The following is a 264,632-nucleotide window of genomic DNA, read 5'->3' on the forward strand; positions in this document are numbered from 1 at the left end:
AGATGACATTTTGATCTTCTCGGATGATTGGGAGTCTCATGTGAAGCAGGTCAGAATGGTGTTTCAGGTCCTGCGTGCTAATTCTTTGTTTGTGAAGGGATCAAAGTGTCTCTTTGGTGTTCAGAAGGTTTCATTTTTGGGGTTCATCTTTTCCCCTTCTACTATCGAGATGGACCCTGTTAAGGTCCAAGCCATCCATAATTGGACTCAGCCGACATCTCTGAAAAGTCTGCAAAAGTTCCTGGGCTTTGCTAATTTTTATCGTCGCTTCATCTGCAATTTTTCTAGTATTGCTAAACCATTGACCGATTTGACCAAGAAAGGTGCTGATTTGGTCAATTGGTCTTCTGCTGCGGTGGAAGCTTTTCAAGAGTTGAAGAGTCGTTTTTCTTCTGCCCCTGTGTTGTGTCAACCAGATGTTTCGCTTCCGTTCCAGGTCGAGGTTGATGCTTCTGAGATTGGAGCAGGGGCTGTTTTTTCGCAGAGAAGTTCTGATTGCTCGGTGATGAAACCATGCGCCTTCTTTTCCAGGAAGTTTTCGCCTGCTGAGCGAAATTATGATGTGGGCAATCGAGAGTTGCTGGCCATGAAGTGGGCATTCGAGGAGTGGCGTCATTGGCTTGAAGGAGCTAAGCATCGCGTGGTGGTCTTGACTGATCATAAGAACTTGACTTATCTCGAGTCCGCCAAGCGGTTGAATCCTAGACAAGCTCGTTGGTCGTTGTTTTTTGCCCGTTTTGACTTTGTGATTTCATACCTTCCGGGCTCTAAAAATGTGAAGGCGGATGCTCTGTCTAGGAGTTTTGTGCCCGACTCTCCGGGTGTATCTGAGCCGGCGGGTATCCTCAAAGAGGGAGTAATTGTGTCTGCCATCTCCACTGATTTGCGGCGGGTGCTGCAAAAATTTCAGGCTAATAAACCTGAACGTTGCCCAGCGGAGAAACTGTTTGTCCCTGATAGGTGGACGAATAAAGTTATCTCTGAGGTTCATTGTTCGGTGTTGGCTGGTCATCCTGGAATCTTTGGTACCAGAGAGTTAGTGGCTAGATCCTTTTGGTGGCCATCTATGTCGCGGGATGGGCGTACTTTTGTGCAGTTCTGTGGGATTTGTGCTCGGGCTAAGCCCTGCTGTTCACGTGCCAGTGGGTTGCTTTTGCCCTTGCCGGTCCCGAAGAGGCCTTGGACACATATCTCTATGGATTTTATTTCAGATCTTCCCGTCTCTCAAAAGATGTCAGTCATTTTGGTGGTCTGTGATCGCTTCTCTAAGATGGTCCATTTGGTACCCTTGTCTAAATTGCCTTCCTTCTCTGATTTGGTGCCATTGTTTTTCCAGCATGTGGTTCGTTTACATGGCATTCCAGAGAATATCGTTTCTGACAGAGGTTCCCAGTTTGTTTCGAGGTTTTGGCGAGCCTTTTGTGGTAGGATGGGCATTGACTTGTCTTTTTCCTCGGCTTTCCATCCTCAGACTAATGGCCAGACCGAACGAACCAATCAGACCTTGGAACATATCTGAGATGCTTTGTTTCTGCTGATCAGGATGACTGGGTGTCCTTTTTGCCTTTGGCTGAGTTCGCCCTTAATAATCGGGCCAGCTCGGCTACCTTGGTTTCACCGTTTTTCTGCAACTCTGGGTTCCATCCTCGTTTCTCTTCAGGGCAGGTTGAGTCTTCGGACTGTCCTGGTGTGGATACTGTGGTGGACAGGTTGCAGCAGATTTGGACTCATGTAGTGGACAATTTGACTTTGTCCCAGGAGAAGGCTCAACGTTTTGCTAATCGCAGACGCTGTGTGGGTCCCCGACTTCGGGTTGGGGACTTGGTTTGGTTATCTTCTCGTCATATTCCTATGAAGGTTTCCTCTCCTAAGTTTAAACCTCGTTTTATTGGTCCGTATAGGATTTCTGAGGTTCTTAATCCTGTGTCTTTTCGTCTGACCCTTCCAGATTCTTTTTCCATACATAACGTATTCCATAGGTCATTGTTGCGGAGATACGTGGCACCTATGGTTCCATCTGTTGATCCTCCTGCCCCGGTTTTGGTGGAGGGGGAGTTGGAGTATATTGTGGAGAAGATTTTGGATTCTTGTGTTTCAAGGCGGAAACTCCAGTATCTGGTTAAGTGGAAGGGTTATGCTCAGGAAGATAATTCCTGGGTCTTTGCCTCTGATGTCCATGCTCCCGATCTTGTTCGTGCCTTTCATATGGCTCATCCTGGTCGTCCTGGGAGCTCTGGTGAGGGTTCGGTGACCCCTCCTCAAGGGGGGGGTACTGTTGTGAATTCTGTGGCAGAGCTCCCTCCTGTGGTCGCAAGTGGTACTTCGGCTGGTTCTCTCTGTGAGCTTCCGTTGGTGGAGGAAAGTGGTACTGCGGCTTCTGAGTTTACTTCCTCAGGTGATGTGGTGAAGTCGTTAGGTGCTGCTCTATTTAACTCCACCTAGTGCTTTGATCCTGGCCTCCAGTCTATGTTCTAGTATTGGACCTGTTTCCTCCTGGATCGTTCCCGTGGCCTGCTGCTCTGCATAGCTAAGTTCCTCTTTGCGATTTGTTTGCTGTTTTTTTCTGTCCAGCTTGTCAATTTGTTTTTTACTGCTTGCTGGAAGCTCTGGGACGCAGAGGGTGTACCTCCGTGCCGTTAGTTCGGTACGGAGGGTCTTTTTGCCCCCTTTGCGTGGTTTTTGTAGGGTTTTGTGTTGACCGCAAAGTTACCTTTCCTATCCTCGCTCTGTTCAGAAAGTTGGGCCTCACTTTGCTAAATCTATTTCATCTCTACATTTGTCTTTTCATCTTTACTCACAGTCATTATATGTGGGGGCTGCCTTTTCCTTTGGGGTATTTCTCTGAGGCAAGCTAGGCTTATTTTCTATCTTCAGGCTAGCTAGTTTCTCAGGCCGTGCCGAGTTGCATAGGGAGCGTTAGGCGCTATCCACGGCTGCCTTTAGTGTGGTTGGAGAGGATTAGGGATTGCGGTCAACAGAGTTCCCATGTCTCAGAGCTCGTTCTTGTTTTTTTGGATTATTGCCAGGTCACTGTATGTGCGCTGACCTCTATGTCCATTGTGGTACTGAATTACCTTTCTTAACAGGCAGCCCAGTACAAGAAGCTGAGCAAAGAAGCTCTGACCGACCTCTGTGAGCAGAGAGGAATAGAGACAGCCGACAGTTCCAGGGAGCTGCTGATACTCACCCTGATCGAGCAGGACATGGAGCAAAGTGCTGGAACATCTGGGCAAGGAGAGAGCCCACCTCAGAGAGACCCAGCAATGCCAGCTCTTGCACCGGAGATGCCTGATGGAAATGTCAGCAATGCCAGTGCTGAGGAGCCTATGGACTGTACTTTACAAATGGACTTACAACGGCTGGGAACAAGTGATCCCAATCTGCGCATGCAGCTTATTCTACAGCACCGACAGGCTGAGAGAGAGGCTGCAGAACGCCGGTACCGACAGGCTGAGAGAGCAGCTGCAGAACGCCGGGATCAGGCTGAGAGAGAGGTTGCAGAATGCCGGGACCGACAGGCTAAGAGAGAGGCTGCAGAACGCCGGGACCGACAGGCTGAGAGAGAGAGGCTGCAGAACACCAGGACGGGCTGAGAGAGAGGCTGCAGAACGCCGGGACCGACAGGCTGAGAAAGAGGCTGCAGAACACCAGGACCAACAGGCTGAGAGAGAGACTGCAGAACGCCGGGACTGACAGGCTGAGAGGCTGCAGAACGCCGGGAACGGGCTGAGAGAGAGGCTGCAGAACGCCAGGAGGGCAGAGCTTTCCAGCTTCAGATGGCTCAAATAGAGCGGAGTATCAGTCCTTAGCTAACCCTCTCCCAGGACATAAATCCGAGGAGACCACGTCTGGAAAACTTTCCTGTGATGGAGAAAGATACAGACTTAGATACTTTCCTTTGGGGGTTTGAAAAAACCTGCAGGCAATACAATCTACCACGTGAGCAGTGGGCGCAGTACCTAACCCCAGAGTTGAGAGGCAAAGCCCTGGAAGTTTTTGCTGGCCTCCCACCAGAACTCAATGGGAACTATGAGGCCATAAAAGAGACCCTGATCAGGAAATACAACCTAATACCAGAAGTATATCGTAGAAAGTTCCGGAACCTACAACGTGGATCAACTGACAGCTATGCGGATGTTGTTACCATCGAAACCTTCAAAAGAACCTGAAGACCCACCTCTTCCGACAAGCCTACAACCTGCACCTGCAGTAACCACCGATCGACCAAACCGCTGCATGACCAGCTCTATCCTCACCTACTCTATCCTCACCCATCCCTTGTAGATTGTGAGCCTTCGCGGGCAGGGTCCTCACTCCTCCTGTATTCTCACCCATCCCTTGTAGATTGTGAGCCCTCGCGGGCAGGATCCTCATTCCTCCTGTACCAGTTATGACTTGTATTGTTTAAGATTATTGTACTTGTTTTTATTATGTATACCCCTCCTCACATGTAAAGCGCCATGGAATAAATGGCGCTATAACAATAAATAATAATAATAATAATAATAATAATGTTGTGAGCACTTTGAGGCCCGCGTTCCATCAATGGATTAGGGGACTTTCTGTTAACAGTGTTGAAGACTTAACGGATCTTATGGTCAAGGATCAATTTCTTCACATGTGCCCCACGGATGTACAACAATTTGTGTGTGATCGGGAGCCACAAACTGCGGATCAGACTGCAAGGATTGCGGACTGCTATGTGGCTAACAGGATGCCTGAGGTGCGGAAGCCATCGGGATTCAGCTGGAGGGGAGGTAAGCCAAACGGGGACCCTTCTCCCTCTGCCGGCCGATCACCGGTGCTGTCCTGGGGACTAGACATTCTCTAGGCGATGGACGCCAGTGCTTCTCCTGCAACAAAGTGGGACATGTTAGCGCTGTCTGCCCTGATAGTTAGAAATGCAGAACCACAACCACAAAGCCGACTGTGCCCCCACCGTCTGTCCTCTTTGTGGCCGGCTCTGATGCGAGGGCAAATGAGAACTGTCAATCTGTCACTGTTGGCAATAAAGTCACCATTGTTCTCAGAGACACTGGGGCAGAGGTGACCCTGGTGCGTCCAGCCATGATAACCCCTGCCGATATCATACCAGGAAAAACTATGTCTATAACCAGGATTGGAGGGGTCAGCCCTGCCGTGCCCATGGCCCGTGTGTACCTGGACTAGGGAGCAGGGAAAGGATTGAGAGAAGTGGGAGTATCAGAGGCCATTCCCACCAATGTGTTGCTAGGTAACATAGTAACATAGTAACATAGTTAGTAAGGCCGAAAAAAGACATTTGTCCATCCAGTTCAGCCTATATTCCATCATAATAAATACCCAGATCTACGTCCTTCTACAGAACCTAATAATTGTATGATACAATATTGTTCTGCTCCAGGAAGACATCCAGGCCTCTCTTGAACCCCTCGACTGAGTTCGCCATCACCACCTCCTCAGGCAAGCAATTCCAGATTCTCACTGCCCTAACAGTAAAGAATCCTCTTCTATGTTGGTGGAAAAACCTTCTCTCCTCCAGACGCAAAGAATGCCCCCTTGTGCCCGTCACCTTCCTTGGTATAAACAGATCCTCAGCGAGATATTTGTATTGTCCCCTTATATACTTATACATGGTTATTAGATCGCCCCTCAGTCGTCTTTTTTCTAGACTAAATAATCCTAATTTCGCTAATCTATCTGGGTATTGTAGTTCTCCCATCCCCTTTATTAATTTTGTTGCCCTCCTTTGTACTCTCTCTAGTTCCATTATATCCTTCCTGAGCACCGGTGCCCAAAACTGGACACAGTACTCCATGTGCGGTCTAACTAGGGATTTGTACAGAGGCAGTATAATGCTCTCATCATGTGTATCCAGACCTCTTTTAATGCACCCCATGATCCTGTTTGCCTTGGCAGCTGCTGCCTGGCACTGGCTGCTCCAGGTAAATTTATCATTAACTAGGATCCCCAAGTCCTTCTCCCTGTCAGATTTACCCAGTGGTTTCCCGTTCAGTGTGTAATGGTGATATTGATTCCCTCTTCCCATGTGTATAACCTTACATTTATCATTGTTAAACCTCATCTGCCACCTTTCAGCCCAAGTTTCCAACTTATCCAGATCCATCTGTAGCAGAATACTATCTTCTCTTGTATTAACTGCTTTACATAGTTTTGTATCATCTGCAAATATCGATATTTTACTGTGTAAACCTTCTACCAGATCATTAATGAATATGTTGAAGAGAACAGGTCCCAATACTGACCCCTGCGGTACCCACTGGTCACAGCGACCCAGTTAGAGACTATACCATTTATAACCACCCTCTGCTTTCTATCACTAAGCCAGTTACTAACCCATTTACACACATTTTCCCCCAGACCAAGCATTCTCATTTTGTGTACCAACCTCTTGTGCGGCACGGTATCAAACGCTTTGGAAAAATCGAGATATACCACGTCCAATGACTCACCGTGGTCCAGTCTATAGCTTACCTCTTCATAAAAACTGATTAGATTGGTTTGACAGGAGCGATTTCTCATAAACCCATGCTGATATGGAGTTAAACAGTTATTCTCATTGAGATAATCCAGAATAACATCCCTCAGAAACCCTTCAAATATTTTACCAACAATAGAGGTTAGACTTACTGGCCTATAATTTCCAGGTTCACTTTTAGAGCCCTTTTTGAATATTGGCACCACATTTGCTATGCGCCAGTCCTGCGGAACAGACCCTGTCGCTATAGAGTCACTAAAAATAAGAAATAATGGTTTATCTATTACATTACTTAGTTCTCTTAGTACTCGTGGGTGTATGCCATCCGGACCTGGAGATTTATCTATTTTAATCTTATTTAGCCGGTTTCGCACCTCTTCTTGGGTTAGATTGGTGACCCTTAATATAGGGTTTTCATTGTTTCTTGGGATTTCACCTAGCATTTCATTTTCCACCGTGAATACCGTGGAGAAGAAGGTGTTTAATATGTTAGCTTTTTCCTCGTCATCTACAACCATTCTTTCCTCACTATTTTTTAAGGGGCCTACATTTTCAGTTTTTATTCTTTTACTATTGATATAGTTGAAGAACAGTTTGGGATTAGTTTTACTCTCCTTAGCAATGTGCTTCTCTGTTTCCTTTTTGGCAGCTTTAATTAGTTTTTTAGATAAAGTATTTTTCTCCCTATAGTTTTTTAGAGCTTCAATGGTGCCATCCTGCTTTAGTAGTGCAAATGCTTTCTTTTTACTGTTAATTGCCTGTCTTACTTCTTTGTTTAGCCACATTGGGTTTTTCCTATTTCTAGTCCTTTTATTCCCACAAGGTATAAACCGCTTGCACTGCCTATTTAGGATGTTCTTAAACATTTCCCATTTATTATCTGTATTCTCATTACTGAGGATATTGTCCCAGTCTACCAGATTAAGGGCATCTCTAAGCTGTTCAAACTTTGCCTTCCTAAAGTTCAGTGTTTTTGTGACTCCCTGACAAGTCCCCCTAGTGAAAGACAGGTGAAACTGCACAATATTGTGGTCGCTATTTCCTAAATGCCCAACCACCTGCAGATTTGTTATTCTGTCAGGTCTATTAGATAGTATTAGGTCTAAAAGTGCTGCTCCTCTGGTTGGATTCTGCACCAATTGTGAAAGATAATTTTTCTTGGTTATTAGCAGAAACCTGTTGCCTTTATGGGTTTCACAGGTTTCTGTTTCCCAGTTAATATCCGGGTAGTTAAAGTCCCCCATAACCAGGACCTCATTATGGGTTGCAGCTTCATCTATCTGCTTTAGAAGTAGACTTTCCATGCTTTCTGTTATATTTGGGGGTTTTGGACCTGGGGAGGATGGTGTCCCACTATGTTCCTCTTTTGCAAGTAAATGCTACAGAGAAAGTGGAAGCAAGTGACCCACCTGAGATCCTGTGTGTGGAGGGAAAATGTCCCAATGCACAGGACTGTAATTATGTGGCAGCTGTGACCCGGAGTCAGGCTGCGGCTCAGACTCAGGCCCAGAGATTAGAGGATGGGTCTCAGACAGAACTGCCAGGACAGGAGGCCCATACTGTGGTCCCGGAGCCTCCTCACATGGCCGACCCACCAAGGTTCCTGATAACAGACCCTGAAAACTCAGCTTTAGACCAGGGCCTGGCAGTCCCACTAGGCCAGGGCCTGCAGGCTGACCGTCAGAGCTTCCAGGAGGCCCTGCAGACAGATGTCAGTCTGGAGGAGCTCAGATGTCTTGCAGACCGACCCCCTGCTGCTTCTGACAAAGAGAGAGTATACTGGGACCAGGGCAGACTGTATACAGAGACTATCCCAAGGACACTACAGAATCTTGGGACTATGAATGGAGGCTGATCGTCCCTTATCCATTTAGGGAACAATTACTGAGAATTGCCCATGAAATTCCTCTGGCCGGACACCTTGGAATACAAAAGGCTAAAGGTCTCCTGACACATAACTTCTATTGGCCCAAGATGGGGACAGATATTGCCAATTACTGCCGATCATGTGTAGTTTGTCAGAGAGTTGGGAAGTCTGGGAATATACAGAAAGATAATAATAAATAATAATAATTTTTATTTATATAGCGCCAACATATTCCGCAGCGCTTTACAAATTATAGAGGAGACTTGTACAGACAATAGACATTACAGCATAACAGAAATACAGTTAAATAAATGGAAATGGAAATAAAGATCCATTGATACCACTGCCTGTGATCGATGAACCTTCCCAGCGAGTGGCTGTGGACATCATAGGGCCACTTGCAATCCCTAGCAGCTCTGGTAAAAAGTGCATCCTCACAGTGGTGGACTATGCTACACGATACCCGGATGCTGCGGCACTATCCTCCATCCGAGCAGACAAAGTGGCGGATGCTTTACTGACTGTGTTCTCTCGTGTGGGTTTCCCCAGGGAAATGTTGACCGATCAGGGAACCCAGTTCATGTCTGATCTGATGGCAAGCCTCTGTGAAAGAATACAAGTACAGCATCTTGTGGCCAGCGCCTATCATCCCCAAACCAACGGACTCTGCGAGCGCTTCAATGGAACATTAAAGCAAATGCTGAAAATGCTGGTGGAGACTGAAGGGAGCGACTGGGAGCGGTACCTCCCCCATCTGTTGTTTGCCTACAGAGAGGTACCCCAGGCGTCTACTGGATTCTCCCCCTTTGAACTGGTTTATGGGAGGAGGGTCAGGGGCCACTTGATTTGATTAAGGACTGTTGGGAGGACGACCCCAGCACTACTGGAGTCTCAGTGGTCGAATATGTACTGCGGCTCAGAGAAAGAATGCAAAAACTGAGCAACCTGGCCCATGAGAACGTGGCCCAGGCCCAAATCACCCAGAAGGTCTGGTACGACCGTAATGTCAGACTGCGGGCCTACGAGGAGGGACTGAAGGTTCGGGTGTTGGTCCCTATGTTACAGAATAAATTGCAGACCGCATGGGAGGGACCATATACTGTACATAAGCGGCTGAATGATGTTAATTATGTGGTGACACTAGATCAGCATGCAAAGCGTCAGAAAGTGTTTCATGTAAATATGCTGAAGGCTCATCATGACAGGGAGACCTGTGTCTTACCTGTCTGTAGCCGGCCTGAAGAGGGGGAGGCTGATCTGTTACTGGATGTGGGGGCCGGGACTCAGTACATGGAAGGTGGGCTTGGACAGCACTGGTGATCGGCCGGCAGAGGGAGAAGGGTCCCCGTTTGGCTTACCTCCCCTCCAGCTGAATCCTGATGGCTTCCGCACCTCAGGCATCCTGTTAGCCACATAGCAGTCCGCAATCCTTGCAGCCTGATCCGCAGTTTGTGGCTCCCGATCACACACAAATTGTTGTACATCCGTGGGGCACATGTAAAGAAATTGATCCTTGACCATAAGATCTGTTAAGTCCTCCAAACTGTTAACAGAATGTCACCTGATCCATTGGTGGAACATGGTCCTCAAGGTGCTCACAACATCCGCATAGCTGTCAGTTGATCCACGTTGTAGGTTCCGTATCTTTCTCCGATACACTTCTGGTGTTAGGTTGTATTTCCTGATCAGGGCCTCTTTTATGGCCTCATAGTTCCCATCTAGTTCTGGTGGGAGGCCAGCAAAAACTTCCAGGGCTTTGCCTCTCAACCCTGGGGTTAGGTACTGCGCCCACTGCTCACGGGGTAGATGGTATTGCCTGCAGGTTTATTCAAACCCCTGAAGGAAAGTATCTAAGTCCGTATCCTTCTCCATCACAGGGAAGTTTTCCAGACGTGGTCTCCTCAGATTTATGTCCTGGGAGGGTTAACTGAGGACTGATACTCCTCTCTATTTGAGCCATCTGAAGCTGGAAAGCTCTCTCCTCCCGGCATTCTGCAGCAGCAGCCTGTTGGTACTGTAGAATAAGCTGCATGCGCAGATTGGGATCACTTGTTCTCAGCCATTGTAAGTCTATTTGTAAAGTACAGTCCATAGGCTCCTCAAAACTGGCATTGCTGGCATTTCCATCAAGTATCTCCGGTGCAAGAGCTGGCATTGCTGGGTCTCTGTGAGGTTGGCTCTCTCCTTGCCCAGATGTTCCAGCACTTTGCTCTATGTCCTGCTCAACCAAGGCACGTATCAGCAGCTCCCTGGATCTGTCGGCTGTCTCTATTCGGGTACCGTCACACTAAAACGACACTGCAGCGATACGACAACGATGTCGATCGCTGCAGCGTCGCTGTTTGGTCGCTAGACAGCTGTCACACAGACAGCTCTCCAGCGACCAACGATCCTGAAGTCCCCTGGTAACCAGGGTAAACATCGGGTTACTAAGCGCAGGGCCGCGCTTAGTAACCCGATGTTTACCCTGGTTACCAGCATAAACGTAAAAAAAAAAAAAAAAACACTACATACTTACATTCCGTGTCTGTTCCCTGGCGCTGTGCTTCTCTGCACTGATAGTGAGCGCCGGACAGCCGGAAAGCACAACGGTGACGTCACCGCTGTACTTTACGGCTGGCCGGCGCTCACCAGTCAGTGCGGGAAGCTGAAGGCGAGGGACATGACCAGACACCGGGAATGTAAGTATGTAGCGTTTTTTTTTTTTACATTTACACTGGTAACCAGGGTAAATATCGGGTTATTAAGCGCGGCCCTGCGCTTAGTAACCCGATGTTTACCCTGGTTACCAGTGAAGACATCGCTGAATCGGCGTCACACATGCCGATTCAGCGATGTCAGCGGGAGATCCAGCGACGAAATAAAGTTTCAAACGATCTGCTACGACGTACGATTCTCAGCGGGGTCCCTGATCGCAGTAGCGTGTCAGATACAGCGAGATCGTAATTATATCGCTGGAACGTCACGGATCGTGCCGTCCTAGCGACCAAAGTGCCACTGTGTTACGGTACCCTTCCTCTCTGCTCACAGAGGTTGGTCAGAGCCTCTTTGCACTGTAGGGTCTTATCCTCAGATTAGGTGCAGTTTTTTTAACAGGGAGCTGCTCACCTGATGGTGTAAGGCAAAAGCATGTGCGTATCGGCTGCTGCAGATCCACAGGCCGCCCACGCGACCTTCTCAGAGATGTTATGCAGTATAGTTTGTGGATTAAGTCCGCGCTTCCACAATAATACAGATTCAAATGTAATGAAAAGCTCTGGTGGTTTATTCAACGCGTTTCAAGGTCTATCTGACCTCTTCATCAGGAAAATACTACAAAGACATGTCACATGTATTTGTGTTATTTTCCTGATGAAGAGGTCAGATAGACCTTGAAACGCGTTGAATAATCCACCAGAGCTTTTCATTACATTTGAATCTGAATTATTGTGGCAGCGCGGACTTAATCCACAAACTATCCTGCACAATGTCTCTTGTACTGGGCTGCCATATCGATGAACATCCTTTGCTAAATAAATGATAGAAAATAAGAACAGGGAAGGGAAACGGTTTGCAAGTATGTCTAAGTAAGCACTGAGTTGAACGTTGTAGAACTGGTTCACTCCTCGCAAGGAAACCAATTCTTTAGAAATATTTCTATCCCACCGCTGCCACCAATTGTCACGAATCCCTCTCCGTGCTGTCACTAATTTGTCACGTATCCGCTCTCAGCACGTGACTTGGGGTTGTGCCTTCAAGGGTTAATCTATCTCCCCACTCTCTGTCCAGCATTCAACCTCTGTCCTATGCTGTAATGGGAGCATAAATCAAACACTGACCCAGGCCACACACCCACTCATACGCGATGCCACCACTCACCAAATACACGGGCGATGAGTCCCGGAAATATTACTACTACTGTCTACCACTCATAAGGCTCACACACCTTAGGCTATGGATTCTTTAGAACATACAAGGTTCAACTGTTAAAGTTTTATGCTTTAATACAAAAAGTACAGTGCTTACAGTAAAAAAAATATACAAAATATGGTAATAAAAAGATATACAGGTGTGCAAAACAGTATAAAATAAACAGGAGAAAACTTACAGAAATAACTAACTTGTAGTCTGCTTCTGCTCCCTGAGGGTAGGATGAATATAGACTGGATCACATCAGCTTCCCAGGCTGCCCCCGCATGTGAACACGATTCTATGTATGCAGGCCTAATTTATAGATTTACTCTGGTGGTCAGACTTCCAGACCAGCCCCTCAGGCCAACACCATACAGCTTGTTTTTCATTGGACCGCTGCCGCTCCCCCAATGAATACACCATTTTCTCTGAGACTCCCTGTGTAAAAGTTCCCACAGATAGTGTCAGGCTGCAATTGACATCTCTCTTCCAAAGAGCTAGGAGATGTCAAATGTTCCCTTTCTTCTTGGTTCCCAGCACGACCCCCTGGTGAGATTGGAGACAGAAGTCTGCTGTCTCAGGAAAATATATATTAACACCTAGATGAGACCTGCAGCCTTCAGGACAGATGTTACATTATTACTAGTCACACAATAAACCTATACATAGTTCACTGCACACACACATATAAATATACATACATATTTCACCACACCTCCTCTCAGACACATCTCAGAAAATGAAATCAGTGGCCACAAGGGAACCTGCTCTTCCTTTTCATGACCTGTCGGTGGGTACTGATAGGCATATTGATGATGTAACCCTTGGGTAATTCTATGGTGGCTCAGGGGTTATGTCAATTACTTCTATGGGAAGGGGGACTTTTTAGCCCGCAGCCTGCTAACAAGAGAAACTACTTATATGATATTTAATACCATATCGTGACACCTCCCCCTTTTGGTGTGCGCTAGGGAGGTAGAACCCCACGGTATGCCTCCATGCGCACCTCAGTGTGTTCACCCTGGCGGGATAGTCCATCTGCATTCCATGCTCTTTGCCAGTTTTGTGTTCAATGGTGAAGTCAAACTGCTGAAGGGCAAGGCTCCAGCGTAGCAACCTGCCGTTTGTTCCACCCATGGTGTTTAGCCAGCGCAGAGGGTCGTGGTCGGTCACTACAGTGAAGGGGTGACTGTACAAGTAGGGCTGCAAGCGCTGCAGGGCCCAGACTATGGCCAGGCACTCCTTCTCGATGGTGGAGTAGGCCACTTCCCTCGGCAAAAGTTTCCTGCTTAGGTATAACACGGGGTGCTCTTGGTCCTCTGAGTCAACCTGGCTGAGCACAGCACCAAGGCCAAACTCGCTGGCGTCGGTCTGCACCAAGTACGGTCGACTGCTGTCGACTGCTTTCAACACAGGGGCGTTGCACAGTGCGGTTTTCAACGCCTGGAAGGCCCCCTCACAGCCATCTGTCCAGTTGACAATGTGGGGTAGCTTCTTCCTGGTGAGGTCCGTCAAAGGTTTTGCCAGGCTACTATAGTGCTGTACGAAGCGCCTATAGTACCCTGCAGTGCCCAGGAAGGACATCACCTGTTTCTTGGTAACGGGAGTGGGCCAGTTCACGATCGTGCCCACTTTCTCCGGCTCTGGCTTCAGGGTGTTCCCGCCTACCCGGTGCTCCAGGTAGTGAACCTCCCTCATGCCCATCTGGCACTTTCCCGGCTTGATAGTCAGTCCTGCTTGGTGAATTCGCCTGAGCACCTCCTCGAGATGCTGCAGGTGTTCCTCCCAGGAGGAACTGAAGATGGCAATGTCATCCAAGTACGCCATGGCATACTTCTCCAGTCCCTGAATCAGGAGGTTGACCATCCGCTGGAAAGTGGCAGGGGCATTCTTCATGCCGAAGGGCATGACCGTGGACTCGTACAGTCCGAAGGGCGTGATAAAGGCGGACTTCTGCGCCTCGGGGCTCAGGGGAATCTGCCAGTATCCTCTACTCAGATCCATTATTGTTAGGTAATCTGCGCCAGCTAACCTATCCAGCAGCTCCTCGATGCGCGGCATTGGGTGCGCGTCAGAGGCTGTGATGGCGTTGAGCCCCCTGTAGTCCACGCAGAACCGGGTGGTCCGGTCTTTCTTTGGCACGAGAACTACGGGTGAGGCCCACGCGCTCTTTGACCGTCGAATCACCCCCAGCTGTAACATCTCATCGATCTCTTGGCGCATAATCTGCTGCACCTGGTCAGAGATTCGATAGGGTGTTCGCCGTAGTGGGGCGCGATTCCCGGTGTCCACCTCGTGGACTGCTAACTCAGTCCTCCCAGGTAGGTTGGAGAACATGACCCGGAAGGGTTCCAGTGTGGTTTGCAACTTCAACCGCTGGGGTTCAGTTAACGAGGAGCTTACCTCCACGTCCTCGATGGACCCATTGGCCTTGGCTTGGGCCAGCATGTCCAGGAGGGTGTCTTCTTCCCCGTCTTCGGGCAAGCTGCAGACCGGTAGGACGAAAGGTTCACGTTCGTGATGAGCTTTCATCATGTTGACGTGAAAGGCCTTTCGCCTACCCCGAGCGTGGTCAAGTGTGACCACGTAAGTGACCGGGTTGAGCTGTTGGTGAATGACGTACGGGCCCTCCCAGGCTGCCTGAAGCTTATCCTTTGGTACGGGGACCAGCACCCACACCTTTTGACCCACGTGGTAGGTCCGGTCTCGGGCGTTCTGGTCGTACCAGTGCTTCTGATCAGCCTGAGCCTGCGTCATGTTGTCATGCACTAACTGCGTCAAGGTCTGCATCTTGTCACGGAAGCGCATGACATACTCCACTATGGACACTTCAGGAGAGGTTCGGCTCCTCTTCCCAGGATTCTCTTACCAACCCAAGGGGTCCCCGGACTCGCCTGCCGTACAGGAGCTTGAAGGGGGAGAACCCCGTCGAGGCCTGCGGAACCTCTCGGTAAGCGAACAGCAGGTGTGGGAGGTACCGCTCCCAGTCGCGCCCTTGGGTCTCAACCAGCATGCGTAGCATCTGTTTGAGGGTACCATTGAAGCGTTCACACAAGCCATTGGTCTGTGGGTGATACGCACTCGATACCAGGTGCTTCACCTGCATTCTCTTACAGAGAGCCTCCATTAGGCGAGACATAAATTTGGTCCCTTGATCAGTAAGCATTTCCCTGGGAAATCCTACACGTGAAAAGATGGCAAACAGGGCATCCGCCACCTTATCTGCCCTAGTTGACGACAGAGCTACTGCCTCTGGGTACCGGGTAGCGTAGTCTGCCACAGTAAGGATGTATTGCTTTCCAGAGCTGCTGGAGACGGCCAGCGGGCCCACAATGTCCACCGCGATTCTCTGGAAAGGCTCCTCTATCACTGGTAAAGGGATCAGGGGAGCCTTAAGAGCAGGCCCCGCCTTCCCCACTCTTTGACAAGTGATACAGGAGCGGCAGTAGTTTGACACATCTGTCCCCATCTTAGGCCAATAGAAGTGTTGAGACAGCCGGGCCTTAGTTTTGCTGATCCCCAAGTGTCCAGCTAGCGGGATCTCATGGGCAATCCGTAACAACTCACCCCGGAATTGCTGCGGGACGACCAGCTGTCTTTCCCTCAACCACTCCTTTTGCGATTCTCCGGGTACTGTCTCCCGATATAACCTTCCTCGTTCCCAGAACACCCTCTCCTTATCAGTCTCGGAGGTGTGCGTCTCGGCGAGTTTTCCCAAACTCTCTAGGCTCGCATCTGTGCGCAGAGCGGCCTGAAACTCCTGGCTAGGGGAAGCCAGAAGCGATGTCAGGGTCCCTTCCCCATGGGAACCCTCTTGGACCTGATCTGGGTCCACCTCTGGTTCAGTCACACTGATGACTGAGGAGGGTCCGCAAGGCCGGCAGTTATCTGCGTTCTGGGCACTCTGACTGCGGGTGACAGCAGCTATGTAGGCTGTCTTCCCGGGGGTTTCTACAGACCCATCAGCCGGCGCTGCTATGGGCTCTACCTCCCCATCCACCCCCAACACTCCAGGGGCAGTGCTACTTATGGGCCAGTTACCTTCCTCTGTGGCACTGGTCACTTTCATGGCATCACCTTCCTCACGGTTCCCATGCATCTCCCCATTTCCTGTAGCACCGACACTTGCCCCTGTTAGGGGTTCCTCAGCCGTCTCACTCCGCAGAGCGACGTGGCTGGGCACGCCTGTACCTATGGACACATTAACCTTCACAGAAAAATCATTATCAGGTTCAGTTGGCACAGGTACAACATTTTCACCATCAATCCTAGGGAAAAAATGGTTATTAGATGCATCATTACAAGATAAAGCATGGTCAGGTAACACATGCGATTTCCCATCATCATCATCATCATCATCATCAGGGTTAACTTTACCGTCATTAGTAGATTGGGGAGGGGTGTCAGGGACGTAGTATGCAACCATCCTCCCCAAATCAGTCCCCAACAAAACATCAGTGGGCAAATTATCAGACAGCCCCACTTCCTTCACCCCGCTCCCGGCACCCCAATCAATATAAACCCGGGCCATCGGTAAGGGACAGCTGATGCCCCCAATCCCAGTGACAGTTAGGGTTTTCCCCGGAATGATTTCTTCAGGGGCCGCCAGTTCGGGTCGGATGAGGGTTCGTTCAGCCCCGGTGTCCTTGAGGCCCGTAGCAACATGGCCTCCCACCGTGACGTGCTGTACGTTGTCACACACCCTCCCAACCACACCACCCACCAAAAGAACTGATGCATTAGGCCCTGGGGCCTTGGCTGGGAGGTTCTTCTGCTTGTCTGGACAGAAGGTACTGATATGACCCGGCCGCTTGCAGTAGTAACACTGGCGAGGTTCGGTGGTAGGTCTGGTGTGTTGGCCACGGGGTCAGGACCTCTAGTGTGTTGGTTGGCAGGGGTACTGGCGTTGGATGCAGGCTTACCCCCTCTCCAGCTGGTGGTGACTGGCTTCCGCACTTCCGATCTACGGTTGGCCTCATAGGCATCGGCAATCTGCGCTGCTTTCGTCACGTCTTTGGGTTCTCTGTCCATCACGAACTGTCACACCTCAGCTGGGCAAAGATGAAAGAACTGGTCTTTGATCATCAGGTCTCACAGCTGTGCAAAGGTGGTCACTGACAGTCCTTGGGTCCACTGGTCAAAGTGGGTCCCCAGTCCATGCACCACATCACTGTAACTGTCGTGTGGGCCACGTTGGAGGGTCCGGAACTTTCTACGGTACACCTCGGGTGTAAGCTGGTACTTGGCTATCAGGGCCTGCTTGATGGCCTCATAGTCTCCATCTTGTTCTTGAGGGAGGGCAGCAAATGCCTCCAGAGCTTTACCTCTCAGCCCTGGTGTCAGGTATCGTGCCCATTCATCTGTAGGCAGCCGGTACTGTCTGCAGGCTTTCTCAAAGGCCCGCAGAAACGTGTCCAAGTCCCCGTCCTTCTCCATAACAGGAAAGCGATCGGGCCGGGGCTTAGGTATCTGAGCGCTGCTGGGCTCACAGCTGGACTGGACCGACCCCTGCATTTGCAGTCGGGCTAACTTCAGCTGGTACTCCCTCTCCTGGTATTGCTGGATCAGCTGCAGATGTCTCTCTAGGTCATCTGCGGAGCCTTGCTGCAGAGCCAGCTGCAGGAGGAGGTCTGCGCCCCCCTGGTTGCCAGTAGGGCCCGTATTCAGGGGTTGGACCTCTGCTGCAGCACCATGTTCGCTTGTGCTGGCTTCTGCGGCCTCTGGGCTCTGTGGCCTGGCTTGGTCTGCTTCAAATTGCACCAGGTCAGCGACCATTTGAGTCTTGGTCTTGCCCTGAGAGTTCAGGCCATGGTACGTGCATATCCCAGCAAGAGCGTCCTTCTTCTGCTGGGCGTACCAGGCCTCTCCTTTCGCAGCCATGGTTGCCAAATAAAAGATAGGATAGAAAAACGTAGAGAAAGGAAGGGGATAATTACCAGTACACAATTGTCTCAAGACTAATAAACACTGAGTTCATTCTCCAAACTTATTTGCGCAGAGTCCTCGCAAGAACTTTCTGCAAGTTTTTAGTGAGAGGAATGATTGCTCAAACCAAATCACTAATGCTCTAATATATCCCACCGCCTTGCCACCAATTGTCAGGAATCCCCTGACCGCTGCCACCAATTTGTCACGATTCACACCGTGACCGTCACCCCTACGTCACTGATCGGGGTGACTTTAGGCCAACAGACGGCTACCACATGTGCAGGGGGGCTTATCTTAGTTATCCCTCCACTCCACAATGTGATGAAAAAAAACAAAACACAAGGCTATTGACCTCTTAGTTTACAGCAGGGGCTTATTCTAGGTATCCCACTGCTCTTCAATATACCACGAACTGCAGGGATTTATGTATATCCCGCTTACAGTTCCACTTAAAACTTGCAGCTCTCTGGCGCCCCCCTTACTCTCAGGTCAGATTACGTACTGCACCTGGGGTAATTAGTCACCAGAAAGGCTGCCTGCTATGTACTGGCTATTGGGCACGCTGCAGCGACGCGATGAACTACTCCCGCTCAGGCAGGAACAATAATTATCAACGCCGCAGTCACTGCAACAACAGCCGAAAGCCTGCAGACGGTACGCTGCCACCAGCTTCGATTAAACGGGTCCGAAGCTAACCCATAACAACAGTAGCGTAATTCCCTTCAGGAGACTTAGGCTATGTGCACACGTTCAGGAATTCATGCAGAAAATTCCTGAGAATTCCGGACATTTTCTGCATGAAATCCGCAAGAAAATCGCATGCGTTTTTGCCGCGGTTTTGACGCGTTTTTGCAGCGTTTTTTTCCGCGTTTTTTTCCGGACACTTCCCAATGCATTTTGGAGTGGGAAATCCGCAGAAAAACCGCAAAAAGATAGAGCATGTCCGGATTTTGTGCTGTATGCGTTTTTTTTGCGGAAAAAAACGCATCATGTGCACAAAACATCCGGAATTCATTCTAAATGATGGGATGCTTATTGTATGCGGTTTTTTTTTGCGGTTTTATAGCGTTTTTATCGGGAAAAACCGCGAAAAAACCGCAACGTGTGAACACAGCCTCAGGGTACGTTTTTAGAGCATGGAGACAGAACTAGTATTCAATAATATACCCCACAAAATTTAGGCAGTGCTTTATCAAAATATTTTACAAAGATGTTACAAATGAGACAATTGCAAATATGTACAAAGTAATTATAACATAAAGGGATTACAGGAGAAAAGATAACACTCACATGTTCTCAGAGCATTGCAGGCACCCAGTCTAGTGGAGTTTCCATACGACCCAGTTCATGGGACGTGCTCAGGGCTCTCCAGGAAAAAGACAAGAAGACCCTGCTGGGATCTGGGCAGACAGTTATAGCTGCAGCCTGCAACATCCCAGAAAGGGGTTGGATCACCTCGTCCCCCCGACCTCTTCAGTTAACTAATTTTACCCTAACCTATATCTAATTTCTATAACTCTGCTACAAAAGATGTCATAGTCATAACAAACCCAGCATTCATCTCGGATTAACGTGGGCATTCTAATGAGATCAAATATGTCCTATCTGGGATACATATTTACAGAGAAATCCCTACTTCTTTACCAGATGGAGTTAGAAGCCCGTGTTTAGAGTGATGGGTAGATCCACCGAGGGAGATTAAGAATATATATTTTTGTGTTCTTAACGTAAATGGTTTGCGTAATATCTTACAAAAACAAAACAAAAAATTCCATGGATTCTAGAGACTTAGAATCCAGTTCTAGCCGGTCACTTTCCACTGCAGAGGTGCCGGTCGTAAATACCTTTGCTCTCCGAGCTAGAGGTAATAAACTTCTTCCCCCATCCCTTGGAAAGGAAATCTCTTGGCTGAGTGCAAGGGAAGGGGGGCTTTTTAGCCCGCAGCCTAACAAGAGAAACTACTTATATGATATTTCATACCATATCGTGACACAAAGCCTTGGTTCTTAGTTCAATTCTGACTGAGGTTGGAGTGGTTCTACCTCTCAGTTGTACTTTTGAAATTGCAAATGGACCTGCTCTAGTTTTTCATGACCTGTCGGTGGGCACTGATAGACATATTGATTGCCTAGCCATCAGGTAGTTTCAGGTAGCATGGTGGCTCAGTGTAAAGCACTGGTGCCTTACAGCATGCAAGTCCAGAGTTCAAATCCTACCATGAAAAGTTGCAAATGGACCTCCTCTAATTTTTCCTGATCTTCCCATAGGTGCTGGTAGTAATATCAATGACTTCGGCAAAGGTTATCTTCAGAGCAGCACGGTGGCCCAGTGGAAAGGACTGGTGCTTTGCAACATGGGAGTCCAGGGTTCTAATCCCATCATGGGAAAAGTCAAATGGACCTGCTCTAGTTTTTCCTGATCTTCCTGGTGCTGGTAGTAATATCTATGACTTCCGAAAAGGTTTCTTTGTGAGCAGCACGGTAGCCCAGTGGAAAGGACTGGTGCTCTGCAGCATGGGAGTCCAGGGTTCTAATCCCACCATGGACGACATCTGCAAGGAGTTTGTATGTTCTCCCCGTGCTCACGTGGGCGGCTCTAAAAACATACAGGTGTGGACAAGTGCTGTGGCTAATGATGTGTCACCTGAACAGCATCCAGGAGGGCTACTTGCCTGTCCCCCCTTTGGGCAAGTATCCTGATCAGCTGTTATATATGCAGCTCAGCCTAGCTGAGCTGCACAAAGTCCTTTTGGACTTAGCCAAAATTTTCACCATTTCTTCCCTCTCATTTCTCTAAATCCTGATATTCCTTCCATCTTCAGAAACACAGGACAGTTACTTCACACAAATAACACTTTCATCACTGTATGTCTTTAGATCATGGGTGGCCACCACCTAAGCACAGGGAGAGCATACAAACTCCTTGCAGATGTCATCCATGGTGGGATTAGAACCCTGGACTCCCATGCTGCAGAGCACCAGTCCTTTCCACTGGGCTACCGTGCTGCTCTGAAAATAACCTTTTCGGAAGTCATAGATATTACTACCAGCACCAGGAAGATCAGGAAAAACTAGAGTAGATCCATTTCATATTTCCCATGGTGGGATTAGAACCCTGGACTCCCATGCTGCAGAGCACCAGTCCTTTCCACTGGGCCACCGTGCTGCATGGAAGATAACATTAGCCAATGAGAAGATCAGGAAAAACGAAAAAAAAACATTTGCAACTTCACATTTGGGGGTTTGAACCCTGGACTCTCAGGTTGTAAAGCACCAGTCCTTTCCACTGGGCCACCGTGCTGTTCAGAAAATAATTGTTGGCAAAGTCAGTGATATTACTACCAGCACCTATGGGAGGATTAGGAAAAAGCAAGATCAGCTCCATTTGCAATTACCTAAGGCGAGATTTGAACCGATGACTCACATGCTCCAAAGCCCCAGTACTTTCCACTGGGCCACCAACAGGTCATGAAAAGGAGGAGCAGGTTTAATTTGAGGTCTCTGACTGAGGTCGATGAGATTCCTCCTCTCAGACACTTCTTAGAAAATGAAATCAGATTCCACAAATAAAACCTGCTCTTCCTTTTCATGACCTGTTGGTGGGCACTTATGGAAATATTGATGACCTAGCCATCAGGTAATCCTCAGGTAGCACGGTGGCTCAGTGGTTAGCTCACTTACCTTTTAACGCTGGGTCCTTAGTTCACTTCTGAATGAGGTCAGAGTAATTCTACCTCTCAGTTGTGCTTTAGAAATTGCAATTGGACCTGCTCTAGTTTTTCCTGATCTTCCCATTGGTGCTGGAAGTAATAAGTATGACTTTGCCAAATATTATGTTCTAAGCAGCACGATGGCCCAGTGGAAAGGACTGGTGCTTTGCAACATGGGAGACCAGGGTTCTAATCCCACCATGGGAAATTGCAAATGGACCTGATCTAGTTTTTTCCTAATCTTCCCATAGGTGCTGGTAGTAATATCACTGACTTTGCCAAAGATTTTTTTCTGAACAGCACGGTGGCCCAGTGGAAAGGACTGGTGCTTTACAACCTGAGAGTCCAGGGTTCAAACCCCCAAATGTGAAGTTGCAAATGTCTTTTTTTTTCGTTTTTCCTGATCTTCTCATTGGTGCTGGTAGTAATATCAATGACTTTGGCTAATGTTATCTTCCATGCAGCACGGTGGCCCAGTGGAAAGGACTGGTGCTCTGCAGCATGGGAGTCCAGGGTTCTAATCCCACCATGGGTAATATGAAATGGATCTACTCTAGTTTTTCCTGATCTTCCTGGTGCTGGTAGTAATATCTATGACTTCCGAAAAGGTTATTTTCAGAGCAGCACGGTAGCCCAGTGGAAAGGACTGGTGCTCTGCAGCATGGGAGTCCAGGGTTCTAATCCCACCATGGATGACATCTGCAAGGAGTTTGTATGCTCTCCCTGTGCTCAGGTGGTGGCTACCCATGATCTAAAGACATACAGTGATGGAAGTGTTACTTGTGTGAAGTAACTGTCCTGTGTTTCTGAAGATGGAAGGAATATCAGGATTTAGAGAAATGAGAAGGAAGAAATGGGGAAAATTTTGGGTAAGTCCAAAAGGACTTTGTGCAGCTCAGCTAGGCTGAGCTGCATATATAACAGCTGATCAGGATACTTGCCCAAAGGGGGGACAGGCAAGCAGCCCTCCTGGATGCTGTTCAGGTGACACATCATTAGCCACAGCACTTGTCCACACCTGTATGTTTTTAGAGCCGCCCACCTGAGCACGGGGAGAACATACAAACTCCTTGCAGATGTTGTCCATGGTGGGATTAGAACCCTGGACTCCCATGCCGCAAAGCGCCAGTCCTTTCCACTGGGCTACCGTGCTGCTCTGAAAATAACCTTTTCGGAAGTCATAGATATTACTACCAGCACCAGGAAGATCAGGAAAAACTAGAGCAGATCCATTTGGTATATGCCATGGTGGGAATAGAACCCTGGACTCCCATGCTGCAGAGCACCAGTCCTTTCCACTGGGCCACCGTGCTGCTCAGAAAATAATCTTTGGCAAATTCAGTGATATTACTACCAGCACCTATGGGAGGATTAGGAAAAAACTAGATCAGCTCCATTTCCCATGGTGGGATTTGAACCGTGGACTCCCATGGTGCAGAGCACCAGTCCTTTCCACTGGGCCACCGTGCTGCTTGGAAGATAATCTTTGCCGAAGTCATTGATATTACTTCCAGCACCTATGGGAAGATCAGGAAAAACTAGAGCAGGTCCATTTGCAATTTCTAAATCAAAGCTGTGAGGAAGAATTAGGGCTCCTTCTCACTTGCGACAAATACGTCCGAGTCTCACATGTTAAAACCAAGCTCCTGCGCCTGCACTTCGGAGCAGAGCGTGCGGCCGCATAGCAAAACACGGAGCTGCACGCTCCGCTCTGGAGTGCTGGCGCCAGAGCAGGGTTTTGACCTGCGAGACTCGGACGTATTTCTCACAAGTGAGGAGCCCTTACTCCGACTTCAGTCAGGGTAGAACTAAGGACCCAAGAATTGAAAGGTAATCAATCTAACCACTGAGCCACCGTTCTGCCTAAGGGTATGTGCACACGTTGCGGATTTCCTGCGGAACCGCAGCGTTTTTTGCGGTGCAGAAACGCTGCAGATCTACAAGTGATTTACAGTACAATGTTAATCGATGGTAAAAAACCCCGCTGTGCTAATGGTGGAGAAAATTCCATGCGGAAACGCTGTGGATTAGAAGAAGTAGCATGTCACTTCTTTTTTGCGGCTCTACAGCATTTTTGTACCCATTCCATTATAGAAATCAGCAGGGGTAAAAAACGCACTAAATCCGCAGCAAAAACGCACAAAATCTGCACCTGCGTTTTCTGCCAAGAGATGCGGAATCTGCACCAGAAATTCCTAAGCCAAATCCACAACGTGTGCACATAGCTTAAGCATTACCTGACAACTAGGTCATCAATATCAGTGCCCACCGACAGGTCATGAAAAGGAAGAGCAGGTTTCATTTGAGGTCTCTGTTTTCTTTTTCTAATGTGTCTGAGAGGAGGAATCTCATTGACAGAGTAGAACTAAGGACCCAAGTGTATGATGGCAATGGAGGTAACCACTGAGCCACTGTGCTGCCTGAGAGCTTATTTCTGGCCAGATCATCAATAGGACTCGCAGCATTTATGGGAAAGTGAGAAAAAACTAGAGCAGGTCCCATTACAATCACTGACTACAATTTCTACAATACACCTGAGAGGAGGAATCTCATCGTCCTCAGTCAGAGCTGAACCCAGGACGCCAGCAGTGCTAATCACTGCACCACCATGCTGCCCGAGTGCTAACCTCTGGGTAAGTCATCTATATGACTCCCGGCACCTATGGGAAGGTCGGGAAAAATAGACATAGCTGTCCAACACATCTAACCAATCTGTTCATTGATTTCAATTTCTAAAGTGAGGTGGAAAACAGGGCCAGACTGTCCATCTGACAATTCTGGCAAATGCCCGAAGGGCCAGTCTGGACGTGGGTCGCCTTGTCTGCTACTTTGTTCTCAAGACACCCATACTGTTAAGAGTTGTGACGGAGTACAAAGTAACCTACTCCGTCACTTACCCCAGCAGCCACAGGTATCATTAGAAATATTGGTCTTGTAGTAAACCTTCCTTTCCTCCATCCAGGGTAATATTAGTAATATATCCCATCTGGTTCATGGGGACGGGGATAACATGGGCCTGTGTGATTACAAATGCCAGGACTGAATTTCAGCCCTAGTCCGTACCTGGTGGCTGTCCCCCATATTAACCCCTCTGTGACCTTAGACGTACTATCCCGTCGAGGTGCCCTGGGCTTATCTGACCCTGGACGGGATAGTACGTCATAGCCGATCGGCCGCGCTCACGGGGGGAGCGCGGCCGATCGCGGCCGGGTGTCAGCTGCTTATCGCAGCTGACATCCGGCACTATGTGCCAGGAGCGGTCACGGACCGCCCCCGGCACATTAACCCCTGGCACACCGCGATCAAAGATGATCGCGATGTGCCGGCGGTGCAGGGAAGCACCGCGCAGGGAGGGGGCTCCCTGCGGGCTTCCCTGAGCCCCCCGCAGCAACGCGATGTGATCGCGTTGCTGCGAGGGTCTCCTCACCTCCCTCCCTGCTCGAGCCCCGGATCCAAGATGGCCGCGGATCCGGGTCCTGCAGGGAGGGAGGTGGCTTCACAGAGCCTGCTCAGAGCAGGCACTGTGAAGCAGCCTGCACTCATATCAGATCAGTGATCTGACAGAGTGCTGTGCAAACTGTCAGATCACTGATCTGTGATGTCCCCCCCTGGGACAAAGTAAAGAAGTAAAAAAAAAATTTTCCAAATGTGTAAAAAAAAAAAAAAAAAAATATTTCAAAATAATGAAAAAAAAAAAAAATATTATTCCCATAAATACATTTCTTCATCTAAATAAAAAAAAAAAACCAATAAAAGTACACATATTTAGTATCGCCGCGTCCGTAACGACCCGACCTATAAAACTGTCCCACTAGTTAACCCCTTCAGTAAACACCGTAAGAAAAAAAAAAAAAAAACGAGGCAAAAAACAACGCTTTATTATCATACCGCCGAACAAAAAGTGGAATAACACGCGATCAAAAGGACAGATATAAATAACCATGGTACCGCTGAAAGCGTCATATTGTCCCGCAAAAAAAGAGCCGCCATACAGCATCATCAGCAAAAAAATAAAAAAGTTATAGTCCTGAGAATAAAGCGATGCAAAAATAATTATTTTTTCTGTAAAATAGTTTTTATCGTATAAAAGCACCAAACCATAAAAAAATGATATAAATGAGGTATCGCTGTAATCGTACTGACCCGAAGAATAAAACTGATTTATCAATTTTACCAAACGCGGAACGGTATAAACGCCTCCCCCAATAGAAATTCATGAATAGCTGGCTTTTGGTCATTCTTCCTCACAAAAATCGGAATAAAAAGCGATAAAAAAAAGTCACGTGCCCAAAAATGTTTTCAATAAAAACGTCAACTCGTCCCGCAAAAAACAAGACCTCACATGACTCTGTGGACCAAAATATGGAAAAATTATAGCTCTCAAAATGTGGTATTGCAAAAAATATTTTTTGCAATAAAAAGGGTCTTTCAGTGTGTGACGGCTGCCAATCATAAAAATCCGCTAAAAAACTCGCTATAAAAGTAAATCAAACCCCCCCTTCATCACCCCCTTAGTTAGGGAAAAATAAAAAAAAATGTATTTATTTCCATTTTCCCATTAGGGCTAGGGTTAGGGCTAGGGTTAGGGCTAGGGTTAGGGCTAGGGTTAGGGTTAGGGCTAGGGTTAGGGCTAGGGTTAGGGTTAGGGCTAGGGTTAGGGCTAGGGTTAGGGTTAGGGCTAGGGTTAGGGCTAGGGTTAGGGCTAGGGTTAGGGCTAGGGTTAGGGCTAGGGTTAGGGCTAGGGCTAGGGTTAGGGTTAGGGCTAGGGTTAGGGTTGGGGCTACAGTTAGGGTTGGGGCTAAAGTTAGGGTTAGGGTTTAGATTACATTTACAGTTGGGAATAGGGTTGGGATTAGGGTTAGGGGTGTGTCAGGGTTAGAGGTGTGGTTAGGGTTACCGTTGGAATTAGGGTTAGGGGTGTGTTTAGATTAGGGTTTCAGTTATAATTGGGGGGTTTCCACTGTTTCGGCACATCAGGGGCTCTCCAAACACGACATGGCGTCCGATCTCAATTCCAGCCAATTCTGCGTTGAAAAAGTAAAACAGTGCTCCTTCCCTTCCGAGCTCTCCTGTGTGCCCAAACAGGGGTTTACCCCAACATATGGGGTATCAGCGTACTCAGGACAAATTGGACAACAACTTTTGTGGACCAATTTCTCCTGTTACCCTTGGGAAAATACAAAACTGGGGGCTAAAAAATAATTTTTGTGGGAAAACAAAAAGATTTTTTATTTTCACGGCTCTGCGTTATAAACTGTAGTGAAACACTTGGGGGTTCAAAGTTCTCACAACACATCTAGATAAGTTCATTGAGGGGTCTAGTTTCCAATATGGGGTCACTTGTGGGGGGTTTCTACTGTTTAGGTACATTAGGGGCTCTGCAAACGCAATGTGACGCCTGCAGACCAATCCATCTAAGTCTGCATTCCAAATGATGCTCCTTCCCTTCCGAGCCCTCCCATGCGCCCAAACGGTGGTTCCCCCCCACATATCGGGTATCAGCGTACTCACGACAAATTGGACAACAACATTTAGGGTCCAATTTCTCCTGCTAACCTTGGAAAAATACAAAACTGGGGGCTAAAATATAATTTTTGTGGAAAAAAAAATATTTTTTATTTGCATGGCTCTGCGTTATAAACTGTAGTGAAATACTTGGGGGTTCAAAGCTCTCACAACACATCAAGATGAGTTCCTTAGGGGGTCTACTTTCCAAAATGGTGTCACTTGTGGGGGGTTTCTACTGTTTAGGTACATTAGGGGCTCTGCAAACGCAATGTGACGCCTGCAGACCATTCCATCTAAGTCTGCATTCCAAATGGCGCTCCTTCCCTTCCGAACCCTCCCATGCGCCCAAACGGTGGTTCCCCCCCACATATGGGGTATCAGCGTACTCAGGACAAATTGGACAACAACTTTTGTGGTCCAATTTCTCCTGTTACCCTAGGGAAAATACAAAACTGGGGGCTAAAAAATAATTTTTGTGGGAAAAAAATTTTGTTTTATTTTTATGGCTCTGCATTATAAACTTCTGTGAAGCTCTTGGTGGGTCAAAGTGCTCACCACACATCCAGATAAGTTCCTTAGGGGGTCTACTTTCCAAAATGGTGTCACTTGTGGGGGGTTTCAATGTTTAGGCACATCAGTGGCTCTCCAAACGCAACATGGCGTCCCATCTCAATTCCTGTCAATTTTGCATTGAAAAGTCAAACGGCGCTCCTTCCCTTCCGAGCTCTCCCATGCGCCCAAACAGTGGTTTACTGCCACATATGGGGTATCAGCGTACTCGGGACAAATTGGACAACAACTTTTGAGGTCCAATTTCTTCTCTTACCCTTGGAAAAATAAAAAATTGGGGGCAAAAATATAATTTTTGTGAAAAAATATGATTTTTTATTTTTACGGTTCTGCATTATAAACTTCTGTGAAGCACTTGGTGGGTCAAAGTGCTCACCACACCTCTAGATAAGTTCCTTAGGGGGTCTACTTTCCAAAATGGTGTCACTTGTGGGGGGTTTCAATGTTTAGGCACATCAGTGGCTCTCCAAACGCAACATGGCGTCCCATCTCAATTTCTGTCAATTTTGCATTGAAAAGTCAAACTGCGCTCCTTCCCTTCCGAGCTCTCCCATGCGCCCAAACAGTGGTTTACTGCCACATATGGGGTATCAGCGTACTCGGGACAAATTGGACAACAACTTTTGAGGTCCAATTTCTTCTCTTACCCTTGGAAAAATAAAAAATTGGGGGCAAAAATATAATTTTTGTGAAAAAATATGATTTTTTATTTTTACGGTTCTGCATTATAAACTTCTGTGAAGCACTTGGTGGGTCAAAGTGCTCACCACACATCCAGATAAGTTCCTTAGGGGGTCTACTTTCCAAAATGGTGTCACTTGTGGGGGGTTTCAATGTTTAGGCACATCAGTGGCTCTCCAAACGCAACATGGCGTCCCATCTCAATTCCTGTCAATTTTGCATTGAAAAGTCAAATAGCGCTCCTTCCCTTCCGAGCTCTCCCATGCGCCCAAACAGTGGTTTACTGCCACATATGGGGTATCGGCGTACTCAGGACAAATTGTACAACAACTTTTTGGGTCCAATTTCTCCTGTTACCCTTGGTAAAATAAAACAAATTGGAGCTGAAGTAAATTTTTTGTGTAAAAAAGTTAAATGTTCATTTTTATTTAAACATTCCAAAAATTCCTATTAAACACCTGAAGGGTTAATAAACTTCTTGAATGTGGTTTTGAGCACCTTGAGGGGTGCAGTTTTTAGAATGGTGTCACACTTGGGCATTTTCTATCATATAGACCCCTCAAAATGACTTCAAATGAGACGTGGTCCCTAAAAAAAATGGTGTTGTAAAAATGAGAAATTGCTGGTCAACTTTTAACCCTTATAACTCCCTAACAAAAAAAAAAATTGGTTCCAAAATTATGCTGATGTAAAGGAGACATGTGGGAAATGTTACTTATTAAGTATTTTGTGTGACATATCTCTGTGATTTAATTGCATAAAAATTCAAAGTTTGAAAATTGCGAAATTTTCAAAATTTTCGCCAAATTTCCGTTTTTTTCACAAATAAACGCAGGTACTATCAAAGAAATTTTACCACTATCATGAAGTACAATATGTCACGAGAAAACAATGTCAGAATCACCAGGATCCGTTGAAGCGTTTCGGAGTTATAACCTCATAAAGGGACAGTGGTCAGAATTGTAAAAATTGGCCTGGTCATTAACGTGCAAACCACCCTTGGGGGTAAAGGGGTTAAGTCTATAACCGCCCCCCCTATATATAGTGGCAGCCCCCCCATATAAAGTCATTGACTGATCTCTCCCCTTATATAGAGTGGACGCCCCTTCCCCATATATAGTCAATGGCCGACCATGTACCATCAATGACTACTTATATACAGTAGAGCCCCTATATACTGTCAAGTAACTGACCCCCCTTATATACAGTAAGGAGCCCTCCATATACCGTCAGTGACTGACCCCCCTTATAAGGAGCCCCCCATATACCGTCAGTGACTGACCCCCTTATATACAGTAAGGAGCCCCCTATATACCGTCAGTGACTGATCCCCTTATATACAGTAAGGAGCCCCCCATATACCGTCAGTGACTGATCCCCTTATATACAGTAAGGAGCCCCCCATATACCGTCAGTGACTGATCCCCTTATATACAGTAAGGAGCCCCCCATATACCGTCAGTGACTGATCCCCTTATATACAGTAAGGAGCCCCCCATATACCGTCAGTGACTGACCCCCCTTATATACAGTAAGGAGCCCCCCATATACCGTCAGTGACTGACCCCCCTTATAAGGAGCCCCCCATATACCGTCAGTGACTGACCCCCTTATATACAGTAAGGAGCCCCTATATACCGTCAGTGACTGACCCACTTATATACAGCAAGGAGCCCCCTATATACCATCAGTAACTGACCCCCTTATATACAGTAAGGAGCCCCCTATATACCATCAGTAACTGACCCCCTTATATACAGTAAGGAGCCCCCCATATACCGTCAGTGACTGACCCCCTTATATACAGTAATGAGCCCCCTATATACCGTCAGTGACTGACCCACTTATATACAGTAAGGAGCCCCCTATATACCGTCAGTGACTGACCCCCCTTATATATAGTAAGGAGCCCCCTATATACCGTCAGTGACTGACCCCCTTATATACAGTAAGGAGCCCCCCATATACCGTCAGTGACTGACCCCCTTATATACAGTAAGGAGCCCCCTATATACCATCAGTAACTGACCCCCTTATATACAGTAAGGAGCCCCCTATATACCATCAGTAACTGACCCCCTTATATACAGTAAGGCGCCCCCTATATACCGTCAGTGACTGACCCCCTAATATACAGTAAGTAGGAGCCCCCTATATACCGTCAGTGACTGACCCCCTAATATACAGTAAGTAGGATCCCCCCATACAGTCAGTGACTGACCCCCTTATACAGTGAGTGGCAGCCCCCTCGTATACCTTCAGTAACTGACTCCCCTTGTATACAGTGAGTGGCAGCGCCCCAACCTGTTATACAGGGGGCTACCACTCCCTGTATATATCGTCCTTGACTGACCCCCTTATACACAGTGAGTAGGATCCCCCATATACTGTCAGTGACAGACCCCCTTAGTATATGGGGGATCCTACTCACTGTATATAAGGGAGTCTGTCACTGACAGTATATGGGGGATCCTACTCACTGTATATGTCAGTGACAGACCCCCTTATACAGTGACTGGCAGCTCCCTATATATTGTTAGCGACTGACCCTCCATTATATAAAGCAAGTGGCAGCCCCCATACAGTGACTGACTCCCCCTTATATAGTGGCAGTCCTCTCGTATATCTTCAGTAACTAGCTCTCCTTGTATACAGTGAGTGGCAGCCCCCATATACTCAGTGACTGACCACCCCTTATATAGTTACAGTCCCCCATATAAAGTGACTGACGACTTACATACAGTGAATGGCAGCCCCCCAGTTCGTACACAGGCGCAGCCTTTTGGGACTTTATGTGACCTTTTTCCCGTTAGTAAATGACGGGTCTGTCACCCGCATACAGTGGATTAGAAAAGTATTCACCCCCTTGGACATTTTTGGGGTTGTGCAGAACGTGCCGGACAACTGTGAACATTTGGTTTTCTTTTTATTGTGAAGCAAACAAATAGGACAACATAACTGAAAACTTCAGTGTGCAGAACTATTCTCCCCCCTAAAGTCAGTACTTTGCAGAGCCTCCTTTTGTGACAATTACAGCTGCATGTCACGTTGGATAAGTCTCTATGAGCTTTCCACATCTGGACACTGGGATTTTTGCCTGTTCCTCAAGACAAAACTGCTCCAGCTCCTTAGAGGGAACCGGTCACCCCCAAAATCAGAGGTGAGCTAAGCCCACCGGCATCAGGGGCTTATCTACAGCATTCTGGAATGCTGTAGCTAAGCCCCCGAAGTATCCTGAAAGATGAGAAAAAGAGGTTAGATTATACTCACCCAGGGGCGGTCCTGCGCCTCCCATCTTCTTACGATGACGTCCTCTTGTCTTCAGGCTCCGGTGTACTGTGTCTGCCCTGTTGAGGGCACAGCAATGTACTGCAGTGCGCAGGCACTGGGCCTCTCTGACCTTTCCCGGCACCTGCGCACTGCAGTACTTTGCTCTGCCCTGAACAGAGCAGACACAATACACCTGCACCAGAGCCTGAAGACAAGAAGAGGACGTCATCGTAAGATGGGAGGCCCCGGACCGCACAGCAGTGGGACCGCCCCTGGGTGAGTATAATCTAACCTCTTTCTCATCTTTCAGGGTACATCGGGGGCTTATCTACAGCATTACAGAATGCTAGAGATAAGCCCCTGATGCCGGTGGGCTTAGCTCACCTCCGATTTGGGGGGTGACAGGTTCCCTCTAAAGTTCGATGGTTTCCTCTGATGAACGGCCATCTTCACGTCTGGGCTGTAACTCGGCCACTCCAGAACATTTACCCTCAAACTACTTGCGTTTTGCTTTAGCAGTATGTTTTGGGTCATGGTCTTGTTGGAAAGTAAACAGGTTTTGCTGAATATCACTGGATTTCGCACTATCCATCTTCTGCTCGACTAGGACCATTTCCCTGTCCCTGCTGCCGGAAAACATCCCAACATCATTATGCTGCCACAAACCTTTTTTTTTATCTTTTGGGATGATGAGCTGTATTAATTTGATGCCAGACATGACGTTTACCTTGGTAGCCAAAAAGTTCAATTTTTGTCTCCTCTGACCACTGCACCTTCCTCCATACATTTGGAGAGTCTCCCACATAGCTATTTGTGTGTAAGTAAAGGCATTTTTCTGAGATGCCACCTCTATTGTGGTCATATGGACAGATACTCCAGTGTCTGCTTGGGAGCTCTGCAGTTCCTTCAGGGTTCCCTTTGGTCTCTGTGCTCCCTCTCTCATTATTGCCCTCCTTGGACACGCAGAATTTTGGTGGGCGACCCTCTTGGCAGGTTTCTTGTGGTACAATGTTCTTTCCATTTGATGGTGCTCTGAGGGACCATCAGAGATTGGGATACTTTTTTATAACCCAACCCCGACTTGTACTTCTCAGAAACGCTGTCCCTGACTTGTTTGTTTGGAAAGGTTCCTGGTCTTCATGGCGGCGTTCGGAGATCTCCTCGGTCTTCATGGCGGCGTTCGGAGATCTCCTCGGTCTTCATGGTGACGTTCGGAGATCTCCTCGGTCTTCATGGCGGCGTTCGGAGATCTCCTCGGTCTTCATGGCGGCGTTCGGAGATCTCCTCGGTCTTCATGGCGGCGTTCGGAGATCTCCTCGGTCTTCATGGCGACGTTCGGAGATCTCCTCGGTCTTCATGGCGGCGTTCGGAGATCTCCTCGGTCTTCATGGCGGCGTTCGGAGATCTCCTCGGTCTTCATGGTGGCGTTCGGAGATCTCCTCGGTCTTCATGGTGGCGTTCGGAGATCTCCTCGGTCTTCATGGCGGCGTTCGGAGATCTCCTCGGTCTTCATGGTGGCGTTCGGAGATCTCCTCGGTCTTCATGGTGGCGTTCGGAGATCTCCTCGGTCTTCATGGCGGCGTTCGGAGATCTCCTCGGTCTTCATGGCGGCGTTCGGAGATCTCCTCGGTCTTCATGGTAGCGTTCGGAGATTTCCTCGGTCTTCATGGTGGTGTTTGGTTCATGGTGCCTCAGCCTCTATGACCTTTCAGAAAAGGTAAAGTGTATATACTGACAGACAAGTGATGCTTGCACTGCACATAGAGGACGTCCTGTCACTAAATAAGGGACTTATGGAGGGAATTGCTTGCACCAGGGGGCCAAGAAGCAAATGGGGTGAATACATATGCACAACAATTTTTTTTGTTATTTGATCCCATAAATTCAATTTCTGCCTTTATTTTTCTCACTTCTCTTCACCAACTTAGACTAGTCGTGCTTATGCATCACACACAAATATTATTACTAAAATATTTACACACAGGCTGTAATGTAACAAAATAGGTAAAAAGCCAAAGGAGTGAATACTTTTGAAAGCCACTATGTGCTACTGTTAAAAGTTGCCCCCAAACTTCACATATCGGGTGGCAGCTAATTAGGTGGTCCGCAGCAGCAGATGAGGGGTTAATTGCAGCTGTGCGGTTACATAAATACAGGCGCACAATGACAGTGTCCCAGCACAAAGCCGGGAGCCGTGAGAACCCTGAGAACCCGTCTCTGAGCTGTGGGAACCAGCTCCCCCTCCCCATCCTGACCCCGCTGTCCTCCCAGGCCCCACCGCCATCCTCCCAGGCCCCACCGCCTACCATCTACGAAGGAACCAAACCCTGGAGGATGCTCCGGCCGCCTGTCCCTGCACCTCGGATACGCACAATAACAACCTGTAATCCGGCACTGGACGCTCGCGTTCTGGATCAGTGGCTAGGGCACAATGTAACGCAATCACTGCTGCGCCTGCCAGAGGCGGATCATCAGATGCCGGATTATAGGAACCTAGATCCTGCTTCAATAAGTTGTGTTAGAATGGGAGGTGAGGGGTCCGAGAGGAAGACACAGAAGACACTGCTCAGACTTTAATCATAGAAAACGCAAGTGGAGAGCGCCTGCCATGGAGATGGCGCCTGAGATCATCTGATGCCATCCAGCCGATCACAGTTACGCCTCTGTGTCGGGGGGACTCATGCTATGTGCCGCCATCTCACAGAGGGAGAAACCTCCGGCAGCCCCAGACCCCTCTGTCCTGCCCCCAGCATCTGCTCCGGAGCCTTGTGCTTCTACAGGATTGCACGTCCCCCGAACCCTACACACAGCGCGAGCCTCAGCAGGTCCTGGGTGGCTGCTAAAGGTTAGGGTCCGGCCTGTGAGGGAGCAGGGATGACCCACAAACGCGTGGGAGACATCAGCGCCCCATGGAGGGCATCACTGCCCCAAACGACGGTCCACAATGTCCCCGGCGCGCTGGTGTCTCACTTCCAGGTGCTTGTTCTGAACTTTCTCAAAGTGCTGCAGCAGCTCCATGTAGTCTATGCCCTCCGTGTCTGCTGGCGGGGAGCTGAGGGGTGCGGACTCACTGTGCCTGTGGAGAGAACAGAGCCCACAAGTGTTAATGCGCTCTGGCCCATGAGGGCGGACGCGTGTCCTACTGACACTTACCCTGACCTCATCAGCTGTGGGTTGGGGACGCACTGCAGCCGGTGTGAAAGCAGCTGGAAGGCACTGCTCTGGGGCAGCAGCATGAGGAGGCCGTAGAGCGCGCGGATCAGGTACGGGTGATTCTCCACATCCAGGAGCTGCAGCCGCAGATCTACAGGAAAGAGACAGGTCAGCGCCTGCACCGCATCTACCATCACCCCAAACATCCCCACCCTCCATGTGCGCAGCGCTATCCTGACTTGCACTCCTCAGAATCCCCCCACCCCGAGTCTCATCACTTCTGCTCTATTTCCCGCCGAGCACTGGGGGTGCCGTATACGCGGCTGACGCTGGACGCACTCACATGTGAAGATCGGGCATTCTATCAGCTGCACCAACTTGTCCACTTCAGTCAGGAAATCCACCGTAACCTCCAGGTCCCCACTGCAGGTGGAGAGTCAAGGAATAGGAGCACGAGATCAAAGCGCCTCCCGCCTGCACCCCACCAGCGAAGAAGCGGGGCCATACGTCTCTACTCCCCTCCCAGAGCAAAAAGGATACAACTTCTGGATGAGGTGATAAGCGTGCCGGTAATTCTGGGTGAGGAAGCAGAGAGACACGGTAGCCACCGGACTATGACACCAGGAGCGGTACAGGCAGCAGAACAAGTCACAGCTCTCCTGGAAGGAAGCAAGATTCAGTGCACCGTGGAGAGTGGGCACATACCAGGCGGGGGGCACATACCAGGCGGGGGGCAAACGCTGGGGCTAGGGAGGGCTGGCACTTACTGGGGTCTGCAGATCTTTGAGCTGACTCCTCAACTGGAAGAGTTCAGAAGAGGTCAGTAAGATACTGTTCAGGTTTTGGACCATTGTGGAGGCAAATTTCAGATCCTCCTCCCGCAGCAGGATGTCAGCCATGGAGTGGAAGATGTTCTCAGCATTCAGGAGAAGACACAGCTGTCTGAGGATAAGGGTTAGGAGGAGGACCTGATACTCCCGACAGACCCCCAAAGAAATTCCCCAAGTTCATCCAAAGCAACCAGTGAGGGGAAGCTGTGTGGGGGACTATACACTGAGTCATAGCTAAACTATAGGGCAGCGGTGTGTGGGTGGCAGAGACCCCGACTGATCACCAGTCTATGGGGCAGCGGAGTGTGTGTGGGGCACAGACCCCGACTGATCACCAGACTACAGGGCAGCGGGGTGTGTGGGGGGCAGAGACCCCGACTGATCACCAGACTACAGGGCTGCGGTGTGTGTGGGGGGCAGAGACCCCGACTGATCACCAGAATACGGGGCAGCGGTGTGTGTGGGGGGCAGAGACCCCGACTGATCACCAGAATACGGGGCAGCGGGGTGTGTGGGGGGCAGAGATCCCGACTGATCACCAGAATACGGGGCAGCGGTGTGTGTGGGGGGCACAGACCCCGACTGATCACCAGAATACGGGGCAGCGGTGTGTGTGGAGGGCAGAGACCCCGACTGATCACCAGAATACGGGGCAGCGGTGTGTGTGTGGGGCACAGACCCCGACTGATCACCAGACTACAGGGCAGCGGGGTGTGTGGGGGGCAGAGACCCCGACTGATCACCAGACTACAGGGCCGCGGTGTGTGTGGGGGGCAGAGACCCCGACTGATCACCAGAATACGGGGCAGCGGTGTGTGTGGGGGGCAGAGACCCCGACTGATCACCAGAATACGGGGCAGCGGGGTGTGTGGGGGGCAGAGACCCCGACTGATCACCAGAATACGGGGCAGCGGTGTGTGTGGAGGGCAGAGACCCCGACTGATCACCAGAATACGGGGCAGCGGTGTGTGTGGAGGGCAGAGACCCCGACTGATCACCAGAATACGGGGCAGCGGTGTGTGTGGGGGGCAGAGACCCCGACTGATCACCAGAATACGGGGCAGCGGTGTGTGTGGGGGGCAGAGACCCCGACTGATCACCAGAATACGGGGCAGCGGTGTGTGTGGGGGGCAGAGACCCCGACTGATCACCAGAATACGGGGCCGCGGTGTGTGTGTGGAGGGCAGAGACCCCGACTGATCACCAGAATACGGGGCAGCGGTGTGTGTGGGGGGCAGAGACCCCGACTGATCACCAGAATACGGGGCAGCGGTGTGTGTGGGGGGCAGAGACCCCGACTGATCACCAGAATACGGGGTAGCGGTGTGTGTGTGGAGGGCAGAGACCCCGACTGATCACCAGAATACCGGGCAGCGGTGTGTGTGGGGGGCAGAAACCCCGACTGATCACCAGAATACGGGGCAGCGGTGTGTGTGGGGGGCAGAGACCCCGACTGATCACCAGAATACGGGGCAGCGGTGTGTGTGGGGGGCAGAGACCCCGACTGATCACCAGAATATGGGGCCGCGGTGTGTGTGTGGAGGGCAGAGACCCCGACTGATCACCAGAATACGGGGCAGCGGTGTGTGTGGGGGGCAGAGACCCCGACTGATCACCAGAATACGGGGCAGCGGTGTGTGTGGGGGGCAGAGACCCCGACTGATCACCAGAATACGGGGTAGCGGTGTGTGTGTGGAGGGCAGAGACCCCGACTGATCACCAGAATACCGGGCAGCGGTGTGTGTGGAGGGCAGAGACCCCGACTGATCACCAGAATACGGGGCAGCGGTGTGTGTGGAGGGCAGAGACCCCGACTGATCACCAGAATACGGGGCAGCGGTGTGTGTGGAGGGCAGAGACCCCGACTGATCACCAGAATACGGGGCAGCGGTGTGTGTGGAGGGCAGAGACCCCGACTGATCACCAGAATACGGGGCAGCGGTGTGTGTGGGGGGCAGAGACCCCGACTGATCACCAGAATACGGGGCAGCGGTGTGTGTGTGGAGGGCAGAGACCCCGACTGATCACCAGAATACCGGGCAGCGGTGTGTGTGGGGGGCAGAAACCCCGACTGATCACCAGAATACGGGGCAGCGGTGTGTGTGGGGGGCAGAGACCCCGACTGATCACCAGAATACGGGGCAGCGGTGTTTGTGGGGGGCAGAGACCCCGACTGATCACCAGAATATGGGGCCGCGGTGTGTGTGTGGAGGGCAGAGACCCCGACTGATCACCAGAATACGGGGCAGCGGTGTGTGTGGGGGGCAGAGACCCCGACTGATCACCAGAATACGGGGTAGCGGTGTGTGTGGAGCTGGCAACACAATTCAGTTCCAGATTAGAGGGGACCGGAGCCGTTGTTACCTGATGATGAATGCCCCCCTCGTCTCCAGGAGTTTGCGCTCGCTGCTGAACCTCTTCAGTAGATTCACCATAAAACGGTGGAAATAGGAGTTCATGGTGGGTGTAGAGGGCGAGATCTCCAGTCCCCGAGCACCTGGCAGGACATCATGAAGTTACACATGGCGCCACCATAGTCTGACTGGGCACACATGCAGAGATATAGGGCAGATAATCCCAGCGGCCAATCAGGTCCATTGTTTCAGTTTCACACTGCATTCTGATTGGCTGCTCATGTTCACACACTGCAGGAATGCAGAGAATGACCGCCAATGTAAGAATGCAGTGCCTGCGAACAACTGGAGGCCACGCAATCCCCTCCCCCGGGGTCCCCGGAGACCCAAATAACACAGACGGGACTAACGAACCCCACCAGCTGCGCAGACTTGAGGAGGCCGGGTGTCTGCACCCAGCGGATCGTCAGACACAGAGATTCCCTCCTAATCAGAGGAAAACCAGCAACGTGCTTGAGATTTCGGCCCGATTTACGTCTTGTCTCAATGAATTCTCCACGGCGGATTGGCGCCTGCGCCCCGCCACATAAGTCAGAGACTGGAGTAACAGTCCCGTCGTGAGGAACGCCGCAGCCACTATTGGTGAACTTAATGCCCGGAAGTGGACGTCTCCCCATCCTGCCCAGCATGGCTGCCCATCCCCCCCCCCCCCTCATCCTGCCCAGCATGGCCGCACTCCCATCCTGCCCGGTATGGCCAACCCCCCCATCCTGCCCAGCATGGCCGCACTCCCATCCTGCCCGGTATGGCCGCACTCCCATCCTGCCCGGTATGGCCAACCCCCCCATCCTGCCCGGCATGGCCGCACTCCCATCCTGCCCGGTATGGCCAACCCCCCCATCCTGCCCAGCATGGCCGCACTCCCATCCTGCCCAGCCGCCCCCCATACTGCCCAGCATGGCCGCCCCCCCCATCCTGCCCAGCATGGCCGCCCCCCCACCATCCTGCCCAACATGGCCGCCCCCCCCATCCTGCCCAACATGGCCGCCGCCCCCCCATCCTGCCCAACATGGCCGCCGCCCCCCCCATCCTGCCCAACATGGCCGCACTCCCATCCTGCCCAACCGCCCCCCATCCTGCCCAGCATGGCCGACCCCCATCCTGCCCGGTATGGCCGCACTCCCATCCTGCCCGGTATGGCCAACCCCCCCATCCTGCCCGGCATGGCCGCACTCCCATCCTGCCCGGTATGGCCAACCCCCCCATCCTGCCCAGCATGGCCGCACTCCCATCCTGCCCAGCCGCCCCCCATACTGCCCAGCATGGCCGCCCCCCCCCCATCCTGCCCAGCATGGCCGCCCCCCCACCATCCTGCCCAACATGGCCGCCCCCCCCATCCTGCCCAACATGGCCGCCGCCCCCCCATCCTGCCCAACATGGCCGCCGCCCCCCCCATCCTGCCCAACATGGCCGCACTCCCATCCTGCCCAACCGCCCCCCATCCTGCCCAGCATGGCCGACCCCCATCCTGCCCAGCATGGCAGCCCCCCTCCCCCCATCCTGCCCGGCATGGCCGCCCCCCCATCCTGCCCGGCATGGCCGCCACCCCCATCCTGCCCGGCATGGCCGCCCCCCCTTCCTGCCCGGCATGGCCGCCCCCCCCATCCTGCCCTGCATGGCCGCCCCCCCATCCTGCCCTGCATGGCCGCCCCCCATCCTGCCCTGCATGGCCGCCCCCATCATCCTGCCCGGCATGGCCGCCCCCCCCCCATCCTGCCCGGCATGGCCGCCCCCCCCCCCCCCATCCTGCCCGGCATGGCCGCCCCCCCCCCCATCCTGCCCTGCATGGCCCCCCCCCCCCATCCTGCCCTGCATGGCCCCCCCCCCATCCTGCCCTGCATGGCCGCCCCCCCCCCCCATCCTGCCCTGCATGGCCGCCCCCCCCCCCATCCTGCCCTGCATGCCCCCCCCCCATCCTGCCCTGCATGGCCCCCCCCCCCCCATCCTGCCCTGCATGGCCCCCCCCCCATCCTGCCCTGCATGGCCGCCCCCCCCCCCCCCCACCATCCTGCCCTGCATGGCCGCCCCCCCCCCCCCACCATCCTGCCCTGCATGGCCGCCCCCCCCCCATCCTGCCCTGCATGGCCGCCGCCCCCATCCTGCCCTGCATGGCCGCCCCCCCCCCCCCATCCTGCCCTGCATGGCCGCCGCCCCCATCCTGCCCTGCATGGCCGCCCCCCCATCCTGCCCTGCATGGCCGCCCCCCCCCCCCATCCTGCCCTGCATGGCCGCCGCCCCCATCCTGCCCTGCATGGCCGCCCCCCCATCCTGCCCTGCATGGCCGCCCCCCCCCCCCATCCTGCCCTGCATGGCCGCCCCCCCATCCTGCCCGGCTCCTCCCAGCTCTGACCATTTAGGCGGAGCTTCTAAAAACTGGCGACAAACCAGAAAAAGTCGCAATGTTCTTGTTCAGCTTTTGTGCAAAAACGTTGCAATCTTTTAAAGTGTCTCCACGTGCTTAGTGAACAGAAGTGAATACCTGCTACTGACCACACAGCTGAGGGTTCGCTACAATGTATCAGTGCAGCCAATCCTGATACATTGTGATAAAGCTCAGCTGCGACTCTAGATATAATCACTGACAGCAGAGACGATGAAACAAAGGAGACAGAATAAGCAGCAAAAGAAACGGAGCGTCTGCTGCTGACAGGGGTTTTTTTGGGGTCACGCCGGTCAGTATCTGTTGTGCATTTTGCCTCAGATAGGAGTTGGGGTCTGTGTAGCCCCTCATGATGCCACCGCTCACCCTCACCACAGCTGCCGGGCAGCGCTCCTCTAGCCGGGGATGGCACCTGCAGCTTGGTGTGGACGGCCGCCGGCTCCTCAACGACTGCATCACTCTGTCCGGCGGGGGAGGAGGCGATCTCTGCTAACACCTCCAGATCCTTCAGGATGACCTAGACACAGGAGTCATCATCAGAGCAGGGAGAGGGGGTCCGCACTCAGGGACAGGGGTCCACCACCCATCAGAGCAGGGAGAGGGGTCTGCACTCAGGGATAGGGGTCCCCCACCCATCAGAGCGGGGACAGGGGGTCTGCACTCAGGGACCTGGGACCCCCACCCATCAGAGCGGGGACCTGGGACCCCCACCCATCAGAGCAGGGAGAGGGGGTCCGCACTCAGGGACAGGGGTCCACCACCCATCAGAGCAGGGAGAGGGGGTCCGCACTCAGGGACAGGGGTCCACCACCCATCACAGCAGGGAGAGGGGTCTGCACTCAGGGATAGGGGTCCCCCACCCATCAGAGCGGGGACAGGGGGTCTGCACTCAGGGACCTGGGACCCCCACCCATCAGAGCGGGGACCTGGGACCCCCACCCATCAGAGCAGGGAGAGGGGGTCCGCACTCAGGGACAGGGGTCCACCACCCATCAGAGCAGGGAGAGGGGGTCCGCACTCAGGGACAGGGGTCCACCACCCATCACAGCAGGGAGAGGGGTCTGCACTCAGGGATAGGGGTCCCCCACCCATCAGAGCGGGGACAGGGGGTCTGCACTCAGGGACCTGGGACCCCCACCCATCAGAGCGGGGACCTGGGACCCCCACCCATCAGAGCAGGGAGAGGGGGTCCGCACTCAGGGACAGGGGTCCACCACCCATCACAGCAGGGAGAGGGGTCCACCACCCATCAGAGCATGGAGAGGGGGTCCGCACTCAGGGACAGGGGTCCACCACCCATCAGAGCAGGGAGAGGGGTCCACCACTCATCAGAGCAGGGAGAGGGGGTCCGCAATCAGGGACAGGGGTCCACCACCCATCAGAGCAGGGACCTGGGACCCCCACCCATCAGAGCAGGGACCTGGGACCCCCACCCATCAGAGCAGGGAGAGGGGGTCTGCACACAGGGATCCCCACCCATCAGAGCAGGGAGAGGGGGTCCCAGGTCCCTAAACGCAGACCCCCTTTGAGTGTTGGTCCGCAGCCCCCCATCACGCGGGTTACATGTCACAGCCGCCATTCTGCTGAACTCGGGAACAGATCCGTAATGGTGAGACCTGCGAGCGCCCAACAATGTACATCTCCCCACAGGACAGGACCCCCGAACATCAGCTCCAGAGCCCCCCGCTGCACAAAGGGTTACATGGTGACAAGTAGTGGGGCGGCCATTAACATTCAGGAGCCGCATCCAGCCTGGTGAGATGCTCTGCAGCACAACCCGGCCTCCTGTCACCATGGAAACAAGCAGGCTGCCCGCAGCTCTGCTACAGGAGGGAGGAGCGGGCTCCAGCGCCATTAACTCCTTCCCGCCTGGACATCGCACTCCAACATACAGGGGAAGAGCACCAGCGGGGGGCGCCGAGGAGACCTCAGAAACCGAGCTCTGCCCACTGCGCTAACAGCACCATGGTCACGTTACCGCCCAGTCGTCCAGCACAGAATTATTACAAGCGCCATAAACCTAAAGGGTATGTTCACACGTTCAGGATTTCCATCCTTTTTTTTTCAGGACAGTTTTTTAAAAAAACTGCAGCTCTTGGCAGAAAACGCAGGTCCTTTTTTTGTCCTTTTTTGATGCGTTTTTGATGCGTTTTTTGATGCGTTTTTTTATCCTTTTTTTACTGTGTGTTTCCTAGGAAGCTTTTTAGGGCTAAAATGGCTGAAAATACCCTAACCCTACCCCTAACCCTACCCCTACCCCTACCCCTAACCCTACCCCTACCCCTATTCTAACCTTAGTGAAAAAAAAAAAAAAAAAATTCTTAATTTTTTTATTGTCCCTACCAATGGGGGTGACAAAGTGGGGGGGGTGTCATTTACTTTTTTTATTTTGATCACTGAGATAGGTTATATCTCAGTGATCAAAATGCACTTTGGAGCGAATCTGCCGGCCGGCAGATTCGGCGGGCGCACTGCGCATGCGCCCGCCATTTTGCAAGATGGCGGCGCCCAGGGAGAAGACGGCCGGACGGACACCGGGACGCCGGGTAAGTATAAGGGGGGGAGATTAGGGCACGGGGGGGGCATCGGAGCACTGGGGGGGGGCATCGGAGCACGGGGGGGGGGGGGGCATCGGAGCACGGGGGGGCGGCATCGGAGCACGGGGGGGCAGCCACACTCCGCCCACGCACTTCCGCCCGCTCCCCCGCACTTCCTGCTGCAGCGGTTCTGCACATCAAATCGCAGTAAAACCCGCAGATATATTTTTGATCTGCGGGTTTTACTGCGATTTTGACCTCACAATGGAGGTCTATGGGTGCAGAACCGCTGCGGTTCAGGAAGAAGAATTGACATGCTCCTTCTTTTTTCCGGGAGCTATTCAGCGCGGCTTTTTTTTTACAATTTCCGGACCATGTGCACAGTGTGTCCTGTTTTCCATAGGGTACAGTGTACTGTACCCTGCATGGAAAACAGCTGCGGAACCGCAGCGGCAAAACCGCCGCGGTTCCGCGGTAAAAAACGCACTGTGTGAACATGGCCAAACGTCACCGAGACCAAGCACATCAAGGAATGAGACCTCGACCCGGCTCGTAGCGGCACTGCCAGATACCGGCACAGCCAGCAGGGGGCGGTGCCAGATACCGGCACAGCCAGCAGGGGGCGGTGCCAGATACCGGCACAGCCAGCAGGGGGCGGTGCCAGATACCGGCACAGCCAGCAGGGGGCGGTGCCAGATACCGGCACAGCCAGCAGGGGGCGGTGCCAGATACCGGCACAGCCAGCAGGGGGCGCTGCCCGATACCGGCACATACAACGGGGGGCGCTGCCAGATAGCGGCACAGCCAGCAGGGGGCGCTGCCAGATAGCGGCACAGCCAGCAGGGGGCGCTGCCAGATAGCGGCACAGACAGCAGGGGGCGCTGCCAGATACCGACACAGCCAGCGGGGGGCGATACCGGCACAGCCAGCAGGGGGCGCTGCCAGATAGCGGCACAGCCAGCGGGGGGTGCTGCAAGATACCAGCACAGCCAGCAGGGGGTGCTGCCAGATAGCGGCACAGCCAGCGGGGGGCGCTGCCAGATAGCGGCACAGCCAGCAGGGGGCGCTGCAGGATGCAGATGAAAGTAATGCTGCCCCCAAAGGGTATCACAACTCCAGAGCGGAATACTCACCTCATCAGACTCATCAGACAATGTCTTCAGCAAGATGGGGAACAGGAGATCAGTGTGACGAAACATCTGCAGCAAGACAGAAAAGGGTGAGAATGACTGGAGCCCCCTATAGCGTCAGTGCCCCCTGTACACTAAGCATGCATAGTGTCTTTATCCTGCCGCCCAGCACATAAGGGGAGGGGTATACAGCTGTATATGGGTGCCTAAATATTGGGGTACGCACCTTGCGGGGGGTCTTGATGTACAGGTGATAGAGCCACTTCAGCACACAGATCCGGGTCATCATGCCTGTGCTGGGCTCATGGAGGTAGCGGTCTAGGACTTGCACGATTCCGTCCAGGTTAAGGGTCACGGCTGCGGCAGTGGAACTGCGGACCACCAAGTAGCAAAGAGTGAGGAAGCAGTACAGGGGCCGGCGGCTGCGTCTCCTGGGGAGTCCTGTGTATGGGGCGCGGAGCCGCTCACATCACTCACTGGCAGAGCCTCGCGGGCCCCCCGCACCCCCATTCTGGCGGAGTAGGACGCCACGCTCTGTAGCAGAAGGCTGGAGAACATGCATATGGGTAATATCTCTGCTTGCTGCCAGCAGATGGAAACCGTCTTTCATTCAGAGGCTGAATACAGGCCTAATGTGTGTCAGAGCTGGGGGTTTGTTACACGCCCTCTGGAGCAGAACCTCTGATCCCCCTGGGTGGGGGTCCTCTGTGTGTGCTGGGTCTTCGGGTGGTCCTGATCTTTTCCGGGGCATGGCACAAGTCACAGGCCGCCCTGGGGCTCAGACAATGACCTTCCTCCTCCTTCCTGCTACTTGCACATTCCAGTCATTTTCTCTCACAGCTGAAGGTTTGTTACTATTGTATTCAATCCAGACAATCACTAAATAATGTGAGCGGATACTGATAACTTGTAACAAACCCTCAGCTGTGTGAGCAGGACAGGTTTCCAGCCCCTGAATGTGTCAATGTTCCTATTCACTGACAGCAAGCAGATATATACAGACGTCTATTAGGAAGCTGCAGAACGTTTCATTATTCCGTGCTTTCCTCAGCCGAGGACGGGATCAGTGACGGTGATGGGAGCTGTACAGACCGCCTCTGCCCCCCCCCTGCAGCCATGGAGGGAAGGACGAGCCCAGATATTCTGCGCCTGAATCGTGCACCCATATGGACACGGCGCAGATTTCGGTATGTAAGGAGGAGGATGATGGACGGGGCAAGTGACTGCTCCGCGGCCTCATCCATGGTAACAATGGTGAAGAGCGACACCAAACCATGAGGAATCCAGACCCCACCACAGGCAGAAAACTAAGGCTCTCACTGCCACCTCCTGGCCAGCAGACAGTACTGAAGGGGCATCAACCCAGCCAAGTGCTGGATGCTTGTGTCATTAACCGCTCACCTTCTGGGTGCAAACACGCTGATGCTGTCCAGAGTGGAGTCGTTGTCTGTATCAGGAGTTCCTGGAAAGAAGCAAAACAATCAATCGCCGCATGAAAAGCCAGACCATTCCCTGGACAATTGCTACACCGTGGATCAAAGATGCATCCAATTCATCCAAACAGCTGATTGGCCACATCGCCAGGAGGTGCCAGCAAGCAGATTGGCCACATCGCCAGAGGTGCCAGCAAGCAGATTGGCCACATCGCCAGAGGTGCCAGCAAGCAGATTGGCCACATCGCCAGAGGTGCCACCCAGCCAATTGGCCAAATCACCAGAGGTGCCACCCAGCCGATTGGCCACATCACCAGAGGTGCCACCCAGCCGATTGGCCACATCACCAGAGGTGCCACCCAGCCGATTGGCCACATCACCAGAGGTGCCACCCAGCCGATTGGCCACATCACCAGAGGTGCCAGCAAGCCGATTGGCCACATCGCCAGAGGTGCCACCCAGCCAATTGGCCACATCGCCAGAGGTGACATGCAACAAACCTATCCAGTCAGCAACCCAACACAATACAAAAAGAAAAGCTATGAGAAGATTGGAGCAGCGTCAGTAAAACTTGATTTTGGTTTTCTGTTGTCAGTGAATGAAGTAACCCCTGTGGTGCTGGATTATGGGGGAACGTCTGACCCCTGTGAGGACGGAAGCACCGCCGCAGCCCCGGTGAGAGAGTGGAAGATTTAGCACCATGGGCAAAGTATAAGATGAACTCATCAGTGTATAGAAATTGTACTTCGGTCATGAATAAGCCAAACACATAGAAAACCCTTAAAACTCACTATTTAATTTTAATCTTAGACTTGATGCTGTACCGTACGGTGCGACCACCACATCCTGTGGGAAAGATGAAAAATAAGACAAAAAAGTGTACAGCATCAAGTGTAAGATGGATTCTCCGAGGACTCGGCTGTTACTCCCCTCCCCCGTCCTTTCTTCTGCCGTATCTATCTAGTAAGGAGACAACACTCCATATATTGAATGTTTCCTACTTGTAGGGTTATGGCAGGGACCTCCAGGCTACGCAGGGACAGCCGCTGTGGAGCGGGGCGCCATTTCTCCTCTACATTAGGGTGCCAACCTCCGCTGACCGGCACACCTAAGGATGGGGAACTTAGATTTTTATAATGGTTTAGTTTTATTTTGTGTCCCGTTTGTTGTTCTATTTTAGAATACATCAAATAAAATATTGAGATTTAAGGGATGTCTATGTTTTTGGCTTCAAAGAAAAAGATAAGCACAATTATCATCAGAGTGGACATCTCCGTAGCGGTGCGGAGCTCCACCGGGGCACCGGCTAACGCTCACATCCATAGGGGCTCACCATGGTCAGTAGCCTCTTGATAAGGCGGCAGCTCTTCCTGACTTGGTAACTGACTCGTGTCATCACTCTCATCATCTTCTGGGGTCACCAGCTTCATCAGGCTCAGGTTGCACACATTGGCCACCTCCTTAATACCTGGAGTGACAAGATGTAAGGAAGACGCAGGCGGAGAAGGCATCGTGCATGAACAGCAGGGTGCGGCACGCCACAAAGGATACTCTTCTTCCGATCGTCGTACGACAGACATGGCAGGACGGCGGTCAGGATGCCGGAGGAATATGGAAGCATCACTCTGCCGGCCAACTGCAGGAACTCCCGCATCCAGGACATGGCCGTCAGCTGGATCAGGTCATCTGTCAACAGGGACATTGTGGGAGACAGTCGTCACTGCCGCCCACATCCAGAGCCAGGACAGGGCGAGATGGCACTCACCTGACGACTGGCAGTGGATCACCAGAATATTGGCCATTTCTGCAAACTTAACACTTTCTGGCATCTTCTTAATCTCCTTCAGGAACTCGCCCAGAGACACTTCACACCTGCAGGAGCAACAGCCACAGCTCAAGGAGCGCTTAGGCTACGTTCACATTAGCGTTATGCTAGTTTGCGTCGGGCGACGCAGCGGCGACGCATGCGTCATGCGCCCCTATATTTAACATGGGGGACGCATGCGTTTTTGTGTGTTGCGTTGTGCGATGCATGCGTCTTTTTTGCCGCAAGCGTCGGGCCAAGAAAACGCAACAAGTTGCATTTTTCTTGCGTCCAAATTTCGGCAAAAAACGACGCATGCGTCGCAAAACGCAGCGTTTTTGCATGCGTTTTGCTGCGTTTTTATTTGCGTTGTGCGTTGCGTCGCCGACGCAGCGGCGCACAACGCAAATGTGAACGTAGCCTTAGGGGCCCAAGCACCACTACACCCATCATCCTCCTGAGAACAAGCCTCATATGACATGGCCTAACTCAGTGGAGCCTGCAATGCTACCGGAGGACAGGGGTCACATGGAAGAGCAGTGATAGAAAAGCTGAAAGGGAATGTCTGCAAAAATAAAAAACTCCTAAGGTCTCAAGAACGAAGGGGGTGACGTCATCTCTACAGGACAAGTATGGCCGACAGGAGCCACGAGGTATGATTAGACAAGTGAGGCAATAGAATTGATAATAACGGCCTATTCCAATGAGGGGACATCGACACTGAGTCATGGAAAATTCCTTTAACACTAAAGGTACCGTCACACTGAACGATATCGCTAGCGATCCGTGACGTTGCAGCGTCCTGGCTAGCGATATCGTTCAGTTTGACAGGCAGCAGCGATCAGGCCCCTGCTGTGCCATCGTTGGTCGCTGCAGAAAGTCCAGAACTTTATTTCGTCGCTGGACCTCCCTGCAGACATTGCTGAATCGGCGTGTGTGACACCGATTCAGTGATGTCTTCACTGGTAACCAGGGTAAACATCGGGTTACTAAGCGCAGGGCCGCGCTTAGTAACCCGATGTTTACCCTGGTTACCAGCGTAAAAGTTAAAAAAAACAAACACTACATATTTACCTTCCGCTGTCTGTCCTCGGCGCTGTGCTTCTCTGCACTCACAGTGAGCGCCGGCCAGCCGGAAAGCAGAGCACAGCGGTGACGTCACCGCTGTGCTTTCCGGCCGCTGTGCTTACACAGTGCAGAGGAAAGCAGAGCGCCGGGGACAGACAGCGGAAGGTAAGTATGTATTGTTTTTTTTTTTTTTTTTACTTTTACGCTGGTAACCAGGGTAAACATTGGGTTACTAATCGCGGACCTGCGCTTAGTAACCCGATGTTTACCCTGGTTACCAGGGAACCGGCATCGTTGGTCGCTGGAGAGCTGTCTGTGTGACAGCTCCCCAGATACCAAACAGCGACGCTGCAGCGATCGACATCGTTGTCGGTATCGCTGCAGTAAGATCCTGTCTGCAGCCACCACTAGGGGGAGCTCCCTGTATACAGAGATACATGATAAGATCCTGTCTGCAGCCACGACTAGGGGGAGCTCCCTGTATACAGAGATACATGATAAGATCCTGTCTGCAGCCACCACTAGGGGGAGCTCCCTGTATACAGAGATACATGATAAGATCCTGTCTGCAGCCACCACTAGGGGGAGCTCCCTGTATACAGAGATGCATGATAAGATCCTGTCTGCAGCCACCACTAGGGGGAGCTCCCTGTACACAGATACATAAGATCCTGTCTGCAGTCACCACTAGGGGGAGCTCCCTGTATACAGAGATGCATAATAAGATCATGTCTGCAGCCACCACTAGGGGGAGCTCCCTGTATACAGAGATGCATAATAAGATCATGTCTGCAGCCACCACTAGGGGGAGCTCCCTGTATACAAAGATACATGATAAAAGCCTGTCTGCAGCCACCACTAGGGGGAGCTCCCTGTATAAAGAGATACATGATAAGATCCTGTCTGCAGTCACCACTAGGGGGAGCTCCCTGTACACAGAGATACATAGGATCCTGTCTGCAGTCACCACTAGGGGGAGCTCCCTGTATACAGAGATACATGATAAGATCCTGTCTGCAGCCACGACTAGGGGGAGCTCCCTGTATACAGAGATACATGATAAGATCCTGTCTGCAGCCACCACTAGGGGGAGCTCCCTGTATACAGAGATACAGGATAAGATCCTGTCTGCAGCCACCACTAGGGGGAGCTCCCTGTATACAGAGATGCATGATAAGATCCTGTCTGCAGCCACCACTAGGGGGAGCTCCCTGTACACAGAGATGCATAATAAGATCATGTCTGCAGCCACCACTAGGGGGAGCTCCCTGTATACAAAGATACATGATAAAAGCCTGTCTGCAGTCACCACTAGGGGGAGCTCACTGTACACAGAGATACGTAGGATCCTGTCTGCAGTCACCACTAGGGGGAGCTCCCTGTATACAGAGATACATGATAAGATCCTGTCTGCAGCCACCACTAGGGGGAGCTCCCTGTATACAGAGATGCATGATAAGATCCTGTCTGCAGCCACCACTAGGGGGAGCTCCCTGTACACAGATACATAAGATCCTGTCTGCAGTCACCACTAGGGGGAGCTCCCTGTATACAGAGATGCATAATAAGATCATGTCTGCAGCCACCACTAGGGGGAGCTCCCTGTATACAAAGATACATGATAAAAGCCTGTCTGCAGCCACCACTAGGGGGAGCTCCCTGTATAAAGAGATACATGATAAGATCCTGTCTGCAGTCACCACTAGGGGGAGCTCCCTGTACACAGAGATACATAGGATCCTGTCTGCAGTCACCACTAGGGGGAGCTCCCTGTATACAGAGATACATGATAAGATCCTGTCTGCAGCCACGACTAGGGGGAGCTCCCTGTATACAGAGATACATGATAAGATCCTGTCTGCAGCCACCACTAGGGGGAGCTCCCTGTATACAGAGATACATGATAAGATCCTGTCTGCAGCCACCACTATGGGGAGCTTCCTGTATACAGAGATGCATGATAAGATCCTGTCTGCAGCCACCACTAGGGGGAGCTCCCTGTACACAGAGATGCATAATAAGATCCTGTCTGCAGTCACCACTAGGGGGAGCTCCCTGTATACAGAGATACATGATAAGATCCTGTCTGCAGCCACCACTAGGGGGAGCTCCCTGTATACAAAGATACATGATAAAAGCCTGTCTGCAGTCACCACTAGGGGGAGCTCCCTGTACACAGAGATACATAGGATCCTGTCTGCAGTCACCACTAGGGGGAGCTCCCTGTATACAGAGATACATGATAAGATCCTGTCTGCAGCCACCACTAGGGGGAGCTCCCTGTATACAGAGATACATGATAAGATCCTGTCTGCAGCCACCACTAGGGGGAGCTCCCTGTATACAAAGATACATGATAAAAGCCTGTCTGCAGCCACCACTAGGGGGAGCTCCCTGTATAAAGAGATACATGATAAGATCCTGTCTGCAGTCACCACTAGGGGGAGCTCCCTGTACATGGAGATACATGATAAGATCCTGTCTGCAGCCACCACTAGGGGGAGCTCCCTGTATACAGAGATGCATAATAAGATCCTGTCTGCAGCCACCACTAGGGGGAGCTCCCTGTATACAAAGATACATGATAAGATCCTGTCTGCAGCCACCACTAGGGGGAGCTCCCTGTATACAGAGATACATGATAAGATCCTGTCTGCAGCCACCACTAGGGGGAGCTCCCTGTATACAGAGATACATGATAAGATCCTGTCTGCAGCCACCACTAGGGAGAGCTCCCTGTATACAGAGATACATGATAAGATCCTGTCTGCAGTCACCACTAGGGGGAGCTCCCTGTATACAGAGATACATGATAAGATCCTGTCTGCAGCCACCACTAGGGGGAGCTCCCTGTATACAGAGATACATGATAAGATCCTGTCTGCAGTCACCACTAGGGGGAGCTCCCTGTATACAGAGATACATGATAAGATCCTGTCTGCAGTCACCACTAGGGGGAGCTCCCTGTATACAGAGATACATGATAAGATCCTGTCTGCAGTCACCACTAGAGGGAGCTCCCTGTATACAGGGATACATGATAAGATCCTGTCTGCAGTCACCACTAGGGGGAGCTCCCTGTATACAGGGATACATGATAAGATCCTGTCTGCAGTCACCACTAGAGGGAGCTCCCTGTATACAGGGATACATGATAAGATCCTGTCTGCAGTCACCACTAGGGGGAGCTCCCTGTATACAGGGATACATGATAAGATCCTGCCTGCAGCCACCACTAGGGGGAGCTCCCTGTATACAGAGATACATGATAAGATCCTGTCTGCAGTCACCACTAGGGGGAGCTCCCTGTATACAGAGATACATGATAAGATCCTGTCTGCAGTCACCACTAGCCACTCCCATAAGTAATGTTGTCACGAATCCCTCTCCGTGCAGCTACCAATTTGTCATGTATCCACTCTTAGCACGTGACTTGGGGTTGTGGGGGCAAGGGTTAATCTATCTCCCCTCTCTCAGTCCAGCATTCAACCTCTGTCCTATGCTGTGATGGGAGCATAAGTCACACACCGACCCAGGCCACACACCCGCTCATACACGCTGCCACCACTCACCGGCCACACGGGCGATGAGTTCCGGAAATATTAAAACTAATACTGTCTACCACTCATAAGGCTCACACACCTTAGGCTATGGATTCTTTAGAACATACAAGGCTCAACTTGTTAACGTTTTAAGCTTTAATACAAAAAGTACAGTGCTTACAGTAAAGAAAAAGATACAAAAATATGGTAATAAAAAGACATACAGGTATGCAAAACAGTATAAAATAAACAGGAGAAAACTTACAGAAATAGCTAACTTGTAGTCTGCTTCTGCTCCCTAGGATGAATATAGACTGGATCTCATCAGCTTCCCAGGCTGCCCTCACGTGAACAATTGTGAATGCATACAAGCCAAATTTATAGTCACCCTGGAGGTCAGATTTCTAGACCAGCCCCTCAAGTTAATATTCTAACTGCTTGTTTTTGATTGGACCACGACCGCGCCACCAATGAATATATTGTTTTCTCTGAGATTCTTTGTGTAAAGCTTCCCACAGATAGATGGTGTCAGGCTGTAATTAACATCTGTCTTCCAAAGAGCCAAAGGTGTGAAGCGCTTCCTCTCCTGGTCCTAGCTAGACCCCCTGGCGAGATTAGAGACAGAAGTCTGCTGTCTCATGATAATACATATTAATACCTGGGTGAGACCTGCAGCCTTCATGACAGATGTTAAATTATTACTAGTCACACAATAATAATAAAAACATTCCCCAAGCCATTGTTAGCTACATGTACAGCGATGCACTCATTTGCATCTATATGTTAATTGCATACTGTGATATTAGCGACTCAAAATTACATACTGTATACAAAAAAGGACTGAGTCAATGCTAGTTTAACATATAAAGTGAATAAACATTTTATTTCAACCAGTAGATCACACAAAAGTTAATTCAATACAAAAAGTTAAAAAAGCAACGTATAGGGCAGTATTTGAAAAGGGTATATATACTGGGTCAATGATAAAAATCCAATATAATGAGTTCCGCTAACAATGCTAGGCACCGAGGGTGTGTAACAAATAAGGTTGCTGCTTATGAATATTGTATCATTGGTGGTTAATGGGTTGGTTCTGCTGGGAGGCCACTAGAGGCCATGATAAGAATCTCACAGGTGCTCCTGGCTACCAATCAATATCGCGAAAAAGACCTCTTAGCCACAGATATACTGACCACCATTTCCTAAGAGCCACGCATGAATGAGCAGCAAAAAGATCAATAAACACAGTCAAATGCTATTACCCCTCATGGTGCAGAGCAAGGAAGCCGGGACTCACTCCCCGCAGTCAGTGCCCGACGCCCGCATACTCCCCTCCAGTCACCGCTCACACAGGGTTAACCCTGTGTGTCCCCAACTTTTTACTATTGATGCTGTCTATGCGGCATCAATAGTAAAAAAAAAATGTAATGTTAAAAATAATTTAAAAAAACCCCCTGCTATTCTCACCCTCCGTTGTCCGAGGATCCGATCGCTCCTGCCGCCATCTTCCATTTCCGGCAATACATTGCAAAATTACCCAGAAGACATAGCGGTCTCGCGAGACTGCTAAGTCATCTGGGTAATTTCGCAATGCATCCTGGGAACAGAAGATGGCGGCAGCCGCGTGCATATCGCCGGAGCGTCGGTGGATCCCAGGGGGTGAGTATATAACTATTTTTTATTTTAATTATTTTTTTTTTAACAGGGATATGGTGCCCACACTGCTAAATACTGCGTGGGCTGTTATATACCGCGTGGCTGCTATATACTACATAGGCCAGTGTTATATACTATGTGGGCTGTGTTCTATACTGCATGGGCTGTGTGATATACTCCGTTGGCTGTGCTATATACTACGTGGCTCTGTGCTGTATACTACGTGGCTGGGCAATATACCACGTGGCTGGGCAATATACCACGTGGCTCTGTGCAATATACCACGTGGCTGGGCAATATACCACGTGGCAGGGCAATATACCACGTGGCAGGGCAATATACTACGCGGCTGGGCAATATACTACGTGGACATACATATTCTAGAATACCCGATGCGTTAGAATCGGGCCACCATCTAGTAATATTCATAAGCAGCAACCTTATTTGTTACACACCCTCGGTGCCTAGCATTGCTAGCGGTACTCATTATGTTGGATTTTTATCATTGACCCAGTATATATACTCTTTTCTAATACTGCTCTATACGTTGCTTTTTAACTTTTTGCATTGAATTAACTTTTGTGTGATCTACGGGTTGAAATAAAATGTTTATTCGCTTTCTATGTTAAACTAGCATTGACTCAGTCCTTTTCTGTATACAGTAGTCACACAATAAACCTATGCAGTGAACTATGTACACATATATAGTTATACATACAGGTCCTTCTCAAAAAATTAGCATATAGTGTTAAATTTCATTATTTACCATAATGTAATGATTACAATTAAACTTTCATATATTATAGATTCATTATCCACCAACTGAAATTTGTCAGGTCTTTTATTGTTTTAATACTGATGATTTTGGCATACAACTCCTGATAACCCAAAAAACCTGTCTCAATAAATTAGCATATTTCACCCATCCAATCAAATAAAAGTGTTTTTTAATAACAAACAAAAAAACCATCAAATAATAATGTTCAGTTATGCACTCAATACTTGGTCGGGAATCCTTTGGCAGAAATGACTGCTTCAATGTGGCGTGGCATGGAGGCAATCAGCCTGTGACACTGCTGAGATGTTATGGAGGCCCAGGATGCTTCAATAGCGGCCTTAAGCTCATCCAGAGTGTTGGGTCTTGCGTCTCTCAACTTTCTCTTCACAATATCCCACAGATTCTCTATGGGGTTCAGGTCAGGAGAGTTGGCAGGCCAATTGAGCACAGTAATACCATGGTCAGTAAACCATTTACCAGTGGTTTTGGCACTGTGAGCAGGTGCCAGGTCGTGCTGAAAAATGAAATCTTCATCTCCATAAAGCATTGACCCTGCCCTTGATGAAACACAGTGGACCAACACCAGCAGCTGACATGGCACCCCACACCATCACTGACTGTGGGTACTTGACACTGGACTTCAGGCATTTTGGCATTTCCTTCTCCCCAGTCTTCCTCCAGACTCTGGCACCTTGATTTCCGAATGACATGCAAAATTTGCTTTCATCAGAAAAAAGTACTTGGGACCACTTAGCAACAGTCCAGTGCTGCTTCTCTGTAGCCCAGGTCAGGCGCCTCTGCCGCTGTTTATGGTTCAAAAGTGGCTTTACCTGGGGAATGCGGCACCTGTAGCCCATTTCCTGCACACGCCTGTGCACGGTGGCTCTGGATGTTTCCACACCAGACTCAGTCCACTGCTTCCTCAGGTTCCCCAAGGTCTGGAATCGGTCCTTCTCCACAATCTTCCTCAGGGTCCGGTCTCCTCTTCTCGTTGTACAGCGTTTTCTGCCACATTGTTTCCTTCCAACAGACTTACCATTGAGGTGCCTTGATACAGCACTCTGGGAACAGCCTATTTGTTGAGAAATTTCTTTCTGGGTCTTACCCTCTTGCTTGAGGGTGTCAATGATGGCCTTCTTGACATCTGTCAGGTCGCTAGTCTTACCCATGATGGGGGTTTTGAGTAATGAACCAGGCAGGGAGTTTATAAAAGCCTCAGGTATCTTTTGCATGTGTTTAGAGTTAATTAGTTGATTCAGAAGATTAGGGTAATAGGTCGTTTAGAGAACCTTTTCTTGATATGCTAATTTATTGAGACAGGTTTTTTGGGTTATCAGGAGTTGTATGCCAAAATCATCAGTATTAAAACAATAAAAGACCTGACAAATTTCAGTTGGTGGATAATGAATCTATAATATATGAAAGTTTAATTGTAATCATTACATTATGGTAAATAATGAAATTTAACACTATATGCTAATTTTTTGAGAAGGACCTGTATTTCAGTACAAACGTGATTAAGGCCGAAAAGTCAGACACAATTACTCACATCTTCCGGATCTCTTTACTGTTATCTCCAAGTATTTGAAACAGACCATCCAGAATCTCAGGTAGATACTCCAGCAAGTTGATGTCAGGAACATTCTCCAGAACAAGAATCTGGGAAATAAATGTCAGATAAACCGCAACTAGTGAGAGAAATGAGTGATACGATCCTGTCTACAGCCACCACTAGGGGGAGCTCCCTGTATACAGAGATACATGATAAGATCCTGTCTGCAGCCACCACTAGGGGGAGCTCCCTGTATACAGTGATACATGATAAGATCCTGTCTGCAGCCACCACTAGGTGGAGCTCCCTGTATACAGAGATACATAAGATCCTGTCTGCAGCCACCACTAGGGGGAGCTCCCTGTATACAGAGATACATGGTAAGACCCTGTCTGCAGCCACCTCTAGGGGGAGCTCCCTGTATACAGAGATACATGGTAAGACCCTGTCTGCAGTCACCACTAGGGGGAGCTCCCTGTATACAGAGATACATGGTAAGACCCTGTCTGCAGCCACCACTAGGAGGAGCTCCCTGTATACAGGGATACATGATAAGATCCTGTCTACAGTCACCACTAGGGGGAGCTCCCTGTATACAGGGATACATGATAAGATCCTGGCTACAGCCACCACTAGGGGGAGCTCCCTGTATACAGAGACACATGGTAAGATCCTGTCTGCAGTCACCACTAGGGGGAGCTCCCTGTATACAGAGATATATGATAAGATCCTGTCTGCAGTCACCACTAGGGGGAGCTCCCTGTATACAGAGATACATGATAAGATTCTGTCTGCAGCCACCACTAGGGGGAGCTCCCTGAATACAGAGATACATGATAGGATCCTGTCTGCAGCCACCACTAGGGGGAGCTCCCTGTATACAGATATACATGATAAGATCCTGTCTGCAGCCACCACTAGGGGGAGCTCCCTGTATACAGAGATACATGGTAAGACCCTGTCTGCAGCCACCACTAGGGGGAGCTCCCTGTATACAGAGATACATGGTAAGACCCTGTCTGCAGTCACCACTAGGGGGAGCTCCCTGTATACAGAGATACATGATAAGATCCTGTCTGCAGCCACCACTAGGAGGAGCTCCCTGTATACAGAGATACATGGTAAGACCCTGTCTGCAGTCACCACTAGGGGGAGCTCCCTGTATACAGAGATACATGATAAGATCCTGTCTGCAGTCACCACTAGAGGGAGCTCCCTGTATACAGGGATACATGATAAGATCCTGTCTGCAGTCACCACTAGGGGGAGCTCCCTGTATACAGGGATACATGATAAGATCCTGTCTGCAGTCACCACTAGGGGGAGCTCCCTGTATACAGAGATATATGATAAGATCCTGTCTGCAGTCACCACTAGGGGGAGCTCCCTGTATACAGAGATACATGATAAGATTCTGTCTGCAGCCACCACTAGGGGGAGCTCCCTGAATACAGAGATACATGATAGGATCCTGTCTGCAGTCACCACTAGGGGGAGCTCCCTGTATACAGGGATACATGATAAGATCCTGCCTGCAGCCACCACTAGGGGGAGCTCCCTGTATACAGAGACACATGGTAAGATCCTGTCTGCAGTCACCACTAGGGGGAGCTCCCTGTATACAGAGATATATGATAAGATCCTGTCTGCAGTCACCACTAGGGGGAGCTCCCTTTATACAGAGATACATGATAAGATTCTGTCTGCAGCCACCACTAGGGGGAGCTCCCTGTATACAGATATACATGATAAGATCCTGTCTGCAGCCACCACTAGGGGGAGCTCCCTGTATACAGAGATACATGATAAGATTCTGTCTGCAGCCACCACTAGGGGGAGCTCCCTGTATACAGAGATACATGATAGGATCCTGTCTGCAGCCACCACTAGGGGGAGCTCTCGGGTCCTGCTGCTCACCCAGGAGATGATGAATTGTCGGGCGTACTGGTTGTTGGAGTAAATTCTTTCCCTCAGAAGTGGGACAAACCCAACCAAGTCAAACTTGTTGCTTTCTGTCACAATATCCTAAAAGGAGGAAGCAAGTGACATTATAGAAGTACAACCCTCATCATGCAGTCCGCAGTGTATGACTTCTCTGGCCAGTACGGCACAGGGGCTATGCTCATGCTCACACACAAACTGATGATGGGCACTAACCTTCAGCAGTCGGTCCAGGAGCTCGGAGCCGCTCTTCACATTGGGGTCCGGATCTGCAGCAAGCTGTCAAATAGAGAGGAAAGTCACATATACTGGAGAAGCCCCCAGATCCTCTGAATGGAGCCCCACTCCCTGAGCAGATGGAAGCAAATCACTGTTCGGCAATCCCTGCATATGTTGTGTGCAGCCGCGGGTACTCCGGCATGCTCGATAAATATGTTGAAGACAACAGGATTTTTGGCTACTCACCGTATTCTCCATCGCTTCATTTTGTGACACAGGAAACCATGGGTGTGTATGCTGCTGACACTATGCATAAAAAAAGTTATCTCTTCCTCCACAGTGTACACACCACCAACCGGCACTAGGATATTCCGTTAGGGAGAAAGCAGGAGAAGCAACAAATAAAAGAGAAAGGAAACACACAAACTCAAACTGATAGAATACAGTAAACAGAGCTGTTAACCTTGTGAGGGTGCGGTGTCTCCCAATAAAGGCTCAGAGAAACAGATTTTACGGTGAGTAGCCAAAAAATCCTGTTTTCTCTATCACTTCATTGGGGGACACAAGAAACCATGGGACATCCCAAAGCAGTACCCAAGGAGAGGGAACAGCTGAAAACTCCATTCAGGTCAGAGAACTCAACACTGCCGCCTGCAAGGTCTTTCTACCTAAGGCCTCTTTCACATTTAAGTCTTTTTGTTTCCATCAAAATCCGTCGTTTTGTGAAAAAAACGGATCCAGCAAATTTGCCCAAAGTGTAGGCATAGACCCTGAAAAATGTTGCAAACATGTGACTGGAGGACCGATTAGCGCTCTGCAGAGCTGCATGGCGGAGGTCCTATGAGTACAGCCAGGAGACGCACACTGCCCAGGTAGCGAGTGCCTTAAACCCAGGAGAAGGCGCTCTGTTCTGACCCAGTAAACCTCCAGTTGCCGTCCGGATCCAGCAAGCAATTGTTGTCCTTGAGGACCTCTATACGCACGAGTCCGTGCTCCAAATAGAAAGGTGGCGGCCTTAGCCGGATAGACGCAAGTCACTCTGACCAGGAAACCTGATGAAAGAATGCCATGGAGGATGGATCTGAGCCGGACAAAAAGGAAAGGACTCAAGAATGACGGGCAAAGCCATGATGAGAACGTCGGCGAGGTACGGGAAGAGCACTGTACCTGTGATCCGCAGAATGTGCAAAAACCAGTCACAGTCTCTGCGAAGTCTCTGGGAGTGGTCAAGAGCCCAAAAGGGAAGGCGACAAACTGAAAATGGAACCGCCCATTGCAAAATGCAGGAATCTCTGATGCCCTGAAGAAATAAGAACATGGATAAAGGGTTCCATTGAACAAAAGCACCTGCAATTCCCAGGAAGCAATTCCTGAAAGAAGAGACTCCATCTTGAGAAAACAAAGATGGACTTCTCAGTTCAGTAATCTAAGATCCACGTTGAGTCACGTGAAGGAAAATCTTCGAGGACGGGTCCTGTTGGATTTACCCCTTGAGTCACGGAAAAGCCAGGAGGATTTAAAGCAAACCTTATTTCTTACCTGGCGAGCCTGTGGTTTCTCTTGGTGGGAGAACTCCTCCGTAGAAGGGAAACATTGAAAGTACTGAAACTCATGTGACAAAGGAGAACAGAGAGGCTTGGCCCGACGAAGGAGAGAGCTCGTCCCTCCGGTGGCCTCCTTAATAATTTGGTCCCACTTGGAGTCAAACAGATGGGAGCCCTGGAAAGGCAAGTTGGTAAGGGACTTTGAGGATAAGTCTGCGCTGCCACGCTGTAAGCAAAACGGTCCTTTGGATCGCCACTATATTGCTGGATGCCCGAGTCCAGGGAGGCGGGTACCATGCACTTCCCTGCATGAGCAATTTGGTCCGCGAGGTCGGCCAATTCCTCCAGTCGGGCTCCAGAAAGAATGCCCTGATGGAGCTGATTAACCCATGCCGTTATCGACTTGGCCACCCAGGTGGAAGCAAAGGCAGTGCACAATGACTAGGCGGACGCTTCAAAGGCTGACCTTGCAAAGGACTCTATGAGCCTGTCGTTGGTGTCCTTGAGAGATGATCCATCCGGAAGAGGAAGGACTGTACTGGTGGACAGTCTGGAAACCGGAGGGTCCACAGTGAGAGAAGTGCTCCAGTTGGCGACTGCAGGGAGGAAGAGGAGGGCGCGTAGGAAGAAAGTGGGTGCAGAAGGAGTGTTACTTCAAAAGCCCGCTCGGTGAGGCTGAAAGTGGGTGGAGCTGTCTGGAAGAGGGAGGAGCTAAAGGAATTGAGCGGAGCTAGTGGCTGCAAAGACGAGGGAGAGAGACGGCGACACCCAGGAACCCTGCATGTCCGAGATCAAGGGGCAGAGCTAACTGACAGAAACAGTAGGAGAGGGCGTGCCATCAACGGGCGGGAGAAAAGCCCGCCCAAAGAGGCCGAGAAGGGGATGGAGCTAACTGCTGGAGCTAGGCCGCGCTGAAGCCGGGTCCTAAATTTATGTTTAAGCTGGTTTTTATTGAAAAGAAATTCAGAACAATCAAGTAACAAAGGATTCAGCAACATAATTACTGAGTACAAAAAGAAATCTCATTTACAACTGTATATCAAGAACTGGAGCCAACAAGTCCCAAAATAATAACGGAGGCCCTGGACACAGGAGAGGGCGTCGCGGAGGCCCAGACACTGCCTGTCAGGTAACCCAGAATGAAGGAGAAAAACAGGCTCCCTATAGACCAAAAACAGCCTATACCTAAAAGGAAGGCCCCTCTAACAAAAAACTAAAATAAAAACTAGTAGGATAGGGGGGCAGTAAACTCATCCATCTTGATCTTCCTCCGTCTTTTCATTATCTTCATCCTTCTGCTTTTCTTCTTGTTTATCTTCTCCTTTGTCCAGATCTTCTCCCCTGACATCTCTGGGCATCTGACAGAGAAAGAATAAAAGTCCCTCTCCATCCAGACCTTCACTGGCCATCCGAACCTCTTGGGAATGTGGGACGTCCATGTCTCCTGGAGACCGACAGGCTCTGGTGGGCCAGTGGGTGGGACACAGTGCCAGGACCAATGTTCGGACCACCTAAACACTCTCCTGTGTTAGGGTCCTGCCGACTAGACCTATGAGGATACGGGGTGGCAGTACACGCCGTACTCATAGTCTCTACGTGGGAGTACAGTGTGACTGTTCATACTGCATCCCTCCTGAGGTAAGGAGAAAATCTGTCTGAAAAAGAAGAGACACTACTGGAAAATGACGAAAACTGAGGTAGAAAGACCCACATCCACCTCCTACTGACACCAAGCTACCCTGATTATCCTAGTGCCAGTCGGTGCACACTGCGGGGGAGGAGAGAACTTTTTTGTGCACTGTGTCATCCTCCTAGTGGCAGCAGTATACACCCCCATGGTTCCGGTGTCCCCCAATGATAGAGAAACCGAGGTAGCACCAGACCGTGCTCGGATGACATCTTATAACACCTTATCCGAGTTCGCTCATCGCTAATCAGAACCCTTGAAAAACAGAACTCGGGCTTTTGTGCTGACGGGGCCATAGGCTGTAATGGTGCCGGCAGAGCGCATCACTTTCAGACACCCAGATGTAGCAGACTGTGCAATGTGAACGCATCCTAATAGATTGTGGTCTGACCTGCAGAGTAGGGGACAGACGGTGCACAGAGCCGGAGTGTCCGCCCCCACTGATCAATAAGGGTAAGGCCATCAATATCCACATCCTGCAGGATCCCCACAATAATCCCAGGAAAGAAAAAGGAGCAAAGAAAACATAGCGCCATCATGTGACCGTCATTCATACTGCATGCTGGCAGAGGACACAAGACAGGAAGTCTATTGTTGTTACCATGGTGAGCTCAGATCGAGCACAACACACGGAGGAGCCACAGGTCACCGCCCGTCTCTTTACCTTACTGAGTCCATCAAACAACACGTTGAAGTGTGGCAGGACGGCGCCACGGGCCACCTTCACAATGTTGTAGAGCGCCTCGCAGGCGTAGTACCGCAGCCGGCTGTCCGCATCGTTAAAGCAAGTCAGGACGGGTTCAATGAGCTCCCGCAGGTACTGGCCCGAGTCCTGCAGTGAGAGGAGAGGGTTAATGCAGGCCCGGCGCCCCAGCACCACCATCCTCGACAGCCCTCACCTTGCCCAGCGCGATGGAGCAGGCGGCCAGCCCGATCAGACCTCCTTTCCTGCTGTGCGGATGCTGCGAGAGCGCAAACTCCTGCGACAGGATCAGGATGACATGTTTAATCTGCGCCGCATTATTCTGCGCCACAAACTCGCGCACCAACCTGCCGAGACATTATCAAGACGTGGTCAACGGGAAGACCCCTGGGGGTCTCCATTTATCCCCCTATTCCCACCTACTAATTTCTAGTATCCAAACCCCACCAGGGTGACTCATGTCCCTCCATTCTGTGTCCCACGTGTCTATAGACTCCAACCTCTCTCTCGGGCGTATACCGTGTCCCCCAGTCCTCTCTCTTGGGTGTCTGCCGTGTCCCCCCCGCCCTCTATCAGGCGTCTGCCGTGTCCCCCCCGCCCTCTCTCTCAGGCGTCTGCCGTGTCCCCCCCGCCCTCTCTCAGGCGTCTGCCGTGTCCCCCCCCGCCCTCTCTCTCAGGCGTCTGCCGTGTCACCCCCACCCTCTCTCTCGGGCATCTACCGGGGCCCTCCACCCCCTCTGGCATCTGCTGTGTCCCCCCCGCCCTTTCTGTCGGGCGTCTACCGTGTCCCCCCGACCCTCTCTCTCTGGAGTCTCCTGTGCCCCCCCCATTCTATCTCGGGCGTCTGCCGTGTCTCCCCCGCTCTCTCAGGCGTCTGCCGTGTCACCCCCACCCTCTCTCTCTGGCATCTGCTGTGTCCCCCCCGCCCTTTCTGTCGGGCGTCTACCCTGTCCCCCCGACCCTCTCTCTCAGGAGTCTCCTGTGTCCCCCCATTCTCTATCGGGCATCTGCCGTGCCCCCCCCTGCCCTCTCTCTGGGGCGTCTCCCGTGTCCCCTCGCCCTCTTTCGTGCATATCTGGTGTCTCCCCCCCATCTTCTCTCGGGTGTCTGCCGTATACCCCCCGCTCTCTCAGGTGTCTTCCGTGTTCCCCCCCCCCCTCTCTCTGGGCGTCTCCCGTGTCCCTTCGCCCTCTTTCGTGCATATCTGGTGTCTCCCCCCCATCTTCTCTCTCGGGCGTCTGCCGTATACCCCACCCTCTCTCGGGAGTCTGCTGTGTTCCCCCCGCCCTCTCTCTGGCGTCTGCCGTTTCCCCCCCTGCCCTCTCTCGGGCGGCTCCCGTGTCCCCCTTGCCCTCTCTCGGATGTCTCCAGTGTCCCCCCCTCTCAGATGTCTCCAGTGTCCCCCTCTCTCTCGGGCGTCCCTCACTTCTCTATCTCCAGCGCTGCCACCTTCCTCTTCTCGTACATCTTGTCGTTCAGCGCCCGCACGATGTTCGGGGTCAGGGGGCTCAGGTCCCGCTCCGTGTTCATCTTCTCGGCTCTCACCACAACAACCGGGCACAGCCGCCGTCGTCACATGTCCCGGACACGAACCTCCGTCATGTGACTCGCGACGCATTATGGGAGATGTAGTTCTTAGAGGAAACCTGATTCTCACGTGACCATGATAGCGGCGAGCTCTTAATACAGAAACAATTGTGTAGACCTGAGGACCATCCCTCCCCTACTGACAACTGAGGACCATCCCTCCCCGGTTGACAACTGAGGACTCCCCCCTCCCCAACTGAGGACTCCTCCCTCCCCTAATGACAACTGAGGACTCCCCCCTCCCCTACTGACAACTGAGGACCATCCCTCCCCGGTTGACAACTGAGGACTCCCCCCTCCCCGACTGACAACTGAGGACTCCCCCTCCCCTACTGACAACTGAGGACTCCCCCCTCCCCTACTGACAACTGAGGACCATCCCTCCCCGACTGACAGCTGAGGACTCCCCCTCCCCGGCTGACAACTGAGGACCATCCCTCCCCAACTGACAACTGAGGACACCCCCCTCCCCAACTGAGGACAATCCCTCCCCGACTGACAGCTGAGGACTCCCCCTCCACTGACAACTGACCCCCCTCATCATCTGAGAACTGAGGACTCCCCCTCCCTGTCTCTCCCCTACTCGACTGACAACTGAATTCCCCCTTCTGACAACTGAGGATCATCTCTCCCGACTGACAACTGACTTTCCCCTCCTCGTCTGACAACTGATTCCCCCTCCCTGACAACTGAGGACTTCCCCTCCCCGACTGACAACCCTCCCTCCCTGACACTCCCCTCGACTGACGACACCCCCAACCAATCTGACAACTGAGGACCCCCCCTCCCTGTCTGACAACTGAGGACCCCCGCTCCCGGTTTATTGATCAGATTGCTGGTGATTTTCCTACGTGTGAACATGGAGCAATAGACGGATTCTCAGCCTTTATCTCCTGCGGAAGACGGACATTTGGCTTCACGTTCTGTATTCTCCCGGGCGTCAGCACCAGGCAGACTGAGGGAGATCTGAGGCAGCTCATGTGATATCTCTGCACCGCTGATGTGTATGTGCCCCCGACCGCGAGGAGCCCCCCACCTGCAGCACATTTACTTTCCTCATCTGCTTCTTGGTGTGCCACTGCGGGATGTGGGGGACTCCTAGCAGCAAGTGTGCGATGTCCCCACCATGGAGGAAGGCGGCTGTGGAGTGGGAGCGATCCATGTACCCCACTAGTAGCAGTGAAGATCTCGGCCCCACAAGATCCACTGGAATGTGTCAATCACCACATAACGCCACGTCCTCCTGTCCTGATGTTTATTAGGAAGCAACAACACAAAGGATGCGGAAGAGCAGAGGACGGGGGGGGGGGGGGATGGGGGGAGAAGGGCCACCACCGCAGAGGACGGAGGAGGAACCTCTACTGCAGAGGGCGGAGGAGGGATCAACAACGCAGAGGATGGGTGGAAGAAATCCACAGCAGAGGAGAGGCAGCGGAAGGGCCAGCACCGCAGAGGACGGAGGAGAAACCTTTACTGCAGAGGACGGAGGAGGGATCACCAACGCAGAGGATGGGGGGAAGAACTCCACCGCAGAGGACGGAGGAGGGGCAGCGGAAGGGCCACCACCGCAGAGGACGGAGGAGGAACCTCTACTGCAGAGGACGGATCACCGCAGCAGAGGATGGGAGGGAAAAACTCCACCGCAGAGGACGGAGGAGGAATCACCGCCGCAGAGGATGGAGGAGGGGCAGAAGGGCCACCACCGCAGAGGATGGAGGAGGAATCACCGCCACAGAGGATGGAGGAGGGGCGAGGAAAGGCCGCCACCTCAGAGGACGAAGTAAGAAAGGGCCATCACAGGTGCAGATAAAGCACAGGCACGTCTTGGTTCTGATGAGATTTTTGGCTGTGTCTCTGTGGTTTCCTCCGCTGTCTCCTCTGTGGTTTCCTCCACCGTCTCCTCTGTGGTTTCCTCCACCGTTTCCTCTGTGGTTTTCTCCACCGTCTCCTCTGTGGTTTCCTCCCCCGTCTCCTCTGTGGTTTCCTCCACCGTCTCCTCTGTGGTTTCCTCCGCCGTATCCTCTGTGGCTTCCTCTGTGTCTCCTCTGTTTTCTTCTGCCGTCGCCTCTGCCCTCACTTCTCAGATAGCACGCCCTTCAGGTAATACACCCAGTAGATTCCCTGGGCCACACCCGTGGCACGAGGGCAAGAAACAACCAATCTGCCGGTCACAGGGGCCCTGCTGCCACCCGGAGGGGCTTCATATGACACAGATATGTAGTGGGTTTTCTTGGGACGCACGGGCTCACAGGGCTTCACCACGAACGCAGCAGGATCAGTCTGAAAACTGAAGGTTGTTGGCTGCAAGAAAACATTCTTAAAGGGGATGGAGATGCTGGATCCGGCGCGAATCTGCAGCGGTCCTTGAGGTTTAGGGGCCATGGCAGAGCCGAATAGTGGGATGATGTATTCACCCCCCTGCGGAGACGAGATGTGCAGCACAGCGCGGGACTCTCCGAGCTGAACAGGTTCATATGTCACCTCCACGCTGACCTCCGAGCCGCCCTGGGAACCCGGAGCCGCCATGACCACCTTGTCTACATGGAAATCTGAATTATCGACCTAAAAATAGGAGAAAATGATGAGTAAGTCGGGGCTAGCGAGGCCGAAGACGACACTGGCTTCTCCAGAGCAGCGCTCACCTTACAGCTGTACTCAGTCTTCTGACGAGTGAAGTTCATGAATCTGGCACTCAGGACCTGACTGGAGCCCAGGGTCGTGCGCAGGTAAAGCGGCTTCTCAGACACGGCTGGCGTTGCCTTCAGGAGGAGGTCATACTGGAACAAGCCCAGGTCGTTGCTCTGCAGCATCAGCCTTCCTGTGGACTCGCCCGTTCTCAGAGGCTGGTACTCAAACATCAGCGTGCCCTGGAGAAGAGAAACAGATGGGCACGGTGGGCAGTGCGGCCGGCTGTGTCTGAGCACAGGGACAGTGATGGGATACCTCCGACTGGGCCGGCACGGTGATATGGGGGGGAAGGTTAATCTCTGGCACTCTGCAGTCCGTGGTGAAGGTGACCGGAGCAGCCAGTGGATTCTCCACACACAGCGTGGCTGCAGTGCTTTGCCGCACTGGTGTCACCAGTTCTATGGTGCTGACGATGCCCGGCGCGGTGGCTTTAAATGTAACGTAATAGAACATGTATTCCTGTGTTGTCTCATTGCGGAAAGTGACCTAGAGCCGAGGAAAAAGACAGAAGATGTCAGTAATCTCCCTGCCCTCCACTGCAAGAGCCCGAGTCACAGCAAAACCAGCACCTGCGACCACTACGACCTGCACCAAAACAAGCAGCTGCGACCACTACGACCTGCACCAAAACCAGCACCTGTGACCACTACGACCTGCACCAAAACCAGCACCTGCGACCACTACGACCTGCACCAAAACCAGCACCTGCGACCACTACGACCTGCACCAAAACCAGCACCTGCGACCACTACGACCTGCACCAAAACCAGCACCTGCGACCACTACGACGTGCACCAAAATAAGCAGCTGCGACCACTATGACTTGCACCAAAACCAGCAGCTGCGACCACGACCTGCACCAAAACCAGCACCTGCGACCACTACGACCTGCACCAAAACCAGCACCTGCGACCACTACACCTGCACCAAAACCAGCACCTGCGACCACTACGACGTGCACCAAAATAAGCAGCTGCGACCACTATGACCTGCACCAAAACCAGCACCTGCGACCACTACGACCTGCACCAAAACCAGCACCTGCGCCCACAACGACCTGCACCAAAACCAGCACCTGCGACCACAACGACCTACACCAAAACCAGCACCTGCGACCACAACGACCTGCACCAAAACTAGCACCTGCGACCACAACGACCTACACCAAAACCAGCACCTGCGACCACAACGACCTACACCAAAACCAGCACCTGCGACCACAACGAACTGCACCAAAACCAGCAGCTGCGACCATTACGTCCTGCACCAAAACCAGCAGCTGCGACCACTACGACCTGTACGAAAACCTGCACCTGCGACCAGTACGACCTGCACCAAAACTTGACCCTGCGACCATGGCCTACACCAAAACCAGCACCTGCGACCACTACGTCCTACACCAAAACCAGCACCGGCGACCACTATCACCTGCACTAAAACCAGCACCTGCGACCATTCCCCGAGCTGCACCACTGAGGAGAATGACAGGTCATCTGGAGATAGTGGAATGTTTGGATAATGGGTCCCTGTACAGACCACCTCATCTGCCGCAATGGTGGTTCTTTCATACCTTGGTAGAGAAGGTGCCCTCTTTGTGAGAGTGGAAATTCAGTTTGTAGTCTCTCCTGGCGCCTCCAGGCACCTCCATGTAATCCAGACCCTTGATGGTGGTGGCACTGTCCATACGTTCTGGCTTCAGGATATCAACAATGGCACGAAACCTGTAAGCAGAAGATTTTCATAGAGTCCAGCTGTAGGAATAATACCGTGAGCTCCGTCTGATGCCAGTATGTCTGTAGAGATAGGAAGGGAGGTGGTGCACGGAATTGGTACTGACCACCGTCCACGTCCACCCGGGGCCCTTCTCACCGTTGGGGTTTGCGCAGCCAGTTGCTGACGCTCAGTAGTTCAGTGTACGATGTCTTGCATGGGACCTCTCTGATCACAGATCCGGAAGATTTCGGAGGCTCAGCCAGACCCTGAAGGAGGTAGAGCAATCCGGTGCCATCGGGCAGCGGGAAGAAGAGCGAGCCCTAAAAACAGCAGACACTTCACCCTTAGAGAGGTCGTCAGGTGCCCAGGATGGACCCGATATAACATAAGTCCGTGACCCAGGATGGGGCCCGATATAAGGACGTGACCCAGGATGGGGATTGATATAACATAAGGACGTGACCCAATATAAGGACATGACCCCAGACAGGGCCTGATATAAGGAGATGATCCAGGAAGTTACCTGATGCTTCCTGCCCTCAGCGCTCATGAGCAGGGGGTAGTAGGTGACCACGTAGGGCTTGTTCTGCTGATGAGCCTCCACGGTGATGAAGTCTTCTCCGCTCCAATGTTCCCCGTCTATCACCGGCCGCAGATTCCACGTCTGGTTGGTTTTGTTGCTCAGGGCAATGGCTTGTGTCTGCTTACTCCGTACCTGACACTGAAAGTTGACCACCTGTAACAGTAGGAGGTGTAGACAGACCCTGACGTCATGGCGGCGATGTACCGGTCACTGACCGACAAGCCATGATGTCAGCCGCGATGGGGAAGGTGCAGATTCACCGCAGCTGCCATCAATTACAAGTGGCTGGGAAGCCATTACCTCCTTCATAGATGGGAGGCCGACACAGGATCCGGACAGCGTCAGCGCCAACGTTTTCCCTCCCTCAATGCAGCAGAGCAGGTTCTTATAATGAACGTCTGAGCGGATCTCAGCCGGGTGGAAGACAACATCAAATGTGACCTCACTGTCAGCCGTGATGTAACCGGACGCCGGTGAGATGGAGAAGTCCGGCTCCAATTGTGTTATGTCCCACTGGAACCTGCAGCAGAGAGAAAAGGTAATGGTGAAAGAGAGCGGAGCCGGCGAGCAAGTGGGGAGCGGCGAGGAAGAGAGGAGCCGGTGATGAAGAGAGGAGCTGGCGAGGAAGAGAGGAGCCGGCGAGCAAGAGGGAGGTGGCAAGGAAGAGACGAGACGGCGAGGAAGAGAGGAGCTGGAAAGAAAGAAAGAGGGGAGGCAGGGAGGAAGAGGGGAGACGCCGAGAAAGAGGGTAGCCGGCGAGGAAGAGAGATGTCAAGGAATAGGGAGGCGGGGAGGAAGAGGGGAGACGCCGAGAAAGAGAGGAGGTGCAGAGGAAGAGAGGAGACGCCGAGGAAGAGGAGGGCAGGGAGGAAGATGGGAGACGCTGACGAAGAGAGGAGACGTCGAGGAAAAGAGGAGACTTCGAGGAAGAGAGGAGCCGGTGATGAAGAGAGGAGCTGGCGAGCAAGAGGGAGGCGGCAAGGAAGAGACGAGATGGCGAGGAAGAGAGAAGCCGGAGAGGAAGAAAGAGGGGAGGTGGTAAGAAAGAGGGGAGGTAGAGGGGAGACGCCAAGAAAGATGTGAGCCGGCGAGGAAGAAAGGAGATGTCAAGGAAGAGGGAGGCGGGGAGGAAGAGGGGAGACGCCGAGAAAGAGGGGAGCCAGCGAGGAAGAGAGGAGATGTCAAGGAAGAGGAAGGTGGGGAGGAAGAGGGGAGACGCCGAGGAAGAGTGAGGCGGGGAGGTAGATGGGAGACACTGAGGAAGAGAGGAGATGTTGAGGAAAAGAGGAGATGTCGAGAAAGAGGGAGACAGGGAGGAAGAGGGGAGTCGATGAGGAAGAAAGAGGCGGGGAGGAAGAGGGGAGCCGTCGAGGAACAGAGGAGCCGTCGAGGAAGAGGAAGGCGGAGAGAAAGAGGGAGGCGGAGAGCAAGAAAGAGGGGAGGCGGGGAAGAAGGGGGGAGGCGGCAAGGAAGAGAGGAGCTGCCGAGGAAGAGGGAAGCTGGTGAGGCGGAGGGGAGTTGGCAAGAAAGGAGCTGCCGAGGAAGAGGGGAGCTGCAGAGGAAAAGGGGGAGCCGTCGAGGAGGAGACGACGCCCTGATGGGCCTGCTGATTGTACCTGGCTCCCAGCTCTCCCGTATTGCTCAGGACAATCCTACGTGTCGCCTGACTCTGCAGTACCACAGCCCCGAAGGACACATAGTCCTGGTCCAAGCTGAGTGCCAGGCCCTGGCTGCAGCCTCGCACCATGAAGAGGGAGCGCATCACTCCGCAGGACTCCAGCAGCACCTCCTCCGCAAATGGAGCAATTCTGCTGCGGGGGGTAAACTGCACCTCCAGCTGACACAGCCCACCACGGGCCGGCAGGGTCACCTTCCCACTGGGGGACAGACTGAGGACCTGCACAAGAGATAAAAAACATCAGTGGCATCCTCCAATGTGCAGAGAGCCAGCGCCGGCCGATCATGTGTAAACCCACCGTGAGACATCAGCTGACGACCCACCACAGGGTCCGCACTCACTACACAATCTGCACCCACCACAGCGTCCGCACTCACTACACGGTGTGCACCCACCACAGCGTCCGCACTCACTACACGGTGTGCACCCACCACAGTGTCCGCACTCACTACACGGTGTGCACCCACCACAGTGTCCGCACTCACTACACGGTGTGCACCCACCACAGTGTCCGCACTCACTACACGGTGTGCACCCACCACAGTGTCCACACTCACTACACGGTGTGCACCCACCACAGTGTCCGCACTCACTACACGGTCGGCACTTATTAGAGTAAGAACCAGCCTCTTACTGTACCCCGTCCCAGTAAGTCTGGGGCAGTGGGCCTCATACACGGGGTCCGGTACCTGGGGGTCCTGCAGTGCGGGCACGTTTGGGCTCAGGTGCAGGGTGCATGATACAGGGGCCAGGCTCCTATTCACAATGCTGATCGCCCTTTTCATGGTTTGTCCAATGTTCACGGCTCCAAAGTTAAGAACTTTGTATTTTGGATCCACAACTTCAACCTGTAAACAGCAGATGACATCATGGGTGACTGATGAGACGGCTGCCGGGATCGTCTCCGCGAGGCCGCACACGCAGCACCAGACGATCTGTCCAACAATGGATCATCTACATTTCTCCTGTACAAATTTCTGACCTTCATCTCGATCCCGTGACCCTGGAGTCGAATGAGCTGCTGGGAATGGCCGTTCATCTGAAAGACGACAGGTTCTTGGTACAAGATGGCTGCTCGTGGATAGAACGTGATTGGCACCTCCATTTTGTCTCCGGGGGAGAGGACATTGGCACAGAAGTCGATCTCCATGTGAGCCGTGTTAATGTACAGACAGTCGATGCTGCGGGGAAGCATCGGCACAATGACAGGGTGAAGCCACCCATCAGCCGGCGTCCCTGGGCCATTGGCGGGGTTACTAACCTGAGCGGCCAGTGGCGGGGTCACTCACCTGAGAGGCTGGCGGCGGGGTCACTCACCTGAAAGGCCGGCTGTCCTTATTGGTGATGACGAGGGTTTCTCGGACCGGCTGCATCCCAGCGTGGAAAACGAAGCAATGCCCAAAGTTGTGTTCTGTGAAAGAAAAGTGGATTCCTGGCTGCACCGCGCTGCCGCGCAGGGGACGGGTGATCTCCGGCCCGTTCTCTATCTGAGAGGACGACACAACATAAAATGGGCATTACAGGTGAGCACCTCGAGCCGCCAGTGCCGACGTCACCAGTGTCACTAACCTTCAGGGTCAGCAGAACGTCCCTTACTGTGCACGGCCTGGTGGGACAGAAGGTGAGCGAAGTCTGAGTCCGCTGTCCAGGGCCCACGAGGCCACTTCTGGGGGATACACTCAGGAAATCCTGCAGCCCCCGAGGGACAGTCAGAGCACAGGAGTAATTAAAGGAGAACTGTCCCTTATTTGTGATGTGGAACAGGAGTGTGGAGCGGTCACTGATGTCTACCTGCCGGGAAGAAAGCGGCCGAGTCACCTGACACTGCGCAGGACGGGAGAGCTCAATCTGCAGGACGGGGAAGGTCAATCTGCAGAACTGGAAAGCTCAATCTGCAGGACGCTGCGCAGGACAGGGAAGGTCAATCTGCAGGATGCTGAAGGTTAATCTGCAGGACGCTGCGCAGGAAGGGGAAGGTCAATCTGCAGGACGCTGCGCAGGACAGGGAAGGTCAATCTGCAGGATGCTGAAGGTTAATCTGCAGGACGCTGCGCAGGAAGGGGAAGGTCAATCTGCAGGACGCTGCGCAGGACAGGGAAGGTCAATCTGCAGGATGCTGAAGGTTAATCTGCAGGACGCTGCGCAGGAAGGGGAAGGTCAATCTGCAGGACGCTGCGCAGGAAGGGGAAGGTCAATCTGCAGGAAGCTGCGCAGGAAGGGGAAGGTCAATCTGCAGGACGCTGCGCAGGACGGAAGGTCAATCTGCAGGACGCTGAAGGTCAATCTGCAGGACGTTGCGCAGAAAGGGGAAGGTCAATCTGCAGGACGCTGCGCAGGAAGGGGAAGGTCAATTTGCAGGACGCTGCGCAGGAAGGGGAAGGTCAATCTGCGGGACGCTGCGCAGGATGCTGAAGGTCAATCTGCAGGACGCTGAAGGTCAATCTGCAGGACGTTGCGCAGGAAGGGGAAGGTCAATCTGCAGGATGCTGCGCAGGACAGGGAAGGTCAATCTGCAAGACGCTGAAGGTCAATCTGCAGGACGCTGCGCAGGAAGGGGAAGGTCAATCTGCATTATGCTGCGCAGGAAGGGGAAGGTCAATCTGCAGGATGCTGTGCAGTACATAGTTACATATAGTTACATAGTTATTAAGGTTGAAGGAAGACTATATGTCCATCTAGTTCAACCCATAGCCTAACCTAACATGCCCTAACATGTTGATCCAGAGGAAGGCAAAAAAAACCCATGTGGCAAAGAGTAAGCTCCACTTTGGGGAAAAAAATTCCTTCCCGACTCCACATACGGCAATCAGACTAGTTCCCTGGATCAACGCCCTATCAAGGAATCTAGTGTATATACCCTGTAACATTATACTTTTCCAGAAAGGTATCCAGTCCCCTCTTAAATTTAAGTAATGAATCACTCATTACATCATACGGCAGAGAGTTCCATAGTCTCACTGCTCTTACAGTAAAGAATCCGCGTCTGTTATTATGCCTAAACCTTCTTTCCTCCAGACGTAGAGGATGCCCCCTTGTCCCTGTCTCAGGTCTATGATTAAAAAGATCATCAGAAAGGTCTTTGTACTGTCCCCTCATATATTTATACATTAAAATAAGATCACCCCTTAGTCTTCGTTTTTCCAAACTAAATAGCCCCAAGTGTAATAACCTATCTTGGTATTGCAGACCCCCCAGTCCTCTAATAACCTTGGTCGCTCTTCTCTGCACCCGCTCCAGTTCAGCTATGTCTTTCTTATACACCGGAGACCAGAACTGTGCACAGTATTCTAAGTGTGGTCGAACTAGTGACTTGTATAGAGGTAAAATTATATTCTCCTCATGAGCATCTATGCCTCTTTTAATGCATCCCATTATTTTATTTGCCTTTGTAGCAGCTGCCCGACACTGGCCACTAAATATGAGTTTGTCATCCACCCATACACCCAGGTCTTTTTCATTGACGGTTTTGCCCAGAGTTTTAGAATTAAGCACATAATTATACATCTTATTACTTCTACCCAAGTGCATGACCTTACATTTATCCCCATTAAAGCTCATTTGCCATTTATCAGCCCAAGCTTCTAGTTTACATAAATCATCCTGTAATATAAAATTATCCTCCCCTGTATTGATTACCCTGCAGAGTTTAGTGTCATCTGCAAATATTGAAATTCTACTCTGAATGCCCCCTACAAGGTCATTAATAAATATGTTAAAAAGAAGAGGGCCCAATACTGACCCCTGTGGTACCCCACTGCTAACCGCTACCCAGTCCGAGTGTGCTCCATTAATAACCACCCTTTGTTTCCTATCCCTGAGCCAGCTCTCAACCCACTTGCACATATTTTCCCCTATCCCCATTATTCTCATTTTATGTATCAACCTTTTGTGTGGCACCGTATCAAAAGCTTTTGAAAAGTCCATATACACTACATCCACTGGGTTCCCTTGGTCCAGTCCGGAACTTACCTCTTCATAGAAACTGATCAAATTAGTCTGACATGAACGGTCCCTAGTAAACCCGTGCTGATACTGGGTCATGAGGTTATTCCTCTTCAGATACTCCAGTAGAGCATCCCTTAGAATGCCCTCCAGGATTTTACCCACAGTAGAGGTTAAGCTTACCGGCCTATGGGGGCGTGGCCTGAACGTCCATGTGAGCGGACGCGTGACAGAGCGCTCCCGCTGCCAAAGTTAATATTATCCTTATAAGCCGCAGCTGAGCGGCGATTCACAGCGCTTACCGGCTGCAGGAGAGTCCCGGGAGTGCGGCGGTGTATAGCGGCGGCCCCGAGGTCAATGAGTATGACCAGGAGGAGACAAAGAGACGCCGGAGCCGGCGAGGCAGGGACCGGCCAAGATGGCGCCGACGCCAGGGAGAAGGCGGAGAAGGACAACGCGGCATGCCAGAAGAGAATGTCGGCGGCGGCAAAGCTCCAGCAGTTTGCTAGAGTGGAAGCCGCAGGGAACACAGGAAAAGCAGAGGAGGACGCCGGAGTGGACACAGACACAGAAGGAGAGGAGGAAAGCCCAGCAGAGGAGCAGGAGGTACAACAGGGGAGCAGGGATGGTGACATGGCGGTGGTAGTAGGGGGACCTGAAGATAAGGAGTCAGGAGCAGAGCCAACCCTTAGAGATGTCTTTGCACTGGTATCATCCTGCAAACAATCCCTGACCCAGCAGATACAGGAGGTTAAAGGGGATACAGCCCAGATAAATGCAGCCCTGCAGAAGATTGACAAACGTGTGGGGGCTATGGAGGAAAGGGTGAGCACGGCAGAAGACCATATAGTGCAGCTGCAGAAAGCGGAGAGGAAGTTTGCTCAAACAATATCGGAGCTAGCTGCAAAAAATGAGGATCTGGAGAATAGGTCCAGAAGAAATAACATTCGCATAGTGGGTGTCCCTGAAAAAACTGAGGGGAGGAATCCCACGGAGTATATTGAAAGCTGGCTCCTTGAGACTTTTGGTGATGCAGCACTGACAAAAGTATTTGCGGTAGAAAGAGCCCACAGGGTCCCACCGAAACCACCTGTCCCTGGAGCAAGTCCCCGTACCATGCTTGCCAAAATCCTAAACTACAGAGACAGAGACATTATCCTGAGGAAGGCTAGAGACATGACGGATCTGACAATTGGAGGTCAAAGAATCGCTATTTACCCCGACTATTCTGCCCTGGTACAGAAACAACGGATGATGTTCACGGGTATCAAGAGACGGCTGAGAGAACTGGGAGTGCAATACTCCATGATGTTTCCGGCACGACTGAGAGTGGTAGCGATGGATAAGATTCACTTTTTCCAGACGCCGGAGGACGCTACCCAGTGGATAGATCTTAACGCTAAAAAACTTAAAGGGAAAGGAGATTGAAAATGTGGGGCGGGTTGGTCGGGAGGTATCTTAATTCTTTCAAAAAGGGGAAAAAAAGAGATTGACTGACAGTACACTGGTAATTGAAATGTGAAGGTTGGAGGGTGGAGCTGGGTATTACTCAGGGAACGCACTGGGAGAGCTGGTGTGGCGGTGAAATATGAGGGAGGAAGGGTGTGCAGCGTACTAAAAAGTTTATTTAGTTCTTGCAGTTGTAATATAATACAGGTTTAATTATACTGTTCTTCTAAGAATTGCGCCGAATTCTGTTATAAACGGTAGCGGGAGGCGGAAGGAGAAGGTTACGTTAACAAGAGTGTTTGCAACGGGTGATGGTGCCCCACTCTTGATAAGAGGCAGAATGTATAATATTGGGGGGTGTGGGGGAGGGGGGGGAGGGGTGAGGGTGGGGAGGGAAGTTAGACAGCTCAGAACCGGGAGTATTGACATAACTAAGGATGATGAGTCACATAATAGGGGACCGCTTTAAGATATTGAGCTGGAATGTGAGAGGCCTGGCGGATAAGTCTAGGAGAGCTGCGAGCTTGCAGTATGCGAAGGATCAACGGGCTTCTATGATATGCTTGCTAGAGACGCACTTGATACAGGAGAAAGTGGACGTACTAAATAGACGTTGGATACAGAAAGGGTATCACTCTACCTTCTCGACGTACTCAAGAGGTGTGTCAGTGTTGGTGCCGGTGGGAGTGCAGTATGAAGAGGTGAAAGTATGCGTGGATGCTGAGGGTCAGTATGTGGTGATACAATGTATATTGTATGGAGTGAGATTGTGTGTTGCGGCAATGTATATTCCACCTCCATATTCAAGTAAGAAGATCAGGGAGGTATTGGAGAGGGTGGAACGATGGGAACCACTGCCACTCTTAATTATTGGGGATTTGAACAATATATGCGATGACTTTTGGGATAAAAATAAGAACGCCCAGAATAGGTCGGAGGGGCACACTACAACATTTGGAACCTATGTGCGTGAATTAGGCATGATTGATCTATGGAGAGTCAGACATGTTGGGGAGAGAGGATACTCGTGCTATTCGCCGGCTCATGCTACGCTATCCAGAATTGATATGGCGCTGGGTAACCGCCTGTTGGACACAATGGTGGGGGAGGTGCGTTATCTGCCGAGGGCCCTTTCGGATCATAGTCCAATTGAGGTGGAGATTAGGTTGTTGGGGACACGGACTACAAGCGGGAGAGAATGGAAGATCCACCCTAACTGGTTACAGAGTATTGACTTGGACGGTATAGGGAAGGAGGTGACGGAATTCTTTGCGTTAAATGATGGGAGTACTGATGCTCTGACTGTTTGGGATGCAATGAAAGCGTATCTGAGAGGGCTACTTTTTAGAGACATTAGTAGGTGTAAGAGGAGGACAAGGGAAGCGGAGAGAGTGGCATTGGAAGAGTTGAAAGCCGCGGAGGACGAGATGGTAGTACTGGGGACCTCCGAGGCAGAGAAAAGGTTGAGAACAGCGCAAAATTGTATGGAAAAGATTCTGCTGGGAAAAGATGAAAAAAAGCGGGAGTTTCAGAGGGTGGCTTATTTTCAGGAGGGAGAAACAGTGGGACACATGCTATCGGTGGTAGCCGCGGCTCAGCGTAGTACCTCATATGTACACTCGTTGGTTTCGGATGGGGGGAGCAGGGTATCTGAAACACCTGATATTATAAAGGTCTTTGCGGACTTTTACGCGGACCTATATTCCTCCAGGGTCAATGAGTCAGCCGGAGATACGGAGACTTTCCTTGAGAGTCTGGGTCTTCCGAAATTGAGTGAGGAGGATAGAGTGAGCCTCGATGCCCCTATCACCGAGGAGGAACTGAGTCGGGCGCTGAAGTCTATGGCCAATGGGAAGGCACCTGGGGTTGATGGGTTACCAGCCGAAATCTATAAAAGTTTGGAGGAAGTGCTGATTCCCAGATTAAAGTTAGTACTGGAGGAGGCTGGATGTAAAGGGTATCTCCCAGCATCTATGAGGGAGGCTATTATAGTGGTTATTCCGAAGGAGGATAAGGATCTGGGGAAGCCTGAGTCATATCGGCCAATCTCTCTGTTAACCATCGATGTCAAGCTCTTGGCCAAGGTGTTAGCTACCCGTCTGTCTAGTGTCATTACTAACCTTGTGCATCCGGATCAGTCTGGTTTTATGCCTGACAGATCTACAGCGGTTAATCTGCGGAGGCTGCATATGAACCTGCAGCTGAAGTCTGACAATTGTGGCCGAAGGGTTATTGCATCCTTGGACGCCCATAAGGCGTTTGACAGTGTGGAGTGGGGATATCTCTGGCGGGTGTTGAAATGTATGGGTATTGGCCCGCAATTTGTGGCGTGGACTCAACTGTTATATTCACTACCAACAGCTAGAATTAGAGTGAATGGGGAACTTTCTCAGCCTATAAAGCTGGCCAGAGGTACGAGGCAGGGTTGCCCACTATCGCCCCTTCTGTTTGCCTTAGCTGTGGAGCCATTGGCCGCCAAGATCCGACAGTCGGATGAAGTCCCTGGGTTCAGTTATGGGAGTGTTGAGGAGAAGATTGCGTTATATGCAGACGACATACTACTGTTCCTAGCGGACCCGGATGCAGCCTTGAATGGGGCTATCGAGATCGTTGGGAAATTTGGAGACTTATCGGGATTGAGGATAAACTGGGATAAATCGGTCCTCTTTGAGGTGGATGGGGTGGAGGAGAGCAGAAGTGAGCCATTGGGAGAGGGGCGGCTTAGGGTGGTATCCCTTTTCAGATACCTGGGAATATGGATCTCGATGCCAGTTACAGAGTTTCTGTATAGGAATTTGACACCTCTCGTGGGCGCCCTTAAAGCAAAAGTGGATGCATGGAATAAATTGCACTTATCGGTGGTGGGGAGGGTTAATCTAATTAAAATGGTTCTGATGCCCAAATTACTCTACGTCCTACATAACGCGCCAGTTTGGATTCCACGTGGGAAATTCCGGCAGATTAATGCTCTATTTAGAAGTCTGATATGGGGGAGGCGGTACCCACGTATTCGCCTGGAGACGCTTCAGCGACCCAAGGAAGATGGAGGATTGGCTTTACCCAATCCTGAGTTATACTTTCTTGCAGCCCAGAGCCAGCATTTGAAGGGCTGGGCGCGGGAGGCGTCTGCCAGTGCGGTGCAGCACTTGATGGAGAGGGTGACAGACCGACGACCGGTAGCGCAGTGTCTGGAGGATGGTTCCTTGGGAGTATTGGGGAAATTATACCCAACTATGTTTTTGATATATAAATTATGGACCAGACTGCGACAGATTCGGGGGGTTACGGGGCTGACTAAATTTACACCGATATGGTTTAATAATAATTTGGTTGAGTTTGCGGCCCTTGGAGTGCTGACGGAGTGGAGGGCCAAAGGAATCCACTTGGTGGCTCAGATAGTTCAACAACGAGGATTAAAGTCCTTTTCGCAGCTGCAAGGGGAGTTTGGACTGAGACCGACTGGGGAGTATCAATATGCTCAGATGAAACATGCTTTTAAAGCTCAAAACAGGAGCGGTGGTGTTGAGATCCAAGAGGACATAGTTCTGGAATACGTGTGTGGGGAAGGGTCCACAAGGGGAGTCATTACCACCCTTTATAAGGACCTTCTACATGCATATTTGTTAGACTTCCCTTTAAAAGCGAGAGCGAAATGGGAAAGAGATTTAGGCCCAATGGAGGATGAAACCTGGGAATCGGTGTTGGAGTCGGTTCCACGAGTGTCGCTGAGCGAGCCGTATAGACTATCGCAGCTGTACATCTTGCACAGAGTCTATAAATCACCGGAAGTGTTGTGCAGAGCGGGGTTGCGTGCTGACTCTGAATGCCCGAGATGTAAGACTGAGAATGCAGGAATATACCACATGATGTGGACATGTCCAAGACTGGTTGCTTTCTGGTTGGTGGTAATGAGCCGTGTGGAAGGGGCGTATAAATGCAGAGTGCCGAGAGATCCGATAGTGTGTATACTAGGATATGTAGAGGAAATTAGAGTGGATAACATCTGGAAGATAGCAATAGCTAGGCTATTATATATGGCAAGGAAGGTAATAGCAAGGAACTGGATCAAGGAGGAACCGCCTACGAGGGGTGAATTCCTGAATTATGTTAAACATGGTCTCAATCTGGAAAAGGGGGTCTATAAAAGACGTGGGAAAATAGAAACGTTTGACAAAATGTGGTCTCCGTGGCTCGAGCTGGGATGAATAGTTATGGGAAATGGGAGAGTGAGAGCCTCTGAAAGGAAGAGAGTGCCAAAGGAACAAGCGAACATAAGTGAGTCAAATGGCTCAAGGAACCATCAATACTGGTAACAAAAGTATAACTGGGAAGGAGCTGTCAGGGGAGGGGGAGGTTTGGGTATGGTTGGGATTGTTGGGGGTTTGGAAAATGTTAAAATTTTTGTAAAATACTGGACAGTGCATAAATTGTATTGTGCATGTTTGCTTTCAATAAAAAAACTATTTAAACAAAAAAAAAAAGCTTACCGGCCTATAATTTCCGAGTTCAGTTTTTGTTCCCTTTTTGAATATTGGCACCACATTTGCTATACGCCAGTCCTGTGGTACAGATCCTGTTATTATGGAGTCTTTAAAGATTAAAAATAATGGTCTATCAATGACTGTACTTAATTCCTGCATTACTCGAGGGTGTATCCCATCCGGGCCCGGAGATTTGTCAATTTTAGTGATTTTTAGACGCCGCCGCACTTCCTGCTGGGTTAAGCAGGTGACATTTAATTGGGAATTTTTATCACTAGACATTTTGTCTGCCATGGGATTTTCTTGTGTAAATACTGATGAAAAAAAGTCATTTAGCATATTGGCTTTTTCCTCATCCTCATCCACCATCTCACCCAGACTATTTTTAAGGGGGCCAACACTATCATTTTTTAGTTTCTTACTATTTATGTAGTTAAAGAATATTTTAGGATTATTTTTACTCTCTCTGGCAATGAGTCTCTCTGTCTCAATCTTTGCTGCCTTGATTTGCTTTTTACAGAATTTATTTAATTTTTTGTATTTATTTAATGCCTCATCACTACCTACTTCCTTTAATTCTCTAAATGCTTTCTTTTTGTCACTTATTGCGCCCCTTACAGCTCTATTTAGCCATATTGGTTTCCTCCTATTTCTAGTATGTTTATTCCCATACGGTATATACTGTGCACAGGTCCTATCCAGGATGCTAATAAACGTCTCCCATTTTCTTTGTGTATTTTTGTGTCTCAGGATATCGTCCCAGTTAATTGCACCAAGATCCTCTCTCATCCGTTGGAAATTTGCCCTCCTGAAGTTTAGTGTCCGTGTAACCCCTCTCTTATACATCTTATTAAAGGATACATGAAAACTTATTATTTTGTGATCGCTATTTCCCAAGTGACCCCCAACCCTTATATTTGCTATGCGGTCTGGCCTGTTGGTTAATATTCGGTCTAGCAGTGCCCCCCTTCTTGTTGGGTCCTGAACCAGTTGTGAAAGGTAATTGTCTCTCATAGTTGTCAAAAACCGATTACCTTTGCTGGAACTGCAGGTTTCTGTTCCCCAATCTATTTCAGGGTAGTTGAAGTCCCCCATAATAATGACTTCTCCTTGAGTCGCAGCTTCATCTATTTGCTTTACGAGGATATTCTCCATTGCTTCCATTATTTTTGGAGATTTATAACAAACCCCTATCAGTAATTTATTATTTTTTCCCCCTCCCCTTATCTCCACCCACAGGGATTCTACATTTTCATTAAATTCACCTATATTATCACGCAGGATGGGTTTTAAGGACAATTTTACATATAGACACACCCCACCCCCTCGCTTATCTGTACGGTCATTTCTGAACAGGCTATAGCCCTGCAAGTTAACAGCCCAGTCATGGCTCTCATCCAGCCACGTTTCAGATATCCCCACCATGTCGTAATTATGCTCCAACAACATTAGTTCTAATTCGTCCATTTTGTTGGCGAGGCTTCTGGCATTAGTATACATGCACTTTATGTTCCTCTCTGTTCTTCTATTTCTTAAATTATTAACTGTTCTGACCCCAACCCCCATGCCACCACCACCCCCAACTTCCTTATTTGTGCCCAGGTCTCTGTCTGCACTATCTTCCCCTCCTATAAAATGAATACCCTCCCCCCCAATTCCTAGTTTAAACACTCCTCCAACCTTCTAGCCATTCTCTCCCCCAGCACAGCTGCACCCTCCCCATTGAGGTGCAGCCCGTCCCTAGCGTAGAGCCTGTAGCCAACTGAGAAGTCGGCCCAGTTCTGCAGGAACCCAAACCCCTCCTTCCTACACCAATTCTTGAGCCACTTATTAACCTCCCTAATCTCCCGTTGCCTCTCTGGCGTGGCACGTGGTACCGGCAGTATTTCGGAGAATACCACGTTGGAGGTCCTTGCTTTCAGATTGCAGCCTAATTCCCTGAAATCATCTTTAAGGACCTTCCACCTACCTCTAACTTTGTCATTAGTGCCAATGTGCACTGTGACCGCTGGGTCCTCACCAGTCCCTCCCAATAATCTGTCCACCCGATCAGCGATGTGTCGGACTCGAGCGCCAGGTAGGCAGCACACCGTTCGACGATCCCTGTCTTTGTGACAGATTGCCCTATCTGTTCCCCTAATAATTGAGTCGCCCACTACCAGCACCTGTCTGGCCTGCCCTGCTCTCCTATTTCCCTCCTTACTGGAGCAGTCACTCCTCCGGCTTTCAGAGGACATGCCTGGCTGCAGCAGTGCTACCCCTGTACTGGCACCCCCCTCATCTGCCAACTTAGCAAACTTATTAGGGTGTTCCAGATCAGGACTAGCCTCCCTGGCACTCTTCCCTCTACCCCGCTTCCTAACTGTCACCCAGCTTGCTACTTCATTGTCCTGCAGCTCCATCCCACCATCCCCCCCCTCATCTGTCCCATTGAGCGTCTGCTCCGTGAGCAGAAGACTCCTCTCCATATTGTCTATGGATCTCAGTGTTGCCAGCTGCACATTTAGATCCAGAATCTGGGTTTCCAAATGCACAATGTGCTCACATCTCGCACAGCAGTATGCACCCTCGATCGGCTGCTCAAGGATTGCATACATGTGGCAAGATGTGCACTGGATGGCATTAACAATCGTGGAGCACATTTCCTAATGGGGATTGCACCAGACAGAACAGTTCAATAAAAAAAATAAAAATAAATACAAAGTATTAATAAAAATCAGACCACAGTTCAGTAATTCCTCCCTTGGAAACTCCCTGACTCCAAAGTCACTGAATCACAAGTCACACTTACCGCCGTCCACACTTACACTCAGCTCGCTCACACTCGCTCTGCTGAAGATTTATAGATTTTTTTTTTTTCTCTAGTTCCCCTCAACAGCAATCAACCTTGCTGTTCAAATGCACTTCCAAAAAGGACTTGAGCCCCAAACAGCTGCCCCTTATAAACCCTTAACTATGAGCCCCCACCCTAAGTTAACCCTTATGAATATAGCTATCCCCAATTCAGCAACTCACACCAATTCACACAGGTATTTGTTAAAGGCTTTCCAAATACCTCTTCACTGAATCACAAGTCACACTTACCGCCGTCCACACTTACGCTCAGGCCACACTCAGCTCGCTCACACTCGCTCTGCTGAAGATTTATAGATTTTTTTTTTTCTCTAGTTCCCCTCAACAGCAATCAACCATGCTGTTCAAATGCACTTCCAAAAGTGCACGGGGAAGGTCAATCTGCAGGACGCTGAAGGTCAATCTGCTGGACGCTGCACAGGAAGGGGAAGGTCAATCTGCAGGACGCCGCGCAGGAAGAGGAAGGTCAATCTGCAGGATGCTGTGCAGGAAGGGGAAGGTCAATCTGCAGGACGCTGACGGTCACTCTGCAGGACGCTGCACAGGAAGGGGAAGGTCAAGCTGCAGGACGCTACGCAGGAAGGGGAAGGTCAATCTGCAGGATGCTGTGCAGTACGGGGAAGGTCAATCTGCAGGACGCTGAAGGTCACTCTGCAGGACGCTGCACAGGAAGGGGAAGGTCAATCTGCAGGACGCTGCGCAGGAAGGGGAAGGTCAATCTGCAGGACGCTGCGCAGAAGAGGGAAGGTCAATCTGCATTACGCTGCGCAGGACAGGGAAGGTCAATCGGCAGGATGCTGAAGGTCAATCTGCAGGACGTTGCACAGGAAGGGGAAGGTCAATCTGCAGGATGCTGCGCAGGACAGGGAAGTCAATCTGCAGGACGCTGCGCAGGAAGGGGAAGGTCAATCTGCAGGACGCTGCGCAGGACAGGGAAGGTCAATCTGCAGGAGGCTGCGCAGGACAGGGAAGGTCAATCTGCAGGATGCTGTGCAGGAAGGGGAAGGTCAATCTGCAGGACGCTGCACAGGACGGGGAAGGTCAATCTGCGGGACGCTGAAGGTCAATCTGCAGGACGCTGCGCAGGAAGGGGAAGGTCAATCTGCAGGACGCTGCACAGGACGGGGAAGGTCAATCTGCAGGACGCTGAAGGTCAATCTGCAGGACGCTGGGCAGGAAGGGGAAGGTCAATCTGCAGGACGTTGCGCAGGACAGGGAAGGTCAATCTGCAGGACGTTGCGCAGGACGGGGAAGGTCAATCTGCAGGACGTTGCGCAGGAAGGGGAAGGTCAATCTGCAGGACGTTGCGCAGGACAGGGAAGGTCAATCTGCAGGACGTTGCGCAGGACGGGGAAGGTCAATCTGCAGGACGTTGCGCAGGACGGGGAAGGTCAATCTGCAGGATGCTGCGCAGGATGGGGAAGGTCCATCTGTGGGACACGGCAGCACTGTGCTGCCACAAATTCCCCACCTGCCCCAAGTCCAGCTCTCTGGGTTCCTGCGCAGACAGGAGGGTGATGGCGCCTGTGCTATCCTGGCACTGCACTGACACCTGGGTAGAGTGTCCTTCCGCCTTCACGTTCAGACAGAGGGGCTCAGTCTTGGTATTCACATCACAAATTAAGTTGAAATTAACTTCACCGACCGTGGATGGCAGAAAATGAAGAGAGATTGGGACCCTGACAGGAGAGAAGGTAGAGAGATGAGGTCGGCATACGTCAGGGCAAGGGGCAGCAATGGGGGGCACACGGCGTACCTGCTCAGGGGAGCGATCACTCCTTCCATGGGTCTCACAGTCAAGGAGTGAATGCAGCCCTCTGAAAAGCGAGAACTGTCTCGGAAAGCAAAGCTGAAGGGTTTCTTCTCACTGTTGATGAGACAGATGGACTTCTGCACCTCCTGCCCTGTACATGACAAGAGCGGACATGTCTGCAGCAATGACCAGGGGCCATAGCCCATGGGGGCCACCGCCCTCGAGGGCCGCACAGCAGACATACTACTCAGGGCACATACCTAGCAGAAGCGAGCCGAAGTTCAGATGTGACCTGTCCAGAGAGACCGAGGGCTCCGTGGCTTTACCAACGAGCAGGAACGGGACGGAGATGTTCTGCTCCACGATGGAGAATTTCCAGAAAGATTCGGTGATGTCCAATACTTGAGGGAGGAACTGAAACGTGATCTGTGAGGAGCAGAGGGTCCATCATTTCACAGCAGTCACCACACCATGAGGACCGTGACACTGACCGGCACACAATGGGGGCCCAGCACTTGTGATTCTTACCTCCCCCCACTCCACCGCTGCGATGTTCAGGTCAGAGGGCACGATGATGTCAGTAGTGTGGGCCCTCTGCCTGAGCAGTCACAGTGCTGAGGAGTCCAGAGCAGAGCAACGGCCGCGATGAGAGGGCAGGATTTCATTTTTTATTTATGTTTGGAGCATTATATATGGGGCCCATCATACACTGCAGCATTATATATTGGCCCATTATAAACTGCAGCATTATATATGGGCCCACCATACACTGGAGAATTATATATGGGTCCATTATACACTGCGGCATCATATATGGGCCCATTATACACTGGAGCATCATATGGGGACCATTATATATAGAGCATTATATGGGGCTCGTAATACTGTATGGAGGACTATGTGGTGCCCATAGTACTGTATGGAGGACTATGCGGTGCCCATAATACTGTATGGAGGACTAGGCCGTGCCCATCATACTGTATGGAGGACTATGCGGTTCCCATAATACTGTATGGTGGACTATGTAGTGCCCATAACACTGTATGGAGGACAATGTGGTGCACATAATACTGTATGGAGAACTATGTGGTGCCAATAACACTTTATGGAGGACTATGTGGTGCCAATAATACTGTATGGAGGACTATGTGGTGCCCATAACACTGTATGGAGGACTATGTGGTGCCCATAACACTGTATGGAGGACTATGTGGTGCACATAACACTGTATGGAGGACTATGTGGTGCACATAATACTGTATGGAGGACTATGTGGTGCACATAATACTGTATGGAGGACTATGTGGTGCACATAATACTGTATGGAGGACTATGTGGTGCACATACTGTAATACTGTATGGAGGACTATGTGGTGCCCATAACACTGTATGGAGGACTATGTGGTGCCCATAATACTGTATGGAGGACTATGTGGTGCACATAACACTGTATGGAGGACTATGTGGTGCCCATAACACTGTATGGAGGACTATGTGGTGCCCATAATACTGTATAGAGGACTATGTGGTGCCCATCATACTGTATGGAGGACTATGTGGTGCCCATAACACTGTATGGAGGACTATGTGGTGCCCATAACACTGTATGGAGGACTATGTGGCGCACATAACACTGTATGGAGGACTATGTGGTGCCCATAACACTGTATGGAGGACTATGTGGTGCCCATAATACTGTATAGAGGACTATGTGGTGCCCATCATACTGTATGGAGGACTATGTGGTGCCCATAATACTGTATGGAGGACTATGTGGTGCACATACTGTAACACTATATGGAGGACTATGTGGTGCCCATAACACTGTATGGAGGACTATGTGGTGCACATAACACTGTATGGAGGACTATGTGGTACACATACTGTAATACTGTATGGAGGACTATGTGGTGCCCATAATACTGTATGGAGGACTATGTGGTGCCCATAATACAGTATGGAGGACTATGTGGTGCACATACTGTAACACTGTATGGAGGACTATGTGGTGCACATAACACTGTATGGAGGACTATGTGGTGCCCATAACACTGTATGGAGAACTACTGTCCGGTTTCTGAGCTATTACAGAATTTACAATAGATATCACTCATGTAATGTAAGAAGTGAAATCTTTGGCATTGTACTATATCTGTATTTCTCTGCCGTGTCTGTATATCATGAATTGTGGTATGTGTTAAAGAAGCCCTGACACTCTTTCGCCGGAGGCCCACAAAAACCTGAAGCTGGCAATGCTCGGGGGGCACTTACTTATTGGCCCACAGTTGGGCACTTTACCCATAAACATGTTACCTCCATCTTCCTTTCTGCTTGGATCACACCTTCCTTGTTGAGGCAGTGGAAGGTAGGGGGATTCCGGAGACTTGGGGGGTCCTCACAGGTCCACAGGAAGGAGTAGAGGCCGTTCGTGGGGTTCACAATGTTGAACGTCCTACAAAGCAGAATTAATCTATTTCTGTGCTGAACTCCCTGGCGGACGCCCTCTCCTGCAGCCGATCACCTCTGTACCTGCTGCTCTTAGTCTGCACACCCACAGATGTGAACTCAATCACCCGCGTGTTAGGATCCAAGGTTGTCCCTGAGGGGGCCCCACGGGGTCCACACAGCTCCGGGTTGCGCCTCCCGCTGCTGATGTAATCCGAATCCTCCAGCTGGAAATGACAATAAGGGAGCAGGCTGCGTCCGGTCACCGGCAGCACCGGCTCCTGACCTCCGGGGGACATGTTGGGAATGCTGAGGGTCAGAAAGCATGACTAGTCACAGGTGGTCCTGCTGTATGATGGCTGCACATGGTCATTTCATCAGACCCCCAACTTACAGGGTCACCTGTACGCTGACACCTGAGCGGTCAGACCACATACATAGAGGTCACCGCAGACATCTGATGCCATCTTGCAGCGTGTATAGTGATATCGCGCAGGGTGTCAGCGTCCATGTCTGACCAGCGTCTACGGCACAGACATCCCCACCTTACAGAGTGTGTAGTGACAGCCGGCGCGGTCACATGTCCGTCATGTGTGGTGACAGCCGGCGCGGTCACATGTCCGTCACCCTCACCTGCAGGTCAGGCGGCCTTCAAACTCTCCGACATGTGTAGGTGAAAACTTGATGAAGAACTCGCGGTTCTTGCCGGCCGGGATTACGCTGCTCGGTGGCTGCACACTGAATGGTGAGACCTCCGCTCCCACTGGCAGCAGAGATGAAACACTTTCCAGGGAGCTGAAGGGGCGGCCGGTGCTGGGAGGGCCAGTTGCGCTGCTCGGAGGATCTGGTGATGACGCACAGCACTGGTTAGACTGCAGGAAATTATGGAGCCACCATTCTGATATGACGTATACAAGATAACAAGCACTGGCGACCTCCGGGACCCCACACTAATACTATGAGGGGGAGATGCACCTACCGCCTGAGTCTGCCGCTCCAGGGGGTCTCTGACCCTCCATGTGAACGAGCCAGGAGACCTCCAGCCGCACTGGCCCAGTGTTCTGCATGAGGAACCTGCACAGGGAGATCAGTCAGCTGCGCCCGGCTCTGCCTCACCCCACTATCTCCGTGCCTCTACCTGATCCCACCATCTCCGTGTCTCTGCCTCACCCCACTATCTCCGTTCCTCTGCCTCACCCCACTATCTCCGTGCCTCTGCCTGACCCCACCATCTCCGTGTCTCTGCCTCACCCCACTATACCCATGCCTGCCTGACCCCACTATCTCAGTGCCTCTGCCTGACCCCACTATCTCCGTGCCTCTGCCTGATCCCACCATCTCCGTGTCTCTGCCTCACCCCACTATCTCCGTTCCTCTGCCTCACCCCACTATCTCCGTGCCTCTACCTGATCCCACCATCTCCGTGTCTCTGCCTCACCCCACTATCTCCGTTCCTCTGCCTCACCCCACTATCTCCGTGCCTCTGCCTGACCCCACCATCTCCGTGTCTCTGCCTCACCCCACTATACCCATGCCTCTGCCTGACCCCACTATCTCAGTGCCTCTGCCTGACCCCACTATCTCCGTGCCTCTGCCTGATCCCACCATCTCCGTGTCTCTGCCTCACCCCACTATCTCCGTTCCTCTGCCTCACCCCACTATCTCCGTGCCTCTGCCTGACCCCACCATCTCCGTGTCTCTGCCTCACCCCACTATACCCATGCCTCTGCCTGACCCCACTATCTCAGTGCCTCTGCCTGACCCCACTATCTCCGTGCCTCTGCCTGATCCCACCATCTCCGTGTCTCTGCCTCACCCCACTATCTCCGTTCCTCTGCCTCACCCCACTATCTCCGTGCCTCTGCCTGACCCCACCATCTCCGTGCCTCTGCCTGACCCCACTATCTCAGTGCCTCTGCCTGACCCCACTATCTCAGTGCCTCTGCCTGACCCCACTATCTCCGTGCCTCTGCCTGACCCCACTATCTCCGTGCCTCTGCCTCACCCCACTATACCCGTGCCTCTGCCTGACCCCACTATCTCAGTGCCTCTGCCTCACCCCACTATCTCCGTGCCTCTGCCTGATCCCACCATCTCCGTGTCTCTGCCTCACCCCACTATCTCCGTTCCTCTGCCTCACCCCACTATCTCCGTGCCTCTGCCTGACCCCACTATCTCCGTGCCTCTGCCTCACCCCACTATACCCATGCCTCTGCCTGACCCCACTATCTCAGTGCCTCTGCCTGACCCCACTATCTCCGTGCCTCTGCCTGATCCCACCATCTCCGTGTCTCTGCCTCACCCCACTATCTCCGTTCCTCTGCCTCACCCCACTATCTCCGTGCCTCTGCCTGACCCCACTATCTCCGTGCCTCTGCCTCACCCCACTATACCCATGCCTCTGCCTCACCCCACTATCTCAGTGCCTCTGCCTGACCCCACTATCCCCGTGCCTCTGCCTCACCCCACTATCTCCGTGCCTCTGCCTCACCCCACCATCTCCGTGCCTCTGCCTCACCCCACCATCTCCGTGCCTCTGCCTCACCCCACCATCTCCGTGCCTCGGCCTCACCCCACCATCTCCGTGCCTCGGCCTCACCCCACCATCTCCATGCCTCTGCCTCACCCCACCATCTCCGTGCCTCTGCCTCACCCCACCATCTCCGTGCCTCGGCCTCACCCCACGATCTCCGTGCCTCTGCCTCACCCCACCATCTCCGTGCCTCGGCCTCACCCCACCATCTCCGTGCCTCGGCCTCACCCCACTATCTCCGTGCCTCGGCCTCACCCCCCCTATCTCCTGTCACTCACTTGTACACGCGTGTCTGATACAGGAGTGTGTCCCTGAAGTGCACGGGTTCACACTTGGCCGTGACCTGGGCATAATCCACGATGGCAGAGATGAGCAGCTCCACGTCTCGGGGCTCGGCATCGAGCAGCATGTGAGCGGGCTCCGGATCGGTCTCTATAACCTGCACACAAACATGGGGGCCACAACCTCTAGCTGATCCATCCATCCTCTGGAGCGACAGCAGGAGCCGGGCCCTGGACGACAGCCAGGACTTACCTTCTTCTTGCGGTGCTGGCCGGCTGACCCCTTACCACCGTCCACCCAGGACACCGTCCGCATTCTGTCATCCCAGTCAGGCACCTGATCGGGGGGACATAGGAAGGAGATCCGGGACACCCGGCACGTCACCCGAGACCTGTGCAGCGCCACAGCCACGTCTGACTTCAGGGAGACGGTCACGTCTTTGGCGCAGCCAGCGTGAATATGTCCCACCTGTTGGCAGATTTGGCAGTGAAGCCTGTGCTTAAAGGTGCAGCGGGATGTTGTGTGACACCATGACACCAACCTGAGGGGAGAACTCCAACGGGATCGCCGACGGCCACTCAAACCTCATGGCGTCGGAGTGGCTGCGGTTTGTCATCGTGAAGGTCACCTGGAATTGATGTCCTATGTGGCAGTCACCAAAGACGATGTGCTCGGTGCGGGCGGCTGTAAGACATGTGTCGTTACGTATGTGGAGGTGCAGACCAGGGTGGTGCGCGGTGCCACGGCATCATCCCACCTTCCACCAGGTCATCCTCCAGCGGCCCCTCCAGGGGCACCAGCTCTCCGGGGCTGTGGATGTTATCTAAGGTCAAATCCTCCATGTAACCTTCTCCCACCAGCTGTACGCAGCTCTTCTCATACTGATTGTCCAGCACGGACACAAGCAGAGCACCCCCATAGCGCAGAGCCTCCTGGGGGCAGAACAGCACCTCGAATTCTGCAGCCTCCCCAGGACGTAGGATCAGCGAAGCCGTGTGAGCGCGGAGCCCTGTGAGAAGGGGGAGAGGATGAGCATATGCCGCACACCTGTACTCCGCCTGGAGCCGCGCCACACACCTGTAATCCGCCTGGAGCCGTGCACTATACACCTGTCCTCCGCCTGGAGCCGCTCACCTGTACTCCGCCTGGAGCCGTGCACTATACACCTGCACTCCACCTGGAGCCGTACACCTGTACTCCGCCTGGAGCCGTGCACTACACACCTGTACTCCGCCTGGAGCCGTGCACTATACACCTGTACTTCCCCTGGAGCCGTGCACTACACACCTGTACTCCCCCTGGAGCTGTGCACTACACACCTGTACTCCCCCTGGAGCCGTGCACTACACACCTGTACTCCCCCTGGAGCTGTGCACTACACACCTGTACTTCCCCTGGAGCAGTGCACTACACACCTGTACTCCCCCTGGAGCTGTGCACTACACACCTGTACTCCCCCTGGAGCCGTGCACTACACACCTGTACTCCGCCTGGAGCCGTGCACTATACACCTGCACTCCACCTGGAGCCGTGCACTATACACCTGCACTCCATCTGGAGCCATGCACTATACATGTGTACTGCGCCTGGAACCGCACACCTGTACTCCGCCTGGAGCCGTGTACTACACACCTGTACTCCCCCTGGAGCCGTGCACTATACATCTGTACTCCGCCTGGAGCTGTTCACTATACACCTGTACTCCGCCTGGAGCCGTGCACTATACACCTATACTCCACCTGGAGCCGTGCACTATACACCTGTACTCCACCTGGAGCTGTGCACTATACACCTGTACTCTGCCTGGAGCTGTGCACTATACACCTGTACTCCACATGGAGCTGGGCACTATACACCTCTGCCTGGAGCCGCACACCTGTACTCCACCTGGAGCCGTGCACTATACACCTGTACTCCGCCTGGAGCGGTGCACTATACACCTGCACTCCACCTGGAGCCGTGCACTGTACACCTGTCCTCTGCCTGGAGCCGCACACCTGTACTCCGCCTGGAGCCGTGCACTATACACCTGCACTCCATATCTGTACTCCGCCTGGAACCGCACACCTGTCCACCACCTGGAGCTGTGCACTACACACCTGTACTCCGCCTGGAGCCGTGCACTATACACCTGTGCTCCGCCTGGAGCCGCAAACCTGTACTCCGCCTGGAGCCGCGCACTATACACCTGCACTCCACCTGGAGCCGTGCACTGTACACCTGTACTCTACCTGCTCCTGATTGCTCCAGGTATCCCATCTCCCTCCAGGCCGGGTAGATGCACTGAGTGTTGGGCTTTGGTTTTAAACAAAATGCTTGTCCGTCTTCTGGCAAATCAATGTTCAGCTGAGGAAAAAGTCAGTGATTACTAGCAAGGTCCAGAGTGTGCAGGCGACATGCTGGAGAGGAAGTCAGAGCAGGAGCGATGTGCTGCAGAGAAGGTCAGGGCGGGAGTGAAGTGCTGTATAGGATGTCAGGATGAGTGCGACTGTTGTGAATTCTGTGGCTGAATTCACTCCTGTGGTCACAAGTGGTACTGCAGCTTCTGAGCTTCCTCCCTCAGGTGTTCTGGTGAGCTCGTTAACTGCTTCATTACTTAACTCCGCCTGATGCTGCTATCCTTGCTCCTTGTCAATGTTTCAGTGTTGGATCTGAGCTTCTCCTGATTGTTCCTGTGACCTGCTGCTCTGTATAGCTAAGTGCCTTTTGCTTTTTTGTTGCTTTTTTTCTGTCCAGCTTGTCTTTTGTTTTGCTGGAAGCTCTGAGACGCAAAGGGTGTACCGCCGTGCCGTTAGTTCGGCACGGTGGGTTTTTTTTGCCCCCTTTGCGTGGTTTTGCTTTAGGGTTTTTTGTAGACTGCAAAGTTTGCTTTACTGTCCTCGCTCTGTCCTAGAATATCGGGCCCCACTTTGCTGAATCTATATCATCCCTACGTTTTGTCTTTTCATCTTACTCACAGTCATTATATGTGGGGGGCTGCCTTTTCCTTTGGGGAATTTCTCTGGGGCAAGTCAGGCCTATTTTTCTATCTTCAGGCTAGCTAGTTTCTTAGGCTGTGCCGAGTTGCCTAGGTAGTTGTTAGGCGCAATCCACAGCCGCTTTTAGTTGTGTTTAGGATAGGATCAGGTGTGCAGTCTACAGAGTTTCCACGTCTCAGAGCTCGTTCTTGTATTTTTGGGTATTTGTCAGATCACTGTGTGCGCTCTGATCGCTAAGCACACAGTGTTTCTGGATTGCCTTCATAACACCTGTCATTAGCAAACATAACAGTACAAGGAGCCTAACTAATGATTCTCAATAGAGGGAAAGAAAAAGTTCTGACATCATTTTTTTTTTTTTCTGCTCTGTGTTCACTTTTTTTTTTCCCCTAGACATTTGGGTGATTCTGGACACAGGTGTGGACATGGATATTCAGGGTCTGTGCTCTTCAATGGATAATCTCGTTATAAATGTACAAAAAATTCAAGATACTATTGATCAGAAATCTATGTTAGAACCAAGAATTCCTATTCCTGATTTGTTTTTTGGAGATAGAACTAAGTTTCTAAGTTTCAAAAATAATTGTAAGCTATTTCTGGCCTTGAAACCTCATTCTTCTGGTAATCCTATTCAACAGGTTTTGATTATTATTTCTTTTTTGCGCGGCGACCCTCAAGACTGGGCATTTTCTCTTGCGCCAGGAGACCCTGCATTGAGTAGTGTCGATGCGTTTTTCCTGGCGCTCGGATTGCTGTACGATGAGCCTAATTCAGTGGATCAGGCTGAGAAAAATTTGCTGGCTTTGTGCCAGGGTTAGGATGATATAGAAGTATATTGTCAGAAATTTAGGAAATGGTCAGTACTCACTCAGTGGAATGAATCTGCGCTGGCAGCTTTGTTCAGAAAGGGTCTCTCTGAGGCTCTTAAGGATGTCATGGTGGGATTTCCTATGCCTGTTGGTTTGAATGAGTCTTTGTCTTTGGCCATTCAGATCGGTCGACGCTTGCGCGAGCGTAAATCTGTGCACCATTTGGCGGTACTGCCTGAGGTTAAACCTGAGCCTATGCAGTGCGATAGGACTATGACTAGAGTTGAACGGCAGGAATACAGACGTCTGAATGGTCTGTGTTTCTACTGTGGTGATTCCACTCATGCTATTTCTGATTGTCCTAAGCGCACTAAGCGGTCCGCTAGGTCTGCCGTCATTGGTACTGTACAGTCCAAATTCCTTCTGTCCATTACCTTGATATGCTCTTTGTCGTCGTTTTCTGTCATGGCGTTTGTGGATTCGGGCGCTGCCCTGAATCTGATGGATTTGGATTATGCTAAACGTTGTGGGTTTTTCTTGGAGCCTTTGCGGTGTCCTATTCCATTGAGAGGAATTGATGCTACACCTTTGGCCAAGAATAAACCTCAATACTGGGCCCAGCTGACCATGTGCATGGCTCCTGCACATCAGGAAGTTATTCGCTTTCTGGTGTTGCATAATCTGCATGATGTGGTCGTGTTGGGGTTGCCATGGCTACAAACCCATAATCCAGTATTGGATTGGAATTCCATGTCGGTATCCAGCTGGGGTTGTCAGGGGGTACATAGTGATGTTCCATTTTTGTCGATTTCGTCATCCACCCCTTCTGAGGTCCCAGAGTTCTTGTCTGATTATCAGGATGTATTTGAAGAGCCCAAGTCCGATGCTCTACCTCCGCATAGGGATTGTGATTGTGCTATCAATTTGATTCCTGGTAGTAAATTCCCTAAAGGTCGATTATTTAATTTATCCGTGCCCGAACACGCCGCTATGCGCAGTTATGTGAAGGAATCCCTGGAGAAGGGACATATTCGCCCATCGTCATCACCACTGGGAGCAGGGTTCTTCTTTGTAGCCAAGAAGGATGGTTCGCTGAGACCGTGTATTGATTACCGCCTTCTTAATAAGATCACTGTTAAATTTCAGTATCCCTTGCCATTGTTATCTGACTTGTTTGCTCGGATTAAGGGGGCTAGTTGGTTCACTAAGATAGATCTTCGTGGTGCGTATAATCTGGTGAGAATCAGGCAAGGAGATGAATGGAAAACTGCATTCAATACGCCCGAGGGTCATTTTGAGTATCTAGTGATGCCGTTCGGACTTGCCAATGCTCCATCTGTGTTTCAGTCTTTTATGCATGACATCTTCCGTGAGTATCTGGATAAATTCCTGATTGTTTACTTGGATGACATTTTGATCTTCTCAGATGATTGGGAGTCTCATGTGAAGCAGGTCAGAATGGTTTTTCAGGTCCTGCGTGCTAACTCTTTGTTTGTGAAGGGATCAAAGTGTCTCTTCGGTGTGCAGAAAGTTTCATTTTTAGGGTTCATCTTTACCCCTTCTACTATCGAGATGGATCCAGTTAAGGTCCAAGCCATCCAGGATTGGACTCAGCCGACATCTCTGAAAAGTCTGCAAAAGTTCCTGGGCTTTGCTAATTTTTATCGTCGCTTCATCTGTAATTTTTCTAGCATTGCCAAACCATTGACCGATTTGACCAAGAAGGGTGCTGATTTGGTTAATTGGTCTTCTGCTGCTGTGGAAGCTTTTCAGGAGTTGAAGCATCGTTTTTGTTCTGCCCCTGTGTTGTGTCAGCCAGATGTTTCTCTCCCGTTCCAGGTCGAGGTTGATGCTTCTGAGATTGGAGCAGGGGTGGTTTTGTCACAGAGAGGTTCTGATTGCTCAGTGATGAAACCATGTGCTTTCTTTTCCAGGAAGTTTTCGCCCGCTGAGCGTAATTATGATGTGGGCAATCGAGAGTTGCTGGCCATGAAGTGGGCATTCGAGGAGTGGCGTCATTGGCTTGAAGGAGCTAAGCATCGCGTGGTGGTATTGACTGATCATAAGAACTTGACTTATCTCGAGTCTGCCAAGCGCTTGAATCCTAGACAGGCCCGTTGGTCGTTATTTTTTGCCCGCTTCGACTTTGTGATTTCGTACCTTCCGGGCTCTAAAAATGTGAAGGCGGATGCTCTGTCTAGGAGTTTTGTGCCCGACTCTCCGGGTTTATCTGAGCCAGCGGGTATCCTCAAGGAAGGAGTCATTGTGTCTGCCATCTCCCCTGATTTGCGGCGGGTGCTGCAAAAATTTCAGGCGAATAAACCTGATCGTTGTCCAGCAGAGAAACTGTTCGTCCCTGATAGGTGGACTAATAAACTTATCTCTGAACTTCATTGTTCGGTGTTGGCTGGTCATCCTGGAATCTTTGGTACCAGAGAGTTAGTGGCTAGATCCTTCTGGTGGCCATCTCTGTCACGGGATGTACGTACTTTTGTGCAGTCCTGTGGGATTTGTGCTAGGGCTAAGCCCTGCTGTTCTCGTGCCAGTGGGTTGCTTTTGTGATATGGCTGGCAATCAGGCAACACAGCGTGCAGTAATCAGCGCACATACAGAGATCTGGCAATAACCCAAAACAATAGGACGAGCTCTGAGACGTGGAATCTCTGTAGACTGCAGTACCTGATCTATCCTCACACAACTGGAAGCAGCAGTGGATTGCGCCTATCAACTACCTATGCAACTCGGCACTGCCTGAGGAGCTGACTAGCCTGAAGATAGAAATACAAGCCTGACTTACCTCAGAGAAATACCCCAAAGGAATAGGCAGCCCCCACATATAATGACTGTTAGCAAGATGAAAAGACAAACGTAGGAATGAAATAGATTCAGCAATGTGAGGCCCGATATTCTAGACAGAGCGAGGATAGCAAAGAGAACTATGCAGTCTACAAAAAACCCTAAAACGAAAACCACGCAAAGGGGCAAAAAGACCCACCGTGCCGAACTAACAGCACGGCGGTGCACCCCTTTGCTTCTCAGAGCTTCCAGCAAAAGATAATAACAAGCTGGACAGAAAAAACAGAAAACAAACTAGAAGCACTTATCTAGCAGAGCAGCAGGCCCAAGGAAAGATACAGTAGCTCAGATCCAACACTGGAACATTGACAAGGAGCAAGGAAGACAGACTCAGGTGGAGCTAAATAGCAAGGCAGCCAACGAGCTCACCAAAACACCTGAGGGAGGAAGCCCAGAGACTGCAATACCACTTGTGACCACAGAAGTGAACTCAGCCACAGAATTCACAACAGTACCCCCCCCCTTGAGGAGGGGTCACCGAACCCTCACCAGAACCCCCAGGCCGACCAGGATGAGCCACATGAAAGGCACGAACAAGATCTGGGGCATGGACATCAGAGGCAAAAACCCAGGAATTATCTTCCTGAGCATAACCCTTCCATTTGACCAGATACTGGAGTTTCCGTCTAGAGACACGAGAATCCAAAATCTTCTCCACAATATACTCCAATTCCCCCTCCACCAAAACAGGGGCAGGAGGCTCCACAGATGGAACCATAGGTGCCACGTATCTCCTCAACAACGACCTATGGAATACATTATGTATGGAAAAGGAGTCTGGGAGGGTCAGACGAAAAGACACCGGATTGAGAATCTCAGAAATCCTATACGGACCAATAAAACGAGGTTTAAATTTAGGAGAGGAAACCTTCATAGGTATATGACGAGAAGATAACCAAACCAGATCCCCAACACGAAGTCGGGGTCCCACACGGCGTCTACGATTAGCGAAAAGCTGAGCCTTCTCCTGGGACAAGGTCAAATTGTCCACTACCTGAGTCCAGATCTGCTGCAACCTGTCCACCACATAATCCACACCAGGACAGTCCGAAGACTCAACCTGTCCTGAAGAGAAACGAGGATGGAACCCAGAATTGCAGAAAAATGGAGAGACCAAGGTAGCCGAGCTGGCCCGATTATTAAGGGCGAACTCAGCCAACGGCAAAAATGACACCCAATCATCCTGGTCAGCGGAAACAAAACATCTCAGATATGTTTCCAAGGTCTGATTGGTTCGTTCGGTCTGGCCATTAGTCTGAGGATGGAAGGCCGAGGAAAAAGATAGGTCAATGCCCATCCTACCACAAAAGGCTCGCCAGAACCTCGAGACAAACTGGGAACCTCTGTCAGAAACAATATTCTCAGGAATGCCATGTAAACGAACCACATGCTGGAAGAACAAAAGCACCAAATCAGAGGAGGAAGGCAATTTAACCAAGGGCACCAGATGGACCATTTTAGAAAAGCGATCACAGACCACCCAAATGACAGACATCTTTTGAGAAACGGGAAGGTCAGAAATGAAATCCATCGAAATATGTGTCCAAGGCCTCTTCGGGACCGGCAAGGGCAAAAGCAACCCACTGGCACGTGAACAGCAGGGCTTAGCCCTAGCACAAATTCCACAGGACTGCACAAAAGCACGCACATCCCGTGACAGAGATGGCCACCAGAAGGATCTAGCAACCAACTCCCTGGTACCAAAGATTCCTGGATGACCGGCCAGCACCGAACAATGAAGTTCAGAGATAACTTTACTAGTCCACCTATCAGGAACGAACAGTTTCTCGGCCGGACAACGATCAGGTTTATTAGCCTGAAATTTCTGCAACACTCTCCGCAAATCAGGGGAGATGGCAGACACAATGACTCCTTCCTTGAGGATACTCGCCGGCTCAGATAACCCCGGAGAGTCGGGCACAAAACTCCTAGACAGAGCATCCGCCTTCACATTTTTAGAGCCCGGAAGGTATGAAATCACAAAATCAAAACGAGCAAAAAATAACGACCAACGGGCCTGTCTAGGATTCAAGCGCTTGGCAGACTCAAGATAAGTAAGGTTCTTATGATCAGTCAAAACCACCACGCGATGCTTAGCACCCTCAAGCCAATGACGCCACTCCTCGAATGCCCACTTCATGGCCAGCAACTCTCGGTTGCCCACATCATAATTACGCTCAGCAGCAGAAAATTTCCTGGAAAAGAAAGCACATGGTTTGAACACTGAGCAACCAGAACCTCTCTGTGACAAAACCGCCCCTGCACCAATCTCAGAAGCATCAACCTCGACCTGGAACGGAAGAGAAACATCAGGTTGACACAACACAGGGGCACAGCAAAAACGACGCTTCAACTCCTGAAAAGCTTCCACAGCAGCAGAAGACCAATTAACCAAATCAGCACCCTTCTTGGTCAAATCGGTCAATGGTCTGGCAATGCTAGAAAAATTACAGATGAAGCGACGATAAAAATTAGCAAAGCCCAGGAATTTCTGCAAACTTTTTAGAGATGTCGGCTGAGTCCAATCCTGGATGGCTTGGACCTTAACTGGATCCATCTCGATAGTAGAAGGGGAAAAGATGAACCCCAAAAATGAAACTTTCTGCACACCGAAGAGACACTTTGATCCCTTCACGAACAAGGAATTAGCACGCAGTACCTGGAAAACCATTCTGACTTGCTTCACATGAGACTCCCAATCATCTGAGAAGATCAAAATGTCATCCAAGTAAACAATCAAGAATTTATCCAGATACTCACGGAAAATGTCATGCATAAAAGACTGAAAAACAGATGGAGCATTGGCAAGTCCGAACGGCATCACCAGATACTCAAAATGACCCTCGGGCGTATTAAATGCCGTTTTCCATTCATCTCCCTGCCTGATTCTCACCAGATTATACGCACCACGAAGATCAATCTTAGTAAACCAACTAGCCCCCTTAATCCGAGCAAACAAGTCAGAAATCAATGGCAAGGGATACTGAAACTTAACAGTGATCTTATTAAGAAGGCGGTAATCAATACACGGTCTTAGCGAACCATCCTTCTTGGTTACAAAAAAGAACCCTGCTCCCAATGGTGACGACGATGGGCGAATATGTCCCTTCTCCAGGGACTCCTTCACATAACTGCGCATAGCGGTGTGTTCAGGTACGGACAAATTAAATAAACGACCCTTAGGGAATTTACTACCAGGAATCAAATCGATAGCACAATCACAATTCCTATGCGGAGGAAGGGCATCAGACTTGGACTCTTCAAATACATCCTGAAAGTCCGACAAGAACTCTGGGATGTCAGAAGGAATGGATGACGAAATAGACAAAAATGGAACATCACCATGTACTCCCTGACAACCCCAGCTGGTTACCGACATAGAGTTCCAATCCAATACTGGATTATGGGTTTGTAGCCATGGCAACCCCAACACGACCACATCATGCAAATTATGCAGTACCAAAAAGCGAATAACTTCCTGATGTGCAGGAGCCATGCACATGGTCAGCTGGGCCCAGTACTGAGGCTTATTCTTGGCCAGAGGTGTAGCATCAATTCCTCTCAACGGAATAGGACACCGCAAAGGCTCCAAGAAAAATCCACAACGTTTAGCATAATCCAAATCCATCAGATTCAGGGCAGCGCCTGAATCCACAAACGCCATGACAGAATATGATGACAAAGAGCACATTAAGGTAATGGACAAAAGGAATTTGGACTGTACAGTACCAATAACGGCAGAGCTATCGAACCGCCTAGTGCGTTTAGGACAATTAGAAATAGCATGAGTAGAATCACCACAATAGAAACACAGCCTGTTCAGACGTCTGTGTTCGTGCCGTTCTACTTTAGTCATAGTCCTGTCGCACTGCATAGGCTCAGGTTTACTCTCAGACAATACCGCCAGATGGTGCACAGATTTACGCTCGCGCAAGCGACGACCGATCTGAATGGCCAAGGACATAGACTCATTCAAACCAGCAGGCATAGGAAATCCCACCATTACATCCTTAAGAGCTTCAGAGAGACCCTTTCTGAACAAAGCCGCTAGTGCAGATTCATTCCACAGAGTGAGTACTGACCATTTTCTAAATTTCTGACAATATACTTCTACATCATCCTGACCCTGGCATAAAGCCAGCAGATTTTTCTCAGCTTGATCCACTGAATTAGGCTCATCGTAAAGCAATCCCAGCGCCTGGAAAAATGCATCAACATTACTCAATGCAGAATCTCCTGGTGCAAGAGAAAACGCCCAGTCCTGTGGGTCGCCGCGCAAAAAAGAAATAATAATCAAAACCTGTTGAATAGGATTACCAGAAGAATGAGGTTTCAAGGCCAAAAATAGCTTACAATTATTTCTGAAGCTCAGGAACTTAGTTCTGTCACCAAAAAACAAATCAGGAATCGGAATTCTTGGTTCTAGCATCGATTTCTGATCAATAGTATCTTGAATCTTTTGTACATTTACAACGAGATTATCCATTGAGGAGCACAGAGCCTGAATATCCATGTCCACAGCTGTGTCCTGAAGCACTCTAATGTCTAGGGGAAAAAAAAGACTGAAGACAGAGCTAAGAAAAAAAAATGATGTCAGGATTTCTTTTTTCCCTCTATTGGAAATCATTGAAAGGCTCCTTGTACTGATATGGCTGGCAATCAGGCAACACAGCGTGCAGTAATCAGCGCACATACAGAGATCTGGCAATAACCCAAAACAATAGGACGAGCTCTGAGACGTGGAATCTCTGTAGACTGCAGTACCTGATCTATCCTCACACAACTGGAAGCAGCAGTGGATTGCGCCTATCAACTACCTATGCAACTCGGCACTGCCTGAGGAGCTGACTAGCCTGAAGATAGAAATACAAGCCTGACTTACCTCAGAGAAATACCCCAAAGGAATAGGCAGCCCCCACATATAATGACTGTTAGCAAGATGAAAAGACAAACGTAGGAATGAAATAGATTCAGCAAAGTGAGGCCCGATATTCTAGACAGAGCGAGGATAGCAAAGAGAACTATGCAGTCTACAAAAAACCCTAAAACGAAAACCACGCAAAGGGGCAAAAAGACCCACCGTGCCGAACTAACAGCACGGCGGTGCACCCCTTTGCTTCTCAGAGCTTCCAGCAAAAGATAATAACAAGCTGGACAGAAAAAACAGAAAACAAACTAGAAGCACTTATCTAGCAGAGCAGCAGGCCCAAGGAAAGATACAGTAGCTCAGATCCAACACTGGAACATTGACAAGGAGCAAGGAAGACAGACTCAGGTGGAGCTAAATAGCAAGGCAGCCAACGAGCTCACCAAAACACCTGAGGGAGGAAGCCCAGAGACTGCAATACCACTTGTGACCACAGAAGTGAACTCAGCCACAGAATTCACAACACTTTTGCCCTTGCCGGTCCCAAAGAGGCCTTGGACACATATTTCGATGGATTTAATTTCTGACCTTCCCGTTTCTCAAAAGATGTCAGTCATTTGGGTGGTCTGTGATCGCTTTTCTAAAATGGTCCATCTGGTGCCCTTGGCTAAATTGCCTTCCTCCTCTGATTTGGTACCTTTGTTCTTTCAGCATGTGGTTCGGTTGCATGGCATTCCTGAGAATATTGTTTCTGACAGAGGTTCCCAGTTTGTTTCAAGGTTTTGGCGAGCCTTTTGTGGTAGGATGGGCATTGACCTATCCTTTTCCTCGGCTTTCCATCCTCAGACTAATGGCCAGACCGAACGAACCAATCAGACCTTGGAAACATATCTGAGATGTTTTGTTTCTGCAGACCAGGATGATTGGGTGTCCTTTTTGCCATTGGCTGAGTTCGCCCTTAATAATCGGGCCAGCTCGGCTACCTTGGTGTCTCCATTTTTTTGCAATTCTGGGTTCCATCCTCGTTTCTCTTCAGGACAGGTTGAGTCTTCGGACTGTCCTGGTGTGGATTCTGTGGTGGATAGGTTGCAGCAGATCTGGACTCAGGTAGTGGACAATTTGATCTTGTCCCAGGAGAAAGCTCAACTTTTCGCTAATCGCAGACGCCGTGTGGGTCCCCGACTTCGTGTTGGGGATCTGGTTTGGTTATCTTCTCGTCATATTCCTATGAAGGTTTCCTCTCCTAAATTTAAACCTCGTTTTATTGGTCCGTATAGGTTTTCTGAGGTTCTCAATCCTGTGTCTTTTCGTTTGACCCTCCCAGACTCCTTTTCCATACATAATGTATTCCATAGGTCGTTGTTGCGGAGATACGTGGCACCTATGGTTCCATCTGTTGAGCCTCCTGCCCCGGTTTTGGTGGAGGGGGAATTGGAGTATATTGTGGAGAAGATTTTGGATTCTCGTGTTTCTAGACGGAAACTCCAGTATCTGGTTAAATGGAAGGGTTATGCTCAGGAAGATAATTCCTGGGTTTTTGCCTCTGATGTTCATGCTTCCGATCTTGTTCGTGCCTTTCATGCGGCTCATCCTGGTCGGCCTGGGGGCTCTGGTGAGGGTTCGGTGACCCCTCCTCAAGGGGGGGGTACTGTTGTGAATTCTGTGGCTGAATTCACTCCTGTGGTCACAAGTGGTACTGCAGCTTCTGAGCTTCCTCCCTCAGGTGTTCTGGTGAGCTCGTTAACTGCTTCATTACTTAACTCCGCCTGATGCTGCTATCCTTGCTCCTTGTCAATGTTTCAGTGTTGGATCTGAGCTTCTCCTGATTGTTCCTGTGACCTGCTGCTCTGTATAGCTAAGTGCCTTTTGCTTTTTTGTTGCTTTTTTTCTGTCCAGCTTGTCTTTTGTTTTGCTGGAAGCTCTGAGACGCAAAGGGTGTACCGCCGTGCCGTTAGTTCGGCACGGTGGGGTTTTTTTGCCCCCTTTGCGTGGTTTTGCTTTAGGGTTTTTTGTAGACTGCAAAGTTTGCTTTACTGTCCTCGCTCTGTCCTAGAATATCGGGCCCCACTTTGCTGAATCTATATCATCCCTACGTTTTGTCTTTTCATCTTACTCACAGTCATTATATGTGGGGGGCTGCCTTTTCCTTTGGGGAATTTCTCTGGGGCAAGTCAGGCCTATTTTTCTATCTTCAGGCTAGCTAGTTTCTTAGGCTGTGCCGAGTTGCCTAGGTAGTTGTTAGGCGCAATCCACAGCCGCTTTTAGTTGTGTTTAGGATAGGATCAGGTGTGCAGTCTACAGAGTTTCCACGTCTCAGAGCTCGTTCTTGTATTTTTGGGTATTTGTCAGATCACTGTGTGCGCTCTGATCGCTAAGCACACTGTGTTTCTGGATTGCCTTCATAACACCTGTCATTAGCAAACATAACATGCGACGCGATGTAGAGGAGTATAATAACAAACTTGGCACTCAGTTCGTTATTATATTCTGACGGGTTGGATACCTGACTTGAGCACCAACAGCACTACAGCCTAAGAGTGCCGTGTCTCTCAAAACAAGCGATTTAGAGGAGGTCAGGACGGGAGTGACGTGATGTAGAGGAGGTCAGGACGGGAGCGACGTGATGTAGAGGAGGTCAGGGAGGGAGCGACGTGCTGTAGAGGAGGTCAGGGCGGGAGCGATGCGATGTAGAGTGGGTTAGGACGGGAGCGATGCATTGTAGAGGAGGTCAGGGTGGGAGCGACGCGGAGTAGGTCGGCGGGAGCGACGTGCTGTAGAGGAGGTCAGGGCGATGCGATGTAGAGTAGGTCAGGGCGGGAGCGACGCGATGTAGAGTAGGTCACGGCGGGAGCGACGCGATGTAGAGTAGGTCAGGGCGGGAGCGACGCAATGTAGGGTAGGTCAGGGAGGGAGCGAGGCGATGTAGAGGGGGTCAGGGCGGGAGTGACGCGATGTAGAGGAGATCAGGGCGGGAGTGAAGTGTTGTAGAGGAGGTCAGGGCAGGAGTGACATGCTGCAGACAACTCACCTGTGCAGGAACAGAGCCCTCGTTTTTAAGGACAAAAGGTAGTTGTTGGCTCTGACCAATGAAAAGTCTCTGGAACAGCAGGACGGGGTTTCCTCGCTTGTTGCGCAGTGCTGGGCGCAGGATGGTGACGCGAGGAAGGCTGCCCTCTCCAGCCAGGTCAAAGGTCAAAGTGCGAGACTTGGAGAGGGAACTAGTGAGAAAACCACCAGAAGAATAGTTAAACCAAAATACTACCCGTATACACCTTCCGGACCTCACTACTCACCGTATACACCGTCCGGACCTCACCCCTCACTGTATACACGGCCCGAACATCAGCTCTCATCGTATACACAGCCCAGACATCAACTCTCACCGTATACACTGCCTGGACATCACACCTCACCATATACACCGCCCAGACATCACCCCTAACCATATAGACGGTCCGGACATCACCGCTCACCGTATACACAGCCCAGACATCACACCTCACCGTATACACCGCCAAACATCACCCCTAGCCATATACACCGCCCGGGCATCACCCCTCACTGTTTACATGGCCCAGACATCACTCCTCACCGTATACACAGTAGGGACATGACCTCTCTCCATATACACCCTCAGACATCAACCCTCACCGTATACACCACCCAGAAGTCAATACTCACCGTATACACCCCCAAACAGCACCTGTCACGATTCAGCTGTCAGATGACCCTGTCCCAATCACTAGGCGTCACCCTAGCTCGCCCTTTTCCCTGGGATACTTCTGAAGGTGAAGATGCCGGGGCCTCCTCACTTGCCTAATCTCCTGAATCAGCCCTAAGGGAACCCTACTGTGCACCGCAGTACAACCTGACTAAAGGTACCGTCACACATAATGATATCGTTAACGATAGCGTTGCTTTTTGTGACGTAGCAACGATATCGTTAACGAAATCGTTATGTGTGACAGCGACCAACGATCAGGCCCCTGCTGGGAGATCATTGGTCACTGGGGAAAGTCCAGCACTTTATTTTGTCGCTGGATCTCCCGCTGACATCGCTGAATCGGCGTGTGTGACGCCGATTCAGCGATGTCTTCACTGGTAACCAGGGTAAATATCGGGTTACAAAGCGCAGGGCCGCGCCTAGTAACCCGATGTTTACCCTGGTTACCATTGTAAATGTAAAAAAAAAAAAAAAAACACTACATACTTACATTCCCAGTGTCTGGTCATGTCCCTCGCCTTCAGCTTCCCCGTACTGACTGGTGAGCGCCGGCCAGCCGTAAAGTACAGCACTGCGGTGACGTCACCGCTGTACTTAACAGCTGGCGCTCACAGTCCGTACGGGAAGCTGACGGCGAGGGACATGACCAGACACTGGGAATGTAAGTATGTAGTGTTTTTTTTTTACATTTACAACGGTAACCAGGGTAAACATCGGGTTACTAAGCGCGGCCCTGCGCTTAGTAACCCGATATTTACCCTGGTTACCTGGGGACTTCGGGATCGTTGGTCGCTGGAGAGCTGTCTGTGTGACAGCTCTCCAGCGACCAAACAGCGATCGACATCGTTGTTGGTATCGCTGCAGCGTCGCTTAGTGTGACGGTACCTTAACAGGGCAACACAAACAAGGGTAATTGAAAATACAAGGCATGCAAATAGTTACTCACATGTAACAGAGGAATGCACCGGGGAGTGGAGGACGGGGAAAAACCAAAGTAAGAGGAGGGAAGGGAATTATCACACTTACAAACCCAAGCAACAGTCACAGATAACTCCTCCAAAACTCCTTCTCATATAAACACCTCTCCTCCAAGCCATGCAGCATAAGCTAGTTCTGACATGGGTTTAAACAAGGACCTAGATTATAAAGGGGATAGGAGTGGTTGACCGAGCTCAGACTCCCAATCACAGCATGGCCAATTAACCCCTGTTCTGCCAAAAGAAATAACCAACATTTAAAAAGGAGAAGTGCTTTTTCTTAGCGTTGGAGTAAGAGCAATCAGATGCTGCGGTCATCTGGCTCCTCTCTGTTGCTGTAATACCATGATAGTACCCCCTCTTCTACGAGGGACCTCCGGAACCTCATGACCTGATTTATCAGGGTGTGCCACATGAAAAGACTGGATCAGTCTGGCTTAATGAACTTCAGATGCTGGCACATCCTCTCCTCAGGATCGTACCCCCTCCAATGTACCAGTCAAAGTGAAATATTAGGTCTCAACTTCCCATGCCCCTTTTCTTCTACCACCCTCATTGCCACCATTGTTTCAGTTTTTTAAATTTCTCTCTCTCACATATTTTACTCCATAATCAGCAATTTTGTGGGTCCACCAACTCTCTTATATTAATCTACTTGTACGTCTACTCCATACTTCATCACTTGAGCTGTGGCCTAAAATTCTTGTGATAGCCAGCTGTTTTCTATTATGCCCTAGGTTATTTCATTTGACCATTGATTTCCACTGTAAATACTTTTGTTTTTTCATGCACACATGTACTCTATTTGTTATATTGTTTATTATTATTTCACTTTGACTTTGTAGTGACTGATTAAGGACCGAAACGTTTCTGTTATTTTTTGCGGATACCATTAAATCACCTGTCCTATTACATTAAGTTGAGTGTCGAGTTTTTGCTATATACCACGGTGTGGGAACCTACTCTGGCACCTGTTTACGGCTGTGCACACGTTTACTTTTCCATCCTTGAAGTTGGCGCAGTGTGGACTCTGCTAAGGAGACGTGGTTGGGTCATCGTATATAAGACACAGTGCCAGAAAAAATCCTTCACAGTCTGAAGCAACTGGGAGTCAGACGGGGAGACAAAGCCCATACTTGGGGGTTCCCCTGGTGGAGCTAAATTATTATCCCCACACGTTGCTCCTCTGTATCTGAGGAAACCGTACGTAACCTAAAGAACAGTTTACAGGCCCCCTGAAAACAACTAACTTGTCACAACCCCCAGAGAACCTGTCTGGCAACGCTATCTTGGGCTCCATTAAGAGCTGCCTGGGAGACGCAAATCTCACACAAGATATCAGGAAATAGGAAAGTTCTGATTATTTCACTTACACATACAGATCTCTCAGCTGCAGCTTCCTCTGCCTGCCAACACAAGGCTGGAATTCTATGCCATTCTTTCTCCCTCTGCCTGTGTGTGTAATACTATACATCTTCCCCCTCCCTCAAGAATTTGTATGGCTTTGAGCTGCAAGCAGGTCTCCCTACATTCCTCATTCCCCCCCTCCCTTCTGATTATGGCTAAAACTGGTATAGAAAGCAGGAGCTTCTATTGTTCTTTTAAGGTTATATATATTGGCACCGATCAGGGCTAGAGATATAAGGATTATATATTCCGGATGTCCATCGAGGGATCTATAACTCCCAGAAATCGCTAGAAGCTAAACCCAACGAGTGCAAAGAGTGGGTAGTCGTGTAACTACGCCGTGTTTACACTTAAAAAAATGGCCCCGAAGTGGTGCACCTCCTGATCATTGTGTCTTTCATATATGAGGTTCGTACAGCGAGCTAGGCATAAAAATGGGTGCCATAACTAACAAAAGGGGAGGATTCAGCCTCTAAGTGAGGTCACCACAAGGGGAGTGGCTTGGTTTTAGGCTGGAAAACAAGTGAGTGAAGCAGCAGTCTTCATGTGTCTTTGTCTGGGGTCTAGCTGCTATACAGGGGTGATACATCTGGATATATGCTCGCCCTTCCCCCACAGTTCAAGGTCAGCCATGAGATAAGATGACATAACGAAATGTAAGTGTTCTTTTCAACTTTAATCCCATTTTATTTGTAATTACACTGCACATAACAATATTTGTCTTCTTTATCTCTTTTATACTTCTGTAAACACTACCTACCTTTTTTGGAGTAAAATATAAAATTACTAGCTTGTCTCTTCTTGCTCTATAACGTACGGTCACATCCTCTGAAGTGAATTACGCTACTAATCTGGGTTGGCACCGAACCCGTTAATAATTAAGAAATCGGAGTTGGTGGCAGCGGATTTGTCCTGTGCGATTGGGAGGCTTTGTAGCGACCGGCGGCATTGAAAATTATTGTTCCCGCGTGAGTGGGAGTAGATATATCGCCCTCGCTGCATTGTGCCCATTTGCTAGTCCAAAGTAAGGCAGCCTTTCTGGCGACTAATCATCCTAGGTGCAGTACACGGTCTGACCTGAGGGTAAGGGGGGCACCAGAGAGATGCAAGAATAATTTCAGCTCATGGCAGACCATGTGGCTCGGGGGAGGGGCGATACATCAAGATGCATTACAGAGTGTCTCTCAGCTAGCTTCCTGGTCAAAGGCTAGTGAAAACTGAGCTCTCGGGGTCTTATACCGCTTCGTCGTGACATCAGAGTGGGAGGAGCTATGAAATGCACTCCTACTTTCTCAGAGGGACTCAGTTATGGAACATTCACATCCCCTGTAGCTCCAGGATGCAACCTCGTATAGCGATCACGGAACTACCATTCTTCCGGGCATGAACAGGGCGTTAATTTGAGCCTAAACACAACGTGCTTATGAGCCCGCCATAAGCAGCAATCCGTTTCTCCATATCTGCTAGGCGCTGCGTCTAGAAAACGCACTGTGTGATGGCCCAGCCGATGCACATACCAAATATATAACTTCCATAGCTCTGTCACTAATTGGGGTCAAGTGATGCCTTACTGTTAAGGTGGTACATGAGCAAGATAGCACATGGTTTTCAGACAAAGGATTTCTACACACTCCTGCATTCAAGAGGAAGGGGGGGACAGAGTCCCACACTGGAGTTTCAAGTTACAGCTGTATTCAGGGGAAGGGATTTGCCTGCAGGCCAAGACAGAGAAGGAGAGATTTCTAGGCAGAGTGTCTGGAACCATGGCACCTTCTGAAAAAATCCCTCAGACCATGGTATTTTTACATTATCGTGACAGTGGGATATAGATAAATCCCCTTCAGAAAGAACCAGGGGCAACCAAACAACCCCGGCTCATGACAAATTAGTTTGAGTGGTGGGGATGATAAAGGTATCCTCCCTGTTGTGAATTCTGTGGCAGAGCTCCCTCTTGTGGTCACAAGTGGTACTTCGGCTGATTCTCTCTGTGATCTTCCGTTGGTGGAGAAAAGTGGTACTGCGGCTTGAGTTTCCTTCCTCAGGTGATATGGTGAAGTCGTTAGGTGCTACCCTATTTAACTCCACCTGGTGCTTGGATCCTTGCTTCCAGTCAATGTTCTAGTGTTGGACCTGTTTCCTCCTGGAGTGTTCCTGTGGCCTGCTGATCTGCATAGCTAAGTTCCTCTTTGCTATTTGCTGTTTTTTCTTTCCAGCTTGTCTATTTGTTTTTTTCTGCTAGCTGGAAGCTCTGGGACGCAGAGGGTGTACCTCCGTGCCGTTAGTTCGGTACGGAGGGTCTTTTTGCCCCCTTTGCGTGGATTTTGTAGGGTTTTGTGTTGACCGCAAAGTTGCCTTTTCTATCCTCGCTCTGTTCAGTAAGTTGGGCCTCACTTTGCTAAATCTTTTCATCTCTACGTTTGTCTTTTCATCTTAACTCACAGTCATTATATGTGGGGGCTGCCTTTTCCTTTGGGGTATTTCTCTGAGGCAAGGTAGGCTTATTTTCCATCTTCAGGCTAGCTAGTTTCTCAGGCCGTGCCGAGTTGCATAGGTAGCGTTAGGCGCAATCCACGGCTGCCTCTAGTTGTGTTGGAGAGGATTAGGGTTTGCGGTCAACAGAGTTCCCACGTCTCAGAGCTCGTTCTTATTTTTTGGGTTATTGCCAGGTCACTGTATGTGCACTGACCTCTATATCCATTGTGGTACTGAACTACCAGCCATAACACCTCCCCATGATCCATGACACCACATGTATCAGGGTGCTGCAAAACAACTGTGCATAAATCTGCCACCTCCAGACTGATCTGCTGCAGATGTCCAATAAGAGCAGTGATTGGATACATAATGGATCAGAAAATGGTTATGGTCAGAGCTAATGTCACAACTCAGCTGTCGGGTGACCAGGGGCTCCTTCCCTGTTCCTTCCACTAGGGGGTGGCCTAGCTTGTACTATTCCCCGAGATACTTCTAAAGGTGAAGATGCCAGGGCCGCCACCCTTGCCTTGTCTCCTAAGTTAGCCCTCCATCTTTTCTCTTCCCCCACCCAGGGAAGAAGTGCGCTACTGTGCACTGCAGTACACCAACCCGATAAACAAGGCAACACAAACAAGGGTAACTGAAAATACCAAGCAAATATTCACTAATGTATAATAAGAGAAATGCATCGGGGAGTGGAGGACGGGGAAGAAAACAAAAGAGAGATTTCCACACTTACAAACCACGCAACAGTCACAGGTAAGGATTCTTTCACACTTGCGTCGGTACGGGTCCGTCGCTAAGCGTCGGCGCGACGTACCGACGCACGTTGTGAAAATTATGCACGACATGGCCAGCGGATGCAGTTTTTCAACGCATCCAATGCCTATTCTAAAGTCTGGGGAGGTGGGGGTAGAGTTCCGGCCGCACATGCGCGGTAGAAAATGGCGGACGCGACGTACGAAAAAAACGTTCCCTTGAATGTTTTTTCGTGCTGACAGTCCGCCAAAACACGACGGATCCAGTGCACGACGGACGCGACGTATGGCCATACATCGCGATCCGTCGGCAATACAAGTCTATGGGCAAAAAACGCATCCTGTGGGCACATTTGCAGGATCCGTTTTTTGCCCAAAACGATGGATTAGGATGGATTAAAAAAAAAAAAACGCTAGTGTGAAAGTAGCCTAACTCCTCCAAAACTCCTTCTCATAAGAATAGCTCTCCTCTTAAGGCTACTTTAACACTTGCGTTTTTCAGCTTCCGTCACAATCCGTCGTTTTTTGAGAATGCAGGATCCTGCAAAAAAAATTTGCAGGATCCTGCATTTTCCCATAGACTTGTATTAGCGACGGATGGCCATCTGTTTCATCCGTCGTGCACTGGATCCGTCGTGCAGAGAAAACGTTCATAGAAACGTTTTTTTGCACGTCGGAAAATCGGTCAGCGACGCATCCTGCGCTGCCCGTCGTCGGCTATAATGGAAGCCTATGGACGCAGGATCCATCGCTGACCGCCACACACAGGAATCCAGCGACGGATCCAGTTTTTCCCCTCTGAGCATGCCCGGAAGGATTTTTCACGCCCGGAAAAAAAGAGTCTCTCTCTCTCTCTCGTCATTACACTGGATGCGCCACACATGGCTTTCCCTATTTTCGTGACGTTCGTCGATACGTCATTTAGCTGCACAATGACGGATCCTGCATTTTCCCATAGACTTGTATTAGCGACGAATCGCGACGGATGGACACACGTTTCATCCTTCGTGCACTGGATCCTGTGGAATGTGACGGCCCGTCTTTTGCAAAAAACGTTCAAGGGAAAGTTTTTATGTACGTTCCAGTGTTTCTGACTGCGCATGCCCAGCAGGAAATCTCGTACTCACTCTCTTTCCTCCCCGGGACTACAGACGAAAATGTGAAAGGACACATTTCCGTCGGTACGTCGCGCCGACGCTTTGTGACGGGCGACTACCGATGGAAATGTGAAAGAAGCCTAAGCCATGCAGCAAACGCTAGCTCTGACATGGGTTTGAATCAGGACCCAGATTATAAAGGAGATTGGAGTGGTTAATTGAACTCAGCTGAGAGCTCAGAGCTTTCAACATGGCCAATTAACCCAGTTTAACCTGGATTAACCGTTTCTTAAGGCGTTAGCACAGATCAACACTGTGGTGAAATATGTCTATATCTACAGTGTATGTGTGTAGTGACATATGTCTAGTGTTATATGTGTGACTAGTGATAATGTAACATCTGTCCTGAAGGCAAGTCTCACCCAGGTGTTAATGTGTATTTTCCTGAGACAAGCAGACTTCTGTCTCCAAATCTCACCAGGGGGTCTAGCTAGGACCAAGAAGAAAGGGTAACACTTGACACCTTCTAGCTCTTGGAAGAGAGATGTTAATTACGGCCTGATAGTTTCTCTGTGAGAACGTTTACACAAAGGATCTCAAGAGAAAATAATATATTCATTGGTAGCGCGGCCGTGGTCCAATCAAAAACAAGCAATTATGATATTAAACTGAGGGTCTGGTCTAGAAACCTGACCTCCAGACCAAAGCTATAAATTAGTAAATTAGACCTGTATACCTAGAACCGTGTTCACATAATGGGGGCGGCCGAGCTGGTGTGATCCAATCTACATTCATCCTACCCTCAGGGAGCAGATAGCAGACTACCAAGTTAGATGATTTCTGTAAGTTTTCACCTGTTATTTTGTACTGTTTTGAATAAGTTGTAGGTCTTCTTTTTATCATATTTTTATACCTTTTGTTACTGTAAGCACTGAACCTTTTTGTATTGAAGTATAAAACTTTAATAAGTTGAACCTTGAATGTTCTAAAAGAATCCATAGCCTAAGGTGTGTGAGCCTTTTGAGTGGTAGACAGTATTAGTAGTAATATTTCCGGGACTCATCGCCCGTGTATTCGGTGAGTGGTGGCAGCGTGTATGAGCGGGTGTGTGGCCTGGGTCGGTGTGTGATTTATGCTCCCATCACAGGATAGGACAGAGGTTGAATGCTGGACTGAGAGTGGGGAGATAGATTAACCCTTGTAGGCACAACCTCAAGTCATGTGCTGAGAGCGGGTATGTGACGAATTAATGACACCACGGAGAAGGGATCCGTCACAAACACAATGGAGATCCACACATCTGCAGCTCCACAGCCTAAATGAGACACTCAGCCTCCATTTTATCTGCCAAATCACGGCCCTGCGGTTGGGATATGTGAGCAGTCATTCCCACCCATCTCTCATGACTGCTCGTAAAACCTGGCTGGGTCATTCCATGTCTAGTGAACCAATGATTTTTAATTCTTTTGAGATTTTGATATTTGGTAATAGTGTGTCAGAGAATGCAAAATGTGAAGAAAAAAAAAATTCTAGATATGTTTTTTTTTTTAATTGATTTTCCAAGTTCGGAAAAATTGTGAATTTCGGTGTTGCCTGCCTTTACATTTCTCCTCATAACTCGGGCTAGAAAAAAGATAGATAAACCAAATAAGCACCAATCTGCTCAGAACTGTACAGGCTTTCACCAGATATGGCACAAGAGTATCTCTGATAATATTTTACCCATGTGAACGCAAACGCAAAATGTTAAAATGCATTTCCGAAAAAAAAAACGCTTAATTTAAAAATTTCAAAAACTGCACATGTGCCTGCTATGCTCCTAGCCACATGTGTACCAAAATACAAGCTGGGGTCGTGATGGGATCAGATGTTAAAAAATAAAACTATTACAGTGTCAATTTGAAAATCTCGCATTCAGATCTGTTCAGCCTGTGGTCTAACAGTGTGGGGTCTATATGTACCAAATAATCCATGATTGTTAGATATTACTGTATTATTATGTTACAGCTTAGAAGCAGGAGAGGACAGAGGAGAAGCTTTGTTAGGGATGAGAATGACCAGGGGTGGACGGTGACTGCAGAGCAGATGACCGGCCGGCAGCTCGCGTCTCCAGAGGCCACGTTCACACCAAATCTTATCACCCAGGCAACTCCTCAAATGGAGGGAGAAACATATTCTTATCATCCAGTTCATGTATTGTACAAACCTGGACTACGAAGAGCAGGAGGAGAGTTTGTTATAACATCAGTTACAGGAAGCAGAAAGGGGACTCGGCAATACCAGACTGTCATCACATGCAGTGAAACAAATAAAAACAAGGGTTTCTTCATTCAGCAAAGACAGTGAGGGCCATGACGTGGTAGAAGGCGGCACAAGATCGGCAATGGATGACACAACTGGTGATATGACCTGTGAATATGATCAGCGCTGGTGGCGGCTACTGTACTCTCCAAAGACTGTGAAAATGAAGAAGTAGAAGGGACTTTTCTGAAGCTTCTGGTCCAGCGCCGTCCTTTGTGTATCCAAGAAAACCAGACATTGTAAAAGTTACAACAATCAGCTATAAGGCTACGTTCACATTTGCGTTCTGCCGGGCTGCGTCGGGTGCATGCGCCCCTATATTTAACATGGGGGCGCATGGACATGCGTTTGCATGTGTTTTGCGACGCATGCGTCTTTTTTGCCGCAAGCGTTAGGGCGCAGAGGACGCAGCAAGATGCTTTTTTTTTTGCGTCCAAAATCCGGCAAAAAAAGGACGCATGCGTCGCAAAACTATGTGTTTTGCATGCATTCTTGTTTGCGTTGTGCGTTGCCAACGCAGCAGCGCACAATGCACATGTGAACATAGCCTAACTCAGGTGGAGCCGAGCACCATGACCGGCCGCACATACTGAGACAGAAGGAAACGGCCATTACTAGTAAGCGCTCATGGACAAGATGACATTTCACCCACTAGAAGGGACACATTGATGATAACAGGATAGTGTAAAAACTACTATTAATTGTTTGATTAGTTCATATTTTATAAAACAAGGAATTAACTACTGGACTATTCCTCTTAAACACTTCATAAATGACATGTTTAGTGATATAATAGAAAACAGATTGTTCCATGTATAAATAGGTAGTGAAATATTGGTTCTTTTAATCTTGTTTTTACCATATAATTAGGATCAGACTGTATTTATTAATCTCTTGGGGATGTGATCACCTTTTTTTCTTTTGGTTTGTTCAATGAATTCAGGTTGAAAATGGGCGAGTTGTGTTATGATGATAACATGTATTTATTCTGGTACTTCGGGATTTGTTTTTTGTGTTTCTTTATTGTTCCATATAAATGTTGAATTCAATAAGTTGTAATTTCAAAAGAAAAAAAGGAAGAAACTCACACAAACAAAATCAGATAATTCAAGGCTTAAAAACAAAATACAAATTTGACAGGTCCCAAGTTGAATCCCTGTACAAACATAAACAAGAACACGAGTAACACACATGCATGTTTTCACAATTTTAAAAAACGTTTTTTTTCACAATTGTGCATCAAAATTTTGAATTTGATTTCCCCAAAACAAAATAAATAAATACTAAAGAAACATGGTCTTGTGAGATATCAAATGAAAGCCGGTACCGTTCTGAGAACAGAGACGCCTCTCCCACCTCTTTATCTTTATTCTAGCCCTAGATATGACAAAAAATGTAAAGCCATACAAGGCCAAAATTTGTGTTTTTTCTAAACTTTAGAAATCTGTAAAAAATTAACTGATGAAGAAAAAAAATTAAAAACTTTTAATTTGTAATTAACTAAAGTTGTAATTCATAAAAACAAAAAATAAAAAGAATCTAAACACGTGAGGTAAAAAAAATATTCATATTTGGATCACTTGATATGGAATGACCCGGCTCTGGAAAGATAACTCTCTCAGCACTATATGTGCTGGAGCATGCTTCCAAGCTCACATCACCACAGCTAATAGCAGCGATAACGCATAGCTCACATCTCACTGTATACAGTACCCAGACGTCAACCCTCACCATAAACAGCACCCGGATATAACCCATCTGTCACGAATCCCACCGGATATGTCAGGGATCCCACCAATCTGTCACAGTTCACGGAGAAGATACCTTTATCATCCACACCAATTTGTCATGAAGCGAGGTTGTTTGGTTGCCCCTGGTTCTTTCTGAAGGAGATTTATCTATATCCCACTTCCCAGTTCCGGTTTGGAACTTGCAGCTCTCTGGCGCCCCCTTACCCTCAGGTCAGTCAGAGTACTGCACCTAGGATAATTAGTCACCAGAAAGGCTGCTTGCTATGTACTGGCTATTGAGCACGCTGCAGCGAGGGCAATATAACTACTCCTAAACAGGCGGGAACCATAATTATCAATGCCGCCGGTCGCTGCAAAGACGCCCAATTGCACAGGACAAGGTATGTTGCCACCAGATTCTCTTAATTATTAACAGGTCTGGAGCCAACCCAAATCAGTAGCGTAATTCACCTCAGAGGACGCGACAGTTCGTTATAGAACAAGGAGAACAAGCTAATAAATGGTATATTTTACTCCAAAATAGGTAGGCAGTGTTTACAGAGGTATAAACAAATATTATAAAGAAGACAAATCATATGTACAATACAATTACAAATAAAAAAAGGATTAAAATTGAAAAGAACACTTGCAGGTCGTTATGTCATTGCATCATCATGGCTGACTGTTTGCTGAGGAGGAGGGGCTACATCTAGAGGCATCACACGTCTGTACAGCAGCTAGACCAGTGTTTCTCAACTTCAGTCCTCAAGACCCCACAACAGGTCATGTTTTCAGGATTTCCTTAGTATTGTATAGGCGATGGAATTAATGCTTGAGCAGATGACGAAATTATTACCTGTGCAATACTAAGGAAATCCTGAAAACTTGACCCGTTGTGGGGTTTTGAGGACTGGAGTTGAGAAACACTGAGCTAGAACCTGGACCAAAGACACTGAAGACTGCTGTCTCACTAAGTTATCTCACAGCCCAAAACCCAGGCACTCCCCCTGTGGTGACCTCACTTAGAGGCTGAAACCTCCCCTTTACTTAGCATTATGAAAACTATTTTTATGCCTAGCTCGCTGTATGAGTCTCGTATACAAAAGAGACAATGATCAGAAAGTGCCCCACATCATGGGGATTCTTTTAAGTGTAAACCCGGAGTAATTACCTGACCCGCTTATGTACGAGCCCGCACTTTGCACTCGTTGTTAGCTGCTAGCGGTTTCAGTGAGTGATAGATCTATCGAGGGACATCCAGAATATATAATTCTTTTATCTCTAGCCCGGAGCGGTGCCCCTATATATTACTTTCATAGAACAATAGAAGCTCATGGTTTCTATATACAAGTTTCAACCAGTACCAGTTCGGAGGGGGAATGAGTATTGTAGGAAGACTTGTCTGCTGCAGCTAAAAGCCATAAAACTTCTTCAGTGATTCTAGTGAGGGTTGCTAGCACACTGGGCTCACTTTACACTATATAGCACAGGGGGAAGGAGGGGTGGCTTAGAATTCCAGCCTTGATAAGAAGGCTATCTACTGGCTAACACGTTACCAAGATATACAGCCTTGTTAACAGGCAGAGAAAAGAAGGGGGGTTGAATCTGCAGTGGATGTCTGTGCCATGGTACCTTCTAGAACGAAACTCACATTATGGCATTTTTACATTATCTTGACACTCTCAATGTATATACCGCCTGTATGTTACCCCCTGTAGCAGGGCCAGGCAGGACAGTGATAAGTCCTAGCTCTGCAGGTCCTGATCAGATGCACCTTGCCATCTTTGACTAAGACCCAGGGCCTGTGGTCACTAGGTGTCAGTTGAGCAGAGTGGAGTGTACTGGTGGTGAGTGTCCAGCCAAAATGTGATGTGCCGGGGTCTATGTGAATGGAGACTGCACGGGTCAGATGAGAAAGCGGAGTAACGTGGTAGTTTGCAGCCTGCTCAGTTGTACACTTCTGTTTGGCGTGAGGATGCTGAAGCTCGGGCTGAAGGGGACACCGAGACTGGAGGGATCTTCTGTATATGACGTTTGCTCCAGTAGAGAAGTCTGTTGGGGGGGCTGCACTGACATATCTGCCTGCTGGATGAATGGGTTATTTGCTGTGATATTTGGGAACAAGAGAGGCTGTTTTGGTTTTGATTCCCTTGTAGCTTTATGAAAGCAGAAAAACTGCACCTGTTTGGACCAAATCACATTGCCTGTGTGAACTCTGCCTAATGCCTACCTGGGAGGCACCTGATCCCTGCACCTTACACCATATACACCGCCCAGATATAACAAATGTACCTTGGGATTCCCTCTACAGTAGCCTCGAAGGTACACTGGTACGTCTGCATGCTCTGCGGGGTGAAGGAGACACTGGCGTAGCTGTGACTGTGGCTCGGGATGCTCATTCGTGGCGGCTGGACTTCAAAGATTTCAGAAATTCGAGCCACAGACTAGAAAAGTTAAAGTCAAATGTGTAAAAAAAGGCAGCAAAGCCCCCTATCTGTACCCAACACCCCGATCATCCCCTACGTCTACTCATACACTGGTGTCAGCACAGCCCCCCGATCATCCCCGGGGTCTATCCATACACTGGTGACAGCAGCACAGCCCCACTATCATCTCCGGGGTCTACCCATACACTTGTGACAGCAGCACAGCCCCCCGATCATCCCCGGGTCTATCCATACACTGGTGACAGCAGCACAGCCCCACTATCATCTCCGGGGTCTACCCATACACTTGTGACAGCAGCACAGCCCCCCTATCATCTCCGGGGTCTACCCATACACTTGTGACAGCAGCACAGCTTCCCGATCATCCCCGGGGTCTATCCATACACTGGTGACAGCAGCACAGCCTCCCGATCATCCCCGGGGTCTACCCATACACTGGTGACAGCAGCACAGCCCCCCTATCTGTACCCTACACCCCTGTAATCCCCGTGGTCTACCCATACACTGTTGATAGCAGCACAGACCCCCTTTTTCTACCCTACAACCCGATCATCACCAGGGTCTACCCATACACTGTTGACAGCAGCACAGCCCCCCTATCTGTACCCTACACCCCGGTAATCCCCGTGGTCTACCCATACACTGTTGACAGCAGCACAGCCCCGTATTTCTACCATACACCCCGATCATTTCCGAGGTCTACTCATACACTAGTGACAGCGGCAGAGCCCCCCTATCTGTACCCTACACCCCGATCATTCTCGGGGTCCACCGAGGTCTACTCATACACTGGTGACAGCAGCAGAGCCCCCTACACCCCGACCATGCAGTGAGCCCCGTTACCTTAGCAGACAGGGGTTTGACGGTGAGGGCCACATCGCAGGTGACCTTGCCGGAGTTGATAATCTTGAAGCGGGCGGTGGATGTTTGTCCAACGAGCACGTTCCAAAATAAAAATCTGTTCTCTTCTTGCAGGTAGATCCCCCCAGACTGGAGGGGCGGCAGACACTGCAGGACCCGGGCATCCCTCACAATTCGATGTTCTTCAAATATACTGGCAATGTCATCTGTGATGAATCCTGGGGGATCAGGAGGAGGTGGTCACAAGTGCGCTCAGTCCCTGTGGCTGTGTACAAACATGGACCCTGTAGAGGTTTACCTGGGGTGCACACCTCACCGATGAGGCGGAAGGGAATCCCGCCAGGGTGGTCCTCTGGGTGTCGATCAGAAATATCCAGGGTCAACAGCTCCTCGCTTTTGCCCAGTTGATCAGCAAAACACTCCACATTGATGATCTGCTGACCACCAGGAGGAATAGTCCCAAAGCCAGGCACCATCATGAACATGCCCAGCGTGAAGCGAGCCTGCAAAGAAGCCCACCCCGTCATAGCCATACGTACAGTGACAGATCACACACTGAAGTCCCCCATACACATTACGAAACTGACAGCCCTCTCTGTCGACTCTCCATACACAGGGACCCTCTCTATGACCGCACCGCAGCCAGCCGCTTGGGTCCTCCTCCTTCAGACTACTCTGTCCTCATTCTCTAGACTCCTCTGTCCTCCTTCTCTAGACTCCTTTGTCCTCATACTGTAGACTCATCTGTCCTCCTTCAGACTCCTCTGTCCTCCTTCTCTAGACTCCTCTGTCCTCCTTCTCTAGACTCCTCTGTCCTCATTCTCTAGACTCCTCTGTCCTCATTCTTGACTCCTCTGTCCTTTTTCTCCAGACTCCTCTGTCCTCCTTGACTCCTCTGTCCTCCTTCTTGACTCATCTGTCCTCCTTCTTGACTCCTCTGTCCTCCTTCTCTAGATTGCTGTTCTCCTTCTCGACTCCTCTGTCCTCCTTCTCTAGACTCCTTTGTCCTCATTCTGTAGACTCCTCCGTCCTCATTTTACAGAATCCTCTATCCTCATTCTCTAGACTCCTCTGTCCCACTTCTCTAGACTCCTGTCCTCATTCTCTAGACTCCTCTGTCCTCCTTTAGACTCCTCTGTCCTCCTTCTCTAGACTTTGTCATCTGACTACTCTATCCTAATCCTCCAGACTCATCTGTCCTCCTTTTCTAGACTCCTCCATCCTCCTTCTCTAGACTCCTTTGTCCTCATACTGTAGACTCCTCTGTCCTCCTTTTACAGAATCCTCATTCTCTAGACTCCTCTGTCCTCCTTCAGACTCCTCTGTCCCACTTCTCTAGACTCCTCTGTCCTCATTCTCTAGACTCCTCTGTCCTCCTTCTTGACTCCTCTGTCCTCCTTCTCTAGACTCCTCTGTCCTCCTTCTCTAGAGTCCTGTCATCCTTCTCTAGACTCCTTAGTCCTCTGACTACTCTATCCTAATCCTCCAGACTCATCTGTCCTCCTTTTCTAGACTCTTCTCTCTTCCTCCTCCAGACTCCTCTGTCCTCCTCCTCCAGACTCCTCTCTCCTCCATGTAATAGGTGTGGGGCCTATACATGGCATCGTGTCACTGAGTACATATATATATATATATATATATATATCGCATGTAAGAAGAAAGGAGCGCACTACCTGGACGTTGGATGCGGGTGAACTTTATTCCAAAAGCATAAAAGACATCTTCACGACCGGGGGTGCTGTGAAAAGAGTGCGGCAAAGCTGGACGACGGCCGTTTCGCGCCCGACCGGCGCTTCAACGGGTCAGTGTGGACTGCATCCACGTCCAGGTAGTGCGCTCCTTTCTTCTTACATGCGATTCATTGTGGCTGTTTTCCAGTGGAGCTTTGCACCCAGGACTGGACTTCACCTTCAGGACACAGGTGAGCGGTTCCCACAGTATCATTGGCGGTGGTGCCGTCCGGCTTTCTTCTTCTTGGTTATATATATATATATATGTATATATACATACATACACAGAGCTGGCCTGGAGCTCAACTCCAAAAGCTGTTCCTGCCGGGGCCACGGCCTTTAGTCTCCATGCGAGCATGAGGATGACCAGGAGGTGGAGGCCGACGTACCTGCCCAGAAATACTTGTGTCTTTAAGCTGGGAATCTGCGCGCTTCGTTTTGCTTATGGAGACTGATCTACTGGATCCAGAACCCTCGCGGGAACGCGCTCTCTTCATTCCTTGAGCCGGCCTACGAGACACAGGGAGCCGGTGTGGTCATGGCCAGACAGGGAGAAGTCACAGCCGAGCCGCAGAGTCCCTTTAGTAACTCAGACTCCGCAGGTATAAATTGTGCTATTGGCGGTCCAACCCGACATCGTTATATTTGTGGTGTGCGATCAGGTCAGGTCTGGAGCTTATCCTGAGGGACACGTGCAGTTTAAACTAAATGTCCCTTAGTGATGTCTCCACTCGTGATCGCTCCATTGACCATTTAATCCCACAAAAGTAATGGTGACGTGTCCCTGGGGAGCAGGGGGCCGCAGAGCTGGCACATGGTGGTCTCTTCCCACACCTTACTCCGGGAGCCTTCTATGCATGTGAAGCTGGAGGGTCCCGGCTCTGCTCATTTCGAGGAGACCACTGGATCACAGGCGATCATGGTCTCTGTGTCCCCCAATAACACAAAGGACGACTGACTACTGTGAGCGTTTCACAGCCGCCGTTGACACAACCGCTCTCCTTACCCCTTCTTGGTCGGCTGAATCGTCACCTCTCGGATGATCTTGCTGAGGTTGTAACGAAACTCCAGCAGTCCGCAGTTCTCCAGGGTGAAGGAGCACAACCTGCGGCTGCCCAGCACCATGGCTCCAAAGTTAATGTCTGAGGATGGGGAGAGGCGGTACTTGGCGAAGGTGGAGGAAGCAGAGATGCGGATGGGTATACTCGCTATTGTCTCCCCCGTGTCTGACAGGACGGGGTCGATTACCTGCAGAGAATGCAGATGGGATACAAGACAGGTAATCTGCACATTAGCATCGGACACTGTTCAGACTTCTGCAGATTCATCTGGGACTCGAGGCGCTTGTCAGGAGCGGCAGGAGTGTAAGGAAGGTGCTGGTACCTACTACAAACCCCACCGCCCACACTCACAAGGACATACCTGGCACTTCAGGATGGGTTTGTCCACGATCTGCACCTCCTCCTTGGTTAGGAACACAATCTGCACCTGGGTGGCCCGGTCGCTGGGGCTCAAGGTGCCCTTCTGTGGCAGGATGGAGAAGATGGTGCTGAGATCGGGCAGTCCCGGGGCAGAAGCTTCCAAGGAGAAACTGTTGGCAAGAAGAAAAGGAGCCTTGGTCTAGGGCTGCAGTGTCAGGAATGGTAAAACCTGACACCATGTCCGTCACCGCCGGCCCCAATATCAGGATTTCTCTCACCGCGTCCGTGTGTAGATGTCAGTGATACAATACAGGACTCCATACTCCATCAGGGAGGCTCCATCAGCAGAGGAGGATGGCCGGCGTTGTCACACCTCACCATACACGTCCCAGAAATTTACCTGAAGCCAATCTCGTACTTCCCCTTGTTCTTCAGAGAAAGGGAATGTCTCATTTCATCAGAGATCTTAACTACTCCGAAGTCCAGGCCTCCATCTGTTCCTGTGTAGATGACAACCAGGCCTGAAGAGGACTTGTGAGGCCAGCAGACGCGAGGAGGACGTGTGTGCGGCCGGTGGATGTGAGGACATGAGTGGATCCGGTGGATGTGAGGAGGGCGTGTGTGCGGCCGGTGGATGTGAGGAGGACGTGTCTGTATCCGGTGGATGTGAGGAGGACGTGTGTGCGGCTGGTGGATGTGAGGAGGACGTGTGTGCATCCGGTGGATGTGAGGAGGACGTGAGTGCATCCGGTGGATGTGAGGAGGACGTGTGTGTATCCGGTGGATGTGAGGAGGACGTGTGTGCGGCTGGTGGATGTGAGGAGGACGTGTGTGCATCCGGTGGATGTGAGGAGGACGTGTGTGTATCCGGTGGATGTGAGGAGGACGTGTGTGCGGCTGGTGGATGTGAGGAGGACGTGTGTGCATCCGGTGGATGTGAGGAGGACGTGAGTGCATCCGGTGGATGTGAGGAGGGCGTGTGTGTCCGGTGGATGTGAGGAGGACGTGTGTGCATCCGGTGGATGTGAGGAGGACGTGAGCGCATCCGGTGGATGTGAGGAGGACGTGTGTGTATCCGGTGGATTTGAGGAGGACGTGTGTGCGGCTGGTGGATGTGAGGAGGACGTGTGTGCATCCGGTGGATGTGAGGAGGACGTGTGTGTATCCGGTGGATGTGAGGAGGACGTGTGTGCGGCTGGTGGATGTGAGGAGGACGTGTGTGCATCCGGTGGATGTGAGGAGGACGTGAGTGCATCCGGTGGATGTGAGGAGGACGTGTGTGTATCCGGTGGATGTGAGGAGGACGTGTGTGCGGCTGGTGGATGTGAGGAGGACGTGTGTGCATCCGGTGGATGTGAGGAGGACGTGTGTGTATCCGGTGGATGTGAGGAGGACGTGTGTGCGGCTGGTGGATGTGAGGAGGACGTGTGTGCATCCGGTGGATGTGAGGAGGACGTGAGTGCATCCGGTGGATGTGAGGAGGGCGTGTGTGTCCGGTGGATGTGAGGAGGACGTGTGTGCATCCGGTGGATGTGAGGAGGGCGTGTGTGCAGCCGGTGGATGTGAGGAGGGCGTGTGTGCAGCCGGTGGATGTGAGGAGGGCGTGTGTGCGGCTGGTGGATGTGAGGAGGACGTGTGTGCATCCGGTGGATGTGAGGAGGGCGTGTGTGCAGCCGGTGGATGTGAGGAGGGCGTGTGTGCAGCCGGTGGATGTGAGGAGGGCGTGTGTGCGGCTGGTGGATGTGAGGAGGACGTGTGTGCATCCGGTGGATGTGAGGAGGACGTGAGTGCATCCGGTGGATGTGAGGACGTGTGTGTATCCGGTGGATGTGAGGAGGACGTGTGTGCGGCTGGTGGATGTGAGGAGGACGTGTGTGCATCCGGTGGATGTGAGGAGGACGTGTGTGTATCCGGTGGATGTGAGGAGGACGTGTGTGCGGCTGGTGGATGTGAGGAGGACGTGTGTGCATCCGGTGGATGTGAGGAGGACGTGAGTGCATCCGGTGGATGTGAGGAGGGCGTGTGTGTCCGGTGGATGTGAGGAGGACGTGTGTGCATCCGGTGGATGTGAGGAGGGCGTGTGTGCAGCCGGTGGATGTGAGGAGGGCGTGTGTGCAGCCGGTGGATGTGAGGAGGGCGTGTGTGCGGCTGGTGGATGTGAGGAGGACGTGTGTGCATCCGGTGGATGTGAGGAGGACGTGAGTGCATCCGGTGGATGTGAGGACGTGTGTGTATCCGGTGGATGTGAGGAGGACGTGTGTGCGGCTGGTGGATGTGAGGAGGACGTGTGTGCATCCGGTGGATGTGAGGAGGACGTGTGTGTATCCGGTGGATGTGAGGAGGACGTGTGTGCGGCTGGTGGATGTGAGGAGGACGTGTGTGCATCCGGTGGATGTGAGGAGGACGTGAGTGCATCCGGTGGATGTGAGGAGGACGTGTGTGCGGCTGGTGGATGTGAGGAGGACGTGTGTGCATCCGGTGGATGTGAGGAGGACGTGAGTGCATCCGGTGGATGTGAGGAGGACGTGTGTGTGGCCGGTGGATGTGAGGAGGACGTGTGTGTGGCCGGTGGATGTGAGGACGTGTGTGCGGCTGGAGGATGTGAGGAGGACGTGTGTGCGGCTGCTGGATGTGAGGAGGACGTGTGTGCGGCTGGTGGATGTGAGGAGGACGTGAGTGCGGCCGGTGGATGTGAGAAGGGCATGTGTGCGGCTGGTGGATGTGAGAAGGGCGTGTGTGCGGCCGGTGGATGTGAGAAGGGCGTGTGTGCGGCTGGTGGATGTGAGGAGGACGTGTGTGCGGCTGGTGGATGTGAGGCGGGCGTGTGTGCGGCTGGTGGATGTGAGGAGGACATGTGTGTGGCCGGTGGATGTGAGGAGGACGTGAGTGCGGCCGGTGGATGTGAGAAGGGCGTGTGTGCGGCCAGTAGGGTATACATGGTCAGTATCAGTGGGTTATGACACTGACACACACAGCTCTACCTTTAGGGAAGCTGATATCTAGAGCCACATCATAAGACTCAGCAAAGACATGAATGTTCTCCAGCTGCACAATTCCCAGAATGTTTTCAACGTCTGAAACCTACAGAGAGAACATGGAAGAGTATGTGAGATGACAGCTGGCATCACTGGGACCCTCGGCCATGACATCCACCCTGCTACCTCCAGACGGATGAACTTCTTGATGTTGGTGGCTTTGCCTGCCTTGAAGTAAAGCTGTAAGCCATACTCAGAGCGAGGTGCCACAATACCCTGGTCCTGAGACACCGAGAAATCATCGCCCAGGTTCTCCAGACCTGTCACCCTCCAGGCAGCCGGTAAGAAGGTGCTATTCCTGAGGAACACTGTTTTGGTGTCCTTCCTGTGAAAAAGTAGGGCATTAATGGACTGAGGGACTCCGCAGCATCAGAGATCATTACCTGAGTGCGAGCATTGTCTCCCATTCCCAGAACAAATCCACGGCTTACACAGAACCGGAAGTGACAGCCACAGAACCGACGCTGACAGCCATAAGACCAGCGGTGACAGTTACAGAACTAGCATTGACAGATACATAATCGGCAGTGATAGCCACAAAACCAGCGGTGACAGTTACAGAACTGGTGGTGATAGCCACAAAACCAATGGTGACAGCTACAGAACCGACGGTGACAGCTACAGAACAGACAGTGACAGCCACAAAACCGACGGTAACAGCCACTGAACCGTCGGTGGCAGTTACAGAAATGCTGATGACAGCCACAGAACCGGTGGTAATAGCCACAAAACCGACGGTAACAGCTACATAACCGACGGTGACAGCCACAAAACCGACGGTAACAGCTACACAACCGACGGTAACAGCCACAAAACCGACGGTGACAGCCACAAAACCGACGGTGACAGCCACAAAACCGACGGTGACAGCTACACAACTGAAGGTGACAGCCACAAAACAGACAGCCACAGAACCAGCGGTGACAGTTACAGAACTGGTGTTGACAGCTACAGAACCGACGGTGACAGCCACAAAACTGACGGTGACAGCCACAAAACCGTCGTTAACATCTACAGAACCGGCGGTGACAGCCACAAAACCGACGGTAACAGCTACACAACCGACGGTGACAGCTACAGAACTGGCATTGACAGCTATAGAACCGTTGGTGACAGCCACATGGAAGCTTCAATGACCACATGAGCCAACATGTGGCAAGCCCTGATGGAGGGGAAGCGGAGGGCATCTGATGGTGGTCCTGGATTAATTTCTCCCCTCAGTAGATCTGATTACTCACCGATGCAGCAGCATCTTCTCAAAGTGAACCTGCTTGCGGTCGAGCTCCAGCTCGGGGCGCACACCTCTGCAGCACACATGGAAGATGACAGGCTCAGGGTTGTCCTTGATGCAGCACACGATATTATCGTCAAACAGCCCGGGAGCGGTGGGATAAGCCCATAAGGAGAGCTCCTGGGACAGAGGACACAAGGCACGGTTACTGCTGCCTGTATCTGGCTGCACGCTCTGCTCATCTCCCTCCTAACACTACATTGTGGTAGGAAAAGGCACGCGTCAGTGCATGCAGCCCCGCAACAAATGCGTGAAGCCCCGCGACAAGTGCGTGCAGCCCCGTGTCAGTGTATACAGCCCCGCGACAAGTGCGTGTTGCCCCGTGTCACTGTATGCAGCCCCGAGACAAGTGCGTGCAGCCCCGTGTCAGTGCATGCAACCCCGCGACAAAGGCATGAAGCCCTGTGACAAGTGCGTGCAGCCCCGTGTCAGTGTATACAGCCCTGCGACAAGTGTGTGCAGCCCCGTGTCAGTGCATGCAGTCCCGCGACAAATGTGTGAAGCCCTGTGACAAGTGTGTGCAGCCCCGTGACAAATGTGTGAAGCCCTGCGACAAGTGCGTGCAGCCCCGTGTCAGTGCATACAGCCCCGCGACAAGTGCGTGCAGCCCCGTGTCAGTGTATACAGCCCTGCGACAAGTGTGTGCAGCCCCGTGTCAGTGCATGCAGCCCCGTAACAAATGTGTGAAGCCCTGCGACAAGTGCGTGCAGCCCCGTGTCAGTGCATACAGCCCCGCGACAAGTGCGTGCAGCCCCGTGTCAGTGCATGCAGCCCCGCGACAAATGCGTGCAGCCCTGCGACAAGTGCGTGCAGCCCCGTGTCAGTGTATACAGCCCTGCGACAAGTGTGTGCAGCCCCGTGTCAGTGCATGCAGCCCCGTAACAAATGTGTGAAGCCCTGCGACAAGTGCGTGCAGCCCCGTGTCAGTGCATACAGCCCCGCGACAAGTGTGTGCAGCCCCGTGTCAGTGTATACAGCCCTGCGACAAGTGTGTGCAGCCCCGTGTCAGTGCATGCAGCCCCGTAACAAATGTGTGAAGCCCTGCGACAAGTGCGTGCAGCCCCGTGTCAGTGCATACAGCCCCGCGACAAGTGCGTGCAGCCCCGTGTCAGTGCATGCAGCCCCGCGACAAATGCGTGCAGCCCTGCGACAAGTGCGTGCAGCCCTGCGACAAGTGCGTGCAGCCCTGCAACAAATGAGTGCAGCCCTGCGACAAGTGCGTGCAGCCCCGCTTCACTGCTTGCAGCCCCGCTTCATTGCATGCAGCCATCAGTGCACGCAGCACGTCATGGCATGCGGCCCCAGTGGATGCAGTCGTCAGTGCACGCAGTGTATGTAGCTTCTTGTGAGTGTGTACAGTCCCCACAAGCACACCTGCTTTTCACCGGGCTTCAGGCTCATGGTCGGAGGGTCCAGGATGAAGGTTGCAGCTTTCATGTCATACTGGAAGCAGAATGTGACATCAGACTCCAGAGGGGACACATTGCAGATGGTCACTTTCTCCATGTTCTCTGGATATTGTCCGGCTTTATATCTACAGAGAAGAAGCAGAGCACAAAATATTGTCTGCAAGACCTTGGGGCTGCAGACAGTCGCTATGATGGCCATCACCTCCTGCCATCAATGTCACAGCTGCACATTCTTACACCATCATTTGTCAGAACCATGTGACTGATGACATCATAGATACTTCCTGTGAGGTCACACTGATGTAACAGTGAATGCTGCGCAGCACAGAGTGCACGTTATATGCTCTGCTACGCAGCACAGAGTGCACATTGTCAGCTCTACTATGCAGCAGAGTGCACATTGTCAGCTCTACTATGCAGCACAGAGTGCACATTGTCAGCTCTACTACGCAGCACAGAGTGCACATTATCAGCTGTGCTATGCAGCACAGAGTGCACGTTATATGCTCTGCTACGCAGCATAGAGTGCACATTGTCAGCTCTGCTATGCAGCAGAGTGCACATTATCAGCTGTGCTATGCAGCACAGAGTGCACGTTATATGCTCTGCTACGCAGCACAGAGTGCACATTGTCAGCTCTACTATGCAGCAGAGTGCACATTATCAGCTGTGCTATGCAGCACAGAGTGCACGTTATATGCTCTGCTACGCAGCACAGAGTGCACATTGTCAGCTCTGCTATGCAGCACAGAGTGCATGTCGTCAGCTCTGCTATGTAGCACAGAGTGCATGACGTCAGCTCTGCTATGCAGCACAGAGTGCATGTCGTCAGCTCTGCTACGCAGCACAGGTATCTTCAGGCTGTAAACCATCTGCTGGATTCATAGTTGGCGTTCATTGTTCCCCCTGAACTGATTGTCTAACATTAGGGGGGTCTGTGCATCCAGATCAGTGATAAATCTGGCAATAAAACTGCTGGAGTCAGCACCCAGCTCTTCTTTATAGGGGTCGTCCTTTACGTGAACATCCCCTTAAAAGCTGTAATACTGTGAGTGTACAAGCTTACCTTCACACCCTGCATTGGCGCAGTGTCAGTGATGTCCGCGCCGGTCTCACCCGGCATTATTATGTCATGGGCCCTGCAGCCAATCAGCAGTCGTCAGGGGGAGCAGAGCAGACTATTAGGCAGCGGGAGCCACGTAATCACGACATAACGTGCACTGGGAGACCCGGCGCCAACATTGCTGGAACTGTGCCACTGCACGAGGCGAATATACCGCGAGGACCCAAAGTCTTCACACCCCTTTACATTTCTCACTCTTTGTTTCATTGCAGTCATTTGGTAAATTCTATAAAGTTCATTTTTTTTCTCATTAATGTGCACTCTGCACCCCATCTTCACTGAAAAAAACAGAAATGTAGAAATTTTTGTGAATTTATTAAAAAAAAGAAAAAATGAAATATCACAAGGTCATAAGTCTTCAGCCCCTTTGCTCAGTATTGAGGAGAAGCCCCTTTTGAGCTCGTACAGCCATGAGTCTTCTTGGGAATGATACAACAAGTTTTCCCCCTGGATTTGGGGATCCTCGGCCATAATTCCTTGCAGATCCTCTCCAGTTCCCTCAGGTTGGATGGTGAACGTTGGTGGACGCCATTTTCAGGTCTCCAGAGATGCTCCATTGGGTTTAGGTCAGGGCTCTGGCTGGGCCGGTCAGGAATGGTCACAGAGTTGTTCTGAAGCCGCTCCTTTGTTATTTTAGCTGTGTGCTTAGGGTCATTATCTTGTTGGTAGGTGAACCTTCGGCCAAGTCGGAGTTCCAGAGCACTCTGGAAGAGGTTTGCATCCAGGATATCACAGTACTTGGCCTCATTCATGTTTCCTTCAATGACAACCAGTCATCCAGTCCCTGCAGCTGAAAAACACCCCCATAGCATGATGCTGCCACCACCATGCTTCACTGTTGGGATTGTATTGGGCAGGTGATGAGCAGTGCCTGGTTTTCCCCACACATACCGCTTAGAATTATCACCATAAAGGTCTATCTTCATCTCATCAGACCAGAGAATCTTATTTCTCATAGTCTGGGAGTCCTTCATGTGTTTTTTAGTAAACTCTATGCGGCTTTCATATGTCTTGCACTGAGGAGAGGCTTCCGTCGGGCCACTCTGCAATAAAGGCCTGACTGGTGGAGGCTGCTGTGATAATTGACTTTGTGGAACTTTCTCCCATCTCCCTACTGCATCTCTGGAGCTCAGCCACAGTGATCTTGGGGTTCTTCTCCCATGATTGCTCAGTTTGGTTGGACGGTCAGGTCTAGGAAGACTTCTGGTGGTCCCAAACTTCTTCTATTTAAGGATTATGGAGGCCACTGTGCTCTTAGGATCCTTGAGTCCTGCAGAAATTCTGTTGTAACCTTGGCCAGATCTGTGCCACAATTCTGTCTCTGAGCTCCTTGGCCAGTTCCTTTGGCCTCATGATCCTCATTTGGTCTGACATGCACTGAGCTGTGAGGTCTTATATAGACAGGTGTGTGCGCCGCTCTAAATCACGTGCTATCAGTTTAATTACACACAGCTGACTCCAATGAAGGAGTAGAACCATCTCAAGGAGGATCACAAGGAAATGGACAGCATGGGACTTACAAAGGGTCTCAATACTTATGACCATGGGATATTTCAGTTTTTATTTTTTAATACATTTGCAAAAATGTCTACATTTGTTTTTTTCAGTGAAGATGGGGTGCAGAGTGTACATTAATGACAAAAATGAACTTTTTAGAACTTACCAAATGTCTGCAATGAAACAAAGTGAAAAATGTAAAGGGGTCTGAATACTTTCCGTACTCAATATAAGCTTTATCTTTTTTACTTGGGGGACTACAGCATTGACGTAGGTGATGTGCAGTAATGGACAACCCCTTTAAGGTTACACATTTTGCCATGAACTGTGATCAGAGGGGAGAAAAAGGCATCACAATTTGAAGGCTGAGAGGCGCAGGAAGAAATAGAGGCCTGGGAAGAACTTTGCAGAAATTGGGAAACGCATTACTGCTTAACCGGGGCTCCTAGCCAAGATGTGTTTACAAACGAACCCCCAGAACTTGGTCAGCATAGTGATAACTTTGTCTTTCTTCTACGAGGTTCATACGCCAAGATATGTATAGAAATGGCTTGTCCTAACTTTAAGTAAGGGGAGTATTCAGCCTCTGAGTGAGGTCACCAAGGGGTGGGGGGGGGTGGGGGGGGGGAGGGGGCTGGGGGCCACATAATCTGCTATGAAATATGAGAGAGCTATGTTTTTTCCAACTTTAATCCCTTTTTCTTTGTAATTGTTTGTACATACGATACTTGTCTTTTATAATATCTTTTTACCCTTTTACAAACACTGCCTATCTTTTGGAGTAAAATATATAAAATTACTAGCTTTGTTTCTCTTTGCTCTATAACGTACTGTCACGGCCTCTGAAGTGAATTCGCTACTAATCCGAGTTGGCTCCGGACCCGTTATTAAGAAATCAGTGCCGGTGGCAGCAGATTTGTCCTGCGCTTTTGGAAAACCTGGTAGCGACAGATGGCGTTGATAATTATTGTTCCCGCCTGAGTGGAAGTAGTTATATCACCCTCGCTGCAGTGTGCCCATTAGCCAGTACAAAGTAAGGCAGCCTTTCTGGCGACTAATTATCCTAGGTGCAGTACCCTGACTGACCTGAGGGTTATGGGGGCGCCAGAGAGCTGCAAGTTCCAAACCGGAACTGGGATATAGATAAATCCCTTTCAGAAAAGAACGGAGGCAACCAATCAACCCCAGTTTATGTCATATTGGGGTCAGCGGAGTGGGATGATAAAAATATCCTCCCTCTGATTCATAACACTCAGGAAGAACTAGAGGCCCAGGAAGAACTAGAGGCCCGGGAAGAACTAGAGGCCCGGGAAAAACTAGAGGCCCAGGAAGAACTAGAGGCCCGGGAAGAACTAGAGGCCCGGGAAAAACTAGAGGTCCGGGAAGAACTAGAGGCCTGGGGAGAACTAGAGGCCAGGGCTTAGTGTAAGTCCAGTCGGAGCCACCAGGCCCACTGACCTATCGCTCCGATCTGCAGAGATCTCTGCCGACTCCTGACCTGGACAGGACACTTACAATGCCCACGTTTACACTCCTCGCACTGGAGACTCACTACAAGACATAATAGCACTGGCATTGCCCACCAGACTGCCTGCAAACAGTCACGAGACTGACAGACCTTCCATGACGGTCTGTGCTGCCATCTAGGCTCCCGTTTGGTCGCCGTCACCTGTGGAAAACTCTGCACTCACTTGTCTCGACTTTTACCGCACAACAGAGGTCCAAAGTCAAAGGTGGCAGAGCTGAGGATGAACTTCTTGTGAACAATCTCGTCACTCTGGATTTCCTTCTTACGATGTGGAAAGACAATCCTGCAATCAGAGGTCCAGACTTAGCTCAGCGTGGTCACTCCCAGACCCAGACAGTGTTCCTACGTGTCCGTGTGGTACCCTTGTATTAATGGCAGGTGACATGTTATGCAAGGTACCTATGAGCGGAGAGGGGACAGATGACGCCCCCATGTTCCACCAGGACGGTCATACAGTGAAATGTTACCATCCTGTTAATTGCCAATAATGAGGGCAGGTCCGGTGCTCCTGACCCTCCACAGAACACAGCGGATCTCCAGCTGTGCAAGTCTATTATTCAGGCACTTTATGGCAAAACATGACACAGTGGCACTGATGGGGGGGTCCGGCTCAGGGCATGGCTCTGGGGGACATGGCTGAAAGGGGACACAGCTTCGGGGCGGGGGACACCGCTCTGGGGAACACAGCTTTGGAGGACAACTCCAGGGGGTCACAGCTCCGAGGGACATGGCTCTAGGGGGACAGGCTCTGGTGCTGGGGGCATGGTCCTGGGGGTACCGCTCTGGGAGACACGGTCCTGGGGTCACCGCTCTGGGGGGCACAGTTCTGGGAGACACAGCTCCATGGATGTGAGCATGAAGCACTTACTTTGGCTCTTTACTGATGGTGGGGAAGGCGCACACTCCGCGGCAGTACAGCTGGTATCTACGACGGGTCCCAACCAGCTCAAAGTTCAGGGTTAAATCGAAACTCCCAGTATGGCTTGAGTGGAATTGAATGCGTAGAGGCACTTCTCCCCCGGCTGGGACCACCCAGCGGAATACCCCGAGGCTGGAGACATAAGAACGATGAGAGGGTAGAGCTCAGAATCACAGGCTGACAACTGTCCAGACAACAATCTCACCGAGGTGACCTCTCAGGCAGGACTTCTCCTGTGACACTGCTGCGGTCCATGTCGGAGAGCGGTGTCCGGGCGCCGGGCGGTGGAGAACGGCTCTCCAGGTTCTGCTGCATCTTGCGGAGGGAGGAGGAGCGACGTTTCTCCTTCTGGCTCTCGCGGCCGGGGTCCACAGCTTTGTCCTTCTTGCTCCGGCTCTTGGTGGGGGTCACCTGTTCCTCCTGAAATGGTAGACAGTCGCCATCCCAAGCACACAGACATACAAGCGGGAGACACCTGACAGACCCCAGAGACTCTGATGTAGTAGTCTGCAGGAGTCACAGTCGCCGCCGGCACTAGTAGTGGAATGGAGACATACCTCAATATGAAGGAGGCAAGGCGCAGCCCCCAAGGTGAGCAGCGTGTCATCTGCGGCCCACCAGCCTCGTCTAGCTGCAGCTTGTGATGTCTACAGACCCAGGAGCTCCCAATACTGATGGCCTCAATGTCTTGTACCCGCACAGCCCTACAGGACAATCTGTGGCCCTCCAGATCTACACAGGCAGACAATATGGCAGCCGTCTTACCTTCTGCATGGGGATAGGGAGCACAGGCTCCGGCTCAGGATCTGGATCCTTCTTATCTTCAGTAATCACATTGGGGTCGTCAGGAGAAGCGGCAATGAAGGAGAAGTGGCCGAGTGTCTCTGGGTCACTACACAAATTCCTCCTTTCAGGGAAGGTGATGACTGAGAATAGGTAAGGTGGGGGAATGGGTGGTCCAGATGGGCCGAGCCCTAGGCCTTCCAGCACCTGTGAGGAGCAGTAAGGTACATAAAGCAATGTGTGAATATGTGGCACATTGTGCAGCACAGGACTGGCAGCCATCACTGCCGTCATTACTGCCCATGGAGGGATGGACGGCGTCCACTCACCTCATCTACTGACGGCAGGAAGCTGCTCTGCAGAACAGTCTGACTGGTGGCTGAATCTCCCGACACGCGGAGCTCATAGTGTGGAACCCCCACACCCATCTTCAGCTCCTCCTCTAGGTTCTCCTGCCCTTTCTTCTCTGAGCCTACGTGGACCCCCGCTTCCTCTGCCGTGGCTCGCAACTTCTCCAGCCGCTCCTTCTCCATTCTTTCTTTCTCAGCCTTCTCTCGCTCCAGTTTCTCCTGCCGTTCTCGATCTTTCCGGTACTTCTTACCGGACGGTGCCTGCCGCTCGGGTGCCTGCTCCTCCCCCTCATGTTGCCCATCTTCTGTAGTTGTAGATGGTATTAGGACCCCCTGCACACGGTCCCAGAATGTCAGGATCTGTAGGATCTCCTTCTGGGAGGACTCGTACGTCTTGAACATCTGCAGCAGCAGCTTCTCACTCTCGCTCGCCGGCTCCTTGTCCTCCTGAACACTCACATGCTGGAGAAAGTCTCGGCTTTTCTTTTTTCTTCCTTCGTCGACCTCGTTCTGCACAGACTCGGTTCGGTTCACTGCAGCTTTTTGCTCAGTCCCCGAGTCCAATCGTGGTTCTGTTTTCACAGCGAGCAGATTCTGAGGCTGACGAGAGAAGGACGTGGTCACAACACTGTGGGGGTGACGGGGACACAACAATGTGGGGGTGTCGGGGACACGACCCTGCGGGGGTGCCGGGGACACGACACTGCAGGGGTTCCCAGGGACTCGACCCTGCGGGGGTGCCGGGGACACGACACTGCGGGGGTGCCGGGGACACGACACTGCGGGGGTGCCGGGGACACGACACTGCGGGGGTGCCGGGGACATGACACTGCGGGGGTGCCGGGGACACGACACTGCGGGGGTGCCGGGGACACGACACTGCGGGGGTGTTGGGTGTCACGATAATGTGAATATGCCATGTTTGAGTATCTACCTAAAAGTACATTGGCTTTTCAGACACACGCTGTGGCCTTTCCGACCCCCTTTTCCCACTCTGCCTGTGTGTGTAACCGAAAACCCCTCATTTCTCCCCCTCCCTCAAGAATGTATATGGCTTCAAAGTGAAAGTACAAGTAGAAGCACATGGGAAAAAAAAACAGGTTTCTTTGTCTTTGCTAATGTAAATATCATAGCACCGATTAATGATAGAAGTGGGACAAATACATTTTTGGCATGTGCTTCGGTAGAACTATCAGCCAGAGAGTTTTCTTGGTTCCAGAACCAGCACAAATGAGAAACGGATTACTATAGAACTGGGTCACCTAGCCACCCCATGTCTATACTTAAATGAATCCCTATGGCACGCTGATCGTTAACGACAAGGGTGTCATCTTTCTATGAGGTTCCTACGCCAAGATATGTGGGAAGATGATTTCTCATACTGCTAAGACAGGGGAGTATCCAGCCTCTAAGTGAGGTCACCACAGAGGGAGGGCTTTGGCTTCAGGCTAGGAAATAACTGAGTGAAGCAGCAGTCTTCACGTGTCTTTTTCTGGGGTCTAGCTGCTATACAGGAGTGCTATTCATCTAGATGTGTCCCCTCCTCCACAGCACACAGTCGGCCATCAGATGATATGACATAACGAAATGTAAGTGATTTTTTCAACAACGTTAATCCCATTTTATTTGTAATTGTTTTGTACATACAATATTTGTCTTCTTTATAATATCTTTTTATACCTCTGTAAACACTGCCTACCTTTTTTGGAGTAAAATATAAAATTACTAGCTTTGTCTCTCCTTGCTCTATAACGTACGGTCAGTCCTCTGAAGTGAATTACGCTACTAATCTGGGTTGGCTCCGGACCCGTTAATAATTAAGAAATCGGAGCTGGTGGCAGCATAATTTGTCCTGTGCAATTGGGAATCTTTGCAGCGACCGGTGGCATTGATAATTATCGTTCCCGCCTGAGTGGGAGTAGTTATATCGCCCTCGCTGCAGCGTGCCCAATAGCCAGTACATAGAAGGCAGCCTTTCTGGTGACTAATTACCCTAGGTGCAGTACCCCGACTGATCTGAGGGTAAGGGGGCGCCAGAGAGCTGCAAGTTCCAAACCGGAACTGGGAAGTAGGATATAGATAAATCCCCTTCAGAAAGAACCAGGAGCAACCAAACAAACCCCGGTTCATGACAAATTGGTGTGAGCGGCAGGGATGATAAAGGTATTCTCCCCGTGAACCGTGACATATTGGTGGCAGCGCCTTGGGATTCCTGACACTGGGGTCACGATACTGCGGGGGTTGCCGGATACATGACACTGCGGGGGTTTTGTTGGTAACAGCAGTAGGTACAATTTTGTGTCGGGGAAGTGTTGTCGGGGGCAGCAGTGGGGAGAATGTTGTGTTGGGGCAGTGTTGGGCAATGGTGGGGGCAGTGTTTCAGGGGCAGAAGTGGGGGCAGTGTTGTGTCGGGGCAGCAGTGGTAGCAGTGTTGTGTCAGGGGCAGTGTTGTCAGGGGCAGCAGTGGGGGCAGTGTTGTATAGGGGGCAGCGGTGGGGTTAGTGTTGTGTCGGGGAAGTACCTGTTTGTTACCAGCCTGACTTTTCTTGCCCTCTTTCTCGGAGTCTCGGCTCTTTCCTCTCTTGGTTTTCCTCTTCTGCTCCTCTTCCTCTCTCTGCCTCGCCAGTTCTTCTTGCAGCCTTCGCTCCTGCTCCGCTCTCGCTTGCCTTTGTTCTTGCTCTCTGCACCCCAAGGAGAAACACTCAGCACTCGATGATTAAGCACAGATGGAGCCGACTGTACAAGACTTCAGCAGGATGGAGATCAGACCTTTTTTTACGCTCCTTCAAGGCTCGGAGACGCAGTCCATCAATACGCGCTTTCTCTTCCGCCGGTAACTGGTCGTACTGCTCCTCGTCCATCTCCTCCATGTTGGCTTTTTCCAGGGCCTGAACCCGAAGATGCTCCTGTTCTGTATTAAAAGCAAACAATGAAAAAATCAGTCTCATTTATCTGCAAATCCAAAAATGCAACTAAATCTCCATCCTCAAAGACATTCCCAGTATATAGTGATGGCCGAAAGTGTTGGAACCCTTGAAATTGTCCCAGATAATAAAGTATTTTTCCCAGAAAACAATTGTGATTCCCTATGTTTTGTTACACACGTGACGATACCGCATTTTCTCCTTATTAACCAGACGTCTATTTTCAGTAAGCCAGGAGGAATAGACTGTTATGTTGACTTTATGTGTTTCTTTCTTGTTGGTTAAGAGTCTGAAATGTTGACTACTTGTAGGTTAAATTGATATTTCTAAATGGATGAATGGCTAATGTTTGCATCCTATATTAGCTCCTACAACTGATTGCTATCTTTACAAGACCGTGAAACAGGGTCATTGAACAATGATGTTTGCTAATATATTATTACACATTGTCCTGGCCAGCTAGTTTGTGGACTTGAAAAACAGAGGAGGAAAAACTATGCAAATAGATTACATAATCAAACAATGTGAGTCGATCTCGTCACCATTCTACCCCATTACCTGTAATTGCTGGCTTGAAGGACAACAAATTAACCCAACAAACCCAACAACAAGATTGCCTTGCACAGGCGTGTACTACGGAGGACAGAGAATTAACTTCAATGCAATATTGGGGCCAGCATGCAGCCAGCGGGTAAGGAAAGGGTGAATCAAACACCCGAAAACTCCGCCCATATGACCCAAAACCAGTCCCGCCAAATTCAGGTGACAGGTTCCCTTTAAGCTACAAGTTTATGATCAACTATCAGTGAGAAAGAAAAGACTATTGTGGCCATGATTTCACATAAGAATTAAGAATGATAGAACTACCCAGAGATCAGGGAAGATGAGACAAGTCAGGCTGGGAACAAACAGGTACGGGAACGTTAGATCAGGGTCATTTGGATGTTTTGGGTTGTTACAAAGAGAAAACACAGCAGTTTGACAATAAATGGCTTCACCCAACCACTAACCAGGAGTGGAGAAAAAGTTTAGATGTTAGCATTAATATTCTCTGAAAAAAGGCCAAGAAAGCAAAAATTCTGCCGGGGTATGTAAACTTTTCAGCACAACTGTATATATATATATATATATATATATATATATATATATATATATATATATATATATATATATATATATATATATATACATACATATACATAACTGTATATACATACATACATACATGACTCGGAGGTCCCCAATATATATACAAAACCCGGCACTCAACTTTGTGGTGTGAAGAAACGAAAGATTTATTATCCCAAATCAGAATTCAAATTCTGATTTGGGATAATAAATCTTTCGTTTCTTCACACCACAAAGTTGAGTGCCGGGTTTTGTATTATTTGCTGATTACGGTTTGGGAACCTACTCGCGCACCTCATACGGTTGTGCACACGTGTTACTAACTACCCAATATATATACGACATGGAAATCCCTGATATACACGACACAGAGGTCCCCGATATATATACGACACAGAAATCCCCGATATATAGATTTATATACACGACACAGAGGTCCCCGATATATATACGACACAGAAATCCCCGATATATAGATTTATATACACGACACAGAGGTCCCCGATATATATACGACACAGAGGTCCCCGATGTCGGTCCTTAGTACCATCCTGCTGCTTCTGGGTGGCGTCTCGCGCTTTCATCGTGGCGTAATCCTGCCACAGATTGAGCAGATATATATGCTGGCGATTGTTCAGAGCCTTCAAGACAATGTGGAGAGCGGAGGACGTGCTGCGAGCAAACAAGGTATCGAGGCCATCAAACACAATACCCCGGAAACAGTCGCTTAGCTGCGAGGAAAGAAGAGTATAAAGTATAGACGGTGAGTGAGACCAGGAACAGTATACAGCGCGGTGTAACCCAATGCGGACCATCAGCGTACAGGCGGTGGCGCTCTGTGCTCTACGTGACGTCAGGAGATATGGCGCACGTACCTGCAGCCGCTCACAGAGGATTTCCAGCAGCAGTTCCTCCGGGAGCACGCAGCTCAGCAGTCCCAGTTCACCGCCCACACTGGCGCTCACACTCAGGCGCCGCGCTGCTGGACCGGGGAGAGGCGAGCTGCCCGACTGCAGGAAGAAAGACCAGACTTATACGGCCTCTTTCACACTCCATTTCTGCCTTTTCTGCAGTCTCTGTCCATCACTTTACTGTGACGTTCATCCTTTCTCCAGGACACAGTAGTGTAGTATGCCCGGTGTAAAGGACAAACACCACCAGAAAAGATGTCAAAAGGGAGTCCGAAGCTTTCTGAATGACAGATTCAGGACTTGGGACAGCAGAGTTGGAAGTAAAGCAGAGCGATCCCAGCCGTAGGGCCAGAGACTGAACCCTGCGGGGGTCTTTATCAGAACGGGCATCGCCCCCTTACCTGTGAAGCTGCCTGATCTGACAAATGCTGCCTGGGTCCTGAGATTTGGTGAGACTCCGATTTGCCCTTTGCAGCCAGCAGACTTCCTCGATTCCCTCGGGAGATTACGGACTGAGGGGCGACTCTGGGCTCCGCAGCCAGACCCCCGTCTGCTGTGTGCTTGGCCAGCGCTTCCACACTTAATGCAGTCTGACCGCTGGGGGTATCAACCATGGAGGCTGCAGGACACAAGATAGCACATCACCACTCCGAGGAATGATGCACACAGCAGGTGACATCAGCCTAGATACCCAACCTCCATCACCGTAGCTCTGAAGGTGCCGCTATGACGTACCTGCCTCCTCGGACTCCCGAAGCACCTGGTTCAGCGCAGCCTTGGCACACAGTTGTCTTGCTTTTAGTCCAGTAGGACTGTTCCCATCAGAGATGGCTTCCAGGACCACCGAGTTAATGGAAAGACAGGCTACATTGTAATGCTGAGCCAGGACCACTGCCATGGAGCTCTTGCCTAAAAAGAGTAGGAAGGCCGGTGTTTGGAGGTAGGAGTGGTGAGATGTATAATATCTGCTCACTACTACTCTCCGCAGATGCAGCCCTTCATCTCACCTGTAAGGGGGGCTCCATGTACAATGATAGCTATGCCACGCCGATTTCTTGCTGCTTGGCCTTCAATGCTGGTATCAATGCCCATGTAGCGGGCAATGGCTGAGGACACAGGGTTGCTTTCCAGCTCGCCCACGCCTTTGCTGTTTCCATCAATTCTGCCAACTTCTGCACCTGCACAAAGGTACAATCTGATAGGGGTGATGCCCACGACATCCACGAACCTCCTGTCCTCGAGCCCATCACCACCAAGATCTCTCCACACTTTTCACCTCACCTGGTCCCGCATCCTTGTCCTCCTCAGCTTCTCTGATAGAAGAGCCACCTTCTCCACAGCTGGCGGTAGACGGGAAGAGCTGCGCGGCAGGAAGCTCCGCTCTGTCATCCCGATCAGTCACCAGCTCCGAATCTGCCTCATACACGGCACCTAATCAACAGGAGAAACGATCTGCACCCTCAACGACATCTCCGGAGACATGGTGTACAGTCTCATGGGTCTGTATACAGCGGAGCATACACTGCCCTGTACACTGGGTACATACACCGCTCACCGTCCTCTGGAGACATGGTGTACAGTCTCATGGGTCTGTATACAGAGGAGGATACACTGCCCTGTACACTGGGTACATACACCGCTCACCGTCCTCTGGAGACATGGTGTACAGTCTCATGGGTCTGTATACAGAGGAGGTTACACTGCCCTGTACACTGGGTACATACACCGCTCACCGTCCTCTGGAGACATGGTGTACAGTCTCATGGGTCTGTATACAACGGAGCATACACTGCCCTGTACACTGGGTACATACACCGCTCACCGTCCTCTGGAGACATGGTGTACAGTCTCATGGGTCTGTATACAGAGGAGGATACACTGCCCTGTACACTGGGTACATACACCGCTCACCGTCATCTGGAGACATGGTGTACAGTCTCATGGGTCTGTATACAGAGGAGCATACACTGCCCTGTACACTGGGTACATACACCGCTCACCGTCCTCTGTGCCCTCTGGAGACCTGTTGTACAGCCTCATGGGTCTGTACACAGCGGAGCATATACTGCCCTGTACACTGGGTACATACACCGCTCACCGTCCTCTGTGCCCTCTGGAGACATGGTGTACGACCTCATGGGTCTGTACACAGCGGAGCATATACTGCCCTGTACACTGGGTACATACACCGTTCACCGTCCTCTGTGCCCTCTGGAGACATGGTGTACAACCTCATGGGTCTGTACACAGCGGAGCATATACTGCCCTGTACACTGGGTACATACACCGTTCACCGTCCTCTGTGCCCTCTGGAGACTTGTTGTACGGCCTCATGGGTCTGTACACAGCGGAGCATATACTGCCCTGTACACTGGGTACATACACCGCTCACCGTCCTCTGTGTCCTGCGCTCCACGCCCTCTCTTCTTTTCCTCCTGAAGATGTCTCTTCTCCTCGTAGTACTCCAGGATTTCTGGTGGGAGTTTCTCTCCAGCTGAGCGTGGTGGGAGCAGAAGGGTCTTCTGAGCATCATAGCCATTCAGCAGCCGCAGAATCTGCACCAAGCACAGAGCGATGGAGCGATCGGTGTGAGCGGTGCCCGGAGAGCGCAGCACGCCCGCTGATTACCTTCTCCTCCTCCACGTACTGCTTGTCCATCTCCAGGGAGTAGAACTCGATGGGAAAGCTGCAGGGATTTCTCACCACGACCTCCACATCATCACCCGAGCTTAGTGGCAGGATGGGACCCAGCTCCAGGACACTGGGGGTAAACTCCAGCTGTGGCTCCAGGCCCTGGCCTTGTGCTAGTATCAGGACTCGCTGGCTGCTCTGCGTCACCTGAAGGACCAGGCGCTGACGGTACAGCTTCTACAAGGAGAGCGCATCACAGCCCACCGTCAGAATCCCACCGCCCGGGTTACATCCCCCAGTGCCATCGCTCGGATTCCTCACCTCTTCCCGTGGCAGAAACTTTATGTCCACGTTCTTCTTCTGGCCGGGAAGCAGGAGGTCATGTGCTGGAATTATCTCGAAGATGGCGGCTTTGGGCTGAGCTTCCTGCCTCAGCTTCTTGCGCAGGTGCATGGGGAGATGTTTGTCTATCTGCAGGGGACGGGAACAATAAGCATTGAGTTCTGCTCCCGCAGGTGTGCCGTGACAGGGACCAGGCTAATGGCGGTACCTTAACTTCAGTCTCCAGGGACATCAGTGTCCACTCGCAGGACACAGGGAGCGGGTTAGATAGCTGAAGAGTGCAGATCTGACACTGACCGACCTGCACAGGACTGAACTCCACCCGCTCGTCCGAAACACACAGGGACGGCATAGTGACCAGCGCCCGCAGACGGAGTGACCACCGGGGTCCCCCATACACCTGCAGGAAGAGATCAGGCCTGAGAGACACATCAGACAGCGAGGTGGCGCCACTATGGACCGAGACCTCACCTGAATGTCCAGCACCACATCCACTGCTCCCGGATGGAGATTCGCACCCTGAGGATCAAACTTCACCCAGAATATCTCGGTCTGACAGCACGGCAGATTCCGGACGCGGTCTAACTCCACGGTGAACCCTACGTGAGGCAGAACGCAGGGACTGTTAATGCCACGGCCGCTCATGGCCGGCGGAGGACGGATATGGTGATACCTGTGCCTGGGAGTCCACGCCTGTCAGCCCGGAAGGACACGGGAAAATGTCCAGTGTTCGTGACTTTAATGATGTGTGATCGGACCTCTCCAACAATTACGTATCCAAAGTCCAGCAGGTATTCTGGGAGGTCGGCCCTGGAACACACAGACAGGCGCGATGGGGGGACCTGAATGTACAGCATGGGGGATGTCATGTGGAGGAAAAGCCTCGTCACATGTGCCCATGAGAACGTAGATGTACAGGCGCCAAGATCAGCACTCACTGCAGCAGCTGCCGGCGTCTCTTCTGGGTGCTGCCCCCCGTTACCCCCTTATCCAGCTCGTCCTCCGCATGCTTCTTAATCAGGAGGCGCTCCACCTCCATCATCAGCAGCGCATCCTGCAAAACACGGCACAGTCCGGTCAGCTCCGCGCGCAGTACATCACTGGACTCACCGCTGACATACACAACCAGGGGCGGCCACCGTACAGAGACTGCGCAGGGCTCCGACTCTCCTCCCCTCAACTGCTCCGCTGCTCTCAGGAACGGCTCAAAACGGTCACCTGCTGGGGGAAGAAATCAGGAAAACTTACAGAACTGCGGGCGAGGCAGGCGATACAGACAATACAGGCAAGGCAGACGATATGGGCGAGGCGGGCAATATGGGCAAGGTAGATGATACAGGTGAGGCAGACGATATGGGCGAGGCGGGCAATATGGGCAAGGTAGATGATACAGGTGAGGCAGACGATATGGGCGAGGCGGGCAATATGGGCAAGGTAGATGATACAGGTGAGGCAGACGATATGGGCGAGGTGGGCAATATGGGCGATACAGACAATACAGGCAAGGCAGACGATATGGGCGAGGCGGGCAATATGGGCGATACAGACAATACAGGCAAGGCAGACGATATGGGTGAGGCGGGCAATATGGGTGAGGTAGATGATACAGGTGAGGCAGACGATATGGGCGAGGCGGGCAATATGGGCAAGGTAGATGATACAGGTGAGGCAGACGATATGGGCGAGGTGGGCAATATGGGCGATACAGACAATACAGGCAAGGCAGACGATATGGGCGAGGCGGGCAATATGGGCGATACAGACAATACAGGCAAGGCAGACGATATGGGCGAGGCGGGCAATATGGGTGAGGTAGATGATACAGGTGAGGCAGACGATATGGGCGAGGCGGGCAATATGGGCGAGGTAGATGATACAGGTGAGGCAGACGATATGGGCGAGGCGGGCAATATGGGCGAGGTAGGCAGGGGGCACAGGAGTGATTCTGAGAAGTGAGGCAGGAGGCACAGGAGTGATTCTGAGAAGTGAGGCAGGGGGCACAGGAGTGATTCTGAGAATTGAGGAAGGAGGCACAGGAGTGATTCTGAGAAGTGAGGCAGGAGGCAGAGGAGTGATTCTGAGAAGTGAGGCAGGAGGCACAGGAGTAATTCTGAGAAGTGAGGCAGGGGGCACAGGAGTGATTCTGAGAAGTGAGGGAGGAGGCACAGGAGTGATTCTGAGAAGTGAGGCAGGAGCCACAGGAGTGATTCTGAGAAGTGAGGCAGGAGGCACAGGAGTAATTCTGAGAAGTGAGGCAGGAGGCACAGGAGTGATTCTGAGAAGTGAGGCAGGAGCCACAGGAGTGATTCTGAGAAGTGAGGCAGGAGGCAGAGGAGTGATTCTGAGAAGTGAGGCAGGAGGCACAGGAGTGATTCTGAGAAGTGAGGCAGGAGGCACAGGAGTGATTCTGAGAAGTGAGGCAGGAGGCACAGGAGTGATTCTGAGAAGTGAGGCAGGGGGCACAGGAGTGATTCTGAGAAGTGAGGGAGGAGGCACAGGAGTGATTCTGAGAAGTGAGGCAGGGGGCACAGGAGTGATTCTGAGAAGTGAGGCAGGAGGCACAGGAGTGATTCTGAGAAGTGAGGCAGGGGGCACAGGAGTGATTCTGAGAAGTGAGGCAGGAGGCACAGGAGTGATTCTGAGAAGTGAGGCAGGAGGCAGAGGAGTAATTCTGAGAAGTGAGGCAGGAGGCACAGGAGTGATTCTGAGAAGTGAGGCAGGAGGCACAGGAGTGATTCTGAGAAGTGAGGCAGGAGGCACAGGAGTGATTCTGAGAAGTGAGGCAGGAGGCACAGGAGTGATTCTGAGAAGTGAGGCAGGGGGCACAGGAGTGATTCTGAGAAGTGAGGGAGGAGGCACAGGAGTGATTCTGAGAAGTGAGGCAGGGGGCACAGGAGTGATTCTGAGAAGTGAGGCAGGAGGCACAGGAGTGATTCTGAGAAGTGAGGCAGGAGGCACAGGAGTGATTCTGAGAAGTGAGGGAGGAGGCACAGGAGTGATTCTGAGAAGTGAGGCAGGGGGCACAGGAGTGATTCTGAGAAGTGAGGCAGGAGGCACAGGAGTGATTCTGAGAAGTGAGGCAAGAGGCACAGGAGTGATTCTGAGAAGTGAGGCAGGAGGCACAGGAGTGATTCTGAGAAGTGAGGCAAGAGGCACAGGAGTGATTCTGAGAAGTGAGGCAGGAGGCACAGGAGTGATTCTGAGAAGTGAGGCAGGAGGCACAGGAGGTGTGCTGAATACCTGTGAGGTTCCGGGGCAGATCCAGGCTGATGCAGGGGAACACTCCCTCTCCTCGCAGGACAATAGTCTCTGCTTCCAGGTGAGCCACCTGCAGATGAATAAAGTGCTGGAAAGTAACGGGGACTCCAGGGAAATAGGAAATGGTGAGAATCTCTTCTCCTCCAGCGGGAACAAGGCCCTGCGGATTAGAGAGCGAGCAGGAGTTCAGACGCGTAAATGAAGAGGTGATGGCGGCCTTGCCCTGCACACACATATACCTAGTACACAACATACACACACTATACACAGAACACACACATTATACATACACACTATCTATACACAGAACACAAACCTATATACACGCACTGAAGTGAGACTCCTGTCCACAGGGGGGCAGACTTTCTCTATCCTCTGTGCAGACACACTACAAAGGAAGCGCAGGGGGCTGCAGTGAGAGTCCTGTCCACAGGGGGGCAGCTCTGTACAGCGCTCCCTCCTACGGTTACATAACGCCGTCCTCACATCCATCTCACTATAACAGCGAGGCTCCGGGTGCAGCACCATCGCCCGCATCTTCTAGTGAGGGACTGGCCACTATGATGTCTGTACTGGGCGCTCCGGCTCTGCTAATGCTGGGGTCATGTAAGGACACGCAGGCGGCAGGCAGAGCCGGAGCCCAACAGTCCTGTATAATAATAACCAGCGGTGGTGGGCAGTGCACACTCACACTCCGGGGCTGGACGTGCGGCTGCCCCTCCGCTCTCTGCTGCTGCCCCTCCGCTCTCTGCTGCAGCACAGTAAATGGGAAGCCGACCCTCCCCGTGTTCCTGAGGACAATCTGGGCCTCGGCCACCCGGTCAATCACCTGTGAAAACAAACAGCTGTCACCCATAATGCTCAGCTTCAGGTACCCTATCAAGCATGCCCTTCCCCTCCGCCAGCAGTGAACCCGCATCACCCCCACCTCCCCTCCGCCAGCAGTGATCCCCGCCTCGATCCCACCTCCCCTCCGCCAGCAGTGACCCCGCGTTGCCCCCACCTCCCCTCCGCCAGCAGTGACCCCGCGTCGCCCCCACCTCCCCTCCGCCAGCAGTGACCCCCCGTCGCCCCCACCTCCCCTCCGCCAGCAGTGATCCCCGCCTCGATCCCACCTCCCCTCCGCCAGCAGTGACCCCGCATCACCCCCACCTCCCCTCCGCCAGCAGTGATCCCCGCCTCGATCCCACCTCCCCTCCGCCAGCAGTGACCCCGCGTCGCCCCCACCTCCCCTCCGCCAGCAGTGACCCCGCGTCGCCCCCACCTCCCCTCCGCCAGCAGTGACCCCGCGTCGCCCCCACCTCCCCTCCGCCAGCAGTGACCCCCCGTCGCCCCCACCTCCCCTCCGCCAGCAGTGATCCCCGCCTCGATCCCACCTCCCCTCCGCCAGCAGTGACCCCGCATCACCCCCACCTCCCCTCCGCCAGCAGTGATCCCCGCCTCGATCCCACCTCCCCTCCGCCAGCAGTGACCCCGCGTCGCCCCCACCTCCCCTCCGCCAGCAGTGACCCCGCGTCGCCCCCACCTCCCCTCCGCCAGCAGTGACCCCCCGTCGCCCCCACCTCCCCTCCGCCAGCAGTGATCCCCGCCTCGATCCCACCTCCCCTCCGCCAGCAGTGACCCCGCGTCGCCCCCACCTCCCCTCCGCCAGCAGTGACCCCGCGTCGCCCCCACCTCCCCTCCGCCAGCAGTGACCCCCCGTCGCCCCCACCTCCCCTCCGCCAGCAGTGACCCCGCGTCGCCCCCACCTCCCCTCCGCCAGCAGTGACCCCGCGTCGCCCCCACCTCCCCTCCGCCAGCAGTGATCCCCGCGTCACCCCACCTCCCCTCCGCCAGCAGTGATCCCCGCGTCGCCCCCACCTCCCCTCCGCCAGCAGTGACCCCGCGTCGCCCCCACCTCCCCTCCGCCAGCAGTGATCCCCGCGTCGCCCCCACCTCCCCTCCGCCAGCAGTGACCCCGCGTCGCCCCCACCTCCCCTCCGCCAGCAGTGATCCCCGCGTCGCCCCCACCTCCCCTCCGCCAGCAGTGACCCCGCGTCACCCCACCTCCCCTCCGCCAGCAGTGACCCCGCGTCACCCCACCTCCCCTCCGCCAGCAGTGATCCCCGCCTCGATCCCACCTCCCCTCCGCCAGCAGTGACCCCGCATCACCCCCACCTCCCCTCCGCCAGCAGTGATCCCCGCCTCGATCCCACCTCCCCTCCGCCAGCAGTGACCCCGCGTCGCCCCCACCTCCCCTCCGCCAGCAGTGACCCCGCGTCGCCCCCACCTCCCCTCCGCCAGCAGTGACCCCGCGTCGCCCCCACCTCCCCTCCGCCAGCAGTGACCCCCCGTCGCCCCCACCTCCCCTCCGCCAGCAGTGATCCCCGCCTCGATCCCACCTCCCCTCCGCCAGCAGTGACCCCGCATCACCCCCACCTCCCCTCCGCCAGCAGTGATCCCCGCCTCGATCCCACCTCCCCTCCGCCAGCAGTGACCCCGCGTCGCCCCCACCTCCCCTCCGCCAGCAGTGACCCCGCGTCGCCCCCACCTCCCCTCCGCCAGCAGTGACCCCCCGTCGCCCCCACCTCCCCTCCGCCAGCAGTGATCCCCGCCTCGATCCCACCTCCCCTCCGCCAGCAGTGACCCCGCGTCGCCCCCACCTCCCCTCCGCCAGCAGTGACCCCGCGTCGCCCCCACCTCCCCTCCGCCAGCAGTGACCCCCCGTCGCCCCCACCTCCCCTCCGCCAGCAGTGATCCCTGCGTCGCCCCCACTTCCCCTCCGCCAGCAGTGACCCCGCGTCGCCCCCACCTCCCCTCCGCCAGCAGTGACCCCGCGTCGCCCCCACCTCCCCTCCGCCAGCAGTGACCCCGCGTCGCCCCCACCTCCCCTCCGCCAGCAGTGACCCCGCGTCGCCCCCACCTCCCCTCCGCCAGCAGTGACCCCGCGTCGCCCCCACCTCCCCTCCGCCAGCAGTGATCCCCGCGTCACCCCACCTCCCCTCCGCCAGCAGTGATCCCCGCGTCGCCCCCACCTCCCCTCCGCCAGCAGTGACCCCGCGTCGCCCCCACCTCCCCTCCGCCAGCAGTGATCCCCGCGTCGCCCCCACCTCCCCTCCGCCAGCAGTGACCCCGCGTCGCCCCCACCTCCCCTCCGCCAGCAGTGATCCCCGCGTCGCCCCCACCTCCCCTCCGCCAGCAGTGACCCCGCGTCACCCCACCTCCCCTCCGCCAGCAGTGACCCCGCGTCGCCCCCACCTCCCCTCCGCCAGCAGTGATCCCCGTGTCGCCCCCACCTCCCCTCCGCCAGCAGTGACCCCGCGTCGCCCCCACCTCCCCTCCGCCAGCAGTGATCCCCGCGTCGCCCCCACCTCCCCTCCGCCAGCAGTGACCCCGCGTCACCCCACCTCCCCTCCGCCAGCAGTGACCCCGCGTCGCCCCCACCTCCCCTCCGCCAGCAGTGACCCCGCGTCGCCCCCACCTCCCCTCCGCCAGCAGTGACCCCGCGTCGCCCCCACCTCCCCTCCGCCAGCAGTGACCCCGCGTCGCCCCCACCTCCCCTCCGCCAGCAGTGATCCCCGCGTCGCCCCCACCTCCCCTCCGCCAGCAGTGACCCCGCGTCACCCCACCTCCCCTCCGCCAGCAGTGACCCCGCGTCGCCCCCACCTCCCCTCCGCCAGCAGTGATCCCCGTGTCGCCCCCACCTCCCCTCCGCCAGCAGTGACCCCGCGTCGCCCCCACCTCCCCTCCGCCAGCAGTGACCCCGCGTCACCCCACCTCCCCTCCGCCAGCAGTGACCCCGCGTCGCCCCCACCTCCCCTCCGCCAGCAGTGATCCCCGTGTCGCCCCCACCTCCCCTCCGCCAGCAGTGACCCCGCGTCGCCCCCACCTCCCCTCCACCAGTAATGACTCCGCGTCGACTCCACCTCCCCGCCACAATCCCCGTGTCGCCCCCCTCCCCACCACAACCCTGCGTCGCCCCCCCACAACCCCCGCGTCGTCCCCCCTCCCCACCACAACCCCCCCGTCTTCCCCCCCTCCCCACAACCCCCCCCCCTCCCCACCACAACCCCCGCATCGCCCACCCTCCCCGCCATTGGGCGTGACCCCTTCGTCACCCCCTCCCCGCCGCCGGTCATGCCCGTGTGTCACCCCCACTGTCCGCATCATACCCCATCTGTATGTGCAGGTTAGCACATGCGTGTGCCCTAGTGTCACAGCTAGGACACGCACACCGGCCGCCGTCCCCCCGCTCCTGCCACACGTACTCCATGTTACCTGGACTCCAAAGTCGATTTCTCTGGTGCTCAGATCATAGCTGACGAGCGAGGCTTCACCATACAGGCTGATTTCATACACTGGCCCCCCATAAACCGTACACAGGGCCCGGACCCCGCCGCTGACGCCTGTGTGGCCATAGAATGTAAATGACACGACCTGACTCTCTCCCGGCTGCAGGGTCCCAAACTGAGGAAGAACGTCAAACACCTGCAGGAGAACATCAGAGACCCCCGGTGGTGGGAAATTACAGGAGATGCTGACCCTCAGTGGTGGGGAAATTACAGGGGGCAGACACCATGACCCTGCATACCTCCTCTACTCCGGTGGTCCCGCGTTCTTCTGCCACCATTACGCCATCTCCAGTGCCCGGTGTCACAGACTGAAAACCGAGGGGATGAGATGAGGAAGAGAGAAGCAGCTCGGCCACATGGGAAGCCCCAGGGGGGATTCTGGATTTTATTGTCCCCAACTCTTATTTGGTGAAGGAAATAACCTGCCAGCAGACGTCTAGCCTTCTACTGGGAATACGTGCCTGCTCTGCTGAGTGTGCACGAGGGGAGCGACAGAGAGAGCGGCTGACCGCCATCTAACGTGGGGCCTGAGGTGCCCATCAGGCTTCTGTGCAAGCATGGACGGCAATTCGTGGCCTGGCTGCGGAGCGTGATCACCCTCGAGTCACGGCCACGGTGCGATCCACGGAGGAGACAGAAGAGGACACAGGACCCTACCTCTGGCTGCGGGGTTTGGGCGCAGGTTGCGGGGACAGGAGCTCTTGATTTGTGGGGTTCACGTTGCCTGGAGATTAGAAGGGGTCATTAGATGGTTTTATCACCCACCAGGAGCTGACATCGTGACTACGGATCATGTATGTGGTGACTCCCACCCTCCAGATGGATCAGGGTCTTCTCCAGTATGGTCACCAGGGTCCGACAATCTGCAAAACAGAGCGGTCGACACCAATCATTCCACATCCAGCAAAGAAGGCAGAGGAATGGAGGGAGAGCAGGTCCGGAGGAGATGGGGGCGTCATCAGGGCCTCACCTGCCCTCCGACATGAAGGCCCAGCGGTACTGCACGGGCAGCGGGCTGACGTTGGTCACCTCCAGCTCTCGGGTCAGCTCCGTGTCATTGAGGATGCAGCCAAAGTGGATGTGAGATTGGGGGAAGTGGAGGTTGGGGAAGTGCACCTCGGCCTGCAGGGTGACGTGCTCTGTGTGTGGGTGCTCAGCGAAGCCGATGGACACCACCGACTCCAAGACTCGGCTTTGGAGATCATCAATGAAAGTCGGGTCAAATCTGATGGTCAACTCCACTTCTTCATCCGTGTCCAGGCGTAGAGGACTCTGGAGGGGAAACTGAGGTCACCACATTGTGGGGAAACGGCAGAAAACCCACCCGAACCCTTCCTGCTGCAGGACAGAAAAGCAGGAGGTGCCGGACATGAGCAATAATCTGAGAAGGGAAGCGCAAAATTACAGAGGCGCCACGCTCCCCTGACCTCTGTGCACGACCGATTCCCGTGTCTCCGCGCCCCCGAGATCAGGACCTGAGACCACTCTAGCAGCAGAAAGGGTGTCCTCCCATCGGCCAGAGAGGGGCATTGATGATGACTGGGAAGAGTTGTACAGCACTGGCGCTGACTGGGGGGAGTTTTGGGAAACAGGTGCTGAGTTTTGGGGCACTGGTTCTGACTGTCGGGGAGTTTTGGAGCACTGGTGCAGAGTGACTGTGAGTTTTGGGGCACTGGTTCTGACTGTTGGGGAGTTTTGGAGCACTGCACTGGTGCAGAGTGACGGTGAGTTTTGGGGCACTGATACTGACTAGCGGTGACTTTTGGGGCACCAGTCCTGACTGGCGGTGAGTTTTGGGGAACAGGTGCTGAGTTTTGGGGCACTGGTTCTGACTGTCGGGAAGTTTTGGGGCACTGGTTCTGACTGTTGGGGAGTTTTGGAGCACTGGTGCAGAGTGACGGTGAGTTTTGGGGCACTGATACTGACTAGCGGTGACTTTTGGCGCACCAGTCCTGACTGGCGGTGAGTTTTGGGGCACTGGTGCTTAATGGGGCAGTTTGGGGGAACTAGTGCTAATTGGGGGAGGTTTGAGGCATTGGTGCTGACTGGAGGGGCAGTTTTGGGGCACTGGTGCTGAATGGGGCCGTATGGGGGAACTGGTGCTAATTGGGGGAGTTTTGAGGCATTGGTGCTGACTGGAGGGGCAGTTTTGGGGCACTGGTGCTGACTGGAGGGGCAGTTTTGGGGCACCCAATGAAACTGCACAAAAGAGAGAGCTGAAGACAGTTCCTTTCTCTCTCCTGTGTAAGGAGACTCGGCTACAGTACTGCCGGGGACTACTGTTGAGCGTACACCGTGTGCAGAATTATTCGTCAAGTTATATTTTGATCACATGATACTTTTTATACATGTTGTCCTACTCCAAGCTGTTCAGGCTTGAGGGCCAACTACCAATTCAGTAAATCAGGTGATGCGCATCTCTGTAATGAGGAGCGGTGTTGTCTAATGACATCAGAACCCTATATAAGGTGTGCTTAATTATTAGGCAACTTCTTTTCCTTTGGCAAAATGGGTCAGAAGAGAGATTTGACGGCTCTGAAAGTCCAAAATTGTGAGATATCTTGCAGAGGGATGCAGCAGTCTGGAAATTGCCAAACTTTTGAAGCGTGATCACCGAACAATCAAGCATTTCATGGCAAATAGCCAACAGGGTCGCAAGAAGCGTGTTGGGCAAAAAAGGCGCAAAATAACTGCCCATGAATTGAGGAAAATCAAGCGTGAAGCTGCCAAGATGCCATTTGCCACCAGTTTTGCCATATTTCAGAGCTGCAACGTTACTGGAGTAACAAAAAGCACGTGGTGTGCGATACTCGGAGACATGGCCAAGGTAAGGAAGGCTGAAAAACGACCACCTCTGAAGAAGAAACATAAGATGAAACATCAAGACTGGGCCAAGAAATATCTGAAGACTGACTGTTCAAAGGTTTTATGGACTGATGAAATGAGAGTGACTCTGGATGGGCCAGATGGATGGGCCAGAGGCTGGATCAGTAAAGGGCAGAGAGCTCCACTCCGACTCAGACGCCAGCAAGGTGGAGGTGGGGACTGGTATGGGCTGGGATCATCAAAGATGGACTTGTGGGACCTTTTCGGATTGAGGATGGAGTGAAGCTCAACTCCCAGACCTACTGCCGTTTTCTGGAAGACTTCTTCAAGCAGTGGTACAGGAAGAAGTCGGTATCGTTCAAGATAAAAATGATTCTCATGCATGCAGGACAATGCTCCATCACATGCCTCCAACTACTCCACAGCGTGGCTGGCCAGTAAAGGTCTCAGAGAAGAACAAATAATGACATGACCCCCTTGTTCCCCTGATCTGAACCCCATAGAGAACCTGTGGTCCCTCATAAAATGTGAGATCTACAGGGAGGGAGAACAGTCCACCTCTCGGAGCAGAGTCTGGAGGCCGTGGTGGCTGCTGCACCAATGTTGGCTGTAAACAGATCAAGCAACTGACAGAATCTATGGATGGAGGCTGCCGAGTTTCATCAGAAAGAAAGGGGGCTATATTGGGGACTCATTTTGGGGGGTTTTGTTTTTGCATGTCAGAAATGTTTATTTCTACATTGTGTGCAGTTATATTGGTTTACCTGGTGAAAATAAACAAGTGAGATGGGAATATATTTGGTTTTTATTAAGTTGCCTAATAATTCTGCGCAGTAATAGTTACCTGCACAAACAGATATCCTCCTAAGATAGCCAAATCTAAAAAACCCCACTCCAACTTCCAAAAATATTACGCTTTGATATTTATGAGTCTTTTGGGTTGATTGAGAACATAGTTGTTGATCAATAATAAAAATAATCCTCTAAAATACAACTTGCCTAATAACTCTGCACACAGTGCACTGCCGGGGACTACTGTTGGGCGCTACTGCCGGGGACTACTGTTGGGCGCTACTGCTCGGGACTACTGTTGGGCGCTACTGCCGGGGACTACTGTTGGGCGCTACTGCCGGGGACTACTGTTGGGCGCTACTGCTCGGGACTACTGTTGGGCGCTACTGCCGGGCACTACTGCCGGGGACTACTGTAGGGCGCTACTGCCGGAGACTACTGTTGGGCGCTACTGCCGGGGACTACTGTTGGGCACTACTGCCGGGGACTACTGTTGGGCGCTACTGCCGGAGACTACTGTTGGGCGCTACTGCCGGAGAATACTGTTGGGCGCTACTGCCGGGGACTACTGTAGGGCGCTACTGCCGGGGACTACTGTAGGGCGCTACTGCCGGGGACTACTGTAGGGCGCTACTGCCGGAGACTACTGTAGGGCGCTACTGCCGGGGACTACTGTAGGGCGCTACTGCCGGAGACTACTGTAGGGCGCTACTGCCGGAGACTACTGTTGGGCGCTACTGCCGGGGACTACTGTAGGGCGCTACTGCCGGAGACTACTGTAGGGCGCTACTGCCGGGGACTACTGTAGGGCGCTACTGCCGGAGACTACTGTTGGGCGCTACTGCCGGAGACTACTGTAGGGCGCTACTGCCGGAGACTACTGTAGGGCGCTACTGCCGGGGACTACTGTAGGGCGCTACTGCCGGAGACTACTGTAGGGCGCTACTGCCGGGGACTACTGTTGGGCGCTACTGCCGGGGACTACTGTTGGGCGCTACTGCCGGGGACTACTGTAGGGCGCTACTGCCGGAGACTACTGTAGGGCGCTACTGCCGGGGACTACTGTAGGGCGCTACTGCCGGAGACTACTGTAGGGCGCTACTGCCGGGGACTACTGTTGGGCGCTACTGCCGGGGACTACTGTTGGGCGCTACTGCCGGGGACTACTGTAGGGCGCTACTGCCGGAGACTACTGTTGGGCGCTACTGCCGGGGACTACTGTAGGGCGCTACTGTCGGAGACTACTGTAGGGCGCTACTGCCGGGGACTACTGTTGGGCGCTACTGCCGGGGACTACTGTTGGGCGCTACTGCCGGGGACTACTGTTGGGCGCTACTGCCGGGGACTACTGTTGGGCGCTACTGCCGGGGACTACTATTGGGCGCTACTGCCGGGGACTACTGTTGGGCGCTACTGCCGGGGACTACTGTTGGGCGCTAATGCCGGGGACTACTGTTGGGCGCTACTGCCGGGGACTACTGTTGGGCGCTACTGCCGGGGACTACTGTTGGGCGCTACTGTTGGGGACTACTGTTGGGCGCTACTGCCGGAGACTACTGTTGGGCGCTACTGCCGGGGACTACTGTTGGGCGCTACTGCCGGGGACTACTGTAGGGCGCTACTGCCGGAGACTACTGTAGGGCGCTACTGCCGGGGACTACTGTAGGGCGCTACTGCCGGAGACTACTGTAGGGCGCTACTGCCGGGGACTACTGTTGGGCGCTACTGCCGGGGACTACTGTTGGGCGCTACTGCCGGGGACTACTGTAGGGCGCTACTGCCGGAGACTACTGTTGGGCGCTACTGCCGGGGACTACTGTAGGGCGCTACTGTCGGAGACTACTGTAGGGCGCTACTGCCGGGGACTACTGTTGGGCGCTACTGCCGGGGACTACTGTTGGGCGCTACTGCCGGGGACTACTGTTGGGCGCTACTGCCGGGGACTACTGTTGGGCGCTACTGCCGGGGACTACTATTGGGCGCTACTGCCGGGGACTACTGTTGGGCGCTACTGCCGGGGACTACTGTTGGGCGCTAATGCCGGGGACTACTGTTGGGCGCTACTGCCGGGGACTACTGTTGGGCGCTACTGCCGGGGACTACTGTTGGGCGCTACTGTTGGGGACTACTGTTGGGCGCTACTGCCGGAGACTACTGTTGGGCGCTACTGCCGGGGACTACTGTTGGGCGCTACTGCCGGGGACTACTGTAGGGCGCTACTGCCGGAGACTACTGTAGGGCGCTACTGCCGGGGACTACTGTAGGGCGCTACTGCCGGAGATTACTGTTGGGCGCTACTGCCGGAGACTACTGTTGGGCGCTACTGCCGGAGACTACTGTAGGGCGCTACTGCCGGAGACTACTGTTGGGCGCTACTGCCGGGGACTACTGTAGGGCGCTACTGTCGGAGACTACTGTAGGGCGCTACTGCCGGGGACTACTGTTGGGCGCTACTGCCGGGGACTACTGTTGGGCGCTACTGCCGGGGACTACTGTTGGGCGCTACTGCCGGGGACTACTGTTGGGCGCTACTGCCGGGGACTACTGTAGGGCGCTACTGCCGGGGACTACTGTAGGGCGCTACTGCCGGAGACTACTGTAGGGCGCTACTGCCGGGGACTACTGTAGGGCGCTACTGCCGGAGACTACTGTAGGGCGCTACTGCCGGAGACTACTGTTGGGCGCTACTGCCGGGGACTACTGTAGGGCGCTACTGCCGGAGACTACTGTAGGGCGCTACTGCCGGGGACTACTGTAGGGCGCTACTGCCGGAGACTACTGTTGGGCGCTACTGCCGGAGACTACTGTAGGGCGCTACTGCCGGAGACTACTGTAGGGCGCTACTGCCGGGGACTACTGTAGGGCGCTACTGCCGGAGACTACTGTAGGGCGCTACTGCCGGGGACTACTGTTGGGCGCTACTGCCGGGGACTACTGTTGGGCGCTACTGCCGGGGACTACTGTAGGGCGCTACTGCCGGAGACTACTGTAGGGCGCTACTGCCGGGGACTACTGTAGGGCGCTACTGCCGGAGACTACTGTAGGGCGCTACTGCCGGGGACTACTGTTGGGCGCTACTGCCGGGGACTACTGTTGGGCGCTACTGCCGGGGACTACTGTAGGGCGCTACTGCCGGAGACTACTGTTGGGCGCTACTGCCGGGGACTACTGTAGGGCGCTACTGTCGGAGACTACTGTAGGGCGCTACTGCCGGGGACTACTGTTGGGCGCTACTGCCGGGGACTACTGTTGGGCGCTACTGCCGGGGACTACTGTTGGGCGCTACTGCCGGGGACTACTGTTGGGCGCTACTGCCGGGGACTACTATTGGGCGCTACTGCCGGGGACTACTGTTGGGCGCTACTGCCGGGGACTACTGTTGGGCGCTAATGCCGGGGACTACTGTTGGGCGCTACTGCCGGGGACTACTGTTGGGCGCTACTGCCGGGGACTACTGTTGGGCGCTACTGTTGGGGACTACTGTTGGGCGCTACTGCCGGAGACTACTGTTGGGCGCTACTGCCGGGGACTACTGTTGGGCGCTACTGCCGGGGACTACTGTAGGGCGCTACTGCCGGAGACTACTGTAGGGCGCTACTGCCGGGGACTACTGTAGGGCGCTACTGCCGGAGACTACTGTAGGGCGCTACTGCCGGGGACTACTGTTGGGCGCTACTGCCGGGGACTACTGTTGGGCGCTACTGCCGGGGACTACTGTAGGGCGCTACTGCCGGAGACTACTGTTGGGCGCTACTGCCGGGGACTACTGTAGGGCGCTACTGTCGGAGACTACTGTAGGGCGCTACTGCCGGGGACTACTGTTGGGCGCTACTGCCGGGGACTACTGTTGGGCGCTACTGCCGGGGACTACTGTTGGGCGCTACTGCCGGGGACTACTGTTGGGCGCTACTGCCGGGGACTACTATTGGGCGCTACTGCCGGGGACTACTGTTGGGCGCTACTGCCGGGGACTACTGTTGGGCGCTAATGCCGGGGACTACTGTTGGGCGCTACTGCCGGGGACTACTGTTGGGCGCTACTGCCGGGGACTACTGTTGGGCGCTACTGTTGGGGACTACTGTTGGGCGCTACTGCCGGAGACTACTGTTGGGCGCTACTGCCGGGGACTACTGTTGGGCGCTACTGCCGGGGACTACTGTAGGGCGCTACTGCCGGAGACTACTGTAGGGCGCTACTGCCGGGGACTACTGTAGGGCGCTACTGCCGGAGATTACTGTTGGGCGCTACTGCCGGAGACTACTGTTGGGCGCTACTGCCGGAGACTACTGTAGGGCGCTACTGCCGGAGACTACTGTTGGGCGCTACTGCCGGGGACTACTGTAGGGCGCTACTGTCGGAGACTACTGTAGGGCGCTACTGCCGGGGACTACTGTTGGGCGCTACTGCCGGGGACTACTGTTGGGCGCTACTGCCGGGGACTACTGTTGGGCGCTACTGCCGGGGACTACTGTTGGGCGCTACTGCCGGGGACTACTGTTGGGCGCTACTGTTGGGGACTACTGTTGGGCGCTGCTGCCGGGGACTACTGTTGGGCGCTAATGCCGGGGACTACTGTTGGGCGCTAATGCCGGGGACTACTGTTGGGCGCTACTGCCGGGGACTACTGTTGGGCGCTACTGCCGGGGACTACTGTTGGACGCTACTGCCGGAGACTACTGTTGGACGCTACTGCCGGGGACTACTGTTGGGCGCTACTGCCGGGGACTACTGTTGGGCGCTACTGCCGGGGACTACTGTTGGGCGCTACTGCCGGGGACTACTGTTGGGCGCTACTGCCGGAGACTACTGTTGGGCGCTACTGCCGGGGACTACTGTTGGGCGCTACTGTTGGGGACTACTGTTGGGCGCTACTGCCGGGGACTACTGTTGGGCGCTACTGCCGGGGATTACTGTTGGGCGCTACTGCCGGGGACTACTGTTGGGCGCTACTGCCGGGGACTACTGTTGGGCGCTACTGCCGGGGACTACTGTTGGGCGCTACTGCCGGGGACTACTGTTGGGCGCTACTGCCGGGGACTACTGTTGGGCGCTACTGCCGGGGACTACTGTTGGGCGCTACTGCCAGGGATTACTGTTGGGGCCTACTGCCATGGACTACTGTTGGGCGCTACTGTCGGGGACTACTGTTGGGCACTACTGCCAGGGACTACTCTTGGGCACTACTGCCAGGGATTACTGTTGGGTACTACTGCCGGGGACTACTGTTGGGCACTACTGCCGGGCACTACCTCCTCCTGGACGGCACCGCTGTGGCAGAGGGAGAACGGAGGCTTCAGGGAGAGGAGGATTGTCAGTGGCAGTGAGGACACATTTTTCAGGATCACAGACTCGCACTTCTCCTTTAGCTCTTCTTCTGGTAGCTGAAAAGGCACAGGACATGGTAAGTGACCCGAGGAGCACTGGGTGCTGGAGGCTGGCTGATAACAGCGAGCAGTGCCTCACCTTCTGCACATAGAAGTGCAGCCTCTGCTTGGACAGATGAAGCACAGGAGCAATGAACTCACAGATCACATCGGCCGCCAGGATTTTTTCCTTCCCAGACTGTTTCCCTATAATGGCCTGTCCCAGCAGTCGCTCCTTCACCATCTGCAACACAAGAGGGGGCACAAGGTCAGTCCGCGGATGGACTGGCCACAACGCCCCTCCATGTGCGCCCCGAGGCACTGATGGCTAGGCTCACCTTTTGGGTGGCTGAGGACCCCTCTAGCACCACTTGAATGCTCTGCCCCGGATTCAGCTCCATTCGTGAAGGGAGCAGTCTGAACACGGGGCCCTGGGACTCAGGATTAGGGGCCCCGGGTTTAAGGCTTGGAAGTTGCTGTCTTTTGCTGAACTGAGGGAATCCCTCTGTCATCCAGTACAGCTGGTGAGTGCGACGCCCGCGGTTCGTCATGGTGAAGTGGTAGCGGCAGGGTCCGGCACTGCATGAAGATGAGGACAGAGGTGCGTTACATGGCAGCATGGCGGTAGGAGCGGTGTACACAGCCTGCTCCTGATCTACGGTGCCACCGCAGCAGAGGACAGAGACCAGAAATACAGCGATAGTGAAGGAGGCGCTGCGCACAGCATCACAAACCGCTATGCAATAGGAGTCAGGGTGACCATCATGGGCTCGGTGTTGCAGAATAGCGGGCAGGGTCACGCTGCTCTAGGGTTACGCTCTCGGCAGCTTCTTGAGTTACGGCCGGGCGCTCAGATGAAGTTACACTAGTGTTCTCTTCCACGGCTGCCATTATACTCGGCCGGGTGCAGGACAAAGACGATGACAAGGAGCAGCAATGGGAGACTGGCACCGGCATGGACCAGGGGCTGCCTCACCGCGGCCGTGCCCCCAGCCTCATCCCTGGCCAGCGAGGGTCGGGTTCAGTGGCATCTAATACCGGCATCAGGTTCCCATCGACACAAAGGCTCCGGTGTCACCGAAACCCCCGAACAATAGAGAAGGCAGCCAAGCTGGAAAGTGACCCACCAGAGCCGGACCCCAACACAAACTTTCCACTGACACCAGACTGTCAGTCTCTCTCTGCGTCGGTCTCTCTCTCTCTGCGTCGGTCTGTCTCTCTCTGCGTCGGTCTGTCTCTCTCTGCATCGGTCTGTCTCTCTGTGTCGGTCTGTCTCTCTCTGTGTCGGTCTGTCTCTCTCTGTGTCGGTCTGTCTGTGTCGGTCTGTCTCTCTCTGTGTCGGTCTGTCTCTCTCTGCGTCGGTCTGTCTCTATCTGCGTCGGTCTGTCTCTCTGTGTCGGTCTGTCTCTCTCTGTGTCGGTCTGTCTCTACATCTCAGCTCATCATTCCTAGATCACAGGGTCCCTGTACCTGAAATGTGCCCCCAAATTCACCACTGGAGCGAGTGGCCGGTCAGTGACGATGGTGGTCCCGGTGCCCACCGCAAACACTGGGATCAGATAGGTGCTGCTGTCCATGATGAGCAGCTGGACGGTGTCTCTGAAGGTCACGGTGTCATCCAGAAAGGCTACAAGTGTCAGATGGACCTCACCTTCTGGAGGAACTTCCCCACAGCTCGGCTCCACTCGCCATAGAGAGCGCTTCCGCGTCTGTGAACAAGACAACAGAGGAAGAGACAGCTCAAAATTCAGGAACGACTCCTGGCAAGTGAGGAGTCACAGAGACACACGACAAACCGAGGGGCAGGATGGGGGTGACGGGACACGAGGGGCAGGATGGGGGTGATGGGACACAGAGGGGCGGGATGGGGGTGACAGGGACACCAAGGGGCAGGATGGTGGTGACGACACCGAGGGGCAGGATGGTGGTGATGAGACACCAAGGGGCAAGATGGGGGTGACGAAGACACTGAGGGGCAGGATGAGGGTGACAGGGACATCGAGGGGCAGGATGATGAAAACAAAGAGGGGCAGGATGGTGGTAACGAGGACACCGAGGGGCAGGATGGTAGTGACGAGGACACCGAGGGACAGGATGGGGGTGACAGGGACACCGAGGGGCAGGATGGGTGTGACAGGGACACCGAGGGGCAGGATGGGGGTGACAGGGACATCGAGGGGCAGGATGAGGGTGATGAAAACAAAGAGGGGCAGGATGGTGGTGACAAGGACACCGAGGTGCAGGATGGTGGTGATGAGGACACCGAGGGGCAGGATGGTAGTGACGAGGACACCGAGGGGAATGATGGTGGTGACGAGGACACCGAGGGGCAGGATGGTGGTGACGAAGACACCGAGGAGCAGGATGGGGGTGACAGGGACACCGAGGGGCAGGATGGTGGTGACGAGGACACTGAGGGGCAGGATGGGGGTGACAGGGACATCGAAGGGCAGGATGAGGGTGACGAAAACAAAGAGAAGCAGGATGGTGGTGACGAGGACACCGAAGTGCAGGATGGGTGTGACAGGGACACCAAGGGGCAGGATGGGGGTGACAGGGACACCGAGGGGCAGGATGGTGGTGACGAGGACACCGAGGGGCAGGATGGGGGTGACAGGGACACCAAGAGGCAGGATGGGGGTGAGGGTAGTGGACTTTATGACAGGATAGTTTTGTTAAGAACGGGTGAGGGGGGTTTGAGGTTCCCGATATTTTCCACTAGAGACTATTCATTGATGTTGGTAGTTAGCCCTCATCAGGGGGGTCCGCGGCTTCATTGCCTGTGGTATTTATCAGTCTCCATTAGAACTCAGAAAGCAGAAGATAAGTCTTATCAGAAGTAAGAACAGGGCCATCACTGCTGAACCTCGTATTCATTCACAAAGGGTGGAGGTAGGTTTAGGCAGAAGTGCCCGGTCTACATAATGTCAGGTGGTCCCTGACTGGCCCGCTGGTTCTGCACCTACCATAGTGGCTTGGAAGCGAGCGGGGATCTGAGACTGGTTACATAGACGAACTGTTCTTAAAACATCTGTGAGAACTGGAATATCACCAAAATCCACCTCACTAGGATCAACATGGACGACGGGCCCCTCGCCGATGCACAGCAGACGGACGTCCTATGAAAGACAAGATGTGTGAGAAACCCCCCAGCATCAGTAACAGAAGGGGCTGCAGCAACCCGAGAGGAATTACTGGGCTGGAGACCCCCACTCAGGACCGTCATGATACCCCGCATCCAGTGCAGTGTGGTTATCATCAGAGCTTCCACCAGACTCACACAGCGCATATCCCAGGGGTCACCATCCGCACCCCTCGACCACAGCTAACCCTAACGGAGGCCTCCAGACTTCATGTATGACGAGAACAAGAACCAGACGAGAGGTCTCACACCACCGGACGCCATAGCTGAGGTCTGCGCACTCGGCTGTGCTCTGCACTGATTACCCGGTATGTGGCCCTGCACCGATTACCCGGTATGTGGCTCTACACTGATTACCGGTATGTGGCTCTACACTGATTACCCGGTATGTGGCTCTACACTGATTACCCGGTATGTGGCCCTGCACTGATTACCGGTATGTGGCTCTACACTGATTACCGGTATGTGGCCCTGCACTGATTACCGGTATGTGGACCTGCACTGATTACCCGGTATGTGGCTCTACACTGATTACCCGGTATGTGGCTCTACACTGATTACCCGGTATGTGGCCCTGCACTGATTACCGGTATGTGGCTCTACACTGATTACCGGTATGTGGCCCTGCACTGATTACCGGTATGTGGCCCTGCACTGATTACCCGGTATGTGGCCCTGCACTGATTACCCGGTATGTGGCCCTGCACTGATTACCGGTATGTGGCTCTACACTGATTACCCGGTATGTGGCCCTACACTGATTACCCGGTATGTGGCCCTGCACTGATTACCCGGTATGTGGCCCTGCACTGATTACCGGTATGTGGCCCTGCACTGATTACCGGTATGTGGCCCTGCACTGATTACCGGTATGTGGCTCTACACTGATTACCGGTATGTGGCCCTGCACTGATTACCGGTATGTGGCTCTACAGTGATTACCCGGTATGTGGCCCTACACTGATTACCCGGTATGTGGCCCTGCACTGATTACCGGTATGTGGCTCTACACTGATTACCGGTATGTGGCTCTACACTGATTACCCGGTATGTGGCCCTGCACTGATTACCGGTATGTGGCCCTGCACTGATTACCCGGTATGTGGCTCTACACTGATTACCCGGTATGTGGCCCTGCACTGATTACCGGTATGTGGCTCTACAGTGATTACCCGGTATGTGGCCCTACACTGATTACCCGGTATGTGGACCTGCACTGATTACCGGTATGTGGCTCTACAGTGATTACCCGGTATGTGGCCCTACACTGATTACCCGGTATGTGGCCCTGCACTGATTACCGGTATGTGGCTCTACACTGATTACCGGTATGTGGCCCTGCACTGATTACCCGGTATGTGGCTCTACACTGATTACCCGGTATGTGGCCCTGCACTGATTACCCGGTATGTGGCCCTACACTGATTACCCGGTATGTGGCCCTGCACTGATTACCCGGTATGTGGCCCTGCACTGATTACCGGTATGTGGCTCTACACTGATTACCCGGTATGTGGCCCTGCACTGATTACCGGTATGTGGCCCTACACTGATTACCCGGTATGTGGCTCTACACTGATTACCCGGTATGTGGCCCTGCACTGATTACCGGTATGTGGCCCTGCACTGATTACCCGGTATGTGGCCCTGCACTGATTACCCGGTATGTGGCTCTACACTGATTACCCGGTATGTGGCCCTGCACTGATTACCGGTATGTGGCTCTACACTGATTACCGGTATGTGGCTCTACACTGATTACCCGGTATGTGGCCCTGCACTGATTACCGGTATGTGGCCCTGCACTGATTACCGGTATGTGGCCCTACACTGATTACCCGGTATGTGGCTCTACACTGATTACCCGGTATGTGGCTCTACACTGATTACCCGGTATGTGGCCCTGCACTGATTACCCGGTATGTGGCTCTACACTGATTACCCGGTATGTGGCCCTGCACTGATTACCGGTATGTGGACCTGCACTGATTACCCGGTATGTGGCTCTACACTGATTACCGGTATGTGGCTCTACACTGATTACCCGGTATGTGGCCCTGCACTGATTACCCGGTATGTGGCCCTGCACGGATTACCGGTATGTGGCTCTACACTGATTACCGGTATGTGGCCCTGCACTGATTACCCGGTATGTGGCCCTGCACTGATTACCCGGTATGTGGCCCTGCACTGATTACCGGTATGTGGCCCTGCACTGATTACCGGTATGTGGCTCTACACTGATTACCCGGTATGTGGCCCTACACTGATTACCGGTATGTGGACCTGCACTGATTACCCGGTATGTGGCCCTGCACTGATTACCGGTATGTGGCTCTACACTGATTACCGGTATGTGGCCCTGCACTGATTACCCGGTATGTGGCCCTGCACTGATTACCGGTATGTGGCTCTACACTGATTACCGGTATGTGGCCCTGCACTGATTACCCGGTATGTGGCCCTGCACTGATTACCGGTATGTGGCTCTACACTGATTACCCGGTATGTGGCCCTGCACTGATTACCCGGTATGTGGCTCTACACTGATTACCCGGTATGTGGCTCTACACTGATTACCGGTATGTGGACCTACACTGATTACCCGGTATGTGGACCTGCACTGATTACCCGGTATGTGGCCCTGCACTGATTACCGGTATGTGGCTCTACACTGATTACCGGTATGTGGCTCTACACTGATTACCCGGTATGTGGCCCTGCACTGATTACCGGTATGTGGCTCTACAGTGATTACCCGGTATGTGGCCCTGCACTGATTACCCGGTATATGGCTCTACACTGATTACCCGGTATGTGGCCCTGCACTGATTACCGGTATGTGGCTCTACACTGATTACCCGGTATGTGGCCCTGCACTGATTACCGGTATGTGGCTCTACAGTGATTACCCGGTATGTGGCCCTACACTGATTACCCGGTATGTGGCCCTGCACTGATTACCGGTATGTGGCTCTACACTGATTACCGGTATGTGGCCCTGCACTGATTACCCGGTATGTGGCCCTGCACTGATTACCCGGTATGTGGCCCTGCACTATTACCCGGTATGTGGCCCTGCACTGATTACCCGGTATGTGGCCCTGCACTGATTACCCGGTATGTGGCCCTGCACTGATTACCGGTATGTGGCTCTACACTGATTACCCGGTATGTGGACCTGCACTGATTACCGGTATGTGGACCTGCACTGATTACCCGGTATGTGGCCCTGCACTGATTACCGGTATGTGGCTCTACACTGATTACCCGGTATGTGGACCTGCACTGATTACCGGTAAGTGGACCTGCACTGATTACCCGGTATGTGGCCCTACACTGATTACCCGGTATGTGGCCCTACACTGATTACCCGGTATGTGGCTCTACACTGATTACCCGGTATGTGGCCCTACACTGATTACCGGTATGTGGACCTGCACTGATTACCCGGTATGTGGCTCTACACTGATTACCCGGCATGTGGCTCTGCACTGATTACCCGTATGTGGCCCTACACGGATTACCTGGTCTGGCGGTACATAGCAAAGTATGCATTGAGGGGCTGCTTGGGAATGGAGATGTGGGGTTCCCCATAATAAAGAGGTGGGCAATGCTGGTGAAAGGTAAGGGGCAGGGATGGTGGCAGCGGTACCAGTGGTGGCTGGGGGCTTCCATACACGGCAATGTGAGCCCTCGCACTCAGCTCCCCGGTCCACTGGGCTCGCAGCACTATCGGGATGTCCACGCTGCCATGTGCTTCTATGATCCCCCGTGGCTGCGGGCTGTCATACAAGACCCCACAGGAAGAGTCGGACCCCTGTAAAGATGAAGCGGCAGCTGATCAGTTACTTCCACTAGGATGAGTTACCGCGGAGGGCGAGGACGTACCTGCGGCAGGAAGACATAACATCCCTGGAGGCCGCTGGGATTGCGCAGGGTCACGGTCCTTTCATACGGGAATCCAAGGAAGCACCGATTATATGTGACGGCCATGTTCTCCAGAAATAATGGCGGCACCAGGCACCTGGGCAGGAGACAACGTCAGCACCCACACCAGGGGAGTCAGAGTCACATATTGCACATGCCCAATTTACCTGCCCGTCACTGGTAGCGCCAAGACCTCCTCTCCGATGCCGTCCACGTCCACCACCAAGGCCAGCTCGTACTTCTTCACTGTGTTGGAGCATAGGGTGACCTAGAAAATAAAGCCAAACCTGGAGCTGAGGCCAGAAGACGCCAGCGGGCAGGGAGGCCGTGACGCCCAATTCACCAGGACTACTACACCCCACAGAGGGTGGGACGATCCGCTGACTACTACACCCTACAGAGGGTGGGACAATCAGCTGACTACTACACCCCACAGAGGGTGAGACGATCCGCTGACTACTACACCCCACAGAGGGTGAGACGATCCGCTGACTACTACACCCCACAGAGGGTGAGACGATCCGCTGACTACTACACCCCACAGAGGGTGGGACGATCCGCTGACTACTACACCCCACAGAGGGTGGGACGATCCGCTGACTACTACACCCCACAGAGGGTGGGACGATCCGCTGACTACTACACCCCACAGAGAGTGAGACGATCCGCTGACTACTACACCCCACAGAGGGTGAGACGATCCACTGACTACTACACCCCACAGAGGGTGGGACGATCCGCTGACTACTACACCCCACAGAGGGTGGGACGATCCGCTGACTACTACACCCCACAGAGGGTGGGACGATCCGCTGACTACTACACCCCACAGAGGGAGGGACGATCCGCTGACTACTACACCCCACAGAGGGTGAGACGATCCGCTGACTACTACACCCCACAGAGGGTGGGACGATCCGCTGACTACTACACCCCACAGAGGGTGAGACGATCCGCTGACTACTACACCCCACAGAGGGTGGGACGATCCGCTGACTACTACACCCCACAGAGGGAGGAACGATCAGCGGACTACTACACCCCACAGAGGGTGGGACGATCCGCTAACTACTACACCCCACAGAGGGTGAGACGATCCGCTGACTACTACACCCCACAGAGGGTGAGACGATCCGCTGACTACTACACCCCACAGAGGGTGGGACGATCCGCTGACTACTACACCCCACAGAGGGTGGGACGATCCGCTAACTACTACACCCCACAGAGGGTGAGACAATCCGCTGACTACTACACCCGACAGAGGGTGGGACGATCCGCTGACTACTACACCCCACAGAGGGTGGGACGATCCGCTAACTACTACACCCCACAGAGGGTGAGACGATCCGCTGACTACTACACCCCACAGAGGGTGAGACGATCCGCTGACTACTACACCCCACAGAGGGTGAGACGATCCGCTGACTACTACACCCCACAGAGGGTGGGACGATCCGCTGACTACTACACCCCACAGAGGGTGGGACGATCCGCTAACTACTACACCCCACAGAGGGTGAGACAATCCGCTGACTACTACACCCGACAGAGGGTGGGACGATCCGCTGACTACTACACCCCACAGAGGGTGGGACGATCCGCTAACTACTACACCCCACAGAGGGTGAGACGATCCGCCAACTACTACACCCCACAGAGGGTGAGACGATCCGCCGACTACTACACCCCACAGAGGGTGAGACGATCCGCCGACTACTACACGCCACAGAGGGTGAGACGATCCGCCGACTACTACACCCCACAGAGGGTGAGACGATCCGCCGACTACTACACCTCACAGAGGGTGGGACGATCCGCTAACTACTACACCCCACAGAGGGTGGGACGATCCGCTAACTACTACACCCCACAGAGGGTGAGACGATCCGCTGACTACTACACCCCACAGAGGGTGAGACGATCCGCTGACTACTACACCCCACAGAGGGTGAGACGATCCGCTGACTACTACACCCCACAGAGGGTGAGACGATCCGCTGACTACTACACCCCACAGAGGGTGGGATGATCCGCTGACTACTACACCCCACAGAGGGAGGGACGATCCCGGTTGCGAGCACAGAGCGGGGCTCTGGCTGATGGCACAGAGTGGTGCCGGGCTGATGGCACAGAGCAGGGCCCGGCTGATGGCACAGAGCGGTTACTGGCTGATGGAACAGAGGGGTGCCGGGCTAATGGCACAGAGCAGGGCCCGGCTGATGGCACAGAGCGGTGCCCGGCTAAGTGCACAGAGCGGGACCAGGCTAAGTGCACAGAGCGGGACCCGGTTGAGAGCACAGAGCGGGGCCCGGCTGATGGCAAAGAGTGGTGCCGGGCTGATGGCACAGAGCGGGGCCCGGCTGATGGCAGAGTGGTGTCGGGCTGATGGCACAGAGCGGGGCCCGGCTGATGGCACAGAGTGGTGTCGGGCTGATGGCACAGAGCGGGACCCGGTTGAGAGCACAGAGCGGGGCCCGGCTGATGGCACAGAGCGGTCCGTGGCTGATGGCAAAGAGTGGTGCCGGGCTGATGGCACAGAGTGGGGCTCTGGCTGATGGCACAGAGGGGTGTTGGGCTGATGGCACAGAGCAGGGCCCGGCTGATGGCACAGAGCGGGGCCCGGCTGAGTGCACAGAGCGGGGCCCGGCTGAGTGCACAGAGCGGGCCCCGGCTGAGTGCACAGAGCGGGCCCCGGCTGAGTGCACAGAGCGGGCCCCGGCTGATGGCACAGAGCGGGGCCCGGGTGATGGCACAGAGCGGGCCCCGGCTGATGGCACAGAGCGGGGCCCGGCTGATGGCACAGAGCGGGGCCCGGCTAAGTGCACAGAGCGGGGCCCGGCTAAGTGCACAGAGCGGTGCCCGGCTGATGGCACAGAGCGGGGCCCGGCTAAGTGCACAGAGCGGGGCCCGGGTGATGGCACAGAGCGGGGCCCGGCTGATGGCACAGAGCGGGGCCTGGCTAAGTGCACAGAGCGGGGCCCGGCTAAGTGCACAGAGCGGGGCCCGGCTGATGGCACAGAGCGGGGCCCGGCTGATGGCACAGAGCGGGGCCCGGCTGATGGCACAGAGCGGGGCCCGGCTGATGGCACAGAGCGGGGCCCGGCTGATGGCACAGAGCGGGGCCCGGCTAAGTGCACAGAGCGGGGCCCGGGTGATGGCACAGAGCGGTACCCGGCTGATGGCACAGAGCGGGGCCCGGCTGATGGCACAGAGCGGGCCCCGGCTGATGGCACAGAGCGGGGCCCGGCTGATGGCACAGAGCGGGGCCCGGCTGATGGCACAAAGCGGGGCCCGGCTGATGGCACAGAGCGGGGCCCGGCTGATGGCACAGAGCGGGGCCCGGCTGATGGCACAGAGCGGGGCCCGGCTAAGTGCACAGAGCGGGGCCCGGGTGATGGCACAGAGCGGGCCCCGGCTGATGGCAGAGTGGTGCCAGGCTGATGGCACAGAGCGGGGCCCGGCTGATGGCAGAGTGGTGTCGGGCTGATGGCACAGAGCGGGGCCCGGCTGATGGCACAGAGTGGTGTCGGGCTGATGGCACAGAGCGGGACCCGGTTGAGAGCACAGAGCGGGGCCCGGCTGATGGCACAGAGTGGTACGTGGCTGATGGCAAAGAGTGGTGCCGGGCTGATGGCACAGAGTGGGGCTCTGGCTGATGGCACAGAGGGGTGTTGGGCTGATGGCACAGAGCGGGCCCCGGCTGATGGCACAGAGCGGGGCCCGGCTGATGGCACAGAGGGGTGTTGGGCTGATGGCACAGAGCAGGGCCCGGCTGATGGCACAGAGCGGGGCCCGGCTGAGTGCACAGAGCGGGGCCCGGCTGAGTGCACAGAGCGGGCCCCGGCTGAGTGCACAGAGCGGGCCCCGGCTGAGTGCACAGAGCGGGCCCTGGCTGATGGCACAGAGCGGGGCCCGGCTAAGTGCACAGAGCGGGGCCCGGCTGATGGCACAGAGCAGGGCCCGGCTGATGGCACAGAGCGGGGCCCGGGAGATGGCACAGAGCGGGCCCCGGCTGATGGCACAGAGCGGGGCCCGGCTGATGGCACAGAGCGGGGCCCGGCTAAGTGCACAGAGCGGGGCCCGGCTAAGTGCACAGAGCGGTGCCCGGCTGATGGCACAGAGCGGGGCCCGGCTAAGTGCACAGAGCGGGGCCCGGGTGATGGCACAGAGCGGGGCCCGGCTGATGGCACAGAGCGGGGCCCGGCTGATGGCACAGAGCGGGCCCCGGCTGATGGCACAGAGCGGGGCCCGGCTGATGGCACAGAGCGGGGCCCGGCTGATGGCACAGAGCGGGGCCCGGCTGATGGCACAGAGCGGGGCCCGGCTGATGGCACAGAGCGGGGCCCGGCTAAGTGCACAGAGCGGGGCCCGGGTGATGGCACAGAGCGGGCCCCGGCTGATGGCAGAGTGGTGCCAGGCTGATGGCACAGAGCGGGGCCCGGCTGATGGCAGAGTGGTGTCGGGCTGATGGCACAGAGCGGGGCCCGGGTGATGGCACAGAGCGGGGCCCGGCTGATGGCACAGAGCGGGGCCCGGCTAAGTGCACAGAGCGGGGCCCGGCTAAGTGCACAGAGCGGGGCCCGGCTGATGGCACAGAGCGGGGCCCGGCTGATGGCACAGAGCGGGGCCCGGCTGATGGCACAGAGCGGGGCCCGGCTAAGTGCACAGAGCGGGGCCCGGGTGATGGCACAGAGCGGTACCCGGCTGATGGCACAGAGCGGGGCCCGGCTGATGGCACAGAGCGGGCCCCGGCTGATGGCACAGAGCGGGGCCCGGCTGATGGCACAGAGCGGGGCCCGGCTGATGGCACAAAGCGGGGCCCGGCTGATGGCACAGAGCGGGGCCCGGCTGATGGCACAGAGCGGGGCCCGGCTGATGGCACAGAGCGGGGCCCGGCTGATGGCACAGAGCGGGGCCCGGCTAAGTGCACAGAGCGGGGTCCGGGTGATGGCACAGAGCGGGCCCCGGCTGATGGCACAGAGCGGGGCCCGGCTAAGTGCACAGAGCGGGGCCCGGCTGATGGCACAGAGCGGGGCCCGGCTGATGGCACAGAGCGGGGCCCGGCTGATGGCACAGAGCGGGGCCCGGCTAAGTGCACAGAGCGGGGCCCGGGTGATGGCACAGAGCGGTACCCGGCTGATGGCACAGAGCGGGGCCCGGCTGATGGCACAGAGCGGGCCCCGGCTGATGGCACAGAGCGGGGCCCGGCTGATGGCACAGAGCGGGGCCCGGCTGATGGCACAAAGCGGGGCCCGGCTGATGGCACAGAGCGGGGCCCGGCTGATGGCACAGAGCGGGGCCCGGCTGATGGCACAGAGCGGGGCCCGGCTGATGGCACAGAGCGGGGCCCGGCTAAGTGCACAGAGCGGTACCCGGTTGAGAGCACAGAGCGGTACCTGGCTGATGGCAAAGAGTGGTGCCGGGCTGATGGCACAGAGCGGGGCCCGGCTGATGGCAAAGAGTGGTGCCGGGCTGATGGCACAGAGCGGGGCCCGGCTGATGGCACAGAGTGGTGTCGGGCTGATGGCACAGAGCGGGGCCCGGCTGATGGCAAAGAGTGGTGCCGGGCTGATAGCACAGAGCGGGGCCCGACTGATGGCACAGAGTGGTGTCGGGCTGATGGCACAGAGCGGGGCCCGGCTGATGGCAAAGAGTGGTGCCGGGCTGATAGCACAGAGCGGGGCCCGACTGATGGCACAGAGTGGTGTCGGGCTGATGGCACAGAGTGGTACCCGGTTGAGAGCACAGAGTGGGGCCCGGCTGATGGCACAGAGTGGTGTTGGGCTGATGGCACAGAGCGGGACCCGGCTAAGTGCACAGAGCGGGGACAAGCTGTTAGTGATTCAGGAATAATTTATACTGAAGAACAGTCTCCTGCACCAGCAGCGGGTACACAGTGCCAAGGGCGGGGGCATGACTGATGGGATACATAATGCAAGTAATGGCAGCGGTTACAAGGGAAAGGACAGGTACGGGGGAGCAGCCATCTGCACGTACATTCTGGGAAGTTGTCAGAGCCGCGCTCCACCGTGCGCCCCCCAGGTGCCAGCTCCACACACATTTGTTATTGATAGATATGGACTCACATCAGTCCCCATATTTTCCTGGCTCAGAAGAGCTTTCTGACATTCGGGCACAGTTTAAACACCAAACTAAATAATATCCTGGCACATTCAGACCCCATAAATCAGGACCCCCTTCTGGAGGAGGTCGTGGAGCCCGAATACATGACATTTGCAGAGACAGGGGTCAGGGGAATTGCTGTGAGAGAGGCAGCTGCCAGCAGTGTGCACCGCTCTAGCTGCTGCTCCCGCCACAACTACACCCCGTACAGCACAGATCTACCTGAGCATTTACTACAAGCAACGGTCTGTGACATACAAGCCAGCACTCGTCACATTTCCAGGTCTGTATGTCACCGCCGCAGGCCAGCATGAGAAAATGCCACCATCAGAAACGGTGTCTAGATCAGGGGACATCAGGGGCACATCACCCGTACCTTTATGTCCAGGAGGCCTTGGGAGCGGATGGTTCCTGTGGAGGGAGTAATGGTGAATTCCTGAGGTCTCCGGCCTCCATGCTGCTGTCTTCTCCATGGTGCGTCCTGGTCTTCTAGGATGTGGTTGTGACTGGTGATGCTGGGGTCCCCGCTGCCATCTCCAGGGACACGCAGACTGAAGCTCATGGGAACCAGAGATGTGTTATTCAGGGAACAGGAGAAAGTTTCTGGAAACCCTGGAAAAAAAATTCCATCTGTAAGCTTAAGAATAGGGCACGAGCATATTATATATATATAATATATACACACACACACACACCGCGGCACATACGGCAGCATTGCACCAATCTTGCCATACACGTAGAAGGGAAATCAGACATCACAGATCAAAAACTAATCAACAATTCACCACTAACAGGAGGTCATTATAACAAGGGAATAAAATCTATGAGGAGACGGCAAATTAACCTGATTGTCTGGAGTAGTGGATTCCAAAGAACTGGTGCAGCACAAGAGAAGATCTCAAAGACCTTAGTCTTAGATCATGACCAGATCAATGAGGAAGGAAAAGTGACAGACAGAGATGATGAGGAGATGTAGGGCAGTGCAGCACTGTGGAGATAACAGGTGCAACGATTGCAAACAGGTGGATATGGTGCCCGGCTGCTATCCGGAGGATATCCTGAACTGTGCACGACTCTGTGAGTAAAGAGACTGTGATACAGCGATGCAGGACACCCATGAGAACTAGTCAGAGGAGGGCTGGCGTGTGTAGTGTCTGCAACATATGAGGCTGTGTGTATGGAGACGTATAGAGACTGTGAGATGGCGTGCGGTCGCCCAGGGAAACTGGACAAGGGAAGTCTGGCCTGTTTAGGGACCGCAAATCTAAAGCCATGTCATATGTATTGCTTTGAACTGGTGTAAACTGGTCACTGATAATATCCACTGAACTTATATGCATTTATGTGAATTGGACTTTAATGCTGTGAAGAAACACATTAAAAGAGACTTTTGTGTTTGAATTTGTGGGTCACTGCTTCTTCACTGCGTATGATGCTACTGCAGCTTTACAACAGGTAGACAGAGTACTCGGTGCTACATACAGGCAGACGGAGGACTTGGTGTTATATACAGGCAGACGGAGGATATGGTGTTATATACAGGTAGACAGAGTACTCTGTGCTACATACAGGCAGACGGAGGATATGGTGTTATATACAGGTAGACGGAAGACTCGGTGCTACATACAGGCAGACGGAGGATATGGTGTTATATACAGGTAGACAGAGTACTCAGTGCTACATACAGGCAGACAGGATATGGTGTTATATACAGGTAGACCGAGTACTCGGTGTTACATACAGGCAGACAGGATATGGTGCTATATACAGGTAGACAGAGTACTCTGTGCTACATACAGGCAGACGGAGGACTTGGTGTTACATACAGGCAGACGGAGGATATGGTGTTATATACAGGTAGACAGAGTACTCAGTGCTACATACAGGCAGACAGGATATGGTGTTATATACAGGCAGACGGAGGAATCGGTGCTACATACAGGTAGACGGAGAACTCGGTGTTACATACAGGCAGACAGAGGATATGGTGTTATATACAGGTAGACAGAGTACTCGGTGTTACTTACAGGCAGACAGAGGATATGGTGTTATATACAGGTAGACGGAGAACTCGTTGTTACTTACAGGCAGACAGAGGATATGGTGTTATATACAAGTAGACGGAGAACTCGGTGTAACTTACAGGCAGACAGAGGATATGGTGTTATATACAGGTAGACAGAGTACTCGGTGCAACATACAGGGAGACAGAGGATATGGTGTTATATACAGGTAGACAGAGTACTCGGTGCAACATACAGGGAGACAGAGGATATGGTGTTATATAGGTGTTATATACAGGTAGACGGAGAACTCGGTGTTACATACAGGCAGACAGAGGATATGGTGTTATATACAGGTAGACAGAGTACTCGGTGTTACTTACAGGCAGACAGAGGATATGGTGTTATATACAGGTAGACAGAGTACTCGGTGTTACTTACAGGCAGACAGAGGATATGGTGTTATATACAGGTAGACAGAGTACTCGGTGCAACATACAGGGAGACAGAGGATATGGTGTTATATACAGGTAGACAGAGTACTCGGTGTTACTTACAGGCAGACAGAGGATATGGTGTTATATACGGGTAGACAGAGTACTCGGTGCAACATACAGGGAGACAGAGGATATGGTGTTATATAGGTGTTATATACAGGTAGACGGAGAACTCGGTGTTACATACAGGCAGACAGAGGATATGGTGTTATATACAGGTAGACAGAGTACTCGGTGTTACTTACAGGCAGACAGAGGATATGGTGTTATATACGGGTAGACAGAGTACTCGGTGCAACATACAGGGAGACAGAGGATATGGTGTTATATACAGGTAGACAGAGTACTCGGTGCAACATACAGGGAGACAGAGGATATGGTGTTATATAGGTGTTATATACAGGTAGACGGAGAACTCGGTGTTACTTACAGGCAGACAGAGGATATGGTGTTATATACAGGTAGACAGAGTACTCGGTGCAACATACAGGGAGACAGAGGATATGGTGTTATATAGGTGTTATTTACAGGTAGACAGAGAACTCGGTGTTACTTACAGGCAGACAGAGGATATGGTGTTATATACAGGTAGACTGAGTACTCGGTGTTACATACAGGCAGACAGGATATGGTGCTATATACAGGTAGACAGAGTACTCGGTGCTACATACAGGCAGACAGGATATGGTGTTATATACAGGCAGACGGAGGACTTGGTGTTACATACAGGCAGACGGAGGATATGGTGTTATATACAGGTAGACGGAGGACTCGGTGCTACATACAGGTAGACGGAGAACTCGGTGTTACATACAGGCAGACAGAGGATATGGTGTTATATACAGGTAGATGGAGAACTCGGTGTTACTTACAGGCAGACAGAGGATATGGTGTTATATACAGGTAGACAGAGTACTCGGTGTTACTTACAGGCAGACAGAGGATATGGTGTTATATACAGGTAGACGGAGAACTCGGTGTTACTTACAGGCAGATGGAGGATATGGTGTTATATACAAGTAGACAGAGTACTCGGTGCAACATACAGGGAGACAGAGGATATGGTGTTATATAGGTGTTATTTACAGGTAGACAGAGAACTCGGTGTTACTTACAGGCAGACAGAGGATATGGTGTTATATACAGGTAGACTGAGTACTCGGTGTTACATACAGGCAGACAGGATATGGTGCTATATACAGGTAGACAGAGTACTCGGTGCTACATACAGGCAGACAGGATATGGTGTTATATACAGGTAGACGGAGGACTCGGTGCTACATACAGGTAGACGGAGAACTCGGTGTTACATACAGGCAGACAGAGGATATGGTGTTATATACAGGTAGACAGAGTACTCGGTGTTACTTACAGGCAGACAGAGGATATGGTGTTATATACAGGTAGACGGAGAACTCAGTGTTACTTACAGGCAGACAGAGGATATGGTGTTATATACAGGTAGACGGAGAACTCGGTGTTACTTACAGGCAGACAGAGGATATGGTGTTATATACAGGTAGACAGAGTACTCGGTGCAACATACAGGGAGACAGAGGATATGGTGTTATATAGGTGTTATATACAGGTAGACGGAGAACTCGGTGTTACATACAGGCAGACAGAGGATATGGTGTTATATACAGGTAGACAGAGTACTCGGTGTTACTTACAGGCAGACAGAGCATATGGTGTTATATACAGGTAGACAGAGTACTCGGTGCAACATACAGGGAGACAGAGGATATGGTGTTATATACAGGTAGACAGAGTACTCGGTGTTACTTACAGGCAGACAGAGGATATGGTGTTATATACAGGTAGACAGAGTACTCGGTGCAACATACAGGGAGACAGAGGATATGGTGTTATATACAGGTAGACAGAGTACTCGGTGTTACTTACAGGCAGACAGAGCATATGGTGTTATATACAGGTAGACAGAGTACTCGGTGCAACATACAGGGAGACAGAGGATATGGTGTTATATACAGGTAGACAGAGTACTCGGTGCAACATACAGGGAGACAGAGGATATGGTGTTATATAGGTGTTATATACAGGTAGACGGAGAACTCGGTGTTACTTACAGGCAGACAGAGGATATGGTGTTATATACAGGTAGACAGAGTACTCGGTGCAACATACAGGGAGACAGAGGATATGGTGTTATATAGGTGTTATTTACAGGTAGACGGAGAACTCGGTGTTACTTACAGGCAGACAGAGGATATGGTGTTATATACAGGTAGATGGAGAACTCGGTGTTACTTACAGGCAGACAGAGGATATGGTGTTATATACAGGTAGACGGAGAACTCGGTGTTACTTACAGGCAGACAGAGGATATGGTGTTATATACAGGTAGATGGAGAACTCGGTGTTACTTACAGGCAGACAGAGGATATGGTGTTATATACAGGTAGACAGAGTACTCGGTGTTACTTACAGGCAGACAGAGGATATGGTGTTATATACAGGTAGACGGAGAACTCGGTGTTACTTACAGGCAGATGGAGGATATGGTGTTATATACAAGTAGACAGAGTACTCGGTGCAACATACAGGGAGACAGAGGATATGGTGTTATATAGGTGTTATTTACAGGTAGACAGAGAACTCGGTGTTACTTACAGGCAGACAGAGGATATGGTGTTATATACAGGTAGACTGAGTACTCGGTGTTACATACAGGCAGACAGGATATGGTGCTATATACAGGTAGACAGAGTACTCGGTGCTACATACAGGCAGACAGGATATGGTGTTATATACAGGCAGACGGAGGACTTAGTGTTACATACAGGCAGACGGAGGATATGGTGCTATATACAGGTAGACAGAGTACTCAGTGCTACATACAGGCAGACAGGATATGGTGTTATATACAGGTAGACGGAGGACTCGGTGCTACATACAGGTAGACGGAGAACTCGGTGTTACATACAGGCAGACAGAGGATATGGTGTTATATACAGGTAGACAGAGTACTCGGTGTTACTTACAGGCAGACAGAGGATATGGTGTTATATACAGGTAGACGGAGAACTCAGTGTTACTTACAGGCAGACAGAGGATATGGTGTTATATACAGGTAGACGGAGAACTCGGTGTTACTTACAGGCAGACAGAGGATATGGTGTTATATACAGGTAGACAGAGTACTCGGTGCAACATACAGGGAGACAGAGGATATGGTGTTATATAGGTGTTATATACAGGTAGACGGAGAACTCGGTGTTACATACAGGCAGACAGAGGATATGGTGTTATATACAGGTAGACAGAGTACTCGGTGTTACTTACAGGCAGACAGAGCATATGGTGTTATATACAGGTAGACAGAGTACTCGGTGCAACATACAGGGAGACAGAGGATATGGTGTTATATACAGGTAGACAGAGTACTCGGTGTTACTTACAGGCAGACAGAGGATATGGTGTTATATACAGGTAGACAGAGTACTCGGTGCAACATACAGGGAGACAGAGGATATGGTGTTATATACAGGTAGACAGAGTACTCGGTGTTACTTACAGGCAGACAGAGCATATGGTGTTATATACAGGTAGACAGAGTACTCGGTGCAACATACAGGGAGACAGAGGATATGGTGTTATATACAGGTAGACAGAGTACTCGGTGCAACATACAGGGAGACAGAGGATATGGTGTTATATAGGTGTTATATACAGGTAGACGGAGAACTCGGTGTTACTTACAGGCAGACAGAGGATATGGTGTTATATACAGGTAGACAGAGTACTCGGTGCAACATACAGGGAGACAGAGGATATGGTGTTATATAGGTGTTATTTACAGGTAGACGGAGAACTCGGTGTTACTTGCAGACAGAGGATATGGTGTTAAATACAGGTAGACAGTACTCGGTGCTACATTCAAGCAGACAGAGGATATGGTGTTATATACAGGTAGACGGAGTACTCTGTGTTATATACAGGTAGACGGAGGATATGGTGCTATATACAGGTAGACGGAGTACTCGGTGTTACATACAGGCAGACGGAGGATATGGTGTTATATACAGGTAGACAGAGTACTCAGTGCTACATACAGGCAGACAGAGGATATGGTGTTATATATAGGTAGACGGAGTACTCTGTGTTATATACAGGTAGACGGAGGATATGGTGCTATATACAGGTAGACGGAGTACTCGGTGTTACATACAGGCAGACGGAGGATATGGTGTTATATACAGGTAGACAGAGTACTTGGTGCTACATACAGGCAGACAGAGGATATGGTGTTATATACAGGTAGACCGAGTACTTGGTGCTACATACAGGCAGACAGAGGATATGGTGTTATATACAGGTAGATGGAGTACTCGGTGTTACATACAGGCACACAGAGGATATGGTGTTATATACAAGTAGACGGAGTACTCGGTGTTACATACAGGCAGACAGAGGATATGGTGTTATATACAGGTAGACAGAGTACTCGGTGCTACATACAGGCAGACAGAGGATATGGTGTTATATACAGGTAGACAGAGTACTCGGTGCTACATACAGGCAGACGGAGGACTTGGTGTTACATACAGGCAGACGGAGGATATGGTGTTATATACAGGTAGACGGAGTACTCGGTGCTACATACAAGCAGACAGGATATGGTGTTATATACAGGTAGACGGAGTACTCGGTGTTACATACAGGCAGACGGAGGATATGGTGTTATATACAGGTAGACAGAGTACTCGGTGTAACATACAGGCAGATGGAGGACTTGCTGTCATACACAGTGCACAGCCGGCTCTGTAGTTTTATAGGAGGGGGGTCCGGAGGGGACGTTCAGTATATATGGACGTTAACAGTGTGGAGATGGCACTGGCAGACTAGGCTTTTTTCTATAGCAAGGCAAATAGATATGCTGACGACACTCACCAAAAGACACATCCCCAAAGTGTAAGGCGGGCACGCTGAAGTGGAAGGTGGGTCCGATGATGCAGCCCCTGCAGATCAGCACACAGATATCAGTACTACACACATGACACATCGTCCACAAACACAGACAGGTGGACGACTGCATTCTCCTCCTCTGGGCCCCGATCTGACCACATCACCTACCAGGGACCCTGATGCCATGTAATATACCTGATTGTTAGTGTGACGTCATCGGGAGTGCCATCCACGATGAAGTGGAAATCCTCGGAGAAGTCCCCCAGCACGTGGCAGCACAGGGCCACCTGCACGGCCTGGTGTCCGTCAGGCAGAATGATACCCTCACCGGGAGTAAAGGTGAAGCAGGATGCCAGGGCAGAGGTGTGGGGTGCCAGGCTGAAGAGGCCATCAATAGCACCTTCATTTCTAAGGATGACCTTTTAAGAGGAAAGACAAGAAAGAGCCCACAGCCATTACTGGGGCTCATGGTGGGCGATCATGGACATATTTCAGCCATAAATGGATGGGTGACAGATCACACACAGAAAGGGCTGGGAAAAAGCCAAGTGGCTACAGTAAGAGAGCGGGCAGCCCCAGTGATGGAGGAGACACCCCAGAGCAGCCGAGATGATGAACTAGTTGACCACCCTGCATGACCCGTCCAGTGCCAGGGATCACATAATGGACAAGGACAGAAGCTCTCGTGCCGCCATCTAAACATATCCCCAACGGTTAAGAAAATGGCGTTAGCGTGTGAAGGCCGCAGCACTTATTAATTCCTGGCGATCGCTGGCTGCTCCAGAAGTCTGAAAAGCTGCAGTCTGGACTATAGGGGAAAGCACTGACCTCGTAGTTGTGCGTGGACCCCACAAACACCTTCCCAATGTCCAACTCCTCAAAGTTGAAGCAAAGTTTGGGCCCCAGGCCCTCACCTCGTAGTCGCAGGGGCAGTCTGGATTCACGACCTGCGGTAAAGACATGGAATGAACTGCCTGTGACCATTGGTGTCACCGCACACGGCTGTTAGCAGCGCGGCAGAGCCGCCGGGGGATACAGGATACCTGTGATGTCACAGTAAACCGTCCGCTGGTATATCCTGGCAGCCTGAGGCCTGAAGACCACCGTCACCTGCACCGAGGAGTTAGGCCAGACGTCCCCCTCCTGAAGTCAGAAACAAAAGCTCAGCTCACAACAAGACCCCGCAGGCAAGTCACCGCCCACCAGGTGATTCACCCCCCACCACCACCAGGCGAGTCACCCCCACCAGGTGATTCACCCCACCACTAGGCGAGTCACCCCCCACCACCAGGCGAGTCACCCCCCCACCAAGCGAGTCACCCCCACCAGGCGAGTCACCCCCCCACCAGGCGGGTCACCCCCCCCACCAGGCGAGTCACCCCCCCCACCAGGCGAGTCACCCCCCCCCCCCCACCAGGCGAATCACCCCACTACCACCAGGCGAGTCACCCCCCCCCCCCACCAGGCGAGTCACCCCCCCCACCAGGCGAGTCACCCCACTACCACCAGGCGAGTCACCCCCCACCACCAGGCGAGTCACCCCACCACCAGGCGAGTCACCTCCCACCACCAGGCGAGTCACCGCCCACCACCAGGTGAGTCACCGCCCACCACCAGGCGAGTCACCGCCCACCAACAGGCGAATCACTCCCCACCAGGCGAGTCACCCCCCCACCACCAGCCGATTTACCCCCCCCCCCCCCCACCAGGCGAGTCACCCCCCACCAGGTGAGTGACTGCCCACCAGGCGAGTCACCCCCCCCACCATCAGGTGAGTCACCTCCCAGCATTACAGATCTCTGCTTGCAGTCAGTGACTGGACACTTTGAAGACACAGGTGACCACTGCCAGCTGTGTGAGAAGACGAGGCATAGGGTACCACTGCTGGAGATAAACCGATGCTTCAGTTCACTGACAGCCAGCAGAGATGTTAGGATTATCTGAGAATGGGACAATAGGTCCATTAGACAATCAATATACAAAGCCAGAGATGATGTGGCTGTCATTTGCTTCAGGGAGGAAGATGAGGGTCCAGGACTCATCACACTGGGGTGCTGCAGCGTGCACAAAGTAATGAGGGCCTGACCCACCACCAGACACGGCCGCACTCACCACGGGCTCCAGCTGAAACACTGAATCGGAAAACAACATGGCGTCAACATAAGCTGCTCTACGGCGGTTGTGAAAGGTGCGGCTGAGCAGCGAGAGGCGCTCCTGGAGAGCCGGATCTGCCCCGCATTGCTCCAAAAAGCGGTCCGTCTCCTGCTCCTCCTCAGCGAGCAGATCAGAGCGCAGCCTGGAAAATAAGGACCCAACAACAGCAGCATCATGAGGATTTCTGACAAGTAAGAAAGAGAATAATAATAAAAAACAATAATAAGAAAGAGAATCACAGCGAAACAAGAGCTCCAGTATCAGGGGATCCAGACAGCACAGTATATACAGAGCTCCGGTATCAGGGGATCCAGACAGAACAGCATATACAGAGCTCCAGTATCAGGGGATCCAGACAGAACAGTATATACAGAGCTCCAGTATCAGGGGATCCAGACAGAACAGTATATACAGAGCTCCAGTATCAGGGGATCCAGACAGAACAGTATATACAGAGCTCCAGTATCAGGGGATCCAGACAGAACAGTATATACAGAGCTCCAGTATCAGGGGATCCAGACAGAACAGCATATACAGAGCTCCAGTATCAGGGGATCCAGACAGCACAGCATATACAGAGCTCCAGTATCAGGGGATCCAGACAGCACAGCATATACAGAGCTCCAGTATCAGGGGATCCAGACAGAACAGTATATACAGAGCTCCAGTATCAGGGGATCCAGACAGCGCAGTATATACAGAGCTCCAGTATCAGGGGATCCAGACAGCACAGCATATACAGAGCTCCAGTATCAGGGGATCCAGACAGAACAGTATATACAGAGCTCCAGTATCAGGGGATCCAGACAGCACAGTATATACAGAGCTCCAGTATCAGGGGATCCAGACAGCACAGCATATACAGAGCTCCAGTATCAGGGGATCCAGACAGAACAGTATATACAAAGCTCCAGTATCAGGGGATCCAGACAGCGCAGTATATACAGAGCTCCAGTATCAGGGGATCCAGACAGCACAGCATATACAAAGCTCCGGTATCCGGGGATCCAGACAGCACAGTATATACAGAGCTCCGGTATCAGGAGTACACCGGGGTCCTGGCTGTGTGACGACAACACAGTCCTGGCTGCAGGAGGACTTTAGTGTCTGTCATGTGGCAACGAGGCGGTTCTGCCTGCAGGATGCCGTGGTCATGGCTGCAGGACGATGCTGGGGTCCTGGCTGTGTGACAACGCCACGGTCCTAGCTGCAGGAGGATGCCAAGGTCCTGGCTGCAGGAGGACGCCGGGGTCCTGGCTCTGTGATGACAAGGTCCTGGTTGTGTGACGACTACGCGATCCTGACTGCAGAAGGATGCCGTGGTCCTGGCTCTGTGACGATGACAAGGTCTTGGTTGTGTGACGACGCTGTGGTCCTGGCTGCAGAAAGACGCCAGGGTCCTTCATGTACATGTACATGGTCCTGGCTGCAGGATGCTGAGGTCCTGGCTGTGTGATGACGACGCCATCCTAGCTGTGTGACGACGCTGTCCTGGCTGTGTGACGACATCGTCGTCCTGGCTGTGTGACGCCGGTCTTTTATGTGTGACGACGCCGTCCTGGCTGCAGTAGGATGCTGGGGTTCTTGCTGTGTGATGACGACGCGTTCCTGGCTGTGTGACGCCGCCGGGGGTCCTGGCTGTGTGACAAAGCCGATGCAGATGACGTTGCTATTGGGGAAAGTACTTTCTTCAGCACAAGATTGCTCATCTCTAGTTAATGTCATTAAAAACTGAGGAAAATGGAGACATCGCTCCGCTGTGGCCCTGAGGGGCAAGTGCTGGCCCAGATGTAACCCTTGCAGATTGTGGAGTACTTGGTAGGGCTTATTACTTGCCCCAGTAATGAGGCAGCACTCCGCAGACAGCAGCGCGGCTATGGCAGGCGCGCCACATCCAGATGTTAAATATTAATCTGCACAGGAGCAATTAGTGCAGGATTGCCACTTCTCATTACCGGGGACAGGCTTGCAGGACGCACAGCCATCGCCTTACTTCTTTGATGCTCATGTATTCGGTGGTGTGTTGTCATCTTATATAATACAAGCGGATGTGTAGTTCTGCAAACTGACAAAGCCACTGACTGCATCACAGCCCACACAGAGATTAACCCCTGCCACACGAAGCAGCTAAGGGTGAATACCTGTGTGACACGTTGTGCACACACAATACTGCATGCTCCAGCATCTCCTCACCCCAGAGCTGGAAAACTGGCTGCAGTGTGTACACCGCTGTCTTTACTGACGACCAAGGGGAGGAGGACGGCACCTGCATTGTGACCCTACTGATAGCAGTACTCGCATGTATACGCGACCATACTGCTGGAGCAGCGTTACCTCTGCTTCTGTCGCTCCTCTTCCTCCTGAGAAGCAAATTCTTTCCACTGGAAGTGCGCAATGACGTCGCTGCGGTTGCAGATGGTGACTGTCCTCTGGTTGGCCAAGGACAGGAAGGTCTTCTCAATGGTTAGTGAATTTTTGTCTAGTCGCATGTTCATGTCGGCAGCGGCGCCGTACAGGGCAACGTGCAGATCCTCACCTGGGGGAGAACAACAAAGCCCAGTAAGGGGCGACAGGTGTCTACGTGTGGAGGTCTGTGCCTGCTGGTCTGCATGTGGCTGTCTGTGCCTGCTGGTCTTGGTGTGGCGGACTTCTACGTGTGGCGGTCTGTGTCTGGGGGCCTTCTACGTGTGGCGGTCTGTGTCTGGGGGCCTTCTACGTGTGGCGGTCTGTGTCTGGGGGCCTTCTACGTGTGGCGGTCTGTGTCTGGGGGCCTTCTACGTGTGGCGGTCTGTGTCTGGGGGCCTTCTACGTGTGGCGGTCTGTGTCTGGCGGTCTTCTACGCATGGCGGTCTGTGTCTGGCAGTCTTCTACGTGTGGCGGTCTGTGTCTGGCAGTCTTCTACGTGTGGCGGTCTGTGTCTGGGGGCCTTCTACGTGTGGTGGTCGAGGTCTGGCGGTCTTCTACGCGTGGCGGTCTGTGTCTGGCGGTCTTCTACGCAAGGCGGTCTGTGTCTGGCGGTCTTCTACGGGTGTCGGTTTGTGTCTGGCGGTCTTCTACGCATGGCGGTCTGTGTCTGGCGGTCTACACGTGGCGGTCTGTGTCTGGCGGCCTTTTATGTGTGGTGATCTGTGTCTGGCGGTCTTCTACGCGTGGCGATCTGTGTCTGGCGGCCTTTTATGTGTGGTGATCTGTGTCTGGCGGTCTTCTACGCGTGGTGATCTGTGTCTGGCGGTCTTCTACGCAAGGCGGTCTGTGTCTGGCGGTCTTCTACGGGTGTCGGTTTGTGTCTGGCGGTCTTCTACGCATGGCGGTCTGTGTCTGGCGGTCTTCTACACGTGGCGGTCTGTGTCTGGCGGCCTTTTATGTGTGGTGATCTGTGTCTGGCGGTCTTCTACGCATGGCGGTCTGTGTCTGGCGGCCTTTTATGTGTGGTGATCTGTGTCTGGCGGTCTTCTACGCGTGGTGATCTGTGTCTGGCGGTCTTCTACGCGTGGCGATCTGTGTCTGGCGGACTTCTACGTGTGGTGATCTGTGTCTGGCAGCCTTCTACGTGTGGTGGTCTGTGTCTGGCAGTCATCTACGCGTGGCGGTCTACGCATGTCAGTCTGCATGTGGCGGTCTGTGTCTGCTGGGCAACGTCTGGCGGTCTTCTATGTGATGGTCTGTGTCTGGCGGTCTACACGTGGCAGGTCTACATGTGCCGGGGTGTGTCTGGTGATCAATGTGTGGCGGTGTGTCTTGTGGTGTACGTGTGGCGATCTGTGTCTGGTCGTCTACATGTGGTGGTCTGTGTCTGCCGGTCTACGTGTGGTGGTCTGTTTCTCCTGGTCTACATGTGGTAGTCTTCTATATGTGGTGGCTATGTCTGGCGGCCTGCACATGGCAATCTACATATGGTGGTCTGTTGCTCTAGGTGAGACGGTCTATATGAGGCGATCTTCTATGTGTGGTGGTCTGTGTCTAGTGGTTTACGAGTGGCGGTCTATGTGTGCTGGTCTGTGTAGTGGTCTACATGTGGCAGGCTATGTGTGCGTTCACACTACACTAATCTGGGTGTCATTCACTTTCAGCTCTGGCACAGCCGCAGTCACCAGATACTCTCCACGTATCCAACAAGTCGACAGCTTGATGTGATCACTGATAAAGGTCATTGTCAATCGGAGAACAAGACAGGTCATCAATCCCATCAGAATCTACAATGTGAGACCATCCTGGCTTATTGTCTTACACCATGACATGTGTCCTCCCAGTCTCCCATATCACGTGTCTCACACCACGTGTCCTTCTAATCTCCCATCACGTGTCCTCCCAGTCTCTCATATAACATCATGTATCCTCGCAATCTCCCATATCACATATGTCCTTAGTATCTCTTATCATGTGTCCATCATGTGATCATGTGACCTCCAGATCTCCCATATCACATCCCGTGTCCTCCCGATCTCCCATATCACATCATGTGACCTCCAGATCTCCCATATCACATCACATGTCCTCCCAATCTAACATATGACATCAAATGCCTTCGTATCTCCCATAACACATCATGTATCCTCCCAATCTCCCATATCACATCACGTGTCCTCCCAATCTCCCATATCACATCACGTGTCCTCCCAATCTCCCATATCACATCACGTGTCCTCCCAATCTCCCATATCACATCACATGTCTTTCCGATCTCCCATATCACATCACATGTCCTTCCGATCTCCCATATCACATCACGTCTTCCCAATCTAACATATCACATCACGTGTCCTCCCAATCTCCCATATCACATCACGTGTCCTCCCGATCTCCCATATCACATCACGTGTCCTCCCAATCTCCCATATCACATCACATGTCCTTCCGATCTCCCATATCACATCATGTGACCTCCCAATCTAACATATCACATCAAATGCCTTCGTATCTCCCATATCACATTATGTATCCTCCCAATCTCCCATATCACATCACATGTCCTTCCGATCTCCCATATCACATCACATGTCCTCCCAATCTAACATATCACATCACATGTCCTTCCGATCTCCCATATCACATCACATGTCCTCCCAATCTAACATATCACATCACATGTCCTCCCGATCTCCCATATCATATCACGTGTCCTCCCGATCTCCCATATCACATCACGTGTCCTCCCGATCTCCCATATCACATCACATGTCCTTCATATGTCCCATATCACATCACATGTTCTCCCCATCTCCCATATCACATATGTCCTTAGTATCTCTTTTATCATGTGTCCATCATGTGATCATGTGACCTCCAGATCTCCCATATCACATCCCGTGTCCTCCCGATCTCCCATATCACATCCCGTGTCCTCCCGATCTCCCATATCACATCCCGTGTCCTCCCGATCTCCCATATCACATCACGTGTCCTCCAGATCTCCCATATCACATCACATGTCCTTCATATGTCCCATATCACATCACATGTTCTCCCCATCTCCCATATCATATCACATCACATGACCTCCCGATCTCCCATATCACATCACGTGTCCTCCCAATCTAACATATCACATCACATGTCCTTCAAATATAACATATCACATCACATGTCCTTCGTATGTCCCATATCACATCCTGTGTCCTCCCGATCTCCCATATCACATCACATGTCCTCCCAATCTAACATATCACATCACATGTCCTTCGTATGTCCCATATCACATGACATGTGGTTCCGATCTCCCATATCCCATCACGTGTCCTCCCGATCGCCCATATCACATCACGTGATCTCCCGATCTCCTGCGTCACACCATGTGTCCTTGCCGTGTCCCACATATGTCAGGTACATTGGAATCAGTCACCTGTGTCATAATGGATGACCATGTGGTGTCTGTGATCTCCAACTTCCATAGGTTGGAACTCCATGGTGACCTGCATACAGTTCCCTGTGTCCAGCACTGCAGACACCGGCTCCACCTGGAAAGGCCTGAAACAGAAAGACGATCATTTCCATCCACACACATGGACGCTCAGGGCTCCTGCCTCTCTATACAGTCCGACCACTTTGTGTTACTTCCCTACCTCTGGGTCAGGAGCTGGAATCGAGCCTCCCGATTGCCAATGTTTCGCACCAGGAGCGTTTTCTGGGTGTTGTACTTGACCGGACAGACCTCGAAACGTATCTGGTCTGGAAAATCCAACATGGCACGGGCTCCGATTGCTCGCACGGGGACCACAAACTTCTCTCGTTCAGTAATGCAAATCAACTCATGAACGTAATCCTAATGGAAAAAGAGAGCAGAGGAGCAAAGGTCTCTGTAAGGAGATGGCCACTTACTGAAGACTACAGGACAAATGGACGCAGAGCGGAGTCCACAGCTCCACGAGATAGAGACGGTTTTCAGCACAGAGCCTGGTTGGGTTGATATTGTGGTGTTTTATTAGATACTAGCTGAAGAACCCGGCATTGCCGGGCAAAGTAACTATCTGTGGATAGTTATAACAAATTGTAATTATCATATTGCACATAAAAACATTTCAAATCATATATTAAACACTATAGATTTACACACAAATTAACTAAATGATTACCCAATTATTGATAGTATTTTATTTTCAAGTCATTCAAGAGGCTTTTGATAAACAACATTTTTGTTTTTTCCTTCTGGTGCAAAGATGAACATTGCCTATTAAGCAATTGTCCTTGGTGTGTAACATTGCCTGTAAAACTCCTGCACCTCACACTAATCCTTAATACACAGCACTTTCATTTTCCCCTCACTCCTCTCATTTTCCCCTCACTCCATTTTCCCCTCACCCCTCTCTTCCCCTCATTTTCACCTCACTCCTCATTTTCACCTCACTCCTCTCTTCCCCTCACTCCTCTCATTTTCACCTCACCCCTCTCTTCCCCTCACTCCTCATTTTCCCCTCACTCCTCATTTTCCCCTCACTCCTCATTTTCCCCTCACTCCTCTCTTCTCCTCTTTTTCACTTCACTCCTCTCTTCCCCTCACTCCTCTCATTTTCCCCTCACTCCTCTCATTTTCCCCTCACTCCTCTCATTTTCCCCTCACTCCTCTCTTCCCCTCACTCCATTTTCACCTCACTCCTCATTTTCACCTCACCCCTCTCTTCCCCTCATTTTCCCCTCACTCCTCTCATTTTCCCCTCACTCCTCTCATTTTCCCCTCACTCCTCTCATTCCCTCACTCCTCTCTTCCCCTCACTCCTCTCTTCCCCTCACTCCTCTCATTCCCTCACTCCTCTCATTCCCTCACTCCTCTCTTCCCCTCACTCCATTTTCACCTCACCCCTCTCTTCCCCTCATTTTCACCTCACTCCTCATTTTCCCCTCATTTTCACCTCACTCCTCTCTTCCCCTCACCTTTCTTCCCCTCATTTTCACCTCACTCCTCTCTTCTCCACCTCACTCCTCTCTTCCCCTCATTTTGACCTCACCTTTCTTCCCCTCATTTTCCCCTCACTCCTCTCATTTTCCCCTCACTCCTCTCATTTCCTCACTCCTCTCATTTTCCCCTCACTCCTCTCATTCCCTCACTCCTCATTTTCACCTCACTCCTCTCATTTTCCCCTCACTCCTCTCTTCCCCTCACTCCATTTTCACCTCACCCCTCTCTTCCCCTCATTTTCCCCTCACTCCTCTCATTCCCTCACTCCTCTCATTCCCTCACTCCTCTCATTCCCTCATTCCTCTCATTCCCTCACTCCTCTCATCCCCTCACTCCTCTCATCCCCTCACTCCTCTCATCCCCTCACTCCTCTCATTCCCTCACTCCTCTCTTCCCCTCACTCCTCTCATTCCCTCACTCCTCTCTTCCCCTCACTCCATTTTCACCTCACCCCTCTCTTCCCCTCATTTTCACCTCACTCATTTTCCCCTCACTCCTCTCTTCCCCTCATTTTCACCTCGCTCCTCTCTTCCCCTCATTTTCACCTCACTCCTTTCTTCCCCTCATTTTCACTTCACTCCTCTCATTTTCCCCTCACTCCTCTCATTTTCCCCTCACTCCTCTCATTTTCCCCTCACTCCTCTCATTCCCTCACTCCTCTCATTCCCTCACTCCTCTCATTCCCTCACTCCTCTCTTCCCTTCACTCCTCTCTTCCCCTCACTCCTCTTTTTCACCTCACTCCTCTTTCACTTCACTCCTCTTTTTCACTTCACTTCACTCCTCTTTTTCACTTCACTCCTCTCATTTTCAATTTACTCCTCTCACTTCCACCTCACTCCTCTCATTTTCCCCTCACTCCTCTCATTTTCCCCTCACTCCTCTCATTTTCCCCTCACTCCTCTCATTTTCCCCTCACGCCTCTCATTTTCCCCTCACTCCTCTCATTTTCCCCTCACTCCTCTCATTTTCCCCTCACTCCTCTCATTTTCCCCTCACTCCTCTCATTTTCCCCTCACTCCTCTCATTTTCCCCTCACTCCTCTCATTTTCCCCTCACTCCTCTCATTTTCCCCTCACTCCTCTCATTTTCCCCTCATTCCCTCACTCCTCTCTTCCCCTCACTCCTCTCTTCCCCTCACTCCTCTCTTCCCCTCACTCCTCTCTTCACCTCACTCCTCTCTTCACCTCACTCCTCTCTTCACCTCACTCCTCTTTTTCACCTCACTCCTCTTTTTCACCTCACTCCTCTTTTTCACCTCACTCCTCTTTTTCACCTCACTCCTCTTTTTCACTTCATACCTCTCATTTTCATCTCACTCCTCTCATTTTCAATTTACTCCTCTCATTTCCACCTCACTCCTCTCATTTTCTCCTCACTCCTCTCTTCCTCTCACTCCTCTCATTTTCACCTCACTCCTCTTTTCCCCTCACATCTGCACAGCAACTTCCTGTTATGAGCACAGCTGTGTAATCCATGAGGCACCTCCCTTTCCCTTAACATCATGCCTCACAGGAGCAACTCCTTTCTAGACGCAACGCAGCTAGATGTGGCCTGTGCATGCCGCACACTGATACTCTGAAGGTGGCGGCCCCGATTGTAGCTCGCAGCAGCTGGGACATCACAGCCAGTGAGTTTTTCAGGGAGGCTTTTGAGGTGAGTGTGTCTCCGCCCGTGTGCGCTGACAATGTGGGCCGTGTGGACGGGGCTTTGTGTGTGCAGGGAGTGTGGCTATGCGGAGAGGGTGGGGCTGTAGAGTGGGTGTGGCTTGATACATACACACATACATACACTTTGCTATATATATAATGATAGATAGATAAATAGATAGATAGTTCACAATGTAACAAATTTTTATTTATTTTTTGTTCCTAAGTGTGTTTTCCTAACCCGTTATGCCTAAAACAAATAGAAAATAGTTGTTGTTTCACAAAAACGTTGCTTCGGTGATCAGGACAATGAAGACTCCTCAGTACTGAATACGAATGGAGAATTTTCCCGAAAACAGACAAATTTCAAAATGTCATTGTCCTGATCAGAGAAGCAAAGCAACTATTTTCTATTTGTTTTAGGCATAACGGGTTAGGAAAACACACTTTGGACCCAGGAACAAAAAATAAATAAAAATTTGTTATAATGTAATTTCCTTTTTTTAACACAATAAATATGAAATATTTCTGGCCTGTGGTCATAAAATCACAGTTTGTGCTGAATGTAGTCGTTTTTCCATAGTCTTTAAACATAAGCAGTTGAAATATTACACTGGGAAGCCAGGAACAAAAATTGTGTTACATAGTAGAATAGAGAGATAATAGGTAGATAATAGATAAATAGATGATAGATAGATAATAGATAGATAGATGATAGATAGATGATAGATAGATGATAGATATATAGATGATAGATAATAGATATATAGATGATAGATATATAGATGATAGATAATAGATATATAGATGATAGATATACTATAGATAGATAGCTGATAGATAATAGATAGATAATAGATAGATAATAGATAGATGATAGATAGATGATAGATATATAGATAATAGATATATAGATGATAGATATACTATAGATAGCTGATAGATAATAGATAGATAATAGATAGATAATAGATAGATAATAGATAGATAATAGATAGATAGATAGATAATAAATAGATAATAGATAATAAATAGATAATAGATAGATAATAGATAGATAATAGATGATAGATAATAGATAGATAGATAATAGATAATAGATAGATAATAGATAGATGATAGATAATAAATAGATAGATAGATAATAGATAGATAGATAATAGATAGATAATGGATAGATAACAGATAGATAATAGATAGATAGATAATAGATAGATGATAGATAGATAATAGATAGATGATAGATAGATAATAGATAGATAATAGATAGATAATAGATAGATAATAGATAGATAATAGATAGATAATAGATAGATAATAGATAGATAACAGATAGATAATAGATAGATAATAGATAGATAATAGATAGATAATAGATAGATAATAGATAGATAATAGATAGATAACAGATAGATAACAGATAGATAATAGATAGATGACAGATAGATAGATAATAGATAGATAGATAATAGATAGATAATAGATAGATGATAGATAGATAATAGATAGATGATAGATAGATAATAGATAGATAATAGATAGATAGATAATAGATACATAATAGATAGATAATAGATAGATAATATATGATAGATAATAGATATATAGATAATAGATAAATAGATAGATATTAGATAGATAGATAATAGATAGATATGATAGATAATAGATAGATAATAGATAGATGGATAATAGATAGATAATAGATAGATATATAGATAATAGATAGATAATATATGATAGATAATAGATATATAGATAATAGATAGATAATAGATAGATATTAGATAGATGATAGATATAGATAGACAATAGATAGATGATAGATAGATGGATAGATAATAGATAGATAATATGATAGATAATAGATAGATAATAGATATATAGATAATAGATAGATAATAGATAGATAATAGATAGATGGATAATAGATAGATAATAGATAGATATATAGATAATAGATAGATAATATATGATAGATAATAGATATATAGATAATAGATAGATAATAGATAGATAATAGATAGATAATAGATAGATATATAGATAATAGATAGATAATATATGATAGATAATAGATATATAGATAATAGATAGATAATAGATAGATAATAGATAGATATATAGATAGACAATAGATAGATAATAGACAATAGATAGATGATAGATAGATAGATAGATAGATAGATAGATAGATAGATAGATAGATAGATAGATAGATAGAAAGAAAATGTTTCAGGTCTCAGAAAATGGCGACCCCTTTTTTTTACCACAAAAATATAAATTTGCTATCGCCATAATTGTACCGGCCCAGAGAATCGTGTCATCGGGTCATTTTCACCACAGAATGAACGTCATATATAGGAAAAAAAAGCAAAACAGCAAAATTGTTTCTTTTCTACTATTTCACTGGGAATTATTTTTCCATTTTTTCAGATTTTATGATAAAATGACTAAAAATGATAAATGTCTGCATTGGGAAGACGACACTCAGCAGACATTTTACCTCACAGCACAGGTAGAACATGTGGCATCAGTTGTGTTCTCACATTTCAGGGCAGATTACAGGTATAAAGACCCATAACGGCGACATTTACCTCAGAAACCACTAACATCAGCACCGTTCACCACAAGCAGAGAAGCTCCGGTGTCACCATTCACCGCAATGCCTGCTGGGAGTCGTAGTTTAATAATCCCTCCTGCGCATTAGATAACAGCAGACGTGAACTATAGTTCCCAGAAACCCATGCGCCACAAATGGATTCTGGGAAGTGTAGTGCAGAGAATGCAGTAACAAACGGTAGATGGGGACAGTTACACTACAAATCCCAGAAATCATTGCGGGATCAGTTCAAGGCGTGAAAGAGGTGGTTCATGAGGAGGAGAGGTCTCTTACATGAGAGGAGGGTGGAGCGCATAATATGAGTGACTGCTGGGGCTTGTAGTTCCCATTCTCCTCAGATTATAGAGATGATGTTAGTCAGCTTTCAGCTTCATGAATGTATAAATGTCACCATTATTATTATTATTATTAAGCACATTCGCTGTAGAAAGCACCATCACATTTCTCTGACGTTATTATTTCTCATCTCATATTTCCTTAGCTTTTGATACCTCTGATGTCACGATGGAGAGGGTGTGGCTAAGTGGAGAGGGCGTGGTTATGCGAAGTGGGTGTGGCTATGTGGAGTGGGCGTGACTATGCGGAGTGAGCGTGGCTATGTCAAGCGGGCGTGGCTATGTGAAGTGGGTGTGGCTATGCGGAGTGGGCGTGGCTATGTGGAGTGAGTGTGGCTATGCAGAGAGGGAAGGGCTATGTGAAGTGGGTGTGGCTATGCAGAGTAGGCAGGGCTATGTGGAGTGAGTGTGACTATGTGGAGTGAGCGTGGCTATGTCAAGCGGGCGTGGCTATGTGAAGTGGGTGTGGCTATGCGGAGTGGGCGTGGCTATGCAGAGTGAGTGTGGCTATGCAGAGAGGGAAGGGCTATGTGAAGTGGGTGTGGCTATGCAGAGTAGGCAGGGCTATGTGGAGTGAGTGTGACTATGTCGAGAGGGAAGGGCTATGTGCAGAGGGTGTGGCTATGTGAAGTGGGTGTGGCTATGCAGAGTGGGCAGGGCTATGTGGAGTGAATGCAGTGGACTATGTATAGATTTATTGTGTTACTGGCAATAATGTAACAAATGTCTCGAAAAGCTGCAGGTCGCACCCAGGTGTTAAAGGGAACCTGTCACCCCGTTTTTTCAGTAGGAGATAAAAATACCGTTAAATAGGGCCTGAGTTCGAATCTCGGCTTTAGGAAAATGGCCGCCGCGATGTCCATCTGCGCACGCGCGGCATCCCGCAGCCATTTTCCTGAAGCCCCGGGAAGCAGGAGACTCCATCTGCACACGCGCGGCCTCAGGAAGATGGCCGCGCCCACCGAGCGGCGAGCGCGCTCTTTTTCTACAGCTGCGCAGTGCATTCGGCACTTGCGCATGCGAGAAGCACTCCGCCACCAACGGGAACATAAGCAAGATGTGGGGGAGAAACAGCGCTGCGCCCATCTGACCTGACCAGCCTGATTGACAGGCGAAAAAGGCCACTTTTGTAAGGTATTTCGGCAGCATAGGTGGGGAATCAGGGGACAAAAAATACACTATTGTAAAGCACAGCTCAGGCCCTATTTAACGGTATTTTTATCTCCTACTGAAAAAACGGGGTGACAGGTTCCCTTTAATATGTATTTTTCTGAGACAAGTAGACTTCTGTCTCCAATCTCACCAGGGGGTCCTGCTGGAAGCCAAGAAGAAAGGTAACATTTGGCACCTCCTAGCTCTTGGAAGATCGATGTCAATTACAGCCTGATAGTATCTCTGTGAGAACTTTAACCCAAAGGATCTCAAGAGAAAATAATATATTCATTAGTAGCGCGGCCGTGGTCCAATCAAAAACAAGCAATTATGATATTAACCTGAGGGGTGGGTCTAGAAACCTGACCTCCAGACCAAAGCTATAAATTAGGGCTGTATACAGAGAAAAGTGTTCACACGTGAGGGCAGCCTGAGAAGCTGATGTGTTCCACCAACTCCATTCACCCCCCCCCATCAGGGAGCAGAAAGCAACTGAAAGTTAGATGATTTCTGTAAGATTTCTCCTGTTATTTTATACTGTTTTGCATAAGTTGTGTGTCTTTGTATTATCATATTTTTATACCTTTTTCTTTACTTGTAAGAGCTGAACTTTTGTATTAAAGTATAAAACTTTAACAAGTTGAACCTTGAATGCTCTAAAGAATCCATAGCCTAAGGTGTGTGAGCCTTATGATTGGCAGACAGTAGTATTAATATTTCCTGGACTCATCGCCTGTGTATTCGGTGAGTGGTGGCAGCGCGTATGAGTGGGTGTGTGGCCTGGGTCGGTGTGTGATTTATGCTCCCATCACAGCATAGGACAGAGGTTGAATGCTGGACTGAGAGTTGGGAGATAGATTAACCCTTGCAGGCACAACCCCAAGTCACATGTGAGAGCGGGCACGTGACGAATCAGTGACACTGTGAACCAATCAAAAGTTGGGAGACAGTGGGTATCGCCTGGTACAGGGCCAGTGGAACTACAAATCTCAGATTGGGAACTTGTGCACTGAGGACATTGTATTTTTTCCATCTACATGGATTTGTTGTACAACCATGGCCGTAAGGAATAAAAATATAGTTGCATCGTTAACCTGCCTAGGTGATCATTATACCCCACAACCTCAGATCCTCACAGTCTCATGTGTAGCCGAAGTTACCTATCCTGCAATATGGCATTAGATTACAGCCTCTGATGTGGTGACATCACTCCCGGACACAGATTACAGCCTCTGATGTGGTGACATCACTCCCGGACACAGATTACAGCCTCCGATGTGGTGACATCACTCCCGGACACAGATTACGGCCTCCGATGTGGTGACATCACTCCCAGGCACAGATTACAGCCTCTGATGTGGTGACATCACTCCCGGACACAGATTACGGCCTCTGATGTGGTGACATCACTCCCGGACACAGATTACGGCCTCCGATGTGGTGACATCACTCCCGGACACAGATTACAGCCTCCGATGTGGTGACATCACTCCCGGACACAGATTACAGCCTCTGATGTGGTGACATCACTCCCGGACACAGATTAGAGCCTCTGATGTGGTGACATCACTCCCGGACACAGATTACAGCCTCTGATGTGGTGACATCACTCCCAGACACAGATTACGGCCTCCGATGTGGTGACATCACTCCCGGACACAGATTACGGCCTCCGATGTGGTGACATCACTCCCGGACACAGATTACGGCCTCCGATGTGGTGACATCACTCCCGGACACAGATTACGGCCTCCGATGTGGTGACATCACTCCCGGACACAGATTACGGCCTCCGATGTGGTGACATCACTCCCAGACACAGATTACAGCCTCTGATGTGGTGACATCACTCCCGCACATTGAATATATACTCTAATCTGAGGTCTACATCCCATTAATGCTATGCTCTCCTATGTGATGACAGCAGCAGCAGCAGCTCAGGCTCAGAGTGCGGTCTCCGGACGAGGTCATCATGCCACAGCACTGTGTACGATCTGCAATGACATCACTACTCCAGTATAAAGCTGATGTTCTCAGTGTGGTGAAACCGTGTTTTCAGCACCATCTATTCCAGCAGGCTCTGCTCTCCGGAGTGATGGGCGCCACAAGGGAGAAGCTGTTCGTTGTGTCAGGTGATGCAACACAATACGGCGAGCTTTCTAAGACACCAGAGCAGCGCGCCGCTCATCTCCCCCGGGTGCTATCATGGCTACTTGATATCTGACTAAACACAACTTCAAAACAAAGTTTATTGGATAGAAATCCCCTGGAACAGTGGCACTGCCATGTAAATGGGGTGAACGGATCCCACTGGGGTTACTGGTGTAAGCAGCTCTATATCCCTGGGAATATACAATGTCTCCTCTGACACCGCTCTGCTAAACCCGGAGGCTCCGACACCCGCACAATGCGGCAGATGGCAGCTCTGCAGGACCACCACTGGGATCTGTAATGTCACTGGCCACCGCTTCTCGGAGCAGGGATGGAGGCTGCCATTTTGCTGGAGAATTCAGGTTTTGCACACTCCAGTCTCTGTCCTTTTCTGCCATTTGTGGATCAAATGCTGAAAACTCAAATTCTTGAGAAAATTTCATTACTGTACTTCCCATTTGGGGACACAGGAGCGTGGGTAAGTGCCCGTCACTAGTGGGCTTTGGCCTCTCCTCAGACAGCTGGGCTGGTGCCAGGAGAAGGACAGTGACCCGAACCAGTGAGAATCCAAGAAGATATACCAACCAGGGACCATCATGACCTGAACCTGGGGAAGGAAAACACACAGGCCAACAGCAGCCTGAACGGACCCATGGACCAGGAGAGGATGGGCGCTGCGTCCCCAATGTATTCTGCCAGAAAGGGATTTTAGGCCAAGCAGAAATATCCGGTTTTCTCGTTAATATCATTGAAGGGACACGAGACTGTGGGACGTCCTAAAGCAGTTCCAACGGGTGGGACAAGCTGACCATGCAGGCCACCTAGCAGCCAGCGACCCGACGTACCTTGCATCCCAAAATGCATCCCAACATGGCAGCGGCAGAAGTGGAGCTTGTAAAATTTTACAAAGGGGTGAACAAAAGCCCAGGAGGTAGCCACAGAGATCTGATCGTCAGAGGCGTGAGGACTGACCTCCTAGAAGGACCCATCGCCCTTGTGGAAGGAGCAGTGATCAGAAAGGGAGGCTCCTGGATAGTTAGTCTTCCACCACAGCTGATCTGATGGTCGTTCTTACGTGGCTGATCAGGGATAATGAAAAGTGAGAACAGGAATAGTGGAAGGCTCCCGTAACCGGAAAATAGGACTTATTAGATCTCTCGAGACCCAGACGATGGAAAGAATGCTCCCGGGATGGACTGGAGCTGGGCAAAGGTAGGGTGGCAAAGACCGTCATCAGGACATGGTGGTCGTGTGCCCAATATCATCCTTTCATCCAAAGCTGAGCAAGAAAGGGAGCACTGAAAGAACAGGCAGTGAGCTCAGGTACTAAGCATCTCTGGAGGCCATAACCTCTATACGCAATCGTCCACAGAAGGAACCTGGGATAGATGAGGTGAAGAGGCTCAAAAGGAGACTCCCGGACTACAGAAAGGACAAGGTTAAGGTTTCTCCTGAAGCCTGGAAGGAAGGGCGAAATGTTGCTGAAAAAGTACCAAGCCTAGGGAGACTAGTCTGGAGCCATCAGGATAGGTGGAGTGCCCTCCACCTTGACAATACGGCAAAGGAAGAGGAGGGAGAGACACAGCAGAGAGAACTCTGTCCCTTGACTGATCAGAGAGTCTACCATGAAACCCCTTGTGTCTCGTGAACTGGTGCCATAGGATGGGTTCCTGTAATTGAGACAGCGATATGAAGAAGAGGTCCATATCCTCGTGGAGCCCCAGTGAAGGCTTAGCATTCTGCGTAATTCAGGCAGGAGAGCCCACTCTCCCAGATCCAGATGTTCTTGGGTGGGAAAAGTCGGAGCCCAGTTTTGCACACCGGGAATGTGGACCCAGGAGCTCTGCCCATAGAAGAATCCTGGTGGTTCCCTTCATGGCTGAAGGGCTCCCGGCACTCTCATGATGGCTCGGGTGGCCACAGCGCTTGAGTTGTTGGTCTGCACTTGAAGCAGATGATCCCTGAGGAGGGAGGACCAGTTGGAGGGAACCAGTAAGATGAATCTTAGTTCCACAATGGCAGGATTCCTTCACAGACCAAGAGTGGTGTGATGGTTGAAGACAATTTCACAGCCCTACAGACTGACGTTAAGTCATGCCATTAAAGAGGAAGGAAGGGCCTGCCGGAGAGCAGAGCAGGGGCTGTCAGCCACCAGGGAGGTAGAAACAGAGAAAAGGGGGTTCACTGAGAAGATACGGACCATATGACAACCAATTTTTCAGCAACAGGATAGAGGGCTTCCAATCACCTTGAGAAAGGCATGAGCCTATCTTGTTATTCCCATTCTTTGGCAAGAAAATCATTAAAGTCTTCATGGTTGCGAAATGAGACATGTTGTCAGCGGAAGGAAACTGCTTCCCAACTGGGAGTAGCAGAGTCGTCCTTGACCTGGAGGTTGTCCCACAGTGCTAATGTGTCTACCGGGGACTGGGCAGGAGAAGAAGCATCATGTGTGGTGGCTCCGCTTCAGGAGCGTTCGAGGAGGAACTATGGGACGTAACCCCATGTCTCCTACCAGAGCGTCTGCAAGGGCCGTGTTCTCAAGCTCTAGGTCAGAAGAAGCCAGGAGAAATGATTGAAGCAAGCAAATGCTTGTGGGCGAGCTGGGCCGTCTCTAAACAATGGACCAAAGATTAGGATAAGCTGGCCGAGTTACTTATGGCCTGGTTCAAAGACTGGACCAATTCAGAAAAGTCAAGTCTAGTGGGGAATCTTGGGGAGGTGAAGTGTTAAGTCACGGGGCGCAGAGAAAGCCTGGCTGACCACATGGCAGACAATCGTCACAGTACGAAAAAACTAACTAAAGGAGTGTGACAGGAAGAACTATCTAAGGAAGATGGGGAACCTTCCCAAGGAGAGGACGTTGTGAGGGAAGAAAATGGAAATAGGCCCAAAAGGGAGCCAACCAGTACTAAGAAAGGTGAAGGAGCCACTAAACCACGACACTATGCCCTCAAAGCGCGGGACATCCGTCTGACGCTTCCTGAAGCTCCTGCCATGACAGGAGAAGAGGCGAGCAACAGTGTTTGCAGCAGTGCAGACAGTTCAGGAAAGAAAAACACAGGAAAATAAGCCCCTTCCTAAGAAAAGAGTGCGAAAAGCCTTTAAGGGCATCGAAGTCCGGCTGCTCTCCGACCCTGGGTGGTTCAGGGGTGCTACCTGGTCATCCTGCAGGCGGAACAAAGTTAGTCTAGCCACAAGAAGAGTTATTGATGAGCGAGGCTACTTGGAAGCGCATCCCCCATGAAAACAGCGCAAAAAAGGCGGCAGAGGCTCGGAGAAGAGCCACAAAGAGGCAGCAAGGAAATACAGTCAATGGGCTATGAGCAGAGAACCTGAGATGGGAATAAGGGAAGCCCAGGGCAATAAGGAGGAACCAGAGGACGGGCCCTAACCAGTACCCACGGGATTATACTCAACCGACCATTGTCTGCAGACACCACAAAGTCACCCCTTCGGAAGCCTAGCACTGATGGTGGGACACTAGCACTCCACTGTGGGCCCCAATGCCAGAAAATAAATATTCTCTTATGTCAGCAGTTAACAACGTTTCCAGCATTGGTGCATTCACATGTAATTTATACCAATTGGGAGGGCTCCAGAGAAGAACTGAAAGCTGTAGATTCTGGTGGAATCGGCCGCTCATGCTGATCGTGCCCCAGATTACCTTATTCTCCTCAGGGGTGAAGAGGACACGGAACGTGGATGGCATGCCCGGAGCCACTTTGTGACACACGTCATTAGGGCTGACAACCTGGAAGTACGGCGAACTCTCTTGAGTGACTTTTACCAGACGTGGAACCTGAAAGAGTTAAAAAGAAGCAACTGTAAGGCTGTGTGCACACAATGCAGATTTCCTGCAGAATTTTCTGCATAAAATCTGCACTAAATCTGCATCTCCTGGCAGAATCCGCAGGTGCGTTTTTTATGCGTTTTTTGTGTGTTTTTTATGCGTTTTTTGTGCAGATTTTACCAATGGATTTCTATTATGGAGGGGTGCAGAAACGCTGCAGAACTGCACAAAAGAAGTGACATGCACTTCTTTTTTTTTTTTTTTTAACTCAAATTTTTATTGAGAATAACAAGGCAATTAACATATTTCATTTACATTTTCAATACAGAGTATTTCCCCCCCTCCCCCTTCAAACAACCCCCTTCGGTCCCAAAGCCCCCCACCCCCACCCCACAAAGCAGCTCATCTTGTTAATTACTACCATCATTAAAACAATAGAGTATCTAATCCCTCAACCATTCGTATAAGCCACACTTCACATTACTATCCCATAGCAATCCATGGAGACCACATTTTATTGAACGTTTCAGTTTTCCCTTTCTTCTTATAAATCCCTTTTTCTAGTGTCAGGCCCTGCTTCACATACTGGAGGAATTCTCCTCTTGACGGCGGCTCTTCCCTAATCCAGTTTCTAGCTATTACCTTCCTAGCCATGTATAACAATCTGGCTATAGCTATCTTTAGGTGTTTATCCACTCCAATCTCATCCACACATCCCAACAAACAGACAACTGGATCCCTTGGCACCGTGCATCCATACGCACCTTCCATACGACTCAAAACTACCACCCAAAAGGCAACCAACCTCGGACATGTCCACATCATATGGAAAATGTCTGCATCCGTAGACCTACACCTCGGACATTCAGAGTCATTGCACAATCCTGCCTTATATAGCACCATCGGAGACCTATAAACTCTGTGTATCACATAGAGCTGTGACAGTCTATACGGTTCACTCAGCGACAGTCTTGGGATCCATTCCAACACCGACTCCCAAGTCTCGTTATCTATTGGGCCCAAATCCCTTTCCCATTTAGCTCTTGCCATTATTGGAAACCCCAATAGAAAAGTGTGCAACAGATCCCTGTACAGAGTGGATATGACTCCTCCAGTCGTCCCGTCATTACACACATACTCCAGTACTATATCCCTTTGAATCCTAATACCTCCGTTCCTACCCTGAGCTCCAAAGGCATGCCTCATCCGCAAATATTGATACTCCCCTGCAGACCCAAGGCCAAATTCCGCCTGCAATTGGGAAAATGATTTCAGTTCACCTTGTTCAATTATTTGATACACAAACTGAATCCCTTTGCCCAACCATTCTATCAATACCCCTAATGCCTCAAATTCTTTCAGATTGTTATTATGCCATAGCGGCGAGTATCTAGTCAAGTACGTGATCCCACGTATGTGCCTCAATCTACTCCACAGCTTGCGTATCAACAGCAAAGTCGGATATAGCTTCCCCAAACTCTCCAAGGATCCATCCTCCAAACATTGCACCACTGGCCTTCTTTTTGTCACCACCTCCATCAACCGCTGTACTGCCCCAGATGACCCTTCATGCGCCCAGCCCCTTAAATGCTGACTCTGGGCTGCAAGAAAGTACAACTCAGGGTTAGGCAATGCCAGACCCCCATCATCCTTGGGTCGCTGAAGTGTCTCCAGTTTGATACGCGGATGCTGCCTCCCCCAAATCAGAATCCTAAACAGAGAGTTGATCTGTCTAAATTTCCCACGTGGTATCCAGACCGGCACATTGTGGAGAATATACAATATTTTCGGCATCAGAATCATTTTGATAAGATTCACCCTGCCTACCACAGACAAATGTAGCTTAAGCCATGCATCCGCCTTTGCCTTGAGGGCACCCAAGATTGGAGTCAGATTCTCATGTATATAGTCAGTGACCGGCATAGATACCCATATTCCCAGGTACTTAAATTTACTCGTCACCCCCAGTCGCCCATCCTCCAATGGTTCCCCATCCACATCGTCCACCTTAAACAAGATAGACTTACTCCAGTTTATCCTAAGTCCCGACACTGATCCGAATCGTTCAATAATCCCAATGGCTCCCTCCAAGGATGCAACCGGGTCAGCCAGAAACAACAAAATATCATCCGCATACAACGCCACCCTTTCTTCAATCATCCCATATTTAAACCCCGTCCTCTCATCAGACCGTCAAAGCGTAGCGGCCAGTGGTTCCACCGCCAGAGCAAACAAAAGGGGGGAAAGCGGACACCCCTGTCTCGTCCCTCTAGCCAATTGTATGGTCCGTGACAACTCCCCGTTTACCCTAACCCTGGCCATCGGCATCGAGTACATTAATTGAATCCAGGATATGAACTGTGGTCCAAACCCCATACTCCGGAGCACCTGCCAGAGATACCCCCACTCCACACTATCGAACGCCTTGTGAGCGTCTAAAGATGCAATAACTCTCTGGCCACAGTTATCGGCTTTGAGTTGCAAGTTCATATACAGCCTTCGTAGATTAATCGCAGTTGACCTATCAGGCATAAAGCCAGACTGGTCTGAGTGTACCAGGCCAGAAATAACACTTGTCAACCTCATCGCCAACACCTTAGCCAGGAGTTTAACGTCGATAGTAAGCAAAGAAATTGGCCGATATGAGTCCGGCTGTGTCAGGTCTTTCCCCTCCTTTGGAATCACCACTATTGTGGCCTCCCGCATAAATGCCGGTAGCCTTCCACCATTCGTAGCCTCTTCCAAGACCGCCTTCAATTTAGGGATCAACACTTCCCCCAAGCTTTTATAAATTTCAGCAGGAAATCCGTCTACGCCAGGCGCCTTCCCATTAGCCATCGACTGCAATGCCCGTCCCAGTTCCTCCTCCGTAATGGGAGCCTCCAAATCCTCCCTAGCTGTGTCATTCAGCCTCGGGAGCTCCAACTCCTCAAGGAACGCCACCGTGTCCTCCATTGACCCATCTACCCGAGAGGAGTATAAGTCTGCGTAAAAATCTGCAAAAGTCTCCAAAATCTCTGAAGTCTCCGAAACAGCAACACCGCTCTCAGTCACCAGAGAGTGAACAAATGAAGTATTTCTCTGGGCAGATGCCACCAGCGACAGCAAATGACCCACTGATTCACCCTCCTGATAATAGGCCAAATTCATGAATTCCCTCTTCCTTTCAGCCTTACTCAGCAAGACCGCCTCTAGCTGGCTTTGAGCTGCCTTTAGCCTCCTCCCAGCCTCCAAAGTACCCATTATTACCATCTCATCTTCAGCCACCCTCAGCCCATCTATCGCCAGCCTCTCTGCCTCTCTCGATTTCCGCTTACACCTGCTAATATCCCTAAACAACAGCCCTCTCAAGTACGCTTTCATGGCTTCCCACACAGTAAGCACATCTACGCTACCCTCATTTATCTCAAAAAATTCCACCAATTCCTTCTTAATCTTCTCCAAGTCTATACTGTGTAGCCAATTAGGGTGAATTTTCCACTCCCTTCTGCTCCCGTTCCGTGTCCCCACTGGTCTAAATTCCACTTCAACTGGACTATGGTCTGAGAGAGCCCTAGGTAAATATCTCACGTCCCTTACCATCGTATCTAGTAATCGGTTACCCAGTGCCAGATCAATCCTAGACAGCGTACCACGAGCTGGTGAGTAGCATGAATACGTCCTTTCCCCGATATGCCTAACTCTCCATAAATCAACCATGCCCACTTCCCTGACATAAGTCCCAAACGTAGTGGTATGTCCCGCCGTCCTATTCTGGGGTTTTTTGTTCTTGTCCCAAAAGTCATCACATATATTATTAAGGTCGCCGATAATTAGTAATGGTAACGGTCCCCAGCGCTCTACCCTCTCCAGCACCTCTCTTATCTTCTTGCTTGAGTATGGGGGCGGAATATACATTGCCGCTATACACATCAATACTCCATTTATTTTACACTTCACCACCACATACTGACCATCCAAATCTTCTTTTACCGCTACCTCCTCATATTGCACCCCAACAGGAATCAACAGAGACACACCCCTAGAATATGTCGAGAAAGTAGAATGATACGCCCTCTGTATCCAGCGCCCATTCAGTACGTTCACCCTCTCCCGCACTAAATGTGTCTCCAGCAGGCATATCATTGAGACCTTCTGTTCTCGGACATACTGCAGACTTGCCGCTCGCCGTGTTTTATCCGCCAGACCTCTCACATTCCAACTCAATATTTTAATACATTCTCCCCCCCTGTGGCTCATCATTTCTCATAATATCCAATTTCCCAAGTATGAGCTGCCCCAACCCTCCCACCCCCCCTGCCCCCTCCCAACTTGCCCCCCTAACCCCCCCAATATAACGCATTCTTCCTCTCATCAAGAGTGGGGCTCCACTGCCCACTGCGAACACTCTCCCTCACTTAACCCTCTCCATTCGCGTCCCGCTGCCACACTAAACATAATTTCCCCTAACTTTAACTTTATTATAACTTATCATAGCACTTCTATGACATATAAGAAAAATAGCAAACCAATTTACAATATCCGTCATAGCCCTCCTCTCCCACATTTGGTAGACAGTACTGTCCCCTCCGGCCAGTCCTCAACATGGCCTAGCAGAACCCTCAGCAGTTGCTCAACTTTTTTAACCGACGCTAACGAGCGCAGAACTCTCCGCCAACGACAGAGAAACCAATTTCCAGCCAAATCTCGCCGGCATGTCAGTCGCCCACTCCTTTCAACTTTTTCTCATTGGTGTCAAGCCACTGGGTAGCGTCCTCCGGTGTCAGGAAGAAATGTGACTTATTAAAAGCCACCAGTCTCAGCTTGGTGGGAAACATCACTGAATACTGCACTCCCAGCTCCCTCAGTCGCCGCTTGACTCCAGTAAACTTCATCCGCTGCTTCTGAACCGCAGCGGAATAATCCGAATAAATGGCGATTTTCTGACCTCCAGCCGTCAGATCCTCCATCTCTCTAGCCTTTCTGAGGATAATGTCTCTGTCCCTGTAGTTCAGTATTTTAGCAAGCATGGTACGGGGATTCGCTCCTGGGGCAGGGGGCTGCGGCGGGACCCTATGAGCACGTTCAACAGCAAAGACTTTTGTCAACACTGTGCTCCCAATCTTCTCCAGCAGCCAGTTCTCCACAAACTCAGTGGGATTTCTCCCCTCAGTCTTTTCAGGCAGCCCCACTATACGTATATTATTTCTTCTGGATCTATTTTCCAGATCCTCATTTTTAGCAGCGAGCTCAGCTATTGCTTGGGCAAACTTCTTTTCAGCTTTTTGTAGCTTAACTATGTGATCTTCTGCCGTGCTCACCCTCTCCTCCACCACTCCTATACGTTTGTCCATTTTCTGCAGAGCCGCATTAATCTGTGCCGTGTCCCCTTTAACTTCCTGCATCTGCTGGGCCAGGGAATTCAGGGATTGCTGGCACGAGGAGATCAGGGTAATTACATCCCTAAGAGTCGGCTCCTCTCCCTGTGATATGCCTCCAGGTCCCCCAATAGCCCCAGCCATGCTGCCTCTCTCCTTCCCCCTCTGTACCTCATGCTGCTCGGCTGTGCTTGCTTCCTCCTCCTCCTGGTCAGCTCCAGATCCTGGTTCTGCCTCCTCAGCAGCCTCCACTCTGACATACTGCTGCAGCTTTGCGGCCACCTCCATGCGTCGCTGACATGCGGCGTTCTCCTTCTCGTCGTCCTCCCTAGCATCGGAGCCATCTTGGCCGGCTCCTGCATCGCTGGTGCCAGCGTCTTTCTGCCGCCTCCTGGTCATCGCTGCCGACTCCGGACCTGCTGCTCCGCACCGCTGCACTCTCTGGACCTTCAGCCAGCCGGATTTAGGTGAGTTTACCCGAAAATCGGGGTTAAAGCAGGATTTTTGTCCTTCTGGCAGCAGGAGCACTCTTCCCTGCTTCCACTCACATGGCCAGCTAGGACACGCCCCCGACATGCACTTCTTTGAAATCTGCAGCGTTTCTGCGCAGATTTTTCTGCACCATGTGCACAGCTTTTTTTTTCACATTGATTTACATTGTACTGTGAATCACAGTGCAGTTCTGTAGCGTTTCTGCTGCAGAAAAATCTGCTGCAGATCTGCACTAAATCTGCATCGTGTGCACATACCCTAAGTCAAACTTGGCACTGAATAGCATGATCACCCCTGGACCGTGATGGACGATCACCCCTGGACCATGATGGACGATCACCCCTGGACCATGATGGACGATCACCCCTGGATAGTGATGGACGATCACCCCTGGACCATGATGGACGATCACCCCTGGACCGTGATGGACGATCACCCCTGGACCATGATGGACGATCACCCCTGGATAGTGATGTACGATCACCCCTGGACCGTAATGGACGATCACCCCTGGACCGTGATGTACGATCACCCCTGGACCACAATGGACGATCACCCCTGGACCGTGATGGACGATCACCCCTGGACCGTGATGGACGATCACCCCTGGACCGTGATGGACGATCACCCCTGGACCGTGATGGACGATCACCCCTGGACCATGATGGACGATCACCCCTGGATAGTGATGGACGATCACCCCTGGACCGTAATGGACGATCACCCCTGGACCGTGATGGACGATCACCCCTGGACCATAATGGACGATCACCCCTGGACCATGATGGACGATCACCCCTGGACCATGATGGACGATCACCCCTGGACCGTGATGGACGATCACCCCTGGACCGTGATGTACGATCACCCCTGGACCATAATGGACGATCACCCCTGGACCATGATGGACGATCACCCCTGGACCATGATGGACGATCACCCCTGGATAGTGATGGACGATCACCCCTGGACCGTAATGGACGATCACCCCTGGACCGTGATGGACGATCACCCCTGGACCATAATGGACGATCACCCCTGGACCATGATGAACGATCACCCCTGGACCATGATGGACGATCACCCCTGGACCGTGATGTACGATCACCCCTGGACCATAATGGACGATCACCCCTGGACCGTGATGGACGATCACCCCTGGACCGTGATGGACGATCACCCCTGGACCGTGATGGATGATCACCCCTGGACCTTGATGGACGATCACCCCTGGACCATGATGGACGATCACCCCTGGATAGTGATGGACGATCACCCCTGGACCGTGATGGACGATCACCCCTGGACCGTGATGGACGATCACCCCTGGACCGTGATGGACGATCACCCCTGGACCGTGATGGACGATCACCCCTGGACCATGATGGACGATCACCCCTGGACCATGATGGACGATCACCCCTGGATAGTGATGGACGATCACCCCTGGACCGTAATGGACGATCACCCCTGGACCGTGATGGACGATCACCCCTGGACCGTGATGGACGATCACCCCTGGACCGTGATGGACGATCACCCCTGGACCGTGATGGACGATCACCCCTGGACCATGATGGACGATCACCCCTGGACCATGATGGACGATCACCCCTGGACCATGATGGACGATCACCCCTGGATAGTGATGGACGATCACCCCTGGACCGTGATGGACAATCACCCCTGGACCGTGATGGACGATCACCCCTGGACCGTGATGGACGATCACCCCTGGACCGTGATGGACGATCACCCCTGGACAGTGATGGATTATCACCCCTGGACCATGATGGACGATCACCCCTGGACCGTGATGGACAATCACCCCTGGACCACGATGGACGATCACCCCTGGACCACGATGGACGATCACCCCTGGACCACGATGGACGATCACCCCTGGACCACGATGGACGATCACCCCTGGACCACGATGGACAACCACACGTGACAGATGAAGGTGTAGGCCTTATGATGTGCGGTCACCACACATACACCGGGCAGGGCCTCACCTTGTCATTGTTCCTCAGCACTAGGGGCACCTCATACGTCTCACAGGGAATGTAGTTCTGAAAGATAATTTCTGAAGGGAAAGGCCGGAAAAGGGCTTGTTCTAGATCCACGGAGGAGAACTACAAGAAACAGCAAGAACAAGTCAGAACAAAGGGAAGAAACATTAATGACCACGGATAAAACCACAAGAAAAAAACAAAGAGAGGGAAAGTCCAAAGTAAAAAGTGAATAGTAGCAATTTAATTAAACACATAATTTATAATAAAAGTACATAGACAGAAGAACAATAGGAATTACTAGATGCTCAGTGTGGAACAAAGGTGCAGAAAGGACCCGAACCCGTAAGGTGGGGGATGGGGGCACATGGAAGTCGCGGCATTACCAGTAACGTGCCAGAGACACACACCATTTCTATCAACTCTTCCTACACCCTCACGGGATCGCAAAGTTTAGAGCCTCCCTAGACAGACGAATGTCACACCGTCCCAGCTGAGTAATAATAACTAAGACGCTCATACCGAGAGTCACAGGAAGGAAACATGGTAAAAGTAGGTAGTATGCATGGCCGCTGCCATCAGCACTGGGTCTTAGGGCAGTTTCACCCGTCAGTGGCTCCGGTACGTGAGGTGACAGTTTCCTCACGTACCGGAGCCACTGACACACGTAGACACAATAAAATCTGTGCAGATGTCATTGATTTTTTGCAGACCGTATCTCCGTGTGCCAAACAGGGAGACATGTCAGTGTTCGTGGAAGCGCACGGATTACACGGACCCATTAAAGTCAATGGGTCCGTGTAAAACACGTACCACACACGGACGTTGTCCGTGTGCCGTGCAGGAGACAGCGCTACAGTAAGCGCTGTCCCCCCCACTGGTGCTGAAGCCGCCATTCATATCTTCTCTGCAGCAGCGTTTGCTGTAGAGAAGGTATGAATATTCCTTTTTTTTTTGTTTCTTGTGTTTAAAATAAAAGTCCATGTCCCCACCCCCCTCCCACCCCCTGTGCGCCCGCCCGCTGTTATTAAAATTCTCACCCGGCTCCCTCGCTGGCGCTGCTTCCTGTTCTGGCCGCAGCTTCTACTGTATGAGCGGTCACGTGGGGCCGCCGATTACAGTCATGAATATGCGGCTCCACCTCCCATAGGGGGGATTCATTACTGTAAATGTGCCACACTGATGTGCCACAGAAACGCATGGGCACATGGACACGGATAATTCCAGTACAGATTTTTCAGGTACCGGAATTATCTGGACGTGTGAGACTGGCCTTACCCGCAGTCTCCATGCCGGGGTCCGTGCCCGCATCCCCTCCGAGGAACTGGCACATTACTGGTAATGCCACTACTTCCATGTGCCCCCATCCCCCACCTTAAACCACTGGGTAAATCTGACAGGGAGAAGGACTTGGGGATCCTAGTTAATGATAAACTTACCTGGAGCAGCCAGTGCCAGGCAGCAGCTGCCAAGGCAAACAGGATCATGGGGTGCATTAAAAGAGGTCTGGATACACATGATGAGAGCATTATACTGCCTCTGTACAAATCCCTAGTTAGACCGCACATGGAGTACTGTGTCCAGTTTTGGGCACCGGTGCTCAGGAAGGATATAATGGAACTAGAGAGAGTACAAAGGAGGGCAACAAAATTAATAAAGGGGATGGGAGAACTACAATACCCAGATAGATTAGCGAAATTAGGATTATTTAGTCTAGAAAAAAGACGACTGAGGGGCGATCTAATAACCATGTATAAGTATATAAGGGGACAATACAAATATCTCGCTGAGGATCTGTTTATACCAAGGAAGGTGACGGGCACAAGGGGGCATTCTTTGCGTCTGGAGGAGAGAAGGTTTTTCCACCAACATAGAAGAGGATTCTTTACTGTTAGGGCAGTGAGAATCTGGAATTGCTTGCCTGAGGAGGTGGTGATGGCGAACTCAGTCGAGGGGTTCAAGAGAGGCCTGGATGTCTTCCTGGACCAGAACAATATTGTATCATACAATTATTAGGTTCTGTAGAAGGACGTAGATCTGGGGATTTATTATGATGGAATATAGGCTGAACTGGATGGACAAATGTCTTTTTTCGGCCTTACTAACTATGTTACTATGTTACGGGTTCGGGTCCTTTCTGCACCTTTGTTCCACACTGCGCATCTAGTAATTCCTATTGTTCTTGTGTCTATGATCGTTTGTTATAAATTATGTGTTTAATTATAATGGTGCTTGTCACCTTCGCTCTTTTCTTGTGGTTTTATGAGTATATGAGAGTGTCCTACAATGCTCTGACCCTGTGGACCACTGGTATAGGGTCTCATGGCTGACGCTACGCTTTCTGTTCAATCGATTCTGTTTTCATTGATGACCGCGGATGCAGGAAGCACACACACCACACGGACACACACCACACTGACACACAAGGACACACACACCACACGGACACACACACCACACGGACACACACACCACAGGGACACACAAGGACACACACACCACACGGACACACACACCACACGGACACACAAGGACACACACACCACACGGACACACACACCACAGGGACACACAAGGACACACACACCACACGGACACACACACCACACGGACACACAAGGACACACACACCACACGGACACACACACCACACGGACACACACACCACACGGACACACACACCACAGGGACACACAAGGACACACACACCACACAGACACACACACCACAGGGACACACAAGGACACACACACCACACGGACACACACACCACAGGGACACACAAGGACACACACACCACACGGACACACACACCACACGGACACACAAGGACACACACACCACACACACACACACCACAGGGACACACAAGGACACACACACCACACGGACACACACACCACAGAGACACACAAGGACACACACACCACACGGACACACACACCACACGGACACACAAGGACACACACACCACACGGACACACACACCACACTGACACACACCACACGGAGACACAAGGACACACACACCACACGGACACACACACCACACTGACACACAAGGACACACACATCACACGGACACACACACCACACGGACACACAAGGACACACACACCACACGGACACACACACCACACGGACACACAAGGACACACACACCACACGGACACACACACCACAGGGACACACAAGGACACACACACCACACGGACACACACACCACACGGACACACACCACACGGAGACACAAGGACACACACACCACACGGACACACACACCACACAGACACACAAGTACACACACACCACACGGAGACACAAGGACACACACACCACACGGACACACACACCACACGGACACACAAGTACACATACACCACACGGACACACAAGGACACACACACCACACGGACACACACACCACACGGACACACAAGTACACATACACCACACTGACACACAAGGACACACACACCACACGGACACACACACCACACGGACACACAAGGACACACACACCACACGGACACACACACCACAGGGACACACAAGGACACACACACCACACGGACACACACACCACACGGACACACACCACACGGACACACACCACACGGACACACACCACACGGACACACACACCACACGGACACACACCACACGGAGACACAAGGACACACACACCACACGGACACACACACCACACAGACACACAAGTACACATACACCACACTGACACACAAGGACACACACACCACACGGACACACAAGTACACATACACCACACTGACACACAAGGACACACACACCACACGGACACACACACCACACGGACACACAAGTACACATACACCACACTGACACACACGGACACACACACCACACGGACACACACACCACACGGACACACACACCACACGGACACACACACCACACGGACACACAAGTACACATACACCACACTGACACACAAGGACACACACACCACACGGACACACACACCACACGGACACACACACCACACGGACACACACCACACGGAGACACAAGGACACACACACCACACGGACACACACCACACGGACACACACCACACGGACACACACCACACGGACACACACACCACACGGACACACACCACACGGAGACACAAGGACACACACACCACACGGACACACACACCACACAGACACACAAGTACACATACACCACACTGACACACAAGGACACACACACCACACGGACACACAAGTACACATACACCACACTGACACACAAGGACACACACACCACACGGACACACACACCACACGGACACACAAGTACACATACACCACACTGACACACACGGACACACACACCACACGGACACACACACCACACGGACACACACACCACACGGACACACACACCACACGGACACACAAGTACACATACACCACACTGACACACAAGGACACACACACCACACGGACACACACACCACACGGACACACACACCACACGGACACACACCACACGGAGACACAAGGACACACACACCACACGGACACACAAGTACACACACACCACACGGAGACACAAGGACACACACACCACACGGACACACAAGTACACATACACCACACGGACACACAAGGACACACACACCACACGGACACACACACCACAGGGACACACAAGGACACACACACACCACACGGACACACACACCACACGGACACACACACCACACGGACACACACCACACGGAGACACAAGGACACACACACCACACGGACACACACACCACACAGACACACAAGTACACACACACCACACGGAGACACAAGGACACACACACCACACGGACACACACACCACACGGACACACAAGTACACATACACCACACGGACACACAAGGACACACACACCACACGGACACACACACCACACGGACACACAAGTACACATACACAACACGGACACACACACCACACGGAGACACAAGGACACACACACCACACGGACACACACACCACACGGACACACAAGGACACACACACCACACGGACACACACACCACACGGACACACAAGTACACATACACCACACGGACACACAAGTACACACACACACCACACGGACACACAAGGACACACACACCACACGGACACACACACCACATGGACACACAAGTACACATACACCACACGGACACACAAGGACACACACACCACACGGACACACACACCACACGGACACACAAGTACACACACACCACACGGACACACAAGTACACATACACCACACTGACACACAAGGACACACACACCACACGGACACACACACCACATGGACACACAAGTACACATACACCACACGGACACACAAGGACACACACACCACACGGACACACACACCACACGGACACACAAGTACACACACACCACACGGACACACAAGTACACATACACCACACGGAGACACAAGGACACACACACCACACGGACACACACACCACACGGATACACACACCACATGGACACACAAGTACACATACACCACACGGACACACAAGTACACATACACCACACGGACACACAAGTACACACACACACCACACGGAGACACAAGGACACACACACCACACGGACACACACACCACACGGACACACAAGTACACATACACCACACTGACACACAAGGACACACACACCACACGGACACACACACCACACGGACACACAAGTACACATACACCACACTGACACACAAGGACACACACACCACACGGACACACACACCACACGGAGACACAAGGACACACACACCACACGGACACACACACCACACGGACACACAAGGACACACACACCACACGAACACACACACCACACGGACACACAAGTACACATACACCACACGGACACACAAGTAAACACACACACCACACGGAGACACAAGGACACACACACCACACGGACACACACACCACACGGACACACAAGGACACACACACCACACGGACACACAAGGACACACACACCACACGGACACACACACCACACGGACACACAAGGACACATACACCACACTGACACACAAGGACACACACACCACACGGAGACACAAGGACACACACACCACACGGACACACACACCACACGGACACACAAGGACACACACACCACACGGACACACACACCACACAGACACACAAGTACACATACACCACACTGACACACAAGGACACACACACACCACACGGACACACACACCACACGGACACACAAGTACACATACACCACACTGACACACAAGGACACACACACCACACGGACACACACACCACACGGACACACAAGTACACATACACCACACGGACACACACACCACACGGACACACACACCACAGGGACACACAAGGACACACACACCACACGGACACACACACCACACGGACACACACACCACACGGACACACACACCACATGGACACACACACCACACGGACACACACCACACGGAGACACAAGGACACACACACCACACGGACACACACACCACACGGACACACACACCACACAGACACACAAGTACACACACACCACACGGAGACACAAGGACACACACACCACACGGACACACACACCACACGGACACACAAGTACACATACACCACACGGACACACAAGGACACACACACCACACGGACACACACACCACACGGACACACAAGTACACACACACAACACGGACACACACACCACACAAAGACACAAGGACACACACACCACACGGACACACACACCACACGGACACACACACCACACAGACACACAAGTACACACACACCACACGGAGACACAAGGACACACACACCACACGGACACACACACCACACGGACACACAAGTACACATACACCACACGGACACACAAGGACACACACACCACACGGACACATACACCACACGGACACACAAGGACACACACACAACACGGACACACACACCACACAAAGACACAAGGACACACACACCACACGGACACACAAGGACACACACACCACACGGACACACACACCACACGGACACACAAGTACACATACACCACACGGACACACAAGTACACACACACACCACACGGACACACAAGGACACACACACCACACGGACACACACACCACATGGACACACAAGTACACATACACCAGACGGACACACAAGGACACACACACCACACGGACACACACACCACACGGACACACAAGTACACACACACCACACGGACACACAAGTACACATACACCACACTGACACACAAGGACACACACACCACACGGACACACACACCACACGGAGACACAAGGACACACACACCACACGGACACACACACCACACGGACACACACACCACATGGACACACAAGTACACATACACCACACGGACACACAAGTACACATACACCACACGGACACACAAGTACACACACACACCACACGGAGACACAAGGACACACACACCACACACCACACGGACACAAAAGGACACACACACCACACGGAGACACAAGGACACACACACCACACGGACACACACACCACACGGACACACAAGTACACATACACCACACTGACACACAAGGACACACACACCACACGGACACACAAGTACACATACACCACACTGACACACAAGGACACACACACCACACGGACACACACACCACACGGAGACACAAGGACACACACACCACACGGACACACACACCACACGGACACACAAGGACACACACACCACACGAACACACACACCACACGGACACACAAGTACACATACAGCACACGGACACACAAGTAAACACACACACCACACGGAGACACAAGGACACACACACCACACGGACACACACACCACACGGACACACAAGGACACACACACCACACGGACACACAAGGACACACACACCACACGGACACACACACCACACGGACACACAAGGACACAAACACCACACGGACACACACACCACACGGACACACAAGTACACATACACCACACGGACACACAAGTACACACACACACCACACGGACACACAAGGACACACACACCACACGGACACACACACCACATGGACACACAAGGACACACACACCACACGGACACACACACCACACGGACACACAAGTACACATACACCACACGGACACACAAGTACACACACACCACACGGACACACAAGGACACACACACCACACAGACACACACACCACATGGACACACAAGGACACACACACCACACGGACACGCACCACACGGACACACAAGGAGACAGACACCACATGGACACACAAGGACACACACACCACATGGACACAGACATGTACACACATGGACACAGACACCACATGGACACACAAAGACACAGACACACACCACGTGGACACAGACACACACAGCACGTGGATGTTATGGTGGTACATTATGTGAGAAGTTAGACACACGGAGCACATGACCTCACTGCCTTGGGCGCCACTGATCAGACTGCAGCTCGCACCTTCTGATGGGTGGTTTCACTCATGTCCAGCATCTGAATGATCCGCGGAGGACGCATGCCCCTGGTGTTGGCCAAACGCTGCTCTGTCGAGAAGGACATCTCTCGCAGAAAGGCTGACGGGGTCATCTATCAAATGGACAGAAAACAAGGAACCACATTACCAGATGGATGACACAGTCCTGTACACACCAGACCCTCAGTAACTCTGTCCACAGCCCACGTCTAGCAGTAATGTCACTAAGGTCACCAGAGCCCGATAGATCATCCCACATGTGGGGGCAATAAGGAAGCTCCCCATATCAGCAGCAGGACGGTGCGGCCCGTGCTCCCCATATCAGCAGCAGGATGGTGCGGCCCGTGCTCCCCATATCAGCAGCAGGACGGTGCGGCCCGTGTTCCCCATATCAGCAGCAGGACGGTGCGGCCCGTGTTCCCCATATCAGCAGCAGGACGGTGCGGCCCGTGTTCCCCATATCAGCAGGACGGTGCGGCCCGTGTTCCCCATATCAGCAGCAGGACGGTGCAGCCCGTGTTCCCCATATCAGCAGCAGGACGGTGCGGCCCGTGTTCCCCATATCAGCAGGACGGTGCAGCCCGTGTTCCCCATATCAGCAGCAGGACGGTGCGGCCCGTGTTCCCCATATCAGCAGCAGGACGGTGCGGCCCGTGTTCCCCATATCAGCAGCAGGACGGTGCGGCCCGTGTTCCCCATATCAGCAGCAGGACGGTGCGGCCCGTGCTCCCCATATCAGCAGCAGGACGGTGCAGCCCGTGTTCCCCATATCAGCAGCAGGACGGTGCGGCCCGTGCTCCCCATATCAGCAGCAGGACGGTGCGGCCCATGCTCCCCATATCAGCAGCAGGACGGTGCGGCCCGTGTTCCCCATATCAGCAGCAGGACGGTGCGGCCCGTGTTCCCCATATCAGCAGCAGGACGGTGCGGCCCGTGTTCCCCATATCAGCAGGACGGTGCGGCCCGTGTTCCCCATATCAGCAGCAGGACGGTGCGGCCCGTGTTCCCCATATCAGCAGCAGGACGGTGCGGCCCGTGTTCCCCATATCAGCAGCAGGACGGTGCGGCCCGTGTTCCCCATATCAGCAGCAGGACGGTGCGGCCCGTGCTCCCCATATCAGCAGCAGGACGGTGCGGCCCGTGCTCCCCATATCAGCAGCAGGACGGTGCAGCCCGTGTTCCCCATATCAGCAGGACGGTGCGGCCCGTGTTCCCCATATCAGCAGCAGGACGGTGCGGCCCGTGTTCCCCATATCAGCAGCAGGACGGTGCGGCCCGTGCTCCCCATATCAGCAGCAGGACGGTGCGGCCCGTGTTCCCCATATCAGCAGCAGGACGGTGCGGCCCGTGCTCCCCATATCAGCAGCAGGACGGTGCGGCCCGTGCTCCCCATATCAGCAGCAGGACGGTGCAGCCCGTGCTCCCCATATCAGCAGCAGGACGGTGCGGCCCGTGCTCCCCATATCAGCAGCAGGACGGTGCGGCCCGTGTTCCCCATATCAGCAGCAGGACGGTGCAGCCCGTGTTCCCCATATCAGCAGGACGGTGCGGCCCGTGCTCCCCATATCAGCAGCAGGACGGTGCAGCCCGTGCTCCCCATATCAGCAGCAGGACGGTGCGGCCCGTGCTCCCCATATCAGCAGCAGGACGGTGCGGCCCGTGTTCCCCATATCAGCAGCAGGACGGTGCGGCCCGTGCTCCCCATATCAGCAGCAGGACGGTGCGGCCCGTGTTCCCCATATCAGCAGCAGGACGGTGCGGCCCGTGTTCCCCATATCAGCAGCAGGACGGTGCAGCCCGTGTTCCCCATATCAGCAGGACGGTGCGGCCCGTGTTCCCCATATCAGCAGCAGGACGGTGCGGCCCGTGTTCCCCATATCAGCAGCAGGACGGTGCAGCCCGTGTTCCCCATATCAGCAGCAGGACGGTGCAGCCCGTGTTCCCCATATCAGCAGCAGGACGGTGCGGCCCGTGTTCCCCATATCAGCAGCAGGACGGTGCGGCCCGTGTTCCCCATATCAGCAGCAGGACGGTGCAGCCCGTGTTCCCCATATCAGCAGGACGGTGCGGCCCGTGTTCCCCATATCAGCAGCAGGACGGTGCGGCCCGTGTTCCCCATATCAGCAGCAGGACGGTGCGGCCCGTGTTCCCCATATCAGCAGCAGGACGGTGCAGCCCGTGTTCCCCATATCAGCAGCAGGACGGTGCGGCCCGTGCTCCCCATATCAGCAGCAGGACGGTGCAGCCCGTGTTCCCCATATCAGCAGGACGGTGCGGCCCGTGTTCCCCATATCAGCAGCAGGACGGTGCAGCCCGTGTTCCCCATATCAGCAGGACGGTGCAGCCCGTGTTCCCCATATCAGCAGGACGGTGCGGCCCGTGCTCCCCATATCAGCAGGACGGTGCAGCCCGTGTTCCCACTATCAGAATTACAGAGTTGGATTGTTACCTGCTCCGGCCGATACCTACAATACCCACTACTGTTGAAGGTGCAGATACAGTCTAGGTATTGTGGGGGATTACTTGCCCCCGCTGTACCTGAGGCAGCTGGTAGGACCAGTCCTTTTATATCTGAGCATCTGTCTGATGTGATTTGCTTGTGCCCGGATTATCGCTCACATCTGTCCTTCTAAGCTGCACAATGAGCGTTAAAAAAAGACCCAATTTCTACAGCACTTATTACCGTGGCCTCTTCCTGTCTGGTCAGTTCGGGGCCACGCGGGGATTGGACTTGGCTCCGGATGTTGCTTGGCATCTCTGCGAGCTGGAGAACATCTAGGAAGAAAGGAGAACGATCACCATAGGAAGCAGCAAAGGAGCTGTGAGGAAAATGTATGTCACGATAATGTAAAAACCATAGCTGAGGGATTTTTGCACTTCTGACCATGGTCCCAAAAGCTGCCGGCTAAAAACCCCCTTCCTTGTGTGTTTCTGAGATGTGTATGTGTAGAAGAGGTTTTATTGCTCTGGCCATAAATTCCAAGCTCTAAACAACAACTCCCATCTGTACTAGCTAGGACTGGTATAGAAGTTATCCAAAATCCATGAGGCTCCTTGTCCTAATATTGCAAGATATTGGGCCAACGATTTAGGCTAGGAAAAATAAAAGTACATATGGTTAATGTCCCTCGGCGGATCTATCTGCCACGGTAAGCACGGGCTTCTAGTTCCAACAGGGACAGAGTATGAATTTCTCTGGAACTATACATCGCATCAAGCCCAAATTTGGTCTCATTAGAACGTCAATGTTAAAATAAGGTGAATGCTGGGTGTGTTATGATTCTGACATGTTCTGGACCGAAAATACACAAATTATAAGAATTGTTGGAGAAAACTAGAAGGCTGAAGATAAAGGAGGGTCTGAGTAAACCAGCCCTGTTGGTGATGTCACGGGCTGCGGTTTATACGTTTCCGCCAGGCCCCCAGCAGCTAGTTTTTACCTGAGGAGCCTGACTGCCAGTCCTGATGCATTGGGACATATGGGAACTAGCCTGGTTGCCTGCAATGCTCTGAACACATGTAAGTGTTGATTTCTCATGTAATCCCTGTTTTTTTTTTTATAATTACCTTTGTACATATTTTCAATTGTCTCATATTGTAACATCTTTATATAACTTTTTATAAACACTGCCTTAAACCTTTGACGGAGTATAATATTTAATACTAGAGTCGTTCTTCCTGCTCTAAAACGTACGCTAAGTCTTCTGAAGGGAATTACGCTACTGTTTTGGGTTAGCTTTGGACCCGTTTAATCGAAGCTGGTGGCAGCATACCTTTGTACTGGGTAGTTGGGAGTCATTGTAGCGACTGCAGCGTTGATAATTATTGTTCCTGCCTGAGCGGGAGTATTTATATTGCCTCGCAGCAGCGTGCCCAATAGCCAGTACATTGCAGGCAGCCTTTCTGGCGACTAATTACCCTAGGTGCAGTACCTAATCTGACCTGAGGGTAAAAGGGGCACCAGAGAGCTGCAAGTTTTCAAGCGGAACTGTAAGCGGGATATACATAAATCCCTGCAGTTCGTGGTATATTGAAGAGCAGTGGGATACCTAGAATAAGCCCCTGCTGTAAACTAAGAGGTCAATAGCCTTGTGTGTGTTTTCATCACATTGTAGCAGTGGAGGGATAACTAAGATAAGCCCCCCTGCACATGTAATAGCCGTCTGTTGGCCTAAAGTCACCCCGATCCGTGACGTAGGGGTGACGGTCACGGTGTGAATCGTGACATAGTGGTGGCAGCGGTGTGGATTCGTGACAGGAGTAAAGCACCAGAGACATGAAGGACCCGAGACCAAGAGACCCCCGAGCAGTCACACTGACAAGCCGCTACGTCTGACCCTGGAAAGCTGGGTGACTTAACATGCACCACCACCCCAATATATACAACAGACCCCCCACCATCTACAGCACAGAGCCCAGCACACGGGGTAGCGGTATATACAACGTGCCCCCACCATCTACAGTACAGAGCCCAGCACACGGGCAGCGGTATATACAACGTGCCCCCCCACCATCTACAGTACAGAGCCCAGCACACGGGGCAGCGGTATATACAACGTGCCCCCCCACCATCTACAGTACAGAGCCCAGCACACGGGGCAGCGGTATATCCAACGTGCCCCCACTATCTACAGTACAGAGCCCAGCACACGGGGCAGCGGTAAATACTACGTGCCCCCCACCATCTACAGCACAGAGCCAAGCACATGGGGCAGCGGTATATACAACGTGCCCCCCCATCTATAGTACAGAGCCCAGGACACGGGCAGCGGTATATACAACTGTCACGATATTGTATGAAATGTGATATGATTTTGTAGCTTGCCTGTCAGACCCATGCTGCGGGCTAAACCCCCCCCCCCCCCCCTTCTCTCTCTGTCTCTCTTTGCTTCTATGTGTGTGTGTGTGTGTGTGTGTGAAACCTTTCTTCTCAATGCTCTGCCCTGCCCCCAAGCCAGAAAAGTTTATTGCGCTTGTGGCGGCACAAATCTCCTACCAGCTGAAACTGGTCTGATCTCTCTTTTAAAACATGAGGCTCTTTGACCTAATCTTGTAAGATTCTGGGCCACCGATTTGGGCTAGGTGTTATGAAAGGCAATTCAGAATCACAATGGACATGGAGGTCAGAGCACATACAGTGATCTGACAATAACCCAAAATAATAGAACGAGCTCTGAGACGTGGGAACTCTGCAGACCGCAATCCCTAATCCTATCAAACCACACTAAAGGTAGCCGTGGAGTGCTCCTGACCAGAACCTAGGCGCCTCGTCACAGCCTGAGAAACTAGCTAGTCCTAAAGATAGAAAAATAAGCCTACCTTGCCTCAGAGAAATTCCCCAAAGGAAAAGGCAGCCCCCCACATATAATGACTGTGAGTAAGATGAAAACACAAACATAGAGATGAAACAGATTTAGCAAAGTGAGGCCCGACTAGCTGAACAGAACGAGGATAGGGAAGATAACTTTGCGGTCAGCACAAAAACCTATAAATAACCACGCAGAGGGGACAAAAAGACCCTCCGCACCGACTAACGGTACGGAGGTGGTCCCTCTGCGTCTCAGAGCTTCCAGCAGGCAAGAAAAACCAATAAAGCAAGCTGGACTGAAAAATAGCAACAAAATAACATAAGCAAAACTTAGCTTTGCAGAGCAGCAGGCCACAGGAATGATCCAGGGAAAAAACAAGTCCTACACTGGAACATTGACAGGAAGCATGGATCAAAGCATCAGGTGGAGTTAAGTAGAGAAGAAGCTAACGAGCTCACCAGATCACCTGAGGGAGGAAACTCAGAAGCTGCAGTACCACTTTCCTCCACAAACGGAAGATCCCAGAGAGAATCAACCGAAGTACCACTTGTGACCACAGGAGTGAACTCTGCCACAGAATTCACAACAGTACCCCCCCCTTGAGGAGGGGTCACCGAACCCTCACCAGAGCCCCCAGGCCGACCAGGATGAGCCACATGAAAGGCACGAACAAGATCGGGAGCATGGACATCAGAGGCAAAAACCCAGGAATTATCTTCCTGAGCATAACCCTTCCATTTAACCAGATACTGGAGTCTCCGTCTTGAAACACGAGAATCCAATATCTTCTCCACAATATACTCCAATTCCCACTCCACCAAAACCGGGGCAGGAGGCTCAAGAGATGGAACCATAGGTGCCACGTATCTCCGCAACAATGACCTATGGAATACGTTATGTATGGAAAAAGAATCTGGAAGGGTCAGACGAAAAGACACAGGATTAAGAACCTCAGAAATCCTATACGGACCAATAAAACGAGGTTTAAACTTAGGAGAGGAAACCTTCATAGGAATATGACGAGAAGATAACCAAACCAGATCCCCAACACGAAGTCGGGGACCCACACGGCGTCTGCGATTAGCGAAAAGTTGAGCCTTCTCCTGGGACAAGGTCAAATTGTCCACTACCTGAGTCCAAATCTGCTGCAACCTGTCCACCACAGTATCCACACCAGGACAGTCCGAAGACTCAACCTGTCCAGAAGAGAAACGAGGATGGAACCCAGAATTGCAGAAAAACGGTGAAACCAAGGTAGCCGAGCTGGCCCGATTATTAAGGGCGAACTCAGCCAAAGGCAAAAAGGACACCCAGTCATCCTGATCAGCAGAAACAAAGCACCTCAGATATGTTTCCAAGGTCTGATTGGTTCGCTCGGTCTGGCCATTAGTCTGAGGATGGAAAGCCGAGGAAAAAGACAAGTCAATGCCCATCCTACCACAAAAGGCTCGCCAAAACCTCGAAACAAACTGGGAACCTCTGTCAGAAAAAATATTCTCTGGAATGCCATGCAAACGAACCACATGCTGGAAGAACAAAGGCACCAAATCAGAGGAGGAAGGCAATTTAGACAAGGGTACCAGATGGACCATCTTAGAAAAGCGATCACAGACCACCCAAATGACTGACATCTTTTGAGAAACGGGAAGGTCAGAAATAAAATCCATAGAGATATGTGTCCAAGGCCTCTTCGGGACCGGCAAGGGCAAAAGCAACCCCACTGGCACGAGAACAGCAGGGCTTAGCCCGAGCACAAATCCCACAGGACTGCACAAAAGTACGCACATCACGCGACAGAGAGGGCCACCAAAAGGATCTAGCCACTAACTCTCTGGTACCAAAGATTCCAGGATGACCAGCCAACACCGAACAATGAAGTTCAGAGATAACTCTATTCGTCCACCTATCAGGGACAAACAGTTTCTCCGCTGGGCAACGATCAGGTTTATTAGCCTGAAATTTTTGCAGCACCCGCCGCAAATCAGGGGAGATGGCAGACACAATTACTCCTTCCTTGAGGATACCCGCCGGCTCAGATACACCCGGAGAGTCGGGCACAAAACTCCTAGACAGAGCATCCGCCTTCACATTTTTAGAGCCCGGAAGGTACGAAATCACAAAGTCAAAACGGGCAAAAAACAACGACCAACGAGCTTGTCTAGGATTCAAGCGCTTGGCAGACTCGAGATAAGCCAAGTTCTTATGATCAGTCAATACCACCACGCGATGCTTAGCTCCTTCAAGCCAATGACGCCACTCCTCGAATGCCCACTTCATGGCCAGCAACTCTCGGTTGCCCACATCATAATTTCGCTCAGCAGGCGAAAACTTCCTGGAAAAGAAAGCGCATGGTTTCATCACTGAGCAACCAGAACCTCTCTGTGACAAAACAGCCCCTGCTCCAATCTCAGAAGCATCAACCTCGACCTGGAACGGAAGAGAAACATCTGGTTGACACAACACAGGGGCAGAAGAAAAACGACGCTTCAACTCTTGAAAAGCTTCCACAGCAGCAGAAGACCAATTGACCACATCAGCACCCTTCTTGGTCAAATCGGTCAATGGTTTAGCAATACTAGAAAAATTGCAGATGAAGCGACGATAAAAATTAGCAAAGCCCAGGAATTTTTGCAGACTTTTCAGAGATGTCGGCTGAGTCCAATCATGGATGGCTTGGACCTGAACAGGATCCATCTCGATAGTAGAAGGGGAAAAGATGAACCCCAAAAATGAAACCTTCTGCACACCAAAGAGACACTTTGATCCCTTCACAAACAAAGAATTAGCACGCAGGACCTGAAAAATCGTTCTGACCTGCTTCACATAAGACTCCCAATCATCCGAGAAGATCAAAATGTCATCCAAGTACACAATCAGGAATTTATCCAGGTACTCTCGGAAGATGTCATGCATAATGGACTGAAACACTGATGGAGCATTGGCAAGTCCGAACGGCATCACGAGATACTCAAAATGACCCTCGGGCGTATTAAATGCAGTTTTCTATTCATCGCCTGGCTTAATTCGCACCAGATTATACGCACCACGAAGATCTATCTTTGTGAACCAACTAGCCCCCTTAATCCGAGCAAACAGATCAGATAACAATGGCAAGGGGTACTGAAATTTAACCGTGATCTTATTAAGAAGGCGGTAATCTATACAAGGTCTCAGCGAACCATCCTTCTTGGCCACAAAAAAGAACCCTGCTCCTAATGGCGACGATGACGGGCGAATATGCCCCTTCTCCAGGGATTCCTTCACATAACTGCGCATAGCGGTGTGCTCAGGCACGGATAAATTAAACAATCGACCTTTTGGGAATTTACTACCAGGAATCAAATTGATAGCACAATCACAATCCCTATGCGGAGGTAGGGTATCGGACTTGGGCTCATCAAATACATCCCGGTAATCAGACAAGAATTCTGGGACCTCAGAAGGGGTGGATGACGAAATTGACAGAAATGGAACATCACCATGTACCCCCTGACAACTCCAGCTGGACATCGACATGGATTTCCAATCCAATACTGGATTATGGACTTGTAGCCATGGCAACCCCAACACGACCACATCATGCAGATTATGCAACACCAGAAAGCGAATAACCTCCTGATGTGCAGGAGCCATACACATGGTCAGCTGGGTCCAGTACTGAGGCTTATTCTTGGCCAAAGGCGTAGCATCAATTCCTCTCAATGGAATAGGACACTGCAAGGGCTCCAAGAAAAACCCACAACGCTTAGCATATTCCAAGTCCATCAAATTCAGGGCAGCGCCTGAATCCACAAATGCCATGACAGAATACGATGACAAAGAGCAGATCAAGGTAACGGACAGAAGAAATTTTGACTGTACAGTACCAATGGTGGCAGACCTAGCGAACCGCTTAGTGCGCTTAGGACAATCAGAGATAGCATGAGTGGAATCACCACAGTAGAAACACAGACCATTCAGACGTCTGTGTTCTTGCCGTTCAACTCTGGTCAAGGTCCTATCACACTGCATAGGCTCAGGTTTAAGCTCAGGTAATACCGCCAAATGGTGCACAGATTTACGCTCACGCAAGCGTCGACCGATCTGAATGGCCAAAGACATAGACTCATTCAAACCAGCAGGCATAGGAAATCCCACCATGACATCCTTAAGGGCTTCAGAGAGACCTTTTCTGAATATTGCTGCCAGCGCAGATTCATTCCATTGAGTGAGCACTGACCACTTTCTAAATTTCTGACAATATACCTCTATCTCATCCTGAGCCTGACAAAGAGCCAGCAAATTATTTTCTGCCTGATCCACTGAATTAGGCTCATGGTACAGCAACCCAAGCGCCAGGAAAAACGCATCGATATTACTCAATACAGGATCTCCTGATGCAAGAGAAAACGCCCAGTCCTGAGGGTCGCCGCCCAAAAAAGAAATGACGATCCTAACCTGTTGAATTGGGTCACCAGAAGAGCGAGGTTTCAAAGCCAGAAATAGTTTACAATTATTTTTGAAACTCAGAAATTTAGTTCTATCTCCAAAAAACAAATCAGGAATAGGAATTCTCGGTTCTAACAAAGAATTCTGAACCACAAAATCTTGAATATTTTGAACTCTTGCCGTGAGCTGATCCACACATGAAGACAGACCTTTAATGTCCATTGCTACACCTGTGTCCTGAACCACCCAAATGTCTAGGGGAAAAAAAGACAAAACACAGTGCAAAGAAAAAAAAATGGTCTCAGAACTTCTTTTTTCCCTCTATTGAGAATCATTAGCACTTTTGGCTTCCTGTACTGTTATGAAAGGCAATTCAGAATCACAATGGACATGGAGGTCAGAGCACATACAGTGATCTGACAATAACCCAAAATAATAGAACGAGCTCTGAGACGTGGGAACTCTGCAGACCGCAATCCCTAATCCTATCAAACCACACTAAAGGTAGCCGTGGAGCGCTCCTGACCAGAACCTAGGCACCTCGTCACAGCCTGAGAAACTAGCTAGTCCTAAAGATAGAAAAATAAGCCTACCTTGCCTCAGAGAAATTCCCCAAAGGAAAAGGCAGCCCCCCACATATAATGACTGTGAGTAAGATGAAAACACAAACATAGAGATGAAACAGATTTAGCAAAGTGAGGCCCGACTAGCTGAACAGAACGAGGATAGGGAAGATAACTTTGCGGTCAGCACAAAAACCTATAAATAACCACGCAGAGGGGACAAAAAGACCCTCCGCACCGACTAACGGTACGGAGGTGGTCCCTCTGCGTCTCAGAGCTTCCAGCAGGCAAGAAAAACCAATAAAGCAAGCTGGACTGAAAAATAGCAACAAAATAACATAAGCAAAACTTAGCTTTGCAGAGCAGCAGGCCACAGGAATGATCCAGGGAAAAAACAAGTCCTACACTGGAACATTGACAGGAAGCATGGATCAAAGCATCAGGTGGAGTTAAGTAGAGAAGAAGCTAACGAGCTCACCAGATCACCTGAGGGAGGAAACTCAGAAGCTGCAGTACCACTTTCCTCCACAAACGGAAGATCCCAGAGAGAATCAACCGAAGTACCACTTGTGACCACAGGAGTGAACTCTGCCACAGAATTCACAACAGCTAGGAAAATAATAAGTACATATTGCTAAAGTCCATGGGCGGATATATCAGCCACTGTAAGCGCTAGCCTCCAATTCCAACAGGTAAAAAAGTACGGATTTCTCTGGAACTGTGTGTCCCAACTAGCCCGAATTTAGTATGTATAGAGAGCAAATCTTAAAACAAGATGGATGAGGGGTGTGTTATGACTCTGCCAGATTCTCCAGCGAAGATATGACAATCATAAGAATGGTTGGAGAAAACTGTACAGCTGAAGAAAGAGGAGGGCGATCTTAGCTCAACCCCTTTAGTGATGTCACAAGGCTGGAGTTTAAAAGTCTTTACACTTAACCCAGCCTGGTTTCAGCAGTTTTTACTTAAGGAGCTGTTTCTATCCAGACCTCCTGATACACTGGGACATTTGGGGTTCCGCCTACCAGCATGGTTTTGCCTGACATGAACTGAGAACATGTGAGTTTTACCTTTCATATTTAATCCCTGTTATTTTTATAATTACCTTTGTACATATTTCAATTGTCTCATATTGTAACATCTTTATATGCCTTTTTATAAACACTGCCTTCTTTCGGAGTAAAATATAAAAATTACTAGTTTTGTTCTTCCTGCTCTAAAATGTACCCTAAGTCTTCTGAAGGGAATTACGCTACTGTTTTGGGTTAGCTTCGGACCCGTTTAAACGAAGCTGGTGGCAGCATACCGTGTGCTGGGTATTTGGGAGTCGACGTAGCGATGGCAGCATTGATTGTTCCTGCCTGAGTGGGAGTAGTTATATCGCCTCGCTGGAGCGTGCCCAATAGCCAGTACATAGCAGGCAGCCTTTCTGGCGACTAATTACCCTAGGTGCAGTACCTAGTCTGACCTGAGGGTGAGAGGGCACCAGAGACCTGCAAGTTTTCAAGCGGAACTGTAAAGCGAGATATACATAAATCCCGGCAGTTCGTGGTATATTGAAGAGCAGTGGGATGCCTAAAATAAGCCCCTACTGTAAACTAAGTGGTCAATAGTCTTGTGTGTGTTTTTTCATCACATTGTAGCAGTGGAGGGACAACTAAGATAAGCCCCCTGCACGTGATAGCCGCCGTCTGTTGGCCTAAAGGCACCCAGATCTGTGACGTAGGGGTGACGGTCTGTGAATCGTGACAACAACGTGCCCCCCACCATCTAGAGTACAGAGCCCAGCACACGGGGCAGCGGTATATACAACGCGCCTCCCACCATCTACAGTACAGAGCCCAGCACACGGGGCAGCGGTCTATACAACGCGCCTCCCACCATCTACAGTACAGAGCCCAGCACACGGGGCAGCGGTATATATAACATGCCCCCCAACGTACCAAAGGACGAGCCAGACTTGTTCAAGTCCACAATTCTCTTCCTGATATCTTGGCTGATTTCTCGAGACTTTCCCATAATGCCACACACCTGAAACACAAAGTAGCAGTGTGTTTCAGGTGTGCATTAAAATACATCCACAGGTGCATCTCCAATTCACTCAGATATTGCCAAAAAACCTATTAGAAGCTTCCAAACACATGACATCATCATATCGGCCGTCCAGAATTGTGTAAAGGCAAAGTACTCTCAGTGTGTCAGGAATCCCAGGGAGGATACCCTTATCATTCCCACCACTCACACCAATTTGTCATGAACTGGGGTTGTTTGGTTGCCCCTGGTTCTTTCTGAAGGAGACTTATCTATATCCCACTTCCCAGTTCCAGTTTGGAACTTGCATCTCTTTGGCGCCCCCATTACCCTCAGGTCAGGCAGGGTACTGCACCTAGGATAATTAGTTGCCAGAAAGGCTGTCTGCTATGTACTGGCTAATGGGCACACTGCAGCGAGGGTGATATAACTACTCCCACTCAGGCGGGAACAATATCGCCACCCTCAATACAAAGTCTCCCAAAATGCACAGGACAAATCCGCCTCCAGCAGCTCCAAATTCCTAATTATTAACGGGTCCGGAGCCAACACAGATTAGTAGTGTAATTCAATTCAGAGGACATGACAGTTCATTATAGAGCAAGGAGGACAAGCTAGTAATTTTATATATTTTAATCCAAAAAAGGTAGGCAGTGTTTACAAAAGTATAAAAGATATTATAAGGAAGACAATTATGGTATGTACAGCACAATTACAAATAAAATGGGATTAAAGTTGGAAAACACTTACATTTCGTTATGTCATCTCATCTCATGGCTGACCATGTGCTGTGGAGGAGGGGACACAGCAAGATGCATCACACATATGTATAGCAGGTAGACCCCAGACAAAAGACACGTGAAGACTGCTGCTTCACTCACTTATTTCTTAGCCTAAAACCAAGGCATTCCCCATGTGGTGAACTCACTTAGAGGCTGAATCCCTCCCCTTTACTTAGGAGTTATGGTAACCATTTTTATGCCTAGCTCGCTGTATGAACCTCGTATACGAAATAAACAATGATCAGGATGTGCACTACGTCGGAAGGAATCTTTTAAGTGTAAACAAGGTGTCATTACACGACCTGCTTACGGAGAAACCCGCTCTTTGCACTCGTTGGGTTTAGTTTCTAGCGGTTTCAGGGAGTTATAGATCTCTCGATGGACATCCAGAATATATAATGTCTCTAGCCCATATCAGTGCCAATATACATAACCTTCAGAGAACAATAGAATCCCATGCATTCTGTACCATGGGAGTTTAAGGAGATCTGCTTTGCAGCTCAAAGCCATAAAAATTCTTGATGGAGGGGAAAATGAGGGGTTTAAGATTACACACGCAGGCAAAGGAAACTGCATCTGAGAGCTCTGTATGTGTAAGTGAAGTAGTCAGAACTTCTTTCTATTTCCTGACACGGTGTATGTAAACTTTTGACTTTGCAGTAAGTAATAAAAAATGCCTTAATCCTTCTCGCTCTCTCTCTCTCATTATTCCGGCATTTGGTAAATATTAATAATTATGATAATCCTACCTGACCTAAACCGGGAAAGGTTTATTCTGATTTCATGTCAGATATTGGGAAAACCTGCAGATGTGTCTGTACATATAGTGGATGGAAACTTCTGGTTTCCACTGTACAATGCTCTGCTGCTTTCCTTGATGAAGCATTACAGGTCCAGCATGAGCACTACAATCCCCAGCATGTCTGGCAGTCATGCTGACACTCCTCACTGCAGTTAAATCCCTCTTTCATATCCTCCATGGCGGCTCCGTGTAAGGACATTAATCCACCCAGTGTGAGCAGATTACAGCTGTCGGGGGATTAGCGCTGACCTGACGATCAGAATATGGGTTATGTCTACAGCAATACAAATGATGGAAGCCCCCCACCTGGACCCCCGGACCACTGCACAATGAGGAGATGCTGCACCAGCACTCCGGCCTATGAATGGGCACTACAGATCCTGTGCCTCCACCTGCGCTGGTAAACCCTACAGATCCTGTGCCTCCACCTGCGCTGGTAAACCCTACAGATCCTGTGCCTCCACCTGCGCTGGTAAACCCTACAGATGTTGTGCCTCCTCCACCTGTGCTGGTAATCCCTACAGATCCTGTGCCTCCTCCACCTGCGCTGGTAAACCCTACAGATCCTGTGCCTCCACCTGCGCTGGTAATCCCTACAGATCCTGTACCTCCACCACCTGCGCTGGTAATCCCTACAGATCCTGTGCCTCCACCTGCGCTGGTAAACCCTACAGATCCTGTGCCTCCACCTGCGCTGGTAATCCCTACAGATCCTGTACCTCCACCACCTGCGCTGGTAATCCCTACAGATCCTGTGTCTCCACCACCTGCGCTGGTAATCCCTACAGATCCTGTGTCTCCACCACCTGTGCTGGTAAACCCTACAGATCCTGTGCCTCCACCACCTGCGCTGGTAAACCCTACAGATCTTGTGCCTCCACCTGCGCTGGTAAACTCTACAGATCCTGTGCCTCCTGTTGTGAATTCTGGGGCAGAGCTCCCTCCTGTGGTCACAAGTGGTACTTCGGCTGATTCTCTCTGGGAGCTTCCGTTTGTGGAGGAAACTGGTACTGCTGCTTCTGAGTTTCCTCCCTCAGGTGATCTGGTGAGGTCGTTAGGTGCTTCTCTACTTAACCCCACCTAATGCTTTGATTCATGCTTCCTGTCAATGTTCCAGTGTTGGACTTGTGTTTCTCTGGATCATTCCTGTGGCCTGCTGCTCTGCATAGCTAAGTGCTTCTTTGCTATTTGTTGCTATTTTTTCTGTCCAGCTTGTCTATTTGTTTTGCTGGAAGCTCTGGGACGCAAAGTGTGTACCTCCGTGCCGTTAGTTCGGTACGGAGGGTCTTTTTGCCCCTTTGCGTGGTTTTCTTTAGGGTTTTGTGTAGACCGCAAAGTTATCTTTTCTATCCTCGTTCTGTCTAGAATATCGGGCCTCACTTTGCTGAATCTATTTCATCCCTACGTTTGTCTTTTCATCTTACTCACAGTCATTATATGTGGGGGGCTGCCATTTCCTTTGGGGTATTTCTCTGAGGCAAGGTAGGCTTATTTTCTATCTTCAGGCTAGTTAGTTTCTCAGGCTGTGCCGAGTTGCATAGGCAGAGTTAGGCGCAATCCACGGCTGCCTCTAGTGTTGTTTGGAGAGGATTAGGGATTGCGGTCTGCAGAGTTCCCACGTCTCAGAGCTCGTTCTATTATTTTGGGTTATTGTCAGATCACTGTATGTGCTCTGACCTCCATGTCCATTGTGATACTGAATTGCCTTTCATAACAGTACAGGAAGCCAAAAGTACTAATGATTCTCAATAGAGGGAAAAAAGAAGTTCTGAGACCATTTTTTTTTCTTGGCTTTGTGTTTTGTCTTTTTTTTCCCCTAGACATTTGGGTGGTTCAGTACACAGGTGTAGCGATGGACATTAGAAGTCTCTCTTCATTTGTGGATCAGCTCTCAGCAAGAGTACAAAAGATTCAAGACACTATTGATCAGAAATCTATGTTAGAACCAAGAATTCCTATTCCTGATTTGTTTTTTGGAGATAGAACTAAGTTTCTGAGTTTCAAAAATAATTGTAAATTATTTCTGGCCTTGAAACCTCGCTCCTCTGGTGATCCAGTTCAACAGGTTAGGATCGTCATTTCTTTTTTGCGTGGCGACCCTCAGGACTGGGCATTTTCTCTTGCGCCAGGAGATCCTGCATTGAGTAATATCAATGCGTTTTTCCTGGCGCTCGGATTGCTGTACGATGAGCCTAATTCAGTGGATCAGGCAGAAAAGAATTTGCTGGCTCTTTGTCAGGGTCAGGATGAGATAGAGGTATATTGCCAGAAATTTAGAAAATGGTCAGTGCTCACTCAATGGAATGAATCTGCGCTGGCAGCTATGTTCAGAAAGGGTCTCTCTGAAGCCCTTAAGGATGTCATGGTGGGATTTCCTATGCCTGCTGGTTTGAATGAGTCTATGTCTTTGGCTATTCAGATCGGTCGACGCTTGCGTGAGCGTACATCTGTGCACCATTTGGCGGTATTACCTGAGCTTAAACCTGAGCCTATGCAGTGCGATAGGACTTTGACCAGAGCTGAACGGCAAGAACACAGACGTCAGAATGGGCTGTGTTTCTACTGTGGTGATTCCACTCATGCTATCTCTGATTGTCCTAAGCGCACTAAGCGGTTCGCTAGGTCTGCCACCATTGGTACGGTACAGTCAAAATTTCTTCTGTCCGTTACCTTGATCTGCTCTTTGTCATCGTATTCTGTCATGGCATTTGTGGATTCGGGCGCTGCCCTGAATTTGATGGACTTGGAATATGCTAAGCGTTGTGGGTTTTTCTTGGAGCCCTTGCAGTGTCCTATTCCATTGAGAGGTATTGATGCTACGCCTTTGGCCAAGAATAAGCCTCAATACTGGACCCAGCTGACCATGTGCATGGCTCCTGCACATCAGGAGGTTATTCGCTTTCTGGTGTTGCATAATCTGCATGATGTGGTCGTGTTGGGGTTGCCATGGCTACAAACCCATAATCCAGTATTGGATTGGAATTCCATGTCGGTGTCCAGCTGGGGTTGTCAGGGGGTACATGGTGATGTTCCATTTTTGTCAATTTCGTCATCCACCCCTTCTGAGGTTCCAGAGTTCTTGTCTGATTACCGGGATGTATTTGATGAGCCCAAGTCTGATACCCTACCTCCGCATAGGGATTGTGATTGTGCTATCAATTTGATTCCTGGTGGTAAATTCCCTAAAGGTCGATTGTTTAATTTATCCGTGCCTGAGCACACCGCTATGCGCAGTTATGTGAAGGAATCCCTGGAGAAGGGGCATATTCGCCCGTCATCGTCGCCATTAGGAGCAGGGTTCTTTTTTGTAGCCAAAAAGGATGGTTCGCTGAGACCTTGTATAGATTATCGCCTTCTTAATAAGATAACTGTTAAATTTCAGTACCCCTTGCCTTTGTTATCTGATTTGTTTGCTCGGATTAAGGGGGCTAGTTGGTTCACCAAGATTGATCTTCGTGGTGCGTATAATCTGGTGCGAATCAGGCGAGGCGATGAATGGAAAACTGCATTTAATACGCCCGAGGGTCATTTTGAGTATCTAGTGATGCCATTCGGACTTGCCAATGCTCCATCAGTGTTTCAGTCCTTTATGCATGACATCTTCCGAGAGTACCTGGATAAATTCCTGATTGTGTACTTGGATGATATTTTGATCTTCTCGGATGATTGGGAGTCTCATGTGAAACAGGTCAGAACGGTTTTTCAGGTCCTGCGTGCTAACTCTTTGTTTGTGAAGGGATCAAAGTGTCTCTTTGGTGTGCAGAAGGTTTCATTTTTGGGGTTCATCTTTTCCCCTTCTACTATCGAGATGGATCCTGTTAAGGTCCAAGCCATCCATAATTGGACTCAGCCGACATCTCTGAAAAGTCTGCAAAAGTTCCTGGGCTTTGCTATTTTTTATCGTCGCTTCATCTGCAATTTTTCTAGTATTGCTAAACCGTTGACCGATTTGACCAAGAAAGGTGCTGATTTGGTCAATTGGTCTTCTGCTGCGGTGGAAGCTTTTCAAGACTTGAAGCGTCGTTTTTCTTCTGCCCCTGTGTTGTGTCAACCAGATGTTTCTCTTCCGTTCCAGGTCGAGGTTGATGCTTCTGAGATTGGAGCAGGGGCTGTTTTGTCACAGAGAGGTTCTGATTGTTCAGTGATGAAACCATGCGCTTTTTTTTCCAGGAAGTTTTCGCCTGCTGAGCGGAATTATGATGTGGGCAACCGAGAGTTGCTGGCCATGAAGTGGGCATTCGAGGAGTGGCGTCATTGGCTTGAAGGAGCTAAGCATCGCATGGTGGTATTGACTGATCATAAGAACCTGACTTATCTCGAGTCTGCTAAGCGTTTGAATCCTAGACAGGCTCGTTGGGCGCTGTTTTTCGCCCGTTTTGACTTTGTGATTTCGTACCTTCCGGGCTCTAAAAATGTGAAGGCGGATGCTCTGTCTAGGAGTTTTGTGCCCGACTCTCCGGGTTTATCTGAGCCGGCGGGTATCCTCAAGGAAGGAGTAATTGTGTCTGCCATCTCCCCTGATTTGCGGCGGGTGCTGCAAAAATTTCAGGCTAATAAACCTGATCGTTGTCCAGCGGAGAAACTGTTTGTCCCGGATAGGTGGACAAATAAAGTGATCTCTGAGGTTCATTGTTCGGTGTTGGCTGGTCATCCTGGAATCTTTGGTACCAGAGAGTTAGTGGCTAGATCCTTTTGGTGGCCGTCTCTGTCGCGGGATGTGCGTTCTTTTGTGCAGTCCTGTGGGATTTGTGCTCGGGCTAAGCCCTGCTGTTCTCGTGCCAGTGGGTTGCTTTTGCCCTTGCCGGTCCCGAAGAGACCTTGGACACATATCTCTATGGATTTTATTTCAGATCTTCCCGTCTCTCAAAAGATGTCAGTCATTTGGGTGGTTTGTGATCGCTTTTCTAAGATGGTCCATCTGGTACCCTTGTCCAAGTTGCCTTCCTCCTCTGATTTGGTGCCATTGTTCTTCCAGCATGTGGTTCGTTTGCATGGCATTCCAGAGAATATCGTTTCTGACAGAGGTTCCCAGTTTGTTTCGAGGTTTTGGCGAGCCTTTTGTGGTAGGATGGGCATTGACTTGTCTTTTTCCTCAGCTTTTCATCATCAGACTAATGGCCAGACCGAACGAACCAATCAGACCTTGGAAACCTATCTGAGATGCTTTGTTTCTGCCGATCAGGATGACTGGGTGTCCTTTTTGCCTTTGGCTGAGTTCGCCCTTAATAATCGGGCCAGCTCTGCTACCTTGGTTTCGCCATTTTTCTGCAATTCTGGGTTCCATCCTCGTTTCTCTTCTGGACAGGTTGAGTCTTCGGACTGTCCTGGTGTGGATACTGTGGTGGACAGGTTGCAGCAGATTTGGACTCATGTAGTGGACAATTTGACCTTGTCCCAGGAGAAGGCTCAACGTTTCGCTAATCGCAGACGCCGTGTGGGTCCCCGACTTCGTGTTGGGGATCTGGTTTGGTTATCTTCTCGTCATATTCCTATGAAGGTTTCCTCTCCAAAGTTTAAACCTCGTTTCATTGGTTCTTATAGGATTTCTGAGGTTATTAATCCTGTGTCTTTTCGTCTGACCCTCCCAGATTCTTTTTTCATACATAACGTCTTCCATAGGTCATTGTTGCGGAGATACGTGGCACCTATGGTTCCATCTGTTGACCCTCCTGCCCCGGTTTTGGTGGAGGGGGAATTGGAGTATATTGTGGAGAAGATTTTGGATTCTCGTGTTTCAAGACGGAAACTCCAGTATCTGGTTAAATGGAAGGGTTATGCTCAGGAGGATAATTCCTGGGTTTTTGCCTCTGATGTCCATGCTCCCGATCTTGTTCGTGCCTTTCATGTGGCTCATCCTGGTCGGCCTGGGGACTCTGGTGAGGGTTCGGTGACCCCTCCTCAAGGGGGGGGGGGTACTGTTGTGAATTCTGTGGCAGAGCTTCCTCCTGTGGTCACAAGTGGTACTTCGGCTGATTCTCTCTGGGAGCTTCCGTTTGTGGAGGAAACTGGTACTGCTGCTTCTGAGTTTCCTCCCTCAGGTGATCTGGTGAGGTCGTTAGGTGCTTCTCTACTTAACCCCACCTAATGCTTTGATTCATGCTTCCTGTCAATGTTCCAGTGTTGGACTTGTGTTTCTCTGGATCATTCCTGTGGCCTGCTGCTCTGCATAGCTAAGTGCTTCTTTGCTATTTGTTGCTATTTTTTCTGTCCAGCTTGTCTATTTGTTTTGCTGGAAGCTCTGGGACGCAAAGGGTGTACCTCCGTGCCGTTAGTTCGGTACGGAGGGTCTTTTTGCCCCTTTGCGTGGTTTTCTTTAGGGTTTTGTGTAGACCGCAAAGTTATCTTTTCTATCCTCGTTCTGTCTAGAATATCGGGCCTCACTTTGCTGAATCTATTTCATTCCTACGTTTGTCTTTTGATCTTACTCACAGTCATTATATGTGGGGGGCTGCCTTTTCCTTTGGGGTATTTCTCTGAGGCAAGGTAGGCTTATTTTTTCTATCTTCAGGCTAGTTAGTTTCTCAGGCTGTGCCGAGTTGCATGGGGAGCGTTAGGCGCAATCCACGGCTGCCTCTAGTTGTGTTTGGAGAGGATCAGGGATTGCGGTCTGCAGAGTTCCCACGTCTCAGAGCTCGTTCTATTATTTTGGGTTATTGTCAGATCACTGTATGTGCTCTGACCTCCATGTCCATTGTGATACTGAATTGCCTTTCATAACAGCCTCCTCCACCTGCGCTGGTAAACCCTACAGATCCTGTGCCTCCTCCACCTGCGCTGGTAAACCCTACAGATCTTGTGCCTCCACCTGCGCTGGTAAACCCTACAGATCCTGCGTCTCCACCACCTGCGTTGGTAAACCCTACAGATCCTGTGTCTCCACCACCTGCGCTGATAAACCCTACAGATCCTGTGCCTCCTCCACCTGCGCTGATAAACCCTACAGATCTTGTGCCTCCACCTGCGCTGGTAAACCCTACAGATCCTGTGCCTCCACCTGCGCTGGTAAACCCTACAGATCCTGTGTCTCCACCACCTGCGCTGGTAAACCCTACAGATCCTGTGCCTCCTCCACCTGCGCTGATAAACCCTACAGATCCTGTGCCTCCTCCACCTGTGCTGGTAAACCCTACAGATCCTGTGCCTCCACCTGCGCTGGTAAACCCTACAGATCCTGTGTCTCCACCACCTGCGCTGGTAAACCCTACAGATCCTGTGCCTCCTCCACCTGCGCTGATAAACCCTACAGATCCTGTGCCTCCTCCACCTGCGCTGGTAAACCCTACAGATCTTGTGCCTCCACCTGCGCTGGTAAACCCTACAGATCCTGTGCCTCCACCTGCGCTGGTAATCCCTACAGATCCTGTACCTCCACCACCTGCGCTGGTAATCCCTACAGATCCTGTGTCTCCACCACCTGCGCTGGTAAACCCTACAGATCCTGTGCCTCCACCTGCGCTGGTAAACCCTACAGATCTTGTGCCTCCACCTGCGCTGGTAAACCCTACAGATCCTGTGCCTCCACCTGCGCTGGTAAACCCTACAGATCCTGTGTCTCCACCACCTGCGCTGGTAAACCCTACAGATCCTGTGCCTCCACCACCTGCGCTGATAAACCCTACAGATCCTGTGCCTCCTCCATCTGCGCTGGTAAACCCTACAGATCCTGTGCCTCCACCTGCGCTGGTAATCCCTACAGATCCTGTGTCTCCACCACCTGCGCTCTGTAATCCCTACAGATCCTGTGCCTCCAACTGCGCTGGTAATCCCTACAGATCCTGTGCCTCCTCAACCTGCGCTGGTAATCCCTACAGATCCTGTGTCTCCACCTGCACTGGTAATCCCTACAGATCCTGTGTCTCCACCTGCGCTGGTAATCCCTACAGATCCTGTGCCTCCTCCACCTGCGCTGGTAATCCCTACAGATCATGTGCCTCCACCACCTGCGCTGGTAATCCCAACAGATCCTGTGCCTCCTCCACCTGCGCTGGTAATCCCTACAGATACTGTGCCTCCTCCACCTGCGCTGGTAATACCTACAGATACTGTGCCTCCACCACCTGTGCTGGTAATCCCTACAGATCCAAAATAATGACTCATCCTGCAATGGTAGGAGACGCAGCAGACACTGAGAAAAAGGACCGTACAGGGGCCAAACAGCACACCCCACACTACACTCACTGTAATATGTACACAGCACCAGCAGAATAGTGAGTGCAGCTCTGGGGTATAATACAGGCTGTAACTCAGGATCAGTAATGTAATGTATGTACACAGTGACTGCACCAGCAGAATAGTGAGTGCAGCTCTGGGGTATAATACAGGAGGTAACTCAGGATCATTAATGTATGTACACAGTGACTGCACCATCAGAATAGTGAGTACAGCTCTGGGGTATAATACAGGATGTAACTCAGGATCAGTAATGTATGTACACAGTGACTGCACCAGCAGAATAGTGAGTGCAGCTCTGGAGTATAATACAGGATATAACTCAGGATCAGAAATGTGTGTACACAGTGACTGCACCAGCAGAATAGTGAGTGCAGCTCTGGAGTATAATATAGGATGTAACTCAGGATCAGTAATGTAATGTATGTACACAGTGACTGCACCAGCAGAATAGTGAGTGCAGCTCTGGGGTATAGTATAGGATGTAACTCAGGATCAGTAATGTAATGTATGTACACAGTGACTGCACCAGCAGAATAGTGAGTGCAGCTCTGGGGTATAATACAGGATGTAACTCAGGATCAGTAATGTAATGTATGTACACAGTGACTGCACCAGCAGAATAGTGAGTGCAGCTCTGGGGTATAGTATAGGATGTAACTCAGGATCAGTAATGTAATGTATGTACACAGTGACTGCACCAGCAGAATAGTGAGTGCAGCTCTGGGGTATAATACAGGATGTAACTCAGGATCAGTAATGTAATGTATGTACACAGTGACTGCACCAGCAGAATAGTGAGTGCAGCTCTGGGGTATAATACAGGCTGTAACTCAGGATCAGTAATGTAATGTATGTACACAGTGACTGCACCAGCAGAATAGTGAGTGCAGCTCTGGGGTATAATACAGGATGTAACTCCGGATCAGTAATGTAATGTATGTACACAGTGACTGCACCAGCAGAATAGTGAGTGCAGCTCTGGGGTATAACACAGGATGTAACTCAGGATCAGTAATGTATGTACACAGTGACTGCACCAGCAGAATAGTTAGTACAGCTCTGGAGTATAATACAGGAGGTAACTCAGGATCAGTAATGTAATGTATGTACACAGTGACTGCACCAGCAGAATAGTGAGTGCAGCTCTGGGGTATAATACAGGCTGTAACTCAGGATCAGTAATGTAATGTATGTACACAGTGACTGCACCAGCAGAATAGTGAGTGCAGCTCTGGGGTATAATACAGGATGTAACTCCGGATCAGTAATGTAATGTATGTACACAGTGACTGCACCAGCAGAATAGTGAGTGCAGCTCTGGGGTATAATACAGGATGTAACTCAGGATCAGCAGTGTATGTACACAGTGACTGCACCAGCAGAATAGGGAGTACAGCTCTGGAGTATAATACAGGATGTAACTCAGGATCAGTAATGTATGTATGTACACAGTGACTGCACCAGCAGAATAGTGAGTGCAGCTCTGGGGTATAATACAGGATGTAACTCAGGATCAGTAATGTAATGTATGTACACAGTGACTGCACCAGCAGAATAGTGAGTGCAGCTCTGGGGTATAATACAGGATGTAACTCAGGATCAGTAATGTAATGTATGTACACAGTGACTGCACCAGCAGAATAGAGAGTGCAGCTCTGGAGTATAATACAGGATGTAACTCAGGATCAGTAATGTATGTACACAGTGACTGCACCAGCAGAATAGTGAGTGCAGCTCTGGAGTATAATACAGGAGGTAACTCAGGATCAGTAATGTAATGTATGTACACAGTGACTGCACCAGCAGAATAGTGAGTGCAGCTCTGGAGTATAATACAGGAGGTAACTCAGGATCAGTAATGTAATGTATGTACACAGTGACTGCACCAGCAGAATAGTGAGTGCAGCTCTGGGGTATAATACAGGATGTAACTCAGGATCAGTAATGTAATGTATGTACACAGTGACTGCACCAGCAGAATAGTGAGTGCAGCTCTGGAGTATAATACAGGATGTAACTCAGGATCAGAAATGTGTGTACACAGTGACTGCACCAGCAGAATAGTGAGTGCAGCTCTGGGGTATAATACAGGATGTAACTCAGGATCAGTAATGTAATGTATGTACACAGTGACTGCACCAGCTGAATAGTGAGTGCAGCTCTGGGGTATAATACAGGATGTAACTCAGGATCAGTAATGTAATGTATGTACACAGTGACTGCACCAGCAGAATAGTGAGTGCAGCTCTGGGGTATAATACAGGATGTAACTCAGGATCAGAAATGTGTGTACACAGCGACTGCACCAGCAGAATAGTGAGTGCAGCTCTGGGGTATAATACAGGATATAACTCAGGATCAGAAATGTGTGTACACAGCGACTGCACCAGCAGAATAGTGAGTGCAGCTCTGGGGTATAATACAGGATATAACTCAGGATCAGAAATGTGTGTACACAGCGACTGCACCAGCAGAATAGTGAGTGCAGCTCTGGGGTATAGTACAGGATGTAACTCAGGATCAGTAATGTATGTACACAGTGGCTATAGATTATTGTTACATATAGACGACATACTGGGGTTCAGAGGTTTTGCCCTCATCTCCATTACCGCGGCCTGAGCTGCATATATAACATTACATAAGAGAGCAGCTTCTCTCCGGCGCTCGGTGAACGGCCCGGATAAGAGACATCACATAAGCCGTCATGCATATCTGAATGAATAAGTGCTGTGTGACCTACATGAAGCATCTCCAGTAACTTCCATTAATAAAGGGCACTGCCTTAAACGAAGAGCTAAACATACACAACATGCAAAGCGTGCGCCCTTCCACATATTACATATACACAGGGAGTGTCTGTATTACACATGTGATATTACACGGTGAGTGTCTGTATTACACATGTGTTATTACACGGTGAGTGTCTGTATTACACTTGTGATATTACACGGGGAGTGTCTGTATTACACTTGTGATATTACACGGGGAGTGTCTGTATTACACTTGTGATATTACACGGGGACTGTCTGTATTACACTTGTGATATTACACACGGAGTGTCTGTATTACACTTGTGATATTACACACGGAGTGTCTGTATTACACATGTGACATTACACACGGAGTGTCTGTATTACACTTGTGATATTACACACGGAGTGTCTGTATTACACGTGATATTACACGCGGAGTGTCTGTATTACACTTGTGATATTACACGGGGACTGTCTGTATTACACTTGTGATATTACACGGGGACTGTCTGTATTACACTTGTGATATTACACGGGGACTGTCTGTATTACACATGTGACATTACACACGGAGTGTCTGTATTACACTTGTGATATTACACACGGAGTGTCTGTATTACACGTGATATTACACGCGGAGTGTCTGTATTACACGTGATATTACACGGGGAGTGTCTGTATTACACACGTGATATTACACGGGGAGTGTCTGTATTACACATGTGATATTACACGGGGAGTGTCTGTATTACACACATGATATTACACGGGGAGTGTCTGTATTACACTTGTGATATTACACGCGGAGTGTCTGTATTACACTTGTGATATTACACACGGAGTGTCTGTATTACACATGTGATATTACACGGGGAGTGTCTGTATTACACGTGATATTACACGGTGAGTGTCTGTATTACACATGTGTTATTACACGGGGAGTGTCTGTATTACACTTGTGATATTACACGCGGAGTGTCTGTATTACACTTGTGATATTACACACGGAGTGTCTGTATTACACATGTGACATTACACACGGAGTGTCTGTATTACACTTGTGATATTACACGGGGAGTGTCTGTATTACACGTGATATTACACGGGGAGTGTCTGTATTACACACGTGATATTACACGGGGAGTGTCTGTATTACACACGTGATATTACACGGGGAGTGTCTGTATTACACACGTGATATTACACGGGGAGTGTCTGTATTACACACGTGATATTACACACGGAGTGTCTGTATTACATTTGTGATATTTACACGGGGAGTGTCTGTATTACACATGTGATAATACAAGGGGAGGGCGTGTCTGCATGACACCAGATATTACACGTGGGGTTGTCTGTATTACACATGTGATATTACATGGGTGTCTGTATTCAACTGTCTACTTTCTGATTTTGTCTCTTGGTCTCCCGTTGTCCCTCGTGCTTTCCCGCTTTCCCCCGCTCTCTCTCGTCCCCCACGCTTTCCCGTTGTCCCCAGTGTTCTCTCGTTGTCCCCCGCGCTTTCCAGTTATCTCCAGCGCTCTCCCGTTGTCCCCGCTTCTTTCCGTTGTCCCCCGAGCTCTCCCATTGTCCCCTGAGCTCTCCCGTTGTCCCCTGCTTCTTCCCGTTGTCCCCCGAGCTCTCCCATTGTCCCCTGAGCTCTCCCGTTGTCCCCTGCTTCTTCCCGTTGTCCCCTGAGCTCTCCCGTTGTCCTCGCGTTTTCCCATTGTCCCCCGAACCCTCCCGTGGTCCCCCATGCTCTCCGGTTGTCCCCGTGTTCTCCCCCACGCTCTCCGGTTGTCCCCGTGCTCTCCCGTTGTCCCCCACGCTCTCACGTTGCCCCCCACGCTCTCAAGTTGTCCTCCGTGCTCTCCCATTGTCCCCCGTGCTCTCCGGTTGTCCCACGCACTCTTCCATTGTCCCAGTGCTCTCCCGTTGTCCCTGAGTTCTCCCTATGTCCCCCGCGGTTTCCCTCTTTTACCTGCTCTCCCGTTGTCCCCGTGCTCTCCCGTTGTCCCCCGCGCTCTCCCGTTGTCCCCCGCGCTCTCCCGTTGTCCCCCGCGCTCTCCCGTTGTCCCCCGCGCTCTCCCGTTGACCCCCGCGCTCTCCCGTTGACCCCCGCACTCTCCCGTTGACCCCCGCGCTCTCATGTTGTCCCCCGCGCTCTCCCGTAGTCCCCCGTGCTCTCCCGTTGCCCCCTCGCTCTCCCGTTTTCCCCGTGCTCTCCAGTTGTCCCAGGCGTTTTCCCGTTATCCCCCGCGCTCTCCCGTTGTCCCCCGCATTTTCCCATTATCCCCCGTGCTCTCCCGTTATCCCCGTGCTCTCCCGTTGTCCCCTCGCTCTCCCCTCGCTCTCCCGTTGTCCCCTCGCTCTCCCGTTATCCCCGCGCTCTCCCGTTGTCCCCTCGCTCTCCCGTTGTCCCCGTGCTCTCCCGTTGTCCCCTCGCTCTCCCGTTGTCCCCTCGCTCTCCCGTTATCCCCGCGCTCTCCCGTTGTTCCCCGTGCTCTCCCGTTATCCCCGTGCTCTCCCGTTGTCCCCTCGCTCTCCCGTTGTCCCCTCGCTCTCCCGTTGTCCCCGCGCTCTCCCGTTGTCCCCTGTGCTCTCCCGTTGTTCCCCTCGCTCTCCCGTTGATCCCCGTGCTCTCATGTTATCCCCGTGCTCTCCCGTTGTCCCCTCGCTCTCCCGTTGTCCCCGCGCTCTCCCGTTGTCCCCGCGCTCTCCCGTTGTCCCCGCGCTCTCCCGTTGTCCCCCGTGCTCTTCCGTTGTTCCCCTCGCTCTCCCGTTATCCCCGTGCTCTCCCGTTGTTCCCCGTTCTCTCCCGTTGTCCCCTCGCTCTCCCGTTGTTCCCCGTTCTCTCCCGTTGTCCCCCGTGCTCTCCCGTTGTTCCCTCGCTCTCCCGTTGACCCCCGCGCTCTCATCTTATCCCCGTGCTCTCCCGTTGTCCCCTCGCTCTCCCGTTGTCCCCGCGCTCTCCCGTTGTCCCCCGTGCTCTTCCGTTGTTCCCCTCGCTCTCCCGTTGTTCCCCGTTCTCTCTCGTTATCCCCGTGCTCTCCCGTTGTTCCCCGTTCTCTCCCGTTGTCCCCTCGCTCTCCCGTTGTTCCCCGTTCTCTCCCGTTGTCCCCTCGCTCTCCCGTTGTCCCCTCGCTCTCCCGTTGTTCCCCGTTCTCTCCCGTTGTCCCCCCCCGTTGTCCCCTCGCTCTCCCGTTGTCCCCTCGCTCTCCCGTTGTTCCCCGTTCTCTCCCGTTGTCCCCTCGCTCTCCCGTTGTCCCCTCGCTCTCCCGTTGTTCCCCTCGATCTCCCGTTGTCCCCTCGCTCTCCCGTTGTTCCCCGTTCTCTCCCGTTGTCCCCTCGCTCTCCCGTTGTCCCCTAGCTCTCCCGTTGTTCCCCGTGCTCTCTCGTTGTCCCCTCGCTCTCCCGTTGTCCCCGCGCTCTCCCGTTGTCCCCGCGCTCTCCCGTTGTCCCCGCGCTCTCCCGTTGTCCCCGCGCTCTCCCGTTGTCCCCTCGCTCTCCCGTTGTCCCCGTTATCCCCTCGCTCTCCCGTTGTCCCCGCGCTCTCCCGTTATATCCTCGCTCTCCCGTTGTCCCCGCGCTCTCCCGTTGTCCCCTCGCTCTCCCGTTGTTCCTCGTGCTCTCTCGTTGTCCCCTCGCTCTCCCGTTGTCCCCGCGCTCTCCCGTTGTCCCCGCGCTCTCCCGTTGTCCCCTCGCTCTCCCGTTGTCCCCTCGCTCTCCCGTTGTCCCCGTTATCCCCTCGCTCTCCCGTTGTCCCCTCGCTCTCCCGTTATATCCTCGCTCTCCCGTTGTCCCCGCGCTCTCCCGTTGTCCCTGCGCTCTCCCGTTGTCCCCTCGCTCTCCCGTTGTCCCCTCGCTCTCCCGTTGTCCCCTCGCTCTCCCGTTGTCCCCTCGCTCTCCCGTTGTCCCCGTGCTCTCCCGTTGTTCCCCTCGCTCTCCCGTTGTCCCCTCGCTCTCTCCCGTTGTCCCCCGTGCTCTCCCGTTGGTCCCCTCGCTCTCCCGTTGACCCCCGCGCTCTCATCTTATCCCCGTGCTCTCCCGTTGTCCCCTCGCTCTCCCGTTGTCCCCGCGCTCTCCCGTTGTCCCCGCGCTCCCCCGTTGTCCCCTCGCTCTCCCGTTATCCCCTCGCTCTTCCGTTGTTCCCCTCGCTCTCCCGTTGTTCCCCGTTCTCTCCCGTTATCCCCTCGCTCTCCTGTTGTCCCCTCGCTCTCCCGTTGTCCCCTCGCTCTCCCGTTGTTCCCCGTGCTCTCCCGTTGTCCCCGTTCTCTCCCGTTGTCCCCTCGCTCTCCCGTTGTCCCCGCGCTCTCCCGTTGTCCCCTCGCTCTCCCGTTGTCCCCTCGCTCTCCCGTTATCCCCTCGCTCTCCCGTTGTCCCCTTGCTCTCCCGTTGTCCCCTCGCTCTCCCGTTGTCCCCTCGCTCTCCCGTTGTTCCCCGTTCTCTCCCGTTATCCCCTCGCTCTCCCGTTGTCCCCTCGCTCTCCCGTTGTCCCCTCGCTCTCCCGTTGTCCCCTCGCTCTCCCGTTGTCCCCGCGCTCTCCCGTTGTCCCCTCGCTCTCCCGTTGTCCCCTCGCTCTCCCGTTGTCCCCTCGCTCTCCCGTTGTCCCCTCGCTCTCCCGTTGTCCCCTCGCTCTCCCGTTATCCCCTCGCTCTCCCGTTGTCCCCGTTCTCTCCCGTTGTCCCCTCGCTCTCCCGTTATCCCCGCGCTCTCCCGTTGTCCCCGTGCTCTCCCGTTGTCCCCTCGCTCTCCCGTTATCCCCTCGCTCTCCCGTTGTTCCCCGTTCTCTCCCGTTGTCCCCTCGCTCTCCCGTTATCCCCTCGCTCTCCCGTTGTTCCCCGTTCTCTCCCGTTGTTCCCTCGCTCTCCCGTTATCCCCTCGCTCTCCCGTTGTCCCCTCGCTCTCCCGTTGTTCCCTGCGCTCTCCCGTTGTCCCCTCGCTCTCCCGTTGTCCCCTCGCTCTCCCGTTGTCCCCTCGCTCTCCCGTTGTCCCCTCGCTCTCCCGTTGTCCCCGTGCTCTCCCGTTGTTCCCCTCGCTCTCCCGTTGTCCCCTCGCTCTCTCCCGTTGTCCCCCGTGCTCTCCCGTTGGTCCCCTCGCTCTCCCGTTGACCCCCGCGCTCTCATCTTATCCCCGTGCTCTCCCGTTGTCCCCTCGCTCTCCCGTTGTCCCCGCGCTCTCCCGTTGTCCCCGCGCTCTCCCGTTGTCCCCTCGCTCTCCCGTTGTCCCCTCGCTCTCCCGTTGTCCCCTCGCTCTCCCGTTGTCCCCTCGCTCTCCCGTTGTCCCCTCGCTCTCCCGTTGTCCCCTCGCTCTCCCGTTGTTCCCCGTTCTCTCCCGTTATCCCCTCGCTCTCCCGTTGTCCCCTCGCTCTCCCGTTGTCCCCTCGCTCTCCCGTTGTCCCCTCGCTCTCCCGTTGTCCCCGCGCTCTCCCGTTGTCCCCTCGCTCTCCCGTTGTCCCCTCGCTCTCCCGTTGTCCCCTCGCTCTCCCGTTGTCCCCTCGCTCTCCCGTTGTCCCCTCGCTCTCCCGTTATCCCCTCGCTCTCCCGTTGTCCCCGTTCTCTCCCGTTGTCCCCTCGCTCTCCCGTTATCCCCGCGCTCTCCCGTTGTCCCCGTGCTCTCCCGTTGTCCCCTCGCTCTCCCGTTATCCCCTCGCTCTCCCGTTGTTCCCCGTTCTCTCCCGTTGTCCCCTCGCTCTCCCGTTATCCCCTCGCTCTCCCGTTGTTCCCCGTTCTCTCCCGTTGTTCCCTCGCTCTCCCGTTATCCCCTCGCTCTCCCGTTGTCCCCTCGCTCTCCCGTTGTTCCCCGTTCTCTCCCGTTGTTCCCCGTTCTCTCCCGTTATCCCCTCGCTCTCCCGTTGTTCCCCGTGCTCTCCCGTTATCCCCTTGCTCTCCCGTTGTTCCCCGTTCTCTCCCGTTATCCCCTCGCTCTCCCGTTGTTCCCCGTGCTCTCCCGTTATCCCCTCGCTCTCCCGTTGTTCCCCGTTCTCTCCCGTTGTCCCCTCGCTCTCCCGTTGTTCCCCGTTCTCCCCTCGCTCTCCCGTTGTTCCCCGCGCTCTCCCGTTGTCCCCGCGCTCTCCCGTTATCCCCTCGCTCTCCCGTTGTTCCCCGTTCTCTCCCGTTATCCCCTCGCTCTCCCGTTGTTCCCCGTTCTCTCCCGTTATCCCCTCGCTCTCCCGTTGTTCCCCGTGCTCTCCCGTTATCCCCTCGCTCTCCCGTTGTCCCCTCGCTCTCCCGTTGTTCCCCGTTCTCTCCCGTTATCCCCTCGCTCTCCCGTTGTTCCCCGTGCTCTCCCGTTATCCCCTCGCTCTCCCGTTGTTCCCCGCGCTCTCCCGTTGTCCCCGCGCTCTCCCGTTATCCCCTCGCTCTCCCGTTGTTCCCCGTTCTCTCCCGTTGTCCCCGCGCTCTCCCGTTATCCCCTCGCTCTCCCGTTGTTCCCCGTTCTCTCCCGTTGTTCCCCGTGCTCTCCCGTTGTTCCCCTCGCTCTCCCGTTGTTCCCCGTGCTCTCCCGTTGTCTCCCGCTGTCCCCCGCACTCCGTGCTGCACTCACCGGTGTCCTGAGGTGTCGCACTCACGGTTTCTCTTCTCTCAGACCGTTAGTTACAGTCAGTGCCATGGCAACCGTGAACCGCCTACCAACAAGCCGCGCGGTGATTGGCTGATCTCGCGTCCTCTGTTACTGTAGAGACCGAGTTTCCCGCCCCCGGCGTCTGCAGGTGACGAGTGTAATAATGAGGAGCCGCAGAACCTACAGATACCGGCAGACCCCGAGTGATGGCACCGAGCCCCCAGCCTCAGCCTGACCGATCCCCCCCCAGCCTCAGCCTGACCGATCCCCCCCCAGCCTCACCCTGACCGATCCCCCCAGCCTCACCCTGACCGATCCCCCCAGCCTCACCCTGACCGATCCCCCCAGCCTCACCCTGACCGATCCCCCCAGCCTCACCCTGACCGATCCCCCCCAGCCTCACCCTGACCGATCCCCCCCCAGCCTCACCCTGACCGACCCCCCCCCAGCCTCACCCTGACCGACCCCCCCCAGCCTCACCCTGACCGATCCCCCCAGCCTCACCCTGACCGATCCCCCCAACCTCACCCTGACCGATCCCCCCCCAGCCTCACCCTGACCGATCCCCCCCCAGCCTCACCCTGACCGATCCCCCCAACCTCACCCTGACCGTTCCCCCCCCAACCTCACCCTGACCGATCCGCCCCCAACCTCACCCTGACCGATCCCCCCCAGCCTCACCCTGACCGATCACCCCAACCTCACCCTGACCGATCCCCCCAACCTCACCCTGACCGTTCCCCCCCCAACCTCACCCTGACCGATCCGCCCCCAACCTCACCCTGACCGATCCCCCCCAGCCTCACCCTGACCGATCACCCCAACCTCACCCTGACCGATCCCCCCCAGCCTCACCCTGACCGATCCCCCCCCAGCCTCACCCTGACCGATCCCCCCCAGCCTCACCCTGACCGATCCCCCCCCCAGCCTCACCCTGACCGATCCCCCCAGCCTCACCCTGACCGATCCCCCCAGCCTCACCCTGACCGATCCCCCCCCAGCCTCACCCTGACCGATTTACCCCCCCAGCCTCACCCTGACCGATCCCCCCCAGCCTCACCCTGACCGATCCCCCCCCAGCCTCACCCTGACCGATCCCCCCCCAGCCTCACCCTGACCGATCCCCCCAGCCTCACCCTGACCGATCCCCCCAACCTCACCCTGACCGATCCCCCCCCAGCCTCACCCTGACCGATCCCCCCAACCTCACCCTGACCGATCCCCCCCCAACCTCACCCTGACCGATCCGCCCCCAACCTCACCCTGACCGATCCCCCCCCAGCCTCACCCTGACCGATCACCCCAACCTCACCCTGACCGATCCCCCCCCAGCCTCACCCTGACCGATCCCCCCCCAGCCTCACCCTGACCGATCCCCCCAACCTCACCCTGACCGATCCCCCCCCCAGCCTCACCCTGACCGATCCCCACCCAGCCTCACCCTGACCGATCCCCCCAGCCTCACCCTGACCGATCCCCCCAGCCTCACCCTGACCGATCCCCCCCCCAGCCTCACCCTGACCGATCCCCACCCAGCCTCACCCTGACCGATCCCCCCAGCCTCACCCTGACCGATCCCCCCCAGCCTCACCCTGACCGATCCCCCCAGCCTCACCCTGACCGATCCCCCCCCCAGCCTCACCCTGACCGATCCCCACCCAGCCTCACCCTGACCGATCCCCCCAGCCTCACCCTGACCGATCCCCCCCCCAGCCTCACCCTGACCGATCCCCACCCAGCCTCACCCTGACCGATCCCCCCAACCTCACCCTGACCGATCCCCCCCCCCAGCCTCACCCTGACCGATCCCCCCCCCCAGCCTCACCCTGACCGATCCCCCCCCAGCCTCACCCTGACCGATCCCCCCCAGCCTCACCCTGACCGATCCCCCCCAGCCTCACCCTGACCGATCCCCCCAACCTCACCCTGACCGATCCCCCCCAGCCTCACCCTGACCGATCCCCCCAACCTCACCCTGACCGATCCCCCCAGCCTCACCCTGACCGATCCCCCCAACCTCACCCTGACCGATCCCCCCAACCTCACCCTGACCGATCCCCCCAACCTCACCCTGACCGATCCCCCCAACCTCATCCTGACCGATCCCCCCCCAGCCTCACCCTGACCGATCCCCCCCCCAGCCTCACCCTGACCGATCCCCCCAACCTCACCCTGACCGATCCCCCCCAGCCTCACCCTGACCGATCCCCCCCAACCTCACCCTGACCGATCCCCCCAACCTCACCCTGACCGATCCCCCCCCCAGCCTCACCCTGACCGATCCCCCCAGCCTCACCCTGACCGATCCCCCCCAACCTCACCCTGACCGATCCCCCCAGCCTCACCCTGACCGATCCCCCCCCAGCCTCACCCTGACCGATCCCCCCCCCAGCCTCACCCTGACCGATCCCCCCCCAGCCTCACCCTGACCGATCCCCCCCAGCCTCACCCTGACCGATCCCCCCAGCCTCACCCTGACCGATCCCCCCCCAGCCTCACCCTGACCGATCCCCCCCCAGCCTCACCCTGACCGATCCCCCCCAGCCTCACCCTGACCGATCCCCCCAACCTCACCCTGACCGATCCCCCCCCAGCCTCACCCTGACCGATCCCCCCCAGCCTCACCCTGACCGATCCCCCCAACCTCACCCTGACCGATCCCCCCAACCTCACCCTGACCGATCCCCCCCCAGCCTCACCCTGACCGATCCCCCCAGCCTCACCCTGACCGATCCCCCCCAACCTCACCCTGACCGATCCCCCCAGCCTCACCCTGACCGATCCCCCCCCAGCCTCACCCTGACCGATCCCCCCCCCAGCCTCACCCTGACCGATCCCCCCCCAGCCTCACCCTGACCGATCCCCCCCAGCCTCACCCTGACCGATCCCCCCAGCCTCACCCTGACCGATCCCCCCCCAGCCTCACCCTGACCGATCCCCCCCCAGCCTCACCCTGACCGATCCCCCCCAGCCTCACCCTGACCGATCCCCCCAACCTCACCCTGACCGATCCCCCCCCAGCCTCACCCTGACCGATCCCCCCCAGCCTCACCCTGACCGATCCCCCCAACCTCACCCTGACCGATCCCCCCAACCTCACCCTGACCGATCCCCCCCCAGCCTCACCCTGACCGATCCCCCCCCAGCCTCACCCTGACCGATCCCCCCCCAGCCTCACCCTGACCGATCCCCCCCCCAGCCTCACCCTGACCGATCCCCCCAGCCTCACCCTGACCGATCCCCCCAACCTCACCCTGACCGATCCCCCCCCCAGCCTCACCCTGACCGATCCCCCCCAGCCTCACCCTGACCGATCCCCCCAACCTCACCCTGACCGATCCCCCCCCAGCCTCACCCTGACCGATCCCCCCCCAGCCTCACCCTGACCGATCCCCCCAACCTCACCCTGACCGATCCCCCCCAACCTCACCCTGACCGATCCCCCCCCCCAGCCTCACCCTGACCGATCCCTCCAAATTCAGGTGACAGTGTCCCTTTAAACACTGCAAGCAGCTGCGCATGTGAGCAGATTACATCAGCCGGCATTACGCTGCTGCTCCTGTTGAATCTGCATCTGAGACCCAGACCAGGTGTGTGCGGAAGAGCACAGGGCCGCGCATCTGTGGAGGCGACGCACTTGTGTGGGACAGCGCATCTGTGGGGGCAGCGTACCTGTGTGGGACAGCGCATCTGTGGGGGCAGTGTACCTGTGTGGGACAGCGCATCTGTGGGGGCAGTGTACCTGTGTGGGACAGCGCATCTGTGGGGGCAGCGTACCTGTGTGGGATAGCGCATCTGTGGGGGCAGCGTACCTGTGTGGGACAGCACATCTGTGGGGGCAGCGTACCTGTGTGGAACGGCACATCTGTGGAGGCGACACACTTGTGTGGGACAGCGCATCTGTGGGGGCAGCGTTCCTGTGTGGGACAGCACATCTGTGGGGGCAGCGTACCTGTGTGGAACGGCACATCTGTGGAGGCGACGCACTTGTGTGGGACAGTGCATCTGTGGGGGCAGTGTACCTGTGTGGGACAGTGCATCTGTGGGGGCAGTGTACCTGTGTGGGACAGTGCATCTGTGGGGGCAGGGTACGTGTGTGGGACAGCGCATCTGTGGGGGCAGTGTACCTGTGTGGGACAGTGCATCTGTGGGGGCAGCGTACCTGTGTCACTTGTGTGGGACAGCGCATCTGTGGGGGCAGCGTACCTGTGGGGACAGCACATCTGTGGGGGCAGTGTACCTGTGTGGGACAGCACATCTGTGGAGGCGACGCACTTGTGTGGGGCAGTGCACATGTGGGGGCAGCGTACCTGTGGGGACAGCACATCTGTGGGGGCAGTGTACCTGTGTGGGACAGCACATCTGTGGGGGCAGTGTACCTGTGTGGGACAGTGCATCTGTGGGGGCAGCGTACCTGTGTGGGACAGTGCATCTGTGGGGGCAGCGTACCTGTGTCACTTGTGTGGGACAGCGCATCTGTGGGGGCAGCGTACCTGTGGGGACAGCACATCTGTGGGGGCAGTGTACCTGTGTGGGACAGCACATCTGTGGAGGCGACGCACTTGTGTGGGGCAGTGCACATGTGGGGGCAGCGTACCTGTGGGGACAGCACATCTGTGGGGGCAGTGTACCTGTGTGGGACAGCACATCTGTGGGGGCAGCGTACCTGTGGGGACAGCACATCTGTGGGGGCAGCACATCTGTGGGGGCAGCGTACCTGTGGCGGCAGCCCATCTGTGGGGGCAGCGTACCTGTGTCACTTGTGTGAGACAGCGCATCTGTGGGGGCAGCGTACCTGTCACTTGTGTGAGACAGCGCATCTGTGGGGGCAGCGTACCTGTGTCACTTGTGTGAGACAGCGCATCTGTGGGGGCAGCGTACCTGTGTCACTTGTGTGAGACAGCGCATCTGTGGGGGCAGCGTTCCTGTGGGGACAGCACATCTGTGGGGGCAGCGTACCTGTGGGGACAGCACATCTGTGGGGGCAGAGTACCTGTGTGGGACAGCACATCGGTGGAGGCGACGCACTTGTGTGGGGCAGTGCACATGTGGGGACAGGGCACCTGTGGGGACAGCGCGTCTCTGGCTGCTTCTTGTGACTGAGTTGTCGGGTTCTGATCCGCCAGCATACGATGCCATCCTCATGCGCTGTGCCCGGGCAGACTTTGGCTCGCAACGACTTCTGCTCACTGCAATAATCCGGACTATTGGCAGGAGCAGCCGCCTCATGTGTAACCCAATGATCGCTTCATTATCACTCTAATCTTTCCACATAAGATGCCAAATGTCACCAGATCCTGTAACTGAGCTGCAGCGGGCAGCGTCCGTGATTTCACCGTATATGATAGCGCTCCGTGTGCAGTACCACCGCTCCGGCACCATGTATACATACAGCTCACATACGTCAGTGGACAGGGTCTGACCAATCCTCCTGCCTCAGCTATCATTGCTTCTCTTTATTATGTACAGCTTGGATTGTTAGAGTTTGATGGGCCCCGATACAGAGTTTGCACTGCCCCCATCTTAGTATATATACAGTATATGCCCCCATCCTGGTATGTATACAGTATATGCCCCCATCTTAGTATATATACAGTATATGACCCCCCAGCTTAGTATAATATACAGTATATGGCCCCCATCTTAGTATATATACAGTATATGGCCCCCCAGCTTAGTATAATATACAGTATATGGCCCCCATCTTAGTATATATACAGTATATGCCCCCATCCTGGTATATATACAGTATATGCCTCCCATCTTAGTATATACACAGTATTATTATTTATTATTATAGCGCCATTTATTCCATGGCGCTTTACTTGTGAGGAGGGGTATACATAATAAAATCAAGTGCAATAATCTTAAACAATACAAGTCATAACTGGTACAGGAGGAATGAGGACCCTGCCCGCGAGGGCTCACAATCTACAAGGGATGGGTGAGAATACAGGAGGAGAGAGGACCCTGCCCACGAGGGCTCACAATCTACAAGGGATGGGTGAGGATACAGGAGGGGAGAGGACCCTGCCCGCGAGGGCTCACAATCTACAAGGGATGGGTGAGTATACAGGAGGAGTGAGGACCCTGCCCGCGAGGGCTCACAATCTACAAGGGATGGGTGAGAATACAGGAGGAGAGGGGACCCTGCCCGCGAGGGCTCACAATCTACAAGGGATGGGTGAGGATACAGGAGGAGAGAGGACCCTGCCCGCGAGGGCTCACAATCTACAAGGGATGGGTGAGGATACAGGAGGAGTGAGGACCCTGCCCGCGAGGGCTCACAATCTACAAGGGATGGGTGAGAATACAGGAGGAGAGAGGACCCTGTCCGCAAGGGCTCACAATCTACAAGGGATGGGTGAGGATACAGGAGGAGAGAGGACCCTGCCCGCGAGGGCTCACAATCTACTAGGGATGGGTGAAGATACAGTAGGCGAGGGTAGAGCTGGTCATGCAGTGGTTTGGTCGATCGGTGGTTACTGCAGGTTGTAGGCTTGTCGGAAGAGGTGGGTCTTCAGGCTCTTTTTGAAGGATTCAGTGGTAGGCGAGAGTCTGATGTGTTGTGGTGTCCAGATTAGGGGTGATACGCGAGAGAAATCTTGTATGCGATTGTGGGAAGAGGAGATAAGAGGGGAGTAGAGAAGGAGATCTTGTGAGGATCGGAGGTTGCGTGTAGGTAAGTACCAGGAGACGAGGTCACAGATGTATGGAGGAGACAGGTTGTGGATGGCTTTGTACGTCATGGTTAGGCTTTTGTACTGGAGTCTCTGGATAATGGGGAGCCAGGGAAGGGATTGACAGAGGGGAGAGGCCGGGGAATAGCGGGGTGACAGGTGGATTAGTCGGGCAGCAGAGTTTAGAATAGATTGGAGGGGTGCGAGAGTGTTCGAGGGGAGGCCTCAGAGCAGGAGGTTACAGTAGTCGAGGCGGGAGATGATGAGGGCATGGACTAGGGTTTTTGCCGATTCTTGTTTTAGGAATGAATGGATCCATGAAATATTTTTGAGTTGAAGGCGGCAGGAAGTGGAAAGGGCTTGGATATGCGGTTTGAAGGAGAGATCAGTGTCAAGGATTACCCCGAGACAGCGAGCTTGTGGGAGTGGGGAGAGTGGGCAGCCGTTTACTGTAATGGATAGGTTCGTTGGCGGAGAAAAACGATGAAATAGCGGACAGACATTGAGGGATTCTGGTTAGTAGGGTGGTGATATCTGTTCCAGAGATGTAGATCTGTGTGTCATCAGCATAGAGATGATACTGAAAGCCGTGAGATTCTATGAGCTGTCCCAGGCCAAAGGTGTAAATGGAGAAGAGCAGGGGCCCAAGGACTGAACCTTGCGGGACTCCGACAGATAGGGGGCGAGGTGAGGAGGTGGTGTGTGAGTGGGAGACGCTGAATGTTCGGTCAGTTAGGTATGATGAGATCCAGGATAGGGCCAAGTCTGTGATGCCAAGGGATGAGAGGGTCTGTAGTTATAGGGAATGGTCCACTGTGTCAAAGGCAGAGGACAGGTCCAGGAGGAGGAGGATAGAGTACTGTCGCTTGCTCTTGGCAGTTAATAGGTCATTGGTGACCTTAGTTAGGGCAGTTTCAGTGGAGTGGTGTGACCGGAAGCCAGATTGTAAGCGATCGAAGAGGGAGCAGGAAGATAGATGGGAGGACAGTTCAAGATGGACGTGTTGTTCCAGTAGCTTTGAGGCATAGGGGAGAAGTGATATAGGGCGATAGCTAGATACAGAGGATGGGTCAAGAGAGGGCTTTTTGAGGATAGGTGTGATTGAGGCATGTTTAAAGCTTGAGGGGAAAACACCAGTTGTTAGTGATAGGTTGAACAGATGGGTTAGAGTTGGGATGAAGACTGTGGCGAGGTTTGGGATGAAGTGGGTGGTGGTGAGATGTGATCTTGAGAGTAGAGTGGAGAGTTGATCTTCTGTAATGGTGAAGTTGGTTTTGGAGGTGGAGGGCTGGGTAGTTGGGGGGAAGGGCTCTGGGGGTTGTCGACTAAAACTGTATATGCCCCCATCCTGGTATATATACAGTATATGCCCCCCATCTTACTATATATACAGTATATGGCCCCCCCATCTTAGTATAATATACAGTATATGCTCCCATCTTAGTATATATACAGTATATGCCCCCATCCTGGTATATATACAGTATATGCCTCCCATCCTGGTATATATACAGTATATGCCCCCTTCCATGTTTATATACAGTATATGCCTCATCCTGGTATATATACAGTATATGCCCCCATCTTAGTATATATACAGTATATGCCCCCATCCTGGTATATATACAGTATATGCTCCCATCCTGGTATATATACAGTATATGCCCCCTTCCATGTATATATACAGTATATGCCCCCATCCTGGTATATATACAGTATATGCCCCCATCTTAGTATATATACAGTATATGCCCCCATCCTGGTATATATACTGTATATACAGTATATGCCCGTCAGGAAATAGGAAAGTTCTGATTACTTCACTTACACATACAGGGCTCTCAGCTGCAGTATCTCCTGCCTGCCTACACACGGCTGGAATTCTGAGCCACTCTTTCCCCCTCTGCCTGTGTGTGTGTATCCCTAAACCCCTCATTTCCCCCCTCCCTCAAGAAATTATACGGCTCCGTGCTGCAGCAGGCAGGTCTCCCTACACTACTCATTCCCCCTCCCACCTGGTACTGGTTAAAACTGGTACAGGAAGCATGAGATTCTATTGTTCTCTGAAGTTATGTCTATTGGCATCGATCAGGGCTAGAGATATAAGAATTATATATTCCGGATGTCCATCGAGGGATCTCTAACGCCCTGAAATCGCTAGAAGCTAAACCCTACGAGTGCAAAGAACGGGTTTCTCCGTAAGTGGGTCATGTAATTACACCGTGTTTACACTTAGGCCGGCATCACACTGGCATTTTAAACGGCCGAGTGCAATGCAATAAAAAATTGCATTGCACTCGGACCAATGTTAAGCTATGGGGCAGCTCCCAGCTGCCGACTTTTTGTCGGCCGTTATCCTTGGTCCGAGACAATCGCAGCATGCTGCGATTGTCTCGGACCGAAGAAAACTCTCGGCTCACTCGCACCCATATAAGCCTATGGGTGCGAGTGAGACAGCGCACACCACTTGGATATCATTCGAGTGATGTGCGTTATAAGCGGACCCCAGCAATGGAGGAGATGGAGAAATTCATTTCTCCGCCTCCTCCGCAGCTGTGCTCCGATCCTCCCTGTGCGAGAGAATCGGAGCACAGACGCATGACACTCGGCTCCTGCTCTGCTGCGAGCAGGAGCCGAGTGTCATTAGCATATCGCATCCGATGATCTCGCATCGGATGCAATACGCCAGTGTGACGCTGGCCTTAAAAGATTCCCCCTACTGTGGGCACAGCCTGATCTTTGTATCTTTCGTACATGAGATTCATACAGCGAGCTAGGCATAAAAATAGTTACCATAACTCAAGTAAAGGATAGGTTTCAGCCTCCAAGTGAGGTCATCACTGGGGGAGTGCCTGGGTTTTAGGCTAGGAAATGAGTGAAGTAGCAGTCTTCATGTGTCTTTATCTGGGGTCCTGCTGAGAGGCAGGGGTAATGCATCTGGATATGTGTTTGTCCCATCCCCACAACACATTGTCAGGGATGAATTGATATGACATAACGAAATGTAAATGTTTTTTTCAATTTTAATCCCATTTTATTTGTAATTGTATTGTACATATATTTGTCTTCTTTATATCATTTTATACCTCTGTAAACACTACCTACCTTTTTTGGAGTAAAATATAAAATTAATAATCTAATAATCTTTATTTTTATATAGCGCTAACATATTCCGCAGCGCTTTACAGTTCTGCACACATTATCATCACTGTCCCCAATGGGGCTCACAATCTAGAATTCCTATCAGTATGTCTTTGGAATGTGGGAGGAAACCGGAGTACCCGGAGGAAACCCACGCAAACACGGAGAGAACATACAAACTCTTTGCTGATGTTGTCCTTGGGGGGATTCAAACCCAGGACTCCAGCGCTGCAAGGCTGCAGTGCTAACCACTAAGCCACTAGCTTGTCTCTCTTTGCTCTATAACGTACGGTCACATCCTCTGAAGTGAATTACGCTACTAATCTGGGTTGGCTCTGGACCTGTTAATAATTGGGAAATCGGAGCTGGTGGCAGCAGAATTTGTCCTGTGCGTTTGGGAGGCTTTGTAGCGACCGTCAGCACTGATAATTATTGTTCCCGCCTGAGTGGTAGTAATATCGCCCTCGCTGCAGTGTGCCCAATAGCCAGTACATAGCAGGCAGCCTTTCTGGCAACTAATTACCCTAGGTGCAGTACCCTGACTGACCTGAGGGTAAGGGGGTGCCAGAGAGCTGCAAGTTTCAAACCGGAACTGGGAAGTGGGATCTAGATAAATCCCCTTCAGAAGGAACCAGAGGCAACCAAACCACACAGAGGTATATGCCCCTCTTCCATGTATATAGACAGTATATGCCCCCCATCCTGGTATATATATATATATATATATATATATATATATATATATATATACACAGTATATGCCCCCTTCCATGTATATATACAGTATATGTTTACTGAACACGTTCAGGCAGTCAATGTGGTGTACAACAATATTTTGGGTTGATAATGTTAACAAATATATTATAGTGTCCATGTACTTCTTTCGTCCGATGATTTATTTAAATACAGTTAGATATTCATGTAATGGTTTATATATTTTGATGATTTGTTTAATAATTTTGTTCACTTGTATTAAGTTCTACGAGCAATAAAATTTAATAATGTATATATTTTACCCGGAAAATCCTGTGTATTCATTGCATTATTCTTAAATCTTCATAAATAAACTACATACATATTCTAGAATACCCGATGGGTTAGAATCGGGACACCATCTAGTATAGATATATCTATACAGATAGATAAATATTTATATTCAGTGGGTGCGGAAATTATTCAGACCCCTTTAAATTTTTCACTGTTTCGTTGCAGCCATTTGGTAAATTAAAAAAAGTTCATTTTTTCTCATTAATGTACACTCTGCACCCCATCTTGTCTGAAAAACAAAAACAGAAATGTAGAAATTTTTGCAAATTTCATAAAAAAGAAAAACTGAAATATCATAAGTCTTCAGACCCTTTGCTCAGACACTCATATGTAAGTCCCATGCTGTCCATTTCCTTGTGATCCTCCTTGAGATGGTTCTCCTCCTTCATTGGAGTCCAGCTGTGTGTAATTACACTGATAGGACTTGATTTGGAGCGGCGCACACCTGTCTATATAAGACCTCACAGCTCACAGTGCATGTCAGACCAAATGAGAATCATGAGGTCAAAGGAAGTGGCCAAGGAGCCCAAAGACAGAATTGTGGCACAGATCTGGCCAAGGTTACAATAGAATTTCTGCAGTACTCAAGGTTCCTAAGAACACAGTGGCCTCCATAATCCTTAAATGGAAGAAGTTTGGGACCAGCAGAAGTCTTCCTTGACCTGACCGTCCAACCAAACTGAGCAATCGTGGGAGAAGAACCCCAAGATCACTGTGGCTAAGCTCCAGAGATGCAGTAGGGAGATGGGAGAAAGTTCCACAAAGTCAACTATCACTGCAGCCTCCACCAGTCAGGTCTTTATGGCATAGTGGCCCCACGGAAGCCTCTCCTCAGTGCAAGACATATGAAAGCCTGCATAGAGTTTGCTAAAAAAAACATGAAGGACTCCCAGACTATGAGAAATAAGATTGTCTGGTCTGATGAGACGAAGATAGACCTTTCTGGTGATAATTCTAAGCGGTCTGTTTGGAGAAAACCAGGCACTGCTCATCACCTGCCCAATACAATCCCCACAGTGAAGCATGGTGGTGGCAGCATCATGCTATGGGGGTGTTTTTCTACTGCAGGGACTGGATGACTGGTTGTCATCGAAGGAAACATGAATGCAGCCAAGTACAGAGATATCCTGGATGAAAACCTCTTTCAGAGCGCTCAGGACCATTCTTGAAGAAAACCTGATGGAGTCTGCAAAAGACCTGAGACTGGGACGGAGATTTGTCTTCCAACAAGACAATGATCCCGAACATAAAGCAAAATCTACAATGGAATGGTTCACAAATAAACGTATCCAGGTGTTAGAATGGCCAAGTCAAAGTCCAGACCTCAATCCAATCGAGAATCTGTGGAAAGAGCTGAAATATGCTGTTCACAAACGATCTCCATCAAACCTCACTGAGCTTGAGCTGTTTGACAAGGAAGAACGGGCAAGAATTTCAGTCTCTCGATGTACAAAACTGATAGAGACATACCCCAAGCGACTTGTGCAACGCTCGCGCCCAGACTTGTTGGCGCGGGCATGCGGGGGTGTGGCCCCACTGGACCACAGACCAGACTTCCCTGGAAGGGGCATAGCCAAGTAGCTTCCTAGGTGTTCGCTGGAGCCTCTGATGGTGAGGACAGACTTGTGCAATAGGAAGCTACCAGGTGCCACTCCAGGGTGGAGTCTGACCCCACCGGGGAACAAGACACAGGCAGGCACGGCTGTGACACTGGCTGATGGATGGGAATGGCAGAGGCCCTGATGGGCAGACTGGCTTGACGGGATACAGGCTGACAGGCGGGCATGGCTGGCATTCTGGCAGATGGGCACAGCTGGTACTCAGGTAGACAGGCGGGCACGACTGCTACTGAGGCAGACAGGCGGGTGTATGGAGACTGGTAAGATCCTGTAAGTTGCAGAACAGAGATAGAGCAAGGCCACAAGAGCGGATGCTAAGCAGAACTACAGGAGGTGGAGTTAGGAGCAGGAGGCGGAGCCAAGAACAGAAACGCAGGAAAGAGCAGAGAAAGAGAAGACTGAGCTAAGAGCAGAGAAGAGGAAGGTGGAGCTAAATGTAAAGAGGAAGAAGGCAGAGGAGAGGGAGGAGCTAAGGATGGAGACGCTGGAGGCGGAGCCAAGAGCGGAGACGCTGGAGGCAGAGAGCCACAGGTTGTGGTGAGCAAAACAAAGAGGCACAGAGCCACAGGTAGTGACGACCAAAGCAGAGAGATAGTGCAGAGATTCACACACAGTAGAGTAGGATTGGCAACAACCAAAGCAGGAACAGGAACGGACATAAACCAGAGTTCAGGCACAGAAGTAACGGAACACAGATTCAGACCACTGTATGACGGCCCGCTGGGTAGCGGACACAGACCAGGGTACTACGCCCCACTGGGTGGCGGACACAGACCAGGGTACTACGCCCCACTGGGTGGCGGACACAGACCAGGGTACTACGCCCCACTGGGTGGCGGACACAGAGACAGAACCAGACACCTCAGCAGCAAAGTACTGACTGAGGAAGTAAGTTTGCTCACGCTTCCTCCAATGGGTGAGGACGCCTTAAGAATCAGAGGCCTCTAGGCTATTGACCAGAGACACCTTAGGGAGGTGAAAAAGAAACACAGACTGAAAAAGAAACAGGAGTTGCTGGCGCCGCCTCCTATGCACACTGTTATGATAAGGTAATTCAGTACCACAATGGACATAGAAGTCAGAGCACATACAGTGACCTGACAATAACCCAAAAACATAGAACGAGCTCTGAGACGTGGGAACTCTGCTGACCGCAATCCCTAATCCTCTCCCACCACACTAGAGGCAGCCGTGGATTGCGCCTAACGCTCCCTATGCAACTCGGCACAGCCTGAGAAACTAGCTAGCCTGAAGATAGAAAATAAGCCTACCTTGCCTCAGAGAAATACCCCAAAGGAAAAGGCAGCCCCCACATATAATGACTGTGAGTTAAGATGAAAAGACAAACGTAGAGATGAAATAGATTTAGCAAAGTGAGGCCCGACTTTCTGAACAGAGCGAGGATAGGAAAGGTAACTTTGCGGTCAACACAAAACCCTACAAAACACCACGCAAAGGGGGCAAAAAGACCCTCCGTTCTGAACTAACGGCACGGAGGTACACCCTCTGCGTCCCAGAGCTTCCAGCAAGCAAGAAAAACAAATAAGCAAGCTGGACAGAAAAAAACAGCAAACAAAACAGCAAAAGCGGAACTTAGCTATGCAGAGCAGCAGGCCACAGGAACGATCCAGGAGGAAACAGGTCCAACACTAGAACATTGACTGGAGGCCAGGATCAAAGCACTAGGTGGAGTTAAATAGAGCAGCACCTAACGACTTCACCACATCACCTGAGGAAGGAAACTCAGAAGCCGCAGTACCACTCTCCTCCACCAACGGAAGCTCACAGAGAGAATCAGCCGAAGTACCACTTGTGACCACAGGAGGGAGCTCTGCCACAGAATTTACAACAGCACACAGACAGAAAGTGTACACAGAGCAAGCGGCCATGAAACACATGGCCTGGAGCCGACAGCTGACAGATCTCACAGCAAGGCACAGAGTGAGTGAGTTGATGTATCAAGCAGGTGGGGGATGGAAGGCCATGCAGTAACGCCGGCAGGGTTGTTACAACTTGCAGCTGTAATTGCAGCAAAAGATGGGGCAAGAAAGTTTTAAGTTAAAGGGGCCGAATAATATTGCACGCCCCACTTTTCAGTTTATAATTTTCCACAAAAATTTCAAATAACCAATAAATTTTGTTCAACCTCACAATTGTGTTCCACTTGTTGATTCTTCACCAAACATTTACATTTGGTATCTTTATCTTCCCTCCAATCCCCCTCCACAGGGCATCCTCTTCTGAAATCGGCAGCAGACATCAGCGTACTGTACAAGCAATGGGAACGCATGAAGTTACTGCCATGCGCCCCCAGTCACATACACGCCGACGTCAGCTGCTGGCCTCCGATTGTCTGGCAGAGTGTATTGCCGTGTATGGACTTGACTGGTCTCTGCACCTCAATACACTCAAGGACACAGATCCGGTTGAAGTTTGTGCTGTCGTCAATGGGCTCCTGACCCGCACAGGCCTGGTCCCGACCGAGGTTGTTATGCTCCTGATTAATAGCAACTATCAATAGCTGCTTTCAGTTCAAAAACCTTCTCAGCATAATTCCATAGCACATTTTAGTATATATGTTATATATTTAATCCAGAAAGGTTTATAAAAATATAGATTATACAGAATGGGAACAAAACAATACAATATATACAATTAAATAGATAAAAGAAGTATTAGACCTGATGGATGTCACAGGAATGGCTCAGCGCTTAGCAGAGGGAGATGCTCCTTAGGAAATGGACAGAACTCACAGCAAGCTGCACCTTCCATAACCGACAAATGACCAAAACCCAAACTATTTTTATTAGCTCAAGGTTATGCCACACCCCTCTCCTTCAAGAGCACATATGGGGCAGATTGTGGGATGTGCTAGGTATTTTAGAAGTTTATGACATCCATAATTTTCAGGATATCTTTGCCCATGGAGATACCAGGCAGTAGATATTATGTCCCTACCACAATTTTACCTTTCTATCGAGATGAAACATGGCATGGATAGCATCATCCATTGGTGGTAATTAATTGGGAGGTGTTACAATGGTTTTACAGTGACGTGAGTGAATGCATGTAACGGGGTCTACCAAGCTGGGGTACCTCTTTCAGTACCACTCCGTGTTTCAGGAGGTCCACTCTGCTTTGGCTGGAGTCTGAATGAAGGATGCTGGCTGGAATTGCTTGGTTACATGGGCGCATATAAAAGATCACTGCTTCTCCACGTATTTCCAGTCTGACAACACTTTACTCACAGGACACAGAATATATCACACAGATACAGAGGGCAGGCCAATAGAAAAGCGGCAGGCCAGA

At 51.8% G+C, this 264,632-nt stretch overlaps 3 protein-coding genes across 8 annotated transcripts; 1 reads left to right on the top strand and 2 right to left on the bottom strand.

Moving 5' to 3' along the window:
• Positions 1-34,462: 34,462 nt before the first annotated feature.
• Positions 34,463-64,046, bottom strand: VAC14 (VAC14 component of PIKFYVE complex). Of its 6 annotated transcripts, none has more exons than XM_069739540.1 (19): positions 63,700-64,046; positions 62,470-62,620; positions 62,235-62,402; positions 58,337-58,399; positions 58,097-58,204; positions 56,177-56,286; positions 47,545-47,651; positions 47,331-47,465; positions 47,113-47,247; positions 45,748-45,808; positions 44,573-44,717; positions 44,350-44,415; positions 41,046-41,196; positions 38,250-38,382; positions 35,823-35,997; positions 35,596-35,714; positions 35,399-35,478; positions 35,056-35,206; positions 34,463-34,978 (listed from the first exon to the last, which is right to left on the bottom strand). In XM_069739540.1, exons 1-19 carry the CDS (start codon positions 63,801-63,803, stop codon positions 34,822-34,824), a joined length of 2,319 nt encoding a protein of 772 aa, XP_069595641.1. In that variant the 5' UTR covers positions 63,804-64,046; the 3' UTR covers positions 34,463-34,821. The 6 variants fall into 6 exon arrangements, with proteins under 6 accessions (XP_069595641.1, XP_069595642.1, XP_069595645.1 ...); XM_069739541.1 differs by having other exon boundaries at positions 41,052-41,196; positions 63,700-64,036; XM_069739544.1 differs by having other exon boundaries at positions 35,062-35,206; positions 41,052-41,196; positions 63,700-64,001.
• A 1,055-nt stretch (positions 64,047-65,101) lies between these two features.
• Positions 65,102-217,545, bottom strand: HYDIN (HYDIN axonemal central pair apparatus protein). The gene is made up of 84 exons (XM_069739547.1): positions 217,420-217,545; positions 208,877-208,996; positions 200,887-201,021; positions 187,980-188,179; positions 187,760-187,884; positions 184,255-184,456; positions 181,879-182,062; positions 180,810-180,909; positions 180,595-180,713; positions 179,962-180,185; positions 179,752-179,819; positions 172,714-172,949; positions 166,379-166,479; positions 166,173-166,308; positions 165,937-166,101; positions 162,106-162,258; positions 160,610-160,848; positions 159,478-159,718; positions 159,240-159,383; positions 159,026-159,157; positions 151,129-151,430; positions 150,971-151,021; positions 150,816-150,882; positions 150,398-150,466; positions 150,085-150,294; positions 146,519-146,656; positions 145,810-145,987; positions 143,714-143,790; positions 143,508-143,623; positions 143,243-143,379; positions 143,041-143,168; positions 142,778-142,969; positions 142,549-142,698; positions 142,225-142,464; positions 141,989-142,151; positions 140,878-141,027; positions 140,604-140,774; positions 140,332-140,505; positions 139,998-140,215; positions 139,561-139,695; positions 139,233-139,416; positions 137,403-137,544; positions 137,155-137,314; positions 134,613-135,233; positions 134,266-134,490; positions 133,706-133,920; positions 133,450-133,632; positions 132,745-132,864; positions 128,399-128,558; positions 126,972-127,144; positions 125,860-126,058; positions 125,680-125,779; positions 123,099-123,198; positions 122,700-122,868; positions 122,284-122,525; positions 121,667-121,787; positions 119,846-120,050; positions 119,530-119,765; positions 118,532-118,683; positions 104,799-104,988; positions 92,492-92,606; positions 91,018-91,269; positions 90,802-90,944; positions 90,513-90,728; positions 90,257-90,417; positions 88,425-88,519; positions 88,079-88,289; positions 87,530-87,754; positions 87,314-87,452; positions 85,261-85,426; positions 85,004-85,151; positions 84,719-84,926; positions 72,092-72,313; positions 71,840-72,009; positions 71,505-71,703; positions 71,212-71,370; positions 70,461-70,741; positions 69,145-69,364; positions 68,785-68,997; positions 68,418-68,581; positions 68,119-68,269; positions 66,804-67,034; positions 66,503-66,727; positions 65,102-66,422 (listed from the first exon to the last, which is right to left on the bottom strand). Exons 1-84 carry the CDS (start codon positions 217,543-217,545, stop codon positions 65,934-65,936), a joined length of 14,916 nt encoding a protein of 4,971 aa, XP_069595648.1. The 3' UTR covers positions 65,102-65,933.
• A 14,166-nt stretch (positions 217,546-231,711) lies between these two features.
• On the top strand, positions 231,712-239,436 carry LOC138648654 (uncharacterized). Its single transcript, XM_069738442.1, has 3 exons — positions 231,712-232,236; positions 238,068-239,106; positions 239,195-239,436. Exons 1-3 carry the CDS (start codon positions 231,712-231,714, stop codon positions 239,434-239,436), a joined length of 1,806 nt encoding a protein of 601 aa, XP_069594543.1.
• Positions 239,437-264,632: the final 25,196 nt, after the last annotated feature.

The sequence above is a fragment of the Ranitomeya imitator genome, chromosome 9 (genome assembly GCF_032444005.1).
Source record: "Ranitomeya imitator isolate aRanImi1 chromosome 9, aRanImi1.pri, whole genome shotgun sequence".
Lineage (NCBI taxonomy): Eukaryota > Metazoa > Chordata > Amphibia > Anura > Dendrobatidae > Ranitomeya > Ranitomeya imitator.

Bases quoted from the DNA above. Each gene is read 5' to 3' on its own strand.
- VAC14 (XM_069739540.1), bottom strand. From the start codon at position 63,803: ATGAACACGGAGCGGGACCTGAGCCCCCTGACCCCGAACATCGTGCGG. The intron at 62,403-62,469 runs GTGAGGGCTGTC...CTCTCACTGCAG, and splicing joins GCTCCATCGCGCTGGGCAAG to GACTCGGGCCAGTACCTGCG. The intron at 38,383-41,045 runs GTGAGCGGTGGC...ATGTCCTGCCAG, and splicing joins GCCCGGCAGCTGTGGTGAGG to GTGCTCGGGGACTGGAGATC.
- HYDIN (XM_069739547.1), bottom strand. From the start codon at position 217,545: ATGACCCCGTCAGCCTTTCTGCGAGAGATGTCCTTCTCGACAGAGCAG. The intron at 146,657-150,084 runs GTAACATGGAGT...TTGTTTTCACAG, and splicing joins AAATCGACTTTGGAGTCCAG to GTGATTGACCGGGTGGCCGA. The intron at 90,729-90,801 runs GTTGGTGTCATG...ATCTGCCAACAG, and splicing joins CGTTGGAGTTCTCCCCTCAG to GTGGGACATATTCACGCTGG.
- LOC138648654 (XM_069738442.1), top strand. From the start codon at position 231,712: ATGGGCACTACAGATCCTGTGCCTCCACCTGCGCTGGTAAACCCTACA. The intron at 232,237-238,067 runs GTAAACTCTACA...CTTTCATAACAG, and splicing joins TTGTGCCTCCACCTGCGCTG to CCTCCTCCACCTGCGCTGGT. The intron at 239,107-239,194 runs GTAATCCCTACA...TAATCCCTACAG, and splicing joins CTGTGCCTCCAACTGCGCTG to ATCCTGTGTCTCCACCTGCG.